General features: G+C 39.5%; 1 protein-coding gene across 3 annotated transcripts; it reads left to right on the forward strand.

Annotated features, from left to right (window-relative positions):
* The first annotated feature begins 36144 nt into the window (after window positions 1–36144).
* cadm2a (cell adhesion molecule 2a) lies at window positions 36145–241810 on the forward strand. Of its 3 annotated transcripts, XM_055017238.1 has the most exons (11): window positions 36145–36658; window positions 173474–173500; window positions 187622–187771; window positions 203414–203566; window positions 206646–206783; window positions 217454–217615; window positions 218105–218195; window positions 218304–218482; window positions 221857–221970; window positions 234573–234695; window positions 235941–241810. In XM_055017238.1, the coding sequence occupies exons 1-11, from the start codon at window positions 36598–36600 to the stop codon at window positions 236057–236059; spliced, it is 1317 nt and encodes a 438-aa protein (XP_054873213.1). In that variant the 5' UTR covers window positions 36145–36597; the 3' UTR covers window positions 236060–241810. The 3 variants fall into 3 exon arrangements, with proteins under 3 accessions (XP_054873213.1, XP_054873215.1, XP_054873214.1); XM_055017240.1 differs by lacking the exon at window positions 221857–221970; XM_055017239.1 differs by lacking the exon at window positions 173474–173500.
* The last annotated feature ends 9856 nt before the right edge of the window (window positions 241811–251666 follow it).

Below are 251666 nucleotides of genomic sequence, written 5' to 3' on the forward strand. Positions count from 1 at the left end.
AGAAATTTACTATAGAAATAAAAATACTATTTTTATTACTTTGCACCATTGATTCTATTTGTCATTCTCACAATACAGTAGTCACCATCTACATGCCAGTGTAGACACAACAAATGCATGTTAAAGCCTGAATAATGTAGATCCTAATTCAGCCATTGCCTTCACACCACCTGCCTGTGCAATTTCCATCATAATCACTGTAGAAGTTTATGAGGCAGCTTGCTCATATCTGTGTGTTTCCTTGTGTGTGTGTGCATATGTGTGTGTATACGAGTGCATGCATTGGTCTCAAGTGGCCACTAAACAAAACAGATTGGTGCAAAACGTCAAAAGATTTACAACCAAGGAGAGGACACGAGTCACACAGGAACATTAAATATTGCAGTATCTCTTTAATTTGTGTGCCTCTGTCTGGCTTTTTCTGACTTTATGTATGCAGCTGCATGTATATTTGCTTCTGTTCCCACCAGCATGACAGTGAGCGTTTGTACACATGTGCCAGTGTCCATTTCTGTGTAAATGTGTGTGTATGTCTTAATAGGGATATCAGCCTCTCTTTTTTCCTTTACACTTAATGACTTCTTGGCTGGCTCACAACCTCCCTTTATTAGCTAATGACCACGACAACTGCAGTGTTTTTCTGATCTGTTCTGCTCTGCTCATGACGGAGAGCACCATAATGGAGGATAGAGTAGAGACACAATAAAAGGGGTGAAGGTAGTAAAGAGGGGGAAGATGGATGAGGGACACTTGATTTAGGAGGGGTGGGGACAGGTGATTACTGAGAGTCATCGAATGAAGCGGGGCAAAGAGGGTAAGAATAGGTGACGAGAGATAAATGGCTGTCATATCCATAGAATTGGAGGATAGTAATAATAAAGTGCATAAGATGAAACTGTGCTGGTGATCAATGTTCCCTCTAATTTTTCATGAGTCTGAGCAAACACACAAACTCCCTGAGCGTCCCTTGGACCACTGTGAGCAACATCAGACGTGTGCACTGTGGTCACACCAGCATCACATCCATTCAAGTTACATGGTTCATTAAAAGAATCAAATTACAGCATTTACATTTCTGTTAAAACACTTTGTCAACAGGAGCCAGTTGAAGGCTGCAGTGATTTTAGTGACACTACAATGTATAAGAGTGAAGTTATTGAATATTTGTCTCTCTTTACTGTTGCAGCGGTTTTGCAAATTGCAGACGGACCCTGTTCACTCCATAGACACCAATGTTATTCCTGTAGCTTGAAAGACAGCTACTTTTGATAAAACTGGGCTTGTAGCACATTGTCTGCCTTGCAACAATGGGAAAGAGGCACCGTTTATGTTTTGACAGCCTATATCTAATGAGTTATTGATGCTGGAAGTGTGAATCTGTGAATATCTTTCCAACTTTACTGAACTTGGGGCCACTACCACCTAAGGAGTGATATATTTAATTTTGAAAAAAGCATTTAGCCATACTTAAAGCTTTAAGTGCTTTATTAACACGGAACTAAAAATTTTGTATTGTTTTATTATCACAGGTTCTGTCTGAAAAGAGGTGGCATCATTTTAAACAGTGAAATCAAACTAACAAAATGTAATGACCAACCAGTGAGTAATACTGGATTCTGCAAAAACATAAACAACTTTTTAAAAATCTAAATCTTTTCTAAACACAGTTAATGTATTAACTTATTTATGTGTGTATGCATGTATTTATTGATTTATTTAGTACTGTTAACATATCACAGTTCTGAGTGAATTTTTCTTAAGATAGGCAAAGGCCATTTATTGATTACATATAGGCTGTTAAATGTTTATTAAAAACTAAAAAGCATTTTAAAAAAACAACTTAGGCATTTATTGAGTCACTAAAATACTGTAGAGTACAGACCACATCAGCATGATTATAAGCATCCTCTGGTAAATTAACAACCAGATACTGATGTCTCTCACCATATGGACTTCAGGAGATGACTGGGGGATGATAAACTGTGACCTACTGGTTGGGTTCTCTCTGTTCTCATGTTTCTTACATGTTTGTCCCCTGACAGCCGGGTCCTAATGTTTTTTGAGCAACACACCATACTATGACGTTTTTACAATGATGGTTCTACTATGGAACCAGTTTGACATGTTCAGGTGTTCTTTGTGTGAAAACTCAGAGATTTCAGGTATCAGAAGGTGGTTTTCAACTTTCTTTGTTAACTTTCTGCTTCAACTTTAAATTAAATTTCCTTCACTAACCCAGCCCTCTGGACTTCCAGTAAGCTGTGTTCCTATTGGCTGTCCAGGTGGCTGCTTGGTGTTATCAGGAACACCTGAGCAGCTCAGTGTCTTCCTGCTTTATTTAGCTGCAGGCAAACATTTCCTCTGCTTCCTTCACCACTGAACTCGGTTTGGCTCCATTGCTTTAGGTTGTTCTTTAGGCGTTGGCTTGCAGCTTCCAGCAGTAAAATCATCTTTAATGTGTTTCTTGGTGTGTTTTAGGGCTTTGTACTGGATAGTTGTCTTGGTAAATGAGGTTCTTTAGCCACAGTTAGCACATGGTGCTAATGTGTGCAGTGATTAGTGGATTTGCTGCAGCTGAGTTGTGTCTTTATCTTGGCTGTAGTGAGTCTTTAGAGGTTTTTGGTCAGACACATTCTGTATTCTTGTTTGAGAACCAACGTTGGTTGTCCAGAAGGTAAGAGTTCCTGTGCTGATTCTCTGTTCTCAAAGGTTCTCTGGTAGGCTGCAGGAGACTTTAGTGTTTGGGTTGTACTAGTTTGGTTTTTGTATGGTTTCATTTGGACGACTATCTTGAGGCCCCTCCATGTGGTTTAGTGAGGTTTTCTGGAACAGTTCTACAAAGCAACCTGCAGCAGAAGAGACTTTGAGAGTTTTTAGGAAGTTCTGGAGAGCAGACTTTAGAGCAGCAGAAACATTTGTCAGCAGTTTGAGCAGGAGAAGGTGAGCTTCAGAGTAGAAATGAGATGGAAACCTTCTTGACCCGTGTGGTGAGGTCCTGTACCAAGAGTTTGAGCAGGTTGTGAAGAGTCTGTAGTTCTTTGGTCTGAAAGCACAAGAAGAGTCGACTCATTAAAGGAGAAAACAGGAGATATTGTTGGTTCTTCTGTCACTCTGCAGTTTCCAGTTTCCTTAGACTGAATATCAAGTTTATATATTAAATGATTTCCCATGTGAGCCCAAGAAGACTTCAATAAACTCCCTCCATCCCCTGGACACAACATATTTTATTACCATGTTCAGTCTTTTTTTTTAAATGTTTTTGAATTTTAATCATAGTTTTAGCATAGTTTTTTCTCTTTGCTTGTTAGTTTTGTCATCTGTGTAAAAGGTGCTAAACAAATAAAGTTGAATTGATAAACTGAATAATTGACTAACTCATGATTGTGACAACAGAAGTATTTTTATTGTGATTTAAGGGTTTATTTCATTTTTAAGGTTGGGGTTAAAATCTTGACAGAAAAAGAAGATTAAAGAAATAAACTACATAACAAAAAGCAATTAAATTAAAGGAAAAAAAATTAATACAATAAAACTTTTAAAAAGTTTTATTATTAAAAAGATTTAAGAAATTTAAGATGTAATTTTTTAATTAAACATTTAATTTTTTCATTAAATGTTTTGTCTTTTTAAATTAATAGAGTTAAACATTATATACAATTAAATTATATTAAACAGACAAAATATTGAATTAGATAATTCAACAAGATACAATACATGTCATTATGAAATTAAACAAAATTTTCAAAATACAAATATTAAAAATTACAGATAAAATATTTTCCATAATTAAACATTTAAAAAATACAATTAAACAAGAAGAACATTAAACATTTAAAAAAATGCAAAACATTTAATTAGATTATTAAAGCTTTAAAAAGACAAAACATTTAATGAAAAAATTAAATGTTTAATTAGAAAATTACATCTTAAAGACAATAAAACTTCAAATGGGAATTACACAGAAAATACAATGAATCATTTAAAAAGAAAATTAAACATTAAAAGGTGGTAAAACATTTAAAAAGAAAAACCTTAAAGATTTAATTGAAACATTAAATATTGGGAAAGAAAAAGAAACTCAAACAAGCCGATAAAACATTTGAAAAAACAATTAAACATTAAAAAGACAAAAATTTGGAAATCAAATCAGACATTAGAAAAGAATAAAAGGTGAGAAAAGAGCAAAACTAAACGTTTAAGAAGAATCAAACTAAAGACAAAACATTTGAAAGGACACCAGTTAGACTTTAGAAGATCAAATTCAACAGAAGAGACAGATAAAGGCTTAAAGTGTTTTCTAGTCTGAAACGAAAACATCAAGTTGTTTCTTCAAACATTTCCTCCTTCTATGTTCTTGGCTTGATTGTGGATAGATTTACTAAGAACTCATTTCAGAAAACTGCTTTCCAGATAAAGTCTACTAGTAGTTGAAGGCATTTATCAAACTAATGTTACCTTCTGATCTCCACAAACTTTACTGTTCAGTGAAGGGAATCAAAGTTTGTTGAGGATTTCTAAAAAACCCACAGGTGAAGGTCTGAGAAGAACTCGGATGGTCTAAACGTGAAATCAAGACTCATGGTCACAAGTTTTAAGGCTTCTGTTAACCAGAAAGTTCAAACTAACAGAGAAGTACTGAGAAAGTTTTAAAATTTCAGTCCTCAGACTGTCGAAAGGTTCAAACTAACAGAGAACTACTCAAGAACTTCTAAGATTTCAGTCCTCAGACTGTCGAAAGGTTCAAACTAACAGAGAACTACTGTGCGACTTAGAAAATTTCAGCCCTCAGACTGTGTGAAAGCTCAGGTCCTGAGGACTCGGGAGGTGTGGAGGCTTTGGAAAGTCTTGGAACTGAAGGTTCAACCCACCAGCACAAAGGCTGAAGCCCAACCTCCTGAGAAAAACGGTCGAGATGAGACCCGAGTTAAAAAAAGAAAAAAAAAAGGCAAAAAATAGATGATAAATGCGCAAAAAAAAGAAGAATTAGTATCTGAGCGAGTAGCTCAGGAGGATAAGAAGAGGACTACCAAGCGGAAGGTCGCAGGTTCAAGACCCGCCACCGGCCTTTTTCTTTCTTTGTCTTTGTCAGGATTTTGAGAAAATTTAAGAAGTGTCTGGTCTTGAACCAGCGACCTGCAGCTCCATAGGCAAATCCTTAACTCACTGAGCTACAGATCAGATAAAAATAAATAAATTCGTCGTCCCTTTGGCATCGTAGTTTCTGAAGTCACCACATGGGCGGAGCCAAGGCGGAGTCTGGGTGGAGCCAGGGCGGAGAGTAGGCGGGGAGGTGGGTGGCGGCCTCCCCCCTCTACTCCCCCACCTCCCCCCACCACCCACCACACCTTCCCCCGCCCCACGAGTTCTTCGAGTCTCCACGAGTTCTTCGAGTCTCCACAGGTTTTCCCTAGTTTCTGGAGTTTCCACCAGGTCGGAGGCAGAACAAGTTGTAATGAAGAGGTGTTGAAGTCGGCCAGGATGGACTGACTTTTTACAGCGACTAGAAGGAAGACCACTAGAAGAGCAGGTCTTTCATCACCATCCATAAAATCCATGGAGTCGGCTCCAGAGAAATGAAGGGAGGTCAACTTTTATCAACTTCCATCCAGATGTTCAACTTGATATCTTTACTTTGACATTTTTAGCACCACAAACCTTTAGTATCACACTTTATTATCATTTATTAGAACTTTAATGGAATCCACCAGCAGATTTAGTTTTTGTTGACAAACTTTATTCTTGTCGTCGTGGGACTGCAGTATTTAAAACTGTTCCTTCTATTTGACCTCATGTTTATTAGTTTTCGTGGAGAAAGTTATTTTAATTCTCCATTAGTCTCTTAAAAACCAAATAATAAATTGGATTAGTCAAGAGGTTTAAAGTTCTTACTTTGTCATATTTTAAATATGACAAAAAAATATAAAAATAAAGCGTCTTGAGACAATTTGACCTCTAATTGGTGTTATATAAATAAATTGAATTAAAATTGTATGTATCTTGTAATGTTGGAGTAATTCAGCCATATATGCTGGAAAACACATTTTCTTTGACCATTAATCTGTTGATTGTTTTCTCCAGTAATTCATTTCTTGTTTTGGTTTATAAAATGTCAAACCCAAATATATTCAGTTTACTGTCATAAAAACCAAAATGATTTACATTCATGATGCAGGAATCAGGCAGTTTTTCACTTTTTATCTCAGTTTAGTCAGAAAGATAGTTGATAATGTGTGAATTGTTGCAGCTTGTGAGCTGTAAAAGGTTTTAATCTTTGGGGCCGAGTGTCAAAAAACATTTAGAAACCAACATCAACAAAACACTCAAAGATTTGAACATCAATAAAGGAAAATCCAACTTTTGCATGACAATGTCTAATTAAAGGACATTTATTTCCAACGTAAATGTGGGATATTCATCCTCTGGAGCTTTCTCTTCACATCGTCTTCCACCTGGACTGCTTTGGTCAGGAGCATGTGCAACAAAAATTTGAATAACTGCCCTCTAACATCAATGAATGACACTGAAGTTTAATCTCTACATAAATGAGACTGAGTCTGGATGTGCTGCTCTTTCATTAACTCCTAAGTTTAGGGAAAGTTCAAACAAAAGAGGACAGTTCAGAGACGACTTGAGAATGAGTTAATTTTGAACAAACACCTCAGACTTTCTGAGCTTCAGCACCTCTAGCAAGATATTTTAACAACAAGCAACTCAAGAGATGCAGAAGTTGGAGAGAGTTAGCTTTAGCTGAGCCAAAGAACATGTGGGATGCTAACCTAGCAAACATTTCAGACTTTTCTCTGTGAATTCTGAAAAGTAATTTCCTATTTAATGACAGAGCTACACATCTTAACTCAGTCTCATTAAAACAGACTCTAATTCAGTGTCATCCATCCATATTAAAGTGCAGTTACCCAAAATGTTTGTTGCATGAGCTCCAACAAAACTTGTCCAGGTAGAAGGCCACTTTGACAAACAGGAAGTGGAAGATTCCAAGGAGATTTATAGAAAGGGGAACCGGACTGTACTAAGTGTGGTCGAGTGTAAAGGGGTGTTTTGTGGGCTTTTTAAGGTTGATAATGATTATTAGTGAGACATTTGGAGTAGATATTCATTTGCAGTAAATGAAAGTATTTAAAATCTTGGAGTTAAACTTAGAAGAACACAAACTCTAACAGGAAACTTTGTTGATACGTTTTTGTTTTGTTTACAGATGTTAAGTTATAGGAGTTTTATTCGTGACGTATAACCAATCAAATCACTCCAGAAGACAGAGCGACCACAGGTAGATAAAGGTTCAGAGCCAAAGTAGCGCCATTTTTAAATGTATTTATTACCGTAAATCAGAAAAAAATAAAATACTGATAATCAGTAAATCAGTCAGTCCACAATTACTACAATTCTACAATGTATGTCTCTTTCCTTTGACTTGTTATTTGTACAATATACGATGTATATGATGGCGTTTTTTCATTGCAAAGGCTATACTATGATGTTTTCTAAGAGACATATGATGCTACTCTGTTTGTTCTGCCCTGGGCCGATGCACTCCTCTGTTGTTTTCTGGATTGTACTCAGCTGCATGCCTTCGTCCACCCGGCCTCCGTTGACTCGTCCCGCCTGCCGTCTCTGGAGCTGAAGCTGGATTGGAACAGACCAAAGTACAGTCCAATCACGATGCCGGCTGCCTCTCAAAAGGCTCCTTCATCTGGCAGGTGGTGGAACTTCTTCTGAGGGGAAGCTGAGCTGGCCCGGCAGAACTTTGGAGATGTGTTCCAGTGGTTGGTGGATGTGTGGGGAGATAGAGAGGGACCTTTGAATTGTTCAGAAAGGAAAACAACGAACCCATTGGTAGTTTTGGTTTAGGGTGCTACTGCGGTGTGTTTTTGGGTTTTAAGAGGTGAACAGGAAGAGTTTTTTTTCGTGTTGATTATCTTTTACTTTGTTCCTGGTTGGAATGCCCATCAATGTCAACAGGAAGTTTACTTTTAGTTCTGTTTATTTATTTTTATTTTACTAACGCCCATTTGCTTTTAACCCCCTCACATGTTGTGTTGTTGTAAACTTACTCTTTCAAATAAATACTCGTCTAACCCTCTGGAAACCAGCGTTTGGATTGTTTTTGTGTTGCTCCTCACCTACTTCAGACAGCCAGGAAAAAACAACGTTTTGTGGACCAAAGGCTATACTGTGACGTTTTTAGAGCGACATGCTATACTATGATGTTTGTTGGGCGACACGCTATACTATAGGCTTTTTTAATTGATATATTACTGTGACTTATTTTTGTTTTAGTTTTTTTTGTTTTTTTTTTAGCAACAATATAAGAATTACAACAGTTTTAAAAGTTTCTTTACTTTTACTTGTGCAATGAAATTATTATTCTATGGCATTTTTTAGATGACATATTATACTCTGATGTTTTCTTTAATAACATACTATTTTGACAATATACTGCACTGTGACATTTTTTTAACCACATATCATACATGACAATTTTAGGCAACATCCTATCATTTTGCAATTTTTGAACCACATAATAATCTGTTTTGTTTTTTTTTCTTGCCAACATGCTGTACTATGAACCACAGGCCATACTATGTTATTCTTGAGTAAAGCATACTATACTTTGACATTTTCTGAACTACATCCTATACTATGGCGTTATACACAGAGTGCTTTGGTTACATGTTGATTTATAATCTAGATTTTTTTCTGTTTTGTTTTTTGACAGGATTACCACAGACCTGATTGTGAACACCGTTGACACCCACCTCAGGGAGACGCTGCCTAAGATCTCAAGGCTGCTTGGTCGTGGTCTTTCTGGCACGTACTCTTCCAAGATGAGCCGGGAAGTTTAACACTGATGGAATGACACCAGGTCTAAGCCGACAAACTTCCAATTCCTCCTCAACCCATAGTCTCTGGGAAACCTACATGGAGTAAGAAAAGTAGACAGAGAAGTAAGTAAGTCTGTACACAACATATTAAAAAGAAATCATGCTAATAAATTAAGTACAAAGAACCGAATTCGCCAATATACTGGAGACCAGAGCTATTTAATTTGATAAGTATAACCTTGTTTAGTAACATTTCAATTATTTGAGAGCAGTCCTAAAGAACTGCCTATAATCCCAATCGTCGCCTATGAAAAGTCATTCCAAGTTTCCTTGTCTCAATCGTACGACGCAGTGTGTAATTGTATGCAGCACAGTGAGCCGGCATACTTGTTGTTTCCGTTTTCACACCGTCTACATCAACGGAATGCACTGAAACTTTTCCCCCACTAGCTTAGCCTCGCTGTAGCACGCAGCTCAAAGGGGCGTGTCCTATCTACTCATTCATATCTATGAGAACAACGATGGCTACACATAAGGAAGCCTGACGTTGATTAGCTGCGTAAATACCATTATATACAGTCTATGGTAAATACGTATGTGAATCGCATCATTGGCTGCAGCAGCCAGTCACTGGTCACTCACTGACTCACACTGAAAAATAGCACAGAAAGAATTGTTACGTGTTTATTTTATTTACAATTTAGGTTGGATTTTTTTTTGTGCGCAGCGCAGATTTTCTGTGCGCGGAGACCGTGTCAGCAGTGCGCAATTGCGCACGCGGGCAGCTTAGAGGGAACAGTGCTGGTGATGAAAATATGGATAGCAGAATAGGCTTAAGGCATGTGAGGAAAGATCAAACCTCCATCCAAAGGACAACATTGATATATGAATTCACCATTATATTATTAGAACCTCTTCATTATTCCCCTCCATCTCTGTCTCTACTCTTTTGTCTCAATAGTCATTTTCAACTACTGCCGTTCCTCTCTCTCTTTTCCGTTCCCTAGCTATCCGGCTGTTCCCATCAGCAACAGTATATTGCAGGGCAGTGTATTATGGCTGCCATTATCTGTGTTACAGTAACTGCCTGTCCACTGATAACAGTAATCAATTACATCTCTGTTCGCTGTGCCATCAAGCACTGAATCAGACATTACTTTATATAACACACTCTCCTGATCTCTGCAGTTTGTTGGTCTCCAGTTCAAGCCTCTCTCCTACCTCTTTATGTTCTTTGAATCTCATTTCTTTGTTTCTTTCATCCATCCAAAGGATCATGATCTCATCTATTTTTGGTTCCCAGTCCCCGAAGCTCGGCCATGTAATAAACAGCATCCTGTATGATTTGGATCTCATGACTTTCTGCTGTTATTATACATCACATAGCCTCGCCCTGTTGTGTGTATACTGCAATTACAATCAAATGTAATCTCTATCTTGTCGGTTGAACCTACCAGGTATCTGATAACACATAACAGGTTTTAAAAAATGCACAAGTGCCGCCTAACACACATGCATTTTTACTTGAATATTCTGACTTCAGAAGCATCTTTCCTCCCCAAGATGGTTGCAGTATTTTTAGAGGGCTTTGATGAAAAAAAAAAAAAACAAGCAGAAAAAGGAGCAGAGGACATTTTCTGTTATTTTTTTTCTCTATAAGTGTAGAGTCAAAAAATATGTTCTTGCATTTTGTTTTGTTTTTACATAAATAAAAAATTTGCTATGGCTTAAAAAGAGCATAAAAAGGTGAGAAGTTCACCAATAGATGTAGTAGCTGCAATATTTGTTGCATTTGTAGGATCACAATGGTAGTATTGGATGCATTTAGAAGAGCACAAATCCAGAAACGGGGGTTGAGGACTATCAGTGTAGTAGCAGCAGTTGTAATTTCAATACTGGTAGTAGTAAGAGCTTAAAGTTTGTATTTAATTGTTTTAATAGGTTCTCACGCCTTTTTGCTGAATTGAATCGTGGTTTTAAAGGTCAGTAATCACACTGTGCCAGTGCCAGTAGTTCTAAGTGGATCATAACACCATATTTTTGTAAAGTCAGATGCTAGATTTGAAATCAAAAGCATTAAAGCTATGATGCACGTCATCGGTGATAAGGCAAGGTACAGCAATCTTTAATTTCATGGAAATTCCATTGACTCGATGTGAATTTGCCTGCTGGTTCAAATAACGAAAGGATCGATAATTACTGAGAAATAACAAACATGAAAGTGGGCTTTGTTGATTAGGTTCCTAGGTGTCGGATTGGAAAATTTTAGATTTTGTCAACTCCTTGTGGTAGTATCCAAAAAGATGCATTGCCAACCAACAATGCATGCCACTTAACATTAACTTTTTGAAATTCTTAAACTAACTTGATTTATTAACCTCAAAAGGACTCAGTGACTCATTTTTTTCCCGTATTGAAATATAATTTAATTCCATCCCTTCACCTGAATTCTGATTTGTATTTTATGATAGAGTTTGGAGGGCACTCAATCTATTCCAAATCTCTTTGTGTGCGCTGTGGCATAGCTCTTTCATTCTTTTGCAGCAGCTGGTCGTCCCTACACAAATTTGGGTGTTTTTCTCCCTCTGTGCCCGTGAGCATAAAAGTGTGTGTGTGTGTATATGTAGGTGTGTGTGTGTGCATGTGTGCACGCATGTTTGTGTGTGAGTGTGTGTATATTAATAGCACAGGAAGGGCCTGTAAACTCAGTGAGCCTGATGGCCAGAAAGTTTGTCAGCACCCAGGAACCCTTTAAGCCCATCATCATCTGGACCTCTGTCATAAAACCAAAGTTTATTGCATATCTAGGCCTAGATGTGCTCACTGATACCTTAGTCTTAAAAAAAAAAATAGATGTAATTTGATGAAACAGTAAATTTGAAGGATCCAGCGATGAAATTACTTCAAAGAGTGCAACCGTAAAACTGTGCAGTAGGTGTTGTAACATGTTAGCAATGTTACTGAATTCCCTATTTGATAGTCAGTAGTCAGGGAGTGCAAGATCACACAAGTTTAGCAAAACATTAGTGGAAGATCTGGCAGAAGGGAAAGAAAACTATGATTTATGAAAACAAGCTGTCTTCAAACCAATGAAAACCTCAGAATAGTTGCAATAACTGTAAACTCTAAACCACCAAGAATAACTGATTTACTGACCTGCATGCAACATTTTACTGTATGCAATGAAGCTGGAATGGCCTTTATAGGGCCAAGAGTTGATTTTGGATTTGCATCAGACAGCTAAAAACCCCATAGTGATGATTATGGTCAGAATGGAACAGAAATGCAAACTGCTGCGTGGCTGACTGTTGTTTTTGGTGTTGTTTTTCAGCAAAATGTCACATACACACTCTGTGAGAAGCAATGAATCCACCCTCCTGTAAGCACTTACCAGCACTGAGGGGAGGCAGAGGATGAGCTGATGCATGTAAATACCATATTTGTTTCTGCACATTAATTTGGTGAAGAATGCAATGTCTGTCCAATCACAGAAAATGGTGTGTTATATTTGAACAACAGTCAAACACAAAAGCACAGCTAGTATCTCAAAGATACTAGTTGGAGCAGCCAGATATAACAGTAACACAGTGATTTAGTTGCCAAAATGTAACCACATACTTAGGTGTAGCACTCATGCACTCATAAAAACAATGCCTGTGGACATAAATCAGGCAGCCAATAAAGTAAAAATATAATATGAAGATGTAATTTCCAGGGAATATCCTGAGAACAAGCGTTTCTCCTCTAACACAGTGCTTAATACATAGTCAAACTTAGCAATGAAACAAGCACCAAAGTAGCCATTAGCATCACTAGTACACAAAGCAGAAGTCTTAAGGCTTACCTTGTGAGATAATTTAAGAGATAAGCAAATAACCGCAGACTTAAGGCCTGGGCATTTCAGAACAAGTAAACTACAGTAAACTGAAAGTTGCTGACAAATGAAGTCATGTATAATATTATAATAAGATTTATAAATGATCCAAGGGCAGCCCCAGGCAATTGCTTGCCATGTTTAAACATTGGCAAGAACTGTCATAACACCCCTGCAGCAGCCCCTAAAAGTTCAAAGCTGTTGCCTCTATACTTTGTCATAAATGCTGCTTAGGAATTTGTCTTTTCTGCATACATTTTTTTGTGTTTAAGTTCTTTAAAAACAAGGCCTCTGGGGATTAAATGGAGGAAGGCTATTGCACAAATATCTCGTCATTGTTACAGTGTGAGGCGATACAGCTGAATGAACGCAGAGTCTAACGTGAAGGTTAATACCTATTGTTGGTAGATAAATAGTATTAGAAGTACACAATCAGAAAGAAGGCCAAGTACTGCTCACAAACAGATATTCTTGTTTTTTTCAGTGGGCGTTTCATTCACTTGAATTTAAAATGTATCCAGTGAGTCTAGCAATTAAGATAAGAAGATGAACAGAATGGCAAAAACTAGGTTTTAATCAGCATGGAAACAAAGTCAGCATGGTATAGAAGGCTGCTTGTTGTAACTACGACACAAGTGGATTTTCCTTTAGTTGTGGCTGCACCAAAGATTTAATAGGCTAATGACAGTAGCTAGTTCACCTGGTTCCTTGCCGACCACTTCATAGTGCCAAATAAAACAGGCTGCACCATGACAGATGCCACAGTAGGGCATAGCTGCATCCATGACTAGGGTTTGGCTGGTATGAATACAACTGCAACACATTAGTTCACAATAGTTGTAACATGCGTGCTATATGCAACACTTGGGTGCATGCAAGGAACTGACATGGCTGTGCCAGCTGGGCATTGTAATGAAGCCACATAATTTCTGAACTCCTGCAGTGCATTGGTAATACATCCATCATAAAAGCACCGCAGGTTCACATAGTTAAAATATAGTTAAATGTATTCATACCACAATAGCACCAGTGGCTGTACAAAATGCTCACAGCTCACCCTTTTGAAAGAAAGAATGAGCAATAAATGGATCGTGGTAACTGTTCCACTTTCTGTCCTTTCTCCTTGTATCGCCGGGACAGTTCCCTGAAGTGGAACTGTAATATATCTATTTATTGAAGAATTGTTGAAAACCTATATCACCCCTGTATAAAAGTAATTGCATCCATTGTCCAAATCCAGTCCCTAAATACTTGGGAAATGTGTATTTTTTCCCCACAACAAATCACACAAGGCGCTAAGCTTGTGCTTGAATATTCCAGGAGTAGGTCAAGTGCCATAGTGTGCTATCTCATCTTGAGTCCTGATCCCACCACAAAATAGCAAAATTGTTCTCTGATGAGAATGGGTTTTTTGAGGATTTTTAGGGTCTGTGACACCTCCAGACATGCCGAAATCCTGGGTATCACTCATATCCAGTGTGATGAGCTAGCTGTCAGTTTTCCCCTGAGGAGCTAACTTTGAAACAATACCTGTGATTTAGGTTAGCCATCATTCTCTCTTGATTTCTGCTGCATGGTATTTCTCTCTATCGCTCTCTTTTTACACACACACGCACACACACACGCACACACACGCACGCACGCGCACGCGCACACGCACACACACACACACACACACACACACACACACACACACACACACACACACACACACACACACACACACACACACGCAAGAGCTGTGGCCCATGGGGATATTTTTCTTTTGGATGAGGGATCAGAACGATGCGGAGCTGTGAATGCTTCTCTCCTCTGGTGTGCGCTCTCGCTCATACTGTGTTGGGAATTAATGACATCTCTGTGGCCCATCAACAGCACAAAACACGTGGCGAGAAAACCTAAGAGATGGAGCGAGGGGGGGGAGCAGCTATGGGGGTAAAAAATAGCAGATAAACCTGGGACTTTAAGCTGAATTCCTTGGCCATGCACGGTACTGCGGCAGAAGAGGCAGTGAAGGATAATACTAAAAGGCGACTTGAGAGCAATAGGAATGAAGAGAAAAGAACAATAAGTTGGTGCTGAGTCAGATTGGTGATATTGCAGGAAGAGGTAATTTCATTTTGGCTTTCCACCAGAGACCCGAGAGAGGAAAGTGAGGTTTAACACTTTATGCCCTTTCCTTTCACCTTCTCACATTCATTGAGACATATCCTCATTGATTTAGGCTTCTCTCACCTACACACGTGGACACAAGAGAACATAGGAATTACAGATATAAACAGAATAAAAATGTATTAGAAAAGGGATGGAGGGAAGACGTGACAGATGACAGAGATGTGAGATTCCTTCTTTCATTTATGTAGCCCTTCAAAGTACTTTTAACTTGTAACCCAATAAGCAGTACTGAACTTCTATGCACAATTACAAGTGAACTATCATCCATCACAACAAGTTATGCCGCCAAGCCTTCAAGTTGAAATGATGAACGCAATATCATTATTTAAATCTTTTAGTCCTGGTTTCTTCAGAGAGGGATCATGAATTCTCATCAAAAAATGTTTCAGGGAGACTGTAAAGTGGGATTTAGTTTTTTTTGGATTTTATACAATGGAAAACCATTTTCATCCAATAATCATGTGTAAGAGGAGTGTCTCCAAAAAGCAAATTTTCAGAATCTAATCTGTTGAATTAGTTGCAGCTCATAGGCAAGTTTAACACCTACCTTGTCTTACCCAGCATCTTAGGAACTCATAAGGGGCTATTGTGAAAAAAGTAATTTGCAACAAGCAACCAAATCATTATGATGACTCACAGATAAAACAAATGATGTAGATTCTTTCAGAGCATCTCTGTGAGTAAGACTAGCCAGTGCTCCCAGCCAGCAATGGGGAACATCGACCAACAGCAGCGCGACAAGGAATAAACCACAAGCCCAGTGACAGGGTGTCGGGTGCAAAAGAGGTGATCCCAGCTGGTCCGAACTGACATTTTACTGTACCACAAGTTAGAGAGATCATTATTGGAAGCATGTGTCACAGCACATGATTGTTTCCTGCTGCCTGTCTGGTTGCCTAACAACCGACCAGTCTAAGCAATCATGCAAACCTTTGTCTATCATTGAAAGCATCTATAGACAAGCACTGGTAGAGGACACAATGAAAGAAGGTCACCAGGCTCAGTGTAAACCTATGAAGCACCGTGTCCATAGTGACACAGAGTGGTGTGGAGGTTGAAGTTGTAGACGAGCAAGTTGTTACAGTGTGTGCAACTGACCTGACTGTCCTGTATTAGTGTTCTCTTTCTTTTCCCCAACTGCTGTGGCTCAAACTCCCAATTCAATATTGGTGAGCTGATGGTACAGTGACTGAAAAAGGTGCTGACAGTGTGTTGGGTCTCAGCAGAAAAGCCCAAGCAAGGTAGCTCCCCTGAGTTAGCCTATGATTTTTTTTTTCTTATTTCAGGACTTTGCAGGTCTTTACTTGCAACTGAGCTATCCCCATGCCCAACCAACCATAATGGTCCCAAATCTTTATTTACGCTCTATCCAATTATCTCTAATTTCTCCCTTTTTCCAGCAGACTTAACTATCCGATCAATTCAAGTTCTTAGGTGTGAGCTTTGGCTCTTTACTACCACATTTCTTTAACTGAAATGCATCTATTTATGAGCTTTCTTTTTTTTTTACATTAATTCTTTATTTCATTTTACAATTTTTTACACTTACATTCTAAATACAGTGTTCCTGTCAACAGGTCCCCAAGTGCCCACCTCCCCCATCCCAAACCAATACAACACAACATAATAAAACAAGAAACCAACACAACACATAAAGTAATAATAGTAATTAATAATAATTATAAGAAAAAAATAAAAAAAGAAAAAGAAAGAAAAAAAGAAAAAAAATACATATATATATACACACACACACACACACACACACACACACACACACACATATGTATATTAGGGTGATGACTTTTTGACTTTTTTTTCTCAAAAATTATTTCCTGTAGCACTAATGAATGAACTTTTGCCTATTAATGATTAAAATGACATTTATTCTGTTGAAATATTGAAAAAGGTCACGCACAAACCACTTTGAAAAAATCACTATTACTATCAATGGGACTAAATTCGTTAAGCCCAAAGAAGCATTCACAAACAGTACCAAATGCACCAACCATAGAAAAGTAAATGATTCAATGCCTTAAAAGATAATCTAAGTGTTGGCAGTTGTTTTGAAGTTGATAAATTCTGGCCAAAAAGCTGATAATTAAAATTTTCAAAATCATTTTGTGCGTGAGGTTTTTTTTATCAAATCACCTTAAAGGTAAGATTTTATCTAATCTTTAATAAAAGTTCATCAAATTATGATACAGGGATATGAGGTTGTAAAAAAGTCATCACCCTAGTGTATATATATATATATATATATATGTATATATATATATATATATATATATATATATATATATATATATATATATATATATATATATATATATATATATATATATATATATATATATATATACATTCTTCCCTTCCCTCCTATTCCCCCTTAACCTCCCTTTGTGGCTACCTTCTTTCCACCCCCCATCCCCCCCACCCTCATGTCCCAGGTGTCCACACTTAACCATTGATACATTATTTTTTCCTTTCCCTGTTTTTTTTTTGCCCCTTCTTCCCTCTTTTTCCTCTGTTTCTTTCCTTTCCCTCCCTCTTCTCTTCTTTTTACATCATGTGATTGATGCATGAATTAATCACAACTAGTCAAGGATTAATTGCGACTATGATTGTTCATGGATCAGTCACTTCACCATCTTCCTTCTTTTACTCAAATACAGATACTAGAACAACGAAACAGCCTAGCCCCCAAGCAGGCTTACACATCTTCAGAGTTAAACATGTAAACAATCAGAAGCAACCTTAGTTTAGTAACATGTAGAGAACAGAGGTTAGTTATGTGAGTCCATTGATAGCTCCTTTTTAAGCTGGTATTTATAGCCACGTTTTAACCTTTTCAATCAGATCTTGCCAGGCTGCGATTGTTCCTGCTTTTGATCCATGCATTCTAGCAACAGACAGTTCCATGTTCAAAATGTCCAAATAGGTCACTATCCATTGTTGTCTTGATAGTGTGTTTGGTGTTTTCCACCTTTGCGCCAACATTTTTTTGGCTGCTGTTATTCCAGTTAAAAGAAGAGATGATTGTGATCTCTTTAGGTTGACATCTGAGGTGTCGTTCAGAAGTAATACAGATGGTGTACATGGAAGTGTGATGTTCAGGGCCTCTGATAGTGAGGAAGAGACCACTTCCCAAAAAGATTTTACGTTTTTACAGTCCCAGAACATATGCATAAATGACCCAATCTGGTCATCATTACATAGAGTACAGACTGGTGATGTTATTTTCTTCATAAGAAAAGCCTATATAGGTGTGAGATAGGTTCTGTGAACGTAGTTAGAATGTATCACCTGATGGTTTGGATTTTTCAAAGCATTCACAACAGCTGCCCAGATCTTGTCCCAATTGAGATTAACCTGTGTTATTGGCAATACTTTGTTATTTGAGGAGCATAACAAATTATAAAGATGAACTACCGTCTTACTTTTCTTTGACTTATCAGTGAGAATGCGGTGCAAAGGATGCACACTTAAACCTGAGTCCCACGGGACCCCATACGCTTTCATGGATGCTCGTAACTGAAGGTATACGAAGAAAGAAGAAGGTAGATTAAATTTCTGTCTTAGTTCTGTAAAGTTACATAAGCCGTCCATATTACATATATCTGAGAGTGTGTTCACTCCTTTACCATTCCAGGCTGTATTTATGAAAGGAGCTCCCCCTGACAGTAACAAGTGGTTGTTAAATAAAGGGCTATTAAGGTGCCATTTACATTGGATCTTGGACCTTTCCTCAACTTGTTGCCATATGGATAAAGTATGGCTCATTATAGGGCCTAACTTGAGTTTTATATGTTTCAAAGGAACTGACGAATATACTAAATCTTCTAATCTATAAGGCAGTGCAAGATTTCTTTCGATATCTCACCAAGATACATGCGCTTTCGAGTCAAACCAGACAGTTACAGGCCTTAAAGCAAAAGCACAAAAGTAAAATTCAAAATTGGGAACTGAAAGGCCACCTCTTGTTTTATGTCTTTGTAGGGTTGTTAGCTTAACTCTTGCTCGCTTCCCCCCCCCCATGAAACTGGATACCAGTGAGTGCAATTTTTTCCAGTAATCTGTCGGAGGTGGTAGAGGCAACATTGATGAGAAAAAATGTAATCGTGGCAAAATATCCATCTTAACAATTGAAATTTGTGATTGAAGTGAATTTGGTAAAGAAATCCAACAATTCAAATCTGATTCAATCCTGTCAAAAATGTTTTGAAAATTCTTTTTAGCTATAGTCCCCAAGTTAGGGAAGATTTCAACTCCTAAATACCTAAATTGATTGGCTACTGGAATATTCTGTGTTACAACTCTTGAAAACATCTTTTCATTTAGTGGAAATATCAATCAATCAATACTGTGCATTTTTAACCAATCCAAACACATTGACCGTTTGAGTTGACTATTAAGGCCATTTATGTTCCAACCAGCAATGGACAACTTTGTCATGAGGCAGGTCGTTATTTAGAGATACCTGGGACCCCTTTAGCCACATTCCCCCTCCACCCCTTCCCCTCTCCATACAAAACTTACAATAGATTCTACAAAACAAAACAGACATCATTCAAAAAACAAAACAAACAAAACAAACAAACAAAAAAAAAAAAACTATAAGGACACCTGAAACTGAGAGAAGGTGGCTAGGCCTGGAATTCTGTAGCCAAAACATTCTCCCTTCACACTGAAAAATCTTACATGTACCACCTTATAAAAAAACAAACAAACTAGTGCACAAGTTCAGAGAGGGTTAACAGCCAGCAGTGAGCTGTTTAAATCACAACCTGTTCATTTCAGTTAGTACCTGCTGTAGCTCGTTGCTGATCATTTCCCCCATGCCCGGCATTGCACTCCAAAAATACCTCGGCATCTTGGTGAGTGTTTAAAGGTAAATACTTCAACGCCACGCGTCAGCTTTAACCTGGCTGGGTAGATGAGAAATGGAGTGTATTCAAGCTTCCTGGCTGCCTCCATGGCCGGGGCAAAGGCCCGACGCCGCTTTACGGTATAGTTGCTGTAGTCCGCTGCACAGCGAATCTCTCTGCCGTTCACCTCAATATGCGTACCCCGGGCTGCCTTCAGGATGCGGTCCCGGTGTGTAAACCGGAGCATTTTGCAGATCACCGTGCGGGGGCCCCCAGTCGCTGCGCGCTCGGGACCGATGCGATGGGCCCGCATCACCTCCATGTTCTCACAAGACTTGCCTGGGAACCACTTCGGAAACGCAGGTAGGCTCTCAAGTCGCTTGTTCCTACATTCTCTGGCAAGTTTATGATGCGGATGTTGTCTCTGCGAGATCTATCTTCCAGCTCAGCGATGCTCGCTTCCAATTTTTCCCAGGAACTCTGGCAGTTGTTTGAAAGTTTGGTTATTTGAGTATTTATCGCTTTCTGATCCTCCTTTAGCAGTTTAATATCGCTGGTGTTCTTAGCGACGTTGGCTCCAAACTGCTCGAGTTTGCAGTCAAGTTTGGCGAACTGTTTTTCAATGAAAGTGCGTTGCTCCTCCAGCGCCGGTGTAAGCATGCTGGCCAATGCAGACTTAAGAGAATCCAGTTTGTCATTTGAATCTTGGGCATTTTTGCTTCTTGTTCGGTCTGCCATGTCAATGAACGGTTAAACACAGTTTCCCGTTTTAAAAAATACACTTTTTGCTTTGGAAAGGTGGATTTTCCCCGATTAAATGGGAGAATTGTTGGCACGAGCAGTTCATGCAGCCATCTTGCCTGCAGGTCACGTGACATCTATTTATGAGCTTTCTTGTTTCACTTGAGTCTGTTCTACCTCATGAGACTCATGTCTGTCATTTTGTGACACTGCTCTGATTAAAAAGAAGACTTTTCCACTAGCAGTTGCTGAGCTAGGAGGTCTTGTAAAAATCTTTTTTATGATGACGAGCATTGAAGGATCTTGTAAAATCAAAGCTGTTGGTCGGTGCTGCTGCAGACATTGTCTTATACGGTTTTGATTCAGTGTCATTTGCAGCAGATGCAGGAGGCATTTCCAAATTATGGAGAGGAAGCCGCCTGACGTCTCTATAAGCTGCTCTAGGGATCGTTCAGCTTACCTTACATGACGTTTATATTTAATCGCTGTACCTCTGTGGACACTGAAGCAACTGTCGAGTTGTCCATCAGTCCCTTGCAATGAAACATTTGTTTCATTTTTTGAATATATTACTGTAAGCACTGTATAAAAAACATGAATTTATTCATAAGACAATAATCCTTAAATAATCATTCCTCATGTTGTGATTGATTGCTGTGATTAATTTCCATCATAATTATTGCATCATACTGGAGATAGTATGAATATTACAGTGTGAGGAGGACATAGTGCAGCTGAAAAGCCCTTAAGATGTGAATGGTGTTTGAAAGTTAGGTTTCTTCCAATTTAGTCCGAAGAGTCTTAACTTATTTTAATCATTTCAGTTACATTTAAATTTACTGCATGTACTTTTTATGGAATATAGGCAATAAATGCTGCTTAGCAATATTTTATTCATATATAAGACAAAAAAACTCCAAAAAACTAAACTGAACTTTAATGGAAAATGAAATGAAAAATCCACACTGACTTTCATTCTCAACACTTTGCCAAATGCAGATTCCTGAAGTCATTATTTCTGAATTCAGATGATATGAATGCAATCATAATTCTATAAATGAATTTATGCTTTCTCTATCCTATGTTTTCATTTTCATTTGCTGTTTTGTCCTTGGCAGGTTACAGTTGAATATTGAAATATTTAACTGTGTTAAATATTTCAGGGTCTGGGATCTGATCTATACTGTTCAGTCAAATACTGTCAGATCCCAGTGCTTCCCACTACGGGAATTGATTCCTACTAAATGATAAATGAGTTGGCTATATGTTGAATAAATACATCATTGTTAACTTACTGACTCTGCTCCAACTCTTTCATTGCTGCTGCTGTATTTTTAAAGCTAAATGTACATGTAACCCCTATCTCACGTAGCTATAAAATAATGTCTTGAATGGTTAGTACAATGGGATGGGGCCTGAGTTCGGTGTCACTTTATGTATATAGTTAACCTACTAAGAACCACAGCAACTCAACATTTAATTTTTACAATAATTTGTCAACTGGTATTTATTAAAAAAAAATTAATCATACAGAATAAAATAAATGTGATTCAGTGAAATCGCTGAGAAAATTAAAACAAAAAATATACCTTCCAAATTAAATAGTTTTAACCACCTTTTACTTAATGTACCTTTTAATACTTTTCATATCAAATGATTTTAAATCACTGAAATTAAATCAACAGATCATGTACTTTTAAACACCCTTTAAATCAAATGATGTCTTTTTAAATCAACCAAATCATGTATTGGTAAATACCTCTTAAATCAGTTTCATAAAAAATCAGAACAAAATTCACACACTGTTTCCTATAATTGTGGGCCCACACACACCCACATCCACTCCCCAAACATACAGAACACTGAAAAAAAAACCCGTTGCAGGCCTGGTTCGGAGCTTGGGTGCGGCGGGACCAGAAACTGTGAGGTCACTTCACTCAAGGTAGAGCATTAAATAAAGTTGTGCACATTTATGTTAGTACTTACAAAATCCGAATGAGCAGTTTGTGTGGTTAGCAGAGGGGACTGGTGCAAAAGCAATCACAAAGGGCAGCTGGTAAATGATGTGCAGTTCATCACTCGTCCGCAGGAATCACAGGGGGGAAAACCGCGAAAGGAAGAAAGAAGAAACAGCAGGGTCTTGTCGACACTCCGACCGTCCGTCCTCTCCGTTCACAACGTCCACAACGTTGGTAGCCTTCATGCAGATCACATTAACTTGCTTTAGCCAAAAATATCACTCGCTATTTCATGATGAATTGACGTAAATCCGATTTAACCAAAAACATCACAATGCTTAGCTAAACAGTACGATATCTCGGCACATTAACATGGTGCGCTAAGCTAAATAGCTAGCCGCCATTTGGCGTAACACATCCATCTCCTTATCACTATAACCTTTAGTCACAGCACAAAAACCAAATTACACACTCATATTTACCTTCATGCAGATCACACCAAAAGTAAATATCGGGACCACGGTTAGTCGACCTTCAGATATTTCACTTTAAATGTTCTCCACAATACGATGCCTGCGCTACGTTCTTAGCACGACAGCGAGTAAATTTTTCCCTGAACCGTCACAGTACCAGCGCCACTTGTCCCGCCCCTTAGCATAGGGAAAAACTTGGATTGGCTGTTAATTTTTTAATACACCAATGGCAATACAGAAACACAATGATTGACATTTCAGCTTGAAAACAGGTTAGGGTGCACAGCAGTCTACATGTCCTGACTTCAAACCAACCAAACATTACTTTTCCAATGAATATTAGAGGTTTTAAAGGAACATAACTCTTCTGAACACATAGTAAACATACATAAATAACTTTTTAAACTCTATTTATGAATTTTATACATTTCATCCCCTGAATGTATTTTAAACTAGTTTTGACCTTGTATTTCAACCGATTTTAGACTGTTTTAAATCAATTTTGACAAATTTTAATGAGCATAAAGTCCTATTTAAATCCAATTTTAAATAAATTTAATGAAATGAATTTACTGCCTTTTTTTATACAACTGTTTATACATTTTTAACACATTTTTATGCCCTGTATTCTGTGTCTTTTAGACAGGGCTACATACAGTATCACACATTGATATTTTTCAGCTCCACTGGATTAAAATGGAGGCCCCGCTGCTTGTTTAAATGTAGAACCAGAGTTCCACTGATCACGGCTTTTGACACTCACCACGCACATACATACTCTGAGCTGACTGGACTAACTCTGATCAGATGTTCTGGAAATACAAACTCTATGCTTTCCACCTGAGGGGTGGTAAAGAGTTCAGAATTCAGGGTTGTGTACAGAGTTTGTTAAACTTGCTCACTGGTGTACATGTACACAGAAGCGCAATTCATGGATCATGTAAGGGTTTGATATACTTCTGCAAAGAGCTACATCTCAGACGTTGAGAACAATACAAAAGCAACAGAAGTGCTAGCTCACCTTGGCATCGATATGCATGGTTAGCAAGGCCAACGTATTTATCTTAGATAACCTTTAGGTTTTCATCAGTCCATTTCTCCATCTGCTAGAACTGACAAAAGTTGTAGTTTGAAGCAGTTGCATATATTTTCCAGTGTTGCTGGCAATGGCTTCAAGGTCAGAATGACTTTTCCTTGAAATGCCCTTGAAGACAGTTTATCTCTGTAAAAGAAATCACAAGCTAAATGAAATATTTTTAAAAAAATAATATACAAATAAACAAGTAAGGAAGATGATCGTTCTTCTTGCACGATCATGTAAGTCACTTTGAGTAAAGATTTTAAAAATGAGTAACAGTGAAGAGAACTAAACCTTCAATGTTTAAGGGATTATTCAGATCTTAGAAAAAGACAGAACATCCTGACAAGAAAAAAAGCGCTTCCAAAGGGATTGTAATTACACAAGATTATGCTATGAATGTAATTAATTGAGCAATTAACTGTGCTATTAATTGACTGCAATATGCATGAATCATTACCTTTTACGATAAATGTAATAATGGAAGTTTTTGATCACTAAACAAGCAGTGACAAAATATTTAATGTGTTTATTAATGACTTCACTTGTCACATTGAAACATGCAAATGCAGCCTTGTAGAAAAGTAATATTTTTTTATACTGAAGTGCTGAAAGGCAGAATTTTGCTAAGCACTTCACTGTTCAATCACTTCACTGTTATCAAACTGTATTATTAATGCTGCTTTTGTTGAAGAAGATGAGTTCTGGAGCACAGCAGGGCATAGATCAGCGATGTATTCACTCTAATGGGGTGATAACGCCCACACAGACACGCACTAGCATCTTTAAGTGACAGCTCATGCTGTCTGTTTTAGTGCTTACTGGTCTGAGGAGGTCAGTGGATCAGTTTTGGATGGAGCTGGCTCCTTCAGCAATCTGTGTAGGAGGCCAGTTTGGTTTGGACCAGCTGGCTGTAGCTCACGCAGATGAACTAAGATTGGTTCAGTTTAAAATCCCAATCAATAGCAACTGAGCAGTTTTGATGAGCTAGCAAGGAGAAACGAGGATGAATAAAAAACAAACAAACTGTGATTTGCAAACCAAGATAAATTGGTAATGACGGCAGTACTGGTTGATGGGTAAACATAACACAGATTTAGGAGTGCTGTGTGGCAGCCTTTACTTGTCCAAATCTGGATTAATTATGAACCATAATGCTGCTGCAACAAATGATCATGTTTGATAGGGCATTTCTGGAGTAAGTCTATGTAAGAATAAAATTATATAAAAGGCCAGATATAATTAGCCAGTCTTGAAAAGAACAAGTCTCATGTTCACCCGGGAGACTCATGGAGTTGTCCCACGAGGGGTAATTATTTTGATACACAAGTCTCATTTTCACCCACTGTTTGGTCAGGCTGATGCAACAAATGTGATACTTTAGGTTTAAACACACCCTTTTACAACATGATCGAAGCAAAGATTTGTTGACTATAAAAGTGTTTTTGATACACCACATAAAAAAAATGTAATGGAGAAGAAAATATGTTCACCTTGAAGTGGAATTGAGGGTGCATTTTGGCTGTAAAGGCAAGTAATTTTTGGAAGCAGGGCTTCTTTTTCCCCAACGTTTATTACTCCGCCAAGGAATGCAGCAGTTATGACACAAAGACCACCTGATTAGATTTTGGCAGTGATGCGGCTTATAGTCTGAATCCACAGATTTGTTAAAGATTTCTGCATCATCGCGAGTTAACAGCACAGCGTCACTGTAACTATGACAACAAGTGAACACTGCGTCAGCTGCCTGCTGACGATCATATGATTGCGATCCTACTAAAAATCCACCGATGCGGACTTATCGGGACTTATCTGTCGAAAATCATACGACTGAGCAGTCTTGCTGGAGTACTGCGCTTTCTGAGTGCTTTTCTTGTTTTAATTTATGTCCAGCTTCTGTCTCCACTTTCTGGTATTGGTCATCCACAAATAGACACTTTCCCAGTGACTTTACCCGAGCTCCACCAAAATCTTTTTCTCACATTTTATGAACATAACATCAAACTCTAAGGCAAAATTTGTCACTTTGTTTTCACACTAGCTAGCAAATGCTTACTTTCTTCATAAACCACACCAGAAGACATTTGTTGAACTGGTGACATTCATTGCTTGTGATGAAATTCATCTAGTCTCTTGTCACATTTGAGCAAATTCTCTTCTTTTAAAACTCTCTCATTTTCATTATTTGACAGAGATTCAAAGGTAGAAAACCAGCTCGTCATATGAAGCTGTCATATAGTCATTTCATAAAACTGAGAGGTGAGAATACTTGTCAGCAGGTTAAGATGTGGTGACTTCATATTAAAATCAGGCCTCTTCATCACTGTGACATCGAAACAAGGGTTTGCTGACTGATGGATGATGACAGAAATATCCAATTATTTCTAAAGTGAAAACAATAGCTACATCTTCAGTGGGCGTTCACGCCTGTACTGAATCACAGAGCTTTCCACTGAAACAGATGATTTCACTGAACCAGCTCCCAGCCATTGCTAATTACTATTCAGTTGCCGCCTACAGGTGGATGTAAAGGTTTGGGCATCCCTCAGGAAATTACATGCATGATCATCATTTATAGCAAGCTGAAGTGCATCACTCACAGCCTTTACCAATAAATGATGATAATTAACTCAGGATAAGTGAGGACAACAGAAAATAAGCTTCTTATCACTGCTGCCATAGGAGTAGTACTTTAAAAAACTCAATTTAGTGTGGCCAAAAAGGCTAGCTTTGTATGGATGGTTGGCCGATAGGAAGACATAAACATATGTTTTCAAATTAATCCCAATAAGTATGGATGTTGTCATGCGAACACAGACTGTTCTAAGGCTGCAGAAACAGTTCGTAAAGGTAGAAAAAGTCTCTTTCACAGGAAGGATTTTTGAATACACAAATTAGCCAGAACAATAAAGCCAACTACCTAACATTGTGTAGCTTACCCTCAAACTGCCAAAACAGTTCTGACCTGTTGGGCCATGGAAAAGGGACCTTTGGGGGTGTCCTGCGGTGTCTGGCAATGGGATGTTGGCAATGAATCCTTTGGGTTTTGTGGGTTGTGGTGTGGAGCCTCCATGGATCTGGATTGTTCCCGGCACATCTCATGAATGCTTTATCAGATTGGGATCTGGGGATACTCTTTGTCATGTTCCTCAGGCTGTTTCTGAGCAGTTTTTGTGATTTGGTTGGGTGCACTGTCTTCCTGGAGGAGGCTGCTTCAGTAGGGGAGTGGTGTTGCCAAGTGTGCTTTGTCTGCAGCATGTTTAAGTGGGTGCTATGTGTCAAAGTAAGATCTACATGAATGCCAGGACCCACTGTTTCCCAGCAAAACAATGCATTGTGAAGAGAGTGGCTGTCAGTGTCTTTAATGTTGTGGCTGATCAGTGCATGCTTCCTTATCCATTTTCACAAAGCAAAAGGAAATCCAGAATAGTCTCTTTGATAGGATTCCTGAGACAGTTATTAATGCAGTCTGGTTTCCTAGCAATGACACTGAGATGTGAATTCCAGGCAAGTAAGATGACCAGTATTTCCAGAATGTTGAAACTGAACTAAACTCTCTATCAATGGGTGCAGTGAAATAGGTATTCAAGCAAAACATCTGGAACAGCAGTAGCCAAGTTTTCTCACAACCTCTAGCAGTAATAAAAAGACATACACACATATGCACATGACTGTGTAAGCTACAAATTAGATCATTCTTTACATAGAACTTCCTTTTGGCAGAGAGAGTGAAGGTGACATTCAGGAGTAAAAGGTAATTTAGACAAGATAGTACATTTAGCCAAGAATTTAGCAGATTGTTCGCCCATCTTTGCCTCCATAAGCTGAAAAATCAAACTTTGCCTGTAATTTTTGTCCTTTGCTAGAGATGAAGTAGGAATAGACGAGTTGCCAAATTACCCATTTTCCTACACTTACCTCTGTAGCCGTAAGATCAAATGAATTAAAACAAGAAAAGTGCTGAGAGTGAAGTTTGGATAATGGTATCTGCTAATTAGCCGCATACACCCCTGGGCTTTGAAAATGTGTGAGCATTTGTATGCAAGTGTGCATCCATATGTGGCCACGGTTTGGTTCCAGGATCCACAGTTTCAGTGTGAAGACAAATCATAGCATGCAGCTTTTGTTCTTTTTTAAACTTGTCACTGTTTCTCGGCTTTTCTGTTGTTTAAACGAGCATTTTGTAGCTTTGCTCTGACAAATGTATTTCAAATAAAGTTCACATTTATGAAGATTGTCTAGACAAAGGTTAGGATCAAGTGTACATGTCAAATAATACTAAAACTGTTTCATTTAAAGTAAAAAGAAAGATCTGCTGTGTTTTCTTTTTGTCCACATTACAGCTTCTTTTATGTGGGAAGCTGATAAATTCTCACTTTCAACCTTTTATTTTCCCCTTCCTCCTTTCTAAATGTCAGTGCCGCCAGATCACTGTGCCGTCGTTCCACCCCTGAACACCCAAACGGAATTGAGGGGAGCCAAGAGGAACCGGAACAATTTGGCTTGATAGCACACCCTCTGCTCAACATTGCTAAGCGACCACCGTGAACTCAATTTCGTGAGCCTTCCCTTACCTAGAGGCTAGAGCTGCTGAGTGAGAGAGAGAGAGTGGGGATGTGTACATTTCTCTGTGTATGGATGTGTACGTGTGTGTGTGTGTGTGTGTGTGTGTGTGTGTGTGTGTGCGTGTGCACTGAAGACCCACCTCTCAAGTGAATCATCCCAAAATCTGTGCAAGTTCTAGTCTGTTGGGTTTTGGTCTACACTTGGGCTTGGTGTACGTTCATGTGTGTAGAGCACTTGTGTGCATGTGTGCGTGCACATGCATTTGTGTGGTTCTGCATGAGTGAGAGGTCTCTGGCCCAACTAGATACCTCAGCTGTGGACAGTCACACTCATATTACAAATAAATGACAAATGATGGAGCATATTACTGTGTATGTGTGTGCGTGATGACAGAGTTTGTGTATGTGTGTCTAAAACACAGGCCTCTGAGCTCAATGTTTGTATTAATAACTATAGCTATCATAGAAATGACTTCAAATTCTTATGTTCACCCTATTTTGTATTACAAATCAATGTTTAAATGTGTTAATAATCCATTATGTGCTGAAATTTTATGCAAACACTTATTATCCATAATATATATATATATATATATATATATATATATATATATATATATATATATATATATATATATATATATATATATATATATATATATACATATATATAAAAGAAGCTATTTCTGTTCATTTATTTCATATAAATACTGTAACTATCCATCATGTTACATTCAGAATTTTCTCTTTCAGATGCTTTAAACATTTTTTTCTGCCACCATCACAGAGTGTGGTTGGAAAATTGAAGCATTAGGAGCCTCTTTTTAGCACTTGATCTTAGCTTTACTCCCACTGAGTTGGCATCACTGGCACTGCTTAGCTGAATATGGCAATCAAACACGGAACTGTAACTTAAATGGACTGGCTAATAATTTATCCCTCGCTGCCAGGAGACAGTTGGTGTATTCAGCTCTGGCTACCTCCCTCCAGACCAGTGCTGGATCTGACTGAATCAGATGATGTATTGTGTACGAGTACATAGACAGACTCGCAGGAAGGCAGAAAAATAACACACAGAAAGGCAGACATGGGTAGAAACAAAAACAGGAATATAGGCTAGACAAGTGTTCTCTAATGGTCAGACTTTGCCCTTCAATGTTCTGTCTGTGTAAACAAATAAAACTCAGTTGTTTGTGCGCAGAAAAGGAACAAAGATGTTGCAAAAGGTCTCACCACTTTCTGGTGTTCAGCAATAAACAATTAGATAGAATAACATGGCAAAGCAGTCTAGTCTTTAACTGGAACTGAAAACAGCTTATATTATTATATAACAGACCAGTGTTATATTTAAATTCTATCACTTGTAACAAGTTGGCCAACATTTCTCTGCAATCTCATTTGCATATTCAGAAAAAGAAGGGAAGGGTAGCTGGTGCAGGTATTGTTGTTCTCTCTGAAATAACTGTGGCACACAAGCTATGTTCAACTACCAGCAAGACATAATGTGACATTTCACAGGCAACAAAACATACAGGAAGAGGATTCTGACCTTTAGAAGTTCAAATTTATGAATCAAGTTGATACACAAACACACACACACACACACACACACACACGGTCTTTCTGCCTTTCACACAGGTTGCGCTTCAGCAACATTTCCAAGAAACATGGTCATTATTCTGATCCTACAAGAAAATGAGCGACACAGAACATCGTTTGGAATGTGAATTGTCCTATTTTTAATTTATTGGATGTGCAGAGTACTTCAGATATTTTCCAGTCTGAGTTGTCTCAGTTGGGCATCCTTTGTAATGTAGACAATATCCTATTTTACATTAGGAGTGTCTTCGAATGCGAGAATGAGCAGGGATGAATGTGAGAAATAAGGTCATTGTTTTTATAAGAGAATAGCTGCATGTGTGTGGGTGAGATTGAAAAAATATACGAGAAAAATAATGAGTGCATCTCCGAGAAAATAGTAGCCAACATGTCAAACAATGATAAAATGAAATACATAATAATGTATGTGAGTGAGAGAGAAGTAATGTGTGAAAGAATTAATGTTAAATTAAATGTTTGATACAAAGAACAGGAAAGAAGTGAATATTTCCGGCTGTTGAGTGGCTTACAGCTGTTTTTAACAAAGAATCATCTATGATATGTGTTGTTCTCTCTTGGTTTCATTGGAAACTATTACACCAAACACCAGCCTAATATTATGTAGGTCCTCTTTGTGTTGGATTGTGGCGTCTATACCTGAGGTAGACAGGCAGCAGATAGAGAGAATTGGGTCTTCATGGATTGGGATTGCTCTGCAAATCCTTGATTGAATTGGCATTTGGTGGCTTTGAGCGCCTCAAGGGGTGTACTTGATCTACAACAATGTTAGGGTGTTTGGTGTGTGTCAAAGTAACATCCACATGAATGCCAAGACCCAAGGTAACCAAGCAGAACATTGCGTTGTAACAACATGATCAGGGTTATATGCTTCATCTGTTAGTAGTTTTTAATGTTGTGGCTGACCGGTGTTACACTGTAGCTGTGTGTGAGACAGTAGAATAATAATACATAAAAACAATGGTGCACAAGGGTACAGAAGTTTATGTGGGACAGTATATTGTGGTGCATTATGTTTTCCTGGCCATGTATCTGCTTACTTAAAATATTTGACACAACAATCATCACGTCAGACGTTTTTTTTTCTAAACTGGAAGAAATTAAGCACAAACTGAGATCACACAGAAAAGAACCGCCTCTGCTAAAGAATTCATACATCTAACCCACTAGAACTGACTTCAAAAGCCTGCAGGTAGATAGCACACATCCTTAGAGCCACCAGCAGTAAATGTTCTGTTCCTGAATATACTCAGATATGAACTGGACCTTCGTAACCAAGCAACACAAACAACGCTTTATTTATTTCCTGTCTCAATGCGTGGTATCAAGTACAAATCAAACAATGAAAAACAAAGTACATACTCAACAAGTAGAGACATACATTCTCTTAAGAATCCAAGTACAAGATTGAATATTATCCAGACAGGCACATCTACACAGTCTTTTATACCTTTGAATGGATATGGACTACTGCCATTCTCATTAACAAGAGGGCAGCCCCTACCGTCTTTATATGCAGAGTTTGGTCTAGGAACACTTTCCGAGTGAGTGGTACTGAAACAATTGGTGTGCCACTCTAATCTCAACACTGCTGCTGAGCTTTGGATCTGGGTGTATTTGGCAGACAGTCTCCCTTTGTGGTGTGGCAGCCTGCAATAGCTCTGGTCTTTGTGGCACTTCATGGTTGCCAAAATCTGAAGGAAAGGTCATTTATACTGCCGACACAGTGGGAGAAAAACACTCAGGTGTCTGCAAGAGAGGCCGGCTTCATACTGAAGTTATTCATCCATTCTGGACACTAGCAACTGGGCTGTAAAACCTTTTTAGTTACTGGTGCATTGAATTATCTACATACAGTTTCCTTCCTCTCGGTTTGCTATCTGTGCAGCAGCAGAACTTTCCTACTCTGTCTGAATCTATCTCATTTTCCAGCGATGGAATGTATAGTAACTACACAGCATGAGTGTTGTTAGACAGCGTAGACTGAGATGCACGTAAACCAATGAGCTAAACGCAATGTTATCACACAGAACACGATTAGTTCCAGCAGTCCCTTAAATAGCTGTGATTGGGAATCAATTAGTCATTTCATGCTTACAGTGTATTCCAGATCTGTGGTAGCTCATCTACCAGGTGATACTTTATTTTTTTTTTTTGCTTGAACTGGAACGTGAAAAGCAAGCAGCAGGAAAATGAAAAATGAATGGCAGGGGAGTACTGCAGAAAAGAGAGTGCTCCAAAACCCCACAAATCCTGGCAATAAAACCCACACGCTTCCAGATGTCAAAGCACAACCTTCTAATAACTGTATGTTATTTGCAGATGTCATTAGTCCTAAAGGTGTGAAGGAGCTGTTAATATGTTACACTTGAAACTACCCATGATTAGCTGCCTCTCCATATTGCATTGTGTTTACCGCGGTGAGTAACTGGCTTTTGTGACTGAAATGGAAAAGTGATTTCTTGATTAATCAGTAAATAAACATATATTTACATTTCAGCAAAGCATTTTTTTTTAAAGTAGCTGTTTTGTGTGCTCCTTTTTTCCCCTGTTTTGACACAAATATCTCATACGAAGTTTCAAGAATGCATTCGTGCAAAGCTAGCTTTATCCCTTTTAACTTTATTTGTCTTTCACATTTGTTATTGCGGATGACTTTGTTTGCATTTGACAAAGTAGGTCATTCAGTCGAACACACACGGATGCAGGGATAAAAGAAATTTTCTATATAAAAGGTGAGGTGATTTATGTTGTACCCCACCTCGTTCCATCCAAGCCAAAGTGCTCGGCCCTCAGCTCGGCAACATGTGTCAGCCTACATTAGGTGGACCAATGAACAATGGTCTCAGCCAGGAGCAGGTGGTGGTTGCTTGAAACTCTGAGAGGAGGGTGTGCATTAATGGCCGTGTGTGTACATGTGTGTGTGACAGAGAGAGAGAGAGAGAGGGAGGGAGAGAGAGCGACTGGTCTATCGGCCATCTGGAGCACTGAGACAATCCCAGGTGAGGCGGAAACTTGAATGTGCTGTTTCTATCAGTTCACTGACTGGCCTCCCGGATCTAAACGCTTTTTAGAGAAGACCCCCTGGTTCCTCGCTATGCCTCCAGTGATGGCACACACCAATTCTGAGAGTGTGAAATGAGCCATTACAAGGTGTGCAGCACACGCCCACCTCCCCCCTCCCAACCTTAAAGTGGATTGACCCAAAATGAGATCAGCAGGCCAAGTCAAGTTTATTTATAGAAGGCCTTCCACAAACTGATTAAAATCTTTTACGGTAAACAAGGGACAACATACCGTGAGTGTGTGAAGCAGTGTGTATATGTGAGAGGGAAAGAAATGAGCTGTATTTCTGAAAGTATCCGCTTATGAATGACAACAAATGTTAGCTGAGAGACAAGGCATATTAGCAAGTCTGAATCTTACCATGTCATGTTGTTGTTTTTAAATTTGCTCAGATTTGTCAAAGGATGATCCTGAAATGAAGCTTTAAAAAAGCAGCGCAAACAATAGCACAGCAAACAATACTTGCAGTATGTTTCCTTTGTGTTGTTTAGTGGTGGACATTCCCTGCTAAGCAGCTTTAGTTGTGTGATTGAAATGATGTGGGGTTGTCATTAGTATAGGTAGGCAAGCAGAGCTAATTTTATAAATAATGCATAGGGTGCATTTAGAAGCCATCTTATAATCAAGCTAAAGATGCAAACTAATAGAGACACCCTGTGCCTTTACCACTGAAATGTGTCATGAAAGATTAGACATAGTGTGATACAGTATGTGATTGCCAAATTATTACATAAAACATTTATTCCATAACTAATTTTGCTTTTCAATCACACCGGCATTTTGCAAACAACACCTAATTAATTTTAGTGTTAGGTAAAGCTGCTGATTGCAGAGCTTCTTATGTCTCGACTGAGATTAGTTTTATGATGCTTGACATTCATTTATGAATACAGCAGTTTCATAGTTCAATACAGTTTTATTTTATTAGATTCCTTTTGAGAGTTTCACAAAGGTCAGAGTGCTTTGTGTTGTCATGTCAGATTGTACAAAGAAAGCTGTGCTCTTCATATTTTTTTCTTGTATTCATATGGCATGACAAAGCACGCGGTAGCCTCTTCCTTAAGATCTAACTATAAGAATTTCTCAATAATAGGAGCAAACAATTTCTATGTGATCCAGACAGACTGCAATTCAGCACAATTCATATGCATTTTAACCTTATCCTTTTTATTATTTTATCATTATTATTTGCATTGTCACCTTTTGCTCCTTGTATTACCAGACAACTCCCCCTCAGTCTACATGGCCATTCTCAACTCTCAATCAACAGCCTTGAAAGAACTTTAAGCATGTCCTGATTTAATTTTGAACCCTTTTAACTTGGGCATGATGTGCTAAAAGGGCTGTATCTCTCACTCAGTTGGTTCTATACTGACATAAACCAAAAAATTAACACTTCAATGTAGTTTCCATTAATCTAATTCAAGTTGAACCCGCTGAAGCACAGAACCCAAAGAACAAAACAAATGTCAGTGCCCAAAAATACATTTGGCTCGAGCTGTACGTGACAAGAGTGTTTTGTGATTAACCATCCTAATTAATTTCTCTGTTTCTAGATACAGATAACATTATTGGCAAGTGGTTACAAGACCCGTCGTCTATGTAAAATATCCAAATTCTGTTCCTCAGCCCATGCTCCCTGTCAGTTTCTGGTCATACAGAGAATCCGCTGACATCCAAATAATTGAGGCAAACATTGCATACAGTTCTTTCTCTACATGCACAGCTGCCTCATCAACCCCCTTGCAGCTCGCCAGCCTGCCCTTTCTGTCTCCATTTCGGTTTTAACAGCTTTTCCAAAAAGGCTGCAGACCACTTTCACCCCCCTGTTCCCTATACCTACACACAGCCGTGTCCCATCACATCCCCACCTCACCTCTCCACCCCTCTGATTGTCCTGTGCAAGACAATCTTGAAAGCTCGGGCAGTTGTCAACCTTAATACTTCACAGCCGTCTAACCTGGATCATCACTATCGACAGAGCGAGCAGTGAAACATATACTGTGAGTTACCCGGTTCATGTGGAAGGACAGCTCACACCCAGAAGCATGTCTGCATGCTCTTGCTCTGTTTTGAATTCTGAGCCCATTCTTCGGGTACACTGCAAAAAATGATCACCTCCTCTCTCAGGCTGCACCCAGTAGAGAAGCACGTTTCCAGTGAAGTAGCATCCTGGATGTTTTGCATTTCACATCATACGACACACGCTTTAAGCAAGAATCCCAGTCAAACAGATGAATTATTTTCCCAAGTTTTACAGTGATTGTTTCAGATAACCGACAGCAGGCCTCCATATCGGCTACTATGACTTGCACAGCTTTTCTGCACTTCTTGCTGCACCGATTTCAGTTTTAATGCTCAAACCATGTTAGTGGTGATGAATGGGATTTGCTTATTTTCCCTAATGGAGGCACATTTGTGCAATTGCCTTCAGCTTTCCACCTCTCCACTGTTTTACATATAGGTGTATGATGATCTAGTTTCAAATGTTTGCATTGCTTTATGTTTTATCGTGCTTACAAATTAAATAAGATTAAGCTCTGCCTCTGAGGAGGACTATTCCAATTTCCCCCACCACACAAAAAGTTTAGACATTTCCACAAATATGCATCCTGATATTAGACAAGCTTTTGCCCCTTTTATGCAAAAGGGGTGAATTTATTCATCTCACTGGCCTTTTTCTATTGTGCCTCTCACAAAAAAAAACTTGTTGAAACTGATGTTTTTTGCAGTGTGTCTCACGCGCTGGTTCCCCCTCCCTCCACTTCCCCCCCAGCCTCACTTAGCCTCGGGCCTTCGTGATTGGTTCACCTTTCATGTCCGTCAAAAAAAAAAGAGGAAGAAAAAGCCTTGTGGGCGGGACTCAAACAATCCACTCGTGTTCCCTGCATTGTGGACTGTGCGCCACAGCAGACCAAGAGCGGGGCAGAGAGTAGTACGGCAGCGGCAGCGTTTTACCCTGTTACCGGAGGACGACTGTTGTTAGTCCCTGAGGCTTACGGCTGTTGTTGTCCCTGCGAGTCCGGTGAACCGAGTCTGCACCTTACCGGCGGCGCATTCCTGAAAACATCCAGACTATTGTTTTATTTATTTTTTTATTACGCATTTTTTTTGTATGATTTTTGAGGAGCGAGGATATCTCAGAACCAACACGGGGTCGTGAAGTCGGCTGTGTTAACCCCATTTCCTAGAGACGCACAAACAAGAGAGACACACTTCCAAGTCCACCTGGATAGCTGACAAAGCCGTCCGGTCCGGTTAGAGGTCCAGTGGGGAGACGGAGAGGAGAAATACGCGCGGAAGACAGGAGCAAAAGAAACAGAAAAGGAAGAAGAAGACGACAGGATGAATCTCAAGAGCAATTTGATTTTCACCCTCTACACTATTTATGGGATTCTTCTGAAAGGTGAGTCTGGGACGAGTGAGTGGTGCGTGCGTGCGCGCGCGCGTTGTGTGTGTGCGTCCCGTGTGTGGTTACGCGCGCATGTTCCAGGCCAACAGCAGGGCAGGATGAAGCGGCAGAACGCGCGGTCACACGCGGGTCCTGGCAGAAAGATGTGGAGCTCCCTCTTTTTCTTTTCTTTACTCTGTCACGCACGCACACACACACACACACGCACACACACACACACACACACACACACACACACACACACACAGAGGGAGTTTTCATTCACATGTACGTCTGTGCGTGCATACGTGTGCCGAATGAATGTGTGTCATTTTTCCTCTGCTAAACGTGCAGGATGCGAGGCAGCTAGAGGAAAGAGCTTGTTCTGTAGCATGCCGGGATCTGCTGGCTGTTAATGTTCAGGAATGAGGATATCCCATCTCCATCACTGCATGCACAGGACACGACCTGAGCGCAGCCGTACAGACTAGTGCGTCTCATGCGTCTGTGATGCTCTGTCCTGTGTGTGTTCGTGTGTATGTGTGAGCAGTAAATGGGGAAAAAAAAAGACACACCTAACAATGAAACAAACGCATTTGTTTTTGACTTTCAGCACTTGGAGGAGTCGCCGGAGACACTGGCAGCGTTTTACGCACCCAGCTGTTTGGTGTTCGCTTCTCATTGTGGTCTCTTATGACGCACATGAACATGCAAAGCTTTTCGATTGCAGAATGTTTTTCATTTATGATTTGAGCTTTCTCCTCACTGTTTCTCTAAGGTGGTTGTTGGACACAACCAACTCCTGCGAGCTGTGCCTTTCATGAGGATTTAGGCTATTGTCAGTAACCTCGAACGGGTTGTAGGCGTGATGGGAATGATTATGATTATCAAAAGTTTATTTTCCAGCATTGTGGCTGATAATATTAATCTCAGATTAGGTTCACATAGCTGATATTTACAGAAACTGCCACTGATTTGTGTGTTTACATATGAGTTTATGAGAGGCAGACTGATTTAGCGATAAGGTGTATATTTTTCAGGTCTTGTTGCTCTTTTTAATACAGTAAACAGAAGGCTGTGGCGTTCAGACGGCAGATGATCCGACTGTAAACACGACAATAAGGTGACATTGGAGGTCAAGGTCACAGCGACTTGTGCTACATACATACAAGACGGTTCAGTGTTTAATGGACATACATTAAACTAGAATTAGAATATATTAATAATATTAACATAAGTAGAGAAACTAAAATCACTTTTTTTCCTGAAACTGTGCCACCATGTGTTCCAGTTCTATACAACCTGTCCTGTTCTCAGTATATTTCCAAAGTATGCATGTCTTCACTCAGTACAAGTGCAAACGTCTGCAGAGTAGAGAGGAATACAATTGCAATGCCATCTATAAATTCAAGTATGATTCTTTTTAAGCCTCAAAGTGGCATATTTTTTTGAAAACTTGCTCTTCTTACTGGAGTCCTACTTTGCGAATGCGGCCCATACTTCGCACAGAAGCGACTTCAAATCTGATAAAGAAACTGCACAGTGCAATTCAGTGACATTTGTTACACAGTGATTTCTCAGTGCACTCAAGTCTCAAGGCATTCAAAGAAATCTAACAATATTCCCATTTATGCAGGAAGCTATAAAAGGGGAACAGGGTTCTTGAGGGTGATGGATTTACTCTGAAACAACTGTCAGTCTCACAGCAGGGCCAAATATGGCACACTGAGCCTTAGTCCACTTTCTTCCCCCCTTTCACATTATATCAAGATGCATTTAAGACCTCAGATAGCAAATATATAACCATGAAAGAAGAAATTAGTGTCATCTTGACTTTAACCGCTGTTTTCCACGAGTAAGAGGAGAAATCCCAAATGAGAGATCATTTGCGCTTGATTCCCTTGATCATTTGTTGTCTCTTTGAAGTGTACGTGTGCATGAGCAAGAGGGGGAGAGAGAGCAGTCCTTCCTTAATAACCAGACATGATTAAGGCCATTCTTGACTTAATGAATTGGTGTGTAATGAGGTATCTTAGGATATATCTGACAGCTTCCACAGCAGCATTTTATTGGCATTCCAGAGCCTTTTCTTTTCGTCTTAATTCTCTTAAGGGGCTCACCATGAGTGTGTATTCACACGGGATCGCGTGTGTGTGTTTGCATATATTCTTGCAAATGTGTGCCCTGTTTGTAAAGCTTATGTTTGGAGATGCCAAAGCAAAGACATAAGCATGCCGATAACAACAGAGCGCACTTCAGGCTCATTCCATTTGTGGCTCCCCCACCACACTCGCTCGCATGAGTCTCTTTCTCTCTCGCCCTAACCCTGAAGAGGATAATGCTAGGCTGCTTGATTTGAACAGTCATCTCTCGGTGCAAGACCTATTATTGCATAGGTTCCACACAGCAGGCAGGTCAGCCTCCTCCTGAATGAAGTCTATCAAGCCGGAGACATATCCGTGCGCTCTGTAAATGACAGCTGTTTCAGCCCCTCTGGGCCTGAGCCAGCTGGCATCAAGAGATCCAGAGACACTAAATCTCTGTCACCGACTAGACCTGCACTGCATATAGTGTGAACGTGGAGTGTTGTGATGGAGGTCGTTGTTTACCAACAGCCCGAGTTGTTAACATATTATCCAGTGTGTCTCATGTGCCCATGCCGTAGCCAGAGAAAACAGCCTGTTATGCAAATGGACCTCTTACGTAAGAGCTCAGGGCTGAGCAGCAGGCGAGGGGAGATAGAGGCAGAGAGCGGCGGAGAAAGATGGAGATGTTCTAGAATAGAGGAATTGATGTAAGAGTAATGTGGGAACAGAGGTGTGGAGGAGGAATGTGCAGTCTCCTCAACTAAAGTGTGTGTGTGTGATATGTGCACTGGTTGTTGTTTGCCGTTTGGATGCTTGTTTATCGCCGCTGCTCTGTCTGTTTCCTGTCGCTTTGCCTGCCTGGCAGTCTGTCTGTTTTGAACTCTGATCTTGCTAGCCTAAATACAAACCCCCGCTGAGGGATGTGTTTATCCCCGCCGTGAGTCTAAGCTGCTGAAGGCTGACCCTCCATCCCTCTGTACTTCCGTCCATTCCTCCCTCGCCTCATCCTCCCATCCTGGTGTGGAGCTTTGTACCACAGCAGCGTGGGAAAGCTTCTGATAACAAGCGGCCTTGTGTGTGTGTTTGCAGAGCCACTGATTACATGGGAGAAACAAGATGTTCTCTCTTTCTTGCTCACTTGCACTTTCCCTCCCACTTCTGTGTGTCTGGGAGTGTGTTCATTTTCATGGCCAGGCTTTGACGCATGGCACATGTGAGGTGCTCTGTACCTTATACCCATGCCATGGAGCTTCAATGCACTGACAATCCTCAGTAGAGCAGCGTTGGCTCGATGTGCATCACACAGACACTCAAACACACACACACGCATACATACACACATGGAGCTCCGCTGTGGATTCATTGCTGCTCTGCCAAGGGATTTCCCATGATCAAAGCCAGTCTTTTGTTAGTCCAGGTGTTAAAAAAGTTAAAACCGAAAGGAGGTGGAGGCTGCAGGGGAACGTGGTAGGATTCAGAGCTTACATGCTCTTCATGGCAGAGCAGGAATGTGCCTCTTCAGAACTGGTCCACAAACAATTACAGTGATCCTGCCACCTGTTCCAACTGTTCCTCAAATCAGTAAACTTGTGCAGGTGCTTTAGGCAGGTTTTTGCTTGGAAATGTACAGCCATGGCTAGTTAAACACAGACAATCTTGTGTTGAGACACAGGGATAAAACGAGGGAAGAAGAGGCAGGAGGCCCGGCATTGTTAAGCTTAATACACATGTTGTCGCAGATGGCAGTGAGCAGAGGTGGCAAAAACACACGTAGCAACACACCATGGAGGAGTTAAAATGTTTATGCAAATGTCCTCCAGTGTGCAGAGCACTATCCAATAACTCAGTTACCAAACCAGCCTGTGGAAATCTCCGAGGTATTCATGAGCCTGCAAAATAGGATGCGCCTACACCAAATGATGCAGCACGGGCTGCCAGATTGAGCATCATTGTTGTACTACATTGTTCCAGTAGTGTTTGATTATAGATAAGTGAGGATTTGATCAAGCACATATTCTCTCCAAAATGTAAAAACGAGATGTAAATGAACTGATGGGTCAAGTACTAATGAAATAATTCTCCGGGCCTTGCTTTGTCGTAACGGCAACATGAGAAAACATCTGCTAGCATCTGAGTTCAGTTTTTAAATTACTGTTGGTGCTTATTGCTAAATATCTTTCAGATTTAATGAGAGGCAAGATTCATCCTGCCTGTGCTGCATGTCTGAACACAGTGACGTATCTGCTGAGAATTTGGCCCTACAGTATGCCAGCTGGGTTTCATATATAACTTCAAGGTTTCCAGCTCACTGCATTGTGTGGGCACGTACACTCACATCACCTTAGTCATTCAGTTTTCTGATTTCTGCAGTACATGACTTTACTGGCCCTGGCAAGCATCTCCTGGGATGGAGGACTACTCAATATGTGGCCATGTGATTGCACATTGCAAGCATGTAATTAAAAAACATCTATAATTATGCAGGCATAAATTCAAGAGCATATTTTTCAAGTAGTATAAGTAGTAATAATGTCTCTCGTAGCATCATGTACTGTCGATGCTGTGATCTATTGGCGTCATGCTAAGTACAGATACAGAACATGACCTTCCCATTTCTAATCCACCAAAAACATCTTTGTTGACAATGCTTGTAAAATAAATGTTGATTTTGGTTTTGGCATCAAGACTCCGTTTCATATCTCTTAGGCAAAGTGTAATTTAAAGCCAGCCCAAAGCGAGAGAAGGGAGAGATCAAATGCAGCCTCTATTGAGAACGTTGAAAATACAAGCCCACAGGTGGATTGGGCTTGGGCTGCAGCAGCGGCATCAGCAGACGGCAAGTTTGCACTCTCAATAGACCTCCCAGTAGGTGAAAGACGAGTGCAAGCTCAGCCAACATATCAGCTGATTGGGCTTTTCTTCAAAGTTAACATGTAGCTATGTTGTGTACACAAGTCAGAATATAAACTAATGTCTGCGTATCGATGTGAGATGTTTATCACCTCGCTTCGACTCTGGCACTGATTCAGTGTGATGCATCGCGCTCATAAAGAAACTTAATGAGTCTTAGGATTACCATTTTGGTCAATTTATCTGCTGCATCTTGACTGACAGGCAGGCGTCTTTGTTTGGCTGCTTTTGTTCGAGTCAGACTTCCCAGAGTAGATATCATCTACCCCTACAAATTAAACACAAGTGCACATATTGAGGACGACACGACTGTGTTGTGAGTGTGTCTGTGTGTACGCATGCATGCATATGTGATGTCTGTATTAGCATTGAATTCCGAAGGATTAGCGAGCGGCTAATCTGGAGCTCCAGTCTTTGACAAACCATGTGTCACTAATCTCAAACACTCTGGAATAAAGAGACACAAACACAATCACCTTTTGGATTAAAACTCTCCATACAGAGGAGGGTTGTAATCTTTCACTTTTACGCAGAAAGGTGAAAGAGGGCTCAAGCTGAAGTGAAAGAGAAATGACAGAAAAACTCTAGATAATGAAATTTTTCCTCCGTCTTTCAGACATACCCACACACATTTGCATACTTGCAAATAAGCGACAAGCGAAGCAGGTTGATTCGATGCACTTTCAGTTTAACCTGATGTGCTCTGTGGGTTCACTCATCGCCCCGTCTCTTAACAAATCTTAGCCCAGATAAAGTTCCTTGTATGCCATGTGCTCTTTCATCTGACAGCTTCTTTTCATACAGCTCCCTGTGGGCCTGAGTCTGGAACCATGATAGTACATGTTACAGTAATCATTTTCTTCAACAAAGATAAAGATATGGTCAGCAATGACTCTGCCCACTCTCCCCTCCTGCCCCAACTCTGTTATTGTTCAGGGACTCTGTGCCTGTTCTTGACAGAAATTAATTCTGCCGAAGCAAAGAAGGCCCATATTGTGTACAGAAACATTGTTGCTCACAGAGCCATATTGTATGTGTACAACAAAAACACGTGCACTCATGCAAATACACGTGCACAAATTTGCACACAGAAGCTGGGCAGTGTAAAGACACAGTGATGGGGAAAAAAGCAGACATGTCTTTTGTTTTCTACCTTTTTCCTGATAATATAGACCAAATATGGGGTGAAGATTTGGAACTGTGGTATTTTCTGACTTTATTGCTGTTGTTTTGGTGACCCAGATTTATAGATAACTTTCTCTGTCCACATACAGTTTTTTTTCAGTCAAATTGGTGCTGACAGGAGGTGTTTACTGGGAATATGATGAAACATTTTGGAGGTAGAGCAAAACGGAATTGGAGACGCAGAGAAAAATTGGCCCTAGGATTTGGGGACTATCTTCCCCCAGTCACTATTCATATTTTTCATATTCGTTCCTGCAAATCCATTAAGTAACCTCTAAAATGAGTTGCATCCCTTTTTAGTTTCGTTCAGATGATTAATACACACTTCTAATGGATACTTACCCTTATTCATTCATCATTGCTGTAATTTTGTTTTAAATGAGCTTCAGAATGCGGCGGCATTAGGTTTAGCTGCTGAATATGGTTCCATGTATGCTTCATTTTAATATTATGGTTCCTTTACATCATTCAGAACATTGATTTAGTGTTTAAGTGCTTAACTTGTACTTATACACTAACAATATAGAGTTATGGCATGATACTAATTGAAAAACAGGATTTACTGCATCCACAAATACACAACTCTGCACTTGTTTTAGCATTATGGTCTCAAAGGAAAGCTAAAGCTAATTGAAATATAATTCCCTAAAGACACATGTTCATGTTAATTGACTCTCTGTGTGTGCCTGTGTTTGTGTGTGTGCTTGTGTGCACTTTAGTGTATATGTGTGTATGTTTTTCTATTCATATTATCGCCTGAAGTCACTTTCTAGTCCCTTGTCTAATCATCAGCTGGAGGGTCCCCCACATCTTAATTTGGTCTTTGAAAGCTATTAGACACTCTTTTGCACGAGTACCATTTCTGAACACATCTAATGTCGCAAAATTATGCAGTTTCGAATCTACTGATGTTGTCTTCGACTCAGACTGAATTGGGTCTTTTCGCTGTTGTCGGTTCACCCCGTAAATCAAACAGTTCTTGCCGTGGTGTTATTTCAGGTCTTTCGATGGGAGCAAATGGAGGATTGTGCAATAGCTTTTGCCAGCCTTTGTGTTTGTATGCATGCATGTGCGATGGGTTTCTGTTCGGGTGTGAAACTCGAGACACCACGCATTATATTTAAAGGCTGTAATTCAGTGATTACTCTTGAGAGCTGCAAGTGTGAAATTTCATCCCATTGAAAAGATTTTACACCGTAAGCCCATACACCTGGTTACAGGCCCACAATTACACACAAACACACAACAAACCTTTCAAGAGATGCAAAATTGCATATGGTCCTGTGTTGCACTGGCATACAAATACAGGCATTCAGGTATCTTTGATTTATATACTCATGCACACACTGTAAATATTTGATATTGGCCTTATTATTTAAGTACTTCAAATATCTCAGTTTCCTTCCTTGTAGCTCTGCTGCTCTGCTGTGTGATGTCTTCCATTCAGTTGGACTTAGTGTTATTGATATTTTCTTTATACTAGCATGGATCCTGTTTCTGAGTATTTCAGAATCTTATATTGGTCCTAAGTTTGGAGTCTGTCCACTCTCTGTGTAGAAATTGCTCCAGGCCTGTTGTAGAGGGGAGGGAAGATGGAGTCAAGTGAGACAATTTATAACAGTTAAAAACCAAATGAACTGAGACCCTTGGCTTGGGTGAGCGAGAGGCAGCATACATAATGTGCCTCAGGGATTTCTTCTCCACACACATTGTGCTGTGCAGTGTGCGTGCGTGCGTGTATGTGTGTGTGTGTGTGTCCAAGCTAGCAAACGCATAGCACACAGAAACACTCAGCCCCCTCCACCATCTGTCTCTGTTTGCCACATTGCAAATCCATTATATGCTACACAACATTATTCCCCCCATCCTAAGTGGCACACACCCCTAAGCTTACTTTCACTATCCTCCTCAGTGGAACGGTGACAATTTGCCACCGCATACACATCTTCGTTAAAGATGCTGTGGCATGTTTCCAGCTGGATTTTAATACATATTTTCATGCTCCATTTGAATTTTTTTTGGAAGTTGGTGTTTAGCATTGTTGCACTGAGATTTTACAAGCCTGCTTGCTTGTTCCTGCTGCTTCGTGTGGAAATTAGTGTGATAAGACAGTTTCAGCTGGTCCCCGTTGAACTGACACCGGACTCTAATAATCCCACTTCATCCAGAATTATTAATCTTTGCATTTTTGGCAGACAGATTTAACATAAACACGTGCACACACTCGCACAGAGACTGCGTGAATCTGGCTAAGGCTTGGCTCAGTAGTTTTATAGCTAACTCATCTCTAGTTCTAATCAAAAAGCTTCCCCAGCCCTGAACCTCCTGCTGAGGAAACAAAGAAGTTATTATGTTTTTAAATGGTCTCCAATTACGGGTAATTTCACTGCCTATCTTAAAGCTATTTGCTTTTCTCTCACTTTGCTCCAGTTGGGTAGAGCAAGCATTGTGTTTGCAAAAACATCGAGCAGACAAAGTTAGACATACAGCAGATGCATTCTTCTAGAAAGCAGAATGTTCAGACTTTTTTTTTGCACTCCTATTCCTGTCTCTCCTCATCCCTTATCATTAGAAATAGCAAATATGCTCCATTCCTTCTTTATCATCGTCATTAGTGCTTGTCTCAAAGTTCTCTAATTATCCTGTCCGTCACTCCCCTATACAGTGAAAAGCTTCCAGAAATTCTCATAGAATCCACTAACACTGCTTTGTGAGTGATGCCAAAAATGTGCACTCATGTGCTTAGCATAAACATTCTCAGCCTGTGAAAATATACAAACAGTCATTGATAGTCAGAGTGTTGCTTCCAGGGCATTTTATAATTTCAAATGCTAATCTGCGGCCCACCTGGGAAGTGAACTTAGCTGGATTAGGTTTGATGGATTGGATTTCAATTGTAACCTTGGCTGTATGTGCTGGCTTTTGGCAGCAGTCAATTATTTATTTTTAGATGACATTTCAATAATAACAGAATTTTTCAGCAGAGAATTTGTTAACATAATTATTTTAGAAGTGTCTTATTGTGCTCAGTGCCATTCTTGTGAAAGCTCACGTCATCTGGCCGTTTCATATTCAAATAAGTAAATGGTGTTTGCATAAAATTGAACCACAATATATGCAGAATATAAAGGACAAGAAATTAAAACTATGAATCCTAAGTAAACAAGAGTTTGTAAAGTCAGCTTTCTGCTTTGCTGTTAATCATATGTATCCAACATAAGTACATTTTGAGATTTTATTCTTGATTAACACAACACAGAAGATGTTTTTTCTATTTTTGAAACTGAGCAGCTGTATATATTTCTCCTTTCTCATTGCTTCTTTACCTCCTCTTTGGAAATTCGCACTATGGCTGCAATCCCAGACTAGTTTTCCAACATGCAAATGCTGCTGTATGTGTATCCAGTTCAAATGGACCAGCTAATGTTAATCTCCGCTAATCCTGTGAGAAGCACCCTCAGAGCAACATTATCATGCTACTCTGCAGTTAAGATGGATAGTGGCTGTGAAGAGGCACAAAACGATGAATGGAGACACAAGTATAGCAAATATTACATCATAACGTATGACACACAAGTCCTCGCACTGGTGGTCACTTTCCAAAAGCCTTCATCTCCACAAACACACACACATGCTCATAACACCGAGCTGCAGACATGAGCTATTACTGAAGAGATAGACCCCAAAATCTCACAGCACAGCAGTAATAATGAGACGGTGTTAACCACAGTTGCACTGAGGTGGTAAATGGTAGCCTACTGTCCAGGACTAAGCGCTGATCCTAAGCCTTTGCCTTAATGCACCGGTCACCTTAATCCTGACCTTATTAAAAAGTGAGCCTCAAACCAAAAAGGAGCCATATCTTTAGACTAAAGTAGTTTCTCAATACAGCTGATCATAGTCCTGCCTGTTTGAGACGAAGTGACCTTCACATTCTGTAATCCTGGAGCCACCTTTTACCCCCATCGGCATTATAATCACAGAACCGAGGGCACTGCAGAGTTGCATTTGAATGTGATAGATTTAATTAAGTTAATTCTGTGAAAAACTGCACCGCATGAACAGAGCAGAACCCAACAAAGGCAAGACTAGCTGTATTTGAGATCTTTTGTTGGTTATAGGTAATTTCCATATTCAAACACTGTTCCTAAGCAATGCAATAATACTTTCCTGACACTAGTTCCTTTGCTAGCCTGGATATCCCCCCATGTTTCACATAATGCAGCTCTATTTGTGAAAAATGAAGTATATATGTTAAAAAAAAATCATGAAATTGATTAAATCTCTCATAAAGACACAACGTTCTCATGCTTTCAGACTTAGTTAAATGTGCTGATTCCAGTGTGTACTACTTTTGGTTAATTATGTCATTATTGCTGCACATATGTATATATAGGTCTGTCACTCCCACAGACAGTAAATGTGACATTTAAGTCAATGGCACTTTTCCAGTTTCAATTAAGCAAAATGATGAAATCACTGACATTACGGCGCATTACATCTGTGCATAGTGATGCACAGCGAGGCGCCGTTTGAGACAGAAATATCATTATGTCATCCTTCAGGAAAAATTAAGCAAGAAATATCAGAGACCAGTGCTGAATTAACTCGAAGCAAGTAGACATTTGCTTGCTAATTTGTATCAAATTAGGCCTTTTAAAGTATGACACCATACCAAACAGAATTATTGCTTGGACTGCTTGCAGTGCTTTCATTCCTTTCCAGCTTGATTAGCAACATTAGCATAATCCCTGAAGTAGCAGTTCTCCTGATAGCCAGTGGGTACTTGTCATTCAGAGGAGACCACCTTGATGGGAGAGATAACAGCAAAGCAAAAGGTAGGTGGAAGGCACAAGCAGACAAAAGACAGCAGACATGCACCAGGGAAAGATGATGGGTTGCTTTGAGATGCCATGCAAGTGTATGCTGTGCCTGTGGCTTGGCTGCTGTTCTGAATGACTTGTTACTGGCCACTGCTGTGTCACCGCTCTCTTAAAGTCTCACTGTGATGAGATGAGATGAGACAGGGATGAGGGTTATAGCAAAACACTCGCTGTGTGAGCGTGTCTCATAAATAGGTTGAGGGTGAGGGGATGAGAGAATTAGAGAGATGTAGGGATAAGAGGACGGATGAGGGGGAGAATAGAGGAATTCCCCAGTGCAGTGGGAAATAAAAAAAATAAATAACAGAGCCAAAAAAAGAACAGCAGCCATGCTTGAGATATTCAGGGAATGAGCCTTGACGCAGCTTCAATCTTGTCAAACTCACGCACACTATCTCACAAATGCAAGTAGTATATGCAGGCAAGAGTTTTTATTATGTATGCGATGCAATCACAGAAATAAACAGTAACTTGAAGTGAAGAGATGACGCTTCATGACGTCTGTTTCATTTAGCATTTGAAAAGTATCATAAATGTGATAAAAATGGTTGTTTTTTTCCCCCTCATTTTTCCCTGAACACATTTTTTTCTAGATAATAATGGATGTATATCAGCACACACTTGGCATAAAAAAAGACTTTGATGTCAGCTTCTCTGCCAACCCCCAAACGTTAAGGCTATTTGATTGGGCTCCAGGTGGAAATGCAAATGGTCGCGTCAAAAATACCGTCTTTATCTGCATTTCTTCAGTCTGAAAACGAACTTGAGTGTTCATTCTTTCTTGCGTCTCACTTTTTCACAGCATTTGTCTATCTTTCTCTTTATGCCTCTACCTCCACTCCTCTGCTCTCTCTCCTTCCTATCTCGATGTTTCATTTTTCTCTTACCCAAGACACCTCACTCTCCAGCGTCACCCTGGGCTTTCATCTTGCCAGGGTGCTTCCTTTATAAGAATACTCCAATTGGCAGACAAGCGCCCTTGTCAGACACCATTCATTGCACTTGCATAGATATGAAAAGTGTTTTAACAAGCATCACTGAGTGTTGCGGTGCAATGGAAACTGCATGCCAATGGCAATGCAGATCTGGTGACCAAATTAAAGAAGCAGTGAAGTTTGCAGACAGTTATGTTGATGTCCTTGTCAGACATTAAAGTTTCATTGCAGCAGCCCCAAGGTGGTGAGTAAGTAAAGTTTGTTTTGCTTTGCTGATACCCGTGGAGAATTTGAACTTGGAAATGCAGCCGTGAAGCTGACTGAACCGGATACCGAGTCGTATTTCCTGAATATGATTTGTCTTGCAAAAATATATATTTACATTTAATCTTGGCTGTTACAACAATAATTTCTTTTTGGTATTCAGATACTAAAGGACATACTGTGCAATAGTTTATTAATTAACTTTGCTTCAATTTAACCAGCATAGATTGTCTGGAAACTGTTCTAAAGACAATTAAAAAACTGCAAAGCACAATAGCCATTTATACTCCCAATGAGTTGTTAGATGTGACATCCGGACAGTTATCTGTGAATTGGCGGTACATCTATGTAAATTGTGCTTTTGGACCGTGAAACTGTGTTTTCTTGATAGATATATGGCTATTTATATGTCTCTGTGGTTGTTTGCAATAAGGATCTCTAAAAGCAGATCAGAGGAATGGAAGACTGGGTGAAAAATACATTCACCTGGTTAGGAGTATTTTTCTCTACTTTTCGTTTTGTCATGAAAATCCCTGGCAATATCCACTGGCCCCAAACAATTATGTGCACCAATGCAGTATGAGTCAACAATTTGGATGCACTTAGTCATTTTTTCTTTTTCCTACATTGTCGTGAAGTACTAAAGATGTCAGAATTATGAACTACCATATATGGAATAAATAAAGTAAGTAAACAAAGCAAAGTGTGTTTCACATTTTAGATCTCTTAAAGTAGTCCCTGACGGTCACTGTTGTGCAGATTTGCACGCTATTGGCAATTTCTCAACTTACGCCATGAGGTATCTAAAATTAAACGAGTCACTGGTGACTAAGCCTTATTGCTTCCGCCACTTTAGAGAAAGTCATGTTCACAGCAAGTCTTTATAATATCAGATTGGAACATATGACGCAAAATAGCACTTTATGGATGAAAAGGTGTGCCATGCCATTATGGTCCTCGAGTTCTGTTTTGGCTCTCTGTCCTGGTCAGAATATGTGAATGGAATTCTATCCTTGAAGTAGCTTCTGCAGTCTGCTACAGCAGAGAAACTAAATAGCTTAAAAAGGTAGTGATATCATCATAACTGAGTGTTCTACATCCACCGTCCAATGATCTAAGCCACAAGGATACTGTCCCTGAAAATATATAAAGGACTTGCTTTATAGACCATGACATATAATTTCCTCTCTTCAGAGCGATATACAGTCCTGTGTTTCCATCAGAAGGCACCCAGGCTGTACTGATGAAAGTGTTACACTAGCAACCAACGCTCTTTTTGTTTCATTTCTATGTGTCCTTTTACTCTATCTCAGCCTATGTCTGGATGAAGTGGAGACTTCAGCATTCTATCAGTGCCGGGGCAGTTCGGCTGCATAAAGGTTACGTACGTTGAAATGACTGTTAATATGCAACGTCTGTCTGAGAGCTTACATAGTTCTGACCTCAGCATTTCTGGGTCTTCCCCTATATAATATGCATATAGCTTATAAAATCCCCTAATGGAGTCAAGACACCGATGGCGGTGAAAGCAATGTGGATGTGACTTTTGGATTCAACCGCTATCCGCAGGTGATCTTAATTTGAAGGGTTAATGGATTTGCCTTGGAATATTAGAAGATGATTGGCTAACAGTAGGTGTGGAGGAATGGACCTGGATGAGAATAAATAGTTGGAAGACCAAATGGCAGCTGACAGTGCAGAAAATCCACAGTTTACTTGAACTCATATCACATTAAGATAATAAAAAAAGCAAAAAAAAAGTTGAATTTAAGCGGCATAAGAAGTCAATAAAATGAAGCACATCATTGCATGTTGTAATATAACAGTGATTTTAATTGAACACTGCTAAATGTAGAGGAATAAAACACATAGAAAATGGCAAGGTAAGGCTGAGTACTGAAATGAATAATGAGTTCTACTTTCCTAAATGGGTCTAGGGATGTCACAATAACAGAAATGTGGTACTCTGTACCAATAGCACAGAATGTTTCTGATTCTCTACACCAAATTTCATACGAAAATAATAAATAAATAAATGCATTTCAAAATAAAGTCTTATTTATTAAAAATCTCCTGCACACAATGTGCTAACACACAAAATGTACACACAACATTAGGCTTTGACAGACTTAACGGTAATGATGTTGTGACCAGCACACAGCTAAAGTTATGAGCTGTAGCTTAAAGAACCGCTGCAACCGGCATGTGGTGAATCGGTTAGGGATACATGCTTATAACCACAAAGATAATCTTGATTATTTTGATCAGTATTGAGATGATAATTATTTAGAATGATTCATGAACAACTTGGGGGACAAAACATTTTTGTTGCACTTAATGTTGCCATAATGCACCATAAAACTGCTGGCAAATGTCTATAGAACACACAGCTATGGTTGTGTTAGCCTTAACAATGGTATTGTTAGCCTTTGTGAACATTGTCTCAGGTTATGCTTTCAGGAACATTTCAGGGTCTGAACATTTTGACGACATGTTAATATACATTCAGTTTACCTTGAAATTCTGTGTACAGATCCAGATACCCGTGTTTCCCCTGCTTAGGTAACTTTGAGACATCTCCTCTGTTCATTTCAGATGCTGTGTGACTACATTTGCATTCTGGCTTCTAGTTGTTTGCAACTTGCCCCTGATCATCCAACTCAAACTTTTTTTGTACCCTCAAACTGCTTGTTGTTTTTCTCCAGTATCTTCAGAACCAGAAGCATTTTGGCATCAACTTGGTACTGAGGTCTCTCTGGCCTTTACCACCTAGTATCAGATATTCAAATTGTATGTTTAGTTTGATTTTCATACTTTTTAAGTTACGTTTTGAAAAAAATCTGATATCTTCTTACTTCAATCACATGTTTCTTAATTTCTTTGTGCAGTTGCTGTGATTTTGGACAAAACACAAGACAAGTAGTGAAAATGTTATTACCTAGCCCTAAGCTATAAACCATTAAAAGCACATCATATAGGGAAGTGCATGAGACATGACACAAAGTGATCCAACTCCATGTTAATTAGAATTTTGACAAGTGTATTCTGTTGAGATTTGGTGGTGTGTGTTTTCCTGCTTGTGTTAATTAAATCTGCCGGATGTGCCAGTCAGAACAAAAGTTTTGAGTTGACTGCAAAGCAGGTCTTAGTGCTATCCATTTAGGATGAAAACGATGCTATTAAATTAACTCAGTGCTGTTATGTGCGCCATTGGATCCCACGCCACAGGTGACAAAGACAGATTTAACGTAAAGGGGCTGCATAAAATTTTCACAACATACATTGATGTACATGTTGGAAGCTACTGAGCATCTTTCTGACTTCACCTCTCTCTCCTCTCTCTCTTTGTCTCTCACTGTGTGTGCCTGTTGCTGTCTCCTGGAGGGGAAACATGACTTGTTTACAGTCTCTGTAGCGACAACTAAATGAAATCACATTTCCCATCAGTCAGTGGGCTAATTGAGGCTAGCTCTTCCATTAGTTGTCTGCTCACATCTGCTTTGTAGGGAGCCAGACCGATCAATGTTCAGTCAGAGCTGGATACTTGGGTGCAAACGCCCCTTGCACACAACCACATATATTTATACACAGCACAAGTGTAGGACTTGCAGGTGCATCACTGTCTTTGTTCCACACATTACCGCTTTATCTTTTACTCTTGTGCTTTCATTTCAACCAATCTTTTTTATGTGCAAATGTCTTGCATGCAGTCGAAGTGGAAAAGTACTTCCACTGCTGCATCAAGCTCAGAAAAAGAAGGTGATACAATTAAGGATAATACCGCACTCAGTGTTTGCATTAGAGAATGGAAGTTGAGCTGCTCTTGCTCCATTTTTTTTTCCTGTGGTATAAGAAGAAATCTGGCTGTTCCCACAGTCTTGGCAAGTTCTGCCTTTCCAAATCCTTTTCTCAGTAATTCTGTTGTCCTGCCAACGGTGAGTGAAAGCACAGAAGTGCATTATGGACTGGTCATGCATGAGTAACGAGGGGCCCCTCTGAATCTGTGTGTGTGTATGTGTGTGTGTTGGGTTTTAACTACTCCTCTGCCCCACAGAAACCTAGTTATTATGCGGTGGCCCTAAGTGGCCCTCTGCTCTTGAGTTATCACACATGCACACAAACACCTGCACAGCACACCTGCACATATGCACACACAAAAACAACACACCTCGTCATTGATTAGAAATTTGCTTCCGCAGCTCACAGTGAAGACTACACCCACGCCTTCCTTCAACAACTTGCCCCTTATCCCACCACCCACTCTCAGCCCCCCCACCACATTGCCACACTTAATCCATCTGCAGCAGGTTGGGAACAGGTTGCCGTGAGCTCCTTTTCGCTGTGGACGAATCGAGCCAAGCCAAGACAAACCTGACTCTGTTAGTGGAAAGCAAAGTGTGACAACTTTCCACACAGCAGCAAGCGATAATTTTGCTGCAGTTCAGATTCAGTGTTGTGAGGATTAGGGTGATACATTAATCCAATTTGTGTTGATCTAGCAAAGCAGGAGATGAACAGCCCGTATGTCAGATTGTCATTTGGATTGGTTTGGGTTTTTATCACGTCTGCTTTGGTCCAGTGTGTCTTGGCAAATGCTTTTGAAAGCTGCACCGGGTTTGGTTTTCAATACATTGCTCGTGCCAGTTCAGGCAACCGTCATCAGCAGAAGCATGCAGTGCCAATACCTGATTCAGCCATATACATATATTTTATGACTGAATTAATGCGTCCATTTATATTTAATGGAATATTCATGCATTATGCAGATACTTGAATTTGTAGCAGTTTTTTGCAGCTCGGTACCCTGCTGAAAAAAAAAATTACTTCAGTGTTACTAGTGAGATATTTTAAAAGATAGTCTTATTTTTACAGTTACCTATTGTCAGTACTTGTTTCCAATTATCAGTTTAAAAACATGTCAAGCTACAGCTGCAGGATGAGCATCTGAGGAGTTTAACCAAGGCTTGGTCTTTGCATACGAACATCAGACTGGATGAAGAGTAATTTCCCTAACCACGCTCACATTTCTGTCCTAGTATGTTCTTGTCAGCAGAAATGAGATTTATTTTAAACATATAACCTACTACTTCTGCATTCTCCTTACTAATGATGACCTGGTGAAAACATGCATTAATGCCATAAGCAATTATTTTTGCACAACTGGAGACTGTACAACCAAGAGGACACATGTTTAGATTTGACTCTGAGCTGACCTGGTTTTAGTCTTGTGGATGTTGCTCACTGATACTGACAGCAGCCTCTAACAATTAGTGCTTACATGGAAGTAGATCACCAATGACCGAGAATCAGCCAAACAATGGAAATCAACTTCCACAAATGATATAGAATAATATGGAGTTACTAAATCACCAAGCTCCCTGCTTTACATGTGTGATTTTCCACATAGTTCCACATGTGCTCTCAGCTACTGGTGTCTTTGTGATCTCAGTTCATGCCAATGTCTCAGTCACATGCAGGTCAGATGTAATCAATGTGGCTCTCATACACCCACAGACGCACACCTTTAACCAAGGTCATGCATAACTCGTTTGGCATGCTGAGGTGTATTTGCTGATGTTGCATCGCGCTCTTTCTGCCCCCTTCTCCCTGCTCTCACGGGTTGTTTTGCATGTGGGGGTATTACACGTGTGTGTGTATGTGTGTGTGTGTGTGTGTGTGTGTGTGTGTGTGTGTGTGTGTGTGTGAGAGCACTCAGACATGTCATTTTTCCTTGCTACGGGCACAGTTGTGGTTTGGAGGCTGATATTGTTTGGCTTTCTTTTAGTCACATTCTATTTTTGTTGCGCCTCCAATGCAGCATGACTTCTAGCCTACGGCACAGTATAGTGCAAAGTAACAGAATGCCAGCGCACAGGATTTGTTATGTCTTTGTTTATGTTTGTTTATGTGTCTATGTCTCCAATCAATGAAAACCCACTGTCACACAAGATGTACAAATAAATGATTCAGTAACTGCAGAAATCTAATGGATTTGAATGGATCTTTGTTCCTCCGTCTGAATGCCCCATGTGTTTGTGTGACTGTGTGCATGAGAGCCTGCTCATGTGAAATTTATGGTATGTTTACGGTATGATGATGTGGCATTTTCTAGTGAATGGTTAGATAATGACCAGTAGTTACAGAGACAGAATCTTTGAGGCTCTGGATTTGCTGTTTTTCTCAGCCTCTCAGCACGCAGCCAGCCAGAGCCAAAATGGCTCTGCAGGGTCAGCTTTGGCCCCCTGACAGGCTGACGAAGCGAGCGCTGTCTGTCAGTGGCCAGGCCTATTAAATGATCAGAGACTACCTTCCCCTGACGCCGCTCTGGCTGAGAGGCCTCAACTCCGTCCTGGAGGCTGGCCCAGAGATGTGTGTCTGTGTGCACACATGCATGAAAAACGTATGTTGGAGCATTTTTGACTTCATTTTCACTTGCTTTTTGAAGTGCCTGTATTCTGTAAATGTCCTCGAGTATTCCAAATTTCAGTAAATTAAATGGTTCAAGGCAACATTATTCATGCATGCTCACCCTAAATGTATGTTAGACAGAAGCGGTGAGAGTAGACACATCAGAGTAAGTGTGTGATCTTTGCCCACAGGGTGTTGTCCTGTATCTAGTGCAGTATCCCAGGAGCTAGATTTATTCCTACAGAGCCATTTCGAAGAGGCATAGCTGTGCAAAATAGTTATGTTACTGGGGGGGCTGAGAGAAACAATGAATTTAGACCCAAAAATACTCTAATCTGTCACTGCTGGTCATTATTAGACTATTTGCCAGCTGTGTCCCATCAGCAACTATGAACTCATATATATATATATATATATATATATATATATATATATATATATATATATATATATATATATATATATATATATATATCAAGAGGCAGCATTGTTTTGTACGGTGTTGTTCTCATTCAGCTTCTTTTTGTTTGAAGGTTTTTGACATTTTTGTATTTATTGCTGTCACAGCAGTGACATATAGTAGGGCAGCATGATTTATAACAACATTGTGATGTGCGCAAGAGACAGAAGTTAGCACATCGTGTTTCATCTTTTTTCTACTGCTAAATTCCAAGCTTGCACAGTTCTTATTTTGCATGGCTAATATACAATAGAAGTCAATCTGATGTAATTTAGTCTGATTTAGGGGTATCTTGATTTTTTTTTGTTTTGTTTTGTTTTTTACAACAGTACAGACTTTGTTGACATACGGGCTCCACATGTGCACAGCAAAATAAGTGAGAGACTGGAGAGAAACACTGAAAAGAAAGATTTGGTTGCAAAAACAACAACAAAGAAAGCAATGTAAGTTGTAGAGCTGCAGAATGAATAGATTATCAATCAAGATCATGATTTTGTCTTCTCCCATTTGAACAAACAGGACCAATTGCAATAATAATGTATAAAATGCTGTACCTATACCATAATAGTTATATAAAAGAGCCCATGATGACAAAATTACTTCTGACATTAGAACACTTTGTAACCCGTTAGTTTGCCAGTGTTACACCATAGAGGTTCTAAACAGTTATACTCAAAGGTGCTGAACACAAGTTAAACAACCCACTGTGCCAAGTTTTCAGGTTTTGACAATGTTTCTGCAGCTGATGGCATGATTCTAAATAGCAATACATGTTATCTTTAATTGGAGATAAGAGCTTTGAAATGAAATATCAACATCAGCTCAGAAATGCCTGGTGAATGTGTGCATTTGAGCAATCTATTTAATTTCTGCATCTGCCAGAGGCCCACCGTGATTGTCATAAAGAGCAGACATAATAATATGTTAATTCCACTACAGGAAAGATTCTCTTCAGTTAGGTGGAAAAAAAATATGTGCATATATCAATATCAGCACTGGCAGTTAGCCTAAATGAGTTAAAAAGTATCAGCCTATCTGCAAAAACCCAATATCGTACATTTCTGGTTCTGTATATGGTTCTTCCTGAGCCACACTGAACAAGACTGTCAGAAGCTTTAAGATGTAACCCTGGATGCTGTGGATCATCATTGATCAAGTAAGAATATTTTCATTTCTTCAATATATCTGCAAAATATGATGTTATGCTTTCAGGTCTGTATGAGGGGTTTTGCAAACAACACTTGTAATCCATCAACTATTTTTTTTAATATCAAGGTTTCTACATCTAAAGTGAGGTTTTTACTCACTTATGTCTATCCTGCCAGATTTGTTATTTCAAACAGTAGTTTCTATAATGCAATGTGGAAAATGAAAAGAGGCCAGAAGTCAGTAATTTTCTTTTTTCTTTTTTTATTCATCAGAACCTCTCCCAGCTCTTTATTCTCTACCATTTCTGTCTTTGTTTTGTTTTGTTTTCACCCACTCTGTGTCTTTGCGGTTGGAAACCATGAGTTGCATATGGCAGACAGACAGCTCCGGATTTCATTAGAAAACCATCCACAATAACACTGCAAAATGCCATCTCCAAGCCCATTGTGCTCGTTTGTATCCTGTATGTGTTTTTGCACATGTTCTCTTTCTCTCTCTCTCCCTCTTCCACTCTGTCTGACGATTAAGTATTTTAATAATACATTTACTTTCTAAAGTAGAACTGTATTTTAGGAATATGGAGAAGTCACATGGTAGCTGCCAACATGTTTTCTTCTGTCTCCTCTGGTCTCTGGAGTTAAAATGGGTCGTCCACTAATCACATAGTTTGTGGTTTGATCCCTGACTCCTCCTGTCCACATGTCAAAGTGTCTTTGGGCGAGCTACTGACCCCCAAACTGCATGGTTAGCCAAGCGCCATGCGTGGCTGTTCACCACCATCAATGACTGTGTGTGTGATTGAAAAATAGAATGGAGAGTACTTGGGATAAAGGGGCTGTAGAAGTGCTCAATTGCAATTGAATTTATTGAAAAAAAAGGGAGAAATGAAACATAACCTTGAAATATGAGACATCTAAAATGATATTGCATGCATTTAACAAAAAAAGGCAAAAAGTAACTTAACGTTACCAAATTTGAAAGGTTTTCTAAAAAATCAAATCGCAATAGTTTGTGTGTGTGTGTGAGAAAGAAAGTGTGTGTGCATTTATTGTGCATGCTCATGCTTTAGAGTGTCATTAATCAAACGGAGTATTATTGTTTTCAGCATCTCGCCCAAGTCTACACATTACCATTTTAATGACATTACTCTCCTATTAATCTGCTTACCACACAGCCACTGGTGCAACTTATAAAACTATCAAAGAAGTACTTTGATAAAAAGAGAGAGAGGGGGAGAGAAGAAAAACAAGGCCATAAAAAGAGAGGGAACAGTAATTAAAAAGCCACTCTAATGAAAGAAAACTCATAAACAAGAAATAGGAGTAAAAGAATGGAAAAAGTGCATATGCTGCAGTCTTGAATTAGACATGCGACAAAAAAATGGATGGTCTTTACTGCACAGAAACACAGGGTGTGTGGCAATACAAAGTCATACTCACTGCCTGCAGCCATACCCACTATAATTGTAACTTAGTGTGTTCCCCAGAGCCTAATCAGATAACTAAATTAAAGCTGCCATCAACATCTTGCAGTCTAGATTCAGGAGCGGAGGACACTGTTTCCAAATGGTTTGAAATGTCTGCTTGAAAGTTTTAAAGTCTGCAGTATTTCCCCTACTTTCTCAAGCGTGGAGTGAAGATGGCGTCACTGGCAAGTGGGAAGATTTTTCTTTACCAGATGATGAGCTGATTAACCTTGCTCGCCGGGTCTAATGAATCTGTGAAATTCATTTGCATGGGGCATAGGAAGAAGACTTACGGGCATCTACAGCGATAAAGGGCAAGTAAGGTCCATGGGCTGCACTTGGCCACTTCATCTCCTAAATCTGAGCCCTTCCCTTAATATTTAACATATCCAAGTCTTTCTTTTGACTTTCAGAGAATGAAAAGAACATCAGTTGCTTTAAAAAATTCAATAAATCTTTCCCAATATGCATACGTGTATCTATATAGTTAACTATATAGCTACATGGCTTCATTCTGTTTGACTCAAAATGGTGTGAACAGGTGTTAGAAGAAAGGACTGCAAAAAATTTGGCTTGGGGCAAGTCACCCACTCTCAGACAAAAGGTGTGTGTGTGTGTGTGTGTGTAGAATACAAAGATAGCTGACTGAGTATCTCTCTGTTTGTGACACACAACCTAAAGGAGACACAGCCATTATAGGCTTTGTTGTTCCTCAACAGCCAGCAGTAATAAGCTCAGCCGGACCTTTCACAGGTTGGTGGAAATGCTTCTAAATAAATTGAAGCGACCAAATGTCTAAATAGTAGCATACACACACAGTATGGATACAAATACAGCATATCTGCAGTAGGGAACATCAAGGTTTTCAATGGCACACATCCAATTATTATTCTGTTCACTAATACTAAATTATTTTCACCTTGGTATTATTAAACTTGTCTTTGTCTTTGAGTACTCAGAGGTTGAGTACCTCATGGAACTCTAGTAATTTGGTTGTGATGTTTTATTGCACGTTTTGTGTCCACAATTTGCAAATGTTTTTGGGCTTCGTTTAATTTTTCCTCCCGTCTTCCACATTAGTTATTATTGTGCCACTTTATTATCTTCAGTTCTCTCACAGGAACATTGTGTCATTATGTCCGTGAGCAGTGGGCCTTTTATTACTGGCTGCTTGTTGTGATGGAGGAATTAAAACTTTCCCTGCTGCTTGTGGAGGGCGTGTCCACAAATGTGATATTATTTTTCCTGAGGCCAACATATTATTTCTTTGGTTGTCTAAGAACATCAGCAGCGTGGTGAGGTGCTGGGTAACTATTCCACACTGAACGGTGTGCGATGTTTTTGTTTTTTTTTCTTGTTGCAGAGGCTTGAAAATGTTCATCTTTGGATAAATTGGTGAGCTCATAATTGATGCTTTTTAACCAACCATCCCATCACAGTGCAGGACAGGCGGGACAAATACCACACTAACCTCAATGAGGAAAATGCAATACTGCTGATCTCTGAGTACCTGCATCTGTACCAAATTACATTCCTTCACTAGTACAATATTAATTTGAAAAATAATGCTTGGAGGAACATTTTGTTTGCCATGGGTGTACCATGTAAGCAGTCAGCTGAGTAAGCCAATCATCAGTACTTTATTATTACATCTGCAGATATTCAGAATTTGTAGCAACCAAATCATCTTAGCTGACAAAATGCTGTGCCTCCAAAGTGCTCTCAAGTGCTCCCAGCTGGCCGCTTTCAGAAGAGCGCCTGGCAGAAAACGCTTTGGTAGACTTACAGCCTTCCTTACTCTTTCTAAGTTGGTCTGTGGTCTGGATGTTCTGATCAGGCTGAAACATTGATGATTTATTGATTTAATGACCTCGAAATTGCTCGGTCCGGTGCCAAATCTGATTTTAAAACAATTTCATCCAAAACCTCCAACACTAAAGTTCCTGTTCAAGGCACATTTTTTCATAAAATTGCAGTATGTTTACCCATGTTCTTTGCATAATTGGACTCACTGTTTCAAATTATTTTCTATTATTAAATTCCCTTACATAGTAACTCATTTCTGATTAAATATACAAACATTCCAGGGGGATTACTGGATTTATTACTCAAACGTATATGTACTGTTCTATACTACTTTTTTGATATTATTGTAATATCCCATTACAGTCTCAACATGGTCAATTTTTTTTCGTCTGTTTTTGTTTAAAATTCTCCCTCCTATACAACATTTTGGGACTCTTTCAGTAAAAAAAATGAAACTTTTTCGCTGGAGACAGACATTATTACTGCCACCGTCACTATACCAGTGACGATGGCAGTTTGTGCTGAAACAGTGGAATAGCACAGTGAAACTCTTTGCTTGATGGAAATGGATGGAACCTGCTGAAACATTATGGAGGGGAGGCTTAGTCCTGAAAATGAATATCAACTTATTCTAATCTGCTCTTACGAGAATCAGTTAGCTAGAGGTTTTAAATTTAATGTGAATGTATGTTCTTCTATTACAAGGCGATATATTGAAAAAAGATCATAAGTGTCATTTAGACACCTCTCAATTTTGATGTCGTATGCTTGTGTCAAATCACGTCAAATCGGTATTGATGCATCATATATAGTCGGTATTGACATAGGTATGATTACTGAATGGAACTTTTACTGTAAGACAAACATGATGCATGAGGAGATGGTGCCAAGTAATGGAGGAGAAACTGAGAGGATGTGAGAGTGAAAACATAAGGAAAGATTGCATGGCTGACATAGGTTCAGATAATGTAGTGGGGAAATTACCATATAGAGGTGTCAAGCTGTTCCGAAAGTGCTTCATTCTCATTTGCATAGGCTTACATAAACAGATAAACAGATAACGCTAGTAACGGCTGTTGTGGCTTCTGAATCCGAGCAGCAAGACGTGTGCAACCAGCCTGACTTTAAATCGCATCCACCCGTCCGACTCCTCCCGTCCTCTCTTTCGCTTGTTTTCTCTCCTTCTCTCGATTTTGCCCCACCGCTCCTTCGCTGTGCACCTTCACGCTCTCAACAAATATGCGCAAGTGTCAGTTTTGATGTATGCATAGATGCTCTTACTGAAAGAGGATTCCTGAAAGTCGCATCCCAGCAGCCCAAATTTGCTGTCCAAGTAAAGGTCTTATTGGCTTATCGTGTGCTGAGAAGACCCATTCACATAATCCTTAAGCAGCTAGAATCCAGAACATCCATCCTTGTCAGCCATTGTTCTTTCAGGAGAACAGATAGCGTGTGTGTTTTCCTGAAAGCTCGGCACGTACGTATAAACGGTGCTGCCTACCCGTCCATGCTTTCATGTATCATTGTTTGTTGCACATTGCTCCATCTGACTGTGCGGCAAATCCGTGTTTATGAGTGAGTGTCTGTGTGTCACAAGAATGATAGCGCTATGAAACATGGAAATATGTCTTTATTTAGATGGCAGCAAGAGGAAGACAGCTTAACATAGTTCTTTGTCATTCTATTGTAAAATTAACCAAAAGGGGACTGAGCCTATTGTTGTCAGTAATCCAACTATTTCCATTTCAAAAGCAGAGCTAAGTGGCTGTGATGGACACAAAAGCAGCCCATTACCACTGTCATTTTGTGCCTCTTGGATCATACTACCATGTTCGCTATGGGATGTCCATGCAGTCGAGGGCCAAACTTCACATGGTACACCAGATAAAGTTATGAACCCTTAATTTGGAATTAGTGCATCGCATCTGAATTGACTGTTGCAGTCGGGATAAAGTGCATGCAGTTCATCTTCTCAGTTTTTTTTTTCTTTGTGTGTGGGAGTGGGGTGTGGGGGGTTGTTCCCCTGGCAACCTGACCAGGGTCACGATGTCACGCTGTTTCACTGGCTGAGTGTGCTGCCATATGCAAATAAGGCCAGTGCCAGCCTTCAAACATTAGCATTATTGCGCATTTGCATAATATCAACTTTTGCTGGTGGAAAAGTAGGGCACAGGAGAAAGCAAACAGGCTGAAAATTTGGGATTGAAAAGAAAGTGAAAATGCAAAAAAAAAAAAAAAAAAAACTGTGAGAGGTAGCCTTTTCGTGCAAGCAAATTACCAGATAAAGAGTCTGGTACAGAACAAATGCTTCTCTATCAGGGCTCTGAGAGTGCTCTCTGCCTTAATGAGGTTGATATGTGCTAACTGTGGTTGTCACAATGTGCAAAGCCAAGCAAAACATTTTGTGTTTTCAGTGTGTAGTACATGGAGTTATTGATGTTAGGACGGAAATAAAATGACACCATATGTATTTCACATGTGGGCGTGTGTCTGTGTGTGTTGTTTACAGCATGGATTTGTCTCCAATCTGCTTTTCCCAAACCAAGCCATTCCCCAGAGATCAAAGAGCCTACCTCTAACTAGCTTGCTTGAGGATCAGGTGTTGAGATTCCAGCATGCACCTCTCTCTGTGTGGATTGCATTCTCTCGGTCTCTGTTGCTCTATCAATTCCTCTCTGTCTACGCTGCACTATTTCAGTCTGTATAGTGTTTGGTGCTACTGTTGTTGGGTAAAATGGACAGTCAGCTATAAGCAAATATAATATTGGCTTATTACAGCATAGTGCGAGATAACAGTTATGAATCTAATTTTAACAGCACTATACAAACATGAATGATTGGGGAAATGTTTATGGCCTAATTGCAAAATGTTTGACCCTGTACATTAAATGAAAACAAACACTATATCTGTTACCTTGTGTGTGTGCGTGTGTGTGTTGATTTGTGTGTGTTTCAGTGTCGGCGTGTCCCATCCAACTCTGAGGAAGCCTGTTAGAAACAGATAAATGTCTGATGCTCCCTGGGGTTCGCTTTTAGTTCACAGAGTGTAGTTTTTCACAGTGATTGGATATCGACAGAGGCATCATGCTCTGGGCTATAAGTAGACCATACACACTTTCAAGTTCACACACACACACACACACACACACACACACACACAGGTCTGGATGTAAGGATATTTAAAGATCATCAGATATACAAAGCTGTGAAGGCCAGACAAGATACGATTAGACTTGAATGTCTTGCTTTCTCCCCACTTTCTCATTCCCTCCCTCACTGTCTCCTTCCACTCTCTCATCCATTCATCATGACGCAGGCCGAGGGAGCAGCTAATAGTCCATATGCAACAGTTTGTATTTTAAAGCCCCCGTTGTTTCCTGCTGCTAAAAGTTTTCCCCCTGAAGTTGCTAAAGGGTGGAACCTGCAACAAGCAGGTGCCGTTTTTTTTTCCCCACTTTCTTTCTCTACCACACTCTCCACCTTCTCGACTCCCATTTCATTGTTTCCTGGTGCTTCTTCTGCTTCGCTTCGTCTGTGCCCTTTTTTTTTTTTGTCTGTTCTCTTTCCCATCTCCCTATTTTATTTTCACAGTGAGCAACTGCCTGCTGTGAAAGCTTATACAACATCCCCCACTGCACACATGCACACAGCTAGAAAGCACACACAGTCACATCCGCAAACTGACTGACCAAAAACGGCATAGAGGCCAAGACAGAGAAAGAATGAGGCTGTTTTTCACTGACTCATGCAGGATGTAACAGTGTTTTCAACCTATGCTAGAGCAATAAGACAAAGTTTGCTGAGAAATTATTGTCTGTGAATCATCTCTTGGCTTCATGTTTGCGTATTTGTCATTGTTCTGTGGTCTAACTTGACACTAGGTCACATACTGTATGCGATGAGATGGCGACAAATTGTTGTCGAGAAATTTGAAATTTCTCTTGAGAAGCTGTGTGTGTACTCTGCTTCCAGGATTCTGTCTGTTTTCTCTCTTCACTAAAACCTTTTGTAAGAATTGTTATTAATAAAAATGCTTGAACATTTTATACTTGGAAACAGAAAACTTTTTTCTGGAGCAAAGCAACTGTGTTTTGTACAGTCAGTTAATGAATCAAAGTATAACAAACAGGAGTATCAAGATGTTGAACTAAGTTAAGAAATTGGCATTTCTTTACTCACGGTTCGAAAGCTCTTTCTGTCTATAGTCTGATACAAATCAAGTCTCTCAGCAAACATAGATCCATGCTATACAGTATCCTCGCTGCATATTTTTCACACAGATTGCTGTTTGTTTTAGCCTGCTCTGATTTCCCCAATGGAAAAACTAAAGCATCCCTATCGATTTCCCTCTGTTTGCACTTGCAAACACAAGTTTGGGTGCTAGTTGTTTAAACTCTATGATTTATCATGTTTCTCCTCTGCTTCTTTTTTCCTATCTGTTATTTTTTCCCCTGAATAGATTCATGTTTAAATATTCAGTAGCGCTTGAAGAGTGCTTTACCGTTATTCTGTACTGTATGTGAATCAGTGATTGTGTTGAGCATATAGACAAGGTTGCAAAACTCATCTGCCTGTTTGGGAAACAGTGTAATATGAATACAGTCCACGTATCTGTTACTTGCTGCTGCGGAATTGCAATATTTACTTTATCTATCACCACCTTAATTAGCACTCCTAAACTTTTGGACTTGAAATCTTTTTAAAATCTTACAATCTGTGATTTTGCAAATGTATAATCTGATCCGCAAGTAAAAATAGATGTCTTGCTTTCTCAGTAAAGCACATGCAATCTGTTTGTCACAGCTACAATAGTTCTGCTTCCCAGTGAGTTGCGCTGCCAGGTCTGAACTTAAACATCATACAGGCCATCAGATAGCACAATAATATCTAACTGTCGTGGTCATGACTGAGGCTGAGGTATTCCTGCAAATGCAGTGCAAAGAACAGCTTTTGTGTGTGTATTAGTGTGTGTACTGTACGTGGGCGTATGTGTTACAGAGAATCCTTTAATCCCGTATGGCATGCCACATATTATGACAGGGGCTGTCCCCGCCCACAGCTTTGATTTTGTGAGAGAAAAGATAATTATTTCACCTTTCACTTGAAATTCATTATCAGAGAGAGAGAGAGACAGGTAAATGACAGGTAATTGCTTTTTGGAGTCAACACCATTCTTCCTCCAATATACCAGAGCAAGTGGGGAGATGTGAGGAATAGAAAAAAAACGAGCAGGTGAGAGAAGCGAGACAGAGACAGAGTGGGAGGAATGAGATGGAAGGGCTAATTTCCATAATGAAAAGGTAATAATTTGTGGTGTTAGTGTTAGTTTCAGTCTAGTGTCTATGGCATGTCAGCTCCTCGCTCGAGGTCATTGTGTGGTACCAGCCATGCATACTAATTCATTAACAAAACCCGCATGGCCTGCCCCTTCTCAAGAATGTCAGTTTCACCTTCCCTCTTCCCTCTCATCTTTCCAATCCCATCAACCCCCGCTCCCTTCCCCCTCCACACCCAGCTCCCTTTTCTTCCCACATTTCTTTATCTTTTTTATGCTCCATCCAAGGGACCCCTATGGTAATAACAAATATACGAATGAATTATGGGAATCCCACAAAGGCTGTGGAATATTATTTCATCCAGAGCTCCATCTCTCTTGTTCTATTCTTATTTTTTAACATCAATAGAAGCCTCTCCTTTCTGCGCTCACTCACACATACGCACACAAACACACACAATCCCCTCAACCCAGCTACATGAATGATTTAGGAGCATGCACATTGACTATCTGCCACCTGCTTTGGGCTCTGCTCAGGCCCACCTAGCGGCTGCTGGCCCTGCATGTTAATGCGCAGTGGATAGGGACTTGCATGTTAACATGGAATGGGACACTAGGTTAGTTGACGGATTGACAAGGCGCAGACACTGTACACCTCCACCACTGGTTAGAAGGCCAAGTTAGGATATGAAGGAAACTTTGTCTTTAAGTTGATTCCGCTTGTGGCCTTGCATTTTTTTCAGCCGAATTAACTGACATAATGATCAAGCTTCAAAGACTTGATAAGAGCTTACACAGAATCCCTAAAACGTGAAGGCGTTTAGGCCAGAACTGTGGCACAGTGGTGTGGAGATGTCAAGCGAAAGCAAAACACAGCAACTATTCTAGTCACAGACAGTGAGGGGTTTTTTGGTCTTTTTTCACAACAGAAACCCTTTTTAACAAATGCTTTTGGGAAGGACTGGCGATGATGGCTGCTGTTGCTATGTGACTAATGGAAACATGTTTGAAGTGCACTTCCCTTTTGCTAGCTACTAGTTTGACTGTTTTTCCACTCCCAGCACTGTGAACCCTAATCACATGCTAAGCTCTCAGTGCAGTTGGGAACGGACAGCACCAATGCACTGTTTCTGCTGTAAATAGCACGGAGAAGTTCTTTGTGTTGGGTCAGGCATAGCAAGAGTGAATCACCGAACACAAAAAGAACATGGGCTGAAGAAGCTGTAGGTCTTTGATTGTTATGGATTTTAGGCTGCTGAAAGGAAATGGAAGGCACAAGGTATTTCAGTCTAATGATAAAGTTGGTGACAACAGTGAGTGGGGCATTGGGTCACATAAGATAAAAGTTTTAGGAAGTTAACTATTTCTGTACACATTACAACTTCTTCCTGTACAAAATAAGGAGTGCTTTTAGCTAAACTTTAAATAGGCCTGTGATGCTTCTTACTAAATTGTAAATTGTGAGTTAGGAATCTTGTGTGATTTTGTGGTCTTGTGAGTGTATAATGAGCATTTGAATCTCATTTAATATTTCATCAAACTCTTCCAGGCATGTGTTTTTTAGCTCTCTCTGTATATATAATTTTGCAGCTGAATTGTTATTTTTCTTGGTTCCCACACCGAGTTGGTGGATGTGGAGCTGATGTCTCAGCTTTGACAGCAAAGGAAGGTAATTGAAATTCATTGTATGTGTATGGTCACTTTCTCCCCATTAATTTTTGTTTCCAACTCACTTGCTTTTCTAAATAGACTCCATTCTTTCTCAATATAAAAGCATGTGCTTGAAGAATATTAATGTGTAACTTGCAGCCAATTTTAAGAGGTTGAATACATCACAGGTTTAGAGAAGACTGTTCCTGAATTTTAATTGGCGTTTTTATTAATCAAGCAGACATAATTTTAAAGAGTTTGATGCATTTGCATCAGAATCAGCCGTTCTTGATGATAAATATGTATTTGGCAATGTGGGCTCACGCACAACATCCTGTGTCTGTGTTTTAGGTAACTACATAACGTGGCAACTAATCGCACTGCAATACTAGAAGTGCTATTGGCAGAGAACAAAATCTTGGACCAGTTTTGAGACTAAGTGAACACACAAAATACCTCAGTTTGGGTTTGAAACATGGAAACCAGCTCCACTATTTAAGGTGTTGCTATTTGATTTATGTATGTATGTGTTCTCTAGGTGAGATTGTGGTCTGTGCATAACTGTGTAACAGGATTAACCCAGCTGGGTTGCATATCTCTTCCCACTATCTCCCACTGGCAATGCAGAGTGTGTCAAGCTGAGGAGGCTGTCAGTGGGTGGGCGACATATTCTCTACAACTAGAGGGGGATTTTATAGAGTTTGGCAACCGGCACAAATAGGACACAGGCAGGCAGCTCCCCTTCCTCCATCCACCTCCCTCCACCGTCTGGGCTTGTCACTACTAAAAGGGGAACAAAAGCGAGAGCAGCTAAGGGATTTGATTGTTCTTCTTTGGAGGAGAAATGTGTTGCTTGCATGTCGCTAGCATTTTCAACAGGTTGTTCTGTAACAAACCGAACATGATTTTATGTTAAAGGTGTGCAGGTAGTGGCTGGATCATCAAAACTCACAGTACCCTCATAATGAACTCCTGCGTTCTGGAAGTTGCTACCGTGAGTAAGAAAATGTGCTGTCTCTGTCATGGCATGTCCGCTGTAACTTAAAGCAGACAGGCATGACTGCTAATTCAGGCACAGATGCAACTGCATCAACACTTTGTCTCCCTAAAACAAATCTGACATCCACTGCGATGTTTGACAAGACAGTGAGAGTGCAACCGACAGGACCGTAACACTCTATGATGGACTACTGTACATCTCATACACCCAAACACTCAGCAAGTGGCAAATGAATGCAGCCCATTTTCAAAAGGTCAGAATAGTTCAGCGTGATGTTAATGCATACAAATACACTTTACTTAGTTTTTTCTTAAGTGGACAGCCCTCTCTTTTTTTCTTCTTTCTTTTAACTTGCACACTCGGATGTGTGCTTGCAAGCATGCAGACAGTAAGCGAGTGAGAGAGAGAGAGAGAGGGAGAGAGAATGACTTCCAGTGTTTTCTTGTTGTGCACTGAGGCATGGATAAATATTCTACTTGTAACAATAAGTGGAAGAGACAGAGGTTGTCTGAGAGCATACCTCAAACCCTCTCCTCTCCTCTCCTCTCCTCTCCTCTCCTCTCCTCTCCTCTCCTCTCCTCTCCTCTCCTCTCCTCTCCTCTCCTCTCCTCTCCTCTCCTCTCCTCTCCTCTCCTCTCCTCTCCTCTCCTCTCCTCTCCTCTCCTCTCCTCTCCTCTCCTCTCCTCTCCTCTCCTCTCCTGCGAAATCTGTCACTTCAGCAGCACAAAGTGAGAATACATAGCAGAAATACCACAATTGGCCGGGATAACTCTACATAGTTAGCTTTATTTCTGATTTCAAGTGAACATATAATGGAATTGGAACTTGCCTATATCAAATGCTTCTTTATACTGTCTATTACTTTTGTTGGCTGATATGGTCATTATTCAATATAGTGTCCATGTGTGAGCCCATTAGCCCTGCACTCTGTCTCTGAGCTACCCCCCTTCTCCCTCCCTGCATACTCCCGAGGATATTCAGTCTCAGCTAGGGCTGCCCTGCCGGTTGTCAGCTTTGTTGAGCCAATATAGTGTTTGTGACAGTTTCATTGCTGATTTCACAAGTCGCATGTTGTGGGGCAAACACACGGGTGTTCACAATGCCTTTGACAATTTAAAGCTCGGTACATATAGCGATGCTGCGGTCGCTGTGCTGTGTTAGGGTATAGTTACAAATTAATGGCCGACTCTTGTTGGACATGGGGATTTGAAAGCCAGCATGTCGTCTCCAGTGCTGGATGCGTTCAAAGCTCAGTGACTGCAGGCCTTATCTCTCCACAGGGAACTTGAGGGAGAAAACCCCACGGAAATACTCCACTGAGTATTTTTGAACACGCTGTTTAATACACACAGTTCCCTCTGTTACACTGAATTATACATTTTAATAGTTCCATGTTGAGAACAATATGTAGAGCCCCATAAGCACAGATCCAGATGGCCCTGCTTCCTCAGTTATCATGCTGTATTGGTTAGAGTTATTAACATAAATAAAAAGGTTTGAACAGTCATGTTTTCTTGTGCATGTAACTCATCACAATCCATGAGCAATGAAAATTGAAATTAACATTGCAAAAAAAAAAACAAAAAAAAAAACAGTGAGATAATTTGTAGTTTGATGTGGGCTCTGCATGTGTGTGCCATAGTGTTAGATAATCGCTCTGCCAGTTGGTGGACAGACAGACATGCTGGGCAGCAGACATGCAGGCCACTCTGGGGACAGCAGACACTTTGCCTCTCCTGGGTCAGTGATGAGGGACGGAGGACACCGCAGGAGGCCAGCTGACACCTGGGTCACTCCGAAAACGTCTCCACCTCATCCGGCCTCTTTGTTTCACTTTCCAGCTCTTAACGCTCGTCCGAGGCGTTTTAGGAAAGTGCCGTTTCTGCACCGCTATATGTGTTTTGTTTGCCTTTTGTTTTCCACATCAACAGCTTTTGCGTCTGTGTATTTACTTGCAGAATTGGAAAACTTCTGGAATCTAGACTGGGAAGGCAAACAATTCCAAATGCCAAAGAAAGTGGGTGCAAATTTTGCACGGAAAAATGTTGCAGTGTTTGACAAGCTCAGAGAAGTGCGTGCCATTGTGCATCATGAACTGTTCTCTTGCAATAAGCCAACCACTGAGGCAGTTTAAAATAAACTAAATAATACTGAAATCTCAGGTTTGCTTGTGCACATGATCTAGATGATGCATACACAGAAAATAATCAGAGGCAACAGAGCCATGAAGTAAAGGCTTAGTCCAAACTGTCTATGTGACACTTAAGCTCTTTTGTTTGCAGTGATGATACTGTCACTGATTTATTCTGCTTTGAGATGGTTGCATTTTTGTGGTATAGAAACTGTGTACATGCTGTGATAATTGAGATAAAATCTTCTCTAGCTACACATGTTTTACTTGATAAAATAGGCCTTGAGTACAAGACGGCTCTGTCTGTAAAAATAGCATCCTTGGCAAGGTTGAACCTGTGAAATGCTGACGGCACGTCATCACTAGCAGCAGCTCTCTTTATTTTAGGTGTGGATCCAACCCTCTGCAACCTCGAACCTGTATGTTCTCGTGTTAAGCAGGGATGAAACAGTGATGCTAAAAAGAGGTGCAGCCTTGATTGGAACAGATGTGACATGTTTGTCAAATGACCTACTTCTGTCCCTATTATGAATTAAAATTGTATGACGGAGACTGGGGCGACTAATAAATGTTACATGCGGGGGGTGGGGCCAAGTGAGCGAGTGGAGAGGGAAAACAAAGGTTACAAGGAAATAAATGTGTGTTTATTCTCTTTTGTGTGTGTGCCGCGTGCATGCGGGTGAATGTGTAAATAACACATTCCAGTTCATGTACCATAAAAAGATGGCATTAATCTAGAGAATGTAAGCACAAACACAAGCGTGCATACTGACGTGCACACCACCCACCGAGCCTGAGCGCTAATGGCTCTTTAATTGGTTGAGTGTTTGCGGGGAGGTAGCTGTAGACAGATGTTATCTGGCTCTGCTCTCTGTAGGAGGTGAGAGTGGGGCTCTAATGGTCTGTGCATATAGAACCAGGACTTGGACGTTCGCTGGAGACACAGCCTGCTGATCTGGCCTCTTTGGCTACTTAGCTACTGAATTAGTTGCGTGGGAAGAAAGTTGACTGAAGGAAGATTAATTTCCACATTTTGTGCCGGACCCTATTGTGCCAACATCAGCAAACTGTATGTCCACTGCTTGTGGTAACAGTACTTTAGCCCTTATGGACTAACACAAGCTTTGAGTTGGATGCTGTTTTTGATAAATTGACAGTGGCTTCACTCAAGAAAAGTTGTTTGTCTGTCTTGGCCCCCCCCTCGTTTCTCTTTCTCAGTGACTTCCTCCTTCCCCTCTACATTTTCTCCCTCCTCTCGCTCTCCATCTCACTTGCTCCCTCTGGCTCAGTGAGGCACAACTGTGTGTTGTGAGAGATCATATCCTCTTGACCTTGCTCCAGGAGTTCTGATATATTTCATCTCTCATCGATTTTCTATCCTCTGCCATTTTTTTTATCGCCCACTCCCTCCCTTGCATTGCCATTTTTCTTCCTCTCCACAAAATCATTTTCATCTCTCATCCCATACAAACATACTAACAGAATTTCTATTAGTCAGAAAAAAAAGAAAAAGAAAGGGATGGGACAAGATTGCATTTTCCATCAGAGTGAACTCTGAGAAAATGTCCAAAAACAAATAGAAAAACACAGGTATGCTGGCGAAGTAAAGATGAGAAAAGAGGTGGAAAGGAAAATCAATACACTCATGTTCATGCATGTGTGCGCACACACAAACACACACATCTACATGGTAAGACGTGCATTTTAAGGGTAGATCCTACTGACAAAGCAGCCATTTACCTAGCAGCAGCACTTAACTCTGAAGTCTCTCTAAACACTTCAGTGTCACTCCCTGTGAGATTAAAGAAGAGACGCAAAGGAAGTTCTTTCACCGGGTGACTTTTTGACCTTGATGCCCCCGCTAATGTGTTTTGACTAACACAGTCTGTCCCATTAGCATCCATGCTGTTGGAGGCCACAAGGCCAGCCACCGTATGGTGTAATGGTCAGGGTTCAGGGTTATTGTTGCACTGGCTGCATAGGCATCGTGTTTACTGTCCATGGGGGTGACTTGGCTCTCGACCCGCTGCCCCGCTGCATCTGGATCCTCCTCGTGCAGCGGCCCTTCGTCGTTTGAGCTGTCACTCACATCCTTTCATCAACTCTCATTGGTGTGTTTCATGCCTTGTTAGGGATGAGTAGTGAGAATAAACATAGGATGAAAGATGGCAGACAAGAGAGATCTCACGGAGGAATTCAGTGACCAGACTATTTCCCGTCATTTCCTTTCATCATTCTCGCTCATTTATTCATTGACAAACATAAACACGTGTCCCTGCAGCGAACATTTCCCAGAGAGCGGTACCTTTTCCTGGTGAAAAACACAAGTGAGTCAACATTTCTGGGGAGGAAAGCACAGGCTAGCGACAGCAAGAACAGACTCCCTATTGATTTGTTGGCTCGATTCAAAACAGGATTATGCAATATCTCTCTCCATGTTTCTCACCATTCTACTAATTATTCTCTTAATTGAGCCATCAACAAATTTTGCTATGTGTGCGTGTACATGCAAGTGCATGCAAGCGCTTATGTAATCAGATGAATTCATGCACTGCCAGATATATTTATTATTAATGAGATAGACTCTTATCTATATTAATAATGTTTCCATTGAGCAAAAATTAAAATGAGGTGCTTACATAACTCTCTGTCTCATTGTTTTCTAACAGTAGTGTTTTTTTGCTGTTGTCCTCATTTTGTTCTAGATTTTTTCAGTCTCTCATTTTGTCTGGTGCCCATGTTTTGTTGTTGTTTTTTGTACAATAAACAGTGGCTGTGGGGTCAGTTCAGTGTGTGAGCTATGATGAATTTTACATATTCCCCATTTAAGTATGTTTATGTCTGAACGTTAACAGCCTGGTCTGTGTTTTTCTGCTATCTTTTCTTTCATGGTATGTGTGTGTTTGCATCCCCTTGAGGGAGTGTTTAGCCTCTTTCCAGCCTTTACCTCTAATTATTTATTACACCACATATCCTCTGATTGTCAGTGCAGGTATATGGCCACTCACCTGGTATTTTGTGTCATTTATTGTGTCATTTTCTTTGTATGCCTGTTATTTTGTTACCCCTTTAATTGTATGACTGTTTAATGAAATTTATTTCAGTTGCATTCTAATCTAATTTTTTTGGTTTTGTCTGAAAGATAATGGGGGGGGGGGGGGGGGGGGGATATTTAAATAAATTCAGTCATATCTGAGGAGTGAAGGAAACTTTCTCTGTGGTGAAGCCCAAATCAGAGAGTTGTGAATCCCTCTTTAAATAAGAAGAGACAACAGCGAAGAGAATAGAATTTTTTTTTCCCTTCAATGATAAGGGAGAGAATGTTTTAATTGTGGGCTGATCCCAGTGGCAGAGAAAACAGATGAGAGACATCATATTGAGGCATCAAAGACAATAGTATTGAGACAAGAGGAAAAAAATGTATATGGGGTAAGTAGATAATCATAAATTGTGCATTTTTTCTTGGTTTCTTGAATAGGTACAACGCCTATAGTTAAATAAAGCTAGTTTTCAGTTGATGTCTGCATGAGATTTGCTGCAGTTAAGGAAAAGAAGAGCCTGATAGACATGCTAAATTTAATAAACTGACAGTTTCTCTTCTCTCTTCTCTTCTTAAAGTTGTTGTTGATCTTACAAGTCTTTTTTTCCGAAATATTTGGAAATTGAATGTGTTAAAATGTGTAAATTAGGATACTTGTGTATGTATTTGTTCAAAATCTAATACAAGATTATAAATGATAATATCAGCGGAACAATCTTTAAGAAAATGTCCATGGATTTCAGAATATTTTACTGTCTGAGAAGCCCCGCTTTTTCTTTGACGGCAACATGCACTCGAGCTGCATGACCTCCGCACATTTGTTTAAAACCTAATAACCCATTTTATGCCGGCATGATCTGACATGGTTCCAAAGAGCTTCTTGTGATGTCAACAATGATTGTCTTTCTCAGTATGTAAGTCCCCCTCACAAATGATCAGTGGGGTTGAGATCAGGTGATTGTAGAGGAAAGTTCACGACAGTCAACACTTCAGCAGCCATTATCCTGCTGCAATATGAGTCCTCCACAAAGAAGCGTATCAGAGTAGCAAAACTTTCCTAGACTTGAATATTGTTCCCACCACAGTGTTTCTCTGTTAGTTTGATAGTCTATGGTTTCATTCTATTTCCTGCTTGCCTCCTTAAATACACCTTCTTGTCAAAAATCTCATTAGTGAATGTGTCTTTCCCCCCTGTGGTGGTGTGGGTGATGGTACGGCCCATCTCAAGCATTTTGACATCGGTTCCCTTCCTGAGATGAAGTTTGAGACCACAAGTTGTCTTCTGAGACCACAACCAGACAGCTTTCTTTTAACAGGACTTTTACTGATTGGAATCTTGTGATCTCTATTTAACAAACTCTGTATCTGACATGAAGTTGCTCCTCTGTCTCTCAGTGCACAAAGCTTGATATATTGATCTTTTGAGGTTGTGGTCACTTTGGGTCTGCCTGATAGTCCTCTGGATGCTACTGATCCAGTCTCTACAAAGCTTTTTTTTAGAGTGCCATGCTCTGCCCCTTTGTAAACCTTCAGTTTACCTATGATTTGGTATGTTGGAATAGAAGCAATACAACTCAAGGAGATCTGACCTTTTGTATGAAAGAGTTAATGTCAGTGCCATGAATTTGCTCTAATTCGGTCGCAGATGAGAAAATACTGAAGAATCTGAAAAAGTTCCTCCTTATTTTACACATAGAAGCCATACACATTTGTGTTTTAAAATGTTTCTAAATGCTGAAACTTTGTAATTATTTCCAGGTTTATATGAAAAGATTACAGGTTTTTAAATATGATCTCAGATTTTGCGACTCCACTGTAGGGTTGTTGAAAGGATGCATATATTTTATTTTTTTGTATTTTCGTCTTTATTTGGTAGTTACAGGAAACGTGAAAGACAAAAGGGGAATAATATGCAGTAAGTGCGTGGGCTGGCCCGGAATTGAACTGGGGACTCACTGCTTGAAGGCATTTGTGCCTGTGCTGTATGTGCTAACCACTCGCTATCACGTCGCCCTGAGCTGCTACCGACGGAAATTAATTTCACAGCATTTAAATAAAGATTTTGCCTTCCAAACAGGTTTTCAAAGCAAACACAGCTGAACTTTAGTAATGTTCATTATTGAGTCACACATTTATGGTGGCTGTGGTGGTGACGGTTTTAGCTAGAAGATGTGTAAATTGTTTTGGTTTAGTTTTTATATCTTCTGCCAAAGTGAGATTTTTCAAAATCAGGAAATGAAATGCAGCATGATTAGGTGCTTGTAATTACCATTATTCAAATTCTCACATTTTTTTTAAATACCACACTTTAAATCCCTAAAATGGGATTTTTATTCTCCATCTCTCATACTATCACAAATCACCTATAATTAGAGCCATTACTGCATGTCAGGACCCAGTCTTTGTTGTTGTGTTTTTTCCCTACTTTGTACCGTTGCTATGGAAATTTCTTTTTCATGGATCACTTTCTCTGTATTTGGTCTCTGGCCTTACCTAACCCTGTCCATCTCATCAGAGAGAGTGGAGGACATAGTGGGAAGCTTGACCTCTGTGTATTTTCACGGTTGGCTGACAAAAACCTGAGTCTACCTGTCCCTGTGGAGAAGGAGAGGATTGTTGAGTGCAGGCCATGACAATCTATTCCCTGTGTGCACATGGTTGGCCTCTCGTGGACAACCAGTTCCACCGCTGACATTTACACACAACTCACTCAGCTCACAGAAAGAGGAGAGACTGAAGCGAGTGGGTTTGTCAGGGGAAAAAAAAAACCTGATTTGCACTATCTTACATCTAAAGTAAAAAAATAGTCTTTTGCTCAGTAATGGCATGTGCAAGGTTTTCTAATGAAAAATCTACTCCCCGGTACGATTGTGTGATGTGCTGCTGCTGTTACATGATTGCAAAGAAGTGATGCTATGGGCTCCTTGTGAGAAAAATTGCTCAAATATTCAGTAGCTCTTAAAACTTTTAAAACACTTTTTTGCGTGTGTGCATGTGTATAAGTCTGTGTGTATTTGTCCCCACTCCGATTTGTCCTCACTGAGAGTTAAGACATAGTTGTAAGGTTTGGGTTAGACTTAGGCTTTGGTGAAGCTAAGGGGATGTTCATGCTTTCCAGACCAATGCAGACTGACAGAAAATGAACACTGTGGTTCTACACATACTGCAAGTGTTAAGCTTTAGTCTACTATACTGATGGTTGCATTTCCCCTTCATATTGAACACAGGAAAAAACATAGGACTCCTATAGATGTTTCTAAAAACACCAGCAGTAACTTTGCACTTTGACAAGATTTTGCAGTTGCTTACAAATTGTGCTGTAGCGTTAAGTCAGTGTCAGTGTATTCTTGAGGTGTGCTGAGCACAGTGGACGGACCTAACACAGGGTTTCTACAAGTTTGAAACTCCTCACTGTGTTTGGGCTTCGTTGATGGAACACATGCACAAATCAAAGCACCTCCAAAGTCCGGCAGTCGACTACTTTAATTGCAACTAATTTTATGATAAATTCTAAATATCCGGATGAAAATATCTTTGCACTGCGTCAGCCAATAACGATTGGTAGTTTTCCTGGCGCATGTTGGAGAACATGGCAGATTTTGTCCCGAATGCTTACATCTGCAGAGGAGGCTGTGGAACTTCACAGTCTTGGTTGGATGACGTCACACACCCTTTGATTACACACGGATGCATAAAGAATGAATTGGCCTTAAGTGCTGAGGTTAGATATCTGATTTAAGGTTAGTGTCAGGGGCTGGAGAATGCATTAGAATTGTAAGTGCATGTGTGCGTGCGCATATATATCTTGATATATTTTTATGGACAATTGACATTGAAGCATTTTAGTACCTCAGCTGCAGCATCTGGTTCTCTTATTTTTCTGTATTTATCCTTTGTATCACTCTTGTAGTGTCCCTTTTTTAAATTCTATTTTTGACAGGTGTGTTGTCTGTTTCTTTAACGCGACTTCCAAGAAAGCCACTCCCAAGAATTCCTATGTGCCTAAACTGTCTGTTTATGTGAACAAATGGCAAATAAAAATCTTGAATCTTGTGTTATGTGCACTACATTATGTATGATGTAAATCTGAGGCTCTGACCCTGCTCTATCTTTTTTCTCTCTCTCTCTCTCTCTCTCTCTCTCTTAGGTGAGTACCAGGATCCTGAGTTCATGTGTCTCGGTCATGAGAAGCACTGGGTTGGTCGTCACAGTAGGCACTCATTTCATATTAAATTTTGTCTCCGCTTCTTAGATGCACTTGGTAAATTTACTGTGATTTTCGAGGGCATCTACGCTTAACTTCCATGAGTAATGGCTGATTATAGTTGCGGGCGTTACAATAGATAATCATTAGCCATATGCACCGCTCGCTGGCATCGCTCAAGATTTAGAGTGCTGTCCGTGGTGCTGAAAACAAATCTATTGCTGCCAATACGTTTGTGCTCACTTGTGTAATAGGTCTATTGTGTGCACAAGAATCTGTGGGAGCATGTGGCAGTGTGTTCCCGTCCATCTTTACAGCATGTGTGTGTGTGTGTGTGTGTGTAGCTCCATTATCTTTGCGTCTGAACAGTTTTCCCGTCCCATGCATCATCCACCCCCGTCTGTCTTCATGTCAGGCCTGATAACAGCTCCTATTGCCCACAGAGATGACTAATCAATAACACACAACCATGGGAACAACAGCTTGCTGTCCACATACGCACACACAAAGCGGAAATATTGGCTCACTGTCCGCAAACACTGCACTGACTGCTGTAGGCTGACAAAGAATCAGTTGTTTTCTGATTTCTGGATATCTGGAATACTCACACTTCCGCACACCCTCCCTCCCCCCACCGCTACCGCCGCCACCGCTCTCATAGCTGCACCACACCTTCACATGTAAAAAAGAAAAACGCATGTGCTCACACGCACCAATCTGCCAATAGGCCTGCAGTCAGTCATGCTTTATCAGCCCGATAGTATCACGGCGAGGTGTTGAGGATGTTTCTTCCCACAAAGAGTCTTCGCTTCCTTTCTCCTTGCATCACGCTCACCATTTGTTCTGTTGCCTTCTTATCTATTCATGTTCTCCACTTTAATACTCTCCTAGTACAAGGCCTGTCAACTTCTGTGGACGCTAAATCAGCACCTCAGCTGAGTGAAACTGCTTACTGATTTCACTTGATTCAATGCCCCTCACCTTCAATCAGTATCTCAGTCAGCCTCGGTGGAATAACAGAGGACAGATGACAATAAATGCATAAAAAGCCTTGGAAGGTACTGACAAAGCACTTTACCTTTCTTCCCCCTTCTTTTTTAGTCTCTTCCACCTTTCAGTGAGGTGTAATTCCCATAGACAGACTGGCCTGCATAAAAGCTTGTCTGCTGTCCTGATTCCCCCCTGAGGTGCCATTCTGACCCAATAACTCCTTCATTCCTCTCTCATGCTTCATTCACTCTTCTTTCTGCTTCCTACCCTCCTTCTTATCCTCCTCTCTCGCTCTCCCTCTCTCTCGCTGTCGCTTGTTCTCTCTCCCTCCGGTGGCCAGAATGCTGTAATTGAGTTTTTTATTCAAGTCAATTAAAAGTGCCAGCCCAGTCAGAGACAAAACAAGTCTGCATAGTCGCTTTTTTTCCTCAGGCTGCCTCATATTTTATTCAGTCCACTCTTTATATCACTCAGTGGCTAAGAAAGCACGGGGTGTGTACTTTCATTTCATATGTGTCATTAAACTGTTTTGACATTGTTTACAATGTAATTTATCTTTCTGTATGACGCCTACCCTTCCCCCAAAAGAAATCCTATTTAAATGGTAATTCAAACTTCCATTAAGTTGGGCCTTTTGTGAATGCCATACAGAAGTTGCTCTATTCCTCCCTTCTGCCTCAGCAGCCATCTGAGGCATGATTGTTTACTCTCAAAAAACCAAATATTCATCAAACGGAAACATCAGCTACGTTGTCTTCAGTTGATAATGACGTTCCTATTCTCATTTAGCATCATATTTTGTTAGCAGCTGAATGATGATGCTGAGTTCATGTGGATCATCTGAGATGATAGAGCATCATAACTGTGTCAGCTGCCAATGCATAATAACTTTGTAGTCAGGCTGAAGGTTGACCAAGGTGTGAATGAGCCGGTCCACTTCAGACTCCGAGTCAGTTTTAGGTAAAAAATGATATGCAGATGCTGTGCTACGTATCACGACTTAAATGTTGTCTCACGCTCGTTTACCGGATTGTAATTTGGTTTGCGCAACTTAGAGATAGCAACAGTGAAGGTGATGCTTTTCATATGCAAATGGCAAATGAAATGTGAGATTTGCAGCATTCATTAAAGAAAAACAGGGAGATTTATGGTGGCTGTGGGGCTAATTTTCTTTAAATGCTTTAATCAGCAAACCGTTTGGAAGGTACAGCTCTGCAATGGAACTTGTCCTCATCGCAAACACACATGCATACATACATACATACGTAAATACAAGTACACATGCACACACACATAAGCCCCTCGCAGTATATTGCTGTTACAGAGAAGCAGTTTCAGGGTTGAAGTAGAAAGCTGATATATTTATATCTGTTTTCCAGGTCAGTTGTCGGTCAAATGATTTAAAGGCAGCTTTGTGCTACATTAGTATCATAGAAAAGTATATAGTCCTCAATATCACTTCTTTTTAAGCCATTTCCTTTGAAGAATTGCTCATTAAAGTAATTGAATCATGTATATTTTTTTTAACAGTGTCATCTCCCATTAGAAGCTGAATTCCTGAAAATTCTACTATTAGGATAGGATGCTGATATTGAAATGAATGATAATGATTTTACCCTCTGAGGATTCTTGCTGACATAAAGCCTTGATATTAGCATCCCCAAAACACTCATTTCTGCACCATTGTTTTCACCAACAAATGACCTTCAGAAGTTATTACAGTTGAGAGACCACTTTTGCAGGTATTATCATATTCGAAGAATAGAAATATATAGTACTGAGAGGGAACTCTAGGCTCATGTTGTAAAGCAGTGTTTTGTCTGGCATTTAGAAGTCAACAAGCTGTATCTCTGTCCTTTCTTTTTAAAATTATTATTGCCATAATCAGTAGTATACAGTAGGGATTGAATGCTACGTTTTTTTCAGGGCTGATATAGATAGAGATTGTTAATAGTCAAGGAGACTGTTACCCAGAACTTGAAACTGAATATATATATTTGTAGTTAAAATGACAGTCTTACTTTCAAAACACAAAATCCTAAACAAAGTTTTATTTGTGTATGTTTTCCGTATGTTGTATGTCGCTTTTATTGGCTATTACTTGTGACATGTAACCAATCAGATCGTGTTGTGTAGGACATGGCTTGGTAACTACAGACAAAGAAACACGGCTGCATCAGAGCCAAAGTAGCCCCTTTTGTAATTTATTGTATCAAGATTTGGTTGAAAATAATAAAAACTGATCAGAATAATGCAGAATATTGGATCTGGTAATTGACCAGTAGTTTTACGATATACATCATTTGCTGTATTGTCATGTGGGAAAGTAAACATTGTTCCATTTCCAGGAGCGTACCCTTGAATGAATCATTTACAGAAGCAAACTTGGCTAACCTTGAGGTGTGAACATTTACAGCAAGTGTCTTTGTGTTGGAGAGGAGGAAATTTGCATGGGAGCAATGTGAACGCCATGAATAAAGGAGGGACGGTAATTGACTTTGCCTGTAAACTGCAGAGAAGAATGAGTCTGTTCAATCAATACCTGTATGGATGCTGGCTTAAATGATTCGACTGTAAGAGATGGGGTTAATAACACGTGGCGCAGGCTTAACAGTATAGATGTGGCTGGCTGTGAGATCATTTTTGAGCTAACAAAACATTTCCAGCTCACAAATTGACTAGTTTGTTTAATTCATGCCTCGTGTAGAAATCTTCATGTTCACAGCTTGAAATGGTTGAAAACCACTGCATTAGATCATTTGCTGCTTGTAAGCAAAGCGATGTTGATGTTGTGCAGCAGGACAGCTGGTCAGACTGAAATCATTTTCTCTAAATTAAAGACACTGGTATAAGTTTTGTTGAATAAAAACACCAAAGTCTCTCAGTTTCTTGCTGCCACACACATTGACACTCCAACATTTAGTTCAGGTGGCTGATTTCTGATGTACCTGTTGATGTGTAGCTTCACGTTCTTATGGTAATAATTTGTAAGATGGTACATCATTGTTTTCAACATCCAAATGAGCTTTTGATTGGAAGCCTGAAACAGGTTATGGCACAAAAGGTTTTCACATTACATCCTGTTTACTTCTAAATACCATTGCACTCATTTTAATTGCTCTGGATGAGCACACTGGTGAAATAATGAAAATGTAAATGGGGACCTTCTTGCTTCTCACAAACAAAAACAACTTTTTTGAGGGAAGTTGAATGGGTGAGTTATTTCAGATTATTTGGATCGCAACGTAGTAAACCTAGGATACCAAAAATACAAATAGGTAAAAAAAGGCACACTCAAGGCAGTTTTTAGATGACAATAAAAGCATTAACAGATGGATTCACAATGTCTTCTTTGCCTCCAGTGTAAGTTGCTGATATAGAAACTGAGAACAAATGTGTGATGAACGTGTGATAAAATTATTCTACTTTTAAATTTCACGTGCAAAATTTCCAGCATTTGGGGCACATGTGACCTATCGGTAACTAGTACCTGTTTCTTTTAAACTGAAAGTGATGGTGATGTTTAAAGAAATGGCATTTTAAAAGCCAAGGCAAAGCCTGCTGCTGTCAAATTCACGTGTTATTATTTTATCCTTTGAGCTATTTATCTGCCCTGAATTAACAGAGAAGTGAAGCACTATCAGTAGTTGACATTTACAGCATGCTTTAGCTGATCAAAACTTTTAGTTATGACATTTCTTGAGTCACAACTTTAAGACTTGAATGATGCCGGGGAGTGTTAGTGTTGTTACATGCTATATATACTGTGTGCACTCTGTATTCTTATAATTTGATCCATCTGTTTGTCTATCCATCCACACTGTGTAAGAGTTCAGTCTTCCTAGTTCACCCACCTCCTTTTTTTTCAAATCTCTCTGTTTCCATGGTTACCGAAGACTGTAAAAAGGCAGGTACGTGTAGGTTTAAAATCCTTAACTGGATTGTCATCCATTTAAATGATCTTAAGGTAGGTGTGTGTGTGTGAGGTGCTGTTTGTAATGCATTTTCACTGTCAAGACAAGAAGAGCACAGTCAGGTCTGGTCCCTTTGGCCTGCTTTTTGTTCAACCTAGTTTTTTTGTGTGTCATAATAAAAAAAAATGCTCCTTTTACGAGCACTGCGGCAATATATCAGATTAGTGTGGCCACTCTGTGTTTACAGGGCATCCACAGGCTGTCAGTAATCAATAGACAAGATATGCATGAATGTGCAGGCTAGTTTTGGAGCTAGATCAAAAGATAAACAAGTACAGAAACTCAGGTGTATGAAAAAAGCATACTTTTCAGTGAGAATTGTTGCAGGAAAAAAAATCAGTTTTAAGTCAGTGGATTAAAAAAAGTCACAAATGAAATGCATTTTTTTTCATGCTAAAATTGTGGGATTTTACTAATTTGATTTTTTTTTAGATTTATTTTTTGACATGGTTGCCAGTTTGTCATTTCCTAGTTGTTTATGAATAATGTATGAATACAGGCTTAATGTTGTCTTTTTTATATCAAGTAATACTCCCATCTCACCCTGCCTATAATCTATATTATGAAAAGTTTAAAGCTGTGACGGGTGTAATGGAGACACTGAGGGTATGAATAAGCACAAGAAATGGTGGGAAGTCCATAAAATGTTGGTGTCAAATCCTCTCCCTCCACCTTTTCAAACTGCCCTTTTATTATTTCTTATGTCGATCACTTCTACCAAAGCTGTTGTTATTATAAGATGAGAGTCATAGAGCCTGAACCTCTGGCAGAAACATCACTTCTTTACACATGTTGGCTTCTGGAGACCCTCACTTGTCTCTGTTCTTTAGCTGAGATTAAGTTTGTGTCTGAACTATTAGATTTGAGTTTGATTCATTGGTTTCCAGCTGAAAAGTTATTGTTACTGGCCAGTATCCTGATTTGACAGGACAGTGGTGTGGTATTGGAATATTTCTCCTTCGCTCGACCACTGAAATATAATTTTCTCCACCACAGAGAACCTGCTGACACCGTCTTGACTGTAGGGAGGTTAATGCAACAGTGACTTTTCTCTGAGAGGTGACCAAGACTCCACCTGCACTCCAGTGCTTTGTCCTTTTATACATCTTGACTCAGTTTCTTTATTACCAGCAGTAACAGTTTGGTGACATTGTTTCTAGCTGCTTTTCTTCCTGTTTAAGTGTGTATTAAATTCAAGGTGATTCCTGTTGACGAGTGGAGGTAGAGTTTTTTCTTCTTTTATTTTGATGCACATTTGTTCCTGCTTACTACTTGCTTTAAAAACACTCAAAAAGTATCTTATTTGTTTTAATGAAGAAGAATTCAGTCTTTAAGTGTTTATTCAAGGTAGATAAAGTCATCTCAGTCATCTCAGGTTAATCGTGTTTATTGGGAACATTTTGAGAACAACTAGAATACAACCACTCATTTTGAAAAATATATTTTAACTGTATTTCTGCCCTCATAAAATCCTCTCATGCCCTTCGCAAACACACAGATGCATATTCTTCTCTCTGTGATCCATGCACACTGAGTCTTGGCACAGAGCAAGGTAGTACAGATACAGATCAGGTACCTTTGTCAACTCACCTCAGCAGGATGTAATGATATTGATGACAGGAAGTCATCATGGAGGACATGTATCGCAGCAGGAAATGTCTTAGGTGAAACATGTTCCCTCTCTACACATCAATTCTTCAGCAACCTGCTGTCTCCTCACTCTTCTGGGTACAGCAACATCATCTCCCACCCCTGCTCTATTTGTGTTTGCCCTCACTCACTCACTCACTCACTCACACACAAACACTAACTTCTATACACAAAGAAATGATTCAGTGATACATCTGATTTTATTTGAGTTTCAAGGTTGCAACGGGAACCAAAAGTTAAAAGAAAAATGTATCTTTTAACGCTGCAGCAGTACAGATTGGACTTTAAAAAGCAAGTGGAGGGGACCTGTTACACCATTTAACTAAATGCATGATTGCAAGATTAAAAAAAATAATAATAATGATCTCATTAAACCTTTTCTGTTGAAAACAATGTTTTAATGAGTTATGTTGACATAATAATGTTGGTAATTATACCAATTTAACATTGTGAATAATTTACACTTGCAGTATTTCTGCAATAGTTAATGTAAAACTAAATTCAGGTTGTAGTAAATTAATGAAATTGGCTTAACATTTTCATTTTTCTCCTTTCATTCAGGATTTCAGGTCTAAAAAATTCAAAACTTGTGTTTAAGCTCAGAATTATTAAGTAATTGGTGACTAAAATTCCTAACTCTCCTTACTTACTATAGTTTGTTGGTTGAACAAAATTTTATTAGAAATTATCAAAAGGACCAATGCAACCTGTTGAATTTTATTTTAACCTTTTGGGAACAGATGTACCTACAATTACTGCAACTAAAAAATGCATGAGTTGGTATGTATTTGATCTTGGGTTGGATCAGGAAAGCAGGGTCAACAGTCTTCAAGTTTGAAAAGTTGCTTAGTGCGCAGTAGCATGCCTGGGCACCTCCGCGGGCTAAAGTGGAAGGTTAGTTCCTGGTAATATGATCTGTTATAGATAGCTTACCTGGGCGAAGAAGAAATGCACATTAGTGCAAGGTGTACTGTAAATGCCCACAACATGCACTGTAATGTGAATGTGATCGTCTTTGCCAGGTCACACCCGGATACAGTTGGCCTTGAATTTCGACTGGATGTCAGCCACAGTCATCTGGGTGCAAGCCCAATCTGCACAATATTGTTAAAAGTTTGCAAAGAAGTTTGAAACATTATGACACTCACACAAGTGTAACTTGCTATGAGATCTCCTCCCACCTGCTATTTCACCTCTTCTACAGTGAAGTTGTCTCTGTACAGCTGTACAGGTTGGAAATGCAACAAAATACGAAATCTGACTAATTCTGGGAAACATCAAACTGAACCATAAACACTGTACAGGCAGTACCTGCACCAGCCTTTTTTTTTTTTTTAATTTACGGTGCCACCTTCCCACCTGCTTCACTGCTTTACATAGATGACGTAAAAGGTGACATCATAAAAAGGAGGATTATAAAAGTACCGTATCAAAGCAAAGAGTGTGATTGACTTTTTATTCTCTTGGTTCAACGTCTGCTTTCAGATCAGATAAAAACGCAGTTAAGACGTCTCAGTTCTTTTGGCTTTATTTTTTCAGTTTCCATCGTGCTCATTTGAGGCCTTGTCCACCCATAAATGGGTATTTTAGGTACTCAAAAAATAACCTTTTAGAAAATTCTTCAGGTTGAAGATAATCAGAAACTCCATTTACAGTGCTGATGTGTAAATAGCGATCAGAAGAATTTTGGAAATGAGGACGCAGACACACATCATTACGTGTCCTTCCCTGATTAGTCAAGCTCTTATCACATCACTCTGCAACTAAGCAACCGCCCCTCTGCAGTCCTGGTTACACCGGCACACACGTCCAATGCATGTAACTGGTCAGATAATATGTGCTTTTAGGCGTATTAATACAAACAAAGAACACTTCTGAAATAGTCACATTTGTTTCAAAATGACGTTTTAAAAATGCAAACTTAATAGTACGGACGTAACATGAGTCCTGCCTGTTGTACTGAGCTGTGACATTATACATGTTTGTGTGTTGCTTGTGGTTGTTGCGTAACCATACTGTGTTTGTGTCCCTGTAGCGCTCTGTGGCAGGTAATGGTGGTCAGTTACTAAAATACACCTTAGTACAAATCACTTTTTTTCCTTCCATTTGGCCTAATTATTGTTTTATTATCTCTATTACTATCTGACAGGTAAAAATTCCATGAATTTTCTCTCTCTCTCTCGTTCTCTGTATGTGTCCGTGTCCCCTGCTGAGCTGAAGAGAGTCTGGCTGTTCAGCCGAATCTACTAGTGAATTAGCAGCTCTACAGCCTGGCAGGTGCCTCATTAGAAATATATTAAAGCTGTTATCAGTAACCCAACAGAACAGACCCTGTTTAAATGTCTATAGCTGTGTGGGCATGTTGTATTTGCGTGTGTGTGTGTGTGTCTATGTGTGTGCGTGTGTGTCTATGTGTGTAAGAGAGCAGAAGAAGGAAGGAGTGTTTTTGTGTTTGTTTATGTGTGATATTGGTTTAATTGGAGCCGTGTTAATTCAGCACAGCAGTGATTTAATACATAACCTAAATGTGTTCACTTTCAGACCTCCCAGTTATTTTTGCTATGAAGTGCCTCTCTGGCTGCTGTATGTGAATTTCTTTTCTAAGTGCCCTGAAACTTTTGTGAGTCAGCTGGTGACACATAAAATTCATCATGTGTAACAATGATTCAAATTTGGAGCTGCGACAAACTATGACTGCAATTGTTTACTTGACCAAAAAAATGTTTTTTTCTATCATTTCTAAGCTGTTTTAGTCAGGAATTGCAAAATATTTTTAAAACAGCATGAGTTATTACCTTGGATTCCACCATGTATAGTACAAGTCACTGAACCCATCCACTGATATAGTAGTACAGTAAATTCTCCTTTATAGTGTGCCGATAACGGCCAGAATATATCCACCTCATTGCAGGCAGAATTGTATGAGTAACTGAGGTGTTTTTGCAATGTGTGTGTGGCTAAGCATTGGCCAAAGACGTCCGCAGTGCTTCTCTGAAGCGCAACTATATGAGCTCGTCCTCAAGCTCAGGGTTCCCACACAGTGTGGGATTTGATTGATCATACAAGCAAAGTGTTTTTCATGGTGTTTGGAGCAGGCAGCCAGCACAGCTTAAAGGTTTCCCACTATGTGAGGAAGCAAAGAGCGAGTTTGATGTTGTCAAAAGCGATGAGAGCGCACAGCTGTATGCAGAGCTGCCTTTATGCAGAGCTGACAAAAACAGTTCTGCTTTCTAACTGTACCAAAACTGGACCTTTGCAAGCAAAGTAATTTGAAAAAAAGTGCAATAATATCTTTGAATTGCATATAACAGTACACAGCATCTCAAGTTGCCAAATATTAAGCTTGTCAGAACATGTGTGAGTTATGCAGTGATGGAGTTAACAGAAATTAACAATGTGGAAGAACTGTACCTTTATGGTTGCATTCATTGTCATTTGTATCGACACAGTAAATAAAGAAGACAGAAATGTTATTATTTTACTTTTTCCCACTAATTTTTGGTTCTAATTTTGAAAAGAAAAAACATGGGGAAAGTATGGTATATAATGTTATTCATTCAGTATGTAAGGGGAATATAGAACCCATCAGTCCTCTATAGGCAGATATGTTGTTGCTTTGCCTTGTTACTCACTCTTTTAGCATTGCAACTTGAATAGAATTGCAAAAGTACATTGAACTTTTTGTGGTTTGATCTTAACTGATTTGTGTGAAGTATAATATAACTATAATTTTATGGCATTTATTTGGCAGCATACATAGTCAGAATGTATCACACAATTGTACTCTGAACCCACTTATTTATATTTTGAGCCTCTAGCTAAATTTCAGATGTATTCTGAAAAAATCTACTGAGAAGTCTGGAAATATGAGGATGGAAAAGTATGGAATTTTAAATAGGAAAATGTGTAGGTGGGGGAATTTGCAAGCTAAAGCCATGCATGACTTGTTTTGAAGAGGTCAGGCAAGAAAATACAAAATGGTAGAAGAAGTTTCATCTACTTTGGATGCAAGCAAAATTGTAACTTATAGAAGACGTTCTGACTCAGAAGAGTTTCTGTGATCCGTCTTCATGCTTCTTAGAGCATACATGTGAAGTGACTGATTCAGTCCAATCTTTTGGTGGTTCAGAGTTTTCAAGACACCCAAGAAGATTTTTTTTTTTACCCCTAAGCTGCAAGTGCTGTTAACTTGCTGCAAATTTTAGATTCTGGCTGTACCTTGCAGTTTTAAAACATGCATGTAGGTTTTGCGTTGTGTGCTTTTCCATGCACTAAACAAAGGACACAATGTAGCTTCAGTTTTGAACCTAGAGCTTTAATTAGGATGTAGAATGACCTGTTTTCATGCACATGGAAGAATGAGAGATGTTGCTGGCTCCTGCGAGACTTGTAGCCTCAATCTGACACATTCATGTGACATTTAAGGTCTTATCTGCACAGCATGACCCAAGCAGGCAAGACCCGTGATTTATTAGTGCGGGATTTCTTGTTTTTCCTCACACACTTGGATAATGAGATCCATATTCCATAGGCAGAGGAAATACTATTTAAGATTATAACTTCAATCCAAACCTGCACCAGCAAATACATTTAGCCCACATTGCAAAGAGAAACATGTTGCTGTATAGATATGTATATAATTCAGTGTGATTTTCCATCTTTTATCTTATCTTTCACATTCCCTCTAGTCTGACATAATATTCTGGAAAGAAATATAAGTTTTACACCCACAGAAAGACAAGAAAAAAGTGATAGGAAATTTCGTTTGAGTGACTGTATGAGAAAGCTCCAGAGGGTCTCTGTGTAGCTCCTCTGAATGTTCTGTTTGCACGTGCTGTAGGTGCAAAACCATGATTTTCTTGTTGCCATTATTAGCAGATCATTTCATGAGAAAAATGGAGTGAAAGGCACCGAAACATTTGCTTTGCTGTCCCGTTTTTCTTCCGACTTCAAACGATGTTTTAGCTATTTCGCAGTGTTTTTGTGTCAGGGCAAAAGGGGTGAGGCGTTTGTAGTGAGATGCAGAGAAACACTCAGTGAACTACAAAGTGTGGAAATTGACAGAGTTTAGTCTTTGGCTGCTGACAGAGTTGATTGGACTAGAGCCGAGATTTTCAGGCTGCTTCCACAGACAGTGAGATCTAAATTCACCAGGACTTTCAAGCAGAGTGCAACATATTGCTGGGCAGTTTATCTAGTATAATGTGCAAGTATACAAAGGCAAGCATACAGCTTTAGGATGTGTGCCGACACTAAATCCTACAGATGCTGAGGGAAAAAATGACTCGGTGGTAGATAAATAGAAGTTACACAAAATGGACAGTAAGTTTAACAGTTATAATTTGGCTCGAGAAAAGCATATTGCAGTGTTCATGAAAAAAAGACAATACTTTTTAATTTTATTTTCAGCAACACAAAGACTGTGTGTCATTTTGATCACAAACCACAGGCTTTTTATACTGAATGTTAATTTTGCGACTGTGCACACCATCTCTTTATTAGTTTCCTCACAAACAAGGGAATGTGGGCAGTGAGACGATCTGGCATTTAAAATAATAGGATACTGGGTGTCTCCAGGGGTAACTCGATTCTTGTTTATGAGACTAGAAATGTGCAGGTTACATATTGACTTTTTCCAAAAATCGATCATTTGAACACACTGTAATGGTCAGAAAATGGTCTTCTTCTGAAAATCTATAACCAAGTTCTGCTGTAATTAGATGTTGTGAATTTGCCATGAATTTCTGATTCCAAATCAAGAATTTTATAAAGATATATTTCTAAATGATGTACCTTGAATGTCTACCAAACACAGCTAAAAACAGTTTACATCCAATATTTCGTAGCAACAACTAATTTTCTTGTGAAGTGCTGAATTCTGCTGGCAGTACAAGGCTTTCTGAGCTCTATTTGAATGATCTGTTTTGTTATCTAGGTAAGCTACAGGGCATTTATTTAATGAGCCCTCAATATGGTTTTTGACAATAAAATACTGCTGTAAACAACATTAGTCTTTGAGGACATGATGTAATTCTCCACCATGTGAGGACATGAGTTGGAGAGGGGTGAACCTTTGATCTGTGCCATTGGAGAGAATGTTTTTAATTTAATAAAACATAGATGGGTCCTTGGTGGAGCAAATCTGTCTGTCAGTAGTTAGCTCTCAATTTCACATAGTGTAGAGCTGCCCGCCTAAGTCAAACAAGGTCTATTTTCACTTAGTCTGAGAAATATCCAGAGAATCAATTGAGTCTGGCAGAAGAAATGCTTTTGGCATAATTCTCCACTTCTTAAAAGTCTCCCAAAACCTTGTGAATAGGCATCCAGGCTCATCCACTGCACAGCTTACTTTATATGGCACCAGTACCAAGAAACTGCTTATTAAGTCTCGCCAAACCTCAAAACACAAAGCACAGTTTTTTGGAGTTTTTTTTTCTTTTTTTGAGAGCTGATGGTATCTTAACAATATGTGTAAAACGTGTTAGAGTCTCAATAAAGCCGAGCATCACAGAATTGGGTTTACTTTTTATTTCTGAAAGAGTAACTTATCCTGCAAATCATGTTTTTGCTGACCTCCGGTGGTTTAACTTCTTGCCTCGTTGGACGTGGTTACAGGTGCAGCCGAGCGCATTTAAGTCACACTGCTCTTTAAATAGTAATTCAGGTTACTTTTCTCCCAACCAGGAATGCAGTTATCATCTAACATTTTTCCTCTGCTAAGCGTGTGTATAAAAGCATGCCTTTTTGAAGGCCCATGCTTTAAATGTAGCATAAAGAAATGGAATAGAAACAGAAAGAGAAAACTGCCAAATGAATAATTGGATGAATTTAAGGCCACCTCTGCAGACCTTCAGTTAAGATCACTGAATAGAGGAGCATCTGAATACCAAAAGAAAGCTTTTACTACATAAAACTAATGAAGTCCTTAAGCAAAAAGCCAATGCACTGCAGACATCCATAGAAACAGAATTCAGGGTACAACATAGACCGAACTTGCTCCTGTAGTTGAGACTGTTTCAAATGAATTTGTATTTTCGTACATTTAATATCCAGTTATTATGAAGTTGCAACAGTCATATCGTAGCTTGGATACATACAAACACAAATACAAAACGCTCCAAAAGGGCTTTCACCAATAATAATATTTCTTATACACCTCCTGCTGAGAGATATTGTCCTCCCACAGAATAGAGCAGAAATAATACAGTTATAATTGTTGCACTAAAATTTGAGATATTGCAAACCGTTCTGGCTCCGCTACATCATGCGTTCACGTGTTATTTTACCTTTAAATTCAAGAAGCACTGCAAGAAACTCCATCTTCAGTCACTGATAACTCTTTGTGTAACTCCTTTTAATATTTACATTTTGTTATTCCAATTTTCTATTCTCTTAAGGCAGGATTATGGAAATGGAGAAAGAAAGGAGTTATACACAATAAAGATCTCTGGCCTGGACATGTGGTGGTCCTCACAATAGGCCGCCAACAGAGGAAAAGATTTATTCCTCTAATAAGTTATCTGGCTGTGTGTGGTGTCTCTTGCCATTTCTTTTGCACTTTTGCTTTCACTCTGCTTTTAACAGCTTTTATACACGTGGGAAGGAGGGGGTGAGAAAAACAGCCTGGCGAAACCAGCACACTATTTTAGTTTCATTGTCAAAGTAAAGTATCTGGTAGTAAATGTTTCAGAGAGTGTATAATAAAAGACTGACAGTCTTCTCCTTCACTCAGATTTCATAATAAACATTTTATACACTTGACTGATCAACTGCACCAGACTCTGAACTGTCATCGGTCATTACTTCTTCTGTTGTGAGTTTTTAGGCCAAGACCAACAGGACCCCTGACCATGCCTAATTACTTAGCATGTTCAAACAAACTGCAATGCACAGTGTCCTCCTTGGTCTCACGCAAGTAGATTTCCAGACTGATCTTAAGGAATAAGGAAACAGGTGCAAACTCCTGAGAACAAGTCGTCCTGGTGATAATGCATGAGCTCTCATAATAAGACAGAAAAAAAAGCACAATTTGATAGCAGTTTTTGTCCCCTCCTCTCATTCATCACATCCGGAGACACATTATTTTTTTCTCTCTGCCTGTGTGCTTTACACTTTAATCATCTCAGGGATTTACAAGCAGTCACACTCTGCTCTGAGGTTGCGCTTCGACAAAAACACTTAAGATATTTTGGTCTGTCTTGAGTGGATGAGGCTGTGAGTGTGTTTGACAAGAGCGATGTACTTAGTCGTCTGAGTTCTCTGTCCTGTCTGGAGGTTCATCAAGTTTTCATGAAAACATTAAGAGTGGAAGATACAGGCGGTCCTCTGGGATTGCGTAATTAATGACAATACAAGCCTTAGTGTTTAAATATACACATCCAGTGATTTCGTAGTGCAAATATTTGTGCGTTTTGTGTGTTCTATAAAGAATATTTAGCATTCATTTTCATTTGCCTTAGTGCATGAGGGCCATAAAACTTAAATGGTGGCAATCCCACTTTTGTTTTTTAAATATGGATCCTCTAGCTAATCTATTTCCAGAGAGGACAGCGTCATCTCACATTACATGCTGCTCCACCAGCAGAGATTCTCACTGTCTGGCTGCTCTGCTTGCAGCATGGCGTCACATAGAGCACGGACACACTGGAACATTCGCATCCACTCACACATGCATGGACACACACTTGCCGTCACCTTGTCAGCACTCGCTCCAGATGCGTCTTGATGGGTAAAGCATCCATTAACACATTAGTGCGTCTTTATCCATGTCAGTGCAGCTGCACACCTCATGATGTGCTTCCTCTGTACACACCGCTCGGCTTCCTGCAGCAGGTAGAGCTGAGCTTGTTGCACAGCAGCAACACCAGCGGGGCGAGCTGCGACTGGGTCTTCGCTCACGGTGGCGTAAAGTCAATTCACAGAGGCATTAATGTGTTTACTGAGGAAAAGTAACTATTTTCCACCTGCTAAAGATCACTTTGTTCACCGAGGTGAGCTTCACTGTCTAATGTTAGGCTTTATGTCAATGACCCCGAGCTAATGCGAAAGCTCCTGGTTGGAACAGAAGCTATAGTGAGGTTTCTTAAGGCTCCCTCTTTGTGCCTCATTAGCTTTGCTATCGTCTGATTGGAGATGAGCTTCTACTTTGCTTTTGACTTCAGACCAGGGCTCATTACCCCTCCACTCTCACTCTCTGTCCATTCTACCTTTATTTCCTCACACACACACATGCACACAAGCCATTTTATATAGCAAGTGGAGCCGGCTTTCAAGGAATTTCATTAACGGATTTATTCGACTTGTCATTTACACATCGCACAACATCACAAGCGCGCAACATCAATAGATGCAAATACAGTCAAATACAATGGAATTTTTAAAAAGGAGAAAACAAAGCCTCTTTCATAATTTGGAAGTGCCAACGACGGCTGACACTGAACCACATCGCTCAGCATTTCACAAGACGCCAGCATCTCATCCGCCCACTTGTACACATCCTTGGAAACACATATACACAAGTATACAGACGCGCATCTTTTCTTTTCAAGTAAACACACTCCCCACCCCCTCCATAATCTCTATCAGTCACTCAGCAGGAAGACATCCCGATTCTCCTTCACCGCTTTTTCTGTATCATGAAGGAGACTAGACCTGCTTTGTGTGGATGTGCATGCATGTATCCATAGGTCTCTCAACTCTAAATACAGTTACACGTCATGTCAGAGAAGTACAATATGCATAAGTTGTTTGTAAAACTATAATATAGGGTGAGCATATAAAGGTGAAAACTGTTGTATTTCTATTTTCCTCATTTTCTCCGCATTTCTCTCCGCCTCTGTCTCTCTAGGTGAGTCAATAATCTGCAGTGAAACCTCCTCAGAAGTGCTTTGGATTCGTGAGTGATGGGAACACATTCACACTCTTTGTTTGTGCAGTAATGGCAGGTCCATACGAAGAGAGAAACTTTTTTAATACACCATTAAATCTCAACTTTGTTTGAGTTCCTCAAATTATTTCATGCAAGCAGCAATGTAAAGCCAAGCAGTGACTCATCTCTCTCTCACCTCTCCTGAACAACTTCCAGCCAGACCTGTCTGACTGTTGGCTGGAAGTTGGCTGGTTGGAGTTTTTCTTGAGATCATGTAGGTTTTCTTGTCAGGGACCTTCATAGATATATTTTTACTAGAAATGGAACAGTTCATTTTGAATCTTTGAACACTGGTTAACCAGGGGAGATCACCGAATAATATTTTATAGCACACAGCTTGACATCTACAGCAGCAAATAAACCCTTGTAAACCCTAAGAGACACTTCCTGCATTTCTCTTACTGCCAATGTTTTCTGCCCAAAAGCAAGGAATAAGCTGTGCACTTTTTGCTTCCTTTTTCTGTTTCCAAGAATCCATTCGCTTGCCCTCGGAGCTAACCCACCTCATAGGCTCTTGCCATGGATGCTATGGTTTAAATCAAAATCATTCAGTTCAAGATGCACATGTGAAAGATGTCCAGGGGTTGTAGTTGCTCCAACTTCAAGCTATGCTTTAACATTCATATAACCATCCATGGTGCTACATGGCAGTGCTGCACGCTAGGTGGCAGCTCCGAGTGCTAGTTTTCCAAGTTCAGTCATGCCACGCAAATCGGCTCTTGGAAACTCAGGAAAAACAAAAGAACATTTCGGCCAAAAATTATTTGTGAATACTTTGTTTCAAAAGATTAGAAGCTGTGAATTTTATCACCACTGAATGTTGTGTACAGCAGCATTTACTTTCCTATGCTCAGGGGATTTGATTGTTTAAACACAAGCTGGACCACTGATATCATTTTAAAAACCTCATGTGATCGCTTACTTTCCCATGTGAATCATAGTTTTTTTGTTTGTTTTTTTTTTCCTTTTTGCAGGTCATGGTTTATATCTTCAGCACATGCTACACTCTATTACAAGTCTCTGTCATCTATTTTCTAGTACGAGCGCTTCCTTTTCTTACAATTATTCCAGTAACTTTCAATTCTGTGTTTTTTCACAGTTTTAGCTGGAGGCATCATGTGAAAACTCATTAAACGTACAATCAGGACAATGATGTAATCTGAGACACCAACTCCTGGCTGCACTGAGGCAGGTGCATTTGTAAAGCGTGTCATCTGCGAACCTGAGCATGCAGGCATGACTTTTAGCATAATTTTTTAACAATTTTTTTGCACTTAATTATAGATAGATAGAAACTTTATTAATCTCAAGGGAAATGTAAGCATCCAGTAGCTTAAAGGGTAATAATAACTAATAGCAAGCAGAGAAAAAGACTAATACCAGTGATGATGGCTGAATACTAAGTGATTATGGCAGAAACATGATAACTAAACCTCTACAAAAACAAAAAAATGAGTGTGTTTGAATATGCGGAATACATTGTCCAGATTGGGAGTGTGCAAAAGAGCAAGTAGTCTTTGAAGGGTTAACGTGCAAATTAGCAAAAGCCAGTAAAGCCAAGTCCAAATTTTAACAGACAAGAAGTTTAAACATACGAGAGTCCAGCACAGTAGCCCAGGTCATCAAGACTCATTCCTCTCCGCCTCCTTTGGGAGATGTCAAAGAGCCGGATGACTTTAGGGACAAAGGATTCCCTCAGTCGGTCCGTTAAGCAGCTCTGTGACAGCAGCCTGCCATTGAACATGCCTCTCTAGTTAACAAGTATACTGTGCAGGAGGTGGTTGGCATTGTTCGTGATAGACAGCAGTTCATTCAAGGTCCTCACTGCAACCGATAGCAGCTCGCCATCGAGCTTAATGACGCACACTGAGCTCGCTATGCCAACAAGCCTGCGAGTGCATCTCAAAATTAGAACATTGTGGAAAAGCTGAATATTTTCCATCAGTTATTAGAGCAAATGAAATTAAAAATATTATAGACTCATTACACATTAAGTGACATATTTAAAGTCCATTTTGTTGTTTTAATTTGAATGATTATAGCTTATACTTAAGGGAAATTAGAAAGCCAGTATCTAATATTAGAGATATCCCAATGTTTCTGGTAATTACAATATAAACAGTATACTTGTATTTGAAAATAAAATAATAATTTTTTTTTTTTTTAAATGTAAGCCAGCTTTTGTCTTATTCATTTTGATAATTATTTTCAATTCTTTTGTGTCCTTTTGCTGGCTTTTTTGATTATAATTTGGTACAGATAGAATCACAGTCGGTCCTGTGCTGTTTCAAGCCCACCGACGATGACTATGCTTCAAATTGGAAAATTGTGTCGGACTTTATATGCATAAAATAGATGCATAACTACATAAATTTCCATCTATTGAGTCTTTGCAGAAATAGAACATTTATTGCATATCTTTAGTAAATATAGTTCCACATCTTAAAGCTCCATATGGAGACATGTGACTCTTCCTCGCCCCAGAAATCTGTTAGTGCTGCTCTATCCCTGGTATCAGTTGTCTGTAATAAGGAGGATTCATGTGCCAGTGTTCCCAGTAATTCCGGTTCCCCTTTCTGCATTGGACATCTGGTTCTTCTTTGTCTCTGTGGCTTTTCTGCACATGATACACACATGCAGATGATACTATACTTGCAAGAAAATAACTGATTGTATTCCATCAGACTTTCTCAGTCTGCTTAACTTCCTCTGCTCTTCATTTTTCTCGGGTTTCAGTAATATTAAAAGAGGTTGTATTCCCAAAGTCACCACTTTCTAGAAGATGTTTTTGGTAGAATGTGCTCATTATTAGCTTTTCTGGTAATGGACTTTTCTTGTTTTTGATGTCATACACATGTTCACTGGGATCTGGAGATCAAAACAGTAAAAGCAAAAAGTTAAATGGTGAAATAATATCTCAATAAATATAACTACTGAAAAATATATATGTTGATGACAGTTCAGCAACTAGAGATTTACCATTTGGGTGCATTTGTGTACTATTTTTTAGCTTTATCCTTAACTGCGACCCTTTTGTATCCATAAACTATCTAACAGTGAACTTTAAGCCACTGTTTTTCTATGACCCAAAGCTACCATCATCATCACATACCATTTTTAACCCTGGGCCACTATATTCAAAGCCAAATTTAATGGAACTGCAACCTGTTGGCTGCTACAATGATCCAAATCATGCCCAATGTGATTACAGGCTGCCAGCGGAAGTGTCTCAGAGTTATCAGCAACTAATTCATAATAATATTCATCTAATTAAACCCAAGTGCATATTCACGTTTTCATTATCATTATTAGAACAAGTGCATGACATTGACCACTTATATAAGCTCTACCCACTGTCTCTGCACCCAACCCAAAGGTGAGAACAGTCCAGACCACTTATCTTGTGTAGACAGTGGAACCTTTCAATCCTAAAGAGAAAAAACGGACATCGCTAATAACTCTGTGCCTCAGATAAACCCTGCCCCAGAGAGTAAATATCTTTTTACTAACACTTTACAGTCACTTCGTATGACTTTCAGTTTCATCCGTGAACTTTCACAGTAGGGGCTGACCATTATTTCAGTGCTTACTTGCAGACAGTACCACAAATTTACAAGATGCTAACTGACACATGCAGTAATTTACTTAATATTGTTACTTTCCATATAATGTTGGCAGCTAAAATATGCTGTTTGCTGTTATTGTTCGCTGACCAGAATTACATTAGAGGATTTAGTTATCAGCATCACAAATGCTGATTGCTCTCCTTTGGTCTGGGGGAAAGAATAAGGAAGAGTTTGAAGTGAACAAAAAACAGAAATATTAACATAAGAAGGTAAAACAGGGGGCAGGGAAAAAAACAACATCAAAAGGTAATTGAGAGTGTCTTCACTCCAGTGTCTTCCCTGTGAGATTGAGGAATAATGCAAGATCAGGATAAACTTTATCAGAACCCTTCACTTCTTCGTCCACCACACACACACCCACACATAAATAATAGATGCTTGTTTTTTCTTCCCAAAAAGCGCAGAACACAGTGTGATTGTATAAACAGATTTATGTCCCCACAACATGAGTAATGCAAGTACACACACATATAAACACACAAACTCACAAAACCATGTCTGCATGCGTAGCTTAGTTAGTCCTTCTGTATTTTCTCTCTTTTTCACTTTTATTTGCGCTTTGCTGTTCTTCTCATCATCCTCCCTTCTCCTCCTGAAACCCCATTTAATGATGCTGCAAGACTGAACTCAACCAACCCTCCATACCCTCACTCTACCCTTCAGCCCCTCCCTATGTCCTCTGTCTTCTTTTTTTACACAGACACATCAGCACACACACACTTTCACAGACAGGGAGCATTTCTTTCCACGTAGCAGTTGGGCAGACACATGCACAGATACCGTCCCAGCTGTCTGCGGTACAACATTAAGCACCCAGACTTTTGATCATGCAGAGTAAGCCCGACTACAGAAATAGTAACAAATGAACCCTCAGCAAAAGTGAAACTGTTGTCCAATCTCGGTGGTGCTTTGATTGGATGCTGTAGCAGCCAAACCTGCCATCTATAAAAAGGCTGCGGTGCGGTGAACCCGTACTGTAGCAAAACATATGCATCTGGTCTGCATTAGCGCTGCATTACTCATCTGGAGTACATATCTGCCCCTGCAATGGAGACCACCCTTCTGTTTTCTCTTTCTTTAAGTGGTTACTGGAGCCAGTAACTACTGGTTTGGCTCATCATAAAATGAATAAAGAAAAGAAAAGAGAATGAAAGACTAAAAAATAAAGAATTATTATTGAAATTAAACTAGGGCCATTTTCATTTTCTGGAGTTTGCAGGGTTTTTTGTAGGATTAAGGAATTGGCTCATAAAGGATTTAGGATTTGTTACTCATAGTCTAGTATTCCTGCTTAATTGCCATATGATTTTTTAAAATACTTGAATAGATGGATGTAACATCAATGTGAGTATGTGCCTTCCCTGAGGCTGTAGGGCTTCTTCTACTTCCTGACCATTGACAGGGAAACTTCTATCCTCGCTCTTTGCATTTACAGATACCCCAGAGTGCCCCAATTTACACAGGCCAGTGAACAAATACTGTGTTCCAAAGTCAGTGAAAAACTCTTGAACAGAGTTACACGTTTCTTTGTTTTTTTATGAACAGAAGATATAATCACACAAACAAAGAAGACACTTGAAAGCTGTCAGGTCTCATCACCCTCTGTGCCAGTTCCCCATCCTTCCCTCCCTTTCTTGTGTGATGTGTCACATTCTGGGGTGTAAACAGCCCTTACTCTGGCTCAGGACTAGCCTAGCCTCCCTTTGCAGGAGCTGTCACATCACTTTAGCTGCCACATTAGATTGTGAACACAGGCACACAAACAGGCAAGCACTTCCCAAACCCGCACAACCCTCAAGTTATTGGAGAGACCTAAGCCTGTGGAGCAGTTGGCTCATAGGCTCCACCAAAGCACCAAAAAACACATCAAATAGACCCAAATCTAGGCAAACACTGAGGCGCCAGTTTCAATAAAAAAAAACAACAAAAAAAACCCCACAACCCTCCTGATTTGGCCTTTTACTGTCTCATAGCGGATGGAAAAAGCAATAAATTCAGCTCATATGTAGTCCAAATCAAAGTGACTAACATACTCAAATTCGCTCAGTTTTAATAAAATCGGAATTTTCCTTAATAGTTGAGCAAGCTCATATGTCAGTGTGCAAATTGAAATCAGCTCATTAAGTGTAGTGGGCTGCTCTTAAATCCGTATGTAAATCAAGAAGGATTGTGATGCTTCCACACACTTAATGAACACACACTTTGCAGTCTCGTCGTTCCCTTCACATGCTTCTTTGAGCATTTGCACACCGTGATTGAATCAGTGTGAGGCGTGTGTGGATAAGGAGACTGTGCGTTTGTGTGGAGGGCGATTTGGCTAAAGAGACTGAAAAGCAGACAGCGAGGAGAAGGAAAGTGTCTACAGCGTGTATGAACATAGCCACGTTTCTGTTATTGTGTCTCTGAGGTTAACCTCAAGCTACGAGAAGCAGCCAGCAATAACAGAGCTCAGAAACCCGCAGGACAGTGTTTGCTGCTCTAACAGCCAACACAAACCTGGGTATTATCATTTCTCTGGGAGCACCGGAGGGCACGCGTTTGAGTCATGACACGTTTGAGTTATGATGCGCCGTTGGAGCGACTGTCCTGTTTCTGAAAGGTCACGGATTTGAACCCCACAGCAGTTAGTTATACAATGACCAACTCACTCCTGACAGCATTCAGCTTAATTCATTTCACCGAAACTTTACTGTAAACGGCAGCAAACCAGGAACATGAAAGCATTCCAGTAACACATCTTTTATATGTGGCATTTTCTTTACATTTCAAACATAAAAGAAAAAAAAGTGGAATGAATTTAAAGGTGGTACAAAAAAGATGTAACCTGTTGTCTTTGCAGGGACACACGCACACACACACACACACACACACACACACACACACACACACACACACATTTTCCATCTTCAGCAGTTTCTGTTTGTCCTCAAGGCAATTTTAAAAGATCAGGTAGAACACATGACATTTTCCACAGTCTTAATTCACTGTGAATTTGAGTTTGTCTTAAACTGAAGCACAGAGCAGCATGGTTTCAGGTTGGTTTAGCTCCTATTTTTTACTCTGCAGGTTGTTGTAAAAACACACACACACACACACACACACACACACACACACACACACACATATATATATATATATATATATATATATATATATATAAAAAACTGGCGGCTTCATTTCCTTGGATATACAGTCATTGTGATTTTATATCTTTGGATATAAAATTATTGTTTACCAGAGCAGATAGGAACAGGTTACACAGTCTATTTTTCTATTCGTTTATTTTCCAGAATGGTCCACACGTGTCCCAGATGAGTTGATGGAGATAAAAGGGGAGCCCTTTGGTGGATGTAAAAAGGAGTTAGATTGAGTGGGTGGAAACTGTGGTCTGGGGTCTTGGCTTTGTTGCAGTTAAATATAAGTTTGAGAAACACCACAAATTGAGAGTTCGGCCTCTATATTAGATCATTCTGGGACTCGCTGGCACACGGGCATAGTAATGAGAAACACACAGTCATGCACACACAGAATGTTGCAGATTGTTCTGCTTTATCTCTCTCTTTTAAATGCACGTCTGTTACGCAAACACTTTAAAACTCTTGGAGGATTGGATAGGATCTGACACCGAAGAACAGAATTGACTGAACCCAGCTGATTTGCAGAAGTAGATGTATAGTATCATCTGGCTTTGTGTGTGTTATTACTCTGTGTGTTCTATGAGCTCCTGATGTTTTGATGTCCTTAAAACTCAGAGCCATTCAAATTTGGCTTTCATTTAATTTGGCTCTCGAGAATTTTAGTTTTAAATAAAATTAAAAAAAAAAAAACAGCCTGCACCTGTGAAGTGCCCTTATATCAATATCACATCACAAGCGGTGCCGGTTTCCCAATTTCTTTTGAACAGACCTAAGATCAAACAAAGCGCTGATATGAGTTTGACCTGAAGGGGGCAGGGAGTCTCTCGGGAGGATTTACTGTGCACCAAGCCAGAGCCAATAAACGCTCCATTCAAACAGAGCGATGGCTCCGAACAGACAGATATTTGTGCATGTGTGTTTGGGCCTGCACCGCATGTGCTCCATCTTGGTGGGTCCGGAGCATTCTGTGACACTTCAAGATCAAAGAACCCAGAAATTGGCACTTGTGAGCAAGCATTTACCAGGCTTTGATGTAAAAGAAAAAAGAAAAAAAAAAGAGGCAAGCAGTCTGATAGGGTTAGAGATAGGTTGAGGAGAAAGCATTTAGCAGTTGAGGTTAAGGAAAGTGTTAAGGGTGGAAAAATGATCGAAAGTCAAACAATTGTCCTCAACTATAACAGACCAAGGGTGCATGGGCTCGTACATGGTTTTTCTATTGATTTTTATCTTTGTGCCGTCTCATGAATCGTTAAGGGGGGATGTTACTGTCCTCTGCCCCATCAGAGCCCACATTGCCCTGCATGGAGAATGGAGGTTTGGGATTGAGGCTAAAAGGTTGATTGCATTAGTGACTTCTATCAGGATTCATTTGAAGACTGGTTTAGAAACAAAGTGATGGTTTTTGAACTTTGAGGGTGACCTTAACATTGGGGTGTCCAGGCAATTTTACCTCTTGGGACGTGTGTGTCTGCATGGGTATGCGTTGAGCTGCAGTAGAATCACAACAGCATACAGTGAAGAACATCACATTTTTTTTAAAGCTTATTTTCTCTCTCCCTGAACATCACTGCAACATCCATTCATTAATTATGCACGCAGGCAACTTGCAATGGTGTGACACACTTTGGGGAATGTTTATTTAAGATACTTCCTGGCAAACTGATTATAAAAATATTGCAGACTGAGAAGAAGTAGATGGGAAGGGAGCGTTTGAGGACACATGAGGGAAAAATGGAAAAATAGGCCAGGGGTCAAGAAATCATTTACTCACACATGCATGGGTAAATACATGCAAATATACAAATGCAGACGCTCCTGAGCCGCACATGATGAGATTTCTGCTGTGTGCTTGCTGTGAAGTAGAGCGTAGGTAACCGTGACGTTGGCGTACATCATCATGGGAATGTAAGTACAGGAGCGAGGGAGGTGAAGGGAAAAAAAGATGAAAGAAATATAACGTTTTGTAAATTCTTCCATTGTTCATCTCCGCTGCAGATGGAATCTGGCCTTCATTTAAAATGGGCACTAAATTAAAGGATATCAAAGTAGTAGAATAATGTTCTGTTTTGTTACCTCTGCCAAGGAGATTGTGTTTGCATTGAATTGTCTGTCTGTTAGCAAGATTACACAAAAAACCACCAAGCCAGATTTCAAGCTTAATAGAGAGTGTGGACAAAGGAAGAGCGCATTATATTTTTATCTGCATCACTTTCTTTAAAATTACGAGATGGGACGTTGGCCTTGGCGGATATCTGCACTCTGAGTGCACTTTGAGTTTAATGTTTGTTCTATTGTCTTTATTTATTAAGAACTGGCCTTTGTTTGTATGTGTTCTCCTGTTGCACAAACACACAAAGGTCCGTGAAAGGTCGGCTTCAACTGTTGTTAAGGTTTAAATGAATACTTTACAACTTCCCCTCAAAAAATAGCAATATTTCAGCCGGTGCAAGTCACTTGAAGACAATTACCTCACGTTAAATTTTTGGGTCCACAGTTGGAGGAGCACATTTTTCTCCTCTTTTGTAATCCGAGTTATGACTGAGACCTACTGTGTGAAGGAGAGAAGGAGAACGAGAGGAAAGCTTGTCAGGGGAATTGTGACCTACATGGCAATATACAGTAAAATGCATCCATCCCTGCTTGTAACGTCACTGGCTTCTCCTGATGGGATGGGAAGCTGCACTGTATTGCAACCTTCGGCTTTGTCCTTCACAAAACAATAGCTCTAATAATCTTGCTTTCCCCCTGAGGTCAGTGGTAACAAACACGCTCCGTCACATGCATACACACACACCCGTGTATTTGCACACATACAAAGACAGCGCAGTAAAACTACAGATTAAAGAAAACTGGATTCACAACAGACATAAAATCACTGTGCAGTCGTTGGTAGATGCTATTTAGATACATTGTTCTCGCCTTTATTATTGTCTACCTCCCCCTTCTCCCTCTCATCTCCTCTCCTCCCTTCTCCATTCTCTTGTATGTGTGTGTGATGGATGGGCTGCTCTATCATATGAGTAATACTAATGTAGGCCTGTCTGCATGCACTGGCTCTAGCCCTTGCAAATTGAATTTGTCAGAGGGCCATTTTTTTCTGCCTGCACTGTCTTTTATTCACTCTCTCACCTTTTTCACTGCGTGTGTGTGTCTAAGGGTGTGTGACTAAACTTGGCTAGATTTTACATCATCCGAAAATGTTTTCGTTATCCTCCCTCTGTAGGAATGTGTGGGTTCACGTGCGGACCTTTTGAACAAACCGTTCTGTATTCAAATGACCTCGTATCGATCCAGATCATGTCAGCTTTATCCAGAGAGAGGAAAAAAATATGAGTACTGAATCCACAGACTTTTCTTTTTATATCCATTCTTTTTTTTTTTAAACTTTTTTCAAGTCCCTCCTGTTCTCTATTTTTCTAATTCTCAGCCTCCTATTTTTTCAGGATATCTAGCTCTAAAATCTTATGTGTGGAACGCTTACCCCTACCAAGTAGCAATTTCAAAAAATAGGCCCTTATTCTTTGTCCCTGTTCCCTCTCTGGCTATGTCTGTGTGTGACTCCCATATTAAATAAGCCACTGTTCATTGGTAACTGGGAGATGAAGGATGGACAGAGACAAGTGATACTGCACTTTCTTACTCCCTCCCTCCTCCTCTTGTCTCTTTCTTATTTTTACTCTCTCTGTCCTGCTGTCCTCCCTGCTGAGATGATGTCTGACAGATGTTGAATACACAAATTTGTTTAGTTCTCCTCATCTGTGTGCGTGCACATGCTCAGAAACAAAGTGCGTGTGTGTGTGTGTGTGTGTGTGTGTGTGTGTGTGTGTGTGTGCGTGTGCTTTGGCCAGCATGCAACGTGTGATCACGCATACACCTGGGGCATTTACACTTTGTTTTTCTCCCTCAGCCATCAGTATGCTGCTGGGGAGGGGGAAGCTGGGTGTCATGAACCTGCCCTGGCTGGCTTGCTGGTCTCACATAGCCAGATCACTGTGTTAGTGCAGGAGAATGCTCTGATTGCACCTCATTATAATTCTGCCACAGGAGAAAAAACACTGGCTGTTTTTTTTTTTTTTATTACTTTAAACCAATCACACTTGTTTTGGGTACTTCTAAGTCCAGAATGAAGCAATAATCCCCTTGCAGATTAGTGATAGGGGAATCGTTTTGGTGGAACATTTGCATGCAAGGAGGTGAGTGCTGTCATTCAATTGGATAATTCCACATGAAAACATAACCAAGCAGGGCTGCCTTATTGCAAAACATGACATTTTCAGTGTAGGTGGTTGTTGTTTTTCTGTAGTGAAGGGGTTTTGGAAAATTGTTCTACACAGACATCAAAACGGAAATAGAAAGCTGTGTGAAATGCACAGAGGAAATGTCAGACTTATACCTAAAGTCTGCATCCGGTGAGTCAGACTAGTGGCCAGGTGATTGTTGCCTGTCTGCATTTTTTGTATGGTAACACACTAACACTTGGGGAACAACTTGGACACCCAATGGTCCCATCTCCTGTCTGCTGTTAAAGTAGCACTAAAGCCAAACATGACTTTATCTGACCTGTAAAAAGCTCAATTTTTCCAGCCTTTAGATCGTTTCACGGGTCATTGAGACACTTCGTAGGTGTCTTGTTTTTTTGGTATCTACAGTATCTCTTTATCACTGTCTCTCAATCACCCCTGTCTGTTTCTATTTGTCTTTGCTGCACCAATTACTGCACCTCTCACCCAAGCTTATGCCAATTCCCTTTGCCAATCTTCCCTCCCTTACCTCTATCTCATCTCCTCCTTCACATTCACTTCAGTCCCATCAACACATTCTTTCCAGCCTTTCGTTCCCTCCACTGTGTTTTCTCACCCCGTCTTCACAAGCCCATCTATCAGTTTTCTTCCTCTCTTCACTCATCTCTCTCCCATCAGTGTGCAGCTGTCCCGTTGCTCTTTTTGAGCCTATCATTAGGGACCATTAAGATTTCAGCTGTTCCACAGAGAATGATGGAGTCACTCTGACACCTTCAGTGGAGAAATTAGGTGGGAGGTATGATGGAAGGGAGCAAGTATGAGATGGAAATGGAGAGTGCAAGTGAATTAAAATCCAAAAAATACAGCAAAATCTGCTCTGGCTATTGTCAGAACTAACCAGAGGGATGCATGTGTTGCATGAGTTTGGCAAAAAAGAAAAAAAAAAAGACTAGTTCAGACTGGGGATCATGATGAATTGGATGATTAGGAAAAGGATGAAAACAATGTGACAAAAAGAATTACAGTGATGCGCATGCTTGTGTTATTTTTAAATTGGTAAAGAATCTGGCAGCATAATGGTGAGGGGTACTATCCCAGATAATAGTCTGGTGTTGGTGTGTGGGTGTAGCCGTCACTCCCTGCAGCATATGCAACTTAGTGGTTATGTTGCAACGAATAATTCCCAGCTTTCAAACACGACTGCTCGAGCATTTAATTTGTCTTCAGCTGCTCTGGTTTTAAACCCAAGCAGTGCTGTTAAACTGCACTGGATTTACATGCGCAACTTCGTTTCTACAATACCCATATTTACCATGTATACACTATATGCCAGGTTACATGTAGCAGCGGAAGCATGTATGTGCAAGAGAGCGCGAGAGAGAGAGAGAGGGAAAGAGATCTATCAAAGTGACACTTAAAGGCTTGTAGATCTGTGAGCTGCTCAGCCAAAGTGGAGTAGAAGTCCCTTAGCTCATGCCTGGTACTCACACATCTATTTTAATTTCGCTGCTCACTGTCAGTCTTGCCTGACTAACATGTGATCAATATAGGCAGACATCCATGTAATTATGATAGATTGGATTTCTCTGAGCATGAAACTAGTGACGTGGGGCAGGGGGATTGTGACATGTTTAGTGGGACGGTAGGTCTGTTCTCATTAGACAGCACATTGTGGTTTCCACAGTGTCTGCAGTTCAGCGCGTTCTCCTACATCTGCAAGTTCAGATCATTCATGCCGGGTAAACTGGATAGTAGTGAGAAGAAAATGGCTTGTTAGTGACATGGTAACATTAAGTTCTGTATGTTCTGTTAAGTTGTATGTAGTTCAGTTATTTTTTCATAAATCTTAAATTAATTAGTGCTTTGTGTGTTCATTCCACACTTCTGGAAAAAAACCTTTTGTCTTTTTAATAGAAAGTCATGCGGAATTAAGTTGGTACATCCAATGCAAACTGTGAGCTTTTTGATATATTTTGAAGAGCAAGTACTTGATTCTCTTTGTTGCAGTGTCTACAGACAAAGGTGATACTTGGAACAGCATCACAAGAAATATTAGCTTTGTCAAGCATTTGTTCAATGTTCAGCTGTTGGTATTTTGTATAAATATCCTCCAAACTCAAGATGCTGAGATTTTTAACCGCTCATACATGCAAAATACCTTCAATTGCAAGATGTTTCAAGATTTTCTTGCATGTACTGCCTGTTTCGAATCCCCCACATGGGCATTTTAATGGGATTCAAATCTGGACTCTCACCAATCCATTACCATCCATTTCTTCTTCTTGACCAGTTCTTGGATGGATTTGCTAGTTTGTTGCGTATCCTGTCGAAAGTTCCGCCTTTGGCTTGCTCATTATTTCAAAAATCTATACTTATGTGTTCATTGGCAAGCTGTAGTTTGGCTCCAATGTTCTTTTTTTTAACTGGCTGTTAAAGGCTTATTCCTGGCATGCCTCCCATACAGGTGAGATCTGTGCAATCTCTTTCTCATTCTCGCACACATTTTTACAGCAACAGTTGCAAGAGTTACCTGAAGATCCTGTGAGGACATTTTAGTTCTGGGCCTTGGAGATTTCTTTTTGAACCAAACAGCCTGCTCTGCGGCTAGATTTGCTTAGGTGGCGAGCCCCGAACAAAGTGGCAGTCATTTGAAATCCAGGCCACTTGTAGATGATTTTTTTTTCTTGAGGTGGAATGATTTATTTCACCTAATCTAGAGATTTTTTTTAAATCTCTAGCCAGACTCAGAGGCACCCAGCCCTTTTTTCTTTCTAAAGTGAGTAATAAGAAACTCACAAGTTCCATCTGTCATTTCCTAAGGTTCTTATCATTGTCACCTGCCTCTGATTTTATAGATATGGAGCTGTGATAAATGTAGATCTAAATGTACTTACCTTTTCAGTGAGATTGATCTTTGCTTTTTTTTTTTTTACATTATTGAAATGACTGCAAAATGTCAATTGTACGTGTCATTCGTTTAAGTATTTCACCTTTATATATAGGCACTGTTTCAAAGAGGGTCTAATGTTTGCTTCTCCAAATACATCAAAAAGGCCAAGAATTTCCATGGGATGTATATACAGTCATATACAATACATGACTGTATTGTGCACTTCCTAGAAAAGGCTTCTGTTGTTCCCATTATGGGTTGATGGACTGATGTATGCAGAGGGCAGATCCAGGTAATTCAAAGTTGTTTAAATCAATCCAGCTGGACTTAAAATCCAGTTGGATTGATTTAAACAACTTTGGATAACCATGACCTGGATGAATGAGAAACTACACAGACATCCAGGTAATTGTGTACAAAATCTTCTCTGGTTTCTACATAAGCTGCTTTCTGCCTCCCTCTGAGTTTAGAGACATGTTAAATACAAATTAATATTAAACAACAGAGAACCGAGGTAGTGTTTTTGTCTGTAAAAGTATCTGTTAATGTTACTTCAGTTGACGTTGGAGGTTGTGAAATGTGCCTGCAGTTTTATACCAAGAATAAACCAGACAAAGTTCAAAAGTTCTCATATTAAACATCAGCATCATTAAGCATCGCCTTTCTGTCTAATTAGCAAATGCCAGGTCAAGTTGACAAGATCTTGGATAAAAGTGTGAGTGAGTTGTGAAGTCCCTCAAGCACGACTTCCACTGCGATTTCACACGGAGAAATCTTCAGAGAGCACTCCTGATATTTAGCGGGAGGCTGTTCCACAGTCTAGGCATAACAGCAAAGTCATGATCTCCCTTGTGTGTCAGTTTCGACACGCAACAGCCAACAGCCTTAGGTCAGATGACCTCAGGGACGTGGAGGAGGTTTGAAGGGTTAAAAGGCTTGAGACGACAGAGCCGTGGCATTAAGTGCCATATAAACAAACAATGAGGTGCTGAAATCCATTCTTGCCCTCACCAGAGTGCAGTGACACCCTGAGCACAGACGTTTTGAACATGATCCAGACATGAATCAGAGGACTGACTACTGTCAAGTCATCTAGGTGAGAGAAAACGATGGTGTTAATAACATTCTCCAGATTTCGAGGCAAAATGAATACAATTAATCCTCCTTATGCCAAAAAACTAGGAAGTAAGGCCCCATTTGATGATAACCAGATAAAAGCTTTAACATATTTAGGACATAAATGTGCCATTAGATCTAATTCATACACCTCAGTGCGAGGGTGATATGGAGTAGAAGCAGCCTGAGCCGAGGGGAATTTGAAATGTTTCTGTTGCAGTCCACCTCCACAAAGCCAGACTGTTTTTGTTTTGTCGAGTTTGATAATACAACAACAAAAAAATGCAACATTTCCTATGCTGACAAGCAAACATCACTGAATAACTCAAGCAAAGCATTTGCCAATCAACACACAGTAGCGCCAGTAAAAACATGCAGATTATTTCCGCTGTTTGAGTGGACTCCAGCAGGCACTTTTGATGCTGGGTTGGCACTGTGTGCATTTATCCAGTGAATAACAAGCAAGTCACACTTGTTTAGTTTACAAGAAGTGCAAATCAAATTTCATATGTCAGTCACAAGTGCCCAGTGAAAACAGTGTTCAGTAGTCAAATCTGTTTTTCAAACTATGTTAATTTGCCCTGCATTACTCAGTGATAGCTCAAATCACCTTGAGACCCCCTGACCACTGACAGACCCATATATTTGTAGGAGTGACGCATTTTTGCACTTATGATAATTGTAATATTGCTAGAATTTTGCTCTTTCATTTTGTTAATAGTATTGCTCCAGCCAGACTCAAAAAATGGTCTGATATAATAAAGATCAGTGCCACACTGTTCTCTGCAGTTCTGTTTGTGTTTATACTAAAGATTTTATAGTTATTATAACGTAACATACTGTAGAATGGTGCAAATTGGAATGTGTTCTACAATCCTGATTATTGCAGATTTATTGTTATCCTTGTATTTTAATACTCATAATTTTTCATCACATATATACTACTGTTCAAAAGTATGGGGTCACTTAGAAATTACCTTATTTTTGAAAGAAAAGCATTTAAAAAAAATGAAGATAAAATTAAATGACTCAGAAAAACAGTAGACATTGTTAATGTGGTAAATGACTATTCTAGCTGGAAATGATGGATTTTTAATGGAATATCTATATAGAGGTACAGAGGAACATTTCCAGCAACCATCACTCCTGTGTTCTAATGCTACACTGTGTTAGCTAATGGTGATGAAAATCTAATTGATGATTCGAAAATCCTTGTGCAATTATGTTAGCACATGAATAAAAGTGTGAGTTTTCATGAAAAACATGAAATTGCCTGGGTGACCCCAAACTTTTGAATGGTAGTGTATGTATAACATCTTACTCAGTTGTGTGGTAATATTGCCAACACAAATTTGCACTTTAGAAACTTTTACATGCGTAAATAAAGCCTTTAAAAATGCCAGCACAAAAGTCCATCTCATTATCAATAAGAAAAAATGCAAGAGTGTAAAATAATTAAATAAATCACTGATTGTTGCATAACACAGTGACTTTGGAGCTTGATCTTTTACTTAAAAGTTCACATTTGTAAACAACTTATGTACAAAAAACATAAAAGCCAAATTAATGGATTTAGTATTTATTATTAGGACCTAGTTGAGCTTAGATTTTTTTTTTCATTTTTACATTTGTTGTCTCAGTCAACAAGAACAGAAAAAAATGCTGTGTGATATTCATTTTCTTTTCTTTTTTTTCCCCTAATGTGGTTGATAAGCCAAATTGGGCAGTCTCAAAAATATTATTCAAAGAGTCTATAAATATATTAATCAAAGTGAGTATGTATGCAATGGATCTGATTCTGGAAATGTATTCATGTGTGCTTCAATTTGAAAAGCCTGTGACAAAAGTTTGAGTGGCAATGACAGGTGTGTAAGTGTTGCCTTTATTTGATATACAGTGGGAGGTATTTCTTACTATATGAATATTCATGGCTGGAGAGAGTGGGGAGCTACAGTACGGATCATTCCACAGAATGTCAATTCTTTCAGCCAATTTGTTCTCATTCAAGCTGAGATAAGGCTCTTAAGAGTTTCCCCCCTCAAATAGTCCAGTTACTGAGAAGTATAGTACTATGCATGAAGCATTAAAAGTAAAGTGAGAATGGTTTTACATATAATATGTGCAACTAGCTATATTGATCAGTTAAATATATAAAGTATGTGTACAACTTTTGCACAGTGCACATAAGTAATGCACCTTTTCATTGCTTCAGGGTTTGTCTTTGCAAGAACTTTATTTCTTTATTATGCGATTCTTCAAAGGTCATTGGTTGTTTTATTGCTGTGTGCGCTACATTAGTGCCTCATAGCACAGGCATGGGGTTTGTTTGTACATTTTTAAAGAGATTAGAGTGTTGTTGTTTCTGAATAATTGCAAAGTTCACAAGAGGAGGAAGAATGTGGAAAGAAAAGGTTATGGAAAAGGATTACAGAAATCCAAATACTTATTAGGAATATGGGAGGACGAGGAGAGCCAAGTCATTCTGCCAGACAGTGAAGGTTCACCTCAGCACCCCACTAAGAGGGTGCTGGGCACGGGTAGAGAGGCTCGCTGTTCCCCTGTCTGACTCTGTCACAGCCTCCCTGTGGGAGTCTGCCATGTGTCAGCAGCCTTAATTACTACACCTCATCTCCTCAAAGATTAATGACGCCTCTGTTCTCCCTGTGTTTATCATCTTATCTGCTCATTTACATTCTGCTGTGCCCATACTGTATGTGTTCCTGCCAGCGTTTGTGAATGCGTGCATGTGTGCTGCAGCCCCAGTTGTGTTTCTTTTTTTATGTGTGTGTGTGTATTAGTGATTCCTATTTAAGACTGCGCACTTGCTAAAATTAAGTGAAATGCCTTGAAAATGGAGCATGCTGTTAAACTCATTTGTTTTCTTAATTACCTGCCGTGCCCAAAGCTCCTGTTTGCCTCAGTGTTGAGGCCCTGCCTGGTGAGGTTTTGTTTTGGCTTTTGTTCGTATGATTTCATGTTTTATTATTAGCCTTACTGTTTCATACAGCTTGACACCTGTGTTTATGTGTGAAATCTGTCTCTTTGTCATTGCCATTAGTTGCCGCTCGTGTGCCAATATGTGCATGTTTGAAGCCGCCTTCGTGTGTATCATTGAGAATAGCTGGCATGGTGTAGTAAAGCTCAGCTACACATAATGATGCATCATATTGGCTAGATATGTACAATGGAGAAGAGCAAGCCAGAGCAGACATTCAGACAAGAACAGATCATAGTGTTTAAGGTCAGAAATGTCTGTACATTTCTGTCATCTCCCACTTGCCGTATGGAATTATGTTGTGACTTCTTCAATTTCAGCTCCTCTAGCACACACCAGGAGCCACCAGACAAATCACTTGTCTGGTTCAAATGCCAGTAAACTATAGCCTAGCTGAACGATACTGCTCTATCATGTAATTGTTCATTTTAATAGGGATCAAGAGTCAAGCTTCCTTCAATTGGCTACCTTTGTACATCTATTCGAATGAGTAACATGTCAGTGAACCCCATTCTAAGTCAATCCCCTAGTGGTACATATTCATTTAAATCATTGTTCAAATGTGAACTGCTGCGAAAATTAGCCTTGATTATCATGCATAACTGCAATTTTATCCTTGAATTCCCCTTTCTCTTCAAGTCAGCAAGTGTTCATTTTTCTGAATGATGTCACAAATATAAACAAAATGTGAAAATAGCTGGGCAAGATGCTGCCAGCCAAATCACAGTTATTAATATCAATTTATTCCCAACCTCTCGTCTTTCCTACAGTTTCTGCATAATCAAGCTGTCATCAGGCAGAAATATAGAGATAGGGATGGAGGGGGTAGAGAGTAGAAAAGGAAAAGAGAAAAAGAGAGATAAACATAGTTGAAACCTCAGGGAAAATGTATTTCTCTTCAAATTGCTCTGCACAGTAACTGAGCACGACACTGCATGGAGCCTGTCAGGAGTTTGGGAAGAATTTGTGCTGATTGTGTGTGTTTTTGAGTGCAGGGGAAGCAATCATTAAGACTAGTTAACAGTGTTTTTATTGTGTGTGTATGTGCATAATGATAACATACCTGTTTAGATATAAGGATATATTTATATTTGATCATATTTAGTAAAATTCGGCTGACAGAGAACATTCAAATGTGCCTGCTGTCAGAGATGACAGTTGTATATTGGGCTTTTTAATAATTCTTATTATCTCTGATTATCTAAAGCACTAACTGAGAAGGATCAGTGTGTTAATTGATTGAAGAGTCGTTAATTTACATGATAATGTGGCGGAAAAAAATACAACCCCGTGTGACAGATGACGGATGATGATAGGCAACTTAATTGTCGGGTAATTAATGGAAGCAGCAACATTGTGTAGTATGCTGTACTTTGATTTGTATGTCTTTTCTGTGATTAAACTCCAGATTTTGCTTCAGGAGGGTCATTTGAGAACTATTAGCGTTTTTAAGCATTTGTCCATACTCTTTGGAGCCCTTTGTATGAACTGTAGCAACACATTTGTGTGAAAATACAGCACTTTCATAAAGATTACTTTATTCTGAATGCTGAAGATGGACTTCTGCATTCACTGAACATATTTTAAACAGTGGAGTTTGAACAATGTGTTTTATGTAGAATTGACATTTAAAAATGCATGCACATTTCAAGGATGAGACATTTACATATTTATAACAACCCATTTTCTTTGATTCAAGGTCATGGATGTACCAATCAAAGCAGGATTATGAGAGCTGGATATTGCGTATGAAAATGGCATATGTTCATCAATGAAAGTTACTGGGAACGTAATCAAAAAAATTATCAGCTTCTGTATTTTCGACTATTAGCACATTGTTACAGATTTGCAATGATGGGTGAATGTGTGAGTGCAGGACTGAACAACTGCCATGTTTTACTTTGTTTTTGCCACATAAAGGTAAGACTTAAGCTTCATTTGAAGCTTTTTTTTAAACAATAATTTACTTTTACTAGAGAAAATGCTTTAAATCACAATACTGTCTGATGAAGTTGGCAAACGAATCTCTGGTTAACTTGAATAAATATCCCCATCTTAATTAGAGAGTAATACAAAATTGCTTAATCCAACTATAGTGAGCGTCATTTGCTGTAATATGAGTCGTACTGTCAGAGCTCTGCACGCCTACAGTATATGATCTAGCCCTACAGATTACCCAGGAGCCCCACCTTGCAGTCGTGTCAAAGCAGGTGTCGATGTGTACAGCTGTGGTGGCAGAATGTAGTGGAACTATTGCTCTGGTAAGAAGAAGACAAAAAATATGATGAAAGCGAATTGCAGGAACAGCAATTAGGTAAACTTGTGTTCTCTCCTCTCCAAGTTTGATGTCAGCAAATAACAGTTCTGTTAAGTTCATGTGTTAACTTGCATTGCATCTCTCTTTGGTCTGTCACAGCCAGGAAGTACAATTCTATGTCTCTAGGTAGGGCTGCATACTGTACCTGAGTGCTTGAAAAAGGTAAGCGTGAAAAACAGCTCTGTGTTTTGTTTGATAGAAGCTTGAAAAACATAACCACAGACAATATATGTCCACATGCACATGCATATAATGAAATTTCCAGCAGTAACCTCTGTGGGGATCAGTCCTGACAACATATGGACACGATGGCACTCCTTATTGGCACACATAATGTCAAAACAAGACAGTGAGTATGTAGCCTGTCAGTCAAGGTGTAGCTACAACACTGCTCTAATGCAAGATGGAAAGCAATAGACTGAGTATCGATTAAATGTTGAATTTTAAATGCTGATTAGCTGAGCATACTGGGCAATGTAGATGAACATCATCCAGTAAATAATGACCATAAAGTATTCAGCCTGGCCGTGGAATAAATCTAATGTGAGGTCCCCATGAAGGTCAGGACTGGTTCCGATTGCCATTTTAAACTGCACCAAGAAAGAATATATTATAATTCTTAAGGACAAAGCAGCTTAGCCACAGTTTGGGTTCTGGAAGTTACACATGCTCCAGCAATTAATAAGAGTTATAGTTGTCGTATCTTGACATCTCCAGCTCAGAACAAGTAAGGCTATGAAGGAAAATGAAAAAGTAGAAGAGAAAGAAAATTAAATTGCAAAATTCATTCACTCAGCTCTCCTAATTGAACCTACTTAAAAATAATAATATTATAAATTAACTGATGTATTACAAAAAATGTGCATGTTCATACTTCGATGTTGTCTTGGATCGAGACAGACAGATTTTAGGTTCCTCTTGAAATTTACTGCCATCGCTTAACCTCGCGTGACCCTTTTAATTTTCTTGTGTGAGCACTTAAAAATACAATCTTGGTCTCATGGGTTTTTCAGTATTGTGCCATGGTGCATTATGGTTCCAATATTCTTATGGAAACACACAGCCATTTCCAACTAACCTTGGGCCGAGAAGGGGCGGGGGAGGGAGAGGCAGTAGCAAATAGGAGTATTAATCACAAGACAACCTCACCAACACTTCCCACTCCCATCACCTCCCACACACACACACACACACACACACACACACACACACACACACACACACACACACAAACACACCACACACGCACTATCCAACAGGAGGCAGCGGCCACATACATGGAACTCCCTGCCAGACAGAACCAATCATTCTCTGCAAGGCAATGAGATCCCTGATGAGCAGCATCAATAGTAATCATAGAATTTGCCATGATGGTGATGGATTTTTATGCCTTTTTGCCCCCATTACAGGCCAGTCTGATAGCTTAGCCAGCTTATATGTACTTAGCTGGACTGATAAATTGTAACACCTGTATATTTACTGGTAACCAGAGTTTATTCTAAAATATAAATCTTCTGAATTTGGAAAATAATGTTTGTTTAGTTGCTTAATTATTTTTACCCTTCATTAACATGGCAGTGGAGTGTATTTCTCACTAAACCTGAATTTGTGAAGTAATTCTTCCATAAAGAACATGAAGTTCCAACCTTAGCCGCAGTCATTGTGAATGACTAAAACGAGTGTTCTCTATCTTTACAAAAACTTGGCATTACGTCTGCTGTTCTGTTGTGCATTGCACTTTACAGTCTTGCTCTGTATACTGTCTGGGTATTACTTTTCCAACTTGGTAATTTCCCCACAGCTACAAACAAAAAGTTGAATTCATTTGAACTGAGTGGGCTGTTCCACTGTCAACAGGCCCTTTCTTCGATCCAAATTTGCTCTGAAGCTCCATTGGCAAAAAAGCATCTAATTTCAACACTCCTACATTGTTAATATTGGGCTGAAATTACAGTGCAGTAGCAGCTTGCCTGGAGGAAAAACTTACCATATCTTTTTTTAAAAGCAGTTTAATTTGTCATTTATATGGGGTCCTATAAAAGAGGGATTCCTATATAAATGCTAAGGATTTCTTGCATAGCATTAGGGCAGTAGAAAACTTGCGGGTGAATGGCAAATGTCTTCATCTTAAAAAACACAGGCTAGTCATTAGTTTTATTTTTAACTGACATAGTAAAATTAGATTTTTTTCAAGCTTGATTACTTGCCAGTAAATTCTTCAAGCCATCCTGTTAAATAGAAAAGAGAGGCCATTTTTTCTTCTTTTGAAGCATGCCAGTCTTTATAGTTATCTGAATTAAAAAAAAGCTACCAATGTAATTTTCAAAAACCTTTAACGCATGCTAAAAAGAATATGTAACTGATAAAAATACTTTTTTTTAACACAAGCTTAAGCTGGCATAAATGCACTTACTGAGCGATAGGATGTCCCAGCATGGCCTTTAAAACGTGTCTATCTTAATCTATCTTCAGTTAATTGGTTCCTTGTTCCAAGAGCATTACAGGAATTAGTGGTGACATGAAGTGAGATGGGTGAGGGCCTGGGAGAATATGAGGGAACGGAGGGGCGAGGGTGCAAAGAGACCTTTGCCGGGTCACAGAAGACTGGCGAGGGTATCTGAAGGTTAAGCTACACTGTTGGGCAAACAAACACAACCCTCCAGCACCGGCAGGTCTACTGTGCTGTGTGTATAGTGTCAAGGGTACTGCAACTTTTGCTTGTGCAGTACTCAAATCAGAACTGCAACTATTACTCTAATTGGTCATTTGCTTCCCTTATTTTGCCACATTATGTGTGCAGCTTAAATTTAACCTGCTGAGCCCGAAGCACTTGGGACCACGTTGAGCTCATCTTTTACTGAGTGGGAGAGTATCTGCACAGAAATGGAGTTTGTACTTCTGGAAGAATATATAGTGTTTGCTTATATAAAGAAGAAACCGTACACCCTCATGAGTTGAATGCTCATTTTGTCCAGTACTTTTAGTACATTTCCATCTCTCCTCCAATATCCACTTTACTGTAGTTTCTCCCACTCTTCATGCAGAGGTCATGGGTACATGTGTACACCACCATGCTCTATTTGTCATGCACAGCACACAAAACAATACAGACATGCAGAAACACACACACACATACGCCGTGTTTGACTCAGTGGAGTCATTAGTGATAAACATGAGGTAATCATTACTCGTGGACATATTTTTAGACTCTAATTAAACGCTGGTCCTGCCGAGAGAGCACAGCACGTCACACACCTGATGAGCGGGATGAGGGACTTTAGTGCTCTTCTATTTTTATCTATTAGTTCTTAATATGTTTATTTTCTTCATTTGATATTTAGGGATTCGTGTTCTCTGCCAGCTGTTTTCTGACTCATTTGGGTAGTGTCTCCTACAGATGCAAAACTGCAGTGTTGCTCAGCTTTTCTTGGTATCAGACTTTCCAAAGCGATTGTGTGAGTGATTCTGTGACCGAGTGATTCCACTGGGAATCAAACCCAAACCAAAACAATATTTGTTCTTCTGTCTTAGGCTACGGAACCTTTCATGGTAAAGCTCTAGCCTTTTTCATTATGGTATATCTTGAAGCAGAGTATTGAGCAAAGAACTCTTTTCTGACGGCAAGAAGATAAAGGAATAACAGCTTGAAATGGGAAAATGAAAAACAGACGTATGAAATTGACAGAGAAAAGGTTTAAAGAAATAAGAAAGAGAGAGTTAGAGGGGGAGAACCACAGAAAGAGTTTATTAGGCTGGTTGTTATAGACTGTCTTGCTGTTGTTTCCAAGGGAACAGTGATGGTGTGTGTGGAGGTTGCTGTAACCTCTGAATTCTCAGGCATTACTTTTGGCTATGGACTGAAATTGGCTGGGATATAACAGGATAACATCTAATCTCTTCAATTAGATTCACCAGGGGGCTTCCCACTGTGTGTGTCTGTGTATTAGCTTGCATGGTTTTGTGCATGTGTACGTGCATGCATATGGGTGCACGTGTGCTGAAATCTGTTCTCACGCAATGGGCAAAAGAACTATTTTGTCACAGGCATAGGTTTTCACAGCCATATGAATCATTCACTAATTGCAATGTATTACAGAGCACAATACCTGCAAAAAAAACAGACTTTATGGTGTGTTGGAAAAAGGACTTTTTACATGAATGGCTCTCTCTGTGTCCAGGATGTAAGCTTTTAATGTCCTTTTCTCACACTCTTCAATAGCCATCTAAGTACATCCTCAATGCCCCTTCCTTTAGCATATATAAAGTATAATTATCTATGCTCAGCACTCCTCAAAGTGCGGCACTTCAACCGATTTTCAGTTATATTCTCTTCTGTCCTCTTTCCCATCTGTCCTTAGGGCAGAAAATGTGTTCCTCTCATCTCTCGTAAGGCATAATTCTCTATTTCTCACTCTCTGTCTTTCAGTCTCCCACTCTATCTGCCCCCTGCACCCTCTGCTTGCAACACCTAGTAGGATTTTTTATTTTTTTTGCGTTAGGAAAATGCTTCCTAATCACTGTATAAATGTTACAGTGTGAGAAGTGAAATGTAGAACATAGAAGCATATAAACCCACAGTGCAGTAAGCAATAATCTCAAAATGTTTTATGTACTGTAGTGTCTTACTGTAAATTACATCATGATTACCTCACTTTTTGTGCTCCCTGTAAATATCAGCAACACACATCCCCACACACTGATTGCATCTGAAAGAACTACAGGCAAGTATTTTTCATGTTGTCTATAGAGTAATTACCTGTGTTAGAAGCAGTTCATTTCACACTAAAGATGCAGTATGAATGCAACTGACTTAAAACTATAGTGATAAAATATTGCCTACATATCATCTGTGAATGGAAACAATGGGGCAGCCCTGATTCAACATAGTGATCAAAGGGTACAGCTGCTCACATAAAGCAACCCTTCTCTGCCAGTTCTGTCCAAAAATTTTAGGTACCTTTAGCCCTTACATACTGTTCATATTTTATGCCTTCACAGTATGGTCCTGATTAATTTTGACCCGGACCAAGAATTCCCTCATAGTAAGTGTCTATGGCAAATTTTAAACTACAGATTTATTTAGAATGTCTAAGTAGCCTATGTCACATTAATAAATGTATGATTAATCTTTAATAAATGTTTCAGAGAGCAAGTTTAAGTTTTACAACACTCGTTTTTGGAGAAAAGATCCACTATTACACAGTATCGTGTCCCGTTTTGCATAAGACAAGTCCTCACTGCTATATCGTAAGAAGTCACAATTATTAATATTAATTCAACATTTACCACTTAGAAGAAAACACACTGAATAATAAAATGCTTATTTTAAACTAGTATCTGCATTCAAAGCAGAGGTAGGAAACTTTACGTGTGGAACTTTGTGTGGAACTAACTCCGGAACAATGCTGAAAGCAAAATTTTGGAGAAGAAGAGAAAATGCGAAGGCCTAATTCAGTTGGAGGTAAATAAGTCAGAGAAAGGAAGTAAAGTGAAAGTGTCATTTTACCAAGAGCAGCTAATTTCACACAGGAACAGGCTAACCTAATCACTGACTATACAGCTTTACCTTGAAACTTGGTTCAGCCAGAATGGATCTATAAATGGCTCCTTATACTAGACATACTAATTCACTGTCTTTGGGCAAGAGAATGCAACAGCTTTAGCTCTGGATCTTGCAGGTGGCAGAAAGATACGCTGCATAGATGCTGCTCTGTTTGCGTGAACATCAGCAGATAGTACCTGTGTGCTGAGACTTTACCTTGCATCTGTGTGTGCTTTTATTTGCAACACACTCCCTTTCTCTATGTCCTTGCTCAGTCTTGGTACTATAGACCTCAGTGTCCCCACCTTTCTTTTTCAGCAGAAATAGATGGGTAGAAGGTTTGTACAATATGAGTCATTTTACCTGTCCTCTGGGTCTGTATTTTCACACTTGAAAATGTGTGTACCGACTGCTACACCTCACTATGATCAACAAAAATATAGGAGCCTGCACCTTCCTGCTTCTCTGCCTGATTGCTGGGATTTTGTCTCCTCTGGATGGGAGTGTTTTGAGATTCTTCATAAATGTTTGGCTTTTCAGGGAAGCACATGCCTCAGTTGTGCCTGTGAAATAGAGCAAAGATCAAACGCTTTCTGACTCGAGCTTTAGAGCAAAATCAAAGAACGCATACCACCACTTCTCCAAGCGGTCACCTTAAGAATGAGATAATCGGTCACGAGGAATAATTGGATGGTTTTCTCCCTCACATTCCACATGACTGTCTCGGGTGTTTGACTGTGATACATTCTAACAGCCGGAGTACTGATAGTGAGAGCAACACACACAAACACATCATAAATGTGCACACACTAATGGACGACACATATGACATTAGCAGTCACAGATAGATTTCCTAGCGAAGGACACGGACCGACAGAAAGGACAAAACATTTTTCCAACCAATGTAGACTCGAGGGTCCAATTCATCATTGCAACGTATTCAATGGAAATGCCTCTTCGGTGACAGTGTGTCATTTAGGCAGCTATGTGAAGCATGTTATCAGAGCTGAGACACCCATGAACAGCTGTATTTTTTTAGTATCATCAGCTCATTAGATGTCTTTCTCTTTGTCTCTAATGTTGCTATATTTATTATTTTCTGCTAAGTAGAGCCCATATGAAACAAACTCCTTTCTATTGTTTATATATTTAATAGTCATACTGCTATGGTTCAGAAACATCCTCTGTTTGCGTTATTGAATTGATTTACTGAGTGGCTTTTTTTTTTTTTTTTGTTGTTGGTTTTTTACACATGAATCACACAAAATAAACTATAATACTCTCCATGTGGCAGCAGTTTCATGAATTTTACAAGAAAGAAGACAGGCGATTTTCAGTTGCTGCATTGTGGGTTAGGGCTGAAAATAGTATTGCTCTAAGCAACAGGTACACATACAATGTTTTACAAAGCACTGAATGTTTTTCAAGAGCAAAAAGGCAGCACAGATTGTCTTTTTTTCATTATGTTATTTAAAAGAGAAACTTTCCGAAAGCAAGAATGGGGAAAAATACTAGAAAAGTACTACAACAACTCTTACTCAATGTAGAAATTCACTCATATACAAGTAAAAGATGTACTCTGAATAAATGTTACTGCATTGCATTTTGAAATGGAGTGAGGAGAGATAAATAATAAGCTTTTACCTATTAAATAAAAAAAAAAACCCAACATATTTAGGCTGTACTGTGTCATTGAACATTAGCGGAACAACATCGTAGCATTGCCAGGTGGTTCAGGCCAAACCGACAATAAATCTCTGAAATTCTTATTTTGCAAACAGACATTTGCAGCCTGTGCATAACTGATTAGAAATTGCAAATATAAGGACATAAAGAGGACAAAATGGAACCAAGTAAATAAATCTGACAGTGACTGCTACATATAAACTGCCACTTCTTAAAGAAATAAGCAGTAAGGAAAGGCGGACAACTGGGGGCTGTATGCATAATATAAACTTTACTGGTATTTTAATATATAATCTGACTGTTACATTTGAAATAATGAAAGTGTCATTGTGGTAAATGACCAAAGTTTGGATTCTTTAAAAAAAAAAAAGTAACGGTTTTGTCAGTTTTCTATCATATTTATCAGAATGGAATTGCATGACTTAAGCATAAAAATTATTGTGTTGACTGAAAACTAAAGGAGATCTCAAATTGGAATGATGGGTGGAAAGAAAAAAAATGGGAAGAAATCTGAGCAGCCAGGCATGTGAAAAAATTTGTCGGCAGCTGTCAGAGATGGTTAAAGACGCGCTTAATAAAAAAGGAAAAAAAAACAGCACATGGAGGAAAATCCTAGATAATTAGCAAACTGAAATCCCTTGCTGGCGAGATTTTTTTTTTTTAAGAAATAAATGACTAGCATTACAAAATGACAGACTAAGCTGTCCATATTACCCACTTAAGCAGTCTATCTGGTGGAGCAGTCATTAGTTGTTAGAGCAAGCCTGATCTTCTATCTATGCAAAGGAAAAGTTAATCTAGCAATGCTCTGTATTTTGTGAGTTAGTGTGTGCTTTTGTGTGTGCATGCTTTTCTGCAATCACAACATTGTGTAATCTGATTAAAGACAGCCACAGCCACACACAGAAAGAGACACTGCTGCAGTGAAGTATTTGGTGGGAATCAGCTACAGTAATAGTACTCAGATCAGCCTTTCTGCTGTTAAATTCAGAATATTTAATGTGTTTAAAAATGTTTTTAGAACAACCTCCACTTTAATGAGAGAAAAGCATCTTGGATTTTGCTTTCTTCTTCCCTCATTGTTGAGTTATTCTTCCCTCCTTGGAATTGTCGCTTATTCCTGTAAAGCTGTGCGACCTTTAAGTGTGGGCTAATCTCAGTTTGCCCGTCTGGCTGCTGGGCCTTAATCCACTGACTCTCTTTATTCTTTATTCAATCTCTTTATTCAACACTTAGAAACCCACACTAATCTTTATCCAACAAATGTTACATACTATGCCCACTCTCTTACTCTCTCTCACTTTTTCTCTGAATGCTCAGGGACACATGCAAACATTTACCTCTTTTTTTTCCTCTCTCCAACTTAATGTTTCTTCTACAGTAATTTCCTCACATTGCACAACCTAATAGTGAAGATGAATCTGTTTTTGTCGCATCTGCGCAGTAATAAAGCATGTCCGACATATAGCAAAAACCGAGACGGAAACGCAGGCTCAAGGTTGTACCTGGAGACTTTATTACTGTATTGGTTTCCGACTAGTGATGTAGCTGTATGGGAGTGTAGGATGACTTTAAATGAGGAACCCTAGCAGTAAACACATACAAACACGCAGAAAAACACACTTCCATGATTGTATAGGTACGGAGAAAATAGATGTGTGCTTTCTCATTGACAGCCACATCTGCTGGGCTATAGAAACAAAGATAAATAATTAAAAATCAGCATCAACTGCGTGTTTACGTGACGACAGTGATGAGCAAAAGGGCTTTTGGACGTTCGTGCTGCAGCATGTGGATGCTCACACACTGGGAGAGATATGACGAGGTCAGGAGCACTGTGGGCTCAGCGGGTCCATTGCATCGGTACTGTAGAACAAATAGCTGTTCTACGCCTCCGTGTGTGTGTGTGTGTGTGTGTGTGAGTGTGTGTGTGTGTGTGCGTGTGTGTGTTGAGAGAGCAGGTGGGTGAGCAGAGTCTTGTGTGAGTGTTGGGCTGTGAAACAGCTGTCTGAGACGATGACTCTGACGAAGATGGATGAGATGGCTACACAAGGCGCTGTCCACCAGCCAGGGTACACACTGCCCTAAAGCAAGAAAAATACCAAACACGTACACACACACTTACACTCATTACGTGTCTCCTTTTTTTTTTTTTTTCCTCCTGCCTTATATACGGAGTTTTGCATGCACCATATAAAGCGCTGCGTGTCTCTCGAGGTAGCTCCGAAGCACCACTATGTTGCTATATTGCTGAACTGGCAACTAGAAAGAATGGCTGCTCTGAGATTAGCTAAATCTGAAAATCCTAATGCCATGCTTGTCTGTGCCAGCTGACACAGGACCAGACTCTGGTTGACATAAACACTGTGTGTTTACTCAAACACACACATACACACTACAGAGTGAGCCTTACATGCTGTGTTTCCTGACAGATACCATATTCATTGGATTTCTCTTCTTTCCTTTGTCAACATGGTATCAGCCAGCGGTCATCCCTCAAACACTTAGGTACAAGTTACACACTCTCCTACACAGAGATCCAGCAGTTTTACCCATAGCATACTAACTAATATCAAAATGTTTCTGCTTTATTGTTGTGTTTATTTATTTTGAAAGATGCAGTTATGAAGAGTGAAAGAATGAGGACTTGTGGGCGGATCATATTTGTTTCCACTATTTCAGCTTTGGGTTTTTTTTGGTTTTTCTTCTTCTTTGGAAAGGGTTGTTGGAATGTTGGTAGACAGGTAGACAGATAAAAGGAGTCAGAAACAGAGACAGAGAGAGCAAAAGTGAGAATAAGGCCTGGAAGTACTTGCACACAGTCTTCTTCAACGTCTCACTCGTGCGCACATGCGAGCGCACGGAAAGAGAGAGGAGCTGTCGCTTGTCAGTGCCAGTCAGTTAGTCACAGAGGCATGGACAGCCACCTTGTACACAGTACGTTTATACAGAGAGAAGACGAGGACAGAGGAGCACCTCAAGGGTGGAAAGGGGCAGAGGGAAGAGGGGTTAGAGAGTAAAACATGTGGGAGCGGTGAAAAAATACCATCACAAACAGCAGTTTCAGAAATCAGCAGTCTGGCATGGCAACTTTTGACTGCTCTTAGAAGAAACAAGGTTACCTAAAGGATACACTTGCTGCTTACTTGTAGATTTTTCTACACCCTGTTTTCTCTGCTGTAGATGCTTAGTCGCAGATATCTCTGTAATATAATCTTAACTGATCAGAGAACGTTCAAGAAAAAGATGCACAAAATAGCATCTGTTCTGTCAATCTTCTGAAGGATGTGCTGCTTTTCAGAATTTCACCCAACCATCTCCCAAAGCACATTGACAATTTTACATTTTTTGACCTACTCTTGAGAAAGCCACAGCACACAGAGACTTTAAACTCCAAGTAAGGGATGTGGGTGTAGAATCTAGATTAATTGCTGTTTTAGAATTACTGTTGGATGAAGTGGTTTCACTGTGTTTGCTTAGACGCTTCCATCTGGTTGCAACTCTCCTCCGTGTGGTTTTCACATCTTTTGGCATAGTTTCTATGGTGGGTGTAGGTGTTGTAACAATACATAAGATTATAAATATATTGTTATCTGGCTAAAGGATCCATTTAAATTTGAATATGACATGGAAAACATTCTTAGTAATGTGCAGGCTTTCTGAATGTGCGCTCTTACCTCTTCTTGCTCTTATATGGAACCATTTGAGAGTCTGCACCATTTAGTACAACTCAGATCGAATTGTTCTTCGTCCAGCTGTTTATTGAGGATGCTTGGAGAGCAGAATGGAATTTTCATAGATAAGAATCCCAATCGTGCCAACCATAGATTCTGAGTCACATTTAAAGTTATTACTGTCATTCTAAGGATTATTGATTTTTATTGATTTATTGCCATTATTATGTTACGCAAGTTTTATTTAAGTTTTGTACTTGTGATATGTTTTTAGAAGTAACCATTTAGACTTTGGATGTGTGGTCAGTTTATTGAACCAGTGCCTATTTCAAAATATACTTGGACATTTTTAGAGATATGAAGACCCGCCTGGTGGTAATTTTTCTAAAGCACACTTTTCTCTTTATAACAAGAGACTTTCTAGTAAAATGACAAATTTTCTTGCGATCTTGGACTTGGGGGTTTAACTTTAAATTTTGTGAAAAATGCCAAAATTATAAAGTAATACTTAAAACAAAGATAGAGTCATGGTGGTGCTGTTAAAGATACACAACAGATCAGGCCCCAGTGCCTAAATAACTACGTCAGACAACCGGGACTCAAAGAACGACTCAAACACATGGATCACACAGGAGACTTTGAAGGTTTAAGGTCATTCAGAGAACAGTAGTCAGCCGAGTAAACAACCCCGGAGAGGAGGAGCTACAACCAAGGACAGGCAAAAGTCCCAAAGTACGAACGAGGTAGACTTACTAAGGAATGGCCTGAGGCAGGAACAAACAAAAGGTCATATACAAGGAAGCTACTATGAATAGAGCTGACTTGGAAGCTTAAATATGAAGACTGGAAAGACAATCTGGTAACTGGAAAGTGGGAATGCAGGACTAAAAAAGTCCCTGTAAAAACAGTAATATTCTGGGGGCATTATAAAATACTGTAAAGTAACAGAAAATAAGGAACTTTAAAAACAGTGTAGTTTTCAATGAATTAAATACATTTTCTAGCCTTATTTTTTTTTTAGTCCTAATGAGACTTTGCATTTTTTTAGCTTTTTAATCTGGAATTGATATTTACCTGTGTAAAATCAATGAAATAACCTACATTAATGATAATGATAGATCGATTGATAAATAGATCAAATCTATGTAGAGTTACAGAATCCGTTCTTGTGTCTGTTGCTATTGTAACTCATTTTAGAAATATATTCAGAGCATTAAACTTGAATTTAACAATTTCATCTGTTAAGTAATAAATTATGGTCTTTTATGTTAAAAAAATCATAAATACTTATTTTTTCAAATTTAATGGATTTTTTTAAGTTTTTTTTTTTTTAGCTGACCATAGTTACAGGTTTTCAGTGTTATTTTGCACTCGACATAAATTATACATATATATATATATATATATAAAAAAAAAAAAATGTTGTCCTGTTAAATGCGATATGCGATTGTCCATCCTGTAAATGTGCTATTTAGGAATTCTTCTGCATGTCCGCTGATGTGTTTGTGCGCCTTTAATCATAACAGAATAACTTGTGTTATGATCATGTGTGCTGCCATATTGTTTTCGTGTTGTGTTGTTCAGCCTCCGCCGCCTATGAACCTGTTAGATCCCTTGTATTGTTGCCATCCTACTCTCTTACATTCACCAGCTGATGTGAGGCAAGGCCGCCTTGTAGTGCCTGCTGTCTATTTACTCCCATTCAGGGGATTCACTTGAGAGGCCACAGCTCAAATAAATTCACTCAACAGCCACTGCTCAGTAGGGACTTCTCTCTCTCTCGCTTCCCCACTTGCTTGCTCATTCTCTGTCTGCCTCTCTCCCCACCTCCCTCCAAGTCCGTTCTTTCTCCGTTTGTTTTTCTGTCTTTGTTAATTTCTGTTATTTTCCCCCGTCTTTCTGCCTCCCTAACTTAGTGTCGGTCTCCCCAAGTCTCCATGTTCTTTCTGTTTTTCTCCTTCAAACTGATGAGCAACACTTTGGTTTAACACCACAGCAATCACCCGGCACCATGGGAAACCTTGCATGGTGCTGGAAGACTTAAAACAGAGCTTGCTGAGTTGCTTTAAGCAAGTGTTACTTAAACTAATGTCATCTATCGACTTGGATGTGCTGTGTGAGGGTGCTTGTGCGGAAGTGGGGGATATTTACGGCAGGGTTGCATATGTTGGTGGAAAATACAGAAAGGTAAACCTATTGCAGAAATCATGTTTTCTTTCCCCCCCCCCCATCAAAGCTTTTGACCATTGATTATTCAGTACATTTTCAAAAGCGGGAAGTATTTCTGTGGTGATGCGCACAGATTTTTTTTTCAAAAAGGCACATAAGTGTGAGCACAGACATGCACTGTGTGTACATAAGCTCACCAATATACACACATGCGCACACACAGACAGCTAATCTTGTGTTTCTCCTTTCCAGAAGGAGCATGAATAAAACAGGAGTGCAGAGACTCAGTGAGAAGCAGTGAGAGACGTGGGGTGTACTGGCAGATCTCTCTGCAGCAGTGGCAGTGTATTCGTGTTCACAATCTCCGTGTCTGGACTTACAGGATTAGCTTCCTGTTGGACGCTGTCTGCTCGGAGAATGCACACTCTTTTGCTAACCTGTCTGTACAAACATGCGCACACATTTTTAGACGCACGTGCACATATGCATCTGCTACATATCACACTATCCCTGTCATTCAAGACACTTCCAGACCGCAAACAGCATCTTATTTCACATTTTATATGCTGTGCAGTACTTCTCATTTTTATTAATCCTTTAATCAAATGATAAAACGGATGTGTGATGTGGTCATTTCACTTACTTTTAGCGCTGTAATTTTCAAAGCAGCCTTATCTGCACTGATGAAAAAGATCCTGCTTGAACTACTTTTCAAAAACTCGGCAGATTATTGTGCAGATCAAGCAAGGCTAGTTTTCTGGGGTGCTGTCAGTCGTGGTCCATGGCACCAAACTCAACTCCCTTCTCCAGAGGGAACACAGGTTAAATGTCAAAGATGTCATTTGTCATAGCGAGACTATGTAACAGAACTGAATCAGGCATTTAAAAGTAACACAAAAGTTACTTCCCCTGGTAGCTAATTACTTTTATATGCAGTAATTGGTGTTGAAAGTCAGTTATTTTTCAAAGAATCAACTGCAGCTTTAATTTTTAGTAATTTGCACGTCACTGCACATAGTATTCACCGCTACTTTGACATGCCAAATAATTGGAAGAACTTGATTTGTCAGAAGCGAAGTTGGAACATCTAGAAGTGTCTGCCATACACAACCCCCTAGTATTTAACGTATTTGTCCCAGAGACTCCTGTGATTCTATGTTTAGTAAAATTGTGGTTATTGTGAAGTAAAAATCAATGTGGGGAAAATATTCTGGAACTTGTGGCTCTTTTCATTTTGCAATTCTAATGAAAGAGCATAAATAAAGCAAAATAATTGTTTGTTGTGTGGTGGCTGGTATTATAAATACGTCTTGTTAAGGGAATAAAATGCACAATGTCTTGTGTTTTGAACAAATTCAAATTAATACTAAATTAGACATATTCATATTACAAACATAATAGTTCAATGTTGATTTCACAGATTTGCAAATGTTTTCTGTCAGTGTGACTTGTTTCATTAATATTTACTATAAAAATCATCCAACATAGGAGTTACATGCCAACTCTAAAAAATTCAAAATGACTTTATCATGCTTTTATTTGTTAAATCAGACAGCGTAGAAGATTACGTAATACAAATGTTCTCACACAGTAAAATACACCTCTGTTTCTATTTAGCAGCTGCATCTCTAGAAAACCTTGTCACCGTCTTTTTTAGGCAATAAAAACTACTACTTTATGTAAATCAGCTTAAATATGATTAATTCTGATTTATTTAACAGTTAGGCAATTCTCACACCGTCCTCCAATTAGCTTAGCATTTTATTTGTTAAATTATGCATAACAAATGCACATTTAAAAGAGATATCTATTATTTCCGTAAGCAGTAACAGATTTTATTGCTAGATTTATCAGAAATTCAATTGTGTGCTATTGCTTTTTAAAATTATTGACATCAGTACTGGACTGAAGGTGTGTGTGTGTGTGTGTTTGTGTGTGTTTGTGTGTGTGTGTGTGTGTGTGTGTGTGTGTGTGTGTGTGTGTGTGTGTGTGTGTGTGTGTGTGTGTGTGTGTGTGTGTGTGTGTGTGTGTGTGTGTGTGTGTGTGTGTGTGTGTGTGTGTGTGTGTGTGTGTGTGTGTGTGTTTGTGTGTGTGTTTGTGTGTGTGCATGTGTGAGTGCCTATCTCCTTGCTTCCTTAGCTGGTCTCCAAATCAATACTTGAAAATCTCCAGGGTTTCTTTGCCCTGCTAGTGAAGCAGTTATGAATCCTGAAGACTCAGCTGACAGAACCTCTGACCCTGAAAAATGCCCACTGAACAGAAATGAATGCTGCCACTATGTTATTTCAGTCTTTGTAAACAAATGGAATTTGGTACGTGAAAAAGTGCAATGCCTCTCAGTGCTTTTAATATTTGATTCTCCTGAGCGACCTCAATTCTCAGTAGGTCTGAAAGAAGAGACTTATTCCAAAATGAGGTATCCACTATTTGGAAAGAATAGTGACACCTACTCTGAAAGCATAGCTGATGATGGCATAAGGTAAAAATAAAATGTCACTTTTTAAAGCATTTTACTTGGTTTTAGTCTTCGACTGCAGAAAATGTTGAGAAGGTTGGTTGTTCAAATGATTAAGCTAAACTAAAGTAATTCATTTAGGAATTTAATCTGCATACCTAAACATGTTACCAAGGGATTTTTAATAATTAAAGACCACTGCTTGTGAAAGTGATATTTTTGCCTTGTTAACATGTCCATATGGTGTTTTTTCTATGCTAAAAAAGCACCAATGACCAAGCATTTCCACCTAGAAACTGCATAGAACTGAGCACTTCAAGGAGGATTTGTGGCATTTGCAATGTCCCTGTGTAATGTCCAGCTTTGACACATGCCCAACGGCGAGGATCATAGCATGTGTTTCACCTGAGTGCAGGGTGATCTTTTTAAATCTTTTTCTTGCGGCATCTGCTCCATGGAGTAGTATCCTAGTGTCTGCCTCTTCATGCATGCGAGGAGCAATCTGAATCAGATGACTAGATAGGACATTTAGTCCATAAGAGGAAACCTATAGTACTGATCGGTTGTCTGCATTTGGACAACAGCAAAGACACAATTTTGCCCAAAGAAAAGCAAACTTAAAATGCTCATGTCTGTGTCAATATGAAGGAGACACTGAAGAATAGGTCCAACAACAGCAAAACAATCAACTATGTGTCTAAAATAATTTTTTGACACATTCCTTTTGACCTGAGTTCATATTGACTATTTTCCTACTCTTTACAGCCATTGTATTATCAAGGTTAATGAACAGTAGGATTAGACTTTTGAACCCTAGTCGACATGAATGAAACAGATATGATATTATGAAGCAAAGCCCAGGTTCTCAGATGCTGTGATTTCCTTCTCACTATGTCTGTAAATTCATCTATAACTATACACCTGATCAGTTTCTGATCGTACGTGTGGTTTAAAATACATAATTTGGTTATAGTAGAAAGTAAAAATGATAAACATCACCAACACAAGGTGTTTTTGTGTTGATTCCATCTCTGAATATGCTCTAAGCCCTAAAATGTCACTACAAGTTTATCAAGTTTGTTGCTTTTAGGAAAAAGTGGGCATATTACCTCAAATTTGGCACATATCACCTAGACTAGTCGATCCCAAAACCACCCTGAGGCTGATTGTAAAACTCATTTAACTAAGCTTCTTAAGCTTAAGAGGTGTTTGCCAAATTTATTGTAATTCAAGATTAATTTAACAGTGAAACTTCCAATACACTGTCGCAGTTGCACTGTTTTCATTTCATTACTTATGTACCTATATTTTAAAGAAAACAAAAAGAGTCAAAAAAAATATATTCATGATATTGTTATAAAATTTGCAGGAACTTTGAGTACATTTGCAACAGTTAACACTGTACCTGGCTCCGTCTCTGCTGCTCACTTGCACAGCTGAAAAGAAAAAAAAATCAAGAAATTGTGCTTCTTCGTTGTGTATGAATGTGTGCGTGTGTAAACATGTTTGTCTTTCCTCAGTGTGTGTGTGCAGCTTGGCTCGCTAGCTTGCCAGATAAGAGGAGCAGTGGGAATCCCATGAAAGCTTAATGTGCAGCTTCATATTTAAAAGGAAGTGCATTAGGGGTTTTGTGCCCCCATCAGTTCTCTCACAGCGTCTCTCTACTGCCTGCAGCCTCGCTGAAATTCCTCTCAAAACCAGCAACCCCAGCTCTCTCCACGTCTGTTGCGGCAACAGAAGTCAGTCACAAATGAATGAGTGTGGATGCATTTGCAAATTCTCTCACAATAACACAGTTCAAGTTAGCAAATGCTGCGCAGGTGTGCCAGTACGCTGCTGGCTGTTCATGTTATTACAAACACACAGCGGTCTCGCTTTAACATCAGACAGTTTACGTGTAACTTTTCAGCTTGATTGAATATTTGACCCTGAATGATTTTCTCAACAAATTCAGAAGTACCTACATTTCTGCCGGTTTATGAAAGGGATTCACTGCCATCACTGTAGTGTAGCAAACACTCCACAGAGATTTCTTATATGTCTCAGATATCCTTTTGTTACTGCCTTCAAAACATACCTGGCTTTGTTGTATTCTGTGTAGATGGACAAAGCAACAATAAAGGTTATTGTGTGGCAATAGCAGGAGACTGCATTTGTCCAGTAGAACAGCAAATAGACGGCAGCTTTAAGTTATTGCACAGACATTCAGTGGAGACATTTCTGCCACCTTTACGACACATTTATCCCTGTATGAATACTGAATCAGAACAAAGTGGTAAGTCTGTAGAAAGAGGCTGTACTTTTATTTTGAGATTAAAACCAGATTTCTTTACTACTATTGTTTGTAAAAGATCATTACTCACAATCACAAACCACCGTTACTGGGGTAAAAAAAAAAATCAGTATGAATATGTTGCATTCAGGAAATGAAAGCCCATTGAATGTTAGGTATATTGTTTCCCTCAACATCCCTTTTCAAACCACTGAATGTTTCCATTTAACATGTACATTTTAAGTACTTTAAGTCCTGCAGGTGCTGCTGAGACTTGATCGGAGCAGTTTGCTTTTCATGCTGCACTGATTAAGATATTTACGGGGCTAATAAGTGCCACTAATGAACAAAAAAATCTATTAAGGGGCTACATTATACTAAGATTTTACTCTTAACTAGCTTCTAATTTACACTGGGGCATAAAGCAGTAAGCAGCATAACATGTTTATTCATTAATGTTTTTCTACAGTGTTGTAGCACAGATGGCAATAGTCCTCCATAACTTCCCCACTATACAAGATGACAAAATAGCCCCGTGTCATGTTGCGCTCCATTTTCCCTGTTGGTGTGCTGTTCATTTGGGTGTTGTTGTTGTTTTGATAAAAACACAGTCGGGGTAACAGCAGGATTCCACAGCCTGTTTCATGTGACTGTGTTCCCTGTCGTTAAGCCCTTTTTGTTATTGTCCACCTGGCGATGTAAGGTCCAGATCACTCAAGTTTTTTTTTTCATTCTAGTGAATGGTGCAAGCCAAAGAGGCCGCACTAGTTTGTGTTTAGAGATTTCCTTTACAGCTTTATATCTGCTTCTTATTTTAGCGTGAATGCGGAGTTGAGAAAGGTCTGTTCTTAAAACATACAATTTCAAAGCACAAATGGTGTGACTTTTTTTTTTTTCACGCGTAGTGAAATGCACACCGACTTCTACATCAGTGTCAACGCACATCCCCACAATGCGTGATGCGCTATGGAAGGGCAAACCTTTCTGGGTCAAGACTCAGCAGTTGACACACCTGGAGGAATACAAACACGGCTTTGAGCACCGTAATAGACAAAAAGTAGTCTGAAAGAAAGATTCCGGAGACCTCATGCAGGCGAGGGGAGCTGCCACATCTCTGCTCTGTGAAGATTTTTATCTAGGCAGTTCTCAGACAGCTTAGCTCGATTCAAAACCACGAGGCCACGACTTTATGGAGCGAATCCGCGTCAGAGGTCAGGACCTGAGAATTTCCCACAGCTGAGCATGACTGATGCCTGTCATGAGTCTGCTGCAACATGTTTAACTCCAGTCCAACATATAACCCCTTTTCTGTGCCTGGAGAAAAAATACTTTTTTTTTTTTTTTGCTCCATCCTTGGCAGCTTGTTAATGTGTTTCAGTTTTTGCTCTGTTTTTTTCTAAGTATGCAAAGTTGGCTTGCATTGTATTTTTTATGTGATGCTGCACAAAGTCATTTTAAAGCACTTCAAGGTTTGTGCTTAAAGATGCTGTTTTGATTTCTGGAATAAATTCATATGCTGAAGGTGTCAAAGGTGGAGATTTTTTTTTTTTAATCAGCTACGCTTTTCCACTTTATTATTTGACTCATATTTGCTATGTAAGTTTGACTGTAGTATTTCTCATTTTGAAATTGCTTTCCATTGTACTCTGTACTGTATGATCTCTCAGTTCACAATTCTTTTCTGTGAGCACAGTGCTTAATACCGAACATTCTCCTTTCCTTCTCCATCCTTTCCTGTCTTTTATTGTTTATTAAGGTGCTGGTAGAACTGCATTTCTTGAGCGTGAATTACACAAAATCATAATTTTTTTTCAGCACTTTTTAACGTGTGCTTTTACACCGAATTTGTCTCTGTGAAACTTTGCATGATTTTTTTGGGTGGTGATTAAGACCAAGAATGTGAATTCTCTCTTTGTCCCTCTCTTTCTCTCTCTTTGGCTCTTGTCTCACATGCACAGTATTAGGCTCCCACTCATCACTTCCCTCATCCTGCATCATAGTCTCCCAATTACTCCGAGTCAGTGTGGTTCAATGCAGAACAAAGGCTAATTTGAGGCATGTCACTAGCTAATTTGTGACATGTGGCTAGCACTTTGAAATGATATCACACATAGACTGTTGAAACAGCTCTCCACTTTGATCTCATTAGCAGCCTAGTTGCACGTTGGAGCCGGACTCACTGTTTATCAGCTCCGTAAAAGAGGTCATTTATGAGGAAAGAATGCAAAGCAACTGATCACGCTCTGATTTTGTATGCTTGTGATAGGTATCTTAATAAGTCCCACATGTGGTCATGACCGTTATTTATCTCCAAACCAGGAATGAAAGAGGCCTTTAATTGAAGGCTATTGTAAAAGACATTTCTTTTTTTTTCTAACGCTTCTCAGTTTTCTGTTGTGTTTTATCAAATGTTAGCCCAGTGGGAACTTTTACATCAGTAAGAGTCAAGTCTTTGATGAGTATAGCAAACATCCACCTAGTGCTGAAAGAAGTACTGTAGTCCTCTGAAGTCCAATGTGCGAATTCAATATCACAGTAGTGAAACAGCTCTGTTTTGTACTTCACCGCAGCATGTTGGTATCTCGCCCCTGTTTATTCCTCACCCCAACCGGACCTAATCGTAACAAGGTGCAAACATACTTTGTTAGACTATCCTGAGTTGATTTCCTGCTTATTGCTAAATGTGAAAAATACTGAGGGTCTTTGCAAACTTTTCTAATCAGTACTAAGCTACAGTTGAACTTGCTGTGTAATTCTGGCCCCACATTTCATCGTTGGTATTTTGTGCGTTGGTGGCTTACAAAGGTCTCTTGCCAGACGAGACAGGTTTTGTTCTTTCCTCTCATTCAGCTCAATAGGCTCTGTAATTAGCTGGCGGAGTGCGTCTGGGCAGAGGAAGAGCACCGAGGCCTTGATACCCAGACGTGACCATGAAAAGGATTTTCTCGTTGGGTTCAAAACACTAAATGATGTCTTTTCCCCACATGGGCCAGGTGACCTACCACGTCCTGATCTAAGGGGCCTGACCCTGATTGGCTCATGATGAAGCTTAGATTTTTCATGATATCCCAGTGCATCTTGTATCTGAAGGAGAGGTAAGAAGGTCTTGCGACTTCAACAAGAGATCGTATTAAGCAGCGACAGCTACTGTTTATTGTTATGTGGTTTCTGTACATTTCTGAGGCCTGCCAGTTCAGTCTGGTGTGAACGCTTAATTTTAAAGAGTGCTAAAATGAATATGGCAAAGTATATAGCCCTTGTTCATTAAATTAATGTGCACGCATCTGTGATCCAGAAAAGGTTTTGCTCTGATGCAGATTGTTGGGGTGAGTCATTCCATCTGTAACACCAGTCTCACATCTGTAGGGATATTAGGAATACCCGTGTCATGAATTAGAAAGTGTATTTCCATCACTTCTGGAAAATGGAAATATTGATTCCTGACTCTTCACATTATTCATCATATTTTTTTTTGTTGAATTTTATTCCCCATGCACAATATACATACTTGAAATTTTGTAAACGTGTCGAAAGCATTGCCTATTTTAGACCAGAGACATTAATAAGTTCTTTGTTCAAACCTGAGTTACAGACAAGAAGAGATTTATGTAGTTTCACTGCCCTATACAATAATTTTTGCATTCTGTTCTTTTCTGTAACCTGATACAGAAGGGAATATATTTGTGACTCCGTAGTAGAAATACCATGAAGGGAAGTGAACTCTCCCATGTTCCTGTTTTTTCTTTCAAATCCTGGGTGGATCTTGCTTGGCTTCTCATTTGTTTGCAGTACAGAGCCAGTTTGGAACTGAAATAACAACAGAATAAGTAATTCCAAGTGTCAATCATTAAGACACAGTAAAAATAAACTTACCCAATATACCTTTATTACCAAAGTCGTTAGATTTTTCCTTTCAGGTAAAGATACATACAAGACATATTTTGGATTTTTTTTGTTGTTTTTTTCCCCTCAGCTTATTTGTATTGAGTAAAGACAGAGTTTGTTTCACTCCATACACCAATACACCAAACCTTTTACAAAATAAATTAATTTATAATTGAAATTCATTTGGGTATTTTATTTTGTGTGTGTGTGTGTGTGTGTGTGTGTGTGTGTGTGTGTGTGTGTGTGTGTGTGTGTGTGTGTGTGTGTGTGTGTGTGTGTGTGTGTGTCAGGACAATAGTGCTTGTTTTTTTTAAGTATCAATCTGAGTGAAAGGATTTGGACATTTAGGATTAGATGTCTTACCTTAAGGCTTTAACACTAACACACCGTGGAAGCAGCAAAATCATTATGAGGTGTCTGTATTAAAGGTCACTTATATAGCAGATAATCCTCCTATCTGTCTCTGTTTCTTTCTCTAGCTACTGTCTTTACCTTGCCAAAAAAAAGAGCTTTTGAGTTAAAAAAGGTTTTCACTCTTTCAGCCCTTTACTAAATGGTATTTCAGTCATCATACACAGAATGAAAATGCGATCCGTTGCTTGTGATTTCTTCACTGTTTTGAGAAACTTTGCGTATGTCAGTGTCTGTGGGGTGCCAATCAGCTGCTTTTCACAGCCTTTAGATTCGTGGTTATTGTGCAGCTGTAACTATAGTAGAAAGCATAGTCATCAAACTCTGTCAGAAATGTGCTATTTACTGTAATGCTGCCAATTACTGGAAATGTCTATGTCTACCTGACCCTAGCTATCTCTGCTAGTAATTCCCACCTAAGAGACATTCACATAAAGAACTGATATTCCTCCATGCTAGATGCCTCCTTTATAGCAAGCGAGTGATACAGGAGGAATTGATTTTATTAGGGGGATTTCTTAGTTTTTGTTTCCGAGCTTGTGGACTCATCTATAGTCTGTCTGTCATTTCCCATGTTTCCATGCACATATGCCTCCCTGGTCTGATAATTGTGATGTTGTTTTGCTTTGCGCTTCATGTATGACTGCTGTGTCTCACACACTGTACACACTAAGCCCCTGACATCATCAAACACAAGAAAATGTCTTACTTTGGAGACCCCAGCTGTAACCCTTTGACCTGTAGTCCCCAGCTACTGTATTGTGCAGTGGCTCACTGTTGAGCGGGAGTCAGTGCAGGTGTCCCAGTCACGGTAAATAAAACATCCTCCCACCAGTGGTGAAATATTGAACAGATGAGGCACTGAGATGCTTGTCTTGTCGGAGGTAGGGGGGGAAGAGGGCCAGAGGGGTTGTGGATGCAGAAAATGGAGAGGGAGAGAGCACCATGGTTAGGGTGAAACACGGTGAGGATATGGGTGAAAGCACATTACCACAGAGAATTCAGTTGGAAGAAATGCTTCTAAAAGACAAGAATGATGGGAAGGAAATGGAACATGATAATGGACTACAGGCGGGGCTGTACCCATCTTACCGTTTCAGTTTTTTTCCCTTTTGCCTCTCAAATGCAACAATTTGTACATAAACTGTGCACAAAACAAAGGTGAAAGCAGGCTGTGTGGCTTTTCAGCTTGAGATGTGTATTGGTCTCTTCTTTGTTCCTTCATTAAGATCCTGCTGAGTCACCCTCCAGAAGCTGCACAGCTGCACAGAGCCTCACACTATCACAAAACCATTGTCACATCGACGCTACCACATGCCCGGGAGGCTGCCGTGTAGCAACAGAGAGCAACACAGCTCACTATTCACTCAGTATTCTGTCTTTCGCAAATGCAAGGTAGAGGGTTAGGGGGTATTCAGGCTAAAATGTAGAGCCGATTGATAAATTGGTTGATATTGGCCTATCAGAATTGACATATATGTTGTCCAATATGTGTCGATAGGACATTTTTTTTGACCCAAATTGTAATGCAGAAGAAAGTAAATAGGGCAATTTAGAAATGGTGTCATAACATAGTTTGTCCAGCAGAGCCTGCAGCACATGTATGTGTCACAACTGATGCAAACAGTGGTGTGGAGTCAGTTGTTGTCCTTGCAGTAAGCAGCTATTTAATTTGTGAAAAAACATTACTGAAAATTTTAAAATAATGTCAGATATATCAATATCAACATTTTCACTGTAAAAGTAGATATTGGATCAGCCCCCAAAACCCAGTATCAGTTGGGTTCTAATAATATTTCTCCCCTATCGTCTTACAAATCCTAATTTTTTTTCTTTTTTGTTATTTATCAGTCTTCTGGACAGTGTTCACTCAGTGGTCACGTTTTGGTCTCAACAAGATGCTAAATGAAAACAAAAACAGTATATACAAGGAGAGATGACAGTTAATTCTCATCCCAATGAATGGAATTGTCGTCACTTGTGTATCAGACACTACTGCCTATTATGGTACTGTAGGCACACTAATATGTCTGCTCCATGTGGACAAAATCAAAATGAATTTTTTGTTACTTAAAGAAAAAGAAAAAAGTGTAATCTGGGAGGGTGTGGGGGTGGCTTGGGGTTCCCTGCTGTGTCTAAATATGTAATTTTGCCAACCCCTTCCTGTGTACCACGACAGCACCGCAGACACTAATTACTACTTTTCAGCTTCTAATCACAAAGGAAACTAGCACCTATAACAAACCTTAAATCAAATGGCTCCATTATTTTGATTGGCATTTGCATGGCACAAATGGGTATGGTAAAACGTTTCGGATATTTTTAAGATGTCAGTCAGAATTCTGTGTAGACACAATGGATGTTAAAAAGAAAGAGAAGCAGACAAAGTAAATGGTCTGGTATGTGTGTGCATATGTTGGCTTCTATCTCCCCCAAAAAAGTGCACCTGAACACTATGTACCTGCTGAGATAAATACAGGTCGTACACTGGAAAAATCCACATCGCAGAGTAACTACTTCCAGCCTGCAGACAAGTCCGTGTGTGTGCTCTCTTATGTCAAATGTTTCTTCACTGATGAAGCGCACACACACACTTATACACATCAATATGTAGAAAGAAAATCTAATAATTCTGTAAAAAAAAAAAAAAAAAACTAGAACAGAAATGTAATTATTGGAATGATATTTTGCTTTGAAAGCTGCACATATAGATTTTTCTTCCTGTTTTTCTTATACGAACTACAAACAAACTTTTAAGTTCTCAAAGCTCACCCACCATCACCCACATGCCCATTTGCTGACCCCCTTTGTACACCCTGCTGACGTGCAGAGTAGGAGGACTAACTCTCAAGGCGAGAGATGCAGTGTGCAGAATATTATGAGTCCAGATCTGGCAGACTATACTAATCTGAAGAACTAAAGAAAATACTCCACTTTAACGGGATGAAACCTCCAACAAAGCCAGGCTCAGGAAGGCCAGTCATCTCGGCTGGTTGGGGTAAGGATAAAGTGGAGAGAGAACAGGATAGCAGAGAGAAATCAGACAAGCAACACGACAGAACAATAAACATTGTAGTTTGGTGAACATAGTGACTGCAGATTAGAACCATGTAGGTCTGGAGCCAGAGATACCTGCAGAGTGAACAAAACACAAACTCCAGAGAGAGAATACAGCTCTGGCAGCCTAGATACTGTGCTTCTCAGGTGTTTAGGGCCAAATACAATAACTCCAGTTTTGACTGAATTTAGAAGAAGAAAATTTTAGGTTATTCAGACCTTTATGTCCTTAAGATATGCTTCAAGTTCGTCTGATTGATTTGTTTCATCTGACTTCATACATATATATATATATATATATATATAGCTGGGTGTCGTCTGCATAACAAATACAATTTATGCAGTGTTTCTCAATAGCGTTGCCGTGGGGGAACATGTACAAGGTGAAGCGTATCGGTCCAAGCTAAAAATCCTGTGGAAATTCTAAAACTAAATTCTGTGTGGATGGAAGCGTCATCATCAATATGAACAAACTGGAATCTACTTTATAAAATACGCTTTAGTGCGGTTTCTTTAGTGACCAGGACATGTTCTAGTCTCCAATAATAAAAAAATGTGATTAGTTATCTATTGTCTGAGGCTATAAGAAGATTCTATTTAAATATTTACAAACTACAACTGTGTACTCCATGAATGACTTTGAAAGTTACAGCATGCACTCGTCAGACATTCATCACTGCAAGTCCTACTTCCCCTACACTTCTATTCGATCAGGTCTTTCAGGATTGTAATTACACAAACTCTTAATGTGATTAGATAGCTGGTGTATACCAGCTGCTAATGTCAGCATTGGCTGTAATGGGAGGTAATAATGCTACATTTGATGCTGCCAGACAGAAGGACATGAATCAGAGGATTAATGGACTCATTCAAGCCATTAAGCATTAGGAGTAGTTAACGGAGGTAAATCAACAGATACAGGCGCAGGCGGAACAAAAGGAAGGCTCTGTCAAAATTTAAACTGATTTCGTCATCTTTAAGATCTGAAAAATTGCCATGTGTGTTTGCCAATTTGAGCACAGCACAAATGGGTATTCCACACAGATTTTTCTTTTGTGAACACTGGAATATATACCATGCCATTTGACTCACCACATTCTAAATGTAGAACAACAAATCCTCAATTAAATTGATTCTCTTTAGCTCAGCTTAGATATTGGCAGATTACTCGCTTGAAAGTCACTGCAAGTATGAATGAAAAATCCAACAGGCCGGCCATCTGTGCACCAAACTCGTATCCAAGAATGAAAAAGTGCTCATAAAATCTTTGTTGGTACACTTTTCGCCCACTGATACAGCATTTAGGTAGATATTGTGCTTTAATGTGTACATCCTGCCATCGTTGTGATGATTTCAGGCACGTTATCACTGTGTTATTGCCTGATTCCTCTCCAGTTGAACAGGGAGATTATAGCCGTTTATTATTATTGAGTATTTAAAGGACAATGCAAGTTTATTGCTAAAAATATTTTTCAGTAAAAACACAGCTGTGTATGTGTTTATATAAATGTGCATTCTGCCTGTGAGTGACTGCCTCTGTCTGGGTGTGTTTTTTTTCATGCCATTGTCTTTGTGTATATTTGTGTGCATCTGTGCCCATTCCAAAGCAAACACATTTATAGAAAACCGGCTAATTTGAGCATAATTTGGTTGAGCAGAAGCATCTGGACATAATGATTTTAATTTGTTTTTATTTCCTTAGCTGCCATCACCTCTCTGTTGCACTTTTAAAAACCACACCTAGAGAAGGCGTTTGTGCAATCTGGCAAATTATTTTTGTTGAATTAGAGCGATGCCTGAAGAATACCAACAAATAATTAGCCAAATTCTAAATTATTGGCCACATTGTTGTTTAGCAGCTGTCTGCAGAGAAGGAATTGCATCTCAAATCAGATGTGAAACAACAAAAAAAACTGATAAGACTAAGCCAAGCATTATTTGGATGCATACCCACCAGTGGGATCTTCATTTTCACACCTAATAGTAGATAGATAACTTGTTTTTTTTTCCTTGTTTTTGAAACCTTGAACATTACTTGGGTGTGAACATGGCATGAATAACTGACGTCACCAACGTTGGAAGTGAGGAAAAGAAAATAGTTTGTGGCAATATTTATTTTTGTTTAAACTTTTTCTTTTCACCGACTAAACAGCAAAAACTTCAAAAACAATCCACTTGAAACTGTGTTTGCCTCTGGAATGTGCAGCTTGTTTATTACCAGTGATGTGTTTTACCTCTAGCTTAAGCATTGGCGAAACTACTGGTGGAAAATAAAAATAAAATGAAAAACCCACCAACAAACAGAACAGAAAAATAGCTTTGTCGACGATGCATGCACAGATGCTCACGCAAACACACAGTAAAGCATCTGGTGGCTATATTGTATTTGCCTTTTAAGTGACTTAACAGCTGTCCTCTGGTTGATTTCTAATTAGAAAGCTATTGATTGCACTCAATACCAAACCTCCACTTTAGGCCTGATGAGCAAACACAACAGATGTTTCAAAACATCAATATGGGAATCATTATTTAATGAATGCAATATTTTCACTTAGTTTTAATACCCCATTTCAAAACTTAAGTACCAACACACTCCGGAATTAATGAGCTGCAGGCGCCACAGTTTGAGACCAACATGGCAGCTTTAACTTTTCTCAGGCAACTACACAGAAAAGTACTTAAATCTGGCCAAATGTTGGACTTTCTGAACAGAATCAGCAATATGGACCATATGTGATTCGAAAACAGGCACTAAAAAAATCATAGTTTTTGTCTTTACTCCATCACAAGTGGAGTTGTTTCACATTATGTATATTGACTTCTGCTGCTTGTTTATTAATCAGTTTGAGACAAACAAAGCAGAGGAGCAATAATTTAATGATAAATAAGTATATATTAAATAATCATAATTAAATGTTAGTTTTGGTGCCTGATCTTGATTTTCTTGTAGTTTTAGACTTTTGAAGGAAATCTGTATTGGTTTCATTATAGTTAACAGACACTTTTTAGACTTTTTCAAGGGACATTTTTGTCTATTTTTTATTTTTATATTTTACATTAACATGTTTAGTTATTTCTTCAAAATATTTGGAGGCCTTAGCTGTCATGATCCATGCGTACAGTTATTATGGTCACAACTGTTTTGTCAATAGCAAATGTTTGTGAAAAATCACATCATTCATGATACAATGAGTCACTTTGATGATGCTACTTTTGGCTCTAGTCAATGGTGATTAGTTTTATTTCTAAGCCAGTTAATTATTACTCAGAAAACAAAAAGGTGCACATCAGTTCACCTGGTTAGCACTTTATATTTTAGGGGAAAAAAGTTGTGAACTGAGCAAAATTGAAGTGTAGAACAGGGCATGTGAGTCCAAAATGCTATTTTTCTCAGGCTTTTACCAGGAGACTGTGGTCAGGGTGTCAAGAAAGGTGTGGTGCAAGAGCCTGCTTTTGATGTTGAATGTTGATTTACAACTTTTGACAGCTATTAAGCACGCCTCGGGTTCAAAGCCGTGTTTCAGCAAAGAGTGCTTCTGTCACGTTCCTGACCCTGCAGTCCACCCTGAAGAAGGTCCCTAATGAGAACTTTTTCTCTCTCTCTCTCTGTCCTTTTGGCAGTGTGTCTGTGTCGGTTCTTCTTCCTCACTGAGGAAGACACAGAGACAGACATATGGCAGTATGAGGTTCCAATCAAAAGTTTTGTGTCCAGTGGTCTTGCTTGCTTTTAGAAGTAATGCCCAGCTCCATTTCATAAGCTCAGCCTTGTCGATAGCCAGTTGGTCGTTATTCCTGCCAGTTGATCGTGACATCTGATATATTGACTGACTAGACCTGCTGCATGCATATGCTCCACTCAGAACAGATGCTGTTTCCCGAGCACACACAAACATAGCGCCTGACTGAACTGGTATTGGATAATGTTGCTTTAAAAGCCACACAATGCGATCTCGCCGTAATGAGGAACATTGTGATCCCATCACGGAACTGGCTGTGACTGCTCAGCCTTTCAATAGTCCTGTGAGACACAAGGAAATGACATTGTTAAGTGGGACTATTTCTCTCCCGAGGAAATAGAGTTGAGGTGCTCTGGCAAGAAGGTTGTTTAAGACCTGTAGGTAATCAGCACAATTTATCCGGAAATACTCGCTAGTACGAATCTGTGAGGTCAAAATGTACACGTAAAGGTTTCTTTGTTTATTGAGTTCACCTGTGGTGAAACTGCCTACAGAACCATATTTCCATAAAAGCCATTTGGTTCATTTATTCTTTAATTATATTATTTATAATTATTTATAATTGCTTTTTCTCTTCAATGGATGTGCGTGCATGTGTGTGTGCTCATGCATGCACTGTGGCCCGTGCATGTGTATGTGACATCACACTCTGCAACCCCTCACTAAACCCTCTTATCCTTCCTCTGGGGGCACAGCTTAGTATAAACAAAGGGAAAGAGAGCGAAGAAAGGGAGAGGCGGAGTGGATTATCATCCCTCTCCTCTTGAATCCGGGGGAGATCAGCGAGTCATTTACACAACATAATTCATTTAAGATGTATTATTCCCTAAAAACTAATGGACTTAAAAACAACAGCTGTTGCCAGCATATATAACACACTGCAGTCACTTAAAGCGACCAATCAAGGGTGTAGTTTGGTGTACCAACATTAAAGCTTCACCTCCCTCGACGCTCTCGTTATGTGTGTTTTTCTCTTTATTCTTCTCATTGAATTCCATTTTAAAGCTGCACTCAATGTCACTTCATTTAGAGACAGGATTTCTATACTGTATGTGCTTATTTTATATGTTGTTCCTCTTCACATTAACACCAGGGTTGCACATTTAAAGTCAGGTCCCTAACTGAGCACAAATGCAGGTATATGTGTTGTTACCTTGGTGATACATTTGTTGCAGAGCGAAGAAACACACACACACACACACACACACACACACACACATGCACATCCTTTGTCAGCACTGCCACGTGGAAGCAAAAAGCTTTAACAAAAATGAATGAATTATTGTATGCATTTTTTTGCTCGTCTTTAAATTTTGCAGAACGTACAATTTTGTTATTCTTGACAGTCTCTAAGAACAATCATCCACACTGAAGTCCTCTCTTTTTCTCATTTTCTCTTTCATGTCTTCTCCCTGCTGGCCTGGCTGTTACCTGACCTCTGCTGTGTCATCCACAGGTAAGCACACAATTTCCTGGACTGTCTGTTGTCTGACTTGTTTCCTCTCCTCTTCTACCCATCCATTTGTCCCTTTATGAAAGCATTTTTGTCTGACAGGTACCTAGACATTAGCCATGCTGCCTATATTGCATTTTTTCTTCAGGAGTGAAAATGGAGGCCAAAATTAAATTTTCTTGCTGTGTGAAGAAATTAGATTTGTGATGGAGAAGTCCTATTTCACTGTAAATTCAAACTTTATGGCAACTATAGGGGCATTTATTTGTGGATACCTACCCCATCACTCCCTGTTTCAATCTGTTCAGCTGCTAAATATATTTTATTTCTTGTAAGAAATTCAATGTACTGATATAAGGTGTTAGAGTCAACCATTCATTTTTTATTATTATTATTATTATTTAACCAGATCTACAATTGTAAGAGTCGCCAGTGGAATTTAAAGATGTCACTGGTGCCAAGTAGTTTCTCTTGGCTGACATTTTTCTGCTTTTTTAAAACTGATCTTTTTTAAGAGTTGCATCTGTATTTTCATTAAACTCGAATTTCCTGTCAGTTGTAGTCATGATGTCATGGAAAGCATTATCCAGGCCCCAGATACAAATTGTTAAGATTGGAAATACTGACATTCAGGATACACAAAATGTTATTAAGGAGAATAATGAGCATTGCCTGCTGACCATGTTATCGTTTCTTTCCTTATGCTTTAGCAGAGAGTCTTTAAATAGTAAACAACAATGTGCGTATGTTGCAGTGCCAAAGACAAAATCAGAAAATGTTCTGTAAACTTGGTAGATATCAATCTGAGTGATATTGATGCACTTGATATGGTACAAATATATTACACAGAACATCACAGTAAATCTCTAGAGATGCACAATCTTATTTCTGACATGTAAAAACACCCCCCCCCCAAACAAAAGCTTACATTACACGCTGTTTTAATTAAATAACATCAAGACTTTTCAGTCTGTTTAAACCAGCACCTATGAATGTAAATAAACACAAATATGTTTGCTGATTATGTATTACCTATTTAGGGTGTTTATGCTTTGTGCGAGTGCCAATAAATTGGACCCACAGGCATGAAAATGAGCAAAGAAGCAAATCACTGTTGAATGTTTCTGATAGTGCAGAAAACTAAACCCGTCAGTGCGTTCAGAGTGCCAAGCACAAGCAATTAAAACTACAAACCTTTAAGCAAAAACTGTCATTCATTCCAATGTTGTGTGTCTCAAAGGAAAAGCAGCAACCCGTGCATCTGTTTAACAGTGATGTCTTCAAACAAAGGGTCATTCTGAGGAGAAAGGGCCATAGTTAGTTAGAAGTTAGAGGTTAGCTTGAAGCTTTCAGGGGTCAAGCCACAAATGGTGGCTGTAGTAAATATCTTTAATGGCCAATAATAAACAGTGAACATATAAGGTCCCTGCTATTGTCAGCAGAAAGCCTGGTGCTACATCATTCTAATGGCATCCCAAATGGACAATGTCTGCCATTGTCTCTAAGCACCCAAGGCAAGAGCAGCCACCACCCCTTTATCTCTTTAACTACCCAAGGTGTGGAGAAATACACCTTGTAGTGCCTCATAAGATCTTCCATCCACCATGATACAATTCTGTCCAATGAAAAGATCTAATATTAGTCTTGTGCTGCCAGTTTAACTGGCTTGCTTTAGTGTTGGATAGGACCAGTGTGTGAAGAGCTAAGCAGTAAATCGTCCTTCTGCTGTGGAGCTGTTACCCACCTACACTCATCCCACCAATGGTGGCATGGACTCAGATTATGATATGTACAGGAGGGTCTAAAAAATTTTTATACATTGGCAATTTTTCTTATCTTAACTCAATTTCTTTGGTGGAACGAAATTCTGTCCCATCTGACTAACTTGATTCTAATCATGTGTCATGCCAGACACATTAGTAATGTTGTAGCATATGTTTTTGTAATTTTTCCTGACCGTAGACCAACATTACAGAAGGAGAGATTGTGCAGTGTGTTCATTTGACTACAATACTATGCATGCACACATGTTCTTTCAGTATTCACCCTCATATGCAGGCATGCTCACATAGCATGAGCCACAGAGAATCGTTATGTACTGCAAAGCAGAGGTCCACAGCCAATAATGTACACTGTGTTCCCATATATGTACTGCACTCATGTAGACCCAACATCCCGGGGCACAGTCTGCCAAATGGTAATGTCCTTTGTACTTGACTTCTCTGTATCCCATGGAGGATACTCCACAGAGGATACACTAGCAGTCAGCTGAAAGAGAACCCCACTTCCCCTGGAGAGATGTTTAAACTTAACAGTCTTTGTGTAGGCAATACATTGCTCCCACTATGAAAACATGTCCCACCACTGAAAATATACATGTACAAACATGTATAAATAAATGCAATAAAGACACATATATATATATATATATATATATATATATATATATATATATATATATATATAAAAAAATAAATGTAACATGAGAACTATTTGAAAGTATCCAGCAGTGTCTTATTGACCTTATATTTGTTTTTTTTATTATGAAATTAAATGAAATCTATGTATTTTTTTTCCCTAAAAAGATAAGAATTCTTTCGATTGTTGAATCCTAAATTGATGACAATTAGGAGCATGAAAAAATATAAAAATAATCTGTTGTTCATATCACAAGTGGTGCATTGTGAAATAGTTGTGAGAAAACTTAGAAAACCAGATAGAGGAACAGATGGTGAAGTAAAGGGTTGTGTTGCATTTGTTGTTATGTCAGAATAAGAAGCGGGGTGTGTGTGTTTATGTGCACCATCACTGTAGTACAAGTGTTGGATTCACACTGTAGAAGTTCACAGAAACGGTTTGGCACACACATGTTGACTGTGACTTTAACTCAGATCATATTTATTTTGTGGTGTGAAAAACAGGGCGGGGTATACTGATTAGGCAAACCTGGTATCTGTTTAATGTGCTTTCAGAACAGTTTTATCACCTTAGCTGCAGTGTCACCACAGCTGTTTGTGTTCTTGGTCATTTGTGCAACCATAAGTACTGCAGCTTATTGTACAGGTCTGGTTTTGAATATGACGTGATTGACATCTCCCCAGTAGAATATACTGCGCAGAAACAAACTATTAAAAAGCATTTCCATTTGAATAAAGTGATTCTGATTAACCATCCATGTAATAAAACAATGTGACAAGTGACAGATGACGTTAAACGTTCCAGGTTTGACTTTATTGACATTGTCACCCTGAGAATAGCATATTGAATGTACATAGCATGGTTAGCACACGGTAGATGCTGTTTAATTCAGCATCTAACTATTGGCTGCCAGCACCGGGTCCCTCATTACCCATCAGCCCATTTGCCAGCTGCCTCATCATTACCCATATCCCCTGGCGGCCCCTGTCACTCAAAATGCCTCGGAAGAAACTGGAAAGTCAATTAATGTGTGTTGTATGTAAGCATGCCTGTCTGGCTGGCTGGTCGCCCGTGTGTGTGTGTGTGTGTGTGTGTGTGTGTGTGTGTGTGTGTGTGTGTGTGTGTGTATGTGTGTAGAGAGAGAGAGAGAGAGAGAGACGATAGATATGTGTTAAGTAAATAGTGCCTGAGTAAATGGTATCTCATCAGTAATGTATTACATGTGAATGATTCCTGTCCTTTGAGCCTCTTTCTGAAGAATGTGAGTCCTAATTTCAGACCAGTGTTAACTGCGGGGTTAAGTACACAAAGACAACAGCACATTCAAGCACGCTTGCTATTACTTTTAGTTTACGTGTAGCTCACAGTGCTGTAAAGGTTTGTGTGAAGATATAATTGTTATCCTTTCAGTCAGTCCTATTACTCACCTCTTACCTGTCAGCAGCTCTGCCAGTCGTGAAATCTGATTAAGTCATTAATGGCTGGATACGCTGACAGTTTTCCATAAAATTCTGCATTACATTCCAGACAAAGTTACCGTTTTTTTGGGGGGTTTTTTTTTTTAACCAAACCAATCACAAGTCTCTGATTCATTGCATTAAATTGCTACTAAAATGTTTTGTTTTTGCAGTAGCATTCATTCATGGAACTGTGCGTCACCTCCACTCCTGCGGCTGTAAAATGGCCAAATTTGAGCAAACTAAGCTGATCTAGCACAAAGTTTGTGCATTCATTTGGTAGCTGTTTGGTTTTCTCTATGCGAGATTTCATCAAATGCACTATAATCCCATTGCATCTGCATGGACAGTGATGCTTTGCTGCACATGAGCCAGTCTTCAGTTGGCTGCACGATTCAATCTCCTGTAAGGGAAAGCCTTTGTACTACCTGGAAGCAGTTTTGATTTTGCCAAGAATGACAGTGGTAAGAATGATCTCTTAGTCTTTAGAACACATCTTTATTGGCATTCTTTAATCACGTTGAAATTGGATTGAATTTTCATGTTAATCCAAATATCTCTTCTCATGTATAATTCAAGCCTCAATTAACGTTGGAATCAGCATTGATCTGTTATATCTGGACATTTCTGCCATTGCAGTCGGACCAGCTGTAGAGCTATCAAGTTATCAAGTGAGCAAGTTTGCCTTATCAGTGGAAGTTTTTCTCTAGTTTTATTGCGTGGAAAGGTTGCTTGCAAAACAAACTATGCAGTTGTCCCTTTTTTTTCTCGCATTTGGTCTGAAATATTCAGTGCAGAGGCACGGATAGCAAATTCCCATAAACAACAACAGTACAGTTCATTTAAGCCACAGATATTTCGTAACCAGATGTTTTTGCCAATTGGCTCCATTTGTAAGTAGCCGGTGTACCAATTTCAAATTCAGTGGGAGGTGTAGCTTGAATTTCTCAGGTCTAATGTGTTGGGCTAGGATGAAGTACGTGTGGGTAGTCGAGTGTTTACATCATCTGAAAATGTCAAAACGGATGATACTGAAGTAGAAGCAAATGAACAGATGATGAGAAGTGTGGGGGGTGAGAAAGGAGGGATGGAAGAGAGAAAGAGAAAGTTTTCTCAATGCCAGATGGAAGAGCAGTTGGCACCTCTCTCATTACTGTGGGGATGGATTTTCCTCTATCTCACCAACACACACACATCCAATCACACACACACACACACACACACACACACACACACACACACATGCAGAGCTACCTCCTGTCAGTCCACACCACCTGCCCAGCACCTGGTCATCAAAGCAAGACCAAGGAGGGCTCTCATCTTTTGTGGAGGAAGAAAGAAATAGAGCAATGGAGAAGGAGTGGAAGGGCACTGATGCCATATGCTTTCACCTTTGGCTGCTGCAGTCCTATATTGATTCTTCTTTTTGTAATGCATCACTTTACCTGAATCAGCGCCCTATGATCTGCTGCCATATTATATCGTCCTGCTTTCTCTCTGCTGTGTGTGGCCAGACGTGTGTGTCTGTGTCACGCCCTCACGATCAAGGCAAGCAAGGCCTGTCGTGCCTGTGATAAATTAAATGTGACACAGATGGGTGGAGTAGCTTCCCCCTTTGATCCAAGCGGTGCAACAGAAGGACAGACCCTGACCAACACATGTCAGACAAAACTGTTGGGCACCACCAAAGATAGCTTTATAGTCCCACTGGATGCGAGCCAGAGGGGGTTGAGACCACAGAGAGAAGCCGGACACATTATCGGACCGCGGACAGAAACACAGCCCACAACTGCTGAATTTGAAGAGTCACAATTTCCAAGGTGTGAAGAAAAGTGTGTGATAAAATGTGTGAGAGTGATACAATGCATCATTGTGTTGAAAGCTACACACGAAGTTTTTGAAAAAAAATTATATAATTTATAAGAAAGTGTGAACTTCCGTCTCTGAGCCTGTCAAGCTGGATCTCCTCTCCAGCTGTAGCTGCAAGGTGACAGTCTGAGTCAGAGCTGAACAATGCGCTCCAATCAAAATGCACTCAGCCTCATTGTCTGGCAGATATGTCACTCAAACAAGAGTAGACAGCAGCATTAAGTTGCTAAGTATTCTGAATTATCTGATGCACACCAACACAGTGAACCTGATTATTGGTGCTTGAGCATTTATTGCCCCTCTCAGCATTAGCACGTTATGCTCGGGGGTTAGAAGTGGTTGGGAATGACTCACATTTACTTTTTGCAATGATTTAAATCAAAACAACATCAGTGAGAATCCATGAGGTCAAACTAGGCATGATAGTCCAACACAAAATATGATCCACATCCCACAATTCCACTGATAAAGATAGTTCAACTTCTATTGAAATACATTGTACCAAATGGCACAGGTGTTCATGACATTGTGTCCAGTTTTTTGTATGCAGAGAAGCCACCAGTTGGGCATTATTAAAGAAAAAACAAACTTCAGGGGGTCCTAAGCAAAAGGTCTTTGGCCAGGTGAGGTGATATTTCACCAAACGGAATACATCACTGTGAAGGACCCCTTTTTGCCAGAGAGCCCCCAGTGCGTTACACCTGTGGTTATGTTAATATTACGAATGCATTGTCATTTAAGCGCCTGCTGATAATTGCGCCCATGTTGTGAATTAATTCACACATGAATTTATTAACACTGAAATATTATGCAAACTTGATTTCCAGACAGACAGTTTGTCAATGACCTCGGCTGCATCGGTCTATTGATATGTGAGCGGTGCCTGTTTTGATTGTGATGTAGCGCCTGCGTCTGAAAACGAATGTGCTCTAATGGCATACTCAGGGCTTATTTAACACCATAGACTTGAAATATAATAGTCACCATGAGATATAATACCACTGCTTCTTCCAAATTAGGTGGAGGGTGAAGGAAAATCATTTTGCTCCCACCCTAATGTCTTTGGATATAATAGCCTATTAGATTCCTGCTTTACAGCATGGGTACTTCAGTACTTACACCAAACTGTCTCCAACCAGCCTAGGTTATTCAGGCTTAGAAGTCTAATGAGAACAATGACCTTGTGTTCCATTTGGACGGCTGGATAGTCCGTCTATCTCTGTTCCCCACACCCCACCACCACCCGCCCCTCTATGGGCATCCATCTTTAGGAATTTCCTCCTCTCTTCATTCATTTTCTTCTTGTTCTTCTTCTTTATTTCCCTGGTCATGTTTAGGCATCCTTTCAAACTCGCTTTCTATCTCTTTCTGCCTCTCTCCCTCTCCTCGTGGTGTACTCCGCTGGGCTCTGCACAAGCATCCTAAATACAATTACACTCTACAGCTGAATGGAGAGGAAGGTCCTCAGGGATCCCTAGAAACAGGAAATGGTCAGGAGGGTTGGACTGAGGAGGGAACGGCAAATCCCTAATTCAATTGGCTGAACCTTGGCAACAAGCCCCTGGCGACTCTTACTGTGGAATCAGTGGAATCAAACAATGGAACTCAAACCGCAAGAGAGATTTTCATCCACAGTTACAAACACACACACACACAAATTGACACAAATGCATCATTTTCTACTTTCTGAACATTAGGCTTTTCCCCGCGCTTCATCCATTTCTTTATAGGATGCACAATACTTGATAGTAGCCAACCTCAAAGATCCAGCTTCTCACTATGTCTCCATAGTCATAAGCACATTGTTCTAAACTCCATCACTGCCTTTCAAGTTATCTTAACTGGGATTCTTAACTGGGTAGGCGATCGATAGCTGCTCTATGTGTCAGCATTGTTGACCTCCAGCCCGGGTTTTATGGGTTACACTTGATCGCTGAGGAGCTGCACACTCGACAAACTCACACACACACACACACACACACACAATCATACAGGCAGGACTGTGTGTAGAAGGAGAAAATCAATCTGTAACAACACTAAATCTTTTAATTCACACTGTGGGTGTCCGTTGGCAACCCGGAGAAAAGGCAAGTCAGCAAGCGCACATGCACATAAGCATTAATAACAAACGCCTTGGGGCAAGTTTATGTAAGTGATTTTAAGGAAATCTCAGCTGAGTTATATTATATATAATGTCAGACTTGCTGGGTGTTCTCAAACCTACTGTGAGGACTGCAGCCTCAGAAGGCAGCATTTTAAAATTAGAACATCTAATGCTGTCGTCTCTAAGTCTTGCTGAAAAAGTCTTTAATGCCATCTTAACCTCAGCCTTTTGTTAATGTCATGTCATGTGGCTGTAGTCAGTGATCTGAAGATAATAAAGTGAAGACATCAGTAAGCGCTTAAAGCATTTACAAAAGACTGAAGGCGCATCTGTTTCTGCTCTGGGTCATAAATGAAATGCTAGGCTTTCTTTCATTCACCTGTTTGCAAAACATTTTTATATAATGGCCAGTGAAGGAAATATATATTATTCAGATAAAAAAAAAAGCCAAGATCAGATGTGAAAATGTATTGCTTTGAACACAAACACTCGGATGTGCTCTTGTTTTGTCTTGACTAACACAAAAAGGTGCAGGAATTCACTCTATGGGAGCCGCCTCGGGATCGGTCCTCCGACCATTAAGGAGGTGCATAAAAATAACCTAAAATATTTATTTATTGCATCGTATCATATTTTTCTTCCATCTCCCTCAGCTCTACATCTTCCTCTTCCTCCTCACTCTACCTCCCACTCTCCTAAGCCTCCATTCTCAGATGTGGTTGCCTCTGTTGCTCTAATGCTTGTGTGAATAGCAGTATTAGGCCCCATAACCTTACTGATAATTGGAACAAAGTGGGGGATCGATGCAGAGGGCGCACACACACACTCACAGACACAAACAATATAAACAATCACATTTCCACACAAACACTCACTGGTGTATTCGCATACGCTGGAGTCCTGGAATCAATACAACTCAGAGGCAGGATTTTCCTCAGCGTTTACAATGCATGCTCAAGACAGTCTGGCATTGAACATGTTGTGCAACAGACACGAAAAAGACTGAAGTGTTTGCTACAGTTTGCACAGTTATTCTTTTTTTCCATTTGTTTTTGTAACAAGTTTGTACAGTCTCATGTCAGCCGTACTCTTCACAAGCGTGTGGTCTCCTACAGTATATCTCAGGCAAAGCACTATCCAGTGCAAGTTGCATGATCAGAAAACACAAACTAAATACTTAAAGCTGTTGTGTGTTTTCATGACTGAGATGCTCTGAGAGGCTGTTGTGCGTTCCAACAGTTTCGTCTTGCAGTTTTTCTGATTTGTTACCTATGTCTCTCTTTTATGTGCCCCAGCACCCAATACATGTTTTATTTTAAAACACTTTACCAAAATTTAATGTTGCATCAGTTTTCAATGACACTGCTTTCACTCTCTGCGTTTAAACGTCTGTCTACACTCACATGCGTGTGTGTGCGTACATTTGGTATGCATGGATGCACATGCATGTGTGTATTCCTCTAAATAAATGTCTTGTGTTTTATGGAGTTTCTCCTCAGGGAGGAAAGAGCAGCCAGCTGAGACTAACAGGCAGGTCTAAGTGGAAGTGTGCTGATGGGTCTAAGTGGAAGCGTGCTGATGTAGGAGGTTACTACATCCCATTAAAACAGGAAAGATATTTGATCATGGCCTCCAGTTGTCCTTCTTTCAGAACAACAGAACTATAAATGTCAGTGCAGACAGTCAATGGGTTTTTTTTGTCCACAGGTAGCCTATTGCTTGTTCAGTGGTGGTGAGGATTTCAGAAATGAAATCACTTTAAAGTCCTGAGGTACATGCAGCCTTATGACCTTGCTTTTTTTTTCCTCTTTTCTTTAGGTTTTGGTTAATTAAAATGCCTTTGGGCTTTATATGGTTTATTAGAAAGTGCATGAGATTTCCACTTTTTAGCATTTTTTTAAACCACAAAGAATGTACAGTATCCACTGTGTTTTCTACATAAAAACAAAAGAAAAATTTTAGTGGGGTTTAGTTTTCACCTTTAGTTGGGCCGCCAATTAATGGATTTTTGACAGTGGAGTTAAGTAAGCAATACAAAATACAGCCGAGCGCACCTACTTGTCTGGATATTTTAATTGGTTGTCAATCTGTTAGAATGGACTGTTTTCATAGAGTGTACACTAAGAGAAGTTAATTAATTAATTCAAATTGTTAGCTGCTGGCAAAATGTTACTGAATTCAATAGCAGATTGTTTCATGCAAGGAGGCACTTTTATATATTACCTATATTACATTTTCATTTGTGTTAGATTTAAATTATAAATCCAAAGCACAAACCAATTGGAAAATGGAGGTTTCATCTTACTTGGGTATTAACAGTCTTAATTATATAGCTTAAAATACTGAGGATTTTCTTTAAATTACTACAAAAGCTATACTTTAACAGTGTTGCTGAAGAAAACACCATAAACACTATTTTATATCCCTCAGATTTCATCAAATCTTATTTTGATGCCATGCCAAAAAAACTTCACATATTTCATTATTCTTCTCTTAAAAAGCAAACCATCTTTCCTTCACAAAACATGTCTACAGTCACACGTTACATCTCTGTTTGATTCACTATTTCTGCTGAATTCTGCCCCAATTTGCCTCCGCCTCTTCTTCATCTGCACAATGGGAAAGAACTGTCAAAACTTTTCATGTTTCTATTTTACGGCTCATTTATTCAGAGATTGACCATGTGTGCCATTTCCTCTGCCCTTTGTTTCCTTGGTATTATAGAGTAATTTGGCTATTTACTAGACATTTTAGAGAAGTGCAGGGAAATGTCAACAAAAATCAGACATTTAACTATATTAACCACATGATTTCCTGGCTGTTTTTTCCGATTCGCAGCGACTTCAAATCATCAGTTTGTGTTCAAATGAGTTCATCTCTCGCAGGTCATGCAGCCCAGCGGAGTTCAGTCACAGCAAACAGCAGCAAACAAACCAGAAATTTAAGGGCTTAAGTCAGCTCATCAGTCCTAAATATTCACAACGCAAATTTATTTGCTTGTGTAATAAAAAAAAATTACCTTTTTATTTGTCTGCGTCTCTTTTTCCTCTCCTAGCGTGTTGTTTTTGATGGTCACTCTAACCCTAAAATACTCCGGGGGACTGACAACAGATATATAAGTACTTGAATGTGTAAGGAAGAAACCAAACAAAGAAAATATGTGAGATTAGCAGTTATTTTTATCTGTACATACATACGCTCATCCATTTCTGTCAGACACACAATTCCATTATCTGTAGTTATTAGTAATTAGAAATCATTTCCTTTTTGAACACAAATGCTCTTTATTTTATATGACACTTCAGGAATCATAAGGTGTCAAAATGAGATGCCCTTATCTTATTATACACATTTTGCTTTACATACACAAATCATTATGAATCTACCTTGACATATTTAAGTACTGTCAAATTCAACCTTCAACAACTTTTCTGCGCTTCAAGTGCTCTGTGTGTTTTGAATTAAGATATTTTGGGGGCGTGAAAGTGTATATTTATTTCATGACATACTGTATTTTAATGAATTATCATATAAATATTGGTATTCTCTTTCTTCCACATCTCAATCAAGCAATCCCATTGAGCTTTATATGAGTATAAGATCATAAACCTGGAGATGGAAGGAGAAGCTGATCTCTTGCCTTCAGCGGGAACAGCTTTATTATCTGATAGTGTTACAATAGAGAAAGACCTAAAAAGTTCCCCAAAGTTTGAAGAAAAGCCTGCAAGGAGTAATCATTGCTATTGACCTGGAATGATGGGAACTAAAAATAGCGAGATAAAAAAAGAACAAAGATGAGTGAAGATGTTAAAACTGGAGTAAAGTTGAGCTAGTGTACTTGGGCAGCGTGAGCAGGAAAATTCACAGAACGCTGCAATGTACTGTGGAGAGACAAAAGACAACGGGATGTCTGGGACTGATTTTAGTGATAGTGTTCTTAATGTGGCCACATCTTACACATATCAACTCGTGTGCATTGTATATTTGATTCAGTCATTTTGCAAACAGAAAATTCACCTAAAAATGCACCATCTCTAAAATACTTTGCTGGCATGTTGAGGATATCTTGTTAATTTCTGTGCAATAGTATTGTCAATGGAAAATAAAATTACAGCTAGATGATTATGTGGCTCTGACGTGCAACACACAACAACTAAAAATGAATCCAACAATGCACAAAACGCAATAACATTTAAATTTATGGAGCAGAGAAGGACAACATTTCTTGTTTTTAATTGGTCAGAACTGAAGTCCCTGGTGAGAGCTCAGTGTCATCTCCTGTTTCTACTGTCAGCAGTGCCCTTGTACAAATTTTAAACTGAGTTTGAAAGGGTGGAACAGGAGATTGAAATCATAAGGGAATATTTTAACAAAGGACTTTGAACCCTGAAAGCACGCTTGAAAGAATTAGAACTGAGGAGACGGTGTGTCTACTCTTCAGCAAGTGACATGAGAAGATATCAGAACTGCAAGGACCTGCACAGACCTGTTCTCTACAGAACTGTGTGGATGAAGTTAAAGCAAAAACTTAGTGTCTGTGTGATAGTTTTATTTTTATTTTGCTTGCACACTTGTTGGCATTGTTTCAAAACTCTACTTCTGAGCCAAATAAGACACAACACTTAAAGTAAACATCTCATTTTGACAGTCCTTTTTGAAAATGTCGTTTCTACCATAAAATGATACACACGTGCATCATTGAAGTTACGCTTTCAAGCAGCAGCTGAACATCGATGCGCTTTATACAAAACACTGCTGTCTTTAGTATTCTGTATGCCTTTTTGACTTCCTCATAGAGACTTCTGTGACAGATCATTTCAGTAAAGTGGGCTGCATCTACTCACATTTGAATTAGTGCTGAAATAGGAATACTTAAGAAAAAGATGTTTACAGCTTTTTTGCCATTGTAAGCTATTAAAAAACTAAGAAAAGCAGAATTACAGTACCTTAAACTTGTGTGAACAAAAATAATTACATTAAAATTACAGTGCAGTGGTTAATAATAAATAGTATTGTGAAGGATTGAACCGCATTACATGTTCCCGGCTAAGCAACAAGGAAAATATCACCTTGCGTGCCATGATCAAGCTTAGACTAACCCCACCTCAGTTTCAGGCAGGCATGTGGTTGGCGGTCAAACACTTTCCAATGCCAAGCTGAACAGAATTCCTCAATCAGATTGAGAAATGGGGAATAAAGTGGCAAGTATACAACTGTGAAGTTATTGTGATTGTTAAACCAGTCCTGGACCAGCACTAACATTATCCCCAGATATCGCAGAGATATTGTCATGACAACAAACCTGGGCTGCTCCAAGTCTGTTGTCTACAACTGCATCATGTAGTGCATCCAGAAATGTGATTATGTGCTCAGCATTGGAGGTACTTAGGGTGGCATGGTGATGGAGAACTCTTTGCCGACTAAGAGCAGAACTCAAGGTGATATTTCCGCCGTGCTGCTCAGGGACATTCACAATGGCTCTTTGTCCCGTAACATTTCAGGCCAGACGCCTGTTTTTTAGCTTGATTGAATCCAGCTTCATCAATGAAAATGAACTCGTGAGGCTGTGCAGTTGCATCAAAGTCTCTCTCTAACAGACAATGCATAGACTGTGCGATGAATATGGTATAACACAGAACTACAAAGTCCACATTCTAACAGAAGGATGAAGGTGGGCTGGGTCAAACATATTTAGCTAAAAAGTACAAACTGCAGGTGAGGCTATACACAGCAACCCATCTCTGCACAGAATTCAACATCATCAGACCGTGATTTATGGCATGTTCCACCGAAGTGGCCTTAATGTCGTCAGAAACATGTCTCCGTCTATTAGCTGGTACCCTTCTTTGTTCTTGCCCTCGTCCTCCCACTCTTCCCAGCATTCCTCTTCCTCTTACTACCTGCATGTTTGCAAAGTTTTTACCAAAGTGGCGAGCTCACCTAGGGTCTATTTGTAGTGCAAAGGCTCAGACTGGCAGGTGTGCAATTAGTGTACAGTTGAAGAGTTTTATGTGTGTGCGTGGGTGCTGCCACTTCCAGATATGTTTTGCATTTTGAATAGAAGTGTTTTTCCAATTATTGCAGGAGATTTCATCCTTGAACAAAGTGTCTAATGTCAGAAACAGTGTGTCGTGTTTTGCAGGAGGTGTGATGCATAACTGCAAACAAAGTGCAAAAGCAGAAAAGTGTCTGTACGTGTGGTGCCTTTGTTTATTGCACAGTTACAGCAGCGAGGCATTTGATGTTTTTGTGTAAGCGCTCAGACTGTGTGTAAGCAATCGGTAAAACCTGTGGAAAGGAGGCGGCCCAGCTGACGGTCTGTCAGCCGTATAAAGGGCTTTTGTGTAGCTGACCGTTCTAGTTAAATTTGAGATAACCATTAAAAAATCACTTAAGTGGCACAATCACAAACAAGAAATGTTCTCCTTACTTTTTCCATAATGCAAAGAAAAAAGAAAACAAAAGCGAAATGCCATGTTTTCTGTTTTGTTTTTGAGTTTTGTGGAATGTGATTTTGTTCTGTAAAAATGTGTTCTCTGACATGCTGTGTATTGTGAAAAGCTGTTGTGTTTTTGTTTTTTTTGTTGTTGTGCTTTGCCTCACAGGGCCACCATAGGTTCTGTGAAATGTGAAATTTAGTGTTTGTGAAATATCTGTGTTTTTTGTATTGTCTTGGTTTTGTTGTTGTTGTGTTTTGCATCTCAGGGCCACCAGGAGATTTCATATTAGGGATGTATCCTTATCAAGCAACACATGAAACTGCAAAGGTAAATATCCTTAGACACAGCATGCAAGAGTAATGTAGGGGAAATAGTTACAAAAGGGGAAAAAAGACTGAATAAGGAACATATAAACACACAAAGAAACTTTGCAGGATGAAATAAATCAAGGAATATGAGGGACCAGAGAAATATTATATTAGAGAACATGATTTGAGTGGGAGAGGAAAACATATTTCTTAAAGACATTCATTTTATTTTACAATGAAAAGACAAGGATTGCATTGGAGGCACAGCAAACTCAGAACTTCAAAACAAAGTCAGATCTGCATCTTTGTCAGATCACCTTTTTTTTTTTCATTTTCCGGTTTTGAGAAGCCAGCCAAGTCATCTAAGATTTTTGAAACACTAATTGCTCTAAATTTAACCTGTCAAGCAAATCCATTAAAATGTTTTTATTTCACAGTGAACAAAGAGTTTACTGTACAAAGTGTGTTTCTCTTTTCTCAAAGAGAGGAGTGTTTCAGAGGTCATTGTGTCTGTGGTCTGCGGTGTCCTTGCCAACTTGGCCAGACCAACACAGTTTATTTGTCTTTAGGTAATTGAAAGATTACAAAGATTATCCCACATACCAAGCTGCTACTGTTGGAAAAGCAAACAGCCTTTCTTTTTTTCTCTCTCTCTCACTCCTCTGCTTCTCTTTGGCCAGTCAATCATCCGCTAGACCCTGTCAACAATTTGAAAAAAGCTTTTACCAAAAGAAAAAAATATACATTTATTTATTACTCTAGTTTTTTCTATTATTGATCATCAAAATGACTAAAGCCACATTATTTACAATCATGTATTTCTTTGGCAGATGACCAAACAGTGGTGTTAAGCAACTAAATAAGGGCAGATTCTATAGAGTTCTCTGATGCACTTATAGTGATGAGACACACTATTGTTCTTTTCTTTGCGAGGAGGATTTGTAGGAGTTGTGTGAAATCTTGCAGGTAAGGTGTGAAGCCTCATAATTCAATTCTCTAAATAATATCGCCCAAGTATAGCTCTTATTAGATACTGAAAACAGCGGTGAGGTTTGACAGTCTCACACCTGACTGAGCAATTTGAAAGTGTCTCTCGATGACCGCGGTGCTTCAGCGATAGCCTCCTCATTTCCATAAGTGCTGATTTGCCAGAGTTGACAGCTGTGATTGTACCAACTGAATACTTGCCTCAGAGGATGAAAACATATTCATTCATTAAATCTCAGCGGATTGTTCCCCCTGAGCTTTAGATATGCAGTGGCCTTTCTCTTGAGTTACCAACTGACAATCACTGGTTACCACCCATCTATGGGAGCATGGCTATGTGTCAGGTAACTGACATTTGAATGGTCTCCTCACTCACCGTGTGGTGTTGAGGTGTCAACACCTTTGTCTGGCCCTGACAGAAAGTCAGCTCTGATGGATATGACATTGCAGCTCCTTGACATTATTGCTCCCATTGAGAGGTCCGTACGAGTCCACACCTACGGGATACAGAATGCCTGAGTCGCTCGGTTTCACACTCACATTCAGACACACGCATATTCACATGCGCGCACACACATCCACACACACACACACACACACACACACACGAAGTGACCATAAAGGCGCGAAGCCAAATGGCATAATCCTTCAATGATCCATCAAGTGTTTGAGCAGCTATTGTGTCCTGACCATTAACTGGGCAAGGAGAGCATCTTTGAGATGGTAATGTTGCTGCTCTCATTTAGCACATGGCCAAGACAAAATGCCAACTGCTAATCAGCCATGTGTGTTAGAGGAAAGGAGAGTAGAAGAGAGACAGAGAGAGAGAGAGGACCATTAAGGCTTTTTTTTCAGAAATTCACATAGGCATTCTCCCTCATTATTTGTGTGGATAACCTATCATATTCCAGCTCCCCCCAATAATTACGTTTTTGTTTGGAATCTCGTGGAATGCAGTGAATGTTCAGTGTTTATGTAAAGCTTCTATCAGGGATAAACAATATCAGCCATTAGACAAGAAATGGAGCACAATTAATGGGTAACTGGCTCCAGTCAAAAGTGCAACTACAAAGACAGCATGTTTGCATCCACAAAGTTTTTATCCAAATGTTAACAGTTTTTTTATTATTATTATTTGTAGGTCAGCAGTAAGTAGACTTATGATTTGGTGCAAAATCAAGTTGGAGGGAGCATTTTCAGATCTTTACACTGGCTTTCTATACTGCGATGAAGCTTTATAGTTAATGAAAAAGTTGTTTAAGTAGAACTGAAGGAGATTAAATTTTTTAAAAAAAGAACGTCTCCTTGACTTGACTTAAGTAACAGTATCCATGCAGAAAATGAAATACAGAATTCATCCTTTTTTTTTGTAGCACAGAGTTTTGAGCCTGTCCATTTTTAAAATTATTTTATTGGATAATAAAGTAATTTCCTGTAATATTGCTCTAATTGATGACGCAGCAAATGATGGCCAGCACACATTTGGGAAACTAAATCCAGCAGCTGTGCTTGCTGGGTTCAGCAATCTGTAATTCAAAGGAAAAGGTAAATCAGATCCGCAGCAACACGTGCATGCCCACACAAATGTGCGTCATGGTGCGCTGGGATGTTTGGGCGCATTGTGTGGTGCACTGTGATGTTGGGGGCGGACATTTAACAGATGGCGCCAGCTACCTCCCAGGATAGTAATGTTCAATTATCTGTGTCCAATTTACACCTTTGAAATGGGCGAGAAAGACAGTGAGAGAGGTATAAATGAAATCCGGGATGGACAGGAAACGTGGCGGGGTCTGCAACAATGACAGGATCGTAGATTTTCATTTGTTATTTCTGTTTTTTGATTTAAAAAAATAAGCTGGATTCTGTGCCTTCTTCTCCGAAGGCTGCATCACAGTTACCGCTGTGTCCATTTCCGTCTCTTCCCCTCACCCCCACCCTTACGCAGCTCCCATGGGCTCACCATGTGGAAAGCCATAATAGGAGCATGTTGAGGTCAGCTTTAATTTGATGGTGGGGGGGGAGAGCAAACATTTATTTATTTATTTAGTTCAATTGCAGCGCTCGGAAGGAATTAGTTCCAGTTCAATTTGCTCAAAATGACCCAGATGAGTTCAAATTTGTCTTTGGTAATTGAACACAGTTTTTCCTTTTGTTCTTCTGTAAATATAAGCTGAGCCATGAAATGGAATTATTCATGTTTCCCAGCCGTGGGTGAAAGGTAATGGGTGAAGCAAGATGTGTCAGTATCTGGTTATATTTTTTTTCTTTAATTCTTCCGGAGCTTAATCATCTAAAATTTTAACAAACTCCTTTTAATAAATGAAACGAGCTACTCGCAGATTAATCTGCATACAGAAAGCAGTATATTTAATGCCTGACTGGGTCCAAAGATATAGAATTGAAAATGCTTTAAAAATGGAGGTTTTTTCTAATACATTCAAACAAATTTATTACAGTTAGACATATGTGTGACCGACTGGGTGGTGAAACGCACAAGATACAGAGCAGATAGAAGCATTAAAAGAGCAAGAAGTGCACATAGTTCTATAATTCTAGTCATGTGGAGAAGCAGTTTAGTTACTACTGTGCTTGTATGGAAATTTTAATTCTGGCATGCCAGAAACATTCAGGAGATGATGTACATGCTTCTGTAAAAATAAAACTTGTCAGGTATTGTTCTATATAGTTCCCCTTCAAGGGGGTTAACTCCCATTGGAAACCTGTGTGGTGCAGCACTGCTCGCCTCACTAGTTTCAGTTGCATCTGTACCACACTTCTCTGTCTCTGACATGTGTGTGTTGGTAGATTTTGTGTATCTTTGCCATGTATTGAATTAACGTGAATCCACATCACCCACACGCGCTTTCTTGAATTTTCTTTGAGAAACGCAACGAATAATGCAAGCTATTGAAGTGTAATGAACGCTGTTACGCATACACAAGCCACACAGAAACACTCAAGGTTAACCATTTTCTTCTACCTCTGCTCTCCTCCCCCTTTGCTTCCCTCCTCCACTTTTCCACTTGCTCTCATCTCCTCCACTGGCCCACCCAGGGACAGAACAGCACATCGAGAGCTGTGGATGTAGGGATAAAAGGGAGGAGAATGCAAGACAAAAGGGAAAGCAATAGTCATGGACTTGAATTCACACACATCCTGGAGTTCTTTCTTCTCGCCTTTATACTGTATAGCTGCAGTCTCCAGTGAGATGCTTTCCAGTAAGACAGGCTGCAGCCTTGATGCACTACAGATTGCTTATTGCCATCATTACAAAAGACCCATCACACTGCTTCACTCACACCTTCATGTAAATGTGCAATAAGGCGCACAGTATTTTATTTGAACCACACACAGATATGTAAACACGCACATACACTACAGGCAACATTCATTAGGAGTGCATAGCCTCACAGGACCAAAGCTCTCAGTCTCTCTTGCTGAAAGTCTATTCTCTTCTCAACCTGCTGGAAAGCCACAGGAACACAATGCCCTAAATAGAATGGGATATAAAGGTGATGGTTTGAAAATATGAGGTAACAGCCTGGCTATGACTGAAGCAGTAACAATCACAGGGAGCTTGCGCTGTTTGATGCCAAATGGTCCCTTGAGGGTAAGGCTCACCGGTCAGCTCCCTGCAGAGACACAGTGAACATTTTGCCAATTTACCATCATTCTACCCTTTGTAAGGCAACACAGCACAAACATGCCTTTGTTCGCTGACCTTTGAATAATTCAACTCGAGCAAAATGCTATGACACATTTTTGATCAAAGTCTCACTATCAAGGGGAGGAGGCATTTTCCAGACGCTACGTGTTCCTCTCCACTGAGGATGAAAGCTTCCTTCCTCTACACGATCGCTAACAGTGAGGACGAAGCCACAAAGTAGAAAAATCTCTCGGAAATGTTGGACGATCCATATGTTTGAATTAAAGAGTGCCTGATGCTGAATAAAGCATTACTCCCACATAACTCCTTATCCTGTAGGGATTTGGCCTCTGCATGGTGGGGTAAAAAATGAAGCTTGTATTATCTGGAAGTTTTCCTTGGAAATCTCCTGTCCCTTCACCCTCTGACAAATGGCTGGAGATTACAGGTTGGTGACCAGGCGCACACACCCACTTCAAAGCTCTGTCTGGGGGAAGTCATTTGTTACCCCCAAGGCATCGATCACAATATAACCTCACCTTCTAAACTATTCATTTGAAGAAGCAGAGGAAACAAAAAGCACCTGCTGAGTTATAGGCTGTACCTGGACTGTCCATCATCAAACGGCAGCAGCTGCTTGACAGTGTGCATTGTGTGTGTTAGTGTGTGTGTGTGTATGCGAGCACATGTGTATGCATTCGGGTGTGTCCATCATCCTATAGCAATATGTGTTTGACTTTTCTTGTTGGGGAGATTCATGATTTCGATACCCCTCGGGTGTTTTGTGGAAATTGAAATGTGCTTCTCGAGTCCAGGGGGAATTTCTTTCAGGCTTCAAACGGCAAAAGTTTATGGGTCGTCTGTGTGTGTGTGTGCGCTCAGTTTTATGTGCATACCAATGCCAAATTTGTTTTTTGCATTCAGAGGGAAGTTTGTCTGAGATGGCCGTAGTCAAACCTACACTCATCTTATATTTTATCTCCTGTGGTCTGATCCATTTTCCTCCTCTCCTCTGTCTTTTTACATCATCCACTGCATTGCGATGAAAATGTTGCATACTATATTACCCGAGGTGAAATTAAAAGACTGGTTTTGAGATTTTTGTGATAGGGCGCTGCCATAGTTACTGTCCAGAGGGCGCCTTAGGAGGATTAATGAGATGCTTTTTTGGTTCTTTTTTCAACAAGAACATACTCCTTGAGAATTAATCAAGTGTCAAATCAAAATCTGTCAAATCGAAGTAAAAAAAAATTTAATTTTCAAAAAATAGATATTATCGCAGAAGTCTGGATGGAAACCATGCTGAATTCTAAGTTGTCCCCAGAGTCATAATTCATGCTCATTCCCCTGTTTATTTATTCTGTGCGGAGAGCGTTTGCTTGTTAGTCAGGCTTGTGCTTGTAACATGAGACAAACTCGGGGCTCTGTGTTTTTCTGGAGCCACCTTTATTAGGTAGCAGAGGCCACCCAATAAAGATGTGTGATATACCTGCAGACTTAGGAAGTAGCTGTTGTACACAACCACAAATGACCATCAATAGAACATGACCCCGTTTGGTAAACTCAATGGAATAGAACATAATCAGAACAATCTGATTGTTACATCTGTACAGTCGCAATAATAATTACATGATAACAGTCAACCAGGTAGCTGCCTGCAAATTGTAGTTTTAAAGAAGTCCACATGCAAGTGAGGCAGATTTCCTGTATTACAGTAACAGTAGTATAATATACATTATAAAACTAACATGTTGTCAAAGTCTGGATGGCATCACAGAGAGGGTGTTCTTGTCTGTAAAAGTTTGTCTTTTTGAGTCAATTTACATATCTGTGTGAAAGAACAGAATCAAAGATCCTTTATAAGCAATGTCAAAGCCACAGAAATAATGATTACTCTATGTAAAATGACGGACTCATTTGGTTGTCGCTGTGCTTCAAAGCCTAAAAAGCCAGCTGCACCGTTTGGGTTAAACATTGAAGAAAACTTTATTTATTTATTTATTTTGCAACCTGGTATGTCAGATCTTTGATGTTTAATATCTCAGAACTATGCTCCATCCAGATAAAACCTGATAGCTCCAAGCTCACTATTTGTCTGGCAGTGTCCCAGTTAATTACCATGATATATCTAACTACTCCAACCAGGGGATAAGATCAGTACAGGTGTCTGTGCGGTACACAGTGCATAGAGCTGGTTGTTTCTGATGAGGTCTGGAGGGAGGGTATGATATATGGCAGTGTGGCTGTGCGCCCCTTGAATAAAATCTTTGAGGTATGCTGATGAATTTTGTGGAATTACGTGTTGTGTTCTGTACAGTGTGTGTGCAGGTGAATGCCCCAAAAGTAGTGTAGTAGAGTGCAGTTCTTGTGAGTTTGGTACACATTTTGTTTTTGCACAGCTCTGCGTCCTGTGACCTTTCCTATAGAACAGCTGGGAAGTCAAGTGACAGAGTAGCTGTAAACCGAAATGTCCTGACATTAAAACCACCAGGCCACTGTCACTGAGCCCTTTCCTTTATATATTAACTGCAGATTGTTACCACCATACATGTATTTCTTTTTAGATAGTTCTCTTATAACTCTGTTGCTCTCAGTTTGGGAACCAGAACCAAGACTGAATAGAGACGGCTTGTCTGCATGTGTTTTTTCTCTACTAAGGCTTGTTGTAAAATTTGTGTTAGTTCAGTGCTGAATAAGAACACCTATCATCCCACAAAGTTGTTCTGAATTTGGTGGCAGATGTCCATATAGATATGCGACAAACTCAAGGAAGTACCAACTTAAAGTGTTTTTGTAAGGTGTTGGACCACCATGTGTTGCCAGAACAACTTCATTGTGGCTTGGCATTGATTCCCCAAGTCTCTGGAACTCGATCGGAGAGATAAAACACCACTTATCCAAAAGATATTCCTTCATTTGGTGTTTTGATGGTGGTGTTGGAGAGTGCTGTGCAACATCAGTGTAAAATCTCACATTGGTGTTCAATTGGATTGAGATTTGGTAATGGTGGAGACCATAACATGATTCACATCATTTTCTCACTCATTCAGTGACCTTGGTTCGCTATGGATGTTGTCATCCTGGAAGAGACCACTGCCAACAGGATAGAAATGTTTCTTCATAGGTTAAAGGTGATCACTAGGAACAGCGTCATACTGATTTGGAGTGACCTCTCTCTGTGGACAAGCAGACCCAAAACCAAGCCAGCACAACGCCCCTCAAAGCCTACCAGAGCTACCAGTTCCCCTCGTTGTTGTATCACTTGTAGTTCAGGCAGCCTTCCTGTCTCAATTAAACATCCTCTGTCTACTTAAGAAATATGAAGTAGAATCCTTGATTGTTCAAAGAAATATAATTCTGTTACATTATACTTCAAAAGCAGGTTCAGACACATATCACGCTCCAGACAAAGGTTGTGATATGAAAGGAAACACGGCAAATGAAGGTAGGGTAAATTTAAAAGCTTAAAGTGACAAACCACATGTGTAACCGCATCATACCTCACAGCCCTTTTGTATGACATAGCATATGGTATTGCACTAGCTTTAATGTAAACCTGTTATATTTACGGCAAGGGCTTCTTAGCCAAAGGGTACAGGGCAGATGTGGCATTAAAGAAATACTTTATCTGACCTTTTGTGCTTTCTAACCTTTTTTTTTTAATCCTACTCACAATCCAATGCTAATAATGTAATGAAGAAGAAATGAATCACTGAAAGCACATGCAGGAAAAACATGCTTGGAAAAAGAGCTGGCAATTTCCAGGGTGTACTGTGTGCTTGACCTGCAGCAACCTAACAACAAGGCTTAAGTGAAGGCAGTCCGTCAGCCCTAATGTGTGCACTGAGTTCAGCTGGAGGCCACTGGCTATCACCAACAACTGTGGATCCCTTGAGTCATTATTCGCATATTAATTTCAGACCATGCACACATAGTTGCGTAATACAACACAGGTGGAAAAAGAGGTTAAATGCATATATATGTATATATATGTGTGTGTATATATATATATATATATATATATATATATAGTGTGCGCGCATGCATGTGTGTGCGTTCGCGTGTTTATATATATCTCAAATGTTTCCAGTTCCCTTGTATACATTTAGTTCTTAACATAAAGCAACCACCCACAGTCCCTCTCACACTTACCTACAGTGCTGGCTTGCACAAAGGATTTTTTAAAATAATGAAACTGTGCGTTCAAGAGTTAATTCAAGTGCTGCTCAACATGATTCAAACAACTAAAAGAAGTTCTCAGGGCCAGATTGCCTGGTTCCATTCACACATGGTCTGGGGATAGTGATTCATGAGATATGGTTAGACTTCTAGCATGAGAAAGAAAAACTGGAGGGTATTCACTCTAAAACTGTAAACACTGCTGTAGACCATCTTTAGTAAAGATCAAACAAATACTATGAAGTGTGTGTATGTGTCATCAACATGTGTGCGTATGTGCATGTGTCCATATGTGTGCGTCACTCTGTGCGCTTTATGGGTGTTCGGTTTATGAGCAAATAATTCTACCGCGGACAGCTTATGTATGTGTAATCATGTTAAGGGGTGGAAATCAAATATGCTAGATTAAATGACAAAACAAACAGATGTGTGTCTCCTTGTAATGTGAGAAAACAAGGGTGTGGTAGACAGATCTAATAAAGCAGGCAGTATGGTGGCAATAAGCTGAGTTAAGTAAGCTTGATTCCATCTATTAACACTGTTTACCATCTCCTTTATTACCCTGAGATGAATTGCACCCCTTAGCAAAGGCAGTGCTAAATCAAATAAGAGTTAAATACATTTGCTGCTAAATCAAATGATATTCAAATACATTTACTTGCAATTATTCTGTGCTATTTTTATGCGGATGATTCTCTTCAAATCAAAATAGTCACAAACGCATGGACAGTCCGCCATGAAAATGTGTCACAATTTATATTTTCCTCTGTGTTTTTACACTCTTGTGTATGTGAGTCGATTGATGGCTCCGTGTACAGCCAAGTCATAAGGTGACAAAGAGGGTGTTACGCTTTTACAGCAATCTGCTCACCGGTGGAATATTGGTTTGATTCCAAGGGCCTGGAGTACATCAGACATACGGCAAAACAGCTGCTGCTGTACCAAAGATAAGCTAAACTCTCCATCATGCCATGTGACAGCTCAGAGAGCCACGCTGCACAATGATCTCCATGGGCTTTTCAGTGCATGTCAGACTCTGAAATTATCTGCCGGTGTGAAAAAGGTAGCCCGAGGGGTGAGGAAATGTAGACGGGGCAGGGAAGGAAAGGGTTAATAAGGAGGCAGAGTGAATATGAAAAGGGAGGTGAGACAAACTCCCGAATGAGCATAAGTTGAAGGAAGAAGAATGGAAAAGGAAAAGAAGAGGAAAACAGGAAGGATGTTGCAATAGAACACACGTCCTCCCGGGAGACTTACACCCTAAGGGAATACTGTGATCACTGTTATGTATGTGTGCGTGTCGGTGTGTGCATGTGTGTGTCGCAGTAGGTGGTGTCTGTATGAACTATCTCACAGTTTATTTATGACGGCTCCCCGCTGGTGGTTACAGAGACGCAGAACAACCTGCTTGCAACTCAGTGCTTTTCTGTCTCACCAGCGTGCAGTCACTCACTTTTCATTCTCACAGATAAAGTGTGGGTGTTTACACAAAGCGTAGACCGATAGCTTCGAGCCTGGTTTAGGTAACACTTTCGGAAAATGGTTATAGATAGATAGATGCGCTTCATTGATCCTGCGAGAGACAAACGGGTTGTGAATGGGTTATGTTACAGCAGGGTCACCAACAGACTGAGAATACCGCTGAAATGAAAAGCAGCAACAATCTGTTATGTGCATAGTTGTGAACATCATACAATTGTTATTTAACCCTTTGAACTCCAGGTACTTTCTGGGTGCTTTGTTAAGCTCTAATTGCATTTTTATTCACCGTGAGCTCATAATTCGCTGCAATGTGAAGTATTGCATCTCGGTAGAAGCGGCACAACCATGGCTAGAACTGGAGAGGACTCATAAATGTCTTCTGTACAATATGACACAGTTATGCTATAAATAATAAATAATAGTCATAAATAATATAAATAGAAAATAATTAAGGTTGAATTTCTTTGATTACAACGTTTGTAATCAATACTCAAAATAAAATGCTGGCTCTACACATTGTACTACTTACATTTTCTTTTTTTTTTAAATTTTTTTCGCCTTTATTATGTATAGGACAGTGCAGAGAGAGAGACAGGAAATGTGGGTAGAAGAGTGGAGGAATGACATGCAGTAAATGATCATGGGCTGGATTCTAACCCATGACCACTGCATCAGAGACAATAGCACCTGTTTATGGGTTACGTGCTCACCCAGCAGAGCTATCTGGGCACCCTCTACTTACATTTTCTAATGTCCTGCCATATTGTCTCCTATCTGGTCTGTATAAACATCCTGCAGTTCAGTCCAGGTCAGAGCTCCTGAGTTTTTGTCACATATTAATCACAGCTGAGTCACTTGCGGCTCCACAACTGTACCCAGAAGCACACAGTTTTTAATTCTGTGTTGTTGTTGTTTTATTTTATTTTATTTTTTTTTACTACAAACAGTCTATTTTTGATGAATAACAAGGCATCCATCCATCAATTGCCTATAACTTATTATTTGCCCTCCACTTCATTGTGTGGAGGGCAAATAATGAGGAACGCAGCATAAAGTGATCTTGGTGAAATATTTCGATTTCAGGTTTGCATCTGGTCTGTTTTGTGACAGGCAAATGATTAGTTCAAGGACTGCTGAAAAAAGTTAATGTCTGTTTCTCTATAATTAAGGTGATTTAAAAAGAAAAAGAAAAAACATCCCTTTCAAACCCATCAGCGGTTTTTGGGGTTCAGTTATTATTAATATCTGCATAGTTACCAGGTTTTTGTCGTATCTCATAGTAGTTTAGTTTCTGTAATTGACTGTTATCTATTTTCAATCTGCAGGCCAGGTCACAGCTTTACCAGACATTATTCTAATAAAGTTAAAGCTGAAGTGACAGCTTAAGTTTCTATTTGCTCCCATATAAGCAAACAGCTACCTAGTTACACAGCCAACACTAACAGGGAACATTCACTACTTGTTAAATGGACGGTGAGTCTAAAAATCTTGTTATGCTCCCAATTTGGTCCAGTAACTACACATATTGGAACACATAAATAAATAAATATAGTAATGTGTTTATTCTTGTAACTCCCTTGTCTGGACATGAGACAGTAGCAAAAAAGAAATCCCAACAGAGCGATGGTTTAAAAAATAGTACTTTGAAGTACAGACAAACAGCCAGATTTGATCCCTTTCAGGTTTTGCTTTCTTATCTGTCTTTCTGTGTATTTCTGTCCAGTCAGTGTTAAGGATTTAGAGCAGGTGAGAGGTGGCCATTGAGTAATCAATTGGGAATACTTTGCTCACTGCATGGTGAAATGGAGGGACGAGAGAGTGGAATGAAAAGTGTTTTATGCAATTTCAATTTGACTTACACAACTGTTGTGTTGGTTGCCTGGTAACTGTAATACTCTGAGATACAAGTGCACAGAGTCCCTTTTCTTCGCTGCTTGTCTTCTTTCTCTCCATCGTTCTCCCTATAGCCACACATATTCAGCTGTTGCTACGAGTGAAGAGTTGTAAAAACGTATATGTTCTCTCCGTCTCCTTTTTTTTGCCTTTCTTTCTCAGAGATATGTCTGTTTTTTCAAATATTTTGACTCGGAGAGATCACAGAGCCACAGCTGTGACAGGGAATTCATACCTTGACAGCAGGGATGAAAGGCAGGGATAGAGCGAGGTCAGACTTTGCTGAGAGAATATTTCACAAAGCCATCAGTCTCATGTAGAAGACAGCATTGGTAGAGATGTGACATTCGCTGCCTTGTTTCCCTGTTGGGCTCCTCTCCCTCTTGACCAATGACACAGCGGCAAGGTGTGAAAATTGTGTCCATGTGTAATAGAGGAGCAGTATGCTTTGTGCTCACAAAAATTTCCCTCATATATGACTGTTTTTGCATTTTTTTCTCCATTCTCACTTGCCCCCTGTGGTGTGCCACTGAGTACACTGATGCTGAAGACCAAGAATTCCATATCTATCCCTTGAAATTCTGTTTTTCTCTTCACATTCTCACCTCTCCACTCCATCTTGCACCTTGGCAACTTGTGAAATAGCACTAACAAAGCATAATCATCTCCGTCAGCCACTGAAAATTGGCTATCAGGATTTAATGACACTCAAATATAAACAAAACAACGTCTATGTGAGAGTCCAAAGCGTGGTCAGACCTCCTAGCGGCCGGTTCACATCTCCAGGCCCGCTTTCAGGATTGCTTTTCGCTTCCACTCTGACATCGAATCCGAAATGCTACAGCGTATTAAAATTCTATATTTGTTATTTACAGGGAGAGCAGTTTATAAATCTCTAATCGAAAAGAAACCGCAATAATTTTTTATAACCTGCAGACTTGGCACCTGCAGTGAGATTCTCTTTGTTCTCCCTCTCTCATTCTTTTTCAGGCGCTGTCTCTTTGAGCTGTACATGTTTTCAGGCTCACTGGAGGCATTCCAATAGATCCATCAATTTGGCAAAGCAGTGTGTGTGAAGCATAAGAGTCATTCCCTCGGGATATGCACGCAAATACGCAGACACACACGTGCACACTAATAGATAATCTTTGTTGTTTATTTGGCTCTCCTCTGTGTTTTTACTGGCAGAATGTCTCCGGGGTGATGCTGGTGTGTTGTTTAGGTCCTCTGCGTTGTGGTTTTTATGCATTGCTATAGCGGCCTGTATGGTTTTCACCAAGCTCTGCATTTAATACACCCGTATCATGGCACATTCGCTGCTAGACAGCGGTCCTGTCGGTGCGTCTCTTCACTGATTACAGTGCTGTCTGTCACAGCGTAATACGATGGTGCACCAGTGTGTGCATGTGTGACTGTGGTCCTCACACACACATGTAAATCATTACTTCCGGTATGTCTTCATGAAACAATGTAGGCATCGAGCATACTTTTCCTTCAAAAAAAAAAAAAAAAAAGATAATCCACTGTAAAATCTGTAATTTCCCCTCGAAATCAAATGAAGCAGAGCAACACTGATGCAGCGACATGATATGTACAGTATGTCCATATCCTTACGGGTGTCTCAAGCTCATTAGAAAGTAGCAAGCTTCCCTGCACGATCCAGATGATGTGACATGGCTAATTAAAAGGTGCCACACTGTAAGGTCTCAATTTGCTGATGAGCTAAATCAGGACATTCTCTTTCAGGGCTGAGTGATCGGGATAAGAGGTGGGGGGGGCGGCGAGGGGGGGTTCAGGATTCGTGATTGACATTCAAGATAAAGACGATGCTGTTTCTGCATATATGCGACAGATTCAGACACGCTGTTCTTCCTGCAGCTATCTAATCGGTTGCCCTGTCTTCTGTCTTTGTCCTTTCCCTCTCTGTTTTCTGACATCTACCTGTCTTGCTGTCCGTCCACCCCCCTCTTTGTCTACTTGGGGACTCCAGTGATGGCTTCAAAAGGCAAAGTTCGAGGTGAGTCGCTGCTGCTGCTGCTGCTGCTGCTGCTGCTGCTGCTGCTGCTGCTGCTCCTCCTACTGCTGCTGCTTTCCTCGCTATTCCTCTAACTCTGTGTTACAAAACTAACATCATAAATAGGAATTTGCTATTTTATTTCAAAATTCATTGACTTAGATTTTAGTAGCTTGCTTGTATTCTCTTGGGGGGGTTTTTTGCACTGCTTTTCTCTTATTTCCAGTAGAGTCATATTGTAATTTGTGTAAGGCAGCTTTTTTTTAAGGGTCAGAGTGTTTTTTAACATTCTTGTCACACAGCAAATTAGAATTTCATTTCAGCTTTCAAATACACTTTTTGATTTAATGTGATTTTTGATGGGTTTTGGTAAATGCACAAAATTACAGTACGTATTAATTGCCCACTTGTCACTGCCCAAACAGTGGAAACATGGCTCAGTGGGAATTTTGAATGGTTTGTCGATGTTTAAAATTGCAGATCTACTACGCTTTAAAGCTTGTCTTAGTGTCAACATAGATTTTCAGACTTGCTAGTAAGGGATTTAAGCTCTTAAAAACTAAAAGGACAGTCTGATGTCATAAGATTAATGATCAAGTATTTAACGATGTGACATTGTCCTTTACCATTGCTGGGTAGTGGAAAGGTGGCAGTAGATTGCAAAGATCAAAATCTTCCCTGTCATTCTCTATGTCTGCAAGATGGCAGTGAGGACGGATTATAGATCAGAGAGACTCGGAGAGGAGAGGCAGAGTGTTTATTTGAGAGGAGATAACCTGATTTCATTCCGTGTGTTTCAGTAAATATGCTTCTGAAAAAACTAAGAATTTCGTCAACCATGATTATAATCTCCTTCTGTTTAGTTACCATCCTCGGCTAATGATTACAGACATGCAAAGCAGTCACTTCCTGAGCAGAGATGTGATCCTAAGTCAGATGAGAGGATTGGTATCTGCTAACAATGGCCCACCTAAGAAACCTGCTGTATGTACGGATTCAATTTCAATAAAGGATGACTGAACTGAATGCAGGCTTTTTAATCGTTGATGGATTTGATGCAATTATTATACATACTGTCGGCTTCTTAAACAATCATAATCTGAGCCAAATTTTGAAATAAAACTAGCTGATGTTGAAAATGCATAGTACTATGTAAAGATTTTGGGCACTTTAGATGATTAGATTAGGGCAGAGCCGATCAGTTCCAAATTTATTCCGCAGCAGGCAATGACCCAAAAAATACAGCCAGAACCAGAAAGAACAATCCTCAGCAGCAAGAAGAACAAGGAGTCCTGCAACAGATGGTGTGGCCCCCGCAGAGCCCTGATCTCGACATCATAAAGTCAAGCTGGAATTGAATGAATACCCAGAACCAATTGAAACAGCTTAAATCCGCAGAAGAACTAGGACAAGTTCTCCAAGTTGTTCAGAACGAGTGAATTAAAGCTGGTGCAGTTGGTGGTCGCACCAAATATTGATTCAGTTTTTCTGTTTACTGCACTCTGTTTGAAGTTAATTGATAAATAATGGTTCATTATTTGTGCGGCTTTATATTTTGTAAATAGTTTATCAGTATGAAAGGAACTCATGTAAATATCTTGATCAAAATCAAGAAGATCATCAAGAAAAAATGCCATCTAGTCAACAAACAAAACAATGTTATACTTTTTCCAATTATTTTCTGTTTTAAGAAAATCTATTCTTTTCTACACAAGTCAATCCATGGTTTGTTGTTCGTGAGCGCCCCTTTTATCCACGTGTTGCATCTTTCCTAGTGTTCCTGCTTGTATTTTAGAAGGTGATGCAACTGTTGCACCCCAGAAACAAACAATAGTAAACCAGGACTGTAAATACAAGTGCTCGAAGCAAGGTTTGTTTTTTTTCAAAACCTTACCTATCCTGGTGTCATAGATTTCGTACATTGTTTGTGCCAAAAAGAAGAAAAAAAAACTTTTTCTCCTTACAATACAATGCTCGGCAGTAGCTATAGTAGCAGCATCAACACTACATTTCCCCTCCACACATCAATCTAGTCTTTTCTCATTTTCCTGCTCCGTCTGAATTTGAATTAATTTAAACCACCTTGCTCCCGATCAGCATCCAGCTGCATGTGTCTGACTGTAACATCTTTGTCTCCCTCTTTTCTTTAAAGGCTACCTTAACCTGACTATCATCGTTTTCTATCTTACTGCGACAGTATAGGAAATCCATTGCACACTTAATAGGGGAACAGAAGGTGTGTAGATCAGAGTCAAGCACATGTCTCTGTCCTGCCTCTCTTACCCTTATAATGAGGCTATTGGTAGGAAAACATAACAAGCCAGATAAGATTCACGCTGATCAGTGGGCGGATAAAGGCTTAACTCACCTCAAAGTGTCGGTTCATCAGTATGTATGTGTGTGAGACGGAAGAACTGAGTGGCTGGTGACGGGTGGCTTTTGTAAATGTACATATAGTATAACATCAAGAGCATCTTCAAAACATGAGCTTTCTTGCCCTTCTACCTTTTTTTTCTTCATTCTTTCCTCTGGTAGAGGATTAAATCACAGTCATTTTTAGAAAATGTGACCACATATTGCCTAGGGACACGAATGAGCATGAGAAGGAAAAAACTGAGAGCACATGTGCAGCAGGTGTGTGCATGCAAAACACAAACGTACATTTAACCTGTGTCTTTAAAATTGTGCTAAATGTGAATTGATGCATGGTATTTGTCATCCATGATATTTGGCACTTAGAGTTCCTTATATCAAACACAAATATACACTGATGAGCCAAAACATTATGCACATCCACTAATGAAGTGATTAACTTTGATTATTTTGTAACAGCCATTAACTGTATGTACAAAAGGACAAGCGTTCTGTGATGTTACCCACAGGTTTTCTGAAGAGCGGTTTTGAAGCTCAGTGTGATGGCTTCAGCCGTATTGGCAGTCCCGAATTTGTTCAAAAAATGAGCTAAAAGTGGAGCTAAAATGAGTCATGCAAATGTCCCGGGGTCATGGACTGTTTAATGACAGCATCCACGTGTCACTCAAAGTGACCACATCCTTGCTTGTGCATAGCTTTAGCTCTTAAAACATTTTAAATGGGTGGGATATAAAGCATATCACCCATCATACAGGTTTCGTGAACAGACTGACTGGCTTTTTGGAGCCAACCTCAAGTGGCCATTCAGTGAACTGCAGTTTTTGGCCCTGGAGGTTGCCACATGGTACAAATGGTTTGTGTCAAAGTCTGGGATATAATGGATGGTAGATAAAGAGTCAGTTTTAATAGAATCACTGTGATATTGGATGCCCAATGCTAATTCATGCATGAGGAGAATGAAGGCTAAACCTGTGGAGGTATATTTGAGTATCCAATGGCTGATTTTCTGCATGCATAATATCTTTTCCAATCAAAACAAAGTTTTTTTGCCTTGCCTTTTGAACATTGGAAAATGTTTTTGGAGCTACAGTGTTTGTTATTAACCAGATAACTGTACAATAATAGCCTCTTTACTCAGTTTTCCTAATTTCTGTTGTTTGCCTTTTCTGTTGTCAATTTTGGCAACGTGGCCAAACCAATTTAGTACAATTTTTTGCATTAATCCCTTGATGTGCATTGGCCCGAAAAGCGTTCATTCAATAATTTCAAATGGTTAATACGTTTTTCAGAATGCTACAAACCCTGCAAAATGACTCTTTTCATTAACAGCATTGGATCCCTCTAGGACTATTGGATCTGCTGATAACATCTTGCTACCAGATAGTACAGTGCACTTTCAGAGGTCTTGTAGAGTCCATGCCTCAGCGGGTCAGAGCTGGTGGGGAGGTATGTGGAAGACCAAAAGCATATTCACCAGGTTGACACATCAGCGTATATACTGATATTGTGACACAAAACAACTACTATCTTTGGATTTTGGCATTTCTACTGCTAAGCTTTGTCTTACCTCTATTTAGAGGACAACCATGCTCGATGTTTTAGAACTACAGATGTCATAATGCTGTCAAGAATGTCAGCAGGAAGTAGTTTATTGCTTTGGGCTCAGTGAATTGTACTGCAAGCCACATCTGGATCCCTGTTTTTTCAGCCTACCTTTGTTAACATTTGACACATTGGCACAATTAAGTGTGTCAAGTCAACAGCAGCTCATGTTTGCAACCTATCAACAGCTGTCACTGGGTTATTTTGACCCTTAAAATTCTACAAACCGCAACTGAACTGAATTTACAAGGACCATATTTTTCTATGATTTCAAAGACCATTTATAGACATTGATCTGGGCAGAATAGTGACATTTTCAGTGAGTGTAACCACATCTAAAAATGTATCTATGCTCTATGTGTGTTGAGATTTGACTGAGTTATGGCTCTGAGACAGTGTGATTTTTGTGGAAAAATGCGGCATTTGGCCACTATGGGTTTTTAAATACCTCAACTGCATTTACTTGAGTTATGTGTCATAACAGCTGCAGTGGCATTCTGCCGAAGCCTCTTTCTCATTTCATCTCATGCAGCATTTTTGCCTCACGTCTCTCACAGTTTAAATTCCTCTGCGTCAAACCAGTGGTATTTTCTCGATTAGCCTATATATTCCTGCAGACTAAAATTCATTTATTTTTAACCACATTCTCTGGGAATGGTAGTGGGAAAAGGAGTATAAAGGGATAGCATGTCATTTTAAATACGCAGTCCACTCTCTCATCACTTTCAGTTGTCGCACACGTTGTGAGTTTCCGCACGTATTCCTTATGTTTTCAAATGTAATCATGCTTTGTTTGACCAGTCTGAGCTTAGCTTTGAGAGGAGATCTGCAGTGTCAACGCTGCCAATGTGAGCTTGGACTGGGAGTTGTGGTGAAAGAGCGTTGCAGCAAAGTGAGTCTGACATGAGCCAAATGATAAGAGCTGTTTTTAAAAGTAGCACTTTCTGCCCACTGAATCTTGCAGCTACCCCCTGGGGCGGAGAGCATTTCCCCCGATCACTCGTAAATGACAAGACATCACTGCACATTAGAAAATCACACTGTGTCATGTTGATTTGGGGAATTTGGGAATTTTTGGTGGCAGCAATGATTAGTCTGATTTCCCTCATGAATGCCACCCTAGCCTGCGATCATGCTGCTCTCACCCCATATGAAAGCATAAGAAATTAATTCCGTCCTGTGATAAAAAAAAAAAAAAAGAAGATGACATCTAGCGGTTTTTTTGTGTGTTTTTCTTTTACTCCACATAAGCTTGAGGAAAACACAATAAATCTGATTTCTTGGACCTTATGCTTTTGTGACATTTAATTTACAAAACCCACAAAGCCAGCAAGTGCGCCCTCTAATATTGCTTGGCCTTACATTTAAAAAGAAAATAGAGTGGAATATTCGAGGCTAGATATGCTGTCCTTTCTGAGCCTTCTGTGTCCTCGTAATGCTCCAAATTTACCAGCTGAAGCAGGGATCTTGCTATTTCTGAAAGGACTAAACTGAGAATAACATTTAGTGTATATTTCACTGTTCGCTTTAAGCCAGCACTTATCATTTGTTGTACACGCTGTCCACGCTTGCATATAGGATACACACAAGTCTCTATAGCACAAAGAGGTAAACACAAGTACACAGAGGGATGTGCTTTCACCTGTTTCCGTTTTATGCATGAATCAGGGCAGCATCATTGAAATGCCTGTTTCCCACATGTCTAGTTAACATTTCAGAAAACACAGCCATGTGGGAAACAGGTCCTCCATGGCTATAAAGTGCCGTTTAAGATATGGTTGTTTTGTTTCTGCATTTGCCTCTGTTGTTTTCGTCATTCTCTCTTTTCTTGCTTTCACTTATTTGTCAGAATATGTGCTTCTATGCTTGCCTAATTCTCTTTTGTGCTCAGCTTTTTCTGCTTTTGCCAGCTGGAAGAAAGCGGTGCATGAAGTATTTATGAAGGCCAGGTTTACCTCTGTCATAAAACCATGAGATGTCTGACCTTGACTCTGAAAAGATAGCGAGATCCCTGGCTATTCTGGACTGAGTAAGCTTGAACCCAGGCAGGTTATACACAGAGAATGGGCTGAGGTTTATATCTCTGCCCTTTAATTTGATGTGGCTGAATCAAGGGCAGGAATACCAGGCAAATTATATAAGCGTCTGGAGGCATATCTGCTCACCAATTTGAAATTAGTGTGTGGGTTTTTATAAATCTGATATATAGGCTTGGCTCCTGAAAAGCAACATTGCACAAAAGTTCAGCAGTGGCAGTTTTTCTTCAGCAACAAAAAAAAAAAAAAAAGAGAGAGATACTGCTGTGTGCTTTGGCATGTTTGTTTCTTGTAGTTCTTTGTACACACAAGAAGGCACGATCAGAAGAGAAAGTCTTCCTGGATGTTTGTCACTACTTTAACTATGTCTGTTAACACCGTTCACACCCCAGATGCTACTGAAAACATCTTCCCCCTCAAAAACAAGCCAAAAAACCCTCATGATTCCTACGATATTCTCCCCTCTCTCTCTCTCTCTCTCTCTCTGTGTCATGCCACAGTAAAACAACACGGAACTGCGTCATGAAGAAGTTGGTGATATTTTGTTGATCTGACTCCGAGGGCTGAGTTTGGACGTCAAGTTTGTGATGGCAGCACCAACAGCTGCCCAGTCTAATTACTGTATGTAAATGACAACAGCACTGCCATAGCCAGCCGCTCTGGTGCCGGATAATTAATTTCATATCTCCAGATCAGAAATGACTGTCCTGAGGTGGTTGTATGCCAGCGCTGAATACAAAGGTAGCTCCACCCTCTGCAGGGGTTGGATTCAATTTGCTCACAGCAGGAATCTTATCACTGTCAAAAGCGCGAGTTTGGATTGGAAATGCACACACTCGCACACATGCACGTACGCACCAAAATTAACATACAGTTCATTTGCAAACAGAAAAGGAACAAAGCGGGAAAATAGAGGGTTTAGTCACTTCAGTTACAAGAACCAGGAGGGAAAGCACCTCTGTAACCCAATTTATGGTCATTTACATAACAATATGTCAAACCTAGAGTTCAGTTTATCAAAGATAACTAAACTTGAATATCCTAATCAGGCATTATTTCCAATTCTCCCAGCTTGGTGTGTATAGATGGAAGATATAACACATTTTTATACCACATTTTATACCACATATGTAATTATGTTTCTAGTGTTTGCCATATGTTGTACATTATAGAAATGTCGTCAAAAATGTACGGAGAATGAGGACAAGTCACAAACTGGTATTCAGATAGTGTCTTTGGGAGGTATATTTGAATTTTTCACTTGCATTATAAAGTGTAACCGTGCCCCCATTCCAAAGAAAGTCAGTCTGTGTAAATTGCACAGTGTTTTTATTCCACCAGATTTCACTTACGCCTCTTTCAGAATACTTAAAAGGTAAATTCTCTCATACGCTTGTTTTAAAAAGCAGCTATATACACTTAGTGATTACCTTTTTTTTATAGGAACACGCAATTTAAGTTCATATTGAAGACTGGAGGCTTACTTTTCACGCCAGGTTTAACAGTGTTATGAAATGTTGATAAATCACGTTTGAGATGCAACATGGATTAGGGATGCATGTTCACAGAAGGCGTGAAGAAAGGTTATAGCAAAAAAGAGGAAGAAACAGCGCTGTGTGTACAACATGTTCTTGAGAAAAAGGAAGGAATTTGTGCTAAAAAAAAAAAAAAAAGTCACAGTGGGAGATAGAGTCCCAGAGCGAGGGCAGAGAGCGACGATGCACTTGTCTGATATGTTAACTTCTGTTCTAGGAAGTTACTAAAACAATTTTATGTTTATATTAGCGGCCGGAATTGGTTCTTTCCCAGGGAAAGAAATAAATGAAATAAACCTTCCTTCCTGGGGAATTGCAGTCCATTGGTATTTTTATCTAGTTCTTTTTTCAATATTTCGCCTAAGCACAAAACCAGCGAGGAGGCTGGAGAGTTTTTGCTCAAGGACGCTGTGGCAGGATACATGCCTGGTTGATGAATTCACACCAGCTCTTGAGATGTTCAAACTCTTAACCTTGTACTGTCTCTCCAATCACTAGGCCACCCTGCTGCCTGACAATCTGAGATTCACTCAGTCTGAAAACGTTGTGCACCCAGCTGTGTAGCCACCTGTGTAACCTTATAGACACTAACTGGTCATGGCAAAGCTGTCATGTTCCATGGAATCTTCTGCATATCATTCAGGGTCATCTTAGTGGGATTCATTTTCTACAGTAAGCCACTTGAGGTCAAGCTTGCAGTGTGAGAGTGTCTGAGAAAGCGCTTTTATGATTTAAAAAGTGTACTTTTTAACACAGGAATATGTGTTCATGATACCCTTATGCTTTGAACAGTTACAGTAATAATGCAGAAATCTTTCTCTAAGGCAATGCAAATCGAATTCACTAATAACGAATTACACTGACCTGCCTTATTTAATTGATATTTCTGGTGTATACAAGTTGGGTTTTATTCTTGTGATGTTGACCATTGTTCACTCTAGTAATACCACCAGTGTGCCTGCTAATTCCTCTGCAGTCCCATTAGAACTCCCACTCAAAAGCTTTAAGCAGTTCTTAGAAATGGATCACCCAACACTTAATTCTTTAAATTTCAAGCAGTCTCTGGGCGTTGTTTGCTCCTGACACCTTTTTATTCGCTTTAGGCTCATTTTTCACTGCACTATAAAGTCCTGCACCTCTATGAAAACAGTACAGCACTGACTAAGGGATTTTAAAAATGTATTTTGTGCAGTATGACATAGTTATATTACCATTAATTTAAAAAAAAGAAAAAAGCTAAAGTTGAACTAAAGTTCTTTGATTATGTATGTTCCAAAATTTAGGGAAAAAAATGTAAAGCTTTTCATGAAATAGTGGCTCTGCATAGTATAGATTATTTTTTTTTACTGCTTTCATTTTTAACTTGTTTCCATCCTTGTCTTCTCTCTGCTCTATTTATGCACAACCTGCAGTTCAGCAGAAAAGTTCCTGATTTTTTGTCTCCTAACTGTTGGCTGCAGCCAAGTCACTGATCACTTCACTGTTGCACCGTGAAGCATGGAATTTTTTGTTATTTTTACAGAATCTGGTATGTGCAAAAGGCTTTTAGGAAATTCTTAAATGAGATATGCAGAATATATTATTTTTGATTTAAAAAAATCACAAAATATTAATCTTAGATTTGTTCATCTTTTCTAATGAAACCATAAGTCACATATGATTAGTTCATGAATTGCGGAGAAAGAGAAAACCTGTTGATACATTCTGTTTTTGCAGTTTCTGGCTCTGATAAACAGTGTCTTTTGGCAGCTTTTTCAAAGCCAACATGCCTTTCAAACCCACCAGCAGGTTTTAGATTTCCGAGAGTTAAAAAGAAAGTTTTTTTTTTTAAAAAGCCAAGCCTTTGTGGAAGATACAACCAAGGAAAGCAAAACAAATTATGACCCAAAATGTGCTTTTCAAGTATCCACCAGCAACTTTCAGGCCCACGGACAGACACGTTATGAGTGTGCTAACTTTTGATTAGACCTACAGAAAATGTGGCAGCTAATCTGAACTATCTGTCTGACTGTCTGAGTGCTTCCTTGTTTGTTGTTGTACAATCATCATGTTGAGCTTTCTCCATAAATTACTTTGGTGAGTATTTTTCAACAGATAGAAATGAAAAAAATGCAAAACTAAGACCAGTGCTGTAATAAACCAGAATTATCCTTTAAATTTGCTGTAATGTGATCCCAAGTCTGCAATTATCAGTTGTGCTTGACTGGCTTTAAAGGTGACTCCACTAATCAAACCGGCGGACTTCCTCTATCCATTCTGTAATCCTGCATGCCCAGCCATACATCATAGCTCTACAGCTCAGTTGAGCTCCGGTCCTGGTGTAAAGGTCAGTAGCTCCAGGCTGTCCGTCTGCCTGCCTGAATCTCTCTTTTTCTCTGCTCCTTGAATGCCTAAATAAGAAAGGTTAGTAGACTGAGCTGTTCTTGCTTGAAAGGTCATGTAGGAGAAGAGACAGGAAGCACCCAGGATCTTCTTATATTCTTACCAGTACTATTTGTCCAGTAGTTTGCTTTTGCAAAAGGCATGTTGTGTCTGAACATAGTCTAGTGTGTCCTGTGAATATCTCTACTGACCACAAAGTTGTACTGTTTTGTGATAAGTTCTCGTTTAGCTGTTGTACTTTGTGTACAAATCCAAATTACAATGGGGAAAGTAGTCTGAGCGCCCCCTAAAAAATAAAGATTCAGCTCATCTAGGAAGTGTAAAAATAAGCTCTGATGTAGTGGCTTATAAGTCTGGCTGTGGGTTTGAAGGCCACAAATCCAATCTGTGTTGGTAATGTGTGGTAGATAAGAATCTGTGTCTTAAGTGCTGAGAACTTTTGTCTTTTTCCAATTCCAGCTGAATAAAGCAAAGTTAATTTTATTATGTCATTACTTTATAATGTCATGCAGATGAGCATTGTTGACCTAGCTTTGTCTTGGCATGTCAGTCAAGGTGGCGGGCAATTAAACTGACCCCACTCTCCATGAGAGATAGAGCACAATTGAGCAAAAGAAAGAAGGTAGGATCAAGATAAACTTTAAAGACTAGGGAGCCCCAGGAGACAGAGGGAATATGAAAATGAGAGACAAAGAAAGTGGAAATGTCACCCTTCAGGGATCAACTAGAGGAGGAAACGTGACAGAATTGAGTGGAATGGATGTGAAATGGAAAAGACAGAGCAAGAAACTGAAAATAGGAGAAAGAGTGGAGTTGAAGTGAGGGAAGGACCTAAATTTAGACATGGAAATCAGGAGAGAACAGCTGCCTCCTTCCCTCAGGAGATACATTTAAATCAGGTCTGGGTGGCCAGAGGGGAGGATGGAAGAACCTACTCCACTGGCCAATTAGGCGCACAGAATACTGCACTGTTCTAATATAACCATCATTGTGGCCCTTTTGGCCTTCACAGTCCCATCGGATGTGTAGCACCAGACACTGACGCAGGGCTTAGACAGAGGGATCCCCGGACTATTGTAAATTTATGTAGGCACAAGTACTAGAGTAGAGTAGGAGAGGAGAGGAATTCAAAAAGACACTTTGAAAGTTACATTTTTTTGTGTCTGTCCAAATAAATAAATTTACAGCAGAAATCGATATGAAAAGTGGCTATTCAGCTCTGCCATAATTGTGATATAAGAAATATTGGTTACAATCATATTTACAATACAGAGCAGTATGTACTATGTGTAGACACAGCAGACACACTTATATTCTAGCAGCAAATTATTTAGCTTCACAGCCATGTCCCAAAATACGCTGTCTCTTGTTGTGCAAACTTGTAGATGTTTTAGTTTTAGACATTCCATCAGTGACAGTCAGCACTTACAGCGTAAACCTAGTGGATTTAACTAAAATTAAAATCTATGGAAGGCTGAATTAAGGTTTTATTTCATTTTTGTGCTTGGTTTACCAGCAGTATTTCCTCAAGTATGTTCTTTTAACTATACCTGCTTTAATTGCTAGTTATATTATTCCTAACATTTTTGGGTCTATTATCCCACTCACTGTGATATATTTTTTTGTATTTGTTTTGTAATATTTTTGATCAGTTGCTTTATCCTATTTAAAAATTTAGAATGTGTATCTTGACAATTAAAGATTCTTCCCTTTATGAATTTATGATTTTAACATTTCTTCTGTTTGAGCTGATTTATTATAGGCTCTTTTTTATGTTGTGACTTGTGGAGTTATAGATCCACAAATGGGATGTTTGCCATCTTACGTTGTACATTCATATATACTTTAACACATATTATAGATGATTGTACTGTAAGCTGGTCTTGTTCAATCCAGTGGCCACAAAATGACATTCCTATACAACTAAACTGTATTCTCAATTCAGTTTTATGAAGAAAAAAAGAAGAATTCCTGCTGGATTACATTTGTTTGTGGCATATCACAAATACGTTTATAATCTAATAGAGTTTTTTTTTCTTTTTTACTGCTTCAGTGCTGCTCGCTTACAGCCAACCAATCATATATTAAATAGAGCAAGACTTATCACCCTAGTAACCCAGAAAACGGAGAAGGTGCTTTAAACATGTCGTGAAAGTGTCGTATTTTACCCCCTAACCATGACATTTTCCTCAACATAAACATGTAATTTTGGAGCCAAACCTTAACCAAACTTGAATCATGGAAAAATGTGTAACTAAGTGTGAAATTTTTAAAGTGGTTGTATTTTCCATCACATCAGGGATCACAAATTCAGTTTATTTAAGAATTGTATTGCAGTTCAGTTGTATAACCATGTTACTTTGTGGAGACAGGGTTGGCAGTAAAAGTCTGGATACATAAACCATGTTTTGGAAGCAGACATTCTTCCCTGGAGACACGTGTCATGCTTTGCCATTAAATCACTCAGATTTTATGTTTCCTTGTGCGTCAAAAGAAGATCATTTAGCAAACAAACTAGTCAATTACATTGTCAGATATGAGAGAAGAGTTGACAGCACAACAGCTAGGCATATCCCCCGAGTGTCTCCAGCTTCAGTGACATTTTGCAGTGCCACATCCACCGCGGTAACGAACCGAAATTATGTTGTGCAAAATCTCACCATTCGGTATGGCAGTTAACCATTAACTCCTCTTTGTGGCCAGCACAAAAGAAATAAAATGTATCACACTGGGCTGTACGTCGCCCCACTGTGTGAGTGAGAAAAATGAGGAAAAAGTAAGTGATTTAAAGAGAAGAAGTAATAAAGAGAGCGAGGGCAGGCGCAGGAGAACGGTAAATCGTTGGCAGATCATGCCTCATGCAAAACTTTCATGAATAAAACATATTCCTAGCCTCCCATAGCTCAGATCCATTTTTCCTCCGTTTCCCTCCTCTTCCCTCTCTATCTCTCACACGCATGATTAACCTCGGGAGGCCTTAATCAACACTGGAAATGACCCGTGCTCCTTGACTTACCTCTCTCTACCTCGCCTTCCCTCTTTCACCTCATCTTCTGTCCTCTCAGCACGTCATTCACCACAGGTTTCTCTGAGATGGGCTTTGCCTCACCCGCTAACCCAGTAGACAAACACTATTCGAGGGTTTGTTTATCTTACCTGTGCAATTATTAATTAACTGCTATACACAAAATACACGTATATTTATGTTTTTCTTTTCTTCAGTTTTTTCCTGATCCTTTCCTGGAGGGATGGTGGTTTAAGATGTGAGAGTTAGCCAGGGATAAATAGTCTTTCTTACCTAAGCTTTCATTCACACAGTTTTTAAAATCTGCCCTCTGGGGGATGGGAACACAGTTAGATTTATGGTTATTATTATTTACTTGCATGCTTGCTTCCTCAGCCTCCCTCACACACACACACACATATAAACACACTAAAACATACATACGTGCACATATATGTTGCAAAAGGAAGACACAACAGTGTGAGCTGTCCAGAGTTCTGGAAACTGACAGGCTGCTATTGACAAACCAGTTGCAAAAGCGACCTGTCCATGGTGCTGAAAGTAGCTCTGCTCAGCTTGGAGGTCACACAGAATTATATAACTCAGTGCATCTGTCTGTTTCTCCCACTGGATGCCGGCATTATGCACATCAACATCCACACATGCACGCTAGTCCACGGAGAGCAATTTTTAATTGGTCTTCCCTGTGTAGCTAAGGTGTCAGGGTTGGTACCGCAGGCTAAATGCCTCCTGTGTGTTCGATGTTAGGGTCTAATTTAGCACACAGTAGTGACTGGCCAGCCTGCCTGAACATTTGCTTTGTAATTAGGGTGTTGAGCCTTTTTTTCAAAGGCATAAACCAGATTTCTTTTCTTTGGCCTGCAGTGTGAGGAGCTGATTTACTCCTCCAGTGACAGAAAAGCACTTTCTTTATTTTATGAACATCTTTATATACCAACTGGGTAAAAATCAAATCACATTACTTCTCAATCTACTGTCGTAGTTTTTATTTTATATGAACGTCATTATGCCGAATTGAAATTTATCAAGCGAATTTAATTACCAAAGCAACCTTACAAATCAAGCAATCAAAAATGTGCCATCTGTCTCACTCTGTGTACCTCAGTGTCTTTTCTCTCTCTTCCTCCTGATGCATCCTCATCTCCTCTTTCTCTTCTGTGTCATGCTGCAGGTATCAGCGGCCAGTATCCTCTGGTTCAGAATGTGACTGTGACAGAGGGCGGGACGGCGAACCTGACCTGCCGTGTGGAGTACAATGACAACACCTCCCTCCAGTGGTCAAACCCGGCACAGCAGACCCTCTTTTTTGGGGACAAGAAAGGTGAGCTGGAGACACCAACACACCAGCTTTCACATGATACATGCAGTCTTTTTAAAGTATACCCCATGGTACGTTTGTGGTTCAAACAGAAATGCACAAAACAGGATTTTTCCTTTTTTTTAAGGTTGGAGAGCAACCAAATAAATAAATACCCTCCCTATCCCTATGTGTTTGTCAGTTGAATAAGCTGCTGTCTTTGTTGTGTCATAGCATCTGTCCCACATTTCACGTGTTACTGTTTTCCTGTCGGTGCTCTGTTTTCACAGCAAGTGCATTCACAGTACAGAGAAACAGATACACACATGCCCAGGCCTGTTTTTATAGCATCTTTAAAACCTTTCCTCTGGGAGATGCATAGTATATGGCTGTTTTATTTTTTTCCTTCTCTTTTTAACATTATCCTCCAACATCAGAGTCACCCACGCTCACAGACAAATACACAGACACTCTGTCACACAAGCACACCCCTCTGTGAAGGAGCACTTGATGGTCAGAATAGACATTACCAGCCCTGTTTCTGTTCTGTTTTTGCCTGGAACAGAATAACCAATGGTGAACGTTGCCTTCCATGAACAATTTGAGGGCTTCACTGTTTCTGTGTGTTTGTGCAAGTTACTGTGTGTATTTGGATAGTTAGAAAGTAGAAATGGTGCAAATTGGTTGGATTTCAAGATGAGGGTACAAGGAGTAGGCTACTGTAGTTAGACAGAGCAGCTTTGCAGTCAAAGATTAACATTTCCCAGCATCTCAAGAAGAAGCATGATCAGAGGAAACCTTGGCTCAGGTTCCAAAGAAAAAGAAAGTGTTGGATCTGTGAAATCTGTTTCTTTTATTTATTTTCTGTTGGCTCTCAATCTGAATTAACAAATCATACTGAAAAGTTTAAAACTGTTGTTCAGATCAAGTTAGAACATCAGAGCATCCCACACACCCTCAAAGTTAGCAATTCACCCTGCTGTGCAAGTGCCCTTCACTGCAGTTCTGTAGTACTTAGCTCGCACTGCCTCTAGCACATACGATAGAGTACATTATGAACTAAATTTCTGCTAAAAGAACAAGCCCAATCACCCCAGCCTTACATGGTGTACTATAATGGCCTTGTGTATAATTGATTATGTGAGAGCATTAAACTGATTACAGATATTCAAAGACCCATTTGCACATTTTGTTGTGTAGCCATTGGCAACTGGCTGTACCTTGCTGTGCACCTACTTAGCTATTTGGTGATGTATGATTTCCCACATCCAATGGGTTAGAGACCAAAATGAAGACCATGTAATGCTGGAGCATGTTCAGCATAACTACAGTGTAATTTTGTAGCACAAAAACATTGGCAGCAAAGGTTATGTTATGAGAATTGCCTGAATGTCGGACCCTGACAAAAACAATACAGACTTCCCTGGAAAGTGGAGATTTTCCAGTTCAGCACCTTAAACATGCCTAATGGGAAGGATTTCACTAATGTTTCTACTCAAAATAAGTCCACTTGTTACAATCTGTTTACTCAAAGTCTTTGTTCAAATGTGTGGATTTTGGTACATAAATTAACATAAAATGTCTTGAACTTCAATGCTGTCTTCTTTACAGTATTAGTATGCAGTGTAGTATATAAAGTGAGTAAATAGTATTTTCTAATGTAGGCCTTAAACAACCTCATCAACGTCGCAGCCCACTCCCAGAGACAAAACAGCCCGAGAATAATGCCATCTGCAAAAGACTCTGAGCTCTGTATAATAAACAGTTTATATACTGGAGATCAGCATAGTCCCACAGAGAAGTTCCTTCCATTAAATGAATGCAAACCCTTGTTATCTTTGCACACATTCACAGACTCAGTGATACACACACACACACACACACACACACACACACACACACACACACACACACACACACACACACACACACTTATACACACTAACAAGCATACTTGCGCAAGTCGTGGGTGTGGTAGGAAGCCACCAGCCTTTTAATGGCTAATAAGTACAAAGGGTTTATTCGTGACCTTTCACACCATCTTCAGTAAAGTCCCCATAAAGAGGATTCATGGGTGTTATTTTGTTGGTTCATGCCTGCTGAAATGATTGTGCCCTGCGCGTCTCTCAGCTGTATTAGTCGAGTGTAATAGAGTATGAATCACACTCTCTTGTAAGTGTCTGGATTAAGCACATATGGGATTTACACAGTCTTCTTCCATTATCCTGCTGCCCACTGGGCTTCTTGGTGCATTTGTGTAGTGATGCACCACACGTGCGAGTCTGTTTGTGCGTATGTACATGTCCGTGGCTGTGTTTGCATGTACTTTTGCATACAGTAAATGAATGTGTGCAGTTGCAAAGCATTTCCATTTTCAGCCATCCACGTTTTCACTTACCTTACTTTTTTTTTTCAGAAAGCAGCAGTAAAAAGCTGCATTGAACATCAAATTCAGCAGTTGATGTTCTCTGCAGGTTATTCCATATCACACCAGGGGTCGGGCTTGGGGGTCTATTTTATGGCATTTCCAGTGCAGGGCTGCGAGATTGGAAATGAAAAGCCAGCCAAGGACTCTCTTATTATCAGGAAAGCAAAGGAATAGTACTGAGGGCCCCCGATCCGTGTTGCTGTTTTGGGTTGGCTGTGTGTGTTTGTGTGCTCTGGGAGTTGTCTTGCTGAACGTGGCAAATTCAGATGCACATGCTGATGGGAGCGCTGAGATGGTGAGTGTTTCCAAAGTGCCACTGGCAGTGTGAGAAAGGAAAGATGTCTCAGCTGCAAATGCCTTTGAGCACAGTAGGTTTCAGATTAATTTTCCTTGCTGCCTGTTGGGAGGAAGAAGATGGGGATTAGGGTAAGCACACAGTTGCTCAAAAATGCAATCCGAACTCACCAACTTTATGCATAATTTGCTATTGTACTATTTGTTCAAAATATTGTTTTTCCTCCTGCACAAAAATATACGAAAAATTATTTGTATAAGATTCGCCATCTATATCGTTTGATGTTACAGAATTATTCCAAATATGTACTATTATGTGTTTCTGTAAGAAAAAGTCAGCCTCTTGTAGAAAAAATCAGCCTATCAAAGTTTTCCTTTGCAGTTTAATTGAAAAGAAAATGCAGATTTTTTTTTTTTTTTTTTACCTATACTGATTAGATTATTACAGACTTCTGTACACGTGCACATCTGTCCAAAAGTCAAAATGTTTGTTGTCTAATTCATCAGATAGCTGTTGTGTCATGTCACAAAGGAGTTTCACTTACTGTCTTTATTAAAGCCAGCCGCAGAGCATTAGCATAAACATATTTCTCTTTCAAAGACAAATGCGGCCACTGACTCTGTTACAGTCCTTTGAGTGGTGCCAGTTTCGCGGCTGTTGTTGTTTAATGTCAAGACTGAGACTCACCTGTAAGACGTTTAGCCGGATGAAAGGGACTCCTCTTGTCTCCCGTCCTCTCAAAGGTGCCGGCTGTGAAGACTTGTTTGAATTTCAAATAAGTCATTGTCCCAAAAGTAGCCAATTTTGTCCTTTCCATCACTTACCACTGAGGGACTTAAGCTGTGCTTTGACAGTGAGAGAGAGATGAGCACTGGGAAAGAGGGATTCTCTCTTTTATAAGATTCAAAAGAGGCTAATATCTCTGTACAAATTGCTCTTTTGGTTTCATGTAATTCAATACTTGATAATAGCTTTATTTCCTGGATGGAGAAATTTTGCAATGAAGCATAATTACAATTTATTCGTTATTCCCATACTAGAAAGAGCCTATGTATAATTACTTTCCAGGCTAAATTTGCAGGCCTATGTAGTGGACTCATCAGCGCTATGTGTGCGAGAACCGGCTAAGATATGACATTTAAATCAACTCAATATAGTTGTTGTAACTTCCCAACCCTTTTCCATACAGTTTCTTCTTTAACACCTACACTACCAGTCAAAAGTTTGGACACGCCTTCTCATTCAATGTTTTTTATTTAATTATTTTTATACATTGTAGATTAATACTGCAGACATCAAAATTATAAAAGAATGCATATGGAATTATGTTGTAAACAAAAAAGTGTTAATCTTCAATAGTAATCTACAGTGTAGAAAATAATACAAATGAATAAATTGTATTTTAAATTTCAACCTGCTACAGTCCAACCAATACTGGACTTTTGGAGAAAATTATGTTTGTTTATGTTCTAAGAATTGATTTTATAAAGTAGTTAGAAAATTCCCATGAAGACAAAGATTGACTCAGCACAAGCAGTCTGCTCAGCTGTGATGCCTACTCTGCTACATGTGCTGCAGATGGTACTGAATGGATTGTGAACAGTGGAGTTGAAGCTGTGCAAAAAATTACCTAACTTGCCTCAAGAATTTTTTTTCCATTATGTACTGTAAAACAAACAAACAAAAAAAATGTTGCAAGTGGGACAGCATATACACCAACACTGAAATATTTGTGACAGGCTGATAAAACCTCTAAAACCTGCAGCACACCCTTGATCCCTTTCTCTTCTTTTTAATTATCTGTCCACTCCTGCTTTCCAGAGTATGGCAGGATTGTGGTTTACCTGTCCTTACAGGAGTCATAAAGTATTTACCAACAGCACACATTTGGTAGAAGTAAATACATTATAGCTTTGTCTGTAATGTAACTAATGCAGCAGGCTATTGTACTAGCAGTTGTAAGAGAAAATGCCGTTGGTATTTCTCGAATAGGGCATCAGTAATTAGAAGCGCTACATTGAGATGCGAGTTATCTTGCTTTGAGAGAATCTGACTGCAACGGTGATGTTACTTGCACTGTGGTAGTGTGCTATTTCTCCAAGGTCACAAAATAAAACACTTTATTTCAAATTGATTGCATTTTTTCCAATCTTAACTCACCTCCTGACATCAGGAAATCATTTCTTGGCTGGTCAAGCATACACAATTACTGGCACCTCTTACCCCTGTTTACATTGTCTAATAATGTTTTCTTTGTCATTGCTGTTGCTACTGCCAGTATCATCTGCTTTTTAAAAGTATCATTTAAAAGTACTGTTATAACAAAACGTGATTTTGTCACTTCCAAACAGAACAAACATTTTTTCCATGTGACTGCTACAGATTCAGTTTATTTACCTCAATATTATTCGACACATGCAGTTATGCTGTTGAGTATATCTTTGTATATAACCAGTATAACAGTTTGACATTGAAATTAGCTTTGACACTATTTCTGCAAAATGTTTTATCGACGCTTTAAAATGTTGCCAGATGTAAATTTTAAAGCCACTTTTATGGTCTTGAGTTAGATTGGTCTCGGCTGCTGAAAAGAAAAAGTGGCCATGAAAAGGTCACAGTGTCTCTATAACTTTCAACTCTGTTTGAACTCAGTGAGTCTTCTGAGCCCAGTGCCACATGGCCAGTGGTGTAATGCAATTTCTCTTCTATGTGAAATACAAAGTGCATTCTGAAGAATGGCTCATTTTAAATGTCTGATTGCTGCAGGGGTTGTATTTACTTCTTTTCACGTTTAGTGCCCAAACCATAGCATAAAACTGTATCTGCAGTTTCTTGACATATATGTGAGCAATAATATTTTAATGTTGTTTGAAAAAATCCAACTGCCTTCTGAACCTGTGGTGGGCATTTCTGCTGTGCCATCTGCAGACTGATTGAATCTGCTTAAACATTAAGATTACTGTTATGGGTGAACAGCTAAGGGCCAACTGCTCCTTTTTAGGCCCCCAAGATGCTGAATATGAAACTGTTCGGGTCCTCAGATGTCAAATATTCAGCTGTCTGAATCAATTTGCTGGCTGTTTGTGGCTGTGTGTGCGTACGTATGAGTGTGCGTTTATAAGTACACATATACGTGTGTGCACGTGGAATGCCAACCATTGCACCTCCCCTGTACGACCATGAAAGCTTTGATGCATTCAGAGTATCTGTGCCTGAGCAATTTAGGGGATGTGCTTTTAAAAGTTTTCCAAAGTAAATAACAAAATAAGAAATGCCTGACAGACTTTTTATTAAACAGATAGCAGAACTTTCTCTCAAAACTTAATCTTAGCAGGAAAGTTAAACTTTTGAGACAGCTGTCTTTTTTTTTTTTTTCCTGGAAGAGTGCCTCTATGAAGCATCCTTTCATATCGGCCTGAAGATTGGTACGGTGTTCTGTCTGATAGAAAAAAACTTGACTGTAAATCTCCAAAGATCCCTAACAAGTCCCCTCTCTCCAAGACAAGGACCATAAAACATGAGAGGAAGAAAAAGAAGAAAAAGGAGACGGAATGTAGGCCTTGGTGGGATAAAGGAGAGGAATTAAGGAGGCATTTTATGAGAGCTTTCAGATGCAGTTATCACCTCTGAAAGACACAGGCAAACTTTTTTCCTGACCTTGAGCATTCTCATTCTTCCTTTTTCGTGTCACCTCTCTTTACACACATCTGTGTTTGAGTATAACATTCAGCTTCTGATTTTATAAAAAACATTAAATAAAAAGCCTGTTCTATTTATTTGTGTTCGCAATGTACTTAGTGGTGCAGACAGCTCCAATAATTAAAAGCAGAGATCTGTATAGTTGTCATTGTGTGTTGGCTGCAGATTAGAGAAACTGGTGTCAGACAAATGTCAGCTCTGTTTGTTCGACTGTAAAGCAGGTTGGGGTGACAAAGAGACTACATTGTCAAACGAAGCAACATTTCCAGCTCTTACTGACTTTAGTAGTAGAACCACTTATCATTTGCAGGGTGTCGAGAAAAATACCTGAGGCAAATGAGAATAATTAGCTCTCACTTAGTGGCAGGCTTATTCCTTCTTTCTTCCGGGGGAGAGTTGTAGAGTACAAGAGCTGGGAGTGAGGAAACACATTTTATAATAGACCTTGAAATTAAGAAATTTTTGACAGGAATTTTTAGCCTTGTCAAATGAGCTCAAAAAACATTGTCCATCTTCTTTCGAAGGCTGTATGGCATCATCTTGAATAATAGCTGTAGTGATTACCCCAGAAAAATATGTACCTCCGTATAGACCGAGGTACGTGTTCTTCTCCTCTTGAGCTGCAGGGGGAAAATGTATTCCACTGCAAAATACAATAGAGTTTATGGGCAGGAGCTGTCTCCTCACTGACCCCCTTCTCACAAGGACTTAATGAAGTCGGGCTGGCGAAGGTGTCCCACTGAACTCAGCATGGCAGGTAGAGACTGATGAAAGAAAATCATTCCTGTCACAGGAAAAAAATCTCCACAAGCCAATTACCGTGTGGAGTATGGCACATTTTACATTTTAAAAAGCCAGTTTGCCTCAGAAAGGTGTAACAGGTAATGGAGGTTGAGGAAACGGCTGAGATACAGAATATACATTAAGCTTTTCAATAAGCATTGCATTCTGGTGCGTTCTCTGTCTCCCTATCACTCCCTCACACACACATTCACACCGACAAATTCAAGTCCCCAGATGGGTTGTTGACAAGGAAAAGAGAAACAGCCACATCCAGACACAGGCAGCTGAATGTATATTCTGAAATTTGCACTTTTCTCATTATAAAACTGTGTCACTTGAATGAGCAAACACCTGCCAAGGTTCTATACTAATACATACTGTCCCTGCCTAGATGAAGGGACAGGAAGGGGGAAGGAGAGGAGACCATGTGCAAAGAAGGAGAGGAAAGGGCAGAAGGAAGGAGGTTAAAGGAAAAAAAGGAGATGAAGCGAAATGTGCAAACATGATAGGGTAAAAGGGAGTGAGTTTGGAGTCATGACTATTTGCGTATGCATGCACTCTGTAGGCCTATACAATAAACACATTCCTAATGCACAAATGTAATTACCATTCCTCTGCACACACATACACATACCCACACACATCATATTTCCTCACCTGCTGCTTTTAAAAATGGAAAACAGAAGCCACAGAAAAGTAGTAGATATGTGCGATATGTTGGTATATCCAGAGAGGTGACCAAGTAAAAGAAAAGAGTGAGGGGACGCAGTTATGTGGTGGGGCATTTTGTTGGTGTGGTTTGGGTCCACTTGGTCCTTTAGAGGGAAGGTTCAGGTATATCCCAAGTTATTCTGAGTATTCACCTTTCTTCTATAATGAAACATTTCCTATCCTGGTGGGAGTGGTTTCTTCCAGGATGGCAGTGCCCGTATCCATAGAGCTGAATGTATGGCCATTGCAGTCACCAGATCAACACCTAACTGAACACCTATAGGAGATTTTAGACTGACATGTCATAGTGCATGTCCACAGGGGTGTATTTGAACATGATGTCACTTTCTGCATTGGACACTTGATTGGCATATGACTAGGTATCATCATGATTGATAATTGAGAGATGCTCTCCGGCAATTAACCATTACAGGCTACATATATGTGTGTGTGTGTGTGTGTGTGTGTGTGTGTGTGTGTGTGTGTGTGTGTGTGTGTGTGTGTGTGTGTGTGTGTGTGTGTGTGTGTGTGTGTGTGTGTGTGTGTGTGTGTGTGTGTGTGTGTATATATATATATATATATATATATATATATATGAACTACTGTAACTCTGCTACATATGCTACTGGGATAAAAGAATACTATCCTAGTTGATCCCAGCTTGTTAAGAATACAGAAGAAGCGCTGGTTGGAGGCCATTAGGCATTACAGATGTCTTCATCATGCTGGCCAATTGCTAGCTAAGCTCCCACAAGAAGCTTTACCTGGAGGCACAACCAGGCACTACAACTAACGGACATTACACTGCCTGACATGCATGTGAAGAGTACAGGTTTTTGCAGTCCTTTTGAACGTGTGGAGCCACAGCACACCCTGACCTCTCGACAATACATTCAAATAGTGCCATTGCATAACTCTACAACAAGGTCTGTGACCACCTGCCTAACATTAACAGCTTGGATGCAGAAATGCAGTTTTTCCCTTTAAGCACTGTAGAGTTTTTCAGTATTCAAGGAGTGAGAGTGGATCAATTTTATTGCCTTTAATGTACTTGAAGTGTGCGTTATCAAGGAAAGTGGTATCTGAATGGCACTCAGCATTAGTAGATACTAAATATTAAGTGACTTGAATCAGCTCAGTGGCAAAAAAAGCTTCATCATAAGTTTTCAAAAGGCATTGACTTATTGCTGGACACCGCAGAATTGTATAAAATAGTGAGATCATTTTTTAAAAAAATTATCTATCACCCATCAGAATTTACATGTATTGAACTGTATATAATCACAGAGTAAGTTGCCTGTGTGCTGCGGCCATCTGGGCAGTGATGTTTTGCAATTTTAGTGATCCTCTACTACTGATGAATCACAAAACCATCAGCTGTGTGTGATGACAAACTTAAGATTTCTCACGTTGAGCGGCAAAGTGACTTTCACGCCTTTTGTTCAATTTGTTGTAAACAAAAGATAAAATGACAAGCAATAGCCTTTTAGCTGTAATTGAGTAATGTGTTGTAAACATGATAGCTGACTCTGACACAGGTCTGACTGTATTGTAGACAGATTTGGATACTTATTGTATTGTTTTCTGTACAGTGTTAATGATAATCTTGTTAATACATCAGAAATATTAAAAGAGGTCCACAATTTTTATTAATTAACTGGACATTTATTAACGGTATCGATTGACCATATCATTGGTACCAAATTACTTAGTTGTCTAAAAAATTCTGCCTCAATAAAATAAAGCGTTACTACTTTGAATCAGCACTCATGCACACACGGTGATAAGGTGTAGATCAACAAGGTGTAAAAGTCTGTGAAAGTTACTATATAAGCAGTTTTTATTAATTTGTTGTTCATTATAGGCTATAGTTGTATGTGACATCATACACAGCGTGTTTGTATCCAACCACTGTTAGCTTCAATAAGACCGTCTCACCAACTGACTGAGTGTTTTCCCTGAGAATACAAATGTCACTTCTAATTTAAAAGAAACAAGGCATCTTTGACCTTCTCTCAGTGTAGCTTCTCTCTGTCTCAGTTTTAAAAGATGTGCCTTTTGTTACATCCTCTATAGATTTATTGCCTTTTTCCTAAGAAAAAAAAAAGATAACTGGCACTGTCCAACTCTTCCATCCCTCTCTAAACACTATTTTCAAACAGAGTCCTATAGCGCTGGTGTTGTGGCGGTTTACTCTGTTATCTGATCAGTCTTGGCTGCATTCAGGGGAACCTCAACACGGAAGGCTCCTCTGAGCCAACGGCCAGCAGCACTTGTAATTAGATGAAAAATCTTCCTGCTCCCGCGCGGCTTCTGAATAGCAAGCTGCATCTGCTTTGGCAAACTTACAGTTGTCATGTCTCAGGGTACTCTTTGCTAGTTCTGCTGAGATTAACACAATCAAATGTATAAAATATAGCTCTCTGGCTCTTTATCTCATACATACACAAATTCGAAGCTCTATGTACTTAACATGCAGCAAAATAGACAGAGGTGTATTGACCGTTTGTTGTAGAAACAAATCCAACTTTGATGCTGGCAAACGCTGCTTTGCTTTCTGCCTTTTTTTCTATATACATATAGAGACAAAGACTAAAGCTCAATGAGCAAAAAAATACGGTTGTACATTCGGTAAGGAGTTATTGTGGAATACAAATCTGCCACTCTTTGATGTTGACAACAACACCATCCTCCATGAGCTCATTCAGGGCTGTCGGCACTAATGGTCTGTAATGGATGGCAGGCAGCTACAGCACCTTCGCAGACAAACAGCAAAGGCTGCATTCCTCTTCCTGACTCTCACTGTCGATATCCAGCCTTCCACTGAGCGTGGACTAAGGAAGCAGAGGTTACATGGCAAGGGAGAAGACAAAATAGTGTTGGACTGTACTTTGTTTTACATGTGATTGAAAAAAATGCGAGTCTTTTGTATGGTTTGTAGATGTGCGGGTGTGTGTTTCTTGCATATCAAAGGTCTTTAAGCTCTCCACTGTCAACCGGTAAGTTCTTAAAATATTTAAAGCGTTGGCAGGCCAAATGTGGTCGCCAGTAATTTGGCTACATCAGCTCCTGGCCTCCAGTTTCAGTTCAACTTAACCCAATCCAACATCTTCTCCCACTTCTCTCCTTGCCCTCTGAAGAACGTTGTTACTGGTCTTGCTGGAGGAAAATGGTTGATGAACTTGATCAATAGTCCTGGTGTCCCATTAGTTTGCTGCTTCATAGAGCCGTCCTGCTCAAAGATAATTGCTACAGGCAGGAGCTCTGTATATTCCTGAATGAGTGACATGATGTGCCCTAACAGGATGTGGGCTCCACAGAGCTTGCACAGTGTGTCTTTTCTCAAAAACCCACCTGTGCAGGTTTTCTGAAGGTAGGAGGGTGTCTGATGGAAACAGAAAAGAAAATCGGAAGGGGTCCAACTCCCACAATTCAACCCATTCAGTCTGTTTTGTGCTTGGTAGGTTTCACTTTGTCTAGACTCCTTAGGAAACCAGTTCCACTTCCTTTGTCCTTTGACTTTCTTCGGCCTCCTCCAGGCATTTTACCTGGATCCTCTCTCTCGTCTTTCCTGCTTCTGTTTTTCCCCTTTGCTCGAAGTGGGCAATTCAAAGAGCATGTCTTTCCTCGCCCTGGTTCCCAATTATGTCCAAAATTCTGTGCATCAAAAACAAAAGTCAGAGCCTGAATGGGGAAAATAATTAAGACAAAACCATCTAGGCAGCAGCATTATTCAGCTGGCCTCGCTACTGATGTGGGACTTTGTTTATAACGTTTGGTGTGTTTTTTACTGTATTAATAGCCTTACCAGTTATATTATGATTTCATGCTTATATATAACACCTTTCATGTTTCTAAACCCAGCTTGAATCCACCCTTCCAGGGGTATCAGTATGATCCTGCTTTTTGGCATCACAGCTACCCCAGTTTTCTGCCTCTAACTACTGAAAAATGCATAAACCCATGATTGGATTATGAAATTCATAAGTTCAAAATTTGCAAAAAGTTTGATTCTGAATTGATAGTTAAGAATCCTCACATTAATTGGAACTGGAGTGTTGAATTATATCCGCTCATTGCTGTGTCATGCAGGTGATGATTGACTGGAAGTTTTGAGATTACCACTTATTCAATCAGATTGCTTCAGCTGGTTCACTTTACAATAAACCCCTTTCATTATAGAAGTGAATGCAATGTCACTGAGTTCACGTCCTCGTTATTTTTGCTTAGGCAGACCAACAAATGAGAAAAATCTATATACTTTTCAAAGAACTGTCTGTCTACATCCCTCGATCTCTTACAGCTTTTGAGAATGGGATGTTGAAGAGAAGAAAGGGTGAAGGTAGAGTTGCACTGCGACAGTTCGTGAGCCAGCAACAGTAAATGTATTTTCTGACATTTGCCGGCTGATGGTTTCTTGCCCAAAGCAAATAAGACAACAGTTGAATTGATGCACTGTTTAACTTGTACACATTCATGGGTTAGCAAAGGTGCCTGAGTAGACAGAATGAGGTCTGCAGGTGGGAGGAAGAAGAGAAACTGACAGAAAGAAAGACAGAAAGATACACAGAGGCAAATAGAATTATTTGTCTAGAATCAGTTCAAATAATCTGTTCTTTGTCTTAGTTTATTCTTTGGGACACAATCTATACATTTGTGTGTGCATACTGTACATATTGGCATTGAACATGACTATCTTCTCAGGACAGGCTTTGCCATTAACTGAACTGGCAGTGCGTTGGACTAAAACTAATTCGGTAGTCTTGCATTGATAGCCATATGTAGTTCTACACACACACACACAGAAACAGGAATGTACTGTCACCAATGTAAAGCATAAAGATATGTCATGTGCTTATATCAACGTGTCACGCCTGCTCAGGCTCAGTGCACAGCATGTAGAGATAACCGGTGTTGCGAGGAACAGGAAGGGACAGAACAAATGCAGTAGTAAATGAGAGAGAGCAGCTGTCGTTTAGCCAAACTGATTACAACTCTGTTGCCATTTACTGTAGGTGTTTAGCCTGGAAGCGGCACAGCAAAGCGTTCCATCCCTTGGCAGACCAAATGACACGAGATAGCTCACTGACATTTCTCTACATTTGTCAGTTCTGTGATCACTGCAGCATGCAAACACACAAGCTGTAGAACTAATGCTTGTGTTACTAACCCCTCCTTTCACAGCTACCTGAAGGGCTTGAAATGTACCAGTGTCTGGCATTTACAAAGGCACAGCAGCCGATGTGTTTAGATTACTTTCTGTGCAGCAACCAATGCTGACTGCTCCAAACAGTTTGCATGGCAGCAGAATTAGAACGCTTCTTTAAGTAATGCTTTAAAATGTGGAAATCAGATTGCATGAGGTATGATGTGAATAAAACTAAAAGTTTGTGAAGGAACTTTGGTTTTTGCACTCGACTTTCCATAGTTGAGATGAATTATCAGAGATAGTGTGCATAATAGTGGGAGCAGAGGTTCTGTTGTGCCTAGAAGAATGGTTCAGTCCAAGTTAGTTTTGGTTTCCAGTTTGTTTTGCACTGCCGGTCAAAGAGTTGAATCACCTTTTCATTCTGGGATGCATCGAGAAAAAGAATAATCTTAGTCAACTGACATGAATGCCAACTAATAACGATGATCTGTTAAATATGAAGAGAGCAGCAGTGTTTCTTAACGATTTTGATGAAAGCCTGGCCTGTATCTTATTCTTATTACATAAATATCAAAACACACCAGTCAGCCACAACATTAAAACCACCTGTTTTTTTTTTCACCTGTTAGTTGTTTCATTGTTGCGGCTAACCTGTGCATCTTATCAGTTATTATCCCAGTAACTGGTACCAGTGACAGATAAAAATTAGTCATGAGTAGTAATTCCAGCAGTTGGTATTTCTTGATGAAACACAACACTCAATATATAGTAATACAGTTAAACTGTAATTATGTCAGTGCAATTTTCAAAATAGCTCAATGTTAATTGACTTGATGTAATTGACATCATTGTAACATATATTATGATATGTTATGTATTTTTTGTATATGAATGTTTGAAATGCAGTATAAATTAATTAAGGTTTGCACTTTAGTCACATGATTTATGTGGGTTAGTGCATATAAGAGAATGATTTTTTTAATGCCTGCTTAAAGCTTTAGGATGTCATACTTTACATAGCTTGGGTGTCAGCCAATCTTTAAAGTATTGTACAAATAGACTTTTACTGATTAAATCTATCTAGAGTGTGTTTTACATTTTGCATGACTTTTTACAAATTATCACAGGAAAGGCATATTATTTCATGTGGCTTCACATGAAAACCTCTGTGCAGTTAATCATGCTTTTTCTTTGTTGAACCAAAACATACACACACATACACACACAAACACACACACACACACACACACACACACACACACACTCGACTAGAACATGGAGAGACTCCGAGTCACTTTCATGGAGATTCACAGCAACGCCGCTTTGGCTGCTCATATTAAAAAGGGTTGTAGAAAAGCATTGTGCTCGCTAAAGGAAGGCTTGAATCAACCTCTTGAGTAGCCAAGGCCTCAGACACATCACGATAGAAATGTTTGCACACTGAGCAACTGACATTGGTCTTTTCATAATGTACAAACCAGTCTTTTATGTGGTTTTGTTTTGTTCCTCACAATGCACCCCTTACACACGGTAGTCACGTCATTTTCAAGGTGTCACCTCACTGTGAAATCTCAGCGACTGCTCCAACTGTAACACAAATATGAAGTACAGAGTCTGGTTTGAAGAACATGAAGTATGTTTCAACCAGCCATCCAATCTCAGTAAATCTATTTCAACCCTCACATCTTGCCAAATTCTCATTAGGCCTCTCTCTGCCCGTTTTTGGAGTATTGATTTCCATTCCGTTATATCTTTTAGAAGATTACATTGTCATATAAGTAAATGTCTACAACGGTTTTCAGCAGAGAAAACTGTAGGAGTGCGGTTTACCATAGAGGCGTGCTGATGCGTTCATTTTGAGATTGAAATAAGAGTTCCGTTTTAAGGTCAAAATTTTCCAATTGTCTATGCATTTAAATCAATTCATACATATGTTATTTACCTTACATAGCATGGTGTGTCTACCATATTTTAAAGTAGTAAACAAAGAAAATGAGCACATTTTCATATAGGCATAAACCATACTATGCATCAGCATTCAAAATTAATAGGCAAAATTGCATTTCATAGTACAGACAGGTTAAATAGAAGAAGCATATTTATACATAATGCTAAAGGCAGAGTTGCTCATAATTTGTGGCCTTACCGTACACACCGAAGAAGGTTTGAATTAAGATGCTCTCTTGTGTGTTTGTCTCATTAAATTGGGATTCTGCTGTTTCTTTAACAATGTACATATGTTGACATTAGTAATAGAATGCAAAGTATTAACATACCATTGATCTCTGTTTTCTGTTTTGCTGTTTCCTGCTGCTCTGATCATGAATTGATCTCTCTCAGCCTTCCTCTTTGACTCTCTTTCTTCTATAACATCTGTTTGGCTTTGTATATGTGTAGTGAAACCCCCGGTGCACATAAACATATAGAATGGACAACAATATTTGCCAAATGATACAAAATGCAAGAGAAATAACAAAATGGTTACTAAATATTGCACCATATCAAATTAATTTTATAGAAGTTGTGTCTTTCTTGGCTGCTGGTTTCCTGATATTTCAGCATGTTTGATAACTGTCTGTCTCTGTCTGTTTCTATCTCCAGCTTTAAGGGACAACAGGATTGAACTTATTCATGCATCGTTCTCGGAGTTAACCATCAGTATCAGTGATGTCACGCTGACTGATGAAGGCATGTACACCTGTTCTCTCTTCACCATGCCTGTCAGAACAGCCAAAGCCTACCTGACTGTTCTGGGTAAGTAGAAAGACTAAATTCCTCAATAAATGTAATGTTCATTTGTATTAATGTAGTTGCTGTTTCTGTGCAAACCCCCCCAATCTGTCTTGGTTGACCTGACTGAAACAAATCCTGCATATCCCACGATTATCTTGGACACTGTCTAGAAAGCAGGTGCTCATTGTTGCTCCCAGCTGTGGAGCACACATGTTTGTAGAGCAAGCAAAAGGGAAGGTGAAAGAAAAGAAGAGAGTAAAGAAAAAGTTATATTTCTTGCTCACATGAGTTTTGTGGCTGCTGTACCTTATGGTCTGCATAAGCTGCTATTTGTAGGGAAAAAAAAGGCATCTCTGCATTTTCTTATTCCCATGGCTCCCCATTCAGAATGCTCTAAATGGAAGGTCTTGTTCTTTGAGTCTTAGGTGATGATTAATGTTACTAAATTAACTAAACATTTCAGTTAACTAAATTTCAAAATTTTGTGAAATCACTTAGAAATCACTCAGTTTCTCTATGGGTTCATATAAGAACATTGATGGTTTAACTGTTGCAGCCTTGGTGGAGCTTTTTGTGAATGGGGTCTAACGTTAATGTTTTTTTTTATGATTTGGTTGTGATTTAACATGGTTAGAAATACCCTGTTGCCTCATGCCTGCATCCTGCAGGCAAATAAAAACATACTGTTAGTACCTCCCTCTCTTTAGTCGTGTTTCTGTTGTGTTCATCGCCTCACACAAACATTGTCTCATTTCCTGCCACCAGGCTTATTATCTTGCCAATTAGTTTTCGCTAATGTTAATAGATGTGCTACTGCACTCCAGGACCATTTGCTGGCTCTCTGTTTAACAAGCATTCTGAGAATTAGAGACATTAAAGGCTACTGCTCAATAAGGATATGGAGAAAATTATTTTTGTAATATTAATAGTTAATGGCGCAAGCCAGGAAAACATACAAAATGCTCTATGAATGGCCCGGTTTATCTGCCACTGTTTCAGGACAGTGAGTGCCTGGAATGAACACGAGAAAACATTGAATGAATGATTTGGAAAAGGTACAAATTTTCTAAAATGACCATGTAAGCTTTATATTCAGTTCTTTTGATGCATCAGTACATTTGGTTTTTTTAATTATTATTATTACTACAAAAATAATTTGAAAAGCTTTAGGTGAAAAGTCCTGAACAAGTCAAACTTTCAACCTGATGTTGGTGCTAGATGTAAAAGTTAAAGGGTCATCAAATTTATTACAGTACACCCTGATTGGAACTTTAGTGCGTGTAATAAATTTCATTGCAATCGTGCAATAGAAAAGTCACGGATCACCAGAGACACTAGAATTCATCTACTGGAGGCCATGAACACCTGTGCAAAATTTTACAGAAATCGATCCAGTTGGTATTTCAGTCTGAACGAAACACACACGCTACCATCCTTAAAGCTGTGCCACTAGCCTTGCTAAAAATGCATGACGTGAGAGACTTAGCACTCAATTATAACATATGAAAACAGTACAAAAGTTCAGTTATTAACAGAAACTTACACTGACTTTAACTCGATGTAACGGTGTCAAGATGCATCCTCTCCCTCTTACTTTGCACAAAATGCATATGTATGTGTACATTAACATAAAGCAGTGTGATCAGAGTGACCTCAAGAATTATCAGTGAAATCCACTTGTCTGTTTTTTTTTACCACGCTTCAGAAATCAGGATTTTTTTCCTTGTCTTGAAAGCGCTCTTGGTCATGCTTAGCAGTCATGCACGCACACTAACACACCATAGCACAGACCAATCCATAATGCACAAATGAGCAGAGACACACATACACTCACATGGCTCTACGTACACACATACACATACGCACACACACAACACACACATGCACAAAGCGAAGGTTTAAAGCTTTGCAGCCTCTTGCCACCCAAGAGGAACGTGACTGTATAAGATGAACATTGTATTTGATCTGCTCTTACTCAGTCTGGCAGAAAAGCCATCAAAAATTTTCTGAGTTAAGCCACACTTACTCATTCACCCACTTACACACACACCACAGTAGTTTGATGTAGTGACACTTTACAGTACTTTATGCTTCTTAAAACTATCCACCAAACCAATTTGCTAAGAAAAACGTGTATTAAAAATGACTTGTATAAGATTTAGCTTCAGATAAGGAGGGGCAGATAGCACTTATTGGTGCGTCTATGAGACGCAGCAATTGTTGGGATTGTGTATGCAGCTTGTCCCTTCACACAAATGGTAAACATAAAAAAGGGAGGCCTTTAACAGCGGTAATAAACCTTACAAGAGGTGGTGAGACAGACAAGGCGAGAGCCAGTCAATGGCATTGACTGACAGACCTTTCAGTCACTCAGCCTGAGGCAGACTCATTGCTCATTGACATTAGAAGGGCAGACACTACACACTTAAAACACTCATTCTAGGAAAGGCCAGTAATTAACATTTTCTGGACAATACTGTGGCCTCCTGTGTTGTCACAAACCTTTGCTTAACCACATGTACACAAACACACACAAATACAAAAACAGATTTTTTCACTTGCACTTTGTACCATGATAATTTGGGGACCATAGAAGTCAGTCCCAGTGAAAAGTGTTAATACTAAAATCTGCGGAGCACCCAGAGGAACCTTGACATTTTTCTTAGAGGACACGTTGCTGTTGAATTTTTTAAATGTCATTTTTCAATTCTGTGAACATCACAAACAAAACTCCATTCAACCCTATTACATTTGAGTTGAAGCAGAGGCAGATATCTTATAACCGGGACAGAATTAATCAAAACTATCTGCATGGCTAAGAACCACTAGATGTAAGTGAGAAATTAGTTTCTTGTAAATCAGACCTTTAAAGAAATGGATGACCGGGTGGTTAGAAAAACTGTCCACCCATGTGACAACAGCAATCTTCCCTGATCTGTGTCCTGCTCAAGGAAGCTTTGTAGTCTGCTCTGTAATGTCCCTGCAGGTGGGCAAGCTGGAGGAGAATTTCCAATAAGGCAAAATAGTATTATTGTTGCATAATGACGTACTGCTGTGCGTGAATTCGTTCCATCGCTGTGATTTCCATTACATCCTTCAGGTGTGCCAGAGAAGCCAGAGATCGATGGCCTGACAAAGCCTGCCCTTGAGGGAGACCAGATCACTCTGACCTGCATCACTCAGGGCAGCAAGCCCGCCGCCGACCTGCGCTGGTTCAGGAATGAAAAGGAGGTCAAAGGTACGTAACATCTGTAGTTGTATTTACATCTGCATTGTTTACAGCTGCATGGATGGTGAAACATACAGCATAGCGTAGCGTCATGCAGACACTGTCAGGGAAAGTATGGCCTCGCTTTGCCAGCCCATTCTGTAGAACATAATAGCCTGGCTGCAGCACACGGTCATTCGGCTGTAGGCGGGTAAAAATGCTCTGGCTTGTTTGTATTTTCTGTAAACCAATTACAGTCGAGGTGGGCAGAGCTAAGGGCTGTAGCTTTAACACTCCCTAAAGTAATTACAGGTGGAATAGCTTTGGTAGAACATTTGCTGCAGCATTTTAATCAAAACCAATGTTCTCCCACAAAACTACATGATCTAAATCCTCTTGTAAAACTGAAAATATTTAGTGTGGTAGGTTTTTTACTCAGGGGTGGTTGTTGTTGTTGTTGTTGTTGTTTCACCTAGCAAAGAAAGCAGTAACACACAGACGGCAGAAAGGAAGGACAAAGTTGGCTAAAACAAGCAACTAGTGGCAGGTTTATACTGACATCTTATGAATGCAATAGGATTACATAAATCGATCACTCTTTCTAGAACAGGAATTAAGACTTTTTGCTGAAAATTGGTTTGTTTTTTACATTGCCAAGATTTGGCTCTTTGACAACACAATTACCTTACTAATACAAACAAAACTGAGGCTGTGAATGTAATTGAAAAACATATTTTCTCATTGAACCAGTTTAGTTACTTTACAATTTCTGCCATTGAAAAACACTACTAATATTTTATGCCTTTAGTCCTGTTCTAAGAGTATCACTTGATAACAGCAACAGTTAACAACTATCCACTGATTTACCACTATTTTAATACCTGACTGTTATTTCCCTCTGGAGCAAACTTCTCCATAAGAACCATTTTCTCTTTGGAGATAGTAAAAAAAAGAAAATATTGGTTATCACATTTCAATATGGCTCAGACTGCACTTTGTAATAAACAAATAGAGAACAAATGTAGCAGAAAGTACTCATTTGTGTTTTAAAATGCGTTCAAAATGGTAGAAAGTCTTTGTCATAAAACTGGCACCGTGAAACTGCTGTAGTGGCTGTCTCAACAGTGTGTTTTTGTTCTGAACAAGTTGTTTCTAATAGAGCAGATTCAGCATGTGTCCTCTGGCCTGAGACCGATACATTAACCTCCCTTGTTATCTGAGGGCTGTTCTAAATCTCACTGACTGGACTACATACCTCATTTCCACCCTGCTCCTGCTCTGTTCTACTTGATGAACCATCCGCTATGTAATTGTTTGAACGAAAGAGGGAAAGAGAGAGAGACTGCTGCAGAAAAAAAAGATTAGGAAATGAAACAATGAAATTAAGTTTTTGAGAAAGACAGAAACAGATGCGGTTTTGTATCAAATGGCAGATAAAAGGCAGATAGCAAAATGCAAATCACCCTTTTTCTAATTTAAATGCAAGATTGGATCGAAAATCACAGGTTTTTTTTTTTTTTTTCAAACTGTCAAAAACAATGCAAATGTTTGGAAAGACACTGTCAGAATCTTTGCATAACCCAACAGATCACTGACTCTCAGTAATGAGAATAACAACCAGCCAGGTGTTGCACATCCTAAAAGCCCAATTAAAGGTAGTAGAATTTGCTTCAGGAGAAGTATTTGGGACATACAACACAGACACTTCATGGAGTTCATTTTCTTGCTCATACAAAGGCTTAATAAGGCACAAAAGTACTTTATTTTTGCCAAACAATGCATGATTTTTTTTTCTTATTAACAATGCATATTAATAGTTTTCTTTCTGCTGTCACAGGCAGCTTTAACTAGGTCTGTCATCTATGTGGCACATATTTATTCATGTAACTGAGTTTGTGTCCTGTGTGTTTTCAAGTACAGTATTTCAAATACCTTTAGCGATGCACGTTTCTACTGTAATAGACACCTTTTCAATCACCTCTTCCCCAAACAGCAGTGAATCAGCATGCTAACTACTAATTGTCTCCCTGTTCATCTGCTCATGAACACAGACATCATACATATAAAGTGAATTCAAATGAAATGGAATACTTACTTCTTACTTTCTACTGTTTTAAGTTATGTTATTAAAAAAAACATAATCCCCAAGCTGCAAATTGTTGTTTGTTTTACACCTTTTTTTTAAATCCGACTATTCGCTGGTTTTGTAATTTATTCTAATAGTTTGTCTCTCCGCTTTGTATTGCTTTTGTTTTCCTTCTGATGAACAAGCATATAGAAACAGAGTATACACTAATTAGCAGAGTGAGTATTTTTTCGCACAAGTTTATTGTGTCTCCTTGGACCATTATTACTTCTCCCAGTGGCCCACTACTGAGAAAAGAGCTCCCTGTAAGGCAAATGGAAATGTAGCAGGGACATTATGTTCTTTTAATTTACCGCTGAAAGTTAACAGGTAGTCAGAGATATCCTTGGTGGCTCGAAGTGAAGGTAGTCTCGGGAGGATACGCACTCTCATTAAGGTCAGATGCTATAATTCTCTCCTCAACTTGGCACACGACTGTCTTTAATTTGGGCCTTGTACAATTTTATATCAGCATATTATTCACTGTGACAAGGTTGTGCTTCTTTACCCAGAAAGGGCACATTCCTCTGTAGAAGTGTGTTCTGTTGTGCATATGCCTTGATGCCAGCAAGATGATGACACCTGCATTATGATTTTTTTCTTCCTGTTAAAGAAGTCTTGGTTACACTGTGCCAGAACAGAAAGCAGCACCTTGAGACTTAATACAAATGTCGGATTAGAAGATAGTTGTCAGATCCACTATTGGACTCGTCAAGAATTTCGATCGCAGGTGATGTTTGGCCCTCTCTGAATTCACTGAAAGGCTCTTTCAGTGTCTGCCATTACACCCTTTCTACCCAAAGCTTAAGTCCAGACAGCTCAGCCTGCTATCTGGCATTAGGGTTCCGGCGGTCCAGATCAGCAAGCCGATAAGAACGAATCAATGCTAGTTGTCCACACAGTTTTAAGCAGATATCATGTTTATCTTTCATTTTAATTAGTCGTAGATGAATCTGTGTCATCGCATTTATTCAGACTCACTCAGAACATCCTTTATGCTAAAAGAGCTTTGTTACCTCACACACTGGATCTGAACACAGTGAAGTTGAATAAATAATATCACGTCCTCTTGGTTTTAAAGGTGAAGGAAACGTTGATCCTTTGAATAATAACTTGTCTTTCCTGACAGGTAGGTGTCTGTTTTTAATTAGCAGTTCATTGCTCACTGTGATGCGTTTGTCAGGCACCTCCAGGACACAGTTAGTTCAGGAAAAAATGTGTTCTCAACATGATGATTGACACACACATTTTCACGTTTAGTTCTACTTTGTCAAACCATAAATGCATTTCTGCCACTAATTGGTCCAGTTTTTCTGTAGTAATAAGAAGGTGTAAATTATCTAGTCACAGACAGTCGAACTTCGTACATGTGACACCAATTGAGAGTTTATCTGTGTATAATTGTATATGGAAGTGTGTGTTGCATTTTAATGGGGGAAAATGAAACCAACCCAGTAGCGAACCGCCCCTCTGGTGGTCTGACTTTCTCTCAACACTTGAAAATGACAAAATAAATAAACATAAAAGCAAGCAAACAGAAAGGGCAGCGCCTATTAATACACAATGTATGTATGCATGTGTAGGTGTATGCGAGTGCACTTGAAGTGTTCATCATCCTGACAGGATCGGGGTGTGTTCAGTGTGAAAAGCCATCTGATTGTGGGTGACCATGCTGGGAATAAATGACAATTGTGACATATTGGTGAGGGATCTGGGGGAATAGGGAAGATTATATTACCGGTAGAGCCGCTGGAGCAGTCCATCACCCATTCGCAAGCAGTTAACAAACACCCTATGCTAAATGCGAGTGTGTATATCTATGTATATGTGTGTATGCGTGAGCAACACAGACAGATGGAGCGGACAGACTGCATGTAAGGACATAAGCTAGCGTGTGTGGAACGGAATCCAATATTCTTATTTCTCAGTTGCTTTGTCCCTTAGATCCCCTCAGTCCCCACCCAGTAATGATATATTTCTATCTCAGTTACACACCATAACCCAGAGAGACCTCTTCCAATATCACCGCATGTAGAAGTTGTTTACACACCACTGAACCAGGGGGAGCTGTGTGGAGACCAAGTAAGGCAGAGATGAAATGAATATTTATTTCAAATAAGGGTGGGGATGTTCGCTGTCAGACTAGTATTATCATACTCTCTGACCTAAACTGTAGAGGTTATTGCCTCATCATGTTACGCGATAGCTCTATTCCAAGGGGGCTTAAGGAAAAAAACGCAGAGATTTGATTCAAATTCGCTCGCGGTCACATCCCTATTCCATTGTCAAAGTTGTTAGTCAAGGACAAGGAACTATTACTGCAGACATACCTTGCGCTATTTCAGGTCGTTGTCTGCTGACTTTTCAATACGCTATCACTCAGCTCTGCCCGTTCACTGAAGAGCTGAACAGTGACTGAACAACCTTTTGAAATAGTGCTGGCTATTTCTTCATTTATGGGTAATTGTCCTTGACTACTGTGAATAAGAACAGACTAAGGTGGCCATTATTATTCTTAGGTTTGCCCTGGAAAGAGCCATTGAGGAAAGTGAAGAGGAAGAAGCTCCAAGAGCTTGTCTCAGAGAGGATGATGTTGGGGTTGACGAGACTGCTAGTGACACCGTGAACACTAAAATAAGAATCAAGTTTGGGAATTTAAAGAAGTTTTCTAGTTAAAAGAAAAATACATTTTCAGCCACTTTGACAGTGTTAGACAACCTTGCACACTACTTAAAAAGTCTGTGTTGGGACTACATTTATACTATCCAGCTCCCTGAGGTGGAGTGGATCAATGACCATTAAAGGTGTAATTTCAAGATGGCTCCTGCAAGCCACAGTGGCATGAATAAAAGATGCCTGAGTTGCACACACAAAATAGCATATTGGCCCTCTCTATCCTGTTTCATGTGCGCTACAAACACAAAAATAGTTGCATGCATGGCGCACACATACATGCTTGGAATGAGATCTGTGGATTCTATTCTTATATCGATTGATATTAAGTACAGATGAGTTCAATTTTTGTCCAACGCTTAAGCCACAAGGTGGTTAGAATGAAGAGGAGATGTATTTCGAGCTGCATGCACCACCTATCCTTTCCTTCTTTCTTTAAACTTATATCACCTTCATTAAATATGCCCATGCGGAGGTGGATGTGATGTATCCTCTGTCTCTGGCAGCATAAGAGTGTGTGACGAGGTTAACAGACTTAGCCCTGAGCACAGTAGAAGGTGAGATCAGATTGCTGCACACGCTGTCTGTGCCCATTAAAAGCAACATCCTGGAGGTGGAGCACCTGTCCATTTTTAAATGCCAGGGCGGTGAGACTGACCGGGCCTCTCTTTTTGGAGTGGAAAGCCGTCTTCACGGATACACGGCAGACACCTCTTAGCTGTGAATGCTCTGGGAGTTTCATGTCAGAAAGGACATTATGATACAGGTCTGCCAGGCATTGAAAGAGAGTCTCCTAACATTTAACAGTGCTCCCTGGTTGTAGTCACCCGTCAGTTAAGCACAGAGTCGAGCTGGTGAGACAGACCAGACAGGGGAGGACGCTTACAGGCTGCCAACAGGCCGAGCTCCCTGAACACTGCAGAGTAGCCAGAATAAGTGAGACGGCGGTGGGAGGCACAATACATCATCCCCACACCTCTCTGGAGCTGGAGCTCGATGCGTATTAGTGCTCTGGATTGAAAGTTTAGTCATGCCTGGTGCTATGCTGCTCGTCTGACTGGCAACGGAAACCGCAAAGGTTAGATACAAACCTGGCAACAGATTTTTTTTAACATTGTCAGCTTGTGTATTTAAACATAAGAGTGTTTTGTGCACTAACATACTCTGATTATCCTCACCCTCAGATGCGGATGGTTTTACATTGTTCAAGCTATGGCAAATTGTTTTAAATCTGAGATGGGAGGCTGTTCAGGGTATGGTGAGTCAGCCCTCGGACCCCTGCTGCCAGGAGCTCTGTTGCCGTTGTTTGCGATTCATCCCCCACCCTAGCAGAGCTCCTGAGTCACTCTTGTCTGTCCCTCCATATTCCTTTCCTGTGTCGTCCCTCCCACCTGTAAAATGGCATAAAAGGGTCAGATCCTCACATTTTACGCCTGTCATTTCCATTTCTAATCCTCCAAGGCCCCGTCTTGGCTCACACCAACGATGCGGAGCTTTGAGCAACCCACCCACAGAACAGCTTGATGCAGTCACCGCCAAATACTACCAGGCTTTTTGTGAGAGAAAGGTAGCACATGTGAATATGGCAGGAGGGTGTCCATTTCTCTTACCTTTTTCTTATTAGTGTGTTTGTTGTGCATGTTGAATTTCTCAACTATTTTTAAGAAAACTGTGTAAATTGTGCAACATGTATATACTACTTAGAAATATAAATCTGCACACTTGTTGCCTTAAAACTATTCTAAATATATCATTATGGAAACTGTATATATGAATAAATTTATTTTAAAAAATGAAACACATCAATATGTTTCTAATTCTTCCTCAGAGAAAGCAAATGGCGGTGCCTTCTCACCATCTTTGCTCATTCAGGCCAATGAAGAAGCAACACAAGCATATGGAGCATGTGTGTTATGAGACAGATGACTTTTTGATTGACAAGACTGAGATTTAATGGCAGCCCAATGTCAGCTTCTCCTTTCAGCTGTTTAAACTATAAGACACTGTATTTATAGACCAATTATACCAACTCTCAGCCAAACACATGCACTCACGCTTTAGTTCACTCACAGAGTGCATGCAGATTGATGCACTTTATCGATGATGTCTTACTTGCTGTCAGACAACTGTTATTATGTTCTCAAAGTGGATCCTAGAAGACTTTGGACCAAATAATGATATTAATGAAGTCAAACTTTGAGCGAGCGTGTTTAGTTTTTCTAGTACTCTTATCTTGAATCACACAGAGGCAATCAGAGTCCTTTCAAAATGCCATGAGAAAAGAAGCTAAAGGCGCCGAGACACTTAAATCACACAGCCAAATCATACACAGCAGAAAGTGAGTTTCTCAATTTCTCCAGTAGTTTTGTTTCAATGCAGAGTGCTTTTACAATCAAGAACCACTGAGATCGAAATATTATTACTTAGAAAAGAAGTGTTTTTTTTTTTTTCCTGAAAAACAGCCTACGGTGAGAAATAGTGGAGTTTAAGTGCAGTGAGAACATTAGGTTAATTGCTACAGGGACATCGCTGAGTGCCTATCACAGTGACTGAAGTACTTAAATTCTGGTCTTGCTCAGCATAATATATGAGCATAATCAGACTGCACAATTCAGGATGATTCATTCAGTTTATTCAGAGAAAGCCATTACAGTGTTTTGAATTGACATACAGTATTTTTCCAAAAAAATGAAAACACTGCAGGTTATAATCATCTTTTCAAACCAAGTCATAAATGCAGAAAAAGTAAACACATCTGTCAGGTTAACGAAAAAAACCAAACATGACCTTTTTGAAAGGATTTGATGTCCCAGATAAGTTAGCGTATGATTGCACCTTTCTTTGGTGTAAGTCACATTTTCTCACCTGACTTAAAGTACATAAATAGTGCGTTTATGCACTGTTTCAAGAAATATGAATTTTTAATTTCAAAAGCAATAGTGTTTGAATAAAGCATCCAACTACTCATTAAGCCCAATACGTACCTCAACAATAACATACAAATATCACCAGGAAGAGGGATAAAAACAGATTGGGTAACAGGGATTTTTTAAAACAGCATATATGTGGAAGGAAGCTTGTAGGGAAACAGACAGAGGGAGAAGCAGGAGGCAGGGAGAAGCAGTTTACGTGGACCTGGTATTGCAAATGATGGATCTGAATGAATCTGTTTGCGCTCCTGGAACATGGATATTAGATATTAGAAATTAGATGTCCTCTCCCTCCAGCGCTCCCCCTCTCCTTTTTCACTTTCCTTTGCCTCCTGCAGTTTCCTCTTTCTGTAGAAATCGAGTCATTCTCCCTCTCTCCTGTTGTTTGGATAGATGTTGCTAACACTGCAGACCTGTCAGTCATTCATCTCTAGGGGAGGCGGGCTCATTGCCTCAGTTGGGGGAAGTGGCTGAGCAGAATAGTTGATTGGCAGAATGGCGAGGGAGAGCCGACAGTGGGGTGGGATGCTTAGAAAGTGGAGCAGATGAGCACAGAGAAGAGAAGGATATGGAGCGTAAACAGTCTCTTTAGGAGACACAAACAAAGGCGGTCAGCATGAGAGACTGTATGCACAGTGCAATGTCCTTGAATGTGATGATGTATAAAATACAGGAAAAGTGGGACATGTTGAACTAAGTAGTGCATTGTCTGAATGCAGAAATAGTATGAGATTTCTGAATAGGATGAATTGGCTTAATGTTATGATATTATGTGAGCAGACCAAACACCAACGGCTGATTCGGAGGAAGGAAGCATTAAAAAATAACTACTTGGAGCTGTATATGTTTAGATAATGAAATTATTATCCAGTAAAACAGCCAGTAGTAGGATCAGGGTCAGTTAAAAAATGCAGATTTGTGGAAGATCAGTATTATATAGAGGACACTGAAGTTTCCCAGTTATAGTAATTCTTTTTCTAACTGTAATATTCCAGAAAGGGGAAAAAAACTACTACAAACTTGTGGAAAAAAAAAAGACTTGGTAGCATATCAGCAAAGTGTTGCTGGGTATGTTTAGAGAATCTCAGTGTGCTACTGGACTGTCATTCTGCATGGCGATGAAACTGTGGTCATCTGGATAGTTCACAGGGCGCCCTAACTAAGTACAGGGTGCCAAGCTCAAGGACAGCTTGACAGGGATGAGCAAAGTCAGTAGTGTAGGAGTCCACTTTCTGACCCTTCAGTTAGAAGAGTCTCTCCACCTACTCAGCATCTCTGCTTTCAGGGGGGATTATTTATCACTAACCAATAAAAATTTCAAGGACAGTAATGTGGCAGCCGAAGACAGGTGTCACGAAGGCAGGTCGTGGCACTTAAATCAAACACATTTGGCTAATCTAAAGTCTATATCATTAGGGAGGCAAATTAAGCAAAGGGGGGAATGATGTGATCAAGGAGTTTGCCAAATGTCAGGACATCAGGTGGATAATTTGAAAGTTGGAGGAGTTTTCCACTGCCTTGCCAGTGATTGGGGTGTTGATGTGCATTGAGTGGAAGATCAGGTGTTTGGTTGGAATTACAAGGCAGGTGTTGCTGATACAGCTCTGAGAACAATTTGTACAAATGAATAGGACTGTGCGTGATGATACTTTGGTACAAGGTGAAATTCGGTTGTTGCCAAATGTCTGATTGGCACCGGTAATGTCTGTGTCTAGGCGAGACTGGAAATAGCTGTCATTTAGAGGGAGAAGTGAAGTGCGTGAAAATGTTTGTTGGGATTTCAACAAGTTGTGTGGGAGTAGTAGAGCCCAGAGTAGCACACACAGAGATGGCAGGTGAGGCCACAGAACTGAACCAGAACTGGCAGCATCCGGGGAGATGTGTACTGATGTTACACAGACAACACAGTGACCCCACAAAGCATAAACAATGGGAGAAGCAACAGTTGAAAATGGCATTTCCTGGAAAAAAAAAAAAAATTGACTCGTGATGGTTGTGAGAGCAGTAAGTAGGACTTGGTGGTGTTGTGGGTGCAGTTTTTAGCACTGTCATCTCAGAGCTACAAGTTCTAAGGTTTAAACCTGTTGGTGATTTTTCCCACGACAGTCCAAAGAAATGCATGTTCGGTTAATTTGTGATCCTACATTGACCATGGGTGTGAGTGTAAACATGCGTGGTTGACTGTGTCTTTCTGTTGGTCCTGTCTAGATTGTACCAGCACCAGGATACAAGATAAAGCATATGCAGCAGATGGATTTTATGAGTGTAGTAATCTTCAGTATTTCTGCAAATACACGTGTTGATGGCGCAGTAAGAGCAAGACCTTGATTTCCCTTTGCTACTTTGTGCGTTTCTTTCATTATTCACTTTTTTGTGTGTACACCTTTTGGTATGCATAGCTCTCCCTGAAGTGCCCAAGAACTAAACACAAAGGAAAAACAGATTCCATTCACACATCAGGTAAAGTGGTAGAAGCCAGACAAGCGTCACTGGAGAAAGTAGCATGATGACATTCTAACTGTGGTTGTTAGGTCAATGAAAAATTAAAGTGAAGTAAATTGAAGATTTTGTACAAAGATTATTTTATTCACAACGCAGATTCCAAAGTTCTTGAGTTCACTGGTTGAGTTTCTAAAGTCCGTTTGACTTCTATCAGTCTAATCATACACATGGGAGTATGATCTTTGCTCTCAAATGCCAACTTTATCAAATATTCAGTATGGTATTTTTCAGAACTGTGAAGTGATGGTGTGATAAAGATGTAACTGCTATCAGTGTGAAATATTCAATGTCGGTGCTTGCTGCATTGCATTATAAGCTCTATAAGCCAGTATATGGATAGGAGACCTTGGCTGTGTGCATAAAGCAGATCATGGGTGGGTGGAACATGGGGGCATCACACGGGTGTGTGGCCGTCGCACACTGAAAGATAAATGTGCTGCATTGGTGACAGTATGCAACTCTCTCCAAAGGTGCCAAAGAGGTGAATGCAAGTGGGAAGACGTTTACAGTACGGAGCTCTCTGCAGCTGCGAGTGGACAGGAATGATGATGGAGTGGCCTACACCTGCAGAGTGGACCATGTGGCACTCGCACAGTCACCACAGCAGGCCACTGAAGTACTGGAGGTCCACTGTGAGTGTACACACAATCCACATACAAACACATACATTAAATGTACAGATGGGCGTAAGAGGAAAAGGTCAATGCAAAATGAATAAATAAGGGAACAACTGATATTCTTGGTAAAGAGTGTTGCTATGGTTGCGGAATCCTATTCGCATAGATATTTATACTATATTATATTTTTTAGGTTCACTTTTTTTGTCCATTAAAATTATAATGGACAGTCATTGGCTCCTGTCATATTCTTACAATGGCATGTCCTAAATCATAGCTCTTCAACTTATATCAGATTTAATTATACTTCAATCATTTTTTTTATTTTGGGTTTTCTGTAAGAAGAAACAAAAAAGTCTGACTAATTGAGATGAACCATTTTTTTCCTCACGACTTTTTACCATTACATCATATCAATGTCAGGAAAATAATAGAATAATTCTGTTAATATTGATGTATTCCATATTATCCCCTCTCACTCTGAGCCCTCTTTGTCTGTCCTAGATGCTCCTCGTGTGGAGATCAACCCGTCCCTTGCAGTCCCTCAGGAGGGTCAGTACTTAAAGCTGGAGTGTATGTCCAAAGGAAACCCATCGTAAGTCACTCCTATTCTGCATTAGTCCACGTCAGCTTTTTATTTTATGCTGCCAGACACGTACATGGAGCATGTTTTGTCTCTCTTACACATCCTCTTACCTCCCAGGCCAGATCCTGTGTTGTGGACAAAGGATGGAGGTGAACTTCCTGACCTGGACAGGATGATTGTAGAGGGGAGAGAGCTCACCTTTACTTCACTCAACAAGACAGACAATGGCACCTACCGCTGTGAAGCTAGCAACCACCTAGGGACCAGCAGTGCTGAATATGTACTCTACGTCTATGGTGAGTCCAGAGGAAAGCTTCGTATGTGGGTAATTGTGTTTTGTGTAATGTCCAGAGGGAAATATTCATCAGTTACTCATTTGACACCATCGACAGATGAAGCATCTGCAAAGGAAAGTAGCTACAAGAGGACGGCTTGGATTCCAACAATGCTACCTATAAATAATGGAACATATGAACCTCGCCGGCACGTGCACCAAACTCCAATGCAAAAACCTCAGATTATAATGCGTCCTGATCTGTATACTGTATCACTGCTAAGAGTGATTAGTGGTACCATCTCTCACAGGGAGAATAAGGGCCTCAGGTGACACAAATGCCACCAACGCCTTTCCTTAAATAAACCTGCGTCCCAGATCCTCCACACATACACAGATATACACACACACACACACACACACACACACACACACACCAGGAGGGAAATGTGTGAGGGAGGCAGAATTTAGTGCTGTGTTGTCAGGAATATCACCAGGAAGGATAAGTAATTCCTAGTAACGCCAGAGGAGGTGGAGGATAAAGGGACTCGGTGTCAGGGAAAACAGATAGTTCTTCCTCTTTTCCGTTTCTCCACTGCCATTTGTCTCTTGGCATTAAGTAATAATGCTTTAATAAAAAAAAAAGAGAGAGAGAGCAGAGCTAAGTAACATCTCTTTTCCCTCTGTTTCAGAAACTTAGTGTGTGATAATGGACAAAAACCACTTTTTTGTTTTTTGGGGTTTTTTGCAGCCAGAAAAATCACACAACTTGAGACAAAGAGGAATTTCCCAAAGTAGATCAATAACATATTATGTTAATATTATTACACGAGAAATGCTTCATGCGCTCTTTTGTTTCAACCCAGACCTACGCACAAGAGAATAAACCTATCAGATGCCTTTGGCTATGCTTTGCCAGAGAGGTTTCTAGTTTGTTCTTGACTGTCCTTGGTGGATGTACAGTAATAACCAGCTAATGAAGGATGTAATCAAGGCTGCTATTAATCAGTAATGAAGTGCTGTGAAACATGTAGAAACATTTAGAATCAGAAATGTGCAGAATTAAAACTGTACACAACATAATAAATGAAAAATCAGATTTATTATTTGATGAGACAACTTCATTAGTCACTTTTATGTAACAGAAGCTGTAATTTATTAAATTTAATGAATCTAGACTCTCTACATGCAGACACCCAATGAGCAAGTACTCCAAAATATGGACAAGGCTTTTTGCATATTACATACTGTGTCTGTGTACAAAGATATATTCACTTACATACACATTGGCTGCAGAATGTATAGGCTCAAATAGAACAATGCACACATCCAGAAATCATGCACATAAGTTATTTATCACTCCAACCAGAGACTTTAGTCAACTCATTGCACAAATGACAAGTGCTTTAATAGAACCATGAATCAAATTAAGGCTGTAAATGTCATAGAAATAGGTCATCTTCCAAATGAACAGCATTTTAATGGCTTACAACTTGATCTTCAGCTAGTAGTGCTTAGTAAAGTGTGCTGAGTAAAATTAAAATGGGTAAAATCGGAGAAAGGGCAAAGTAAAATCCCAGCATTATGCAACTTAAAATTTACTTCTTCTAATTACCAATGCTGTCAGCTCAGTAAAATTTTGATCCCGTGCTCATACACACTGTGACAAAGTAGGTGTAAAAACATTAACCAACTTCTTTTATTGTATCTGACATAATGAATTTTTAAACCTATTACAGACCATTCCAGCTCAATGTTTACATGTCTGTTACTGCGATAAAGCTTCCATCTATGCATCCAAGGCTACAACATGGGGTCAGGACTGACTAATTATGTAAACCATCTCATATTTATGATACTTTTCACCTTCAAACATAAATCCTGTGGGAGATCTTTATTAAAGCAGAAAGGGATGTGAAGCTCACAAGCAGAATTCACATACAGGTAGGCAGGGAAGCCTGAACACATCTCAATCCGACCATCATGTCGGTTCCATTACCAAAGTCAATAAAGGGCATATATCAGCATATTAAGCAGGATCACTAAGCTGAAAGATAAATCAATTATTTCTGTTGATAAATTTTTGGTTCACAGCAACAGGCCGATCACAGCTTTCAAACTTTCATGGTATATTTCTATTCCAAAACCCACTGCCTCACTGCTAGTGCATGGTTTGAGGAGGTGTAATTTAAGACTGCAGCTACTGATCATTTTTATTATCAAGTAAATCATTTAATTCCATTTCTATCTCTAAAATATCAGAAAAGGGTGGAAAAAAGGCCCATAGCAATTTTCTAGCACTCAAGATGATGTCACTGAATGTTTTGTTTTATTCTAGCCCTAAAAGCACCAAATCACCTGATTAATCAAGTAATTGATTATTTGATTAGTCGCAGCGCTAGTTTAATTAATGTGCCGCTCATACATGCCCTGGTATGTGGCTGCGCTTTAACAATTCCTCCAAATGCCAGCTGAAGCTAACAGCAAGAATAACCAATGCACGTAATGACAGTGATGTTATTAAACTGACAAATTCTGTACCACAAAAAAGGCAATTGGGTATGGGAGGGTCAAAGAGTCCTATTCAGATTCATTACTTGTTCTCTTGAAATGGCACCCAGTCTGTTCCTACCCTTCATTAGTGATTAGCACACCTTTTAGCCTTTCACAATTGCCTCCATAATTCTTGGAAAATACCTTTTTAATGGTTTCCCTCCAACAAGGAGACGTTTTCTCTCTTCCCTCTTTCCTGAAGACATGCAGTTAGCTAGTCAGTGAGTCACACTGAGGCTGAAATGTCACCAAGACACAGAGGACAGTTGGTCCTGAGAAAGACTGCCACAGCCAATTAAAAGCTTGTAGCTCACCATAAAATGCGGCGTGACATAAACATAAAAGCCAAGGTGGTAGTGTAACCTCATTAACTTTGTCACACAATGTTTCAGTCCCATTTTTTTCTGTTGCTTTACATGTGACAGTGAGAGACTCTGCCTCGCATGAAGCACTTTTTTTTTCTATTATCCAGCAGTGAGAAGTCAAAAACGGAGCACGGTAATGATGGCTTGACTACCTTTTCTAAAATCACCCCTGCAAACATGGATAATTGGCACAGATCATTTGTCAAATTACTTTCTTCATTTGGTGTGCAGTCCAACTTTCTTCCCTCTCATATGTTAAAAGGTTGCCAGTGCAGGACCTGTTACAAGATTCAAGGTTAATTCTGTTCTCCTGCTGCAGAAATGGCAAGACAGAACATTTTATATCACAGAGAAAGTGTCCCCGTGTGAATTCATTTTGTTGTTGTTTTATAATTTTTTTGTATATATATATATATATATATATATATATATATATATATATATATATATATATATGTCTGTCTGTCCCCTCCAACAGACGTCCCCACCACCCTGTCTCCATCCACCACTCCCCCCCTACATCCCATCCCTCCAGATCCTACTGCACTATTAGGCACCCACGCCTCAGACCCCACAGTCACTGGCAACAGAGGTACAGTACTACCCCACGCATCTCCACAACCCCCTCAGCATGCTGCTTTATTTTCCCATTTCCCTCTTACTTTAACGTCTCCTCTGTCCTATATATTACTTCTCGCTCAGCTGCTTCACTACCTCAGTGTTGCTGTCTCCTGCGGACACAACAAGACTTGGAGACACTGAGAGCTGGAAATGTACCTTCTAGGACAATTTCTTGCCTGATACTTTTTCTCCACCTTTTTGCCTTACTTGTGTCTTTTTTTGTTGAGTAATGATACACTTTGTTTTACATTTAGGACACTTTACAGATTTCTCCAAGACACTCCAGGTCATTGTATTTGAAAAATAATGCAGCTTTTCAAATGCTCCATTCATTTCATCCCTTGGTATTTCAAATACTGTGCTCATATACCCTTAAACCTCAAAGACAAAATGTGGTTGCAGTTCACCGATGCCACAACCAAGCACCCCACTAACCTCAATTCCCAGAGGCCGATCCTTGCAGATAAATCCAGGGTTAAATTCCTTTCCCAGCAGACGCCCAGACACAACTGGACATAACAATGTTTCTCCTTTGCTGTCTTATGAAGTGACAATATGAGTGCTTGGATCCTTGGTTTGAGAAATAAACTTCTGAAAAGTCAGAGTGATGGTTGTCTGTCTCATCAACAACAATCAGAACACAGTGTCGGTGTGATCTAGGCTTCACAAAATGTGTTATCGTTTCTCTATGACTGAGTGCAGAATGTGTTTTGGTGACCTTCAGATTCTGTTGTACTGTCACATGCTGCTTTCGATTTGCTAGCCCATCTCTTCCCAAACCATCCCCCATGGTCACTAGTCAAATGGCTGATTCTCTATTTCAGAGTGTATGTTTGCATTAAATAGCAGTCCAGTCCCTCTGGAGGTCTTCCAGCATGTCCAACTGAACTGAATCTGTATTACAAGGAGCCTTTTGAGTTGTTTTGGGCATCTGACCAAGATCCCTACTGGATGGTTCTCTGTGGAGGCAGTCTGGCTTGTACAAGTGGGAGCAGACCCTGGGGCAGACCCAGAACATGCTGGAGGAACTGAATTTTCCACCCAGCTCATGAAAAGTTCAGGATCCTCCAGGTGGAGCTGGAGGACATGCCTTGGGAGAAGGAAAGTTTTGGTACAGCCGCTTCACAGAAATAAATAGATGGAAGGGATATCACAAACATCTGGGAAGGTAATGCTACTTTAGCTTCTTAGCTAGAACAACTGCAACTCCCAGGAATATCTGTATAATGCATTCATGATGCGATTTGCATTCATTTTGCATTTTACCTTCACGTCCTTTGTTCATCCAGCATTAGTTGCATTCGCAGATGCACAGAAGGAGGTAAAATATCCCAGTTGCTTATATGAACTCTTTACAAGACTGTATGGCACATTTAATCACGCAAAGGTGTAAAAAGTTTAGATTTCCATTGTTTGGTGGAATTGCAGACTGTCTGTTGATTATGTCTCTTTCCATGCCGTGACACTTTGACAGTAACGCTGACATGGCACCACGTCTGCTACAGTAGAGTGATATGTCAGTCAAAGCCTTTGAGTGACATGTCAATTTAAAACTAATATGCTGTGATAGGCTGTATGCAAAGGACCTTGCTCACTCATATATCATCTTGATCATGGTTTCTTAAGTTGTTGTGAGTATGTGCGAATGTTTTTTTTAAGATGACAACATATTTAGGATGTAAAATGATTCTTCAGATGAGATATTTCCCACTGTGTGTTTGCTCCCAAAACATAGTGCACAGTATAAGCATTCGGTTCAGCTATAACAAGAGGTAAAATATTAATCTAAGAGACTTCCATTATTTTTGTCCCTCCAGGGTGGCTTCATTCATTTTCACTTACTTGTCCGTTCTCTCACAATATAGATGTAGCAGAGATTACCTTCTGCCTTGTCTCTGCTCTTTTGCTCCCTCTCTTCATTCCTCTCAACTCCACGGTGCTCCAGAGTCCCCATCTCAAAATAATTTCCTCTCATCACCGCTGCTTTCTGTAAATTACCATCTTTAAAGTCCTTCAGGAGTCTTGACTCCCCCTTCTACCTTTCCTCTGCTCTATTTTCTCTCTAAGCTTTTGTTTCAGTTTTCCCTCTCCTCTCTGCTTCTTCTCTTCTGCCCTCACATCTCTCCGAAGACCCTGTTAGATAACAGGCTTCCACACATTGTTGGATATTCCTCATCAGTGTGCCTCACTTCTTCTCTGATGTCTGTTTGTGTAATTCAGAGACACAAGAGGAGCTGAGCCTCTCTGTGTATCTTCAGGGAATCTAAATATCAGACTCCTTCACTGCGTCCCCAGTCACAGGATACTACACTATCTGTTTTCATGTGTCTACTTGATTTATTACCAGGTCTTTTCACAGGCTCTGGATGAAAGCAAACAACCGTGGCGCTGTAACCGCCCCATGACGTTTTGTCTTTTTAATAAAGTTGTCTTCATGTGCGGAGGAAGTATGCGCTGTAGGTTCATCACTAGGATGCAGGATAGCAGCATCTTTCATACATAATGAACTCCTTCAGGTGCGCCTTTCTCTGGCCTGCTGTGTTTCGCATATGCTAGTGTTACAGCTTTCCCTGCTTGCCCCTCATCAGCACATGGGGCATTTTTAGGTATAGAGGAGATCATCACTTATGAAGAAGATTTTTACGATAAAATTTAAACACACAAATGCACATGGACATTTAATAAAGAACCCAAACACAGAGAGAAACAGAAACCCAAAGAGAAATAGAGAAAGCAAAGAAAATTTGGCAGAAATATCCTTAGAGTCATATCATAAAACCTCATTTAAGATCATTTTGCATGTATAAATAAAGACAAAAACACAATTAATACTTTTTTATGCCACCAGTCCAGTTGCAAATATAGAAATCCATGTTTTTGTGAATTTGTGGCTTCACAGCATCAGTTATTTGCCAGCGTATCACACTGAAAAAATCCTAAAGGGTTGTTTATTTGCTGCTAAGTGCTTAGTATTTTTCTATTGATTGTAGATACTCTACATTTGCACATGTTTCAGACTTCCCAGGACTTCAGTGTTAAATTAGTGCTCATTCAGAGTCAAGAGAATAATTCCTGCTGGTTACCATGACAGCCATGGACCAATGGGAAAGCCAGGTGATGCTGCTGGACCACATTTTCACTTCAAGAGAAATATAATCCAGAAGTATCCTTCGGCCCAGGGGTGAATGCGGATTTTAACAAAGTGGGTGTTATATTAATCCAGTATTAGATTAACCTTAATATCAGCTGTAATTCAAATAAAATAAAACACTGTATGATATTTTAATGTAAAACTGAAAATGGGTTAATAATTAGTCTGTTTCCAACTAGAAGTTACCTGTAAAATTAAGTTTTTGTGCAGATACAATACAAATGATGCAAATGCATTAACTGTGAGTTGTTGGCTGTACACCTTTTTCAGGTATGCTAAAAACACTTTTTAATTCACCTGCAAAATATCCTCCCAGACAATCCAAAAGTGAGGCAGAAACAGCATTTGCATGAGAGGTGTAAATTGGCTCCACAGCTGAAAAACACCTGTCTGCACTCCTGCTTTTTGCACAGAACAATGAGTTGTTTTCCTTTCAGCACTTTAAGGATTTAGTATTCAGGATTTACAAAAAAAATGTATTTACAAGATGTGAAATGTGAAGTTGCTTTACAGTAGGACGTAATGAAAGTTTTTTGCTTTTTTAATATCTGATTTTGCTGACATGGTGACAGTGAGTATTAGTGGCCAGTATAATCATGTACCGTTTAATGGAAACATTTATTCATCCTTGCAGGAATATTAGCGAATAAATATTTAATATTATAGACTCACTGGTTCTAATGGGAAATGTAAATTTGACAGAACCCCATGCCTTTAATTCTCACTCTTGTTGACCTTTGGAGTGCAGCTCGTGTACAGGAATGCGAGAGATTCACTGTTATTCATCCGTATTGGATAATGCCAGGACTGATGCATAACTGCAGTCTGTGATTCACTTTATTAATGAAGTGCTGGCAGGTATGCCCAATACTCACGCTGCTTCAATAGCCCAGCCAGCCTTAATGGCTATAATAACTCTTTCGCTAAGTATCAGAGGTCTATGTAATGTCATCAGACCTTACTTTCCACGGACACACACATATACACATTCTCTCTCCCACCTACACTGGGTTCTCTAAAATTTGCCAAATGCTTTTTCGTGGCTTGCAAATTAGCTTTGACCTTGTGAAGCTGAAAGGTTGAATCATGCGCAAGGGTTTCTTTGGTGTTTAAAATATTTACTATTCACTTCTCATAATCAGCATTCGTGTGGCCAACCCTCAGCCCCTGTAGCCTGATATTGCTGCAGAAAAAGGGCCCACTGCTGAGAAGACAGCAATTATTCATGCCTCATGTCTCTGCCTGTGGAAAAAGGCAGAAAAACTAAAATAATACCCTCTTACCTCCTTCCAAAGTAAAAGTTCTCTTTTCTTAGGTCCAGCCGTTGTTGCCTAAAAGGAGCAAAAGATAAAAGCAAAGAAATGCACCGAGAACCTTGAGACTCTTAATCAAAGTGTATACCAAGACATTGCTAAGTTGTCTTAAATTGACACCAAGGCTAAAGGCTACCTGATGTTTGAAGTGTCAGCAAAGGTTACCATGGTAATCCATACAGTAACCGTCGTGTTTTTAATGTTTGGTACGGCAAATATGAAGGATATTCTTTGACTCTTGAATTTAATAGCAGTGACTACACACTTAAGGGGAGTTCAAGAGCAGAGGCAAGAGATTGGTCAGGTTTCAAAAGTTGGGATTAGCCTCTAAGCTTTCTCCCTTTTCAAGTGACTGCTGGCCAAAAAGCTGCATATGAATAACATTAAACATTAAAAGAGGACCACTTCTGTTTCCTGAGATTTGAGACAGCTGATTTATGCAGAGACCGTTAATTGACCACATCTACATTTTGCTGTACTAGTAGCTGAGAATGCACATCTCACAGATAGTTTCATGTTAAAATCACAAGTAAGCATATTAATTCGCAAAGCAAAATGTTGTCTCAGTCATTTCGCTTTGAATTTATTTTCCAAGACAATAAACCTGTGTCCAATCCAAAGTACCTAAATTAAATATCTTTGACTAATCGTATTATAAGAATCAACGATGCAAAGAACCAGCATTTCATTTTCTTTCTTTTTTTATATTGTAAAAAGATTAGCATGTATAACAAAATGTTGCATTTGTTGATTCTTTAATTGGTCGGTGTTTCTAATTAGGTGTCTCAGAAAGGAACAAAAATGGCAGCATAACCCACATGGAAGGTCATACACTTACACCGAATAAAATAACTATAAAAAACTTAGATGATAACTTGATGTAAAACATGTAATTAACTATCCATGCATTATAAAATCTACCTTGACTATCGTACACATCGTCTACAAGGAATCTAGAGTTAATTTGAAAACGGTAACATGAGACATAGATTATTGAAGCTCCTTAATAATATGCTCTCCAAATTGAGGGAGACTTTAACAGTCTCTTTTACTGCTGTTACAAATTATTTAGGGATCAAAAGGGCTCATGGCGCTGCATACGTAATATTTTATGTTTTTAACCCCACATTCACCTGTTCGAGCTGCTTCAGACTGAGGACAAACCTTTCATGAAAAGCCAATAAAAAGGGACAATTTTTGCCTCTTGGAGGGATTTGTAACAGCTTTATTCCATTGCTATTGATCTTCCTTTAAAATTGAGGACACGGGTTACGCTATGTGATGAGCAAAAGACATATTTTCTTGGAGGCAAGTGTTCAGGGCAGCTGGTTGGCTGCTGTTAAAACCAGAAAAGCTAAGGTTCGGGCTGCAGCATCCTCCGGGGTGAAATGGTTAAATATTGAACAGTGCTGACCATCTTCTCTCCATTTTCCCCTCCACTCTCCACTCTTTACACCATAAAGCTGAGGAGCACAGGAGAAATTAAAACATAATGCAAAGGTCTTTCCACTTATTGCCAGGCGAGCTTATTGATGACCTGTCACATTAACTCGCTTTAGGGAAGAATTATAGCAACAATTTGGAATAAAGTGTAGAACAGAAAAAGAGAAATCATTAGATCCTGGGGCTAGTGTTATGAATTACATATAATAGCCTTCCTATTCATTAAATCGCATTGGCAGAGGACACTTTGAACAATCCTGAAAAAGCACACATGCACACACACGAGGCAGTCTAATTTTCATATGTTGACATGAAGTTTTATTTGGACCTTTATTCATTTTTCTCTCCTTGTCTCCCCCCAAGGAGATTGTTGGGCTTGTGGCAGCAACTTGCTTCCTCCAAAATTGCTCATGTCTTTTGGCTACTATTTCTGCTGCTCTTCTTCTGTAGTTGGTTCGCACAATGCAGCAACATAATGTAGTTTATGACAGAAAATATTGGAAAAGCAGCGGCAATACAGTCATGATTGAGTTACCACAAGTGCAACACTGATTGTATCCTCCTGCTTCCGCCTTTGTTGTATTTTATTGCTGTTTTGAAAAGGTTATGGATTTTTGCAGAACATAGAGGTGCTTTGATAGATAGATTCTTACATGTGACTTAATTAATTCATATGATTAATTATCTTGCTTTGCTTATAACTTCATGCTGTTACCCTGCTGACCACAATTTCTTTTCATTCCGAGAAGAAAAAACGAAGGTGGTTGAATATTCAAGATAGTGTCCACATGCGGGCTTTATTGAATGATTAGCCGAAGTAATTTGTTTTCAGAATCTAATTAATCCACTCTGACCCAGCAAGCAATAATGTGCAAGGACACACACACAAACACACACACACACACCTCGGTGATGTCTCCTATTTTCTGTCTTTCGAAATCTCCCATGTGCCGAGGTGCATGCATTCAGAAGTGGACACACAAGTGTCGTTCATCCCTCTGCTACAGCCTCCAGGGACTCTTTCATCTTGGCAGTAGAACCAGCATTAGATGCAGATTGGTGAATTTCCAGTCTCAGCCAGAAAGTTGGCCATAATTGACTCATTGAACAAGCGAAGTCCGCAGGCACTTTTCACCACTTTCTCTCCTAAACTTACTCTGTTCGCAGGCAGTCTTTCTTTTCTGTCTGCAGTTTTAGCTCGCCATCACTGAGGGAGGAGTTAATCCAGACTAACAGGTGTCTCTTTATGTTTTACATGGAATGCTGTAATGCGTAGTGTTTTCACAAAAAATAACTGTTGCTGTGCGCATGTTTTCCTTTTTTTTTTAAATCACAAAACTATTGAAACCTCTGGAAGCAATGTAGAAAGATTATTTTCACATTTTATTTCAGGTCATGCACCAGAATCTTAGTGTGTCCCATCCTGCCTTTGTCATCTCCGTCAAGCATGTGTTACAGTATAATGTCATCCACTGGTGCTCAGATTACTTGCAGCTAGTTAAATGGACTGCTGCACAGTAGCTTGAGACGTCACGCAATGCTGCATTTAGACCATGCAGCAGGCCACACTGCAGATTTTCAGTGTTTTATGAACAACCAAATGAGTTAGACGCTCTTAAAAACTATATGTAACCCACAGTTTAACCGCATGCTGCTTTACCTCGGCTATAATTGCTGCCATTATTAACGTCTGTCTTCGCCCCCTTATGCTGCTACCTGTAGGAGAGGGAGAGACAGCTGTGTCTCCTTCTGACAGCTCAGAGTTTGATGGCTGCTGTGAAACAATTTTCCCCAAAAAAATTTAAAACCCAAGCCAGCTACATGGAAAAAAATTCAATATGTCTCTACTCACTGCAGTCACTGAAGACCGTGATTACCTGCTTAATTATACGCTCAATCAAGATCAGCATTACCCAGTCACATATATAGGTTGTAGTCAGCGTCTTAAAATTTAATGCAGAAGTTAAGAATATATTTACATTGTTTAGTTTATTTGTGGAGACAAAGAGACATGCATTTACACCCACACTTTGTCTTTTATTTTGGAAATGTTGAGTGCTGTCTATAGAAAGTGACTTCACTTTATCCATTGCTTATTCATGGACAACGATACACATTCAATGGCTGCCTCCATGTGGGAGTTGCTGAAAATTGGAATAACACTTTTTAAGTTTTTTTTAAATTTGGGGGTTTTTTTTGTTTTTTTTAGCAAAATAAATTAGAAGTGTAAAAGTTTCCAGGCAGATGTGCCAAACACCATGCAGATAAGTATAAAAAAAACACTTTAATTACACATGGTTAAGAAAAAAAGAAAACAGCTGTGTGTTGTGTGCACTTTCACAGTATAAGCTCTGTTTTGTAGCAAGTTTTACAGCTAGTTTGGTTATACGAGTTGAAGGAGATTGGAAGACGGACACATTTCTTTTCAATTGAAAGTCCACAAGCCAGTAAAATGTACAAGCTACACACACACAAGCACACAGACTCACGCAAACACGGCGCAGTTCTTTAATTATCTCATTAGGACACAACAAATTTCATATTAACTGCTAAAAATGAACATAGTTGTACCTTAGTTTCTTCCTGTGAATGAAAGAAATGTCAAGCATAATGATGTGCTCTCACACACTCAAAGACTCCCTGACCCACACCAGAGACACAAGGACACTGCAGCTCTATAAGCCCGTGCTTAAACTAGCTGCTGCTTTATTGATCTGAGCAACTGAAACCACTGCTTCACAATATCTAACACAGAGACCGGAAAAAAGCACATTTCAAAAGAAGAAACGGTGCCTGTAGGGCATGAATGTTAATATTAAAAAATCTAAAACCAAGGGGCCAAGAGCAAGAGAGAGAGAGAGACATAGATGTATGCTAAGCAGCGGTATAGAAAGGGCATTTGAACACGTACTGATATACCATGAATTAAAAGATGCTGCGTCACATCTCTTCAGACTGTTAATACAAAAGATGACTTTAGATGAAAAACAGTGCAGAGGATGGTGTGCTGTCAAGCCCAGGAGATGCTGTAACAATAGTTTACATAATAGCAAAACATCTCTTGTGACATTCTTCAGTGGATGGTGTTTGAAGAATGAGATAAGGACACATATTTGACATGCAGTAAGCTGCACGTTTAAGAAGCATCCTGTGATGCTTCAACTGCGCACAGAGCTTGTGTGTTATCTGTTGATTTGGCAAACATATAGCAGAACTGTCTAAGCAAGTGCAAACAAGCTTAGTGTTGGATACACGCTTGTGAGCTGTGAGTGTGAAAGTAAAGAAATAGTAGCTGAACTTGGAATCCTACAGCAAGATTTGACTGCTGTACTGAGGTTGTAGTAGAAATATGTCTCATTTGTCCTGTTTAGAGTTTTGCTGTTCTGAGTGGATGGAGCTACATGGTGTTTCATGTTGAAATATAGTCAGATTTCTCTTGTGTATTTTCAAATATGCTTACATTGCTGTTCATGTTCTACAGACACATGATGAGGCTAATGTCAGCTAAGGCTGCTACACTTGTAGTTAATGAGCAAGCTTTTCTTGTAGGATCATCATTTCTGTCCACCTGAACCCAGGATAGGAACTGAAGGGGCCACCCAACGGCCAGATGGTTAGAATACATACTACAAAATTACTGGTTCAACTCTTGGCCATCCAAGTTGTTGCTGACTGTCTTTACAACATATCCCATCTAAACCAAGGCAAAAATGGCAAATCAATTATATTTTTTCAAACAAAGGACAAACGATTGTCACAGTTCAATAATCTAGGATCCATAACAGATTATTTTGTTTTGTTGCTCAGTATTCTCTGTAATGTTATTGTAATGTGACCAGACAAAATGACTCTTAATTGTATTATTTCTGCTCATACAACTAATTCAGAACCCCCACAGTGTCGCTATCACATATCCTTTCACAGCAGCCCCATATGGAGGCAGCATCAGTGAAACAGATCAGATGAGGAGTTAGCGGGGCCGTTTAAGAGCAACACTTTGGGTTCTGTTCGGCCAAGCGGCGGTTCACAGAAGACCTGAACCCCTTTTAATTTATTAAACAAGCCCGACTCACAAGGCCAGGTGACAAGGAGGGTGTTATAAATATTAAAGGAAGAGTTTGCTCTGCCACGCTCTCATATTAAATCACACCGAGAAAGAATGTATCTGCCCTTATTAAAAGATAATGTGTTCTGAAACCATAAAAATGTATAAACCGCTACTCTGGATCCCTCTCCTCCTTGTCGTCTTTCCTTTTTTCCTCTTGGTCCAAGTGAAATTTCAGCCTTTTTGTGTCCATCAATCTCGATTTTTTTTTCCTTTCTCTGTGTGTCTTTGTACACCCTTGCTGTTTTTTTTTTCTGCTCCTCCCGTGAGTATCAGTGGACTAGAACAGAATACATAAGAAGAGAGCCCGTGTTTTTTTTTTATTCCTGACGGCACTCGCATGAAAGCATTTACACATTGTAAATGAACATGATTTTATGTCACAGACTTTTGTTGCTGCATGAATATCGAATTAATGGAACACTTCTCTGCAAATCTACTCTTGAATATCAAATATTCCCCCATTTGGTGTGAAAGATACTTTAAAAGACGGCTCCACCAGTTAAGCAAACCGTTCCTATACTATTGTTGGACTTAAGGGAATTGTCAAACTGATGCTGCAAAACCAGAACCCTTTCACGCGTTATTTATTCAAGATTCGACAAATGTGAATACCGACAGTTTGGTCAGAGATTTGGGCGTGTTCTGCTTAAAATTGCTAATGTGCCACCGAACCACAAGCTTCAAGCAGGAGAGGTCTTCTTTCTAGTGCCACGTCGGCAGATTTTTTTAACTTATTTTTTAAACTTTTATTTTTTTTTAGCTCCAACTGACAATGACTTAAGTGACATCATTTGAAGCAATTTATCCAACTTAAAGCAGCTTTTTTCCGAAGCTATAATAAAAAGCTCTGTGCAATCTTTTTTCTTTCAAAAAAGCAGTAAATTACCACCAGAAATCAATAAATACGTTACTTGTGGAACTATGAGGTGGTGGCAGCACAATGCATAATTTGTGGAGCGTCTTCCACATGTTGCTTTGCCAAAGCGTGTGGCTGTTTGGTCATGGCTTGTTTGTGTCCGCCCTGGCTTGTAACAGCCGGACTGAAGTGCAGCAGTCAGACAGTGAGTGTGTATGATGGTTAAAAAAAAAAAACACACTCACCGTGGTGACAGATAGAGGTGAAGAGACACAACCATGTGTGTAACTAAACGCCCGAGTCCTCGCCCTGCTGGGTCCTGCCAGGGGAACATTCCTCCACTCTCTGCTCCACTGACCAAGCAGAACTGCAGCACAGTGAAACCACGCTATGCGCTGCCTGTGTGTGTGTGTGTGTGTGTGTGTGTGTGTGTGTGTGTGTGTGTGTGTGTGTGTGTGTGTGTGTGTGTGTGTGTGTGTGTGTGTGTGTGTGTGTGTGTGTGTGTGTGTGTGTGTGTGTGTGTGTGTGTGTGTGTGTGTGTGTGTGTTTGTCCACTGGGAGGCAGTGAAGTGTGACGGCCTGGTCACTCAGACCATGGAGACTTACGGAGCGAGAGCAAGCCAGCTGTTCAATTTGGCCACTTGGGCAGACACTGAAAGAAAAGGAGAATACTGAGGAGAAACAGTGTCAATCTACGACGTGGGCTGTATGTCTAACACATCCCTCTATCGCTGCCTCCCCTGCTCTGACATTACCATATTTTTTGCTATCACAAACCCACATACACACAGAGTGGCCGGGTTGTATATGGTGTGCCTTGGAAAAGGATAATGAGATAAGTCCTAATTTCTCAGGTGTCATGGACTGATATGAATAATACAGGCTATTCCGTCACCAATCTTCCCCACAGCTGTCAACTTTCTTTTTTTTGTTAGATTCACCTACAGTGGGTCTTTACACTGACAATGGGTCAGTATCTTGTCCTTACTCTTACCTGGAATGACCTGCAAACTAGACATTGTGGGTGGAAAAAAAGGAAACCAGCGTGAATACAGAAAAAAAGAGGAAGGGATGGGTTTGAGGGGTGCAAACAGGTAGATTCTTCACTCTTTCATGACTCTTCTATCATCTCTGCTGCTTTTTCCAGCAGCTGGGGACCTGTAGCAACCGTCTAACACCTAATTCATTTTCCTAACAACAATTCATCCTCGCCAAGAAACAGAAAAAGATTGATCCCCTTTTTATTTTCCATGTGATGATTTATTTACTGTGTACCACTCTTCAACTACTGCCCCGGTTTGCATGTCGGGGACTCCTACGGCACTGTGGGGGTGGTCCTGAATTATTCACTTCCTTTTTCAAAGTCCCTCTTTCATTCTCTTTTTTCCTTCATTTTGCAGGGTGAATGTGTGTCTGCCTGTCTCTTTGTGTCAATGTGGTGTCCGTCTCGCTTCCTCTCTCTCTCTCTTTCCATTTTATTATTCTCAGAGAGCTGTGCAGCTCTGCTCTGACTGCATGATGTGAAAGGAGAGAGGAATGACAGCAGCTCAGAACAATCGTTAGAGCAGGAAATAATCTTCTCTTTCCTCCTTTGCCCTGTTTTGTATTGTCTGTCTTTTGCTCTTCCTCTGCCCTCGCTCCCTCACCTCACCAACCGGCGCTTTCATCTGCTCTTTTTGTTTCTCTCTCTGTCTCCCCTCAGATCCCAATGCTATGGGACAGCATGGCACTGACCATGCCTTGATCGGAGGAGTGGTGGCTGTAGTGGTCTTTGTCACCTTGTGTTTAATCATTGTTCTGGGAAGATACCTGGCCAGGCATAAAGGTAAAGCCACAGTGGACCAGACCTGAGTCTCCCAAGGCTCATGTCACTAGTGAAGCATGTCCTTTTTGTCCCATTAGATTACAGTCCTCCCCAAATTCCCAAGACACACAGGTATCATACACCTGCAGAGGTGAACAGAAGGAAGAAGGCTGGAAAATATCAATGGATATGTCCCTTTGTAATGCAGCACAAAGTAATAACTCACCAAGTTATTATTTGTTCCTCTTTTTTTCATAAAAAACAATCCCAAAATGTCCTTTTATTAATTTTGAATATTCATTTCATATTGGGAGGAGAGAGGGCTATAACACACTTTAATTTAGTTGTGACTTGTAGCTCTGATGCAAAGAAATGAAAACGTACAAATACACTTTGATATCATTAAAAAAAAGCATCTCTTATAACTCTAAAATTTTTTAGAATCATCATGGTTTTTATGTTTTCTTCAGAAACAAAGAAATCCACTGAGAGTTGAATCTACAATTGAAACTGAAACTCCGGTAGCGTACTTTGTTTTGCATCAATATGTCAAATAAAAGCTCAGAAATTTAGAAAATTGAAGCCCTCAGTATTAATTCATTGAACCAATGGCAATTTATGCTTATATAGATAATTAACGTAAGTGTAGGTCATTTTTACCCCCTACACTGAGTTACCACATAGGTTAGCAATAGAAGTAATTATATTTTTGTGTTTTATGTTAATGTAATTTTTGACATTACTAAGACTCAGAGAGCCCTTTCAATACGGCTCCTTTTTTTGCATAAAAAGTCGCATGCAAATCAATGACATTTCTGAGTAGACAACTTATTTTGAAAATAAATACATGTGGCATATCCAGCTGATACATCCAGCTAAAGAGAGAGAGTGAAAAAAGAGCAAAAAAAGCAAAAGTTCCAAGTTGATGGTCACTTTCCAATACTGATAGTGTATTAAATTGAGCTCTTAGTAAAAAGCGAGAGCTGCATCACATTATTTAGAGGTGTAACTTTAAGCCTTAACTGCCGCTGTTGAAAACAATGAAGCTGTTTGTTGATGCTGCTCTGCTTTATCGGTGCAGGGTTTTACTCACTCTGCTGTATTTACATATACCACACTATCGGAGCTCCTCGACATTCTGTATATGAATAATGGAGAATTACTGATGTTGTCTTCAGATGTGCTTTTTGCCTCAGGCAGCCAACACCATGCAGGGCTGCTCGGTATTTGTTTTCCCTGATGCAGGTTTGTTTTTCGTTTCCACAGGAACATATTTGACAAATGAGGCCAAAGGAGCAGACGATGCACCCGATGCCGACACAGCTATCATCAACGCTGAGGGCAACCATGCACACGCAGAAGAAAAGAAAGAATACTTCATTTAGACTGCAGAGGGAGCAATGCAGCTCTCTTTTTCTCTCTTTCGGTCTCTGTATCTCTTATCTTCTCTTTCTGTCTCCCACTTTTCTTCTTCACCTCTGGCCACTGCCCCCCCATCATGTCAACGAGGAACCCGCAGGCAGTCCACAAACAGAGAAGTTCCCCATGTGATTTCCTGTTATTTCCTTCAGTTGGGTCCATTGGTGTCATTTGCATCCTGTCCTTTAATTCCTTCTTTGTTGTTTTTTTCTTTTGGTTATTCTTGGCAGATGTTTTTCACGGGCAGCTTGCTGCATTTTTCCTCGTCTTTGATATGAATTTCTGGAAATCTGTGTATTTACCATGACTGCTTCTCACATGACCCCCTTGTTCGTCGTTTCTCCCGTTTCCCACCAACCAGACGCCCGAACACACATTATACCCCCTTTGTTCACACACACATTCACAAACACATATCATATCTCACATCAACACGGTGCCTAAAAATACAGACGCCATTGAACTTCTGTCAATGCCTTCATGTATCGTCTGTCAGTAGCAATGTAAATGCTTTGTAGATGGTTAACTGGACCATCCTTTCATTGCTTAGCTCACAGCTTTTGATTATGCATTGCGTCTTTTTTTATTTGAATGAAGATCTGTGCTGTTTACGCCTTATACATGTCTGTCACACTGAATATGGTATTTTAGATGATCCACCTCTCCTGACCCCGCCCCCTCTAAATAGACTTGTAATTAAACAGTTGAATCCGGTAAGATAAGAAGAAGGTTTCGTGTAACATTGTAGCAAAGTTTGTCAGATAAATGTAAAATATGATTTTCATTAGGGTAGGAGTAAATAAAGGGTAGTGTGGTATTGTTTAGAGCAGAGAATACACACCAAAAATATATGAAAGATACTAGATGAAGCATTCCATCAAGTAAACTCAATCAAGTATATACAACCATTTGCTAAATCTGCTGTCCCTATGTACTTTTACCTGTATATTCCTGCACTGTCCAGGCTGCAGTTTAGCGAAACACCAACATCTTCAGTGTCATCTGGACAGCTTACAGTAGTTTGTGATTTTACATACAGGGTTCAGGTGTACAGAAAGAGTCAATCTCCTCTCTCTAAAAGCTGTATAAATTGTACTGAAATGAGTTTAGCATTTCACTTTGAAGAATTTCGTTCATGTTTATGTCACACTGAAATAACTTTTAAGGCTTAAGGACCCCGTGAAATGTAAAATAAACCATTAAGTGTTCATACAAGATAAGAACAAGAACACGGTTACGGTGTGGGTAGGAAATGTGGTGTGACAGTCCTCAGTTTTTCTGTAATTCTGATCGATGCCTCTTGTAAGCTTGAGGTGCAGGCAGCTTTCCACAGTCACTGGTTCATCGGTAAGCATTTAATCAGACTCTTACTTTCCACAAATACTGATGATATCAGTTTGACTTCTGTCCCTTTCTCTTATTTTTTTGTTCGCATTGTCACCTGCAAATCTGTAATTAAATAGTTTCTAACAGTTCAGTTAAACGGCTCTCAACCAACGTGGCACACTTCTTATTTCTATTTTGTCAGAGTCATTCTCCATGAACTGAACATTGGTTTCCATTTCATGGGGTCTTCAAGCAAAAAAAAAAAAAAAAAAGTAGAAAAAAGAGGAAAAAAAAAAAAAGAAATGGTGTGAGTGCTGGGTCATAGATCTGCAGGGGCCTCCTTTCCAAAAACTAAAAACTGAAGACAAATAGAGAAGCACAAAAATGTCTGAATGAGTTACTGTGTTCCTTTGCCAACTACTAGATTGCCTTGGGAAAATGGGTAGCGGAAAGGCGACAAGGCTGTCTTTGATTCAATTATGAACAAGAAGAAAAAAAACTGCAGTTCATCTTTTTGAAAATGTAAGCTAAATCATGTTTTTATATTAAAAAAAAATTGTTTCTAATATTTTTGGTTTAAATGGTTCTAAGCTCCCTGCTGTATATTGTCTGCTAAAATGTGATTGATTGTGAAAATTGCTGTTAAATTCTGGATTCCTGTATTCCCTCAAATTTGTATATTAGCCACCTTACCTTTTTTTTTTTTTTTTTTTTTTTTAATTTTTCATTGCATAATCCTTATTGGAAAAAAATTAAAACAAATGTATTTTGTTTTGGCTCAAGGCATGTATATAATGTGTGAGAACTAAATTTTGGTAATACACATTAGCATGTTTTTGTTTGGTTCTTTTTCATGTTTAATTTATTTGAATTGAAGCTATTTAAGAGAGAACCACAAGTGAAAATATATTGGTAACTTAATTTTAGAGAACAGTGGCTTCTTGTGTTTGTGGCATGCCCTTAGGTGCTACACATCTGAAGGATTTGGTGTTTTGGAAAATATGACCAAAAAAAGAAAAAAAACTTACTGAAGCAAATCTAAAAAAACAGATTTAATGTACACTGGCATGACTTGTCCACGAAAAATGCAAGAAAATGTGCATTTATCCCCACCAAATCCTTAAAATACGAGTTGGAATTGAAATTAAGATCACCATTATGTCGGTGGCAAGAAAGGTTCCAAACATTGAGACAACCGCAGCATATCCTAGTAAACAACTTTTGTTTCTTTTCATACATCCCTGCCATTCGTCTTTGATCAGTTTGCAGGAATTTGGCTGATTTACTCCCCTGTGAAACAGCGATAAACACATAAAGACTTAAAGGCAAGGCACTAATCTACTAAGAGGGAGCAAATTATTACCAAGGGCAATAAAAGAGTGGGCCCAGCTGTCTCCAATTCGGTGGCCAATTTACAACATTATGCAAATAAGGTCAGCAAGTAAGGTCTTTCTCTATGTGTTACAACTCAAGCACTGTCGGAGTGAATCACAAGTTGGGAACTGTTTGGTCGATGGGCTCTATTTTCGCCTGTCGCCGCTGACATAGGATTTAGGTTGTATATTACACTTTAAATATATGAATTTCTTTGTTTTGAAAATGCAGAAGCTTTGCCACAGTTTTACACTTTTAGTGCACTTCTGTCAGCAGATCACGATTTACAGTTTTAACTCACCGCAAACCTTCTGTAGATCCAGACTAAAGCGTTCTAGACTGGCTCTGGTCTTTAGAAAATCTTGTGTATACATGTGTGTAGATACATTTATCACAATGATGTAAAGTCTCGTTCTTTTATTTTTTGTTGTTGCTTTTTTTACTTTTCTATCTATTCATTGTGTCTTAAATCACTGATGGTGTCAATCACGTTTTCTGTTTCTTTACTCCTGTTTGCCCATGTAGAGTGAATGAATCTGTTGATTCTGAAGTCAGAGGAACAGCTTAGGATGTTTTCTATTAGATAAACACTCAGAATTAACCGGGTCTGCAGTGATGAGTTGGCATTAGAAATGAAACAGGTGCCATTTTACTGAAATACGCACTTGGACCAGTTTGATGGATATTTCTTAGTAATTGGTAAAATGTGTGTTTTGCTTTCTGAACACCACATGTAAATATTTGTTTTGACATGACAGTAATGAGCTAATTTGTTGCAAATGGCTTTTTATAATCGTTAGACCAAACCTGAATCTTGTTTCATTTGTTATTTTAACACCTTGGCACATACCACCATGCACTATTTTAATACAACAGAATCAGCTGTAGCTCTGTTCCATCTTGGGTATCTAACTCTTAGTTGGATTTCTTTGTTGTTGTCGGTCGAAACTGAGCTTTAAACACGTCTCTTTGATATCCAACATACATTGGTTTTGGTTAATATTCGCTAGATCATGGGCCTCTAATTTCATCCTGGCAGCAAGACAGTAATAGCGCCAACATAGTTGCAGTGCCATTTTAATTGGGCACAATTCCATTTTCTGGGATTGTGTGTGTCTCTAATTTCCTGGCTCCACACAAACCCACTTTCTTCAGCTGAAGGTGTGAGTGGTGCAGCCGATGGTGTGCATTTATGCAGATTAAGCAGAGCAATTCTGGCAGTAATTTTGGCATGAAATTGCACACAATTTTGTGAACAATTTTCATGTAGGTGGAGGCACATACAGGCCAGTACAAAATCACAAAAAGAGACCCTTAATGTGTTCTGTTTTGCCTCTTTCACTGTATTTTTTTTAACCTAGCACATTCAAATGCACATTAAATGCATATTTTAATATGTTGGTAATCATTTAACTGGGTGGGTGGTTTATACTGTTTCACGTGTAGATTGTAGGATCATTCTCTTTCAGCTGATTAAAGCTGCAGCAGTGATCGTATGTGTGTGTTCTGCCTGGTTTAGAAAACAGACAGCAACACATTTTATTCTACTGAAAGTCACTGTTAGTGCACTGACATCATTGTACCTTACAGAATACAATCATATCACCAGATTACAGTGTATCTTGAGATGTCTATTCAACTCAGAAAGAAACATTGTGACTTACATTTGGGGAGCTGTTTATTTGTGCCTTGGCATCTGCACCTCCAGTCGCTCCTTGACCCTCTTCCTGCCCATTTGCTTCTTTTAAAAAAGGGACGAGAAGCTGATGTGATTGGTGATTATTGAAGCTTGTCCAAACTCCACCTGCTGATACTGCACTGCGTATTCATCCTGCTACAGCCTTTTCACCACACTGCACTGGTCCTGATCTGGTCACACAATTTTTCAGTCAGTGCACATACACATAGCTACACACACATTAGTGCATTTGATTTGTCCCAAGCAAATTAGAGGCCCATATTTACTAAAAAATAAATGTCAGCTCTTGATTTGAAAAGAATACATATGAAAGTATTGACCACTTTGAGTTACAATCTGTCTAAAAGGCTGCTGTTTTACATTTTAACTTATGGTTTTAATAATTTTTGTTCCCCACAGCAGTGATGGTAACATGACATGGCCTGTTCCTGTCCTTTCTCTCCTTCTCTGATCCTTCATATGTCTTTGCTGTACAGTTTGGCTTCAGTGCACTTCTTTGTTCCTCTGCAATATTGACACTAGAATCAATCAGCCCAGTTGCTATATCGTCACACTGATGACAACAACATGTGACACAATCGCATGTAGTGATGTGTTTGGGTTTTTTTTTCTTTCTTTTGTTTTGCATCTCAGGAATATATTTCATTTAGATTTTTTTTTTATTATTATTTGTTTCCTTTCTTAAAACGGGGACTTGTGAGCACTTCTCACTCTGCTAGTCCCTGTATGCTGACACCATGTATTTGTTGAGTTTTAAGATTATCACAATGTTAATAAAAATTATTCAGTGATTCTTCAATAATTCTGTCACCTTGCTGTCATTGGAATATTAGACTTAAACAGTTTTTTGATATGATCACTGACTTGAAATACTGAGATTTAGAAATATGCTGCAAATAATCATGAGTTTCAGGAATGATAGACGGTGTGTTTTAACTGGATCTAATTTTAGCTTGTGGTATGTAAGCATTTCATTGCTTTTGTCCTCTATCATGTTTTCCTCGTAGCAACGCACATCTTTACGTATATCAGTCTCTAGATGGAAGGTGTTGTGAGGCACTATCACTCACTAAATACAAAATATCCACAGTAAAGCTCAGTAAAGATCAGGATTAGAGCTAGACATATGTTAGTTCAGCTTCTGATGTACCTTGGTGAAATAAGGAGTTTCCTATCAAGCCGTACTGAGAGAGCTTGATTTGATATAGCACCGTAACGGAGGTGTTTCTCTCCCATTATCTGTGGGATTTATTATATTTAATTTAGAGGTTCGTATGTATGAAATGAAAATTGTTGAATAAATAGTTGCCAAAACATCTGCATAAGCCTGATTCTGTTTTTTCAGTCATCATTTTCCTCGTGGATGCCTCTTACTTCACTGTTTCTGAACCGAGAGATAAGCACTGATGATACACCATAAATGCTGCTGCTTTGGAAACATCTGAATTTGTTTTCAAGGATCCACATACACACACACATATACACGCATTTGCAAAAACACAAACACATGCACAGACACATGTTCATGAATTTTTATTAACAAGAATAATTCATGTTGTGTTTTTGCTCCCGATCTGAGCGCAGCGGCAGCGTTGTTATGATGCCATTCAGTTTGTCGTGGAGTCTTTCAGCTGTCTCAGGCCTTTTTCAAATGTTTGTCTGTACAAGGCTCTAATACTCCTGCAGAAACAGCTCTACCTGAGATAAGGAGTGTAAGTACTTTACAATTAGTCTCAGCAAATCACAGCAGTGTGGTGGAGAGAAAACATTACTGAAAAGAATGCGCAAAATGTGATGATTTATTGTGACATTAAAACCACCGAAGAGGACAAAACATAGACTTTTTAAAGTTTCTGCTCATAAATGAAGGGTCACTCCTATCCTCAACATTTCAATTTGTAGAAAAAGACAATATGTGTAAAAATGTAAGCCAGTCGTGCTATGACAATAGCTTCTTCGCATTTTACACTTTTCTTATAGCTTTAGATTTGAAAATATATCCATAAAATTGAAACACTTGAGCAGGCATTGTATTATACTGCAATAATCAGATCTTTATGTATTTGCCTGTGAAATCCTTCAGTACTTGTGGTCAGATTTAGGGTATTGGCTTCTGTTATGGCTCTGTCTGGAGATGGTAAAGTGAAAATCCTTTAAATCCTCACTATCATTTGTGTTCCAACTGCATCGGGAGAGGTAAGAAAGTGCGTGCATGTAAGGAAAGATGGAGCACATAAAGAGGGATATAAGAAAATGAGAAGGGAGAGACTGAGGGAAGGTGTGGATGCAACTGAGCCTGAAAGACGGGAGGGAGAGAGGGGTGAGTCAGAAGATGATGACTGAAGGGGGAATTAGGTAATGGCAATAAGATGTCATGTTAGACTGAAAAAAGCAGCTGCAATCAGCCCATCTGTCAGGAATAAATACAGCCTGGAGAGGGCTGCATTTGTGCAGCTGAGGTTTGATTCTTCTTCTGATGAAAAGTGAGGGGTCAGTGAAAAACTCAATTACCACTCAATCAATCAGAACAGTTTTGTAAACTGGCACAGGGAGATAGAGAAACACCAGGAGATCGAGAAAGACCAGACAAAAATTACTTTTCATGCGAAATGTTATTTTGCAGGAATGTTTTTCATCCCTCCTTGTTGTCAAGCAGGTTTTGCAGCCAACAACTTAGAAAGGAGACGCAGTCCCTGGGAAAAAAAAAAAATTATGTTCAAACTTTTCCAAATTTGCCGAAAGTTTTTCATTCATAGTATTCCAATTGTGTTAGATGGAGAAGAAGAATAACGAGACAGATGGAAGAGACAGGTGGGATGACAGGCAACGGTAGATTTGAAGCCACACAATGAATAAATACTGTGCAACAAAGTCCACTGAGCTGTCACGAAACTCAAACCCACCGCTGTATTTTTGTATGCTTATATTCAACACCTTGTCAACTTGATGTTTCATGGCCAATCACACCCTAAATGTAATGTGAAAGTAAAGTAATATCATCAAACCACATTATCAAAAAACAAGACAAAAAAAAGTTTTCTCAACAAAACACAATCATCTCTTCAGAATGCAACAACCGACTACTCATTTACAAACCCCGAGGTTTTGTCTAAACACAAAACTTCTCAAATTATTTTTCTTTTCTCGCTCTTAGTTATTTTACTCACTGTAATAAATTAAAGTTTGTCAATATGTTTCTGAATGAATAGAGAACCAAAGCGGCTTTTACTGAAAGTTTCTGAGCCATTATTCTGTATTCCTTCCACAAAGGGAAACAAGTGGGTATTTTTGGCTCAACATTCATTTCAACATGAATAATGGATAATGAATGACCTAGAATTCAAACTTGTTACAAAGTTGTTCAATAATAAGGTAAAACTTGACCATCATTCGAAAGCCCCTGAGCAAAACAGGATACAGAAGTGTTTTATAAAAATGAAGAAAGATAACATATTATATGCTTGCCCTTAACATGCCAATTTGGGCAGCCTAATTAAAAATCGCTGCTCTGCTGCCTCCAGTGGAATGACAAGGGAATAAAGTGGGGGAATAAGGGGTAATACTGACTGATGCATTCATTTAGGTTTGTCAGCAAAAGACCATTTTGGAATAGAGAATAGTTTACCTCTTGACCATGCAAACAAGTGACAAATTTAACATGTTCATGTCGGAAAATTTGATGTAAAGTTCCAAAGATACTGAAATTAGACTTCAGTAGAGACACATATGTCAGGTTTTCGTACAATAGAACTGCATGAATGTTCACTGTTCAGTCAAGAAAGCACTTTCCTGTCCCTTAGTTTAACTTCGGGAGAGAAGCAACAGAAAATTGTACAAAACAGAACAGCAATTAGGAACAAGGATGCAGATGGTTGTGCTGGGTAAAGAGAGAGATCTGACACGGTTCGTCTCTATTTCTGAATGCTGCAGCACAAAGGGCTGTTTAAGATGAATGGCGGCCCCTGCACACACGTGGACACACACATATACACACACACACACACAGCTCTCTTTAAGTGTCACTTTCTGAATGTGCCACGGTGCCGAGTCTCACACCTGCCCAGCGCTGTCAGTCTGCCAGCTGTGAGAGCTGAAGCTGTCTCGAAGGTATCAGCCGCTCCATATGCAAATACATCCCTCTTCTTTATGATGTGGATGTACTAGCCCTCGTATCAACTCGTCTTCTTTCAGTCCATTCAGTTGGAGCCACTTCCTTTTATCCTTGTATCAATCCTAATCTTTTTGTTCTCAACCGCTTTTCTTAATTATATCTCCAGCCTTCAACACCAAGACCCTTAACTCATTTTCATTTCCCTCTCCGTCCTCCTCCTTCTTCTTTTGCCGCATCCTGTCCAGCTATATCATCGTTTACCTGGCAGGATGACTCACTTTGGAGGATGACAGAAGAGATGTTAGCGGCTTTTGATGTTGGGTAATTGTGCTGACCATGTGTAGCCAAAACCTTACCCATACATAGCCCAGATACACACACACACACACACACACACACTGTTTGCTTCAAGATGCCATCAGAGAGAAAAAGCAGCTTTGATGTCTACAAGCTTTACTTTGAGGGAATTTTCCCCACATGAGCCACTGAGATCCTTAAGCAGAACCTTTTTGACTTTTTGTAAAGCTCAGGCCAAAGACCAGAGGTGATCAGAAAGGTGACCCCCAGTCAAGACATCTTGCAGAGACAGTGGCCCACGCCAGAGAAACATGCATTGAATATAGACATATTTCATGTGGTGAAAAACAAAGTAAAATAACATCCAGGGATTCAGTGGTTTAAAGATTAACTGTCTCATCTCTGCAAGCAAGATGTCAAATGTCATTGCACTTCAAATGGTCGGGCTTAAGGGAAAAGCACCATTTTTGGCATTTATTTAACTTGTCAGGCCATAAGCCCAATAACGTTTGATGCCAGGGATGACAGCACAAGAAAAATAAGTCTGAATACAATGGACAGAAGTGTCGGATGTGCTTCTTCACTGATTTGTGATACGGATTTCAGAAGATACAAAGTTATGCAGACAAAGATTATTAATTTGTTTTCAGTCATCAAACCAGATTATTTAATGCTGCTATAATATCATTAATCACTATTTCTACAAGATGCAGCCTTTCTGACTTTGTATTGTCCAAGTTAAATTACAGAAATGAGGATAGGATGCATGTGATGCCCTGTTTATGAACCCACTTTGTGAGGTAAAGGTTGAAATAAAATGTCATATGAAAGTAGAAAACAACAGTTTATTGCAGAAACATGAGCAGATTGAGAAGCAATGTCATGGAGCAGAGTCTCAAATGCAGGTAAAAGATGATAAAATGGAAGTGACGAAGAGAACAGAACTGCAATAACTTAAATTCACCAAGAGGAATGACGACAGAATGCCAGAGAACATATCTTCCTTACTGAACTTACGGGGCAACTTCATAAATTTGGTATAGCTATGAATTTGTGGGTGTTTTCCTCATTATCTGCCACTGAGGTGCTTTTTGAGCAAACCTCACTTGCTCCTTTGGAACGCCACAGTGGTCTACAAATAAGACTCTTGTTGTAAAGGATAGCTTGTTGATGGAATATGTGCAACTGCAGAGTGCAGCCTTTGTGTCCAGCAGACCAAACATTGGGATGAAATGAGATGAGACAGACTCCTACTGAGATGGAGCACTGTCTGTGTAACATATGGGTATAGGCAGTTTTCTTTGTTTTGTTTCACACATCCATAAAAATGTCAGAGATCTGAGCAAAGAAACAATGTCCTGGTGGTTAGTGGTTTACAGCTATGTAACCATAGTATTTCCAATCTAACACCCCCCCAGAATTTTTGCTGTGTGTCATCTCTGTTTTTGTGTTAAGTCGACATCGCCTTGCTTCTGTTCCACCAGCCACTGGAACTCTCACAGTTAGCATTTCTTTCATCATCTTGTGAAAAAAAAAAGCATGTTCCAGGAGTTTGCTATCCATATTCTCAGACAAATTGGCATCCACTACAACCCAAGCTATAGGGTATTGAGACCACTGTGAGTTTAACAACTTAAACAACAATTACTTTGTGACACAGGGGGGGGATAAAAAAGAAAAGGAAACTACTGCGCCAGTGCTGTGCAAAGTTGACAAAATGTGGCAGAAGTTTTCCAACTGCTCATTTCATGTGGGAGAACATATCCATTAAAGCTGACAGTCTGGACATGAAACTAATAGCAGCTGTGCTGTTTCACATCTAAAGTAATAACAGCACAGAGCCAAAACACCACTGTATGGCTGTCCAAAGAAGCTCATTTTATGTGAGACACCAGTGTAGTAGGAGTATATCATGGTGGAATGTGAGCTTTATGGAGGATTGCAAAGCATTAGTCTGCCTTTGGCTGGATGCTGCCATGGTTGCAGTGATACTGCTAATTTATATCTGCTGCACAACTAATGGAGGACATAAAAGGCCTCGGGTCTGTCCATTCTAGACTGTGCATTTTAGGGCACAGCTCCAAATGATGAGAGAGCACAGTGGTTAGGATATGTGTGTGAGAATGGTGGGCCTCATTAAATTGCTGCAGAGTTATCATAGTTTATTAGAACAGATTACGCTCTCTTTGCATTTATGTTTGCATTTCATGGACATCCATATATATATATATATATATATATATATATATATATATATATATATATATATATATATATATATATATATATATATATATATATATATATATATATATATACAGACTTACCGCCACGCATGACATTGCGCATGCAAAAATGGTCAGTTGATCAGGTAGTGTATGGCAGAACCAACCAACTCGAAATGCAAGATGGTAAACAGTAGGGCCCGACTGATTTATTGGCCAGCTAATTATAGCCCTTTTCAAAATAATGATCATCGGCCAGAGTTTTGCTGATTAAACGGCGATATGTTCTTAGTTTCTCATAAAACAGTAAATGCTGTTAAGTGTCGGAGTCACGCAGAATGATGTCCTTGCACCATTTGTCGAATACATGAAGCTCTGACTCCAGTTAATCCTCAGTCCTCACCTCTGTCTTCTTAGTAAAGTACAAAAGTAAACTGCAGCCAGGCAACATTACAGGAATGGGCTGAGCCGACAGGTTAGTTAAAATGATTAACATTACCGTCTGTCTTCAGCAACGATCATGATGTCGTGTCACTCTTAGTTTTACTTTGTCAGAAAATAATGTGACACAGGCTGAAACAGTAACTCACTGTGTGTGTTGTTATGGAGTAACATTAGTGTCGGATTATTTGTGACCATTATACAGGGTGGGCCATAAGTTTCCATACATAAGAATAATAAACATTTTTTGTTGGACAACCGTTTTTATTTATATAATGTGCTCTATATGATTACCATTGTTTCGAAAACACATATTAATACGTGTTTTCCACTGTTGATGAACTTGCATTAGCACAGTTGAAGTTATGCTTGTAATTGCATTGGTGATACGTTCCTTGAGATGATTTATGTCTCGTATCTTCACCTGATACACCATGGCCTTCAAGTGCCCCCAAAGACAGCGTCATATGCATCTTCTAGGGTATCTGAAAAATAAATAAATATACATTATACATTTTCCTATGTATGGAAACTTATGGCCCACCCTGTATATTTAAAATGCAACTCTGCCAAAAGGCATCTCTAGATTTTATTTTGGTTCATATGAGTCATGACTTCATGGCAAAGAAAATAATGGAGTAGAGAAAATGTGATTTAACATTAAGGGGCATCAGAGGGCTACATATATACTGTTTTGCCAGTAACTTCACTCATTATATTGCTTGTATACACACATAGTGCAGAAAGCTGTGTTATGTAATTGTTGCAAGCAGGTACGAACTCAAAACTATTTCTTGTTTTGTTTTGGCAGGAGCAAACTCTCCTTTTCTGTCTCTCAACTTTCTTGTCTGTGTGATGTAGACAAACATAAGTCATTCTCACTGAACCTTGTATTTTGAAATTTATTTCAGAATACATTTGCCCAAAAATGTCATGAATTAAGCATGATGTTGGTTCAGGCAGAGCACGACAGTCACGCTTGTATTGGCTTCATTGCTTCCACTGGTTTTTCAGAATGCTTTACAACAACTGGCTCATTCACAGCTGTTTGGCAATAACATCCAGTTATATTCCTTCAGGTGTGCTATGTGGACTTTTTAACCTGAGGAACTTGCTCTTGCCAATGATGTATTCTGCTCGCAGTCAGTCAGTTGTCTTCAGCCTTTTTACACCACTATGTACTGGTTTGAGGTTGTGGTCCCATGGCTATGGCTGCACAAGTGGTTATTTCTGAACTTCACTGGTGTACTGTTGCTAGTCAGATTTAGTTTTTGATGGGGATGATATCATAGAATATGCATGATTACAGAAGATGCTGCTGATTTGCAGTCTGTGTAATTGTTTGCATGGGTATTATTCAAATCAGCTAAAGTTTATGTGACAGTTGAGTACATTTAAAGTTGCGTTGTCTGACAAGTGCTAGCCAAATAAGAGAAGATTTTTAGATATGATTTAAAAACTGTGATAGATTTTAGCAAACCTATTCTTAGCAGGTAAGTCATTCCACAGTTTTGGGGGCCGGACTGCTAAAGCATGATAGCTGGAATCTGGCAGCAACCAGAGGATCGCTATCTACTGATCTGTACTGTATCTATGGACTGTAATATCTTGCTGTGTATTTATCTGAGAGTCATCAGTGTATTGAGTTCCAGCCCAGTGCTTTGCTGGCATTCAAGTAGAGTTGCAGCATACTTGTTGCCTCTCATCCTCTTGTGGGTTCGATACATTTAGACCTTGAACATAGATATTGTTAGAATCCTGCCTCGTCTTTGTCTGCTACATGCTTGTTGCACTTCCAAGACAGAAGACTGCAGTGGCTCTGTTATTTTTAATTTTTTGGTGGATTGGGGGTTGCAATGCCTTCCTACCAAAGACTTATTAAGCAGACAGCAATAAGTTTGTATTGGAGGAATCTGTGCCTCTCTAAACAGCAGGGCCTTTTCTGCCAATTCAAACTGTACAACCATTTGCTATAAACTGTCACTTTCTGTAAGTCAGTGTCTTTGACTGTAACAGACTGTTACTATCAATTATTCATTATTACTCTGTCACCCAGAGTTAAGGGTTTTGCTTTATTTTTATACAAGAAATGTCTAAACTAACTTCTTCTGTCTTCAAGCTTCAAATTTAATGGAAAAGAATTTTTCCTTTGCCACACCTCAAGATTTTTTTTGCTTCATTTTTTAAGCAACTCTCATCAACTTTTGACCGAAGATTCTCAAACTGTTTCATGGTTGTTTTTTGCCATATCTGCCTACTTTTCTTTTGCATTCTCAACTTTAGTTGCGTGTTAGTTTGCATTGTGATTCCGGTATATTCCCAGCAAAGGGAAACACTCATTCTGTTGAGGATCTGACTCATACATCAACAGAAGGTATATGAAGTCTATTTTTGTGCCATACAAACATCTCACTTGCATTTTTTATTTTAGATTTTGTGTGTATATATATATATATATATATATATATATATATATATATATATATATATATATATATATATATATATATATATATATATATATTCATGGTCAAAATGAGAGATCAGGTGGCCGATCTTAAAATAAATCAATATTGATTTTTTTACAGAGCGTTAAAGTTTTGCGAAGCCAGGGGGCGGGGTTACTTGATTGACAGCCGGTCTGGAATGATTGACAGGTCCTATGGATCAGGCAGCAGAGACTCTGCTCTCCTCGTTTGGATTAATTCTGATATAATAACTATTGGTTTATTTATCAGTGAAGCAGCAGAACATTTTCCACAGACAGTTTTCCTGCCTGTGGGCTTGTTTTAACCAGCTTTCTGCCTTCGGCTGATTCTACCAGCAGACACTGAAAGGACTGATAGTTCGGTAAGTAAATGTTTATTATGTCGTCCAAAATGTCACAAAAATGTCATAGTTTAGTATGTCGTCCAAAATGTCACAAAAACATTACAGTTTAGTATGTCGTCCAAAATATGGGAAAAAAAACGTCATAGTTTAGTATGTCATCCAAAATGTCTCAAAAACATCATAGTTTAGTATGTCGTCCAAAACATGGAAAAAAACGTCATAGTTTAATATGTCGTCCAAAATGTCACAAAAACATCATAGTTTAGTATGTCGTCCAAAATGTCACAAAAACATTTTTACAGCCATAAATTTGTTACTTGTATTTTGTTTTACCTTAAGCATATTTTTTTGTGTCACTAGGATGTTTATTTTGAAAGATGTCTCAGGCAGGAACTTTTGTTCAGGTACTTGGTGCCGCCCGTGCGCTAATTAGTGATGTACTCCCTCAGCTCAGACAAGTATGGCATTTTTACAGCCAGAAAAATGTTAAGAAAGGTTAAGCCCTCATTTCTACCTCAAATTGTGGTGAACCAGCGAGGTATGTTTTCTATACTGTGTTTGTGTAGTTTTATGTTTATTTGCCTTGCCTTATTGTTTCTTTATGTTGCTTTTAGTTCGACAGTGGTTCAACGTGGTTCAATGTAGCAGATGGTGGTTAAAGGTGCCTCAAGTGTCCTATTGTGGCGTCTGCAACGCCGTGGTGTCATTAAAAGAATGAATCCATCATTGAGAGAACTCATTATTGACTTTTAAGACTTTAAGAAGAGGTAGAAGTGATAAACATCATAGTTTAGTATGCCGTCCAAAATGTCACAAAAACGTTATGGTTTAGTATGTCGTCCAGAATGTCACAAAAACATCATAGTTCTGTATGTCCTCGAAAATATGGGAAAAAAAGTCATAGTTTAGTATGTCGTCCAAAATGTCACAAAAACATCATTGTTTAGTATGTCGTCCAAAATGTCACAAAAACATCAGTTTAGTGTGTCGTCCAAAATATGGAAAAAAACGTCATGTTTTAGTATGTTGTCCAAAATGTCACAAAAACATCATAGTTTATGTCGTCCACAATGTGGAAAAAACATCACAGTTTAGTATGTCATCCAAAATGTCACAAAAACGTCATAGTTTAGTATGTCATCCAAAATATGGAAATAAAACGTCATAGTTTAGTATGTCATCCAAAATATGGAAAAAAACGTCATAGTTTATTATGTCGTCCAAAATATGGAAAAAAAAGTCATAGTTTAGTATGTCGTCCAAAATGT

This window comes from Amphiprion ocellaris, chromosome 14 (assembly GCF_022539595.1).
Source record: "Amphiprion ocellaris isolate individual 3 ecotype Okinawa chromosome 14, ASM2253959v1, whole genome shotgun sequence".
Lineage (NCBI taxonomy): Eukaryota > Metazoa > Chordata > Actinopteri > Pomacentridae > Amphiprion > Amphiprion ocellaris.

Excerpts from the sequence above, each read along its gene's own strand:
- cadm2a (XM_055017238.1), top strand. The coding sequence starts at position 36,598 with ATGAATCTCAAGAGCAATTTGATTTTCACCCTCTACACTATTTATGGG. Across the intron at positions 217,616-218,104 it reads TGAAGTACTGGAGGTCCACT|ATGCTCCTCGTGTGGAGATC; the intron begins GTGAGTGTACAC and ends TGTCTGTCCTAG. Across the intron at positions 218,196-218,303 it reads ATGTCCAAAGGAAACCCATC|GCCAGATCCTGTGTTGTGGA; the intron begins GTAAGTCACTCC and ends CTTACCTCCCAG.